The sequence below is a fragment of the Lepidochelys kempii genome, chromosome 2 (assembly GCF_965140265.1).
Source record: "Lepidochelys kempii isolate rLepKem1 chromosome 2, rLepKem1.hap2, whole genome shotgun sequence".
In the NCBI taxonomy this organism is placed as follows: domain Eukaryota; kingdom Metazoa; phylum Chordata; order Testudines; family Cheloniidae; genus Lepidochelys; species Lepidochelys kempii.
The window spans coordinates 118,488,475-118,776,832 of record NC_133257.1 but is presented as its reverse complement, the minus strand read 5'-3'; the positions used below and the strand labels follow the sequence as shown (position 1 = coordinate 118,776,832).

The window sequence follows — 288,358 nt, the reverse complement described above, 5'->3', positions numbered from 1 at the left end:
AAGTATAATAAAATGCATGTTCAGCTCTCCAGCAAAGTACATAAGCCTTGCTGGAGCATTAGAAGTCATTGCCTCATTGAAGAGGGGTTTAAGCTTTAGAAGACCCTGCCCCAACAAGAATGGCAGCAGACTGCCTTCAAAAAAGACAGGCAGACAGAATGCCTAGGGGGCCACTGGAGGAGCCTATGCAAGAGTAACAGCTGCTGCACCCTTTAATAGAGTGCAGTGTGTACTCTCCCTAGAGTTGGCCCCAGGTGTGACTCCCTACTGCACACTTATTGTCAGGAAGAGCAAGAAGCAGCTCTCCAGCTGCTCACTGCATAGGAATGTAAAGGGGAAGGACTCCTCATTCCTCCCCTTACTATGTGGATATGTGACAGAAGCCAAAATATGTTAACTTTTAATGATTTCCTCATTTTATTTATTTCATCTGTGTTTGCTGCATTCAAGAAGCCATAGCTTAGTTCTCCTGTAGCTAATTTAACACCTCTCACATTCCCATATGGTTCCTTTCTAAGATTCATAGATTCACATAAGAGACCTCTGAACTGACGAGCAGTGGCCCAGTTAGTGTTAGAGACCTTGTCAACAGCACACTGTCAACATCTGGAAGCAATCCCTTTTTGCTGATTACTCAGAAACCTGATGGCCTTCATGAATTTAGCACCGTAGTGCATGGCAGGAGTAAAGAGAGATTGAAGCGTCAGTCAGACAGGATTTTCAGTGTGGGTAACACTGGGTTAATTTCTGTGGAAATTTCTTCAACATAGAGAGAGACACACAGATGACTGTGTACCAATATGTCATTCCAGATGACTAAAATGAAGTGTTGGAAAAGTCTCCAGGGACTCATACGATATTGTCCAGGAGACCGCTTTCCCTCTTTTCTTAAAGGTGACTTGCAATGGAAAAAACTTGTGTTTGTGGCCTTTAGTGCTACTTTATGATGCTGAAAGAAGGACTAAGAATTGTTTGGTTTGGTCCCTCCCTGCCTGGTTTAGATTTTTTTAACTTAGAAATATCAAGTGTGGGCTCTTATCTTCCCTGTTTTCCTGGAGATCTCCTTAGAAGGCACAGAGCTGAAGAGGGCACCTCCCCAATCTTTAATCGAAGGTGGTGATGAGAAGTTGAATCTTTCACAAACAAATCTCTTTACTTACTACTGAGTTTGAGTTAAATAGGTGTGAACCAAAACAAAGGACTGGGTTACACATCATTTTTGCACTGATTAATTAAAATCAGTGAACCCCAAACCATTTTAGTTAAAGCAGTCCAAAAACTGTGTTGACCAGCCCAAAGTGTTTTAAACAGTCTGATTAAAATTCTCATGCCCTTGCAATTTAATCATGTTTTACTTCCTTGATGCTCCTGGTAATATACTCCTACTAGTTTCACAGGAGTCTATAATATCTTTTAGGAAAAACAAGGCAGACAAGACCTGAATGGCTAATGTGAAAAAGCAAGCTGGAAACTCCTGCGCATGGACACCACCACCATTTTACTTTTAAGATTTGAGAAGTTACTACTCTGTATGGAGGATATGAATTGGGAAAACCTCATGTTACTCAATCAGTCCAGGACCAGCAGCATGTGGGAACACTGTGAAGATAGTACATTCAGTCCCCTGGAGAAGTCAGTGATCACTTTGCTCTGCAATGCAATCCAACTCACTGGAGACATTAATGGATTGTGGAGTGAGTTGCCAGAAAAAGGAATTCCACCCCCTTCGAGAAGTTGTGGGGTTGACAGAGACACAGGAAATGGCAGAGGCGTGCAGAGAGAGAGGAGATGGTCCTAGCATGAAAGTTGGGAGTTTGAAAATACCAAGGTTGATGTTCTCTTGAGGGCCTGGGTCCACAAACTGTGTAGTATAGGAAAAAAAGCCCTGCTCCCCCTTATAACTTATTGTGGTTAGCTAAGAGAAATCAGGGCAGTGGATAATCTGTACTTTCCTCATAATGAAGAAACACCGGTGGGAGAGAATTCGCCAGGGAGACTGAGATGGAACCTCTCTGACTCTATCTTCAAAGCTGTGGTGGAGTATTGAAAAACCCACCCTAATAAAAACATTGGGGGTGGGAGTGTGCGGAGGGACTCCTTTAGTTGTGAAGTTTTCATTGCAAGTTTCCGTTTATTTTGAGAGACTTTGGTGCCAATCTGGGCAGATCCAGGTGCAAGCAATTTAAAGGGCCATCTGGGAGAAGCCAGCTCAGGGCCACCTGCTGCAATGATTTAGCAGACAAATATCTTTTAGAACTTTTAAAAGAATTAACTACCTCAGTGTTTCATGGACAGCTGGCAAACATGTCAGAAACCAATCCCCATCTAGGCCTTATAGGCATATGCTAACAATTCAAATGTTCCATTAAAGTTTTCTGTAGTTGAACTATATTTCTGATATTAGTGTTTGTTTAAGATATGCTTCTAAGATATTAATATCAATATACTATATACAAACAGTGTTACATTCAGTGTTTTTTGTTCACAAAAAAAGTTAAAATCAGAGAGGTAAAATTTCAAATGGGTACAACTGGGGAAGTTGTTCATTGGGACTCCAATCTGGAAAACAGCCTTTTCAGTGCTGTGAGTGCGTGAGGACAAGATAATCTAACCCAGGAGAGGAACAGGGGCTCCTGAGGGTGTGGGAAGGCAACCAGGCTGTTTAACATGACTGGGGGACTTTTCCCTTTAATGGATAACCTGTTGGACAAAAAGAGAAGATCTCTCCAAAAGGGGTGCAGGGTAAATTGAGGTTTGGAAGGGTTCTCTACAGAAATAAAAGCACTAGCCTGGGAAGTTAATGGACACTTGGACAAGCTACAGTAGGTGACTGTTTTAGTATTATTGCCACAAAGTTCTGCTCAGCTTCTCAAAAAAATAATTCTGTGCTTGTATATACCTCCCAATCCTCCCTTCCATCTAGAAAGCAATTAAAAAAATAGCCTTATGCCCTCTTATTACTCATTAGTATAGATGGCTGTAGTTTAATGGATTCCAAGGCCAGAAGGGACCGTTGTGATCATCTAGTCTGACTGCCTGTAAAACACAGACCATAGAACTCCCCCAAAATAATTCCTAGAGCAGATCTTTTAGGGAAAAAAAACAATCTTAATTTAAAAATAGTCCGTGCTGAAGAATCCACTGCAAGATTGCAAAGTTGTTTCAGTGGGAATTGGTTCAGCTAGTTCCCTAAGTACTCTAGGATGACTTTTCATCAGGCCCTGTCGACTTGAGTACTCTAAGGCTATGTCTACGTTATGCACCTTTTAGCATCACAGCTGTGCCGCTACAGCCGTGCCACTAAGAGGCACGCATTGTAGCCACTCTTTGCTGACAGGAGAGAGCTCTCCCGCCAACAAAAAAAATGCCACTCCCAACGAGTGGTGGTAGCTTTGTCGGCAGAAGAGCTCTCCCACTGACAAAGTGCTGTTCACCGGCGCTTTTCGTTGGTAAAACTTTTGTCGTTCCGGGGCGGGGTTTCACACCCCTGAACGACAAAAGTTTTACCAACAAAATTTCAGTGTAGACAAAGCCTAACTTATCTAAATATTCTTTAACCTTCTCTTTCTCTGTTTTGGCTTGTATTCCTTTCCTGTTGTTGTTAATGTTAATTGTGCTGAGTATCTGGTCACCATTAACCTTTTTGGTAAAAACTGACAAAATAGCCATTAAACACTTCAGCCTTCTTGATGTCATCAGTTATGAGCTCTTCTTCCTCACTAATTTGAGGATCTACACTTTCCTTCCTCTTTATCTTTCTCTTGCTCTTAGTGTATTTAAAGAGCCTTTTCTTATTCCCTTTTATGTCCCTTTCTAGGTGTAACTCATTTCATGCCTTAGGCTTTGTGTACACTAGCACTTTTGTCGGCAATACTTTTGTCAGTCAGGAGTGTGGAAAAATTACTCCCTGACCTCCATAAGTTTCACCGACAAAAGCACCGGTGTGGATTTTTCAATGTAGTTATACCAATGTAAGTTTATAGTCTACCCTAACCTAAGGGTATGTCTACACTGCAGTTAAAAACCTGCGACTGGCCCGTGCCAGCTGACGCAGGCTCGTGAGTCTTGGGCTCAGAGGCTGTTTAATTACACTGTAGATGTTCAGAGGCAGGTTGGACCCCAGGCTCTAGGACCCTGCAAGGTGAGAGGGTCCCAGAGCTCTTGCTGCAGACTGATCCCAAACATCTACACCACGATTCAACAGTCCCTTAACCCGAGCCCCAAGAGCCCGAGTCAGCTGGCATGGGCCAGGCGCAGGTGTCTAATTGCAGTGTAGATATACACAAAGTGCTCTAAAATCCTCACGCTTGCACAGTTTTTCTTGACAATTGTTATGTCTTGTGGGAATGCAAAATAGAGTTACTGACCGACATTTGGGGTCACTTGAGCGAGGGGTTCTGCAGACATAAACCCTGAAAGATAAGATCTACTTGTCAGAACGTTTCCAGAACGTTGTGTGTTTTTTTGTTTTGCAGAGAGCTAGAGATCAAACTATTGCTGTGGTGAGGGTCAAAATCGTCTCAGTTGGTCAATTTTTACCCAAGGTAATGTAGAGCACTCACTAAGTCTTTGGAGGACCCAGATTGTAAATGGTAGTTAAGAAAATGTGCGCTTCTTTGCTTGCATAGATGTGCAGTCTGGAGACATTACAATGTGCATGGACCAATAAAGAAACAAACCATGAGAGGGTTTCTATGCAGCCAGTGTATGCTTGCCTGGGTAGTTTGAGGGAAAGTGCCAATACTGTTGCCTTCTATTGACCACCCCAGCATGGATGTTTCAAGTCCAAACCTTTGTACACCTGTGCAATAAAGATTTCATTACTCATGTTGCTTGCTACAAGCTGTCTCTGTTATTAATATAACACAATTTTATTTTATGGGCAGGTTTACTATGAACACAGCAGAACAGTTAGTGGCCAGTCTAACCAAAATTTTTGTTATAATGGATGGGGAGGGGCTGGAGACAGGACTTTTGGGGGAACAGGGACAAGGAGAGGGGTTGTGGGTACAGAGGGGCTGGGCAATGAGAATGGGTGGTATGCAAGCCTTGCATCGGTTGTATGAGAAAATCCATATTTTGCTAGCCCAGGGGGGTGGAGGGAGGTGAAGGGAGAAGAGACAGTGATTACTTCCTGATCTCGGGACAGATTAACAGGGTGATTCCAAAGACACAGCGTGTGGAGGTTTGGAACTCACAGTGCAGTTATCTTGATCGCTGAGGGAAACAAAATGTGTGCTGCCAGGGTTGCCAACATATGGATTGAGGGCAATTCCTAGATCACGAGGTTGCAGAAGCTTGCAGGAGAACAAGTATTACACCATGGCATGGGGATTGCTGATTTGGCTCCATATGCAAATTGTGGGACATGATACAGTGACTACTAACTCTCATCAACAGCATACCTTTTCTTGTCCACAAACCTAGGAAATTTAATGGCCAAAAACTACATTCATGAAGAGTTAAGGTTGCTTGCGGGTATGTCATACCCTTGCAGAAAGCTGAGCTGAGCAAAACTCTAAACTTCTGAAAACCAGAAAATGTACAGTTAAGGTTGCTCATGCATCGTTTCTATGGAGAATTGTATAGATCATGTCAGTAGCAGGTCATAGGGCTTTTATTACAGTGGATACTATCAGGAGTGAGATAGAAATATGACAGGATTCTAATGCTCTATTGATGGTTATGTGAAAGTGTAGGTTGAGATGGTATCCTGTGAGTAAATGTAAGGGAGTTATATGAGATTGGGAAGTGGTTCTTAAATTGTATACGTGTGCTATTCTTTCTGGAGACATGGCTAAGTGTAAGTGTATGCTATTTTGCCCTTAAATAGTGTTAGATGGAATCCTGTGCATGAGACTAAATGGATTGTAAAAAGAGGTGAACTGTGAGGTTGGTAGAGTAAAAATGCCGAATGAGGGCAGAGTTAAGGTTGCATGGAAAATCTTACCTGTTCATTTCCTGGTTTTCAGAAGTTTGGGGCTTGCTAAGCTCATACTTGTGCAAGGGGACTACATACCACTAAGCAATCTTAACTCTGCATCAGTGTCATATTTTGTCATTGATATATATGTGAAGCAATGACACATGACTGATAAAGGACGGGGCCTCAGGAAATATGAGTTTAATTCCTGAGCCCGTGAGACCTTGGGCAAGTCACTTATCTCTCTTTTACACTTGAGAAACTGAGGTAAATGGGAAAAATAATAGTTCTGTACCTCACAGGTACGTTGTGAGGGTAATTAATGTTTGTGAGATGTTGTTATGGTAGTGCCTAGAGAACCCAACTGAGATCAGAGTCCCATTATGCTAGGCACTGCACATGCATATAGTAATGAGACAGTCCCTTACCTCACCATCTTACTATCTATAAGATAGACAAGGTGGAAGGAGAAAATGGAAGCACATGAAGAGGAAGTGACCATACTGTGGTGATGGGGACCATATAATTACCTAGATCAGAGGTGGGCAAACTACGGCCCATGGGCCACATCTGGCCTGCGGGACCGTCCTGCCTGGCCCTTAAGCTCCTGGCCTGGGAGGCTAGCCCCCAGCCCCTCCCATGCTTTCTCCCCCCCACCCCCACAGCCTCAGCTCGCCGTGCCACCAGCGCTCTGGGCGGTGGGGCTGCGAGCTCCTGCCAGCTAGTGCGGTGGCATAGCTGGCTCTGACCAGGCAGCACGGCTGCCAGTCCTGGTGCTCTGAGTGGCACGGTACGGGGGCGGGGAGTCAGGGGGTAGGATAAGGGGCAGTGGGTCCCGGGGAGCAGTCAGGGAGCAGGGGGCGGATGGATAGGCATGGGAGTCCCAGGGGGGCTTGTCAGGGGGCGGGGGTGTGGATAGGGATCGGGGTAGTCAGGGGACAGGGAGCAGGGGGGTTGGATGGGGGTGGGGTCCCGGGGGGTGGTGGTTAGGGGCAGGGTGTCCCAGGAGCGGGCAGTCAGGGGACAAAGAGCAGGAGGGGTTGGATGGGTCAGGGATGCTGAGGGGGGCAGTCAGATGTCAGGAAGTGGGAGGGGGCAGATAGGCGGTGGGGGCCAGGCTGTTTGGGGAGGCACAGCCTTCCCTACCCGGCCCTCCGTACAGTTTCGGAACCCCGATGTGGCCCTCAGGCCAAAAAGTTTGCCCATCCCTGACCTAAATAGATGATTTCTGTACCAGCTACATTCATCAAACTAATTAATTTTATCTAATCAACAACATCCATACTATTTAGTAAATTCCTCTCAAGAAGTGTAAAAAGAATGTTGTTAAGAAAATATTTTGTTGCCATATGTCATAATTCAAAGGCCAGAAATCTTCAATATTAACACTGAGTTCTGACATCTGTACTGAATAATTAGAATTATTCTTCACACCTATAACTAGTAAAAACCAATTTAGTATAGTTTACATATAACATTCTTTTCTTTAAAATAAGGGTATTTTAAAAAATCAAACTCTGCTCTGGCCATATATTTCAATTGTTTATATTCACAGCCACACCTACCTTTTATTTCTTATTAAGCATGAAAACAAAGTATTATTTGCTCCTGGTATTGGGCCTGACTCAATGAAAACAGAGAAAAACAAGACTCCTGTTGTCTTCACTGGGCATTAGATCAAATCCATTGTTCTTAAGTCAAAAGCTAACATAGATTGTTCACTTCCTAGCATTGGTATCAACGGTGACAGGGACTGCTCCGGAGAAAATTTGTTCAGCCATTCCGGCTGAAATCTAGGAGTGCCTCACATTGATGAGCAACCAACTAAACAACAATACTTACTAGTTTAACGAGTCTCCTCCAATTCTTAGTTAGAAGATGATGTCCAGGAAGTTGGAATTCCAGGAAGAAGGGGTAAAAAGAGGGAGAATTAGAGGATACTGAAGTATCCAACAAGAAAATGAAGAACTTCCAAATAAAAGCAGCAAAGCTCTGGGTTAACGTTCTTGAAAGGCAACAGAATGGCAGACTCTAATTTTAATGACAGAAGGAAGGTGGAAAATGCCTCACAGCACCAAGTGTGCAAACAGAACTTTAAAATCCTCGCATTTATTATAAATAGTGAAATGCGCCAGTCAATATATTTAAAGCTGACAATCCCTTGGGTTCTGCTGATACTATTGCTACTGCTACGGAACTACTTAATTAACTGATCAATCTCCCCTGTTTCGTAGCAGGTCCCTCCTGCTGCCATTAAAGTCAATGGTAAAGCTCCTGTTGGCTACAGGCCTGGGCCTATATACAGTGATATGTAAAAGTTAGAGATGAGCCCAACCTATAAACTTTAGCGCTAGATCCAAACTTTTCCAGAGTTTGGTATTATTTGAATCTGAGTAGTTGATTCTGCTCACTGTAGGGGAAGGAAGCAGTTGCACGGTTTAGATCCAGATCTGAACAATCTCACAGCTCAAGATATCAGGTCATCGTTTTACAGGCTGAAATATCCAGTGTCACCAATTTATATCTTATCATGTATGAATGCTGCCTACTGAGTGGTCTAGGTGTGAAAACTGAGAGAAAGCTCACTGGTTGTGGACCTAGGCTGCACAAGGATAGCACTGATGCTCTCCCACTAGACATACCACCTAGCAACAGTATGTGTTAATCTTCTGCTTCAAAAATCATTTCAGCTGCATTGGGAAATCAGCGTGGTAGGCAGGGGTGGTTGTTTTGTGGGTAATTTTATAATTAAAAAAAAGATTAAAAACCTGGCATAAGAGCAGCTGCCCAGGGACTAACATCTCTACAGAAATATGCTGTGTGTGAAACATTGGACATTTCCCCATGGAGAGAGGATCACCAGCTTAAGGAGCTGGGTGGATTCTTTTGGACTTTATGGTAGGAAAAAAGTCCTAAACTCTTTTCTTGGAGTGTGTAAAGGATTTGTGAATAGCAGCTAATCCAGAACCCTTAGTTAATTTCTCATCTTATTAAGGACTGTTAAAATTGTTTTAACAAAGCCATCCTTATATATATTATGGTAAGTGCCTTTGTTGTGTGATGGTGTGTGTATTTTAGTACAGTGCTCTTTGGCTTCCCCCTGCTGACTGTTTATATCTGTTATTGCTGATTGCTGTCAGTGTTAATGCCACACTTTATTAAAGAGAGGCTTTCTTAAAACTTCCGCGCTTCCACAGCACTGCTGTGTAGCTTCTGTCTAGCTAATCAAGTGAAATAAGAAAAGTCCAACTTCCCTTCCTTTTTCTTTACTTGTATACTATGTGGCAGGGTGAAGTGTCAAGATGGAAGTGCCAAATATTGATATTTTAGCAAGTTGCTGGGTAGAAAAAGCAAGAGAAGTCTGAGGTTTTTTATTTGTTACTGTATTTAGCATTAAACCATTGGGGGGGGAGGGGAGAGGAACCTATCCTAGGTTAAAATCAAATGTAGTATAGACATATTAGAGATGGAAATCAGCTCTTAGAGATGGTACCTTGAAATATTTGATTAAAGATAAATGGTGGTAAAATGACAGGGCAATTAGGGATCAATCTCAGAATTTCCTTTTAAACATCCTCTCCAGGTAGAGGACTTTAGGGGACTGGAACACATGAGTTATGAGGAGAGGCTGAGGGAGCTGGGATTGTTTAGCCTGCAGAAGAGAAGAATGAGGGGGGATTTGATAGTTGCTTTCAACTACCTGAAAGGGGGTTCCAAAGAGGATGGCTCTAGACTGTTCTTAATGGTAGCAGATGACAGAACGAGGAATAATGGTCTCAAGTTGCAGTGGGGAAGGTTTAGATTGGATATTAGGAAAAACTTTTTCACTAAGAGGGTGGTGAAACACTGGAATGCGTTACCTAGGGAGGTGGTAGAATCTCCTTCCTTAGAGGTTTTTAAGGTCAGGCTTGACAAAGCCCTGGCTGGGATGATTTAACTGGGAATTGGTCCTGCTTTGAGCAGGGGGTTGGACTAGATGTCCTTCTGGGGTCCCTTCCAACCCTGATATTCTATGATTCTATGATTCTATGACTTAGAAAAAGTCACCCCTAAACCGTGTGAATTTCTATGGTGAATTGGTTTGAAAGGTCACCTCACAGCAATTGAGAGGTAGCAATTCTTAAAGAATGTAGATAAACAAATGTTCTATCAAATATTAGTTTGGAGTTTTCAACAGGGGACTTTGGGAAGCAGTGAAAGAAGTTCTGAGGCTATCTGGAAGATCTTTGGGGGAATAGGGAATTGGTAGGTCCGAGACTGGAAGGTCTCTTGAGCAAGAGAAAAGGAAGATCTCAAGGACTTGGAGAGGATTTAAAATAAAAGGTGAGAATGAGTAAAACAAAGTCAACTTTATTCATACAATGCAGTAAGATACAAATTATTTATTGACTGACTTATTAGTGTTTTTAAGTTCATTGCCATGAGTTTTCTGTAACAACAAAACCAAACCAAACCACATGTTCTCCAAACATTTTCAGAGAATCTGGTGGCATCATGTTAGATCCCTTGCAGGGCTAACCATGAGCAGCTAGCACACTTTTAAACATGCCTGTCTTTTTCCACATGAAGGGTAAATTGTTTTTAATATTGTTAGTTAACACATTTTTTAACAGGATGCATTTTCCCAGACCTAAGATGCCAAAGAGAACGTGGATTTTCTTCTTTTGAAGTCTGTGTCAAAACTCCATTGTGACTTCAGTGGAAACAAGACCAGTTGTGAGCCAGCTGATTATCAGTGATCTATATCAATTAGTTCGATTATTTATCATCTTTCTTCTAAAGCCATGTATGACAAGATTCAAGGGCTAGAGGTCTTTAGGTAATGGGGAGCTAACTTCAGTTCATCTGCCTGGTCCCCTTGCCCAGGTGCTTAGGGAATAGGACAGAATTAGTATCTATAGGCCTGTGATGTGGTATTCACCCCACATTTGCTCTGAAAGGGGTAATGTAGGCTCAGAAGGTGGCCAATCAACCAGACAGGCCACAGCTGACAAGGAATCAGGTGGCTTGAGTAATCCCCACTGAATGAGGGAGCCCCACTGAAGAGGAACGAGATGCATAGGTGTTATAAAGCCAGGAAGCTGATAGCTGAGAGGGCTGCAGGGAAGTAGTCTGTAGTCACTACCTGGAAGAAGGGAGGTGTGTTTGGGGCTACAGGGGAAAGTTGCCTACAGTTACTCATTGGGAGGCTGGCAAACCCAGAGAGCAGGGGACAGCCAGACGATAAGGAAAGGGCTCAAGAAAGGCAGTAAAGTCCAGGAGGGAACAGACTTTGGCTGCTCTCTAGAGGATCCCTGAGCTGGAATCTAGCATAGAGAGGGGGGCCTGGGTTCCCCTACCAGCCATTGAGGGGGTGGCACTGTGAGGCAGAGAATGGGATGACTGCCTGAGACTGCTAGTGAAGAAAGACTCTGATACCCTGGAAGGGGGAAAAAATGTATAGTGACCCAGCTTGGAAAGCCAAGCCACAAAGAAGGAGTTGCAGAGACAGAAAGAGCGCAGCAGTAGAATGAGTAGCAGAAGGGGGCCCCAGACTCGGAAGGAGCTAATTCCGAGAGCTGCTAGGAATAGAAGACTCTAGCATTGAGTAAACCCTATGATAAGGCCAGTCTGGTTTCTTAACAGGAAGGAAAGATCTAAAAGAGTGTCTGGTTGAGAGACAGAAGCAGAGTTACCTTGGAGTAAAGGGAAGTTGGCACCCAGTCACTGCAGGCCTGCAATAATAACTCATGCTACAGATTTTTTTATCTTTATTTTCTAGCAATGTAAGACCAGTTATGATTATTGACATTGATCTCTGAAAAGCCTGAGGAGAAACAAACCAAAGGACCTGGGTAGCCTGACAACTATTTTTTTCCACCTGGTGAATCATCCTTTCTTTCATCTCTCCTGCAGTTTCTATTGACTCCAACAGGGCACTCAGCATGTCTGAAAAATCAACCGTTTATAACAAGGTGCATAAATATAAAGTTAGAAGTCTAACTTTAGAAATCCAGGCTTGATAATTTTGGCCTCTACTCTTAAATTGTTTAGCTGTCTGATAGAAAGTTAAACAAAAAAATCTTATTTGGGCTATCAACCTCTTCTGAAAAATCCCTCACTTGAACCTTACTCCGTTGTTTATCATCATCCTCTCTTCCACTTCTCTTCCCTCAGAGGTTTGGGGAAAGCTATTTCCTCACATTTACACAGCCTCTCCGATCAATTTCATTCTGGAACCTTTCCACCTTAGTGAAACTTTCCTGTCTTGGGTGGTTAATGAGCTGCCTCTTGGCTCTGATTAGGGATCTCCCTCTTCATTCTACTTGACCTCACTGTGGCTTTCAATGCCACTCTTCCTGAGTGCCTGCCTCTATAACTGCTGGGATACCTGCCTATATTTAACAATAAATGGGGACGTGCATTTTAACTCTGTTGAAATACACTGAAATAGGGGAGTTTGGGGAGAGGAGTGGTGGGGGAAAGATTTTGCTAAATAAAAAAAGGACTGTCCTTCCCAAATAAAGACATTTTGGAATGTTCTTAGTGTTTCTTCTCTGGAGGAGAGAGAATCAGTTCTGGCAAACTGATGATCTCGTTCAGACTGGCCTTACCCCCCGCCCCCCAAATTAATGTTCATCTTCTAGAGCACAAGGACAGCAGCCCTTTACACACGCTCCACTATTTGTGCAGGTTGGTGAGTTCTATCTGGGCCGTCAGAGGCTTCCGCTACCCTTATGGCTCTGGAGCTGCTCACAGACTGTCAGGCAAAGATTGAAATCTTCAGCAACAAATGCTGCCCCCCACTGCCTCCTATGGCATTGTTTACTGGAAACTGGCAATGGTTCTCCCATATTCTGCCTGAATAAGGAAGAGCATCTGCAGAGATAAAATGAGGTAACTCTAAAAACTAAGATAGAAGTGAAAGTCCTGTCAGCACCCCATATTTTTAAGGAGTGCTGATTTTGGACCCAACCGTGAATGCCAGTAATTGTGTATGCACTGTACATCCTGTACTCAAGGAGCATATCTACTGCTGCAGCCCAACCAGAAGGGAAGTCCAGGGGGAATTATCCTTTGATACAGAAAAGTCTCATTTTACTCTCAAGCCAACTCCTGTACTTCCTCTCTCCCGTACTAGGGCCTGATCTTGCATCCATGGAATTCAGTGGCAACACACCTATTGAATTCAGTTGTGCTGAATTAAAATGTAATGGGTCAAACATTCGTGACATACTATAGTTAAGGTTGTATGATGATTTCCATTTTAACCTGCTGTTTTCGGTTACTATTTTGTTTCTGAAACTTTTAGCTTTCAAACTGACATTTTCTTATTTTGGACATCTTAGCTGCATTGTGATAAATGGATTGAAGGTGCACATGAGCTGGGGCAAGAGTTGAGCAGGAGCCCAGGACTCTATCCCTGCAGAACCTGTAGGTTATAAAGAGGTTAGCGTAGGAAACTGCGCACCTTAGAAATTCCACAACTGGGGAAAGCCTAAACTACTTTAAGACATCAAGAGAAGTTACATTATTCCACTGAGAACATAGTGGTATCTTTACATCACACTTGCCAATGTTGGAAATTAGGGCATATTGAGGCTGGCCAGAGGGCAGTAGGAATTCTCATATTGGGGGAACAGGATTTTATTGTTCTGTAATCTGAATTTGGTTACCCGAGCCCTCTTGAGGGAACTTCTCACAGTGAGGAAACAATTTGGGATAGAAAATGCAGACATGGCCCACCTCACTCCCACAAAGCTGAGGAACACACACCACAGCAAAACGAGTGTATTTAGGGAAAGGAAAAAAGTCAGATCTCAGCAGGAAGACATGGCTACTGCTTAAACCAGAGAACTCAATATGAAAACTCAGAAACAGAAAAACACATTCACAGATGTTTGCCGCCAAAGTAGGATAATCATAAGTACTGACTCCTGTGTAATTTGGTAACATGGATATGATTGCAAATGTTTTTATTTCACTGTTTTTGTGTTAATCATGTCTCTTTTCAATAAATAATTCCTTTATGAATCTTCTTTCATTATCCCCGTTATGCTTTTATATACTTTCACACAGCTACATTTTATGGATAAGTTGCACAAGTAGTTAAGCACACAGAAGTACTCAGGTAGCTCTATGGTATCCTTAAGATAATTTGTAAATTGCTAAAATGTTTAAATATATTCTTCATTTAGAGCACATGTTTACATGAACACACAGTAGTTTATAGTGAAGGTAAGGAAAAGAAAGATTGATTTCAGAACTACATCTGTGTACCTTTTGAGTTCACTTCAGCAGGGTCTACACAGGACAATTAAAGTGCTCTGCAGTTCACATCCTCACAGACTGGACTATGGTGCCATGTAGACAAGCCCTTAATCTCAAAGTGTGCTTCAGGGTCAGGAATCCCACGCAGTCAGCCCATTGCCAGCTACTATTAGGTAAAGTAGTATAATACACGCAGCCCACTGCTCTTATCCTACATCTGTGTTTGTGTGTTTTGTTGGGATTTTTTGTTTTTGTTTGGCTGTTCTTATGTTCTTAAGTGGTTAAACATACTGGGTCAGATCAAAGGTCCATGTAGCCCAGTATCCTGTCTTCTGACAGTGGCTAATGCCAGATGCCCCAGAGGGAATGAACAGAAAAGGAATCACCGAGTGATCCATGCCCTGTCACCCATTCCCAGCTTCTGGAAAACAGAAGCTAGGGACACCATCCCTGTCCATCCTGGCTAATAGCCATTGATGGACCCTATCCTCCATGAACTTATCTAGTTCTTTTTTGACCCCTGTTATAGACTTGGCCATCACAGCATCCTGTGGCAAGGAGTTCCACAGGTTGACTGTGTGTTGTGTGAAAAAATACTTTTGTTTGTTTTAAACCTGCTGCCTGTTAACCTGCTGCCATAGATTCAAACTGTGCCACAACTCTGTATGGAATCTCTGATACTTTAGCCACCAAGCAGTGAGATGTAAATGCATGGGATCTCATGCACTTACATTGCTGGGCTCAGGATTTGGCCTCCAGATTAATGTGGTGATAAAGGGGGAGGGTAGGGTAACATGTATGTTTTATCTAGATGTGTGAATGACGCTCCAGAGTAGGTTCATGCTGAATCTTAATCTGCTGGATTTAGGTAGTCTAGGAAAATGAGCTACATTTCTCTGAACATATCTCGTTTTATGTATATAATTTTCAAGTAATATCTTTGTTTAAATCCAAGTTCTTATAACAGAAGCATGCACAATTACACTAGCTTTTTCACTAGGACTAAGCTATATGTAACTGAAGGAGTGACGGCGGGAGGCTAAAGGTACTGAACAACAGAAAAAAAATATAGTTCATAGTGTTTTCAACAGTACGTACCATTTTCTGAGTGTTAAAATAGTTTATATTTAAGTACTAGGATTGTGACTGTTGCTTAGAGTCTGAAATTGATACGTTTATCACTGCTCTCACTCAAACAGAAACCAATAGAAGAATATACTAAAAATACCCAACTGCTAAAACTTGTAGAAATAGGTTGTGCTCTAAACATAACAATTCACAGTACAACTTTTCTTATCACTAATTACATAATAAGTCATGCAAAGCGTTATGTATATATTGTGTGAGCATAGCCTAGGTAATGAACCAGTTGTAATATAAATAGGCAAAAAGGAGAATTAAGGTTACTTTAGGAACCTGGGAACGATTCTCATCTCATTTATATTGTTGTAAATACAGATTCACTATTTACTGTTGTAAAGCCCTAGATTCACAGTAGTGTAACTGAGATTAAAATCTTCTTTCATAATCTGGATTTCCTGATTTCTGTGCCATTATAGTCTCAACCTTGGGTAGCACAGTTGTTTCCATTTATATCTTCAACATTTCTCTTAGATTTCTGTTGCACTCCTTTTTCTTCACTTTGTCTGCAGTTGTCATCATAGCATTTAAACTCCAGTTAGAAGAGCAAGGCAGATGTCTCCTACCAGAGTCACTGACAAGACCACTCCAACACAGCTGTTGGAGTAGTGCTGTGAGAGCAGCGTGACCACCACCATCAACAGAGAGCGAGCCCATTACATCTGCAACGCTTTTTAGCTTCTACTCGCTTAGAGCCTACATCCCAAATCACTGCTATACTCCAGTGTCTCAGCTGGTAACGTTTAGTATTAGTCAGTTCTTCAATATATTGGCTACTCTTCAGTCAAATTTTTTTAAAAAATCAGAAATACCATTCCACAAGTGTAATACAATCATGGGGGCGAGAGACTTTTAAAGATACTTCTTCCTGAGGCCTAGATGGGTCTGGAAATCTCATTAAAAATGCCAAAACACTTCAATGAACTACACCTTTCAAGTCTCCAAAATGGAAATTGGGACAACATGATACAAATGAAGAACAAAGAATAACATTTAGTGCAGGGGTTCTCAAACTGGGGGTCGTGACCCCTCAGGGGTCACAAAGTTATTACGTGGGGGGGTCGCAAGCTATCAGCTTCCACCCCCAAATCATGCTTTGCCTCCAGCATTTATAATAGTGTTAAACATTAAAAAAAAGTGTTTTTTAATAAGGTGGGGGGGTGTCACACTCAGAGGCTTGCTCTGTGAAAGGGATCACCAATACAAAAGTTTGAGACCCACTGATTTAGTGTAGTCTCAAAAGGGAGCAAGAGCCTAAAAGTAATAAATTCCAGCAGCTTAGAAGAAAACACTTGAAATCAAAACACAACTTATTAGGACACTTTGTTTTAGTGCTGTTTTATTTACAACTTTTCAATGTTTTCAAGAGGATGCTAGTGAAAGAATTTAAGTATAAAATAATGTAGAGTACTCATGAGGGAATTATTAGTCCCAAGCAACCCTGTTACATCAGTGCTATTTTACTGGTATGCTTCCCCCTCCCTACCAGTATTTGTGTGAATCACTTGTAGCATTATATCCTAGGATCAACACTCCTCTCCACTTCCACAAGTGGAAAGACAATTCTCCCCATGGGTGTGGAGAAGGAAGTGCTCCATGAGTAAGTTAGGAGACAAAGAAGCCAGCACATGCCAGGTGACTCCTTCCCCCGCCACAAACCCACAGGCAAAGTGTTACAAGTTATGGCAGAAAATGTGCATTTATTCATTAAGCTAACAGCCAAATGATCAGTCTGACATCTCATTCAGAATGACCTTCATCAGATATATAATTACAGCTGACTTGTAAACTAATCAAATATAGTGTACGCAGTACTGGTCTCAAATGGAAGTGGAGCCCAATGACATCAGGGTTCCCTGGGGCTGTTGCTACATTTGTCAAGAAGGATTTCCCAACCTGTTTCCACAGCTATGAGCTGTAATATCCTTTATCCACCAACAGGCAGATTCTGAGCTCATTTACACCAATGTAAGTCAGGGAGAATTCCATTGACTCCTGACTTTCTTTGGAGAAACAGATCAGAATGTGGTCCTGAATGATTATACGCACTTATTGCATTAAACACATCCCTTTTTAATGTAGAAGGTTGTTGGACAAATACACAGTTTGCAACCTGTTGCATTTAGGATTTGTTTGACATTAGTTGTATCTTGGAGGCAGACATGACGTAATAAACTAGAATTTGGCCATGGCAGTGAGTTAATAGCACCAGTTCCACAAAATGTCCTGATATCAGGGCTCCTCCATAAGGCAGCACAGTACCCCTACTATCCCCAATGCAGTGCGTAGCCAGCAGACTCGGAAAGGGCAGAGTTCTACCTGCTGAATCACCACAGCCACGTCTTGCAACCCTTAGCTGTTCCTTGGAGATTTGCCGTCCAAGAATCGACTCAGGAAACTTGCCTACTTTGTGATGTGACACGACTTGGGCCCCACTTCAGGAAACTGTTCCTATTCTGGAAGGGTGTTTAAGCGTGTGCTTAAATTTTAATGAAGCCTATGATACTTAAGCACATGCTTCGGTTTATAAACACTTTTTTCCCTGAACTGGAACATCAACGTGCAATATAATATGGCTGCAGGTGTGAGCTTTAGCATAAAGATTTTCTGCAAAGGGGGAGAGGGAGAGGAAGAGTTTTGCCACTTTTTTGCTGCTTTGGTACATAAGGTATATAAGGCTTGCAAAGTGAGGGATTCTTTCTGAAAAAGACTTTTCAAAAAAGACTTGTTTTTGCCATTTGTTTCTCAGTTGTTTTTAGGTCTTGCTGACTCTAGAAGACTATGAATCGTGTAGTATTATGTTGTTGGATCAACCATGTAAGTGGAATGTGGTTAATTGAAAGGGGAAGTGATTTTTTTTTTAAAACTCAGTTCAAAGCACAGTTCACGTTTTTGTTAACTCCTATTTAACCCAAACATCTGTGAGAAATGATGTTTTGGTTAAAGCTTGAACACTCCTGTCCCTTAAATTAACACCTGAGGATCTCCCAATCCACATACATAATCTAAGACAGTCTTCCAAAACCAGAGAAGACAGACTTTCTTTACATTTCTAAAGCTACAAAGCAAACACAAGTAAACTAGTCTGAAAAACAAAACTCTTTCAGGTCTTGTCTATGAATCAGAAAGAAATGAACAGTAGCACAAACCCATTTCCTCTTTTCCAGGTCACCTTTCAACAATGTATATCCTTTTATTAAAGATCTAGCTAGGTTTCTCCAATTTATGATTAATAATGTTTTTGGAGATAGCTTGAACTTGTTTCCTTGTCAAATCAATTTCTCTCTCCAAGCTTTTCAGCTAAAGAAATTTAGGCCCAACATTGTAGGTAATAGCAGTCTCATGACAAAAGGCATGTGGAATCTGTCTTTTTATGTTTTCTGTAGTCAGTGACTTGTTCATCTATTATATTTCTCATGAATGGTTTACAGTGGTTCTCCAAGAGAGAACAATTTGGCCTTGTCTAAATGCAGAGGTTGGATTGATTAACTAAAATCAGATAAACTAAATCAGTTTTTTAAAGAGGTACAAGCCCCTGTATGGACAAACTAAGGGTTTTTTCTGGAGAATAAATGGAACCAAAATCACTCAATCGGCTGTATATCACATTTTTTAGTTATTTGCTTTTTAGCTTGTATGTGGACATTTTCCTTACGGAATAAGGTTACCCTATTTTGAAATAATTTTTTAAATTACATTATTTTAAAATTAAAGCATCCACATGCAACTTGAAACCACATATCTAAAGGTATGAATTACAACACATTTAATTATTTCATTTTCATTTACCATGTAGACAAGTTCTTACATTGGTTTAAATCAGGTTAGTTCAGTTTAGCTTGCACCTGTAAATTTATCTCCCACCGAATTTTCTCTTTCAAATGACATGCCTTTGTGTGAAAGAAATCAAGTATTTAGTGCAAAATCAGACACAGTTGAGTGACAGTCATATGTATTGTTCAAATCTAATTCTAATAAAAATAATTGAGATGTAGACTCACGAGGAATCATAGAATCATAGAATATCAGGGTTGGAAGGGACCTCAGGAGGTCATCTAGTCCAACCCCCTGCTCAAAGCAGGACCAATCCCCAATTAAATCATCCCAACCAGGGCTTTGTCAAGCCTGACCTTAAAAACTTCTAAGGAAGGAGATTCTACCACCTCCCTAGGTAACGCATTCCAGTGTTTCACCACCCTCCTAGTGGAAAAGTTTTTCCTAATATCCAACCTAAACCTCCCCCACTGCAACTTGAGACCATTACTCCTTGTCCTATCCTCTTCTACCACTGAGAATAGTCTAGAACCATCCTCTCTGGAACCACCTCTCAGGTAGTTGAAAGCAGCTATCAAATCCCCCCTCATTCTTCTCTTCTGCAGACTAAACAATCCCAGTTTCCTCAGCCTCTCCTCATAACTCATGTGTTCCAGACCCCTAATAATTTTTGTTGCCCTTAGCTGGACTCTCTCCAATTTATCCACATCCTTCTTGTAGTGTGGGGCCCAAAACTGAACACAGTACTCCAGATGAGGCCTCACCAATGTCGAATAGAGGGGGACGATCACGTCCCTCGATCTGCTCGCTATGCCCCTACTTATACATCCCAAAATGCCATTGGCCTTCTTGGCAACAACGGCACACTGCTGACTCATATCCAGCTTCTCGTCCACTGTCACCCCTAGGTCCTTTTCCGCAGAACTGCTGCCTAGCCATTCGGTCCCTAGTCTGTAGCTGTGCATTGGGTTTTTCCGTCCTAAGTGCAGGACCCTGCACTTATCCTTATTGAACCTCATCAGATTTCTTTTGGCCCAATCCTCCAATTTGTCTAGGTCCCTCTATATCCTATCCCTGCCCTCCAGCGTATCTACCACTCCTCCCAGTTTAGTATCATCCGCAAATTTGCTGAGAGTGCAAGCCACACCATCCTCCAGATCATTTATGAAGATATTGAACAAAACCGGCCCCAGGACCGACCCTTGGGGCACTCCACTTGACACCGGCTGCCAACTAGACATGGAGCCATTGATCACTACCCGTTGAGCCCGACAATCTAGCCAACTTTCTACCCACCTTATAGTGCATTCATCCAGCCCATACTTCTTTAACTTGCTGACAAGAATACTGTGGGAGACCGTGTCAAAAGCTTTGCTAAAGTCAAGAAACAATACATCCACTGCTTTCCCTTCATCCACAGAACCAGTAATCTCATCATATTCACTCATTTTTAAATAAAATCCTTGCACTTTCTAAGTGTGATAAGCCCTCATGAGGCTTCTGAAGTTGTAGAAATTCTCATTTTGATTTTCTGTAGCTTTGTACAGATGCCCATGGTATAGTGGGGACATATCTTTTTACAGGGAAGAGAACTTCAACTCTATATCCACTCATAAACTGAGACCACTATAAAAGGTAATATAAAGTTATTGTTAATGTTTTGGCTTGGGAGGGAATGTCAAAATGAAAAATATAAATCACATCCCATAACTTTAAGAAAGTCAAAATTCCATCTGCTAAGCAAGATTTGGCAGCATTTCCCCCCATATCACCCTCTTGCCAGGCTGCTGCATCAAAATCAAACTACACAGTTTTCAGTCCACAGGGACAAACTAACAATGTTTAACTTTAGAATATTGTTTATTTGGGCATCAATATTATCAAACTCTTGGGTACAACAGCTGGAGATCTGGGTGGACACTGTCAAATCTTGGACAATTTCTAAATAGGTTCTTATACCATGCTCATCACCATAGTTTCTATGCACCTTCCAGGAGTGCATTGAGCAAGGTGACTACATGTCTCTCACATGTTTGTTATCTCTTCCTCTTCCCCAGAGGGAGAAACATGCGGAATAGAATGTCTTGTTCTGGTTGTTAGTTTGTTGTTAAATATGTGATTATATTAGAGAAGGCAAGGTCAAAGAAATGTGCCTTGCACTTTGAGTGGAAAGTGGTGAGGTTTGTGATAGTGCTTTAATTCCTGGGGGAGTTCATACTATAGTCTGACCACCCCTAGAGAAGGTTCTGTCTCCCGGATAGATTAGCTTTATTCTTATTGTTGAGAGTTCCATTGTGCCAGAGGAGTGAAGTTGTCTTTCAGGAGGTCTGGGCCCAGGCCATGGAGCGCTTTGAACATAAGAACTGAGACCTTGAACTTGATTCAGAATTCTATGGGAACTTAAACACATACTCCCCACTTCCTCTAAAGCAAATGGAGGATATATGTAAGGGCCTGGTGCATTCAGTATATGCAGCACAAAGAGAAATGAAGTGATAGAACTGGGTGAAACCAGCAACATGAAAGCAAATGAGTCAGATTCATTCCCTCACTCCTTCTTCTTTGTGCTACTCTGGCAGCCCAAAGGGCCTGGGAAGCCCACGTGATCTTCCCAGCTAAAGATTTCCTCAATGTGGGAAAGACCCTGGCTGCTCTAATCTAACATGCATCTGGTATAGAATTTGCCTAATAATCAGAAAGCTGCAACTCACTTCTTTGGAACACCATCACCCTTTCCTCAGCTGCACGTAGCAGATATTAGGTGAGGCAGAGAATCTGGGTCAATATAAGAGCTAACGGACTAGCAGAGAGGGTAGAATCTTGAGATCTCCTCGTCTTTTTAGAAAGATGGATTACTATAATTTTCAAATTAAACACTATTTACATAAAGGAAGAAACCCCGCCCTGTCAAAAGGCAGCATATGTTGTCTGTCTCAGGACAACTAGCAAGACTTCAGCTGTACCAACTGCCTAAACTTTAATCTTCAGACTCTCAGGGACCAAGACAAGATCTTAAAGGCAGTTTGTGACAAGAAGGCTCTCGGACAACCACCATACTGCAATATTCTCAGATGTCAAGCTGAAGTAGCTCTTTTATATCTGGCTGAACTCCAGGTGTGATACATTGGCAAGGAGTATGCCTTCTGGGAATGAATCACTGTAGAAAAACAACAGTAACTTCAGCAGACAACATGGGCTCAGATGCAGGACCCTGAACTGTAGACAGGTTAGACACTTGGCTGTCCTACTGTGCTCTCATAGTTGTGCTTCAATATCAACATGTGGTTATGTTTCGTTGAAAGGCTTCACATCTTATCCTATTATTGTATAATAAATGTTCTCTATTCAGTTTGCTGTTACAGGCTATCTTTGAAATGCTCTCAACTCCTTTATTTCTGTTTGTCTCCCCATACCAGCCTTCAAATGATGCTTTTGTTCAATTTACACAAACTTACAAATGAAGGCCCCCCACTACCAACGCTGGGATGGTTCTCTGGCTGATTTGCTCCACATGGGATGTTTTTATTTATCTGATACTATATTTCCTTACTTATAATTATGGGCAACTCCCAGAAGAGAGGTACCCAGTCACAGGTGGACTAGTAGCCCTTTAGTATAGCTGGACTATATTTATCATACAGTTTACTTCTTCTGAGGTACAAACAGCCTCTGCACTAAGAACACTCTCTGTGAGTATTAATTTTCAAAGTGTGGAATAGTTTTGCTAATGTTGTAGATGTTGAATGTGAATAGAGAGTTTAAGGAAATGGGCAGTGACTCAAGAGATCTGGGTTCAATTCCTGGCTCTTTCAAAAACTCCCTTCTCAGGGAAGTGACTTAATCTCTCTGTGCCTTGGTTTCCCCATTAGTAAAGTGGGGATAATATTTCCTTTATCCCTTTTGTCTTTGTTGTCTAGTTAGACTGCCACATCTTCAGAGCAGATACTGTTTCTTATTATGTATCTCTACAATGCTAGCACAATGGGGCCTGCTCTCTTCTGATCTCTACTGTAATCAATCAATAACAAGGATTAGAGTATGCATTTTGTAATTGTCAGTACGATTAGTTGTAAAACTTCTAATCAAATCTGGAACTGTATTGTGCTATTCAGATTTTTCTTCATTTAGAAAAAGTAGAACACCTAAACTGGTGATCAGCAAGGTCCTTATAATTACAGTCTATGTCCTATGGCCACTTAAAAAGGGTGAGGAGCTAGGAACAGATTTGCACCAATGTATTTCAAAGGAGGCAAATGCTGGTTTATTGGAATAACTCAGAGCTGTCCTGCCAGTCAGGCAGGATGGGTCACACCTCATATTCATTACACTCTACTGTAGGTGTGGCTGCCTTCAATAACAGAGATGATCAAATACAGTCTAATGCCTTGTTGATATTGTGTTTGAACACTTATTAAAAGCCCAGCGCAAGCCCAATAGTATTACTACTGTACTAATAGCTTACTTTTATATAGTACTTGTCATCTTAAAGTGATTTAGGTTATAGCTACACTGCAATGTAAAACCAGGATTCAAACTCAGGGTCAAGCCTATCCCCGTCTACACCCAAATCGCACTAACCGAGGGCTTGGACCCAGGATCCCAGGACCATCCGGCAGTGGAGGGTCTGAGCCTGAGTCAAGCTGGAGCAAGGGTTCAAGCCCTATTGCTTTGCAGTGTAGACGCAGTCCCACTGGACTCCTGCTCTGGGAGTCCACTAAAAGTATCCTTAAATCCCGTTGACTGACTTTCTTTGACCCCTGGACTGTCAAGTTTGGTGAACAGTCAAGTTGTCCCATGCTGCACCATGAAAAAAAGACTAGAGCGGTCATATTTTGGGAGGGTGCTAAGTAATCTGGGATATGAGTAGTTGGACTCAGGCCCGCATAATGCAGTGCAGTCACTGGAGCCCCAGCTTGGGACCCAGAGTTCAGCCATTCCTAACCTGGGGTTACAAATAAGTATAAACATTCAATCCCTAGGTTAGCACACCCAGGATCTGCTAACTCAAGTTCTACTAACTCTGGGGTTACATGGTAAACCCCTTGACAGACTTCAAGTAAAATACAAACTAAACAGAAAGAATTTCATTCACTACTGAACCTGGCCACTCATACACCCGGGAAGGAGATTCTTATGGTAAACACGCTGTTGAGTGTTTATATATAGCAAAAGCAAGAGCTGAAGGAAGAGAAGATTGATAAAGAGAAGTGGTAAATAATGAAGAGGACAGGTGACTAATTCAGAGTGATCCAGATCACTTGGTAAACTTAGGCACCTAACAATCCTTGTAGATTCTACCCTTTATACCACACAGCATGTAGCTGGAACAGCTAAGCATAATCCAGAGTGTCTCTATGGGAGCTGAGAAGCATAAGATCAGAAACCCAAGATTCCTTATTCTGGCCAAGCATGAAAGCTGCTGTCAAATATAAGGCATCTATAGTGTGTAATCTGCAGTAATTACAGAGAGAAAATTTCAGAATAACCCCTGAAGTCACATGTGATTCTTCAAGGTTATCACAGATCTATTTTAATAAAACATGAAAAATTACTTTTTATTAGTGAAATTTTACTTCTTTAAAATACAGTTTAACAGGTTTAACCTCAACTGCTTCTTAGCTTCTAAATTATTGATGGCACTACACAGTTACATGATTTTATGTGCATTTCCATAATACTACGGAAAATGATGCCGTTAAAATCTTAGCAAAATTGTTTCTGTATGCACAAAATCAAATCTTAACCATTTACTATTTCATATTTTTTCTTATATACTTCTGATTGACCCTCAATGAGGGCTAACCATGTGTGATGTCTGAAATGTAAAGTTCAGCCAATTTTGAGTTATGTAGGTGCAAAGAAGTCCTAGTTTTTAAAGTGATGAAGTATATTTATTTCCTGTTCAGGTGTCTCTAAAATGGTTGAAAGAATTTTCTCCAAACTTTGAAAAAATATTCGTGTTTGGAGTGAGGCCAAGCATGGAAAGTATCTAGACCAAAAAAAATATTTTTTGTTAAGGTGTGAGCTAGAAAAAATGGAATTATAATGAAAATGGTTGTGCACCTTTAAATATGGTATTCACTCTGACAAACGTTTAATTAGATAGATAAAACTGTTCCACAAAAGCATGCATTATTCATAAGAGTTAATGTCACCTGATTACCCTCCTTGAGAATGTATGATGTCACCTCCACGAATGATGATAATTTCAGATCTGCAACAAAGTTGCTGGAGCAGGTTTTTGAAGTTGCTGTATTACAGTGTTTTGGCAACTGTTTGAAATCAAGCTGCTGTGATGGCTGTTTGATTAAGCAAATCTACTGTGGTAACTGTCTGAAGCCAAGCTGTTTCTGCAGCTGTTTGAGTCATAGTTGCTCCTGAAGTGTTTGGAAGAAAGAGGGCATTAGTGAAGAATAAAGGGAAAAGTGAGAACATGAGGGAGGCAGAGAGTGGAAGAGAAGGGGGAGGTATTTTTAAAAAATATTCAAAGTATGTACACTATGAAAAACAAAGTTTATTTTTCTCAAGCAGCTTTGAAAAACAAAACTATAATGCCATCTTGGGGTTTTGGTGATATCAGCAGTTACAAGCATATAATATAAACATTGCTAATGATTTGTATGTGTATTATATGCATAAAAACTACATAAAAAGGACATTACATCTGCAAAGTAAAGGACTCGAAAGTTAGAAAATGTCCAAACTAAGGTTTCCTCTGCTGCTTTAATTTGACCCCCATGTTTGTATGTATTATGATACTGTCTTTAATTAAATGATTGCATGTATTTTTTCTACAGTACCCCTGCCTTATTCAGTGCACAGAATGGACAGTGCTCACTTAGCGGAGCAGCTATTCAATATTTTGGTTTCTCCTTGTTCTTCAATGTGTGGTCCCAGGCCTTATTTACTGCACACTATTCAAACCTTATTCTGAAGACAGGATTATTAAATTCCTCAATGGCTTTTCTATGATATGCATCACAACAGTATCTGAGTGCTCAATGTGGATAGAATCTTCAGGAAATTTAGCTGCTAAAATCCAAATTTCAACTGAAATCTAAGTACAAACTGAGATTTTTCCAACTTTTATAATTTGGCCAAATTTAGATTTTCATTGGGACAGCAAAAGGCACATCCCTGACACAAAGGCCATACCCTTGCCAAATTTCATATAACTGCTCTAAAGTGTGAGGGCATTAGAGCTTTTCAAAGAAAAAAAGTCACCAGAACTCTTTAATATAGGCAAAACAACTTATTTTTCCCTTACCTTATTTTCGGCAATGGCAGAACCATTTTGGCTGACATTTCCAAAAAAATTAAATAAAATAAATTCAGCCCTAGGCAGTCACCCAGAATGGAAAATTTCAGTCCAACTGCTTAAAATTTTATAAAGTTTTATAAGCAACTGAAAATAGGGTCTTATAATGGGAACTGTCTAGCAACCTTACTAATAGATGATGCTTCTAGTCCTGCTTATATTTCCCCCAATAAATCCCTAGCAAAAATGACCTTCAAAGTCATCTTATGACTATGATGTCATCACTGTGCTATGCTTTATACAGTAGCTGTGATGGAATAGTGCAAGAGTTACTGTGAAGGCTTTGTTTTACTTAAAATCAGGTTATTTTATTTGTGATATAACAGCAGTGTGTGATTTCAATATTGCCAATGCTAGGCATTCAAAAATCATGTCAGTCCTCTCAAAAATCAGAAGATTGGCTTAAAACTCCTGAGAATTTTTTTAAATATATATATATTGGGGTTATTTTCATTTGCCTTCTGGATTTTGAGCTTTAAAGATGTGCTTGGGTCACATTTTCAAGTTTTTTCTGCAACTATAATGGCTAGAAACTTCCTTTAAAAGAAGCTGATTTTGACATAATCACTTGACTCCAGAGGCTGAGGATTTAAGAAAAATACTACTTTTCATGTGAGTTGGCAACACTGTACATAAGAAAGAGGAAGTGATTTCAAAAGTTTGTGAAAGAATGATGATTTCCTGTAATTTTAGGCCAAGATTTTAACAAGTGACTATTAATATTGGGAGCCCAAGTTGACCTGCCTCTATGGGTATATCTACACTGCAGCTGAGAGTAAGCCTCCCAGCCCAGGTAGACAGACATATACTAGAGGGGGTTGAACTAGTGTGCTAAAAATAGCTGCGTGGATGTTGCCGGTCTAATAGAGACTCAAGCTAGCAACCCAAGATCAAGCCCACCTGACTTCCTAGGCTTGAGCTAGGGTGGCTAGATCGAGTCTCTGCCAGAGCCACAGTGTCCACAAAGCTATTTTTAGTGCACTAGCTCAAGCCCCGCTATTGAGAGTCTGTCTACCAGGGCTTGGAGGCTTGCTCCTAGCTGTATTGTAGACATACCCAAAGGGACTTGATTCAGAGGACCAACCCTAGAAAATCAGGATGCTTTAAGGTGAATCAACTTGGGCACTCAAAATCATTAGTCATTTTTAAAAAGCTTGGCCTAAAATTACAGGAAATCCTGATTCTTTCACAAATTGTAGAAATCACTTCCTCTTTCTGATTTAACATGTCCACCAATACACTCACATATAAGTGTAAATAATACATTAAAATCTATATGACAACTTTAATGCTATGTAACCATAACATTGTACTTTACAGTTATGTAAATATTTCTTTGGCAGATACACTGCTAGGCACTGAGCCTCCCATGGTGTTCACTCCAGAGACAGGCCCCATTTCAGCAGTCCATGCGTATTTACCAGAGCGCTTAAGCAGGTGCATAAATGCTTTGTTGAATAGAGTTGGATTGAAACACAAGCTTAAATGTTCTGAACTGGTACCCAACACAGTACTTTGTGTGGGGAATAACATCTATGTAGGGGGAAATATAATGGACCCAAGCAACTTTGTGCTGCCTCAGTGCCACATGGCTGCCCAAAACCCAGCCAGCCAGCCAGCCAGCGACTGATTCCATCCGCATGGGGGGAGTGTTATATATGAAAGAGGAAATTATGTCTAAAGTTTGTGAAAGAGCCTTAACTCAGAAAATCCAGTTGCAATGTTTCTTGGGGCACCCAGAGTTGTGAGTCACCTGGGCGCCACCTGCTTCCCACGTAAGGAAGTCTTGCCTGTGCCAGCTGGGTGTTAGCCACTCAAACACTCAACCAGCCTGTCAGCCTCTCAGGCACTCTCCTCTGGGCTACACCATCCCTGCGGTTGAGAATAGGTACCCCTGAGTCCCTTCAAAGTGTCCCACTGTGGTATCCAGCTCCTGATCACTGGATACACACAGAAATCTCAGATCCTCTGTTCCCAAAGGAACAGTGTGCCACAATATTACCTTAGTGCACCGCTCCCGTATCACACACAGCACTTGAGTTCAGTTACAGTAAAATGATGGAAATTTATTTTAGAATAGAAACAAGTGTGAGTGATGGAAACAAATGTTTACATAGAAACCAATATCATAAAATGAAAACCAGGGCCGTAAAACATTAATGTTATTAATCCAATAGAATAGGTTCTTGCCCCAAAGTGTAGTCTTTTGTCAAGTTTACTGGCCTCCAAGAGACAGGACCCAGTCTTTCATGAAGCACCCCACTCATTCAAGATGCCTCCTCAGTTCATGGATCCAGAGTGTCTTTCTCCATCCTGTGAGATACTGAATCAGTCTTTTGTCTTTATTGCTGTCATAGTATTCCCTTTCACGAGTGGTTCTGATGTTTGTAGTTTATCTTTGATGGTTTTCCATTGACTTTTCTAGGTTGGTTCAATGATGGACAACTGAGCAATACATTACATAATTAGCTATCTAAGGAGGGGTGATAACTCCCTCTTGCTTGAATGAGCTATCACCAAGACATATGATCCCCTCGTGACTCACCTTCACTCCAAGGCCATAAGGGCCTAATGTAATATAGCTACATTGGATGGATGGATGGATGGATGAGTGTTCAACTAGTGCTGACTTGAGTTCTGGATTTATTTGTTTTTATGGCTTCTGTAGTGGGATAGTCACCCCGCTCCTGCCCGGAAGGGCTTAAAGCAGCCCCAGGGGAAGGCTGTGGCAGAGAGAAGCTAGGCTGATTGGGAAAGCAGCCACAGCTGTAGCCAGAGCAATCAGGGCCCAGCTGGCCCTTATAAGAGGGCTAGAGCCAAAGACAGAGATACTCTCTCGAGGTTCCTTGAGAGAGAAGGACCTGGCTGCCTGGGAGCTGAGAAGGGTACCTAAGGTGCAGCAGTGCTAGGGAAAGGCAGAGGGAGCTGTGGAGCTCCAGCCTGGTAAAATCCCAGGCTGCAGGCCTAGTTAAGGGCCCACAAAGGGTACTGGGGCTGCAAAGGGGCAGCCCCTAGATAGGCAGAGGCAGCTGGTCCAACCCGCCTTGCCAATGATGAGTCATTTACAAACTGAAGTCTACTCCAAGGAGCAGGGGCTAGATGGTGACTGGCAGTAGCCACTGAGGTAAGCTGGAGATAAAAGGTTGGGGGTTCCCCTGGGTGGGGTGACCCTGATTGTGGGTTGTTTCTGGGGGGGCAGAACCCAAATGTACAGCGGGCACTGGGATCTGGGAGAGACACAGGGGCCAGCGGTGGGCAAGACACTGGCCTGCAAAGGGTGCTCTCAGCTGAAAGAGCTGATTTCCTAGCCTAGTGGTTCTTAAAGCTGGTCCGCCGCTTGTTCAGGGAAAGCCCCGGTGCACCGGACCAGTTTGTTTACCTGCCACATCCGCAGGTTCAGCCGATCGCGGTTCCCAGTGGCTGTGGTCCCCCACTCCAGGCCAATGGGGGCTGCAGGAAGCAGCGCACGTCAAGGGATCTGCTGGCAGCCCTTCCCGCAGCCCCCATTGGCCTGGAGTGGCAAACCGCATGGCCAGTGGGAGCCGTGATTGGCCAAACCTGCAGAGGCGGCACGTAAACAAACTGGTCCAGCCCACCAGGGGCAGCAGGATACGGACCCTGGACTTCAGGAAAGCAGACTTCGACTCCCTCAGGGAACGGATGGCCAGGATCCCCTGGGGGACTAACTTGAAGGGGAAAGGAGTCCAGGAGAGCTGGCTGTATTTCAAGGAATCCCTGTTGAGGTTACAGGGACAAACCATCCCAATGAGTCGAAAGAATTGTAAATATGGCAAACGACCAGCTTGGCTTAATGGTGAAATCCTAGCGGATCTTAAACATAAAAAAGAAGCTTACAAGAAGTGGAAGGTTGGACATATGACCAGGGAAGAGTATAAAAATATTGCTCGAGCATGTAGGAATGTTATCAGGAGGGCCAAATAGCACCTGGAGCTGCAGCTAGCCAGAGATGTCAAGAGTAACAAGAAGGGTTTCTTCAGGTATGTTGGCAACAAGAAGAAAGCCAAGGAATGTGTGGGCCCCTTACTGAATGAGGGAGGCAACCTAGTGACAGAGGATGTGGAAAAAGCTAATGTACTCTGCTTTTTTTTGGCCTCTGTTTTCACTAACAAGGTCAGCTCCCAGACTGCTGCGCTGGGCATCACAACATGGGGAAGAGATGGCCAGCCCTCTGTGGAGATAGAGGTGGTTAGGGACTATTTAGAAAGGCTGGACATGCACAAGTCCATGGGGCCGGACGAGTTGCATCCGAGAGTGCTGAAGGAGTTGGCGGCTGTGATTGCAGAGCCATTGGCCATTATCTTTGAAAACTCGTGGCGAACCGGGGAAGTCCCGGATGACTGGAAAAAGGCTAATGTAGTGCCAATCTTTAAAAAAGGGAAGAAGGAGCATCCTGGGAACTACAGGCCAGTCAGCCTCACTTCAGTCCCTGGAAAAATCTTGGAGCAGGTCCTCAAAGAATCAATCCTGAAGCACTTGCATGAGAGGAAAGTGATCAGGAACAGCCAGCATGGATTCATCAAGGGAAGGTCATGCCTGACTAATCTAATTGCCTTCTATGATGAGATTACTGGTTCTGTGGATGAAGGGAAAGCAGTGGATGTATTGTTTCTTGACTTTAGCAAAGCTTTTGACACGGTCTCCCACAGTATTCTTGTCAGCAAGTTAAGGAAGTATGGGCTGGATGAATGCACTACAAGGTGGGTAGAAAGCTGGCTAGATTGTCGGGCTCAACGGGTAGTGATCAATGGCTCCATATCTAGTTGGCAGCTGGTATCAAGTGGAGTACCCCAAGGGTCGGTCCTGGGGCCGGTTTTGTTCAATATCTTCATAAATGATCTGGAGGATGGTGTGGCTTGCACTCTCAGCAAATTTGCGGATGATACTAAACTGGGAGGAGTGGTAGATACGCTGGAGGGGAGGGATAGGATACAGAAAGACCTAGACAAATTGGAGGATTGGGCCAAAAGAAATCTGATGAGGTTCAATAAGGATAAGTGCAGGGTCCTGCACTTAGGACGGAAGAACCCAATGCACAGCTACAGACTAGGGACCGAATGGCTAGGCAGCAGTTCTGCGGAAAAGGACCTAGGGGTGACAGTGGACGAGAAGCTGGATATGAGTCAGCAGTGTGCCCTTGTTGCCAAGAAGGCCAATGGCATTTTGGGATGTATAAGTAGGGGCATAGCGAGCAGATCGAGGGACATGATTGTTCCCCTCTATTCGACATTGGTGAGGCCTCATCTGGAGTACTGTGTCCAGTTTTGGGCCCCACACTTCAAGAAGGATGTGGATAAATTGGAGAGAGTCCAGCGAAGGGCAACAAAAATGATTAGGGGACTGGAACACATGAGTTATGAGGAGAGGCTGAGGGAGCTGGGATTGTTTAGCCTGCAGAAGAGAAGAATGAGGGGGGATTTGATAGCTGCTTTCAACTACCTGAAAGGGGGTTCCAAAGAGGATGGCTCTAGGCTGTTCTCAATGGTAGCAGATGACTGAATGAGGAGTAATGGTCTCAAGTTGCAGTGGGGAAGGTTTAGATTGGATATTAGGAAAAACTTTTTCACTAAGAGGGTGGTGAAACACTGGAATGCATTACCTAGGGAGGTGGTAGAATCTCCTTCCTTAGAGGTTTTTAAGGTCAGGCTTGACAAAGCCCTGGCTGGGATGATTTAACTGCGAATTGGTCCTGCTTTGAGCAGGGGGTTGGACTAGATGACCTCCTGAGGTCCCTTCCAACCCTGATATTCTATGATTCTCTGAACCAGCGGTGGACTGGCTTTGAGAACCACTGCCCTAGATGACCAACTGGAGGCGCCACGCCGGTGAGTCGTTGCCCTGTGACAGCTTCTCACATGGGAAACAAGCCCAATCCAGGATTTGCAAATGCAGTTGCCTGTCTTTAAAGTATAATTGTTGTTGTGTGGAGGACTGGAGGTATTGGCCTTACAACATGCTCTTTTCTCCTTCAGAGACCTCAGACCACTCCTCAAAAGTGGACACAGCCTCATGGCACAGACCACTATCGAATGTAACAACTTCACAAGTTTTAAAGTCTATCTTGCATGTTTTGAGGTTGGCCTTCAAGGTGTCTTTATATCTGAGGATGGGTTGACCCACAGAATAGGTTCCCATGCTCAGTTGGCTGTAGAGCACTGCTTTCCATATACAGGATACCTCCATGCGGACCACATGTCTGACTTGCCCATGGACAGCTGCTTGATGGCCTTAGCAATCTTGCCTAAAGAAGGGGCCACAGACAGCTCCTCCAAGACCACACAATGCAGGAGTGAGTTGATGGCTTCATCAGACATAGTCTCCTAAACTGTCAACCCACTATTAGAGCACTCTGCCCAGCGAGAGAGAATATTGCCTTTGTCTGTGAGCAGCCAGTTACCATCTGCTGTGAGGACAGGGGCTGTACCACTGGATTTTGGGACCTACACAGCACAGAGACCTTCACAGAAAGCCTTCCTATCATGCTTGTCAGCTGCTTCCACCAGTGGTGGTTCTTTAGCCTTAATTGCATATGTAGTTTGTTTCGCCTGATGGTGGTAGTTTGTTTCGCCTCCTTTGCCTATTTCTTGTCCTAGATGTAGGACTGGCATGTGATATGCATGGTCTTCGGTAGCTGGTCTATCTCAGGGTCATTCTCATTGAACCATTCTTGGTGTTTCCACCTTACAAAGCCAAGAACCTTGGATGCCATATTATATATGACATCTCTGAACTTTGGCCAGGTTGTCCCAATGTCTGTGGAGCTGATGCAGTCTCCAGTGATGATTCCTACTTTGCTTGTTTGAGATAATTTACGCCAGAAACATTAATCTTCTTTGGTGGCTTGAGGCATCTTCTGGGGTGCTTTGGTGAGAAGTATGGCAACATGGTATTTCTTAAAACCCATTGATCTGATCAGCATTTGGCACCTCTCAAAGAGCAAGTGCTGTAGACAACTTCAATGTCTTTAGACTGTGCAATTACATAGTCCAGCATATGCCACTGTTTTAATATGGGATGCAACCATGTTTTACATTTGTTGGCCTGTTGGAAGACTCTATTGATGGTAACTGAATTTGGCACAATTGGAGAGAAGTAGCTGGCCATTGGAGGTTGACCTTCCAAAGCCATGATGTCCTACCATGCTGCTCCACCTGTCAAAGTCAGCTCCCATATGAGCATTAAAGTCTCCAAGGACTATGAGTTTGTCCTCGTGTGGTACCCCTCTGATGGCCCCACTGAGATCTTTGTAAAATGCCTCTCATCTGTATGAATCATTATCAGCACATAAGTACTGATAATGATGGCATACTGGTCTCTGGACAAGTTTATGTAGAGCACCATAAGTTGGTCACTGACTGACTTCCTTGGGGAGCGAGTCAAGCTTGTGGGCAATGTCAGACCATATGGCAAATTCTACCTCCGATTATCTCGCCTTATCCTTGGCCTTGCCAATCCAGTAGTAGCTCTAGACTGCTCCTAGCCCCTCAAGGTGGGACTCATTAGTGAGTCTGATTTCACTGAGTGAAGTCATGTCTATTTATACCTCTTCAGTGTTGTCAGTAAGGACTGTTCTTCACACTGGTCACTGTCAAAAAGAGTTCTGGCATTCCATGACCCAAAAGTCAGGCTGTGAATCTTTGTTTTATTTTGACTGAGTTGGAGGAACATCCAGCAGTTATAGCCTGACAGCTATGGAAAAGGCAGGCTGTGTTTAGGGTCTAGTTATATTATTTCTTAAATATCATCCATACACCTCTCACAGTACTTGGGTATTGATAAGGCACAAGCTTTCAGCAGTGATCTCACAGGCTACCCTTCATGGATAAATGCCATGAAAATGGTGTATTAGGTGTTGTCAGTTTGTTAGGTCTGACACAGGTTGCTCGTAAAGAACAGTGAACCATGTGCTAATTGGCACCAAGGGGATTCTGTGGGACACCTGTATTTTCAGTTTCTGAAGTAATCTGGGAATGAATATCTGCAACCTTATCATGTTAACACCTGTGTGTGTGTGGAATTTCCCTTGGTGGTTTAGAATGTAAGTAAAGAATGGACACAACTGAAGGAATGAAGCTGATGACATTTTTATTAAGTAAACACTGTCAACTGTAAATGTTTACATCTTTATTCATGAATACAAATATTTACATGCCAAACCTCCTTTTCTGCCAGCCAACAAGGAGTTTAAGCTCTTGTTGGCATCATTGCACAGAGAAAAGAGAACAGGGGGAATTTCTTCTAAGAAACCTCTTAATTCTAGTCCACCAGTTTCTAGAGACACAGTATCCTCAAAAGTCATCCTTATTTGTGGCAGAAGTGGGGTTTAACCATAGATTCCACCATACATAAGTTGGACAATGCTTTAGAGAAATGAAGCTGTAAATTAAGTGCAATGTTAATTGCATCTTGTTAATGAGAATATACGCACTCATGGGAAATGTGAAAGACTGCAAAAGCAATCTGTCCTAGTGATGCTGCCTCATTCTGAGATGATTGTACCTACTGCTGACATAGACCTGAGTGTTCTGTCACATGCTTTGGCAACACTGTAATAGCTTCTGTCTATCTTAGGTACTTATAAGCTCCCCATTACCATAGAATTTGAGCACCTAACAATCTCTTGTGTAGTTTTCTTCATAACATGCTGTAAAATGGGGATTATCCCCATTTTACAGGTTTTGAATTGAGGCAAAGAGACTAAGGGCCAGATTTTTTTAAATACATTTGGGGGCCTAACTTCAAATAGATTTAAAAATCAGTCCCTAAATAACTTGCCTGTTTCTCTGTGGATGTCTCTGAGCGTGGGTGCCCAGCAGGGTGGTGACTAGATCCTTTCAGCAGGAGAGAGGCAGCAACAAGGAATGATGCCTTCTATGATGAGGGGAGGGGGCTTCATTGAATGATATGAAGGGTAGGAATTGATGAGTGGGTCCACCGCAGGGGCTCGGGTGTGGTGGGTCCTTGCTTTGATACATGGCCCCATGTCCTGTAAAACAGGGCTTTGGTTAAATGCATTCTGTGTTGGCTTCATGGTGATAAAATGTTTTCCACATCTATAGTAAAATGCTTTCATCAACAAATGCATTGGTGTAAATAAAATTATGGGGGGAAATTAAATAATAATACTTAAGATAAATACTTAAATATTAAATACGAACATAATAGTGTGTACATAGACACGTGAGAAGTCTGAATTTTCTAAGTTCTAAATAGTAACCAAAAGGGACCTTTGAAGAGAAATCTCAGAAGTTGGTCATTTTTAATTCTTCTTACTTTTAACCTATTAGTGAATTTATTTAAAATGGTCAGACTAGATCTAGGCTCCTTTACTAAGCAGTAGGAAGGAAACATTTTATTTTAGAGAACACAAACAGTGGAATAATTTGAATTATATTTTCCAGTGCAAATGTAATGGTCAACTACATATGACTGAATGAATTTCTTGCAGAGACACTTTAGTTAAAAGGTAGGTCTCATCTTTTGACATGAATATGGTCATCTACAACGATGGTGCCAGGGCTGAGAACACAATGCCCCTGACATACATACAAACATGTTTCCCCAATCCTGAAATTTTTAAAGTGTATTTCTAGAAGTACAGCAGTCTAAACAGTATATTTTAGCTGCTAATGAAATAATTATCCTGAGTAATGTACACACAACCTCAGTATTAAATGGACTGCTTGCCTGTGTTGGGACTAACGTCATTGAATCACACGCACACCTATTTTCCTGGCAATAGTGTACCTATGGCTTTTTTAATTATCGCAAAGATCTTTCATAGTCATTTTATTTCAGTTTCTAAAAGCTTTTTCCATTAATAGTTGCTCAACTTGTACATTAAGAATCCTAACTACAATTAAAATTGACATCTGGTAAAAACAAGATCAGAACAGCCTTGAATAATAACCATAGTACTAACCTGTGGACCTCAGTAACAAATGGTAGAGGCACTGCCTTAATCAGAAGTGTTATAATACTTGCCAGTTCTCCCAAAATTTCCCCCCACATTCTCTCCTATTTATACTGAGCTTCAGCCATCCAGCCCTTATCACCCCATTTTTTTTGTCAGACACCAAATGGTCAGTGTGATCAGTTTAAATATGATACAGAGCTACATATCATGCATGTACTAAAGACAACTCACTTAGTGTCTCCTTACTAATAACCTTCCTAGCAGTTTCATATATACCTTGAACAAACTGGGGGACAGACAGACCCCCAAAATCTTCCTCCAATAGTCCATAATTATTCATTGGGTTTTCTCCAATATAAAAAATCATTTAAGGAACTAAAGAACAATCCAGTTGTACTCATGTGTCAAACTAATTCAGTGTAAATGAGAATATATTTAAGGGAACAACTAAGAAACAAGGTAGAGTTATTGAGGTCTATCTACCTTATACAAAAAGCATGGAATGACTGACCAAAAGGGGAGGTAGTGAGGAGCAGGACAGATTGGGTGAAAGCCACCCTTTGTAAGAGGAGGTGTCTCTAACTTGGCTCATTTCACAGATTGTGAAATGAGAGAGAGTTCCCAACCTTGAAAGAAATCTGGTACCAGAATTCCCTTTAGTTGTCTTTCCCCTACCTTTTATGACAGGGTCACTCTTTTGTGGCAGTGTAGGTAAAAGGATATAAATGTAGTTTCCAGGGATTTCTCTCCACTTTGGGACAGAAATACAAAACTGCACAGCATCAGACAGTAGGCTCTATACAGAATAATTCCAAAGCAAAGTTTATGAGTGTCTTGACATGTTTGTTTTTTCTTATAGTTGTAACTTATGAAGGAACAAGCCCACTTCACAGACCTTTGATTTAAAGAAATAATGTGTGGGTTGGTCTAAATCTACCCTACCCTTTCCCTGTATTGAATGCATCTGGATTTTATATAATCTGACTGTACAAAGTGTTACTTTCTTCTTGCTAGGTAGGAAAGAAGGCAATAAACATAAAGGTCCAGAGCTTCAGCTGGTGGTATGGAGTAGCTCCGCTGAAATCAGTGGAGTAATGCAGATGTACACCTGTTGAAGGTCTGTCCCTAAGAAATTGCCTGGCAGAAGCAGTTTTAGTATTTTACAGACCACTTTCAAAGAACATGTATGAGGTCCCTACATTGCTCTTAATTCCTTTTGTATATCTGGCAGGTTGGTTTCTATGGCCAAGAGCTAATTGTAGCCTGTTACTGCCTTCTCACTATAGTCTACAATTACAAGAGTGAAGAAAAAGCTAATTAGTTGTAGGTTTTTACTACTAACCAACTGAAAAAACAAGTTATTTCTAGTCATCTAAAGGAACACTTCACATTCAAACAAACATTGTGGACGTCAGGTTAAAAAAAGTAACAAACATTTATTTGCAAAAAGTATGTCATTTGAGCATCTGCCAGTTAGACTATGTCCATGCTGCAGGTGAAGATAACACCAGTAGGCACACGTGCTAGCTCTGGTTTAGCTTGCACAGGTAACAATAGTAGTGTAAATGCAGTAGCACAGGCTTCAGCATGGCATAGCCACCACATCTATTGTTAAATAGGCTAGGTAAACTAAAGAGAGCATGGATATGCCCACCTCTGCTACAATCATGCCTTCACTTGCAGTGTAGAAATAGCCATAGGGTATGTCTATACTGCCTGCCAGATCAGCAGGCAGCAATCAATCCAGCAGGGGTCAATTTAGCATGTCTAGTCTAGATGCAATAAGTCACCCCCTTCCCCCCTGTCCCAAGCGCTCTCCCATCGATTCCTGTACTCCTCCACCGCAAGAGGCACAGGCAGAGTTCATGGGGGAGCGGCAGCAGTCAACTCACTGCAGTGAGTAGGTCTAAGTACGTGGACTTCAGCTACATTATTCACGTAGCTGAAGTCGTAACTTAGATCAATCCCCCCCACACACACACACTCCCCAGTGTAGACCAGGCCATAGTATTGCAAGATGGGACATCCCTGTTCTCAGCATGGGATTGGTCTATATAGACCAGCCGGGATTGGTCTATATGGTTGCTAGTCCCTTTCAAACCTTATAAAGCTACAGGGGTAAATATTGTGCTGGTAGAAAAATAAACATTTCATGAAAAATTTTAAAGGTTTAAAGTGATTTTCAAAATCTTTGGAATGAAAATGAACAATTTTTTATTTACTTGATTTTTTTATAGAATTTTCCTTTCCCCTCTTATTCTCCTCCTCCCTGCTGCAATTTTTTTCATGTCACCCATTTTATCACTTTGCCTTTTGGGGGGGGGGGGGGGAGAAATGGAAGGAAAACTTATGAACCAAAAAACCTAAACTTTTCATTTTCCAAGTTTTGTTGAAGGGGGGGGAATAAAAAAAATCTGAAACCAGTTTTTGCGCTAACATTTCCAAATTTGAGAAATGGCCCTTTTTTTTTTTTTTGGACTAACAAACAAACCATTTTGACCAGCTCTAACAAAAGTACAATCCGCCATAGACCATTACAGATTTCAAAGCAGCATAGGGAGATCAAACACCTTGGAGTCATGATTTAACTCTAATGTACAAAAGAAGTCTTATCATCCATGCCTTTCCAGGCAAGCAATTTAGTAAAAACATCATGAGATTAGAGATACTAGTCCAAAAATATCCTGTCACTGTATAAATTGTAATCTTAATTCACAGCTGCAAACCCGGCATGAATTTCACATGATTCAATAACATTCTGTAATTTCCAGGAGCTGTACAGTGAACCTATATCAATTTCTCAATGCTAAACATATCAGGATATGACAACCGTTTCTACCCTTACGAATTAAATTACTTAAAATGTCATACTTTAGATGTACTTAGAAATATTCCTGCTACCAGCCATCCACAGGACACCACAGTAATGACTTGTGTTTTATGTAACACTTGAAGGCAGACAAGCTTGAAGCATGTATATAAAACATGTCTGAGGCTTCTCTTACATGTTTCAGTGAATTGATCATACGTGCATTTTTTTCAAATTTGGAGTTATTTTCCTTAAAGTTCCTTCATCCATAGTAAACCACAAAAAGAAACTGATTATTTTAGATATGCAATTGCTAATAAATTCCCATCACTTGAAATTCCTGTCACAAATATACCACACAGAGGAAGTATTTTTCCCCTCAAACTTCACTCCCATTAGAGAGCATGTTATACATTGACTACAGAATAGGAGGAGACACTCCTATCTCCACCAGTCTTTCCCTGATTAAGGGAAACAATTTAATTACCTATATAAATTGCTAATGTGCTTCACTTGAGATACAGTTCTCATTCACAGACCATACCTTCACCTCCCTGCCTTGCTTGGATAATGTACTTGAGTACACCTAACTTTATATTTCTTTTTTTATAAATTATGTACAAATTACCTTCTGTTGCCCCATAAATTGGGAAATAAAGCATTTTTCACAGTAAACTCAGTGTCTGTCCCTAAATACCTTTTATATTTCCTTAAAATCACAAAAGGGGCAATTCCCAAAGGCAGGGCCTTTAATTGAGGGAGCCCTGCTGCTGGTTCTGGCATGATTTCTCCTAGGAACTGCTAACAAGATCATCTGAGATAAATATAATGGTCACAATGGGGAATTGAACAAGAGCTGGTGTCTCAGCTAATTGGACTGTGGGCTATTTAAGGCCTTTAAGAGTGTCACAAATGACTTGAATTGCACCTTGACATGAACAGGAAACCAGTGCAGAGATTTGAGCACAGATGTTAATGTATATGCCTTTTCTGTCTTCCCCCAGCTCAAAGTGAGCACTAGCTGGAGCTTCTGGGTAGTCACTATAGTGAAATGAAATAATGTTGCTTGGAATCAGCAAGATGACATTTACAAGGACCCCACTTAGACAGGAATGGCCAACCAGAGCTGATGAGAAGCACTATAAGACATTGCTTCTACCTGAGAATCTAGCAGCAGCAACAAATCAAAGATCTTAAAGCTGCAAGTCATCTTGATAAGATGTGAGCATAGCTTTCCCCAACTTTAAAGCTTCACATCCATTTTATATGGGTTGTGGCCCAGTCAGTTCACTTATACACAGATGCTGATCTCAGTTTACAGAGGCCACACCTAGTGGCGTGCCACACTTATTGTCTAACATCTCCATATATAGAGTATGCAGCTAAGACTTGAGGAAAAAATGACTAATACTCCACACAGTGTCGGAAGACTTCTTTAAAAGCTAGGCATGCAAGCAATGTCAAACCACGCAGATTCTCTGGTCATGCATATTTGTGTGGGCAAGTAACTGATAACACCTTTGAAAATACAGAACTACCCATAGTTTTATGTATCTGATACACAGATTAGTTTGGCAAAATAGTTTATCTCTAGATAGCTCAAGGTATTGATAATGAATGTTAGGTCCTTTTTAACTTCTGAGTTACTTATTCAAATTCCTCCTAAGTCTATAATCAATGAAGTCACTACCCAATATGAAAGGAGTTGTAGTCTTGGTTCAGTTGCTTGATTTACACCACAAAAAAATTGACACATTTTTTGACACTTTGAGAGGAGAAGCAAAGAACTATATTGCTCATTGTTCATGGCTGCAGTATGCTGGTAGGAAAACATTCATTATACTATCCACAGTATCGTTATTCTGTGGATAAATAACTAAATTTCCAGTGTTGTTAAGCCAGTGTCTTTCAGAAGCATTAATTTTAAGTTTTAGTCAAATGATTGCAGATACATCCTTAATTATCTCTTTGTTTACTACTCCGTTAAATGACTTTGCTTACAGGAAGTGCATGGAAAGGAAAATTCAGCATCTGAAGGAGGACAAGGAATTTATGGTTATATTTTGAGTGATCAGAGAACAATTTTGCAATGGTATAAAATGCATTTTGTTACACCTGTTTGGTTCTTTTTATAGAAGTTATTCCATTATTTTTCCACTTATTCAAAACTTACAAAGGTTTCACTTACAATATGGAAAAAGACATTGTTCATAATATCTCAAAAGTAGTAACGTTTTATAACCAAATGTAAATCAGTCTGTACAATTTATTATCATGTCACTTATCTAAAATAACATTACTCTTTCCATTTGGAGGGTGAGATTTTTCTAAAGTGCTCAGCACTGGCCTCTCTGTTCTCATTGTTATTTATCTGTATTGCAAGAGCACCTAAAAACTCCAACTTCATTGTGCCAGGCACTGAAGAAACGTATAAAAAGACACACTCTACCCTGAAGAGATTACAATGTAAGTAAAACTCCCATTGCCTTCAATGGAGGAGAATTAGGCCAATACTGAGTGCTTTAGAAAATCCCACCCTGAGTATCTTGGATCCTATAAGGGCTTGGTTCAAAGCCCATTGAAATCACTGGGAAGACTGCCATTGACTTCAATAGGCTTTAGGGTAGGCCCATAACCATTCCATCAGGTGGCAATGCTGAACAAGTGATTTTCAACAGTTTTCTTATTCAGAGACACCACATATGAGCCTCTCTGTTAATTCTCTCTTTTGTGTGCCTTGGATCTAGCTGTTACATAAATGGATTCATCAATAGAAAGTAATGGATATAACAGTCTTCAAATATGTATAAGCAGCATCTGAATGAACTGTCCCCTGACAGCTAGTTGGGGAGGGACTTCAGGAGCAAACTGAACATGAACACACCTACTCTGTGTAGGCATCTAGCAGACAGGAGCTGTGTAGTTCCAAGTGATCAACTTTGGTTGGTGTTTGGTTAAAAATCACTTTAGTACTGAATGCAGGGGTAGTGAAATGTTATCACTGTTGTTTTTATTGTCTGAGTAAAGGGGTGCAGGACTTTGCTTAACCTGTCCCAAATTAAGGGGTCACCCTCAGCTGAAAGGTCCTCATTAAGCCAGGGGCTCAAATGCCAGACCCCTGTAGAGGTGAAATGAGGTGGCAGAGAGGTGTCCCAGCCAGGAAGTGTGGGTTTTCCCTAAGGGTCCCTGGTCTGGTTTAACCTGTTCCTCCCCACAGTTCAAGGGTAGAGCTACATGGGCTCCATTAGGAGCCTTTTGTTGTTTTAAGTGCTTGAAAGAGCTGACAATCACTTGTGGTGGGACTGCATTTTAAGTGCCTCAGAGCTGAAAATCACTAGATCTGGGTGGAATCTGGAGACTGACCCGCAGAGGTCCTAGCGGAGAGGAACAGCAGCTAGCGAGGCAGCCAGCGGAGTGGAACGAGCAGCAATCAAGGTGGCCAGCGGAGTGGAACTGTGGCTGGAGGGATGGCCAGCCAGAGCGAGTGCTCAGATGGCAAAGCAAGCAAGGTGCCTTCTTCCCCTGGTGGGAGGTGAACTCACACAGATGCACCTCTGAACCCTGAGTCCTCACTGACCAAGCACGACCACTGTGAGTAGGGTCTGGTGAGGGAGCAGAGAGGGGCACAGCAAATAACTTTTGGTTATAGAACTCAAGAACATGAGGCAGAAAACACTGCCCCACGCACTCTGATCACAGTTTTATGATTATGAATCCTGCTTGTGGCATTTTCCCTAATTCATGTTGGGAGACTTCCTTCCTTTCATTAAAAGTTTCTTTTCTACACTCAGACTCTTTGCTTGCCAGTGGGGAAGTATTGCCTCTCAGAAGCACCATGGGATGGTATGTAATTTTCCCAGGTTTTGAGTGGGGGCTTGAGCTGGTTCTGTGTTGTATTGTTGAAAAGGAACCCCTAAATATTGAACCCAGTCCTGGTTGCTGCCAGCTCCACCTGGCAGAAGGGTTAGATATATAAAAGGTTCTTATAAAGAAGACCGTGATCAATTGTTCTCCATGGCCACTGACTGTAGAACAATAAGTACTCTGCTTAATTTATAGCAAGGGAGATTTAGGTTAGACATTAACAAAAACTTTTTAACTATAAGGATAGCGAAGCACTAGAAAAATTTACCTAATGAAGTTGCAGAATCCCTGTTGTTGGAGGTTTTTAGGAACAAGTTAGACAAACGTGTCAGGGATGTTCTAGGTTTACTAAATCCACCCTCAACATGGGGAGGATGTACTAAATGAACTCTTTGGGTCCCTTCTTGCCTTATATTTCTATGATTCCATAAGTGCTGAGCTGCCATAATGCCAATCAAATAGGAGCTGCAGATGCTCCATACTGCTGAAGATTAGAAGTCTCTCTCTGGTACAATTACAGATTAATATATTTTTACACGAGTGAAATAGCTTAGACAATTCCACCCATCCTTAATTATATAGACCAATATTAAATTAAGTTTATGCTATAGGTTCAATAAATAGATAATAAGCAGAATTGGTGCCTATTAAATGGGAAACTATTCTAAATTATCCAATTATAAAGACAATACCATGATAAATAGGTGTTTCATGGTGGCAAAGTATCAGTTTGGAAGAGTGTAGTGCCCTAAGTGAAGATGATGGTCTTCATCCAGCTGATCAGTAAGGGCCTAATCCAAAATCCATTAAGCTCTATGGGAGTGTTTCCATTGAGTTCAATGGGCTTTGGATTGGTCCCCAATTGCACTGAAATTCCCTGCAGGTCATTATTCCTTTTATAAATTGTAAAAATAGAACGGTGAAGAAAAAAATTATTTATTTATTGTGTGTTGACTAGGTACTCTGCCCATTGCCATGGATACAGTGCTCTTTCTGCAGTTCTTGTCTTTTCCTAAATGTTGAGACCGTCCAGTAACCAATAGGAAAGCAGGATTTAATTCTCAATATTCCCCTAGATTTATAATTGACAGCAATCCTATACTGGCACCTGGAGTGCATTTTTAAAAAGTCCGAAAAAATTCAGTTATTGTTTGGGTTTCAAATAAATCCTGTATCATCCTAGTAGCATTATAAAGGCTTTGCAAATATAGTTCAGATTTTCAAATTTTAAGTGAGAGCAATAATGCTTTGGCCTGGCTCAAATTGCTGGACATCACTTCACCTCAGAACCGAAATAGTTTTGGAACAACGGTTATGGAGAAATTAGACACTATCCTTTACCAGCTTGAAATCAAACATTAATACTAATCCAAAGCATTAACATACTCTTTTCATTGTCACTGGAAAACTTGGAATTGATTTACAATCCCAGTATATTTAAATCAGAGTTTGGGTGAGGACACATCAACAAGCTGTTGCTGGAGTAAGAGGTATACTCTTAAAGCTCTGCAGCTCCAATGAATTTTCCTTTCTTTTTATATTGCATTTGTCAGTGTGGTTTCTGGAGCATAGTAGTCAGGAGTTAAGCTCTGGAAATGGGTGCAGCCTAATTATGTCTAAAGATAAAGCTGAAAGTAAAAACAGTATTGAAGATAAACTTCCTGTCATTAAAGTTACAGTGCAGCAGGCAGTCTTCTTTTCATGATCCCACAAAGGATTCCAGAAATGTACTAATATTATAATCAATGATGAAGAGTTAATTGATGCAATACTGTTATCCTTGCAAGACACCATTACTTCAATGAAAGTAGAGATTCAGGATATGAACAAGAAGGCTGATATAGAAACAAAGGCTTCCTTGTGTGCCTTGCCTTCAAGAAATATGGCATAGTACTTTCAAAGACACTGTAACCACAGACATAAAGGGACAAAATCTGCCACATTTATGCAGATGAAGTAGTAGTATCTTACACCTTAAGTAGTTCCATTGACTTGAATGGGATGATCCATGGAGTAAATTGCTATTCAGGGTGAGTAAGTATCTAATCTGGCCCTTAATTTCCCATAAAATAAATTAAAACTTAAGGATAACCGTAATGCTGCTATAACAACATTGGAGTTTAGTTATAAATGCTTCTGGGCTGCCTTTAAAAAAAAAAAAAAAGACTGTCTGCCCTTAGCTGGAGGTTCCAGTAGTTAATGAGAGCTATTCACTTTTTATTTTACTTCTGCTATAAAGTTGTGCTCTTTAGGATGTATGAAACAATTTCTATATATTTGAGATCTCTTGAAAGTATACACATTTCCAATTATATAAGAAATATAGAGCAACACTTGAAAAAAAAACAAATTTAGCAGAGTGGCTAGTACAAATCTACCATCTTAAGGGTGGTAAAAATGGCTGAGGCATTGCAGGGACCAAGAGCTACTAAGATTAACTCTCTCTACTAATTACAACGGGAGGTTTCTTAACTTCAAACTAGGATCATATGATCCGCTATCAATGAAGAAGTTTAGCCAGCCAGGAACCAATAATGTCTTGTCTTCTATAGGGTATAAGAACATTGTCCAGAACATGCTTGCTTTCTAAGTACTTCTAGGTCTCAGTTCAAGGGAAGAGAGATTATGTAGCATTCAGGTGCCCAGGTAAATATTAGTCTCTAAATGGAACAATTTGCATAATGTGTAACAAAAAGTATGGTCCATTGTGTTGTCACATTCTGTCCTCTCAGTTTATGTGACTATATACATAGAAACTTCCCCTCCCTGCAATCATAAAAAGACACCTAATTGTTGGGCGTTGGCTGTTCTCCCCTGCCCGCTTTTGGAGAGTGGGAAAGAAAAATAAAGCCTCAAAAGCCACTCTCTGTAAACTTCTAGCTGAAGCCATAGTTTCCTTGTACCATAAACAAGAAAAATGAAAACTAAACTAACTAAAATACTTGTTCCTTCTTCCTCTGCAGGAGGACTCGTTTTCCCCTTTTAAAGTGTCTAAAGGAATTAAACGGATATTGCTACATGAAGAGGATTATCTAAAGCACTACCTTCAGCAACTTGCAGGGCAGAGCACTTCAAAAGGTACCACTCCTGCTTTGTTTTGTTTTTTAGTCCTGGAAAACTATGCAGCTCTGTGGGGAAAACACAGAGAAATGTCACTGCCAGAAAAATTGTAAGGATGATAGAACAGAGAGGGGCAACACACAGTACTAAAAATAGTAAAGCTTAGAAAGCTACTATACAAGGCAATCATAAAATACCCAGTAGAGCCACAAAATTACCATCTAAAAAAGAGCATTTGGAAGGACTTTAATAGAAAATTGCAGATTTACAAAGGTATTCTCTAGTCTACACAATTCTATTAGCTACTGTCTAGAATAATGATTCTGTCAGCCCACAAGACATCAATTGTTACTTACTTACATCCTATTATTCAAACAAGATACTTAGGAAAGCCACAAACGTTGTGTATATGTTGCTTCAGGGATTTGTTTTACCTTGATTACTCTCATTTTTTAAGAGGAATCTGAAGATGAGTGAGAAAGTAGAACTATCTCAGGCCTTGATCCTCCGTGCAATTATGCATGTGGTTAACTTAAGCTTAGGTATAGTCAGTGACTTCAGTGGGACTTCTCATATGAGTAGAGTTAAGCACATGCAAAAGTGTTTGCAGGTAGTCAGGACATGTTGTTTAACAAGAGGTTCATTTAAGCAGGGGGCCCTTAACATGGGGGTCAAGGAGAAGCAAGCAGCCCTCCTGTCCTTCCTTTAATGGTAAAATTACATTCTGGCTAGATGGATCGAGATATTTTGAGAACCAAAATACACATGCGTGTGTTAAACACCAGAAGATGCTTCTCACTTTTTATTTGACAGCTGATATTCAAAGGCTGAATAAAAATGGACGATTTGTTAGTATTCAGCTGAAATATCAAGTATAAACTTCTTTAGTAGAGCTGCATTGTCTGATCCCTGTTGCTAACATTTTCAGAACCATTACATAATTTTTGTATACGTGAATTATTTTGAAGTGGCATAATGTGGCATATTGGTTTAGCCACTTCAGATGCAATATTGGCCTTACTCCTCCAAATCTCTAGGTAATAATGTAAAAGATAACTCATCCTTCATCTTTCTTGCCTGGAAAAAGAGAATCCTTGGTACTATGTCAAGCAGGTGTGACGCACAAACAGATATGATGCTAAAATTCTTTGGGAATTTGAAAGGGGATATTCTTTAGACTCTGAGTCAAGTTGCTGGATCCTGTCTTACAAACTTTTTTCACTACAACCGGTACGCATTTGATGGATGTGACAGGAAATATGGCACATATCTTTAAGGAGATGGCTCCTTGGTTGATCTTTATCTCCTATCAGAAAGATCTTATTTATAATTTACAATAGAACCCAGCACTTGCTGCATATTACAGACTTCAGCTTGCCTAAAGTTCCAAAGCTATTAAACTGTCTCGCTCTTAGATTATGCTCTTCTATACTGGCAGAGATGAGGTAGTTATAGCTACCAACATCCTCAACCTAAATAGTCTTTAAAAATTAAGTCTTATAATGGATCTTTTCAGCATCTAAGCATGGGGCTCTAAGGATCTTTCTCAGTATGAAATATATCAAATTAACAAAAGATTGCCAGGAAGCGTGTACTTTAGATGAAGAAACTACATTTTCGATACACCCAGGAAGAAGAGATACAATATTTTATTTATGTAAAAGGTCCCTCTAACAATAATTAAGAAAATATTCATTTTGAAATTTTAGATTCTTTCCCAAAAAAAAAAGTGGGTAATACCAAAAAGACTGACACACCAAACTACTCGGATTCTTCCCTTTCACAGGATAGGCAATAGTGGGTCAGGAAAAGAGCCAGCATAAGGACATCACTGGTAGGAAACCAGAAAAAGGCAGCACTTAGACCTGAACAACAGCTTTAAAAGCTCTGCCATCTCATTTCTCTCCTCTGTCCCTCCTGGCAACCACAGACCCAGCAGAAGGCACACCCTGCCAGAGAACCAGAAACACCCAGCAACTGGAGCCTGAATGAGAGCTTGTAAGACTGCTTGTGCAGTCACATTTCTCTACTGTTTCCTTTCAGCAGTAACAGACCCAGGGTAGGAGTGGCTTCTGTAAACAAATGACATCACAACCACTGCAACTCTTTAAATGATATAGCTGCCTTCTGCTGATGAGAAACTCTGCCCCTACACACACACACACTGTTATTTGTGCTCCCCAACTACCAGCATGAATTGATGTCAGAGGCTGCACCTTGCCTCATCTTGAAACAAGCAAAAACCTTTGCTTATGTAAATAGCTTTTTTTTTTTTTTTTAAAGCCTCCTGCTTTCTTCTGTTTGGGAACAACACTTTGACCTTTTCCACAGCACAGCACCCAGAGGTGTGGAGCAAACTTGCTCTGCAGTGGCCATCTTCCCAACCCCAAGATCTTCACTAACAACAAGCACAACTAACACAACACTTCTCCAGACCAATCAAAGATCAGGAAACAACACAGACACACACAGAATGCAACCTCTTCTCACCTGTGGAATTCCACCAGGATCCATCCTCTCTCCCATTGCTTTGAACATCTTTATGAAGCCTCTAGAGGAGACAGAGAAACAGCATGGACTAAAATGCTAGCAATGTGCAAATGAGATGATACCCATCTCTACATCTTCACATCAGATGCAAACCATCTCCCAGTTCTAATGTTTTGACTAACTTCAGAAGCTAGATGAAAAGCAGCTGGCTGAATCTGAATTCAGTAACAACTCAGATGATGCTGGTGAAGGGAGGGAAGCAATTTGAATGCTACCTTTCTAACATCACCCTCCACTCAGGATATCTGTCCTCACATCATTAAGATAGACTACAGTCTTGGTGTTTTTCAACTCCTCACTGCTTCTGGATTCTCTGACAGCTGTGGCTACAAAAGTATTTTCTATCTATATCTGGAAAGAAGACTGTGCCCCCTTTCTGTTGGATTTGGAATTAGACTTGTGATCTACTCATTTGTGGCCTCCAAGCTTGATTATTGTAGTTCTTTGTATCTAAGTCTGAAAACACCAACCTTGAAAAGCTGAAGTTGCCCAGGACATAGTAACCCATCTGCTCAGCAGTGCAGACCACAGAAAAGACAACTTTTCTGTGCTCCATTCTTAACTGGCTCTCAGATGAATACTAGGTCAAATTCCAGGTTTCAGATCTCCTCTTCAAAGCCCTCCATAGGATTGGCCCAAGGTACCAGATATAGCACCACACCTTGCGCACAAAAGATACAACCAACTGGAGCAATGGAACAGTCCATCTCAAGAGTCAAACTTGTATGTGAATGAAAAAGAGATTAGTTGTCAAGAATCTGGAGCTCATGGGAGAGATCAGGATGATCATGAACACCAGCATGTTCACAGTAAAATGCAATTCCTATCTTCTGACCCACACTTCAATAACATCATCATCCTTAAGAAAAGGAAAAGGGAAAACAAATCTATGCAAAACAAGCAGACTGCAGACTCTACTGCCTATGGGGGTGGGGGAGGGAGGAGGAGAGAGAAATATCTGTGTATAATTTATATTTTATGGAGATGCTCAGATACCGTGGTGATACAGGTCATATAAAAACATAGGTAGATAAATGAAAACACAATGATTCAGTGTGATCAGATGTGGCAAGACTATTAGGTGGGATTAGCTATTGACATCTTCAATCAAATTTAAAAAATAGGTCTGTCTTGTGTATACCTCATTTTTAATCAAGTGATTATCTCTCTCATGACCCAGTACAAATTAGTTGACTCTGTCTGTGGTTGTATATTGTATCCCCGTTAGCTAAAAGGCCACTACAAATCTTTAAGTGTTTCTAATGCCCTCATTATCATCATGGAATCTAGGCATCATGCACAACTAAATCTAACTGCAAAAGGACCTTGGCTCCGACCCTCACTTGTTATAACTGCTGTACTGTCTAAATAGGATCACTTAGATGGTTGTTGTCCAGAAAAACATTGCTTGATCATTCTGTTATCCAGTACTGGGGGAAGGTCTTTATTAATAGATGAGACTTAAAATTGGCAAGATGATCCCAGGAAGTACCTCATGCTGCCAAGGAAGGTGAAAAATCCCCAAGGTCACTGTCAATCTGACGTAGGTGAAAATTCCTTCCCAATCCCATATATGGTGGTCCATTTGATCCTGAACATATGAGCAAGAATCAGGCAGGCAAGCATCTAAGACAAAGAATTCTCAGTACTACCTCAGAGCACTGGCCCACCCTGTCCAGTATCCCATCTCCAGCTGTGGCCATCTCAAGAGGAAGCAGATTTAAAAAAAAAATCACCCCATCCTACAGTATACATTGTAAGACCCTTCCTGACCCTTAAAGGTGACTGGCTAAAGAACTGAAGGATGAGATTTTAAGAACATCAGACATGAACCGGAAGGGAACGCCAGGGCTTCTGAGGCCTGCACCCAATCCTCCACAAGCAACTCCATCAGACAATCTACTTATAAATTTGCCAAGCTCTATCTTAAACTAATTAAGTTGTTTGCCCCCACAACTCTTACTGGGAGGCTGGTCCAGAACCTCACTTCTCTGATGGTTTCAGAGTAACAGCCGTGTTAGTCTGTATTCGCAAAAAGAAGGGGAGTACTTGTGGCACCTTAGAGACTAACCAATTTATTTGAGTATAAGCTTTCATAAGCTACAGCTCACTTCATCGGATGCATACTGTGGAAAGTGTAGAAGATCTTTTTATATACACACACAGCACTTGATTAAGTGGGGCCATTTCCATTATACACATTGTAAGGAGAGTGATCACTTTAGATAAGCTATTACCAGCAGGAGAGTGGGGTGGGAGGAGGTATTTTTTCATGCTGTGTGTGTATATAAAAAGATCTTCTACACTTTCCACAGTATGCATCCGATGAAGTGAGCTGTAGCTCATGAAAGCTTATACTCAAATTGGTTAGTCTCTAAGGTGCCACAAGTACTCTTTTTTTTTTTTTAACTTCTCTGATGTTTAGAAACTCCTAATTTCTAGCCAAAATTTATTCATGGCCAGTGTATTCCCATTTGTTCTTGTGTCCACATTGTCTTTTAGCTCTTCATCCTCCCTGGTGTTTAACCCCCTGATATATTTAAAGAGAGCAATCGTACCACTGCTCAGCCTTCATTTTGTTAGGTGAAACAAGCCACGCTCTTAGTCCCTCTCGTAAGGTTAGGCTTTCCATTCCAGAAAATTAATATGATGTAAATTCTAGAAGTTTTCATGGAAGGGAAGAAATGTGAATTAAGGAAATCTGGGTGGATCCAGACTCCTAAAGGTAGAAGCTGCTAGAATCAATTAGGGCAGGCTGGCTAATCAGGGCACCTGAGTTTAAAAAGGACCTCCATTCAGTTTGTGGTGTGCGTGTGAGGAGCTGGGAGCAAGAGGCACTAGGAGCTGAGAGTGAGAAGGAGTACTGCTGGAGGACTGAGGAGTACAAGCATTATCAGAGTCCAGGAGGAGGATCCTATGATGAGGATAAAGAAGGTGTTGGGAGGAGGCCATGGGGAAGTAGCCCAGGGAGTTGTAGCTGTCGCACAGCTGTTCCAGGAGGCACTGTAGACAGCTGCAGTCCACAGGGCCCTGGGCTGGAACCCAGAGTAGAGGGCAGGCCCGGGTTCCCTCCAAACCCCTGATCAGATACAGGAGGAGTTGACCTGGACTGTGGGTTTCAGAGGGGAAGAAGGTCTCTGGGCTGTTCCCCAACCCACATGCTGGATCAGCAGAGACTGCGGAGATTGTTCTCCTTCCTCTTCCTCATGCTGGCTAGTGATGAGGTTAGCTGAGTGAAGGGCAGGTGTGAGCCACTAGCAAAAGTGGCCAAGCTAAGGGCTGCTGTGAATCTCTGAGGCAAGCAAATCCGCCAATAAGCACAGGACTCACCAAGGCAGAGGAGGAACTTTGTCACAACAGTTATTTTTGCAGCCTGCTTCAAGCCTCCTTTCCTATTTTTGTACTTTTGTATATAGCCCTTATCAGAGTATTAGACTGAAAATAATTTCTATTTATCTGCTTTTACTGGACTTAGTAGATCCAATTTTCCTTGAAATGACAGTAGTACTATGCAAAAGTGAGGAAATAGGGTGAAACACGACTACCAACAGGACTGTTTTCAATGTTATCGAAGGACCCAGGGAAATGTCCTTAGTCCTCATGGTTTTTAAACACTGAAAATAAGGGTTCATTTGGTGTCAGTGAAAATATAACTCATTTTACCCTGTACCGACATGATCCACCAAATTATATTGTGTGCCTGGTTGATAAAGATCAGAGGTTGTCCATCACACCAGCTGCCTTCCATTCATCCAGCTTCCCATTTCCTACAAATACTAGAACAGCTGGGAAACAACATCAGAACTGGATGGGAAAGAGACCTAGCTGGGTGTGGTCAGCACATTGCTGGCATTGTAGCCCATGACATCACACATTTTCTCCCAGCAGTCTTGCACTGATGTTGAATGGGAAGGGTGAAAAGCTATGGGCAAGAGGAGCAGCTATACATCTTCCAGGAATGATAAAAGCCAACCTAAAGTGTACCCGTCTGCACCTGTGAGGTCTCGTAGGCAAGTCTGCAGTAGATCCTTGATCAAAGATGTCAAAGATAGCTAACAGGTGTAGTAGTAGTAGTAGTAATGTGAGGATTTTGATTGAGTATTCGGGTTGGCTGTTGTCCAGTCACATTCCTCAAGGGCTTTCCAACAACATGTGTGGTGAGGGGGTTGCTGGTGCCAAACAGTGTGATCTGGCAGAATAACAGAACTATGCAGGACAGCATGTGTCTGAAAGCTCAAAGTCTATGCAGGACGTACCTCATATGAAGAGATACACAAGAGCCTTTCAACATTTTTAAATGAAAACATTTGTCAAAATTACCTTTTTTTTAAAAATGAAAAAAAGTCAGCATTGTCAAAAACTACTTTTCTCACAAAAAATTACATTTTTCCTTTCCCCCCACGAAATGCTTATTGCATATTGAAAATCTTAACAATTTTAAGTTCACCAAAACCCAGATTTTCAGGAAATGGAAATGTTTATAAAACATTTTCAATCATTTTTAATTTTAAAAATGCAAAACAGAACAAAAAATCAAGATTTTTGAAACTTCTAGGAAAAACAAGTTTTCAGTTTTCAACCAGCTTTAATACTGATGTCAAGTTTGGTCTCTTGGAAGAAGGATCTTGTTCCAAGAAAGTGGAAGCTTTTTTTTGTGAGCACTTCAACATATATTCAATGATTCCATCGTTATTGCAACGACTGGTATTCAGAACTCCATTCCTTGTGTTAAATTGTTTATTAGGATACAAGTACAGAGAAGCTACCATACCAGTCTTCCCTTTTAGCCAATGAAAGTTGCCTCACTGATTTCCCATAGTAATGTTTTCCAAAGAACACCATGATCTAGTGATTAGAATACAAGACTGGAAATTAGACTCCCTGTGTTCTCTTCCCAACTCTGGTATTGGCTAACTGAACGACCTTGGACAAGAAGGTTCCCAACTCTGTCCCTCAGTTTCCCTGTCTATAAAACATCCTCATTTATTAAAGTGTTTGGGATCCCCTAATATAAAAGGACTATATAAATGCAAAGTACTACTTATTATTACTGTATGCTGCATAATCAGTCATGTTTTCTTACCAGTTTTAAATATGAAATCAATTTCTTAGTGTCCCCATATTATGTATTATTGGACTGGATGAAGCAGGCAAATCCCTTGCCTCTTAGTTACCATTTTCATGACATTTACAAATTAAGCAGTGCGTTTTTAAAAAAAAAAAAAAAAAAAAGCAGCAGCAGCTTTGGAAACTTAAGGGAAAGTACCATACAACGTTATACTGGCCACATGCTGTTGCTATATAAATTCAGAATGTATATTTCGAACAGTGCTCTTGGAAAAGAAAAAGGAAGCTAGATTTCAACTGGGAGCAATATTCACTGAGATTAAAAGCAAAATTCTAGGCCTTATCTACTCAGGTTGTACCAATTTAATTAAAGTTGTGATTTTAAACAGTGCTAGTGCAAAAGGCTGTGTGGACACTTATTTTGGTTTAAACCAGTCTTATTTTAGTTTAAGTCAATTAGGAATTGGTTTATGCTACACTAAAAAGGTGTCTACACAGTGGTTTGCACTGGTTGAACCAAACAGATTTAAAAACTGAATTAAGTTAAGCAGGCGAAACTCCCTCACAGAGCAGCTAGCCTGAAAAGGCTCAGTTGTCCCTCTTGGAGAGTGAAAGGCAGAGACTGAAGTTATTTGTTTGATTGTGTAAGTTACACATATGGAATCTTCCACCAGGAGTATAGAATAAAATAGCCCGAGAGTTAGGATGATAAAGAAATAGTTAATGGTTCTAGCTCAACCTAAGTTTGTTTTGATATACCCATATTTTTACTGAACCATTAGTTCATCTGATAGTTTTGTTTTTTTCCAACCCTGTTTCAAGTTGCCTGTTCTATTTTTGAAGCCTTTTACATGTATAAGCCAATAACAGTATTAGACTCTAAATAAAATTTCTCTCTTTTTCTAGTTTTCTCTACCTGGCAGAGAGTGATTTATTTTAAACAGTTAGCGGGATATACTGGAGGGAAGAGGATCTAACAGCAACCTTGGAAACACATTAATCAATATTGAAAGAGAAATTCAGGTGATAATCTTCAGCCCTGAAGAACTTAAAATACTTAATTACATTTCAATTAGGTGGTAGCGAAAAGTATAAGTATTAGACCCTCTAATAAAAGGAGCCTCTATGTCTGATGAAATAAGAGTCAGAGGCTATCATAAAGCAACAAAACTAGATGTAACATTTGAGATGTGACTATACCATTGATTTATACAAAGCCATCGTTATATTTTTTGTGAGACTGTGAATAGCCTGTACCTGGCCAGCCATAAATAGTCATGTTCTGTTCCCTTTCCCTTTGTGTTCTCTCTCTATTGCTTGTTGCCATATAAACATTTCATTGCTGAATGGAGGAATTATGCTATCTCATGTCAGTCAGCCATCATCTCTGTAGGTGTTTATAGGGTCTCCATCACTGTTGTATCTGATCACCTCACAAACATTAATGAATGAATTTATCTTCATAACAGCCCTGTGAGATAAGGAATTTTTTCCCTATTTTGCATGAGACACTAAGGCCCAGAGAAGTTAAATGATTTGCCCTAAGTTGCATGCTGAGTGTAGTATTGCTGGGTGAACAGATGAACTGAACCCAAATCACCTGAATCCCCATCCAGTGCTTAATGATCAAAACCATCCTCCACCACTCTTTCTTGTCAAAAATAAATCAAGCAAATATCCTCCCATCTCTTCTCACATTTATTTATAAGCTGTAATTCTGTTGGTTAAACTGTCTTACGGTTGTTGCATCTTAACCATTATTAAGAAATCTTTGCTGGCTCTAGAGAAAATAGTAATTCAAAGATCCCACATAGCCAAATTAAGGATAGTCTCAATCACATGGGGATAAATTTTGCCCTCACATACACACCTTCCACTCCAGTTATTTTCAGTGCAAGTTGCATGAGTGTAGCTGAAGGCAGAATTTGGTCCCAAGTTAAATAATACCACAGAACCAAAAATTAATGGTTAGCTGGGTGCAAGTGATCACTATATGGTCACATCATTAGATGCTGTAGCAGTGTGTGGCAGGGCCCCCTTGACTCCTGCCTCTGCTAGGTTCACAAAGTCACTCTGAGACCCTGGGGTTAGAAACCACTGGTGCTGTTTATTCACAGACTTGTTCCCGCCACCATTTCACCATATACATTTGGCCCTTCACCATTTGCAGGCAGGAGTGAAGTGCTACCTCCCTGCTTCCATTCCCTGCTTTTTCCCTTTCTTTCTGCTTCCCCCCCTTGGCTTCCTTCCCTGAGGATTTTATACAGCCCTAGGCTAATTAGGCAGCTGCTGTCTCTGCTTCTCCAATTAGTGCCAGGTTATCTCCAGACAGCTCTAATTTATTCCCCTAAATGGGAGCTGGCCTAACAGTGGGCTGAATCAGCAACCCTTTGCCCAGCACCCTGTCACAGGAGCAAACAGAATATTTCTGACTAGAAACATATATTTACTTGGAACTGTAAAAGGGAAAATTTCCTCAAGCTGAAAACAATTTAAAGCAAAACTGATTGGGAGGGAAAAATTTTAAAAAATGTAAATGATAACTGGGAGCTGTTTGAGACTATTCTATTATATGTTCAAAAACACCACAAGTCTGTAATCATGAGAGAAAGTTATTTCATTTAAAAATCCATCCTGGTTAAGAAGAGAAATGGCAGAAAGAGGGAGTAGATAATAATGACTAAGTTATGAAATGCAGACAATTGATAAGGGAAGCTAAAGATAAAGATATCAACAAAAACTATGTTGAGTAGGTGTAAGGACAATAAGCAATTATTTAAATGTAGCAGGAACAAAAAATGTATACATGATATAGGTGCATTGCTGGACGGAGACAGTAAAATTGTCAGTAATAATGCAGAAAAAGTGGAACTGTTCAATATATATTTCTATTCTGTATATGAAAAGAAGCTGGATAATGTGTGCATGTCTTGCATCTAAATGAAGTCTCCAGATTTTCAAAAATTCTCAGCATTCAGCATCTGCATTTTTCTCAAAAGACATATTAATAAAGCACTTGGGAAAACTGTCTATGTTCACTTAGGTACCTGACTAGGAACGGAGCTCTTCTGAAAATCTAGCCATGAATGTCTGGTCTATAGGAAAAAAATAAGTCTGATAGCTAAAAGATATTTTCCTCAACTAATTGGCAAGTGGCCTGGATATAAAGAGCAGAAGTTCAGAAACAGTCTATTCCCTGTTCAGTATATGTGCAATGTAGTTGATAATCATTGTGCATGCCGTAAAAGTAGATGGCCACAAATTTATTGCTGCAGGATTTTACCTCTAGCTTTATGGTTGCTACATGTCTTTTAACGCTTCTATCAAGGGACCTTGTCAAAAGGGGAAATGTAAATAAATTACACAGAATAGTTCCTCTTTATCTTCTAACTTATTTATCTTCTCAAAGAATTCTAGCATGAACAGTGCTGGTTTGTTTCCATCAGAGTATATTTATCCAGGTAGTCTATTAATATGCTTTTTATGATGCTCTCAACTAATTTCTCCTATTAAAACAAGGTTCAAAGGTGTGTAATCACCAAGATTGTTCTTTGGGGTTTTTTTTTTGTTTTTTTTTAAAGGTAGGCACCACACTGACCCCCTTCTAATTCCGGCGTGGAGGGGCTAAATCCAAAACCTGAGTCTCAGCACCCCAGGGGTCTGTAACCTGAGCCCCGCTGCCCAAGGCTGAAGCCCTCAGGCTTTGGCTTCGGCCTCAGGCGGTGAGGCTTGAGCTTCAGCTTCGGCCCCAGGTGGTGGGGCTCAGGCTTCAGCTCTGGCCCCGAGCCCCAGCAAGTCTAGTAAGCCCTGGTGAACCCATTCAAATGGGGTTGCAACCCACTTTGGGGTCCTGACCCACAGTTTGAGAACCACTGATGTAGTACATATCTCAGTTAGTAATCATAATAATAATACCTAGTAGAGTTGTTGGAGAAATGCAGAAAGTTTGCCCAAAATGCTTCATTTTTAATAATATTGTTCAGGGCTGGCCTTACCATGAGGCGAACTGAGGTGGCCACCTCAGGTGCTGGACCATAGAGGGGTGCCACTAGGACCCAGAGTGTAGAAAATTGTGTCTGCTGCTGGTGCATATGTATTCTCTCTGCTATAGATACACAGAGCTGCAGGGAGAGAGGAGGAGGAGCCTCTTATGTATCTCTCTAGCACCCCCAGGAGCCTGGACTGATTAACACCAGCCTCTCAGGGAGCTTCCTGTTTCCTGCTGCTTCCCTGAACCCACTTAAGGAGAACAGGCAGTCAACTGAAGTAGTAGGAGCCAGTTAGGCACCTAAGATGTTGATATCTTCCCTCACTCAGTCCCTTCTACCAGCCTGCTTATTTGTCCCCTTCAATTGAGTGTTGAGAGCCACTATAGCTGGCACAGAACAGCAGTCATGAGTGAAAGAAAAAAATGCCCCTCTGAGACAGCATTCAGAAAAAGAAAGAAAGCAAAGGAAGCTTTTCTATCCAAGCAGGAAGAAGCTCTCCTGAGATACATAGACACAACTGTTCTCGGTGAGCCTTCCAGCCTCAGTGAGGATGTGCGTGGTCAGGAGATGCCTGCTCTTCCAGTTAGTCCGAGTGCAGGTGACCTGGCAGCTACTGCAGCATCCATATCTCCATCTCAAATGGATGTAACCATGCACATTCCTGAAGAGAAGTGTAGATCAGAGAAGAATGTGGTGGAGGCCCAAGAAACAGCTGCTGCTGAGTTTAGTTCCTTAAGTCTACATTATCCAGGACTGTGGACCCACTTGAGCAGTAGCCTGAGGGACTTCCTTGTACTGCATGGGCCACAGCAAGTGAAAAACTTCATGTTCCCCAAAGACAATGAAAATTGAAATTTCCATCCAACACATTACTGGCGTGAAATCCCCAGTGGTGACAAAGTGGAGAGGCCATGGCTTATATACTCAAAAACCCAGAATACTGCATACTGTTTTTATTGAAAACTCTTCCAGTCTAATGATCCAGCCACATTGGGTTCTACAGGAACAAAGAACTGGAAAAATCTGGCTAGAAATCTGGCATGCCATGAGAAGGCAGCAAATCACCAGAGAGCATTCCGTAGGTGGAAAGCACTTGAGATGAGACTAAGGTTAAAGGCCACCATAGAGGATCAGCATCAAGAGACGATTGCATCAGAGTCTCTTTACTGGCAAAATGTTCTGAAAAGGCTCATTGCCATTGTGAGAATGCTTGCTACCCAAAACCTAGCACTGCTTGGCACTTCAGATCAGCTGTATGTGCCAAACAATGGAAACATCCTTAAAATTGTGGAGCTGATGGATGAGTTTGATGCTGTACTCCAGGAGCATCTAAGAAGAGTCACCACCCAAGAAATGTACACACACCACTACCTTGGAAAAACCATTCAAAATGAGATCATACAGTTACTGGCAACAAAAGTCAAACAGAAGATTGTGGCAGATCTGAAGTCAGCAAAATACTCTGTGATTCTGGACTGCACACCTGACATCAGCCATACGGAACAAATTACTTTAATGGTGTGTTTTGTAACAATAACAGAACCTAGTGAAAATGTCCCTGTAATGGTGACTGTCAGAGCATTTTCTAGATGCTAGAAATTTATTGACATTCATGATACTACAGGAGCTGGTATGACAAATGTGCTGCTTAAAAAGCTGGAAGATACGGGAATTGTGATAGCTGACATGAGAGGTCAGGGCTACGATAATGGTGCCAACATGAGAAGAAAGAACAAAGGAGTTCAGACACGGATCCGAGAGTTAAACCCTCAAGCTTTTCTTGTCCCATGCAGTTCTCATTCATTGAACTTGGTGGTCAGTGATGCAGCATTCTAGTGAGGCTGCTGATTTTTTTAATTTAATTCAAAGCATCTATGACTAGGGTTTTTGATTTCAAAAAGGCTAACTTCAAAAAATTAAGGAAGTTAGTTAGGGAAGTGGATTGGACTGAAAAACTTGTGGCTGTAAAGGTGGAGGAGGCCTGGAATTACTTCAAGTCAAAGTTGCAGAAACTATCAGAAGCCTGCACCCCAAGAAAGGGGAAAAAATTCATAGGCAGGAGTTGTAGACCAAGCTGGATGAGCAAGCATCTCAGAGAGGTGATTAAGAAAAAGCAGAAAGCCTATAAGGAGTGGAAGATGGGAGGGATTAGCAAGGAAAGCTACCTTACTGAGGTCAGAACATGTAGGCATAAAGTGAGAAAGGCCAAAAGCCATGTAGAGTTGGACCTTGCAAAGGGAATTAAAAGTAATAGTAAAAACCAATTCCTTGGGCACAAAGAGGTGACTTTATTTCCCTTTTATAATAATGTTCAAGTGACTAGTGTAGCCACATTTTAGTAGTTCATATCTGATAAATTTAGAGATTTAATCTAAGAAAGGAAATCCGCGGTTCATTGTCTCTCAGCAATTGTAGCCTAAAATGGTGTGTCTGCATTTTAATGTAAATCTTCATCAATACCAGAAATTTATTTTAATGCTACTTTGCAAAAGATTAAAAAGGAATGCCTAAAGTTGACAGTGTAAGCATGCAAGGATTATATTTTAATAAAATTAATCCTGCCTAGAAAGGAGACCTGTGAGAGTTTCCATCTGGACAAATCCAATTTAACTTTTCTGAGAAGCAACATTAAACTTGAGACTCAGATCCGTAAAACTCTTGAAATTGTATGAAGGAAAGGACCAGTGATCCAAGGATTTTTGTAGGGTACAACTAACCAAAAAGCTCTGATTTTCTAAAAAAAGATCTTAAATCCTGAGAGATTAAACAACAATTGAGACAAATCACCCATGGCCGCTAAGAACAGGACCATGTTGTTATAATGCTAATTTAAGGTACTTACAGAAATTTGAAGGGTGGGGTGGGTTTGGAATGGACAAACTGACACTCTTATCAACTACACCTACAAAAGAAAAAAAATCCAAGCAAATGGGAGAATACAAATTACTTCACACCACAGCTGGAGGTGGCTGATAAAAAGCCAGGATCACCTTGATCTACCCCCCTCTTTATCAAAGATGAAAATGATCTAATTTGAATTGGCACTTGCAGGTATAGTCACCAAAACATTACCCAGACATTCAGAATAGATACTAAATAAGAAAATAGTGCGCGCTCACTATCTCTCTCTCTCTCTCTCTCTCTCTAAATGAGAATACAAGTCGAACTACAAGGAAGTTTTGCCTCTTGCCAAGAAAGAAGAAATGAAGGTTGCTTACCTGTAAATGAAGTTCTTCAAGCTGAACCTCCTCATATTCACATTGGTTGGGACCAATGCACCTGTGCTTCAAGCCTCTGGATTCTTGTGGAGAGCAGTGTCCTTTGGGGTCCTTCACAACCTGGAGCATTCCAAGGGTAGAAAAGGGAGAGTGGTTCCAGCCTCCCTATGTGCACCAAGCTCAGGTTGCATGCAGTATCCTCGGCACTTCCCTTGTTGTTGTTTTCCCTCTTCTTCCCTTTGGGGGACAATTTTGTTTAACTGTTAGTCAGTCAATCAGACTTCTTCAGAGGTGAGGATACTGAACTTTATGAACAGGAATCTTCTCTGACACAATTGGCTACACCAACACACCCCTATAACAGCTAGTGTAATGAATCTCCATCATGCTGTCCAGGAGAATTTAGATTTTGATGTCATAAAGGAGAAAAACTTGCAGGTTTAGAAATAGCTCTCAGCTCTAGTATCTTCATGTGGAGCACATCTCCCACAGAGATCCCAAACCTAGGAGTGGATGGTAATCAAGATAAATAATTCCTTACCTTCAGTCAGAGATATGTACACAGAGGCTTGCACATATATATATGAAAGCCACTGGTCTTTCAAGACTGACCTTTTGCATTCTCTATCAGTTCTACAGCTATCATAGATTATATAAAGGAAAATTCGTCAATTTATATTAATTGAAAAAAATCTTTAAAACAAACTGTAGTCCTGTTAACCAAGCTATTTCTGTCCTAACAACAGATCCATAACTCTATGCCTTATTATACTATTTATTGTATTATCATTCTTGGATAACTCAATGATTGCCAAAATATTTACTTCATACCTAGGGCCAGATCTTTCAGTGGTTGACTTCAATGGGAGCATTGCCTTAATAAAAAGTGACCAGAAACTACAGGATTTTGTCCACTGTCATTATTTTGTTACTCCAGTCGTGGATTACCCAAAAAATTAAACTTCCACTGTTCTATACATCTGGTGAATTTTCATTCTGCTAAATGCAGCAAATGTCTCTCTCTTCTTTCTCATTCTTAGTTCTGTGTACCATTGATAGTACACAATTCATATTTTGTAGGCAATCAAGCAGCAATAAAATCAATGTCTTTCCCCTCTTCCGCTGAGCCTTAGCCTTTGCAACAGGGAACAAGCATTGAACCTTGTGAATTTGGTGTTAAGATTGATGACATGCTTAGAGACCAATTAGTGGAAAAGCCTTATAATACATGAATTCATGAAAGACTCTTACTTGAACCTAATCTTACATATTAAAGGAAAGCTCTTACTCTAGCAAGCCAAATTGAGTAAATTAGTTATTAATGCAATGATGGTTGCTGAGGGAAATACTTAGCTTATAAGAAGAAAAGGAGTACTTGTGGTACCTTAGAGACTAACAAATTTATTTGAGCATAAGCTTTCGTACTGAATGCATCTGATGAAGTGAGCTGTAGCTCACGGAAGCTTATGCTCAAATAAATTTGTTAGTCTCTAAGGTGTCACAAGTACTCCTTTTCTTTTTGAGAATACAGACTAACATGGCTGCTACTCTGAAACCTGTCATTATGTTTAACTCATAAGAGTGATTCTTATTAGAAAAAGGTCAAGAAAGCAGAATTCAAACAGGATAAATAAAATTTATTGCTTCTGCTTAAGGCACCATTGTTTCAAGCCAAAAATCCCAAACCTGTATTCATGTTTCATTTCATTTGCTAGCAGCTATACCGCGTAGGTCTGTGATCTCATAGAATATCAGGGTTGGAAGGGACCTCAGGAGGTCATCTAGTCCAACCCCCTGCTCAAAGCAGGACCAATCCCCAATTAAATCATCCCAGCCAGGGCTTTGTCAAGCCTGACCTTAAAAACTTCTAAGGAAGGAGATTCCACCACCTCTCTAGGTAAGGCATTCCAGTGTTTCACCACCCTCCTAGTGAAAAAGTTTTTCCTAATATCCAACCTAAACCTCCCCCACTGCAACTTGAGACCATTACTCCTTGTTCTGTCATCTGCTACCACTGACAACAGCCTAGATCCATCCTCTTTGGAACCCGCTTTCAGGTAGTTGAAAGCAACTATCAGATCCCCCCTCGTTCTTCTCTTCTGCAGACTAAACAATCCCAGTTCCCTCAGCCTCTCCTCATAAAGCACTCATCTCATCAGCACTGACAAAATAAGCAGTGTTAAACCAGATCAGAACTTGGATAAAAGACCTCAAAGAGAGCCTAAGGAATGCAGGAAGTGGTGTTGCCACTTACTGAGTGAGCAATCTTCTCCTTGAGTCAGTACTGACCCAATACATTAATCTGGTGTCCGGGGGGGGGACTGGGGTGCCAGGGGTGCCATCTTTGAATAAGATAGAAGATAAGAGTTTCCAACCATTTCTGTTTATTAAAAATTCCAAGATGCCACTTTTCATGACAGGGGTGTCAGTCCTGGGTAGAATTAAGAGATTCTACTAACACAGCCTCTCCATATAAATAGATTCTGTGCAGTTCCCCTTATGAAGGTGCTGCCTGGAGGAGAAGGAGCAAAAACAATTCCTGGATTCTGGGGCTGCTGTTGGGGTTGGGGGAAGGGAGCAAAAACTTTGCAAGGATTTTAGGATCTAGCCCTATGAAATTAAAAACAAGAAAAGAAATGTTTCAGATAGAATGCAAGGTAGGCAACATGATATCCAGTCACATCTTGGATACTCATTTTCATGTCTGTATTCAAAACCCTGTGTCATTTCACAGTCATTTCTTGCTAGAACCTGTCTGAATTCTATGAACAAATTCAAAGACTTGGGTGTGCTTCCGTGCGCAGTTCTAGCCCACACTACATTGTGCTTTACAGGCAAGAGTTGTGGATAGCTTTAAGTGCAGCAGATTTTTTAATATATTTAGGTTACTTAGATGTGGCCACTGCATTACACTGTCCTGATTAAATTAACTCTCAGGGTTCCATACCATCCCTGTCTAAATGCCTGTTCCTGTACCCACTCAAGTTAAGAGTTTTGCCACTGATTTCAATGTAAACAGGATAGGACCCTCAATCCTGTTTCTGCTTGTTGAAGCACTACTGGACATAAGGAAATTTTGGAAAAAAGTGGGAGACTTCTACTAACTTACAAGCCAGACCCTTCTCTCAACGTTCTCTCAATTATTTCATACAGTTCTAGTGTCGGAGTTCTCGGGACAGAAATTTAGATATACTTGTGTATAAACTGAGTTCTCTATAGTATATTTTGCATGAAGAATGTGATGAATAATTTGGGGCAGGGAGAGGAATTAAATTGATTTTTCTACTTCTTGACTAGATGGAAAGAATTAGAATCTCCTAGAAAAATATTCATAATATTTCATATCCAGAAAGATGCAATAAGTAGGTCAAATTCCACTAAATATTTACCAAAAAAAATCAGACAAACTGACTGCTTATGGTATTACCCCTTGAAGAACTATATATGTGCCATTTAACAACACCAAAGCGTGATACAATTGCATGAATCCAGTTTCTAAAGAACAACAGATTATCTTGAACATATTTGAGGGCCAAGATTTTTGAAAATACCAACTAATTTTTGGTGCCTAGTATGTGACACTTTAAGAGACCCTGATTTCAGAGGGGTAGCATACAATACTTTCTGAAAACTTTAAGGTGTCTCAAGTTAGGCACCCAAAATCACTAGCCACTTCAAAAAATCTTGGTCAGGAACAACAGAAGGTTTGTCTTATATTTTTCGTCTCTCTCTCTCTTGCTTTAGTTCAGGTTACCAGGGCTCCAGCTCTGAAATTCTTTTAACCAGTAAGGTGCTATCCTGTAAGGTTTATCTTTCACTATAGCCAGACTGTGAGCCATTCTGGAAACTAAATATTTCCAACAAACTTGCTGAGGAATACAGAGAATTCAGACTGACCATAAAGGACATCCTGATATCAACAGTCGTTGTACGGTAAAACTTCTCTTAGTCTTGGTGTGACGGGGTCTGCTTACCCCGCACTAGCCCAGACAGGATTAAGCCCATATTATTGACAGCGGAAGCCTGCCTCCCTGGCAGGACTGGGCATGCTCCAAATGCTCTAGCAGTATAAAGGAAGGAAGCCCCGCTCAGTTGGGGCTGGTAGCCTCAGGGGAAGGACCTGTCTGGGAAGCTCCTGCGGAGTGCCAGCTGCAGCCCCTCATCTCACCAGGAATCAGAGCCTCCCCAGGCCCGCTTGAACCCTGGCGACTGGAGAAGCCAGAGGAGGCGACCGGCCCAACTGTCTACGGAGAATCCAAAGGCTCCTGGGAGACCCCAACGCAGAGACTGGTAGGAAGTGACCCAGGGAGTGATACCTCCCACCGGGGAAACCTCAGTGTGTTTCAGTAGGACCCCCCTCCTCCCCCGCTGAGTCAGTGGCAAGGTGCTATGCCACTGTTAGGGCCCTGGGTTGAGGCCTGGTGGAGTCAGGTGGGCCTGGGCCCGGGCCCTCCTACGGGGGCCGCCACACCCCTCGGTGGGCGCCCCACCCCCATAGACTCTGGCCGCTAGGCTGTGCTGCCCTGCACCTAAGGGCTGATCCATAGACTCTGGCGTCTAGGCCACGCTGCCCTGACCCTAGGGGCATAAACCATCGCACTTATCCTTTCAGGATATTCTAAAGAGAGGTATTACTTTAACAGTGATTATATGTAGTGACATTATATCTAGGAAAACTATTTTAAGTAACTTTTGGAGGTGTTACTGGACCAAATTTTGCTCTCTCATGCTGCTGTAAAACAGAAATAACTCCACTGCAGAATGACTCCATATGTATACCAGCAAAATTTGGCCCAATAGTGGTAATTTTCTTTTCCTTTGCACCTTAAACAGTCCAACAGAAGGAAGTGAAGATAGCTGGATTTGTAGGCAAAGGGATTAAAAAGAGACTTCTGTAAAAATTAAAATGCCATCCAGTATTCTTTAGTTTGCCTGCCTCTTTCTGGCAAGGAGGTGCCCAGAACTACATGTTCAGGAGGTATAATGGGAACGATGTAAGAACCTAAATAGAACAGAACTCGTCAACATTTTGGCGAGGGTCTATTATCTCCCTGCTTCATGATTTGCTTCTTTTTCACCTTGTAAATTCTTCACTAATTTGCTTACTCTCAGCCCACATTTCTTCCAGTGTGAGCATATTTGAAGATTTCTCCTCCCACTTAATGTTTATGATTCTTTCCCCCTACCCTCCACTGGCTTATTCTTGTGTGGCTCCAAGCTGAATCCCACTGAGCTATTATTTCTTTATAATGGTCTCTGTCCTCACTGGCGTTCACACTATCTCTCAACTTACCATTTGCAAATGCTACATACGTCCTCTTCCAGAAGATTAATGAACATTAATGAAGATGTTAAGGGACCTAACATTCTTTTGACTCCCTACTAAGCAATATAGAATTCAGAAGTCCTGACTTTCAAGCCATTATCCTCATTGACCTCCTCAAGCTTGTTGGATGTCGTTGTTAAGGGAACTCTTTCTTTTGTTTACATGCTTATCAACTCAGTGCTTGCCCAAGTCACACAGACTATTAAAATCACCATTATGTCCATCAAATGAAGCAATGCTCTGGGCAGTTAATTAAAAATCCATTTCTTAGACTCTGAAGAATATCAACCTGTTTCATTCTCATAAGTCTCATTGTTTCCTTGTACTCCCCTGTCTCTCTTATTTTATCCACTGGCTGTCTGGCTTTTTATTTCGTTTATTAGCTTGTCCAGGTTTGTTAGTATTTCAAAAGCACTTTTCAACTTCTAAACTTTCACACTGATTGGTGTTACCTTAGCTCATGTCAATTAATTAACACAATCTACTTTAAATCTTCCCAGTTTGCAATGACACAATGGTTCTTTTATATTAACATTTTGTTACGCCAAAAATTTCTCTTGCTCTCTTAGGACTCAAACTTTTTCCCACTCATTAAGCTTCTTGAGATGTTCCCTATGTGGTATCTGGAACTTTAGAGATTCCCCTCACTGCCTGCTTGTCCCACTATGGGTGGACTGCTCTTCATCTCCATCTGCTTTATGGGGAGGGTGAAAAAATGATGGCGCATGAGTGGGAGCCAGGTAGCCCTAGCAGAGGCATGGCAGCCGATAAGGTGAGCGGGAGCCAGGTTGCTTGGGCATTTCTATACCCTTTCCTGCAGAATTCCTGATTCTTCTGATTGTTTGTGAAGTGTAGCAGTCATTGAAGCTCACCCAGACACACTGCACTAGAAGCTGCTGCTCTCAGTGACCTTGATAGAAGAAGAGGTATTTCCAGTCACCTGCCTGAAGATCCCCAAGCTTAGAATCCCATAAGCTGAAATTTAGGATAAAAATATCCGTTTTTGTTGTTGTTGCTCTGAGCAGGAGATCTGGGAGAACCTGCCTGGCAGCTTTTGGAGACAGATTGAAGTGGCTGAGTCTTCAGAGACATGACCACTCCAAGCCTGCCTTGACTGACCGCTCTGGTTTTGTCTCCAAGCAAAGATAAAAACCCATTGGCAGGGTCAGTGGATTTCCCTGTGGAGAATTCAGAAGTTTGGACCAACTCTAGAATTGACCAAATTTTTAAAGAAGAAAAAGTTCCCCAAAATACCTGCATTTTTTTTTTTTATTTTACCAGCTCTGGTAAGTTACATGCAAACTAGCTCCTTGTAAAATGTATCCAGCACTTTAATCCTGGGACTCTGGATTCAGCATCTATTTAGGATATCAGATATATCTGTTTTAGTTTGCTTCAACAACCTGACTGGTGATGTGCTATTGTCCATATTAAGCACCTTAAACGTGACTGCTAAGTCTACTGTAGTCAATGGAGCTACACAGATTTCCACTTCCCAAGAATCTGACCCCTTATTTTGGCCCCATAGACTTTACAGTTTAGGGCTTGAGTCCTTCAACTGGTGACTCGGGTAGCCTGCTGTACCCGCACGCCATCAGTTGCAGGATCAGAGCCTAACGCTAGATATGATGGGATGAATGTGGAGTAATAAATAGAAGGAAGGGGATGTGGTGAAGGATTTGTAGCAAGAAGGTCATCTGATTACTCCTGTAATCCTGATGACTCAAAGGCTGGACTTTTTTTTTTTTTTTAATATCATTGGCTCAATTCTTGTGTGGTCATTATGGGAAAAGCAAATCTTCGACCATTTGGAACTTCAGGGCTATCTTCCACAGTTTCCACACTGAGGCCCTGGTAATGATTGAAACTTCTAGCCGTGTGGAACTCCTCCTGATCCTCTTCTCTTGATGCCTGTATTTGTCTGCTGCAGCCAAGTAGAATGCTGCCTTTGGTTGTCACAGCAAGCCTCCCTTCTGATTTCCTCTTTGATTTCTTGGTGGTCGCTTCCTTTCTTCTTTGAATCTGGGACAGCGATGCCGCCTGAATCCGGTTTTCTAAGAACTCCTCAGTCTCTCTGATATACCAAAGTGTCTGTACTTGTGCTTCCAAACTAAGAACCTTTTCTTCCAGCACAGCCACCAACTTACACTTCATACACAGAAAATCCTTTCTGGCTTCAGACAGAAAAGAAACATGGAACATATTTTGCAGGTGACAACCACTGATCTATCACTGGCCATCATACTATTGAATGTAGAGCTGTGTCTAGAAAGAGACCCTCTCACATTCCCTCTCCACACTCCCTTTGAAACTCCCCTGTTTGCCTCTCTTGTTCATTGCTCTCAGTTAATGGAAAATACTCCTCTTTGCCTAGCTATTGGAAGCAATCCGCACATGGCACTATACTTAAGGGAATATTGTAAACACAATTGGCTAGTTTTTTTTAATAAAAAACAGCAAGGCTTGATGGACAAAATTATCTACCTTCTAAATGCTGCATCAATAATTCAGTCACAGCTTCCTGCTGCCCTGCTTTAAAAAAAACAACACTGACTTATTTTAATGTAAACATAACCACTTTGTTTTGACCTTGCAGTAGCTAGTCTGTGCCCAGTTTCCCCAACATGATTGTAGGCACATATGCACAAAGTTTCCTTTGATGTGCCATTCCAAGGCCACAGTGAAATTTACAAAAAAAAGAAAAAAGCACTAAGCATTTCAAAAAGCTGACCTCTTCACATTACAATAAAGCTGGAGCAGGCACATGAAGGTATCTACAATTAAAACCCTGTGCTCCAAAGTAAATCAAGTGTTTGACCTACCGGCCTTCACAAGGTCTTCTTAAATCCTATGATCCTTGAACAAGTCAAGGAAACGGAATTGTGAAAAGGAATCAGTAAAGAAGTAAAAGATGGTAGCTTAGTTAATGTCACTTTCCATGTGTTATGGAAAATAGGTCGTATCAAACAAAAATATCTTACCAAGGCCTTTCCTTCTCACGCATCCCCTGCTCTTAATCAGTCCATGTGGGAGGGGAGTGTTGGGTTTCTCTTCTCCCATTCCTGCCACTTTCAACCCCTCCTCCCCACTCTTGCTCCTCTTTTTGACAGCAGTGTAACCAACTCTTCTCTCCTCTCTCCTTTCTGTTACTGTCATCTACCATCCACCCAATTCCTCACCATCAGTCACCTTCTCTGATTTTTGACTCCTGGCTTCCACCCCTTGCACTCCACTATAACCACTCTTGCCATTGTCTCCAATGACCTCTTCCTAGCCAAAGATCAGAACTAGTACTCCATCCTCATCCTTCTTGACCTGTCAGCCACATTCGACATAGTCAGCCATGCTCTTCATCCTGAAATTTTGTCCTCCATTGGCTTCCATGACTCTTGTTCTCTTCTCCTACCTCTGTAATTGCTCCCTTGGTATGTCTTTCAGAGGACCCTCCTCATTTCCCCTCCAACTTTCTGTGGGGTTCCACAGAGCTCCATCCTTGATCCCCTTGTTTTCTCCCACTACACTTTATCTCTGGGTAAACAGAAATTCACAAACAAAAATTCAGGTACCATCTCTATGCTGATGACTTAAAGGCTGCAAGGGATGGAGAATCTACCACATCCCTAGTTAACCTGTTGCAATGTTTAATAACCTGCGCTGTTAAAAATGTGTGCTATTTCTAGTTGGAATTTTCTAGCTTCAGCTTGCAAACATGAGATGTTTTTACACCCTTATCTACTAAATTGAAGGGTTATTTATCAGAAATCTCTTCCCATGTATGTACTTGTAGACCATGATCAAGTTATCTCTTAATCTTCATATGATGATAAAAATGAGTCCAGTTGCTGGAGCCTGGTCTACACTTGGGCTTCTGCTGATACTAACACCAGTTCAGCTGACCCAAAGAATGGATAGGATGACCCCTTTGGATGAAATTTACTTTCTTAACCATGAATATAGTAAATGCTATGATGATGGATGCATTAGAAAATGGACAGACACACAGGAACTGTAAGGTAATACTAGTTAATGGCTCATCCAATCAAAATCCAGGATTCTTGCAAACTGTTCTATGATTAAACAAGTTATCTCTCAATACACAATGGTAGTTATTCTTAAACTTTTCAAACTATTTCAGCTACAGAAAGTAGTTAATATTATGTTTCTAACCCCCAGTATTCATCCTTTAATACTAATCACATGCACACACACAAACTTCCATGCTACCTAGTAAAGACAAAACAAGGGTAAGCTATAAAAAGCCAATTCTTATAGTAAAATCAGAAGGTGAATTGTATTTAGTAGTTAATTATAATGTTTTCCTGTGGCTAGAAGGAAAACTTTCTCCTTAGGTATATACATATAAATTCGCAAAAGTCTTTATTAGGAGTCTTAAATGTATCTTCCTTTCTCTTTTAAAAATAGATTAAAATATAGAGTTTATTTACGATGAAACAAATATTACTTGAAAAGTGGATCTAATACAGTGGTTCCCCAAACTTTTCAGGGTCACACCCCCCCCTTACCCCTGTCCGTGCCACCCTCCCCCCCAGGCCCAGAGCGGGTCTGTGGATCCGGAGGGCGGGGGAACATGGACAGGAGTAAGGGGGCAGAGGCTGGGTCCACAGCTGGAGGAGAGGCAAGAAGCAGAGCCCTGGCTGGGGTGCGGCAGCCAGGGCCCCAGGAGCAGAGCCCTGACCGCAGTCAGGGCCCTGGGCATGGGGCTGGCAGCCGGGGCTGGGGTCAGGAGTGGAGCGGGTGGTGCTCCCTACCCACACCCCCCTGTGGGGGTTAACTCGGGCCCCAGCTACACACCCCTGAACGTTCCTCCACACCCCCAATGGGGATGCACTTCACAGTTTGGGGACCTCTGATCTAGTAGGTGTGGAGTCTTATGGCTTTTTGAAAAAAAATTAGTCTGGAAAAGATTTTAACTATTAGGTTTTTTATTCTGTATGATGTAGAAAGAAGGCATAAGGATATTTTACTTTAGGTACAGTAAAACCTCAAAGTTACGAACACCTGCGAATGGAGTTTGTTCGTAACTCTGAACAAAATGTTAAGGTTGTTCTTTCAAAAGTTTACAACTGACCATTGACTTAATACAGCTTTGAAACTTTATGATGCAAAAGAAAAATGCTGCTTTTAACCATCTTAATTTAAATGAAACAAACACAGAAACAATTTCCTTACCTCGTTGAATCTTTTTTAAACTTTTATTTTTTTTAATAGTTTAAGTTTAACACAGTACTGTACTATATTTGCTTGCTTATTTATTTATGTATTTGTCTCAGCTGCTGCCTGATTGGGTATTTCCGGTTTGAAACGAGGTGTGTGTTGACTGGTCAGTTCATAACTCTGGTGCTTGTAACCCTGAGGTTCCACTTTATTATCAATAATGTCAACTTCTGTGTTCCTTAGTTGTGCTGGAAGACTCACTGGTGAGCTTAGTGGTTGAGAGCAGCCCACTGGAGCTAGCTGGGGGTGGCGGGCTTGGAGCCAGGGTGGACCTGCAGCCCCCCTGTCAGCTCCCTGCTCCCTTAAGTTCCCTATTCAGCAGCCGCCCAGCAGGCTATCAATTGCTAGCAGTTCAACTGTCCCTCCCGCTACTGCCATGTGCTGCTCCTGCCCTCTGCCTTGGAGCTGCTCTCTAGAGCCTCCTGCTTGCTGTGCGGGGGGAGGGGAAAGGGGACTAATGTCAGGGTGTCCCCCTCCCCCCTGCTCCTGCACTCCACTTATCCCATCTTCCATAGAGCAGGGGACACACACAACAGGGCTCAGGACAGAGGGAGCTTCCTGGCAGCAGCTGCCATCTCAGCTTGCTGATTAACTTAAAAAGGCAATGTACTTAAGAGTGGGGTCAGCGTACTTAAAGGAGAAATGTGCATCTCCCTCTCACACACAGGATGTGTCTCTGTCTGCCATGCTGTCTCCCCTCCCTCCATTCATGCTGCCTTGTAGTGTGTAAAGCTGCATTAACAACGAGTTAACCTTTGAGGACTCAGCCAATTGCTAGTTCATCATTTAGCAGTAAGGGGAAATATCCCTTGCTTTGACTCCACCACCTCAACCAAGCTTCACAATCATCATCGCTGTGTACCAGTATTAAATAGTTTGTTTAAAACTTAGTGTGTGTACACACACACACACACACGTCTTTTGTCTGGTGAAAAAAATTTCCCTGGAACCTAGCTCCCCGCCCTCCATTTGCATTAATTCTTATGGGGAAATTGTATTCGCTTAACATCGTTTTGCTTAATTGCATTTTTCAGGAACATAACTACAACATTAAGGGAGGAGTTACTGTATAGATAAGGTTTTAAGCATTGAATCATATAAACGTACTCCAAGCAGGAATAGAAAATATGAAGCTTAAAAACACCAGTGGCCACCTGGAGTCCTATCCAATTAGCACACCCATGCTGCTACCACCAGTGAGCTAAACCAGTAGTAACAACAATGGGAAATTTTAGCAAAAATGTGTTTACTAGTGAAACCAGGGTGAGAATTTTCCAGCACAGACAGGACCTGAAATTTTTAATGTAAAGCAAGCAAAAACAAATGAAGAACAAAACAAACAAAACCCCAGATCTTTTTTTTAAAAAAATCCTACTTTTAGACCTTATTCATTTTAATCAAAGAGCACAACTCCAATTTTTATTCTGGTTGGAGGTCAGCTTTAAAAGCTTCTATTATGAGCTTGGTGAAAACTTGTTTATGGGTTGAGTTAAGGCCTCATTGAGATTGATGAGTGTGACTGCATTCTTTAATTAACGTAATAATAAGGATAAATTTGTCAAAATTTCTGTCGAAGACAAAAGGGCATATGAACCTCCTCAGGAGTTTTGGACTGTGTGGGAGGATGAGGTTTTGCTAAGTATTGTTTTGGGTAAGTGTGTGTGGGGGTGTACAAAAGAAGAACACAACCAGAGAGAGACAGGCAGCAAGAAAGCCAAACAGCAGTCCATAAGAATGGTGTAACCCTGAGAAAAACTTAGAGAGATTCTCAGTCAGGGATGCAGGCTGAAAAAAAGCTTGGGCCTATAAATTAAGAAACTATTCCTTTTGCCTTTGGTTCCTCCTGCATTTGGAGAAGTTGGACTTCATACGTAAATAAACAAGACTGCATCAAACTGCATCATCCAGCTCAGACACCTTCATTAATTTCCGCTCCCAACTGCAACATCCTAACTTTGACTAGCAACTGAGGTCAAAAAGGGTCCTGAAAAAGCCAAAATTCAGATGAAAAAAATTAGTAAACTCCAATTCCTGGCTTTTTCAAAAAGCTGGGAATTTTGGGGGGTGGGGGGGGAATCAATAATTACTGATAATAAAGGATCTTACTGATATGCATGATGAAAGAGGGGATTCTAATCTATTTCATGACCATATAGCTCGATTAGAACAAATGATTAATTTAGTTTGCAAAACAACAAACTGACAATAATGCAAAATTTAAGAAAACAGTTCAATTTAATGCAGGTCGTATTGGAAAACCCGGGAAGTGGGTGGGAGCCCACCCACTGGTAAAGGCCCCTCCCCCATCCTAGCGGGAGGGACCACTGGACCCAGGGACCAACTGATTACGGGGGACAACTAATTTAAAAAACAGGGACCGGAGTGAGGGTCAAAATGAGGATACCGGATGGGGACACCGAGCAGAGAACCCCGGACAGCGCCCACTGCTCCTCAAAGTTATCGAGGGACCCAGTGGACTCTGCCCAGTGGAACTCTGCCCGGATGCGTGAAACTAGGGAGGAACTGAAATAGGCCCCACAGTTGCAGAGCACCCCCTCGTCCAACATCCTCCTCCTGGTATTGTAGATGGAGACTTTGGCCAGAGCGAGGAGGAGGTTGACGAACCTGGCCACAAAAAGGATTGTTATGCATTTAAGGAAGGCCAAAACAGTGTGACAAGTATCTAGTGAAAAGCTGCTTTCCCAGCTCAGGAAATGGGGAAACACAAAGTTGAGGAGGCAAAGTTTGGAGGTACAAGGATCAACCCTACAGTTTTGTTTAGGTCTGGACAGTTAAACAACAGGAATGGGAGTTTGGCTGTTGAGTGTATAATAGGATCTTTAATGCACACAGTGGTGAATGACACTGGCTCAGACATAAATTGTTAACCCAGACATGCTAAAAAGGCTAGGGAATCAATGATCCAAAAGTGAACAACCTAATTGGTCTCAAATGGGGAGAGTGTCTGGGGTAAGGTTACCAGTCCAAAACTTGGGAAAATTAGGTTTGAAGATTGGACTTCTGGAATAGTAGCTGAGCTAATAACTGGCTTGGATTTAATTATGGCTAATAACTGTGTAATAAATGCCAAGAAAGATGTCTTTGGAATTCAGTCTGTGGAAATTCCCTTGAAAGATATGGCCCAGGTGAGACAAATTATTTGTAGACAATTGGTTGCCCTGTCCCCAAGGGAGAAACCACTATAACAGCCACATTCTGTGGTAGATTTCTAGCAAGGGAAAGAGGAGTGGCAGAAACCAATTTTGAGACCCAGGATCTCAGGGGAATCTTGGCTGCTAAATCTCCCGTGAGTCTGAAATGAGAACTGATCCTTGTTCATTTGCTGAATGTTTCTGACAAGCAACAAATAGTAAAAAAGGAAGCGTGGTTGTAGAATGTGAACTGGTGGATCTGGTAAATGCCAGCACAAGGAAAACTACAAAGAAGAAGGGGGGTGAAGATGAGTGCCCAGAGTTTGTGTTGTGCCATACACTTAAATGAGGAAGAGCAGGATGGTCTAAAAGACTTTCTGGTTAAGAATCAAGAGTTGCTCTCCCAGTCCAACAAAGCTATAGGTTGTACAGCACTGGTCCAGCACAAGATTGATACTGGGGGAAACCAACTCATTAAACAGCCACATCACCATTTACCAGTAGGCAAGAGGCACTACAGACCATTGGGGAAATGTATCAAGAAGTTCTAGTTAAGAAAGAGGATGGCAACACTGGATTCTGTGTAGACTATAGAAAATTACTGAAGTCACTTTAAAGATTCTTATCCACTACCACAAATAGATGATGCCCTGGATGCAGCAGCATGTTCAATCCGGTTTTCGACACTGGATCTTAAAAGTGAGTATTGGCAAGGGGAAATGAATCCAAAAGACAGGGAAAAAACTGCTTTCACAACAGGGCGAGGGTTGTGGTAATTTAAAGTGATGGCTTTTGGCTTCTGCAATTCATCAGCCATATCTGAGAGGCTAATGGAGAGAGTATTACATGATATGCCCCTCTTAGCCTATCTGTTATACCTAGATCAGTGGTTTTCAACCTGTGTTCTGCAGACCCCTGGGAGCCCGCAGACTATGTCTAAGATTTCCAAAGGCGTCCGCACCTCCATTTGAAATTTGTGAGGGGTCCGAAAATGAAAAAAGGTTGAAAATCATTGACCTAGACGATATCTGGGTGCAATGTAAAACATTTGAGCTAGAACTAAAACACTTACAAATGCTCTGTGATAAGCTGAAAGGCTGCCAATTTGAAACTGAAACCAAAGAAATGTGGGTTGCCTCAAATTAGTAAGGAGGGAATTTCCACTGAAAAAAAAAAATTAATACTGTACAGAAGTTGGCCAACTCCTCAGACACTTAAAGATGTGCAAAGTTTTATAGGGCACTGCTTCTACTAGAGAAGTTTCATTGGTGGGTTGCCAATATTGCAAAACCACAGTGTAGGTTGGATGAGAAAGGGAAACCATTTCAGTAGTCATCAGGATGTGATATAGCATGTGCAGAATTGAAAAAGTCTATTGTGACGGCTCCTGTCTTGGCTTATCCATATTTCAACCCCCCTTTCATATTGGAAACAGATGCTAGTGCTTATGATTCGGGGACAGATTTTCAGTTTTGCTGCCCTCCCCTCCCCTCTCCACTGCCACACTCCGCAACTCCCCTCTCAGTCTGCAAGTCAAGGCTGGAAAATGTTTAGAGGTGAATTCCCCATTAGAACAAATGGACAGGGTCTGCTTCAGTCAGCAAATTCCACAGAAACAACAGGCATTCCTCAGGGGCTAATTGAAAGGGACTGAAGGCCCATCAGGAAGCAACAATCCCACAGGGATTTGGGTGGGCATAAAAATCAATTTGGGTTGTTGATGTGAAAACATCTTGACAGAGACTGTGTACATGTATGTAGTTAACTTCATATCAATTGTATTTTGCTAAATTATTTCTTTTCTTGCTGGGACGGTGAGACCATTTTAGGTCTCATTTGGATTATGAGCAAAGCTGAGTTGAGGCAGGGAGTGTAAAGAGTTGGGTGAGACCTTGTTAGAGGAGAGAGAGAACCTCATTGTGACTAATGGGTGTGAACACACCCTTCAATTAACATAATTGTATGGATAAATTAATGAGCTCCCCACCTAAAACTAAAGGAAGGAAGGGAGAACACAAAACCAAAGAAAGGCAGACAGCAAGAAAGCCAAACACCAGCTTGTAAGCACAGTGTGACTCTGAGGGCATGGCTACACTTGCAGATGTAGAGTGCTTTGAGTTAAACCAGCCTTCAGAGAGCGCAGTAGGGAAAGCACTGTAGTCTGTCCACACTGACCGCTTCAAGCGCACTGGCATTTCCACATTTGCGGCACTTGCAGCGGCATTGGGAGCAATGCATTTATGGGCAACTATCCCAGCATGCAAGTGACTGCAACATGCTTTTCAAATGGGGGGGTGGGGTGGAGTGTGACAGGGAATGTGAGGGGAGAGAGAGTAGGTTTTTGGGGGGCTGAGAGCATGTCAGCATGCTGTCTTGTAAGTTCAGACAGCAGCAGACACCCACTCGCCCCCCCACCTCTCTCTCTCTCTCACACACACACACACAGCATTCCACACTAATGGCTTGCTTTGTCTCAGAGCAGATAAGCAGCCAGCTGTCAGAAACGGAGCTTTCAAAGGGCATATCCTCATTCCTGCAGCGATTCCAAAACAATGACAAGAGTGGCCACTTGACTTAAGGGGATTATGGGATGTTTCCGGAGGCTGATCAGAGCGCAGTAATGCAACACCTTGTTCACACTGATGCCCAGGTGTTTCAGCCAAGACGCAGCAAACATTATTCCACTCGCCGAGGTGGAGAACCAGCAGCACTGTAGCCGCGGAGTCAGAGCCCTCTATGTGCCTTGCCAGTGTGGACGGGTAGTGAGCTAGTGCACCCGGGGCTCCTTTATTGTGCTGTAACTCACAAGTATAGGCAAGCCCTGAGAGAAACTTAGGCTATGCGTACACAACCAACATTAATGCACTGCCATGGCTCCCAGCACTGTAGCACTGTCTACACTGCCACTTTACAGTGCTGAAACTTTCACCCCCCTGAGCGAAGAAAGTTTCAGCGCTGTAAGTGGCAGTGTAGAGAAGGCCTTAGAGAGAGAGGTTCTGGGATGGGTGCACTGGCTGAAAAGAAGCTTGGACCTGTAAGCTAAAAAACTACTCCTTTTGCTATTAGGAGAAGCAACACTTTGATACAGTCTTTATTTACAAGGAATGTACAAAGAAAATACCAGACTCCATCATCAGTTTCTACTCCCAACTGGAATGTTCCCAGGGCCCCTAACTTTGACTAGCGGGTCAAGCCAAAAAGGGGTGATGCTGCTTTACTCCAAGATTGCTAAAAACACATTGAAAATCTACTCTTATAAGTACTCATGGCAATACACATGTACTCATGGCAATATCATCCTTAGAGAACAATGCAGCAAAACTGACCTGTCTTGTCACTTTGAGGATGGGAGCAGCTATTCTTATGGCCACAGAGAAGGAACCCCAAAGCACAATTAATGCAGGGACAGTATGGTCTTGGGAAAGCAGTGTGACCTAATAGACTAGGGGGATAGATTAATAGATTCCAATGCCAGAAGGGACCATTGTGATCTAGTCTGACCTGCTGTCTAACACAGGGCAGGGAACTTCCTCAAAATAATTCCTAGAGCATATATTTTAGTAAAACATCCAACCTTGTTTTAAAAATGCCATTAATGGAGAATCCATCACAACCCTTGGAAAGCTGCTCCAATGGTAAATTACCCTCTCTGTTAAAAATATCTGCCTTATTTCCAGTCTGCATTTGTCTAGTTTCAACTTCCAGCCATTGGATCCTGTTATATCTTTCTCTGGTAGATGGAAGTGCCCATTATATATTTTGATAGTCAAAGTACCATACCATGTCCTGCTTTCCATGGCACAGTGCCCTAATCACTGTGACCTTGACAAGTCACAATCTTTCCAAACAGGACTAGATGACAAGGTGGCAAAAACCAGAGTGGGTACCCTGCATTACTTTAAAAGAGCAGTTTCCACTCCCTTTGGAAACTGGCAAGACTCAGTATTGAATTAAATTCCCACAATGAATTTAATCCTCAGGAAACTCTTTCCTCCTAATTAACAATTGAAACAGCACAAACACATTTTGCCAACCAGCTCTGCTGAACAGAACACCCCATGGCCCATTAGCTTTTCCAACAATTGTACTCTCAGATCATCTCTGTAATTGTTTTTGAAGTTAGCTCTTTTAGATTTTACAGCCAGCCTTAGAACTCAGCACATTCCAGGCAATAGATGAATTCTCTGAAGGATGCTTCGAAATTCTTACAACTAGGAAGACAAAATATTTGCTTACTGAAGAATGACTGTCCAACTCTCAGTTTTGCTGCTGACTAAGGACCTGATCCCACAAGCTGATCTGTGTAGGGGGACTGTTGTGTCTGCATGAAATCCCACTAACATCAGTAAGGCTCCACGGCCTACCCACATGGGATCAGGACTCAAAAGCAGTCTTCTTAAAGATGTAAAAGATCTGTACCCAGAGCACACTGCCCTGTAGATAAATTATACACACTATGCACCATTTAATCTGGACAACCACTTAGTCAAGTTCTCCCCTACTCACTCCCTTCCCAGCCACAAAGTGAGCACAAAACTGAGCATCAGCTCAGAATTTCGTCCTAATCACTCTGCTGAACTAAAGATGGCAGACTTACCCTCCTACAAAATGCCTCCCTAAAGGAGCTCAGGACCACCTGGGACTGGCCCACTTGTCTATTTCTGCCTGGCTTCCTAATCCTACTCCACTTTAAAAAAAAAAAATTTTTGGAGAAGGGAAAGAGAGGAAGCAAATGGTCTTTTCCTTTAGTCAGGGCAGGTGCCCAAGAGAACAAATAATTGTAACACCCAGATGGAATCCTTTGGATCAGTCCATCATATCATTAAAACAAACATCATATAATTGTAACTAAGGTCAAGAAGTCACTATTACAATCAAATGAAGATTAAGGTGAAGTTGTTTTCACTTGATGAAAATATATTTTTATTTTGTTTGATCAGAAACCTCAAGTCGTCTTTTACTAAAGTATCCCGCAGCTAGTGACCAGGGGCAAGATTCACAAAGATATTAAGAAAAAAGAAAAGGAGTACTTGTGGCACCTGAGAGACTAACAAATTTATTTGAGCATAAGCTTTCATGAGCTACAGCTCACTTCATCGGACGCATGCAGTGGAAAATACAGTGGAGAGATTTAGGTACACAGAGAACATGGAACAATGGGTGTTATCATACACACTGTAATAAGAGTGATCAGGAAAGGTGAGCTATTACCAGCTGGGGGGGGGGGGACCTTTTGTAGTGATAATCAAGGTGGGCCATTTCCAGCAGTTCACAAGAACAGTGGGGGGGCGGGGGGAGATAAACAAGGGAAAATCATTTTACTTTGTGTAATGACGCATCCACTCCCAGTCTCTATTCAAGCCTAAATTAATTGTATCCAGTTTGCAAATTAATTCCAATTCAGCAGTCTCTCGTTGGAGTCTGTTTCTGAAGGTTTTTTGTTGAAGAATTGCCACTTTTAGCCTGTAATCGAGTGACCAAAGAGATTGAAGTGTTCTCCGACTGGTTTTTGAATGTTATAATTCTTGACGTCTGATTTGTGTCCATTTATTCTTTTACGTAGAGACTGTCCAGTTTGACCAATGTACATGGCAGAGGGGCATTGCTGGCACATGATGGCATATATCACATTGGTAGATATGCAGGTGAATGAGCCTCTGATAGTTTGGCTGATGTGATTAGGCCTTCTGATGGTGTCCCCTGAATAGATATGTGGACACAGTTGGCAATGGGGTTTGTTGCAAGGATAGGTTCCTGGGTTAGTGGTTGTTGTGTGGTGTGTGGTTGCTGGTGAGTATTTGCTTCAGACTGGGGGGCTGTCTGTAAGCGAGGACTGGCCTGTCTCCCAAGATCTATGAGAGTGATGGGTCGTCCTTCAGGATAGGCTGTAGATCCTTGAGGATGCGTTGGAGAGGTTTTAGTTGGGGGCTGAAGGTGATGGCTAGTGGCGTTCTGTTATTTTCTTTGTTGGGCCTGTCCTGTAGTAGGTAACTTCTGGGTACTCTTCTGGCTCTGTCAATCTGTTTCTTCACTTCAGCAGGTGGGTATTGTAGTTGTAAGAACGCTTGATAGAGATCTTGTAGGTGTCAAAAACAGACTCCAACGAGAGACTGCTGAATTGGAATTAATTTGTAAACTGGATACAATTAATTTAGGCTTGAATAGAGACTGGGAGTGGATGTGTCATTACACAAAGTAAAATGATTTTCCCTTGTTTATTTCCCCCCCCCACTGTTCTTGTGAACTGCTGGAAATGGCCCACCTTGATTATCACTACAAAAGGTTCCTGCCCCCCCCCCGCTCTCCTGCTCATAATAGCTCACCTTACTTGATCACTCTTGTTACAGTGTGTATGGTAACACGCTTTGTTTCATGTTCTCTGTGTATATAAATCTCCCCACTGTATTTTCTACTGTATGCATCTGATGAAGTGAGCTGTAGCTCACGAAAGCTTATGCTGAAATAAATTGGTTAGTCTCTAAGGTGCCACAAGTACTCCTTTTCTTTTTGCGGATACAGACTAACACGGCTGCTACTCTGAAAGATAGGCACCTAAGGCCCCTATTTAGGTGCTGTCTTTTGAATGATAGACACTGCCTTGTCCTGCCTATGCACCTTAGGTACCTTTTTTTCAGGCACCAATCTTCCAATTGTTTACCACCATCAGCATTTTATGCTACGTGACTATGTCAATAAGATCACTGCTCTGTACATAGGTCCTCATTCCTAGCCCTTACTATTGAAATAGATGCAAGGAAGTTCTCTCTACTTTTTGGACTACTTGCCAGAACTAAAGTCACTCAGTATTACTGCTAGTCAGGATTTTCCGATGGAATATTTATTGTTTCTGCAAAATTGAAATTTTCCACATGAAAATCTCAATTTTCCTGAAAAAAATTCATTTTTGATTTTTCTGATGAAAAAAATCAAATATTTTGTTTCTGGTCAGTTTGACCCAAATCAGAATATTTCATTTGTTTAAGTGACCCAAAATGTTTTGTTTCAAAGCAGTTCCATAAAACACTAGACTGGGTATCACTATCAGTCCATTGTCTTGTGGGAATGGTAGTTCAGGCTCCCATTCTCTCCACTTGGATGAGCTCCCTGAAGCAACACATCTTCCATAATGCAATGCAGATTTTTCTCTGGCCAAACTCTGCATGGTACATCACAGAAGAAGGGGTCCAGATAAGGAACCTGGTCCATGGGGGAGAATAGGGGCACCAGGCTCCCAAACTACAACTCCCATGAGGAAATAAGTCATAATGAGTAAAAGCAGTTTAATGTTTGAACTGGTTGGTTCAGAAAACTGAAATGAAATGTTTCATTTCAATCAAATGTTGAAATGAAATGCTTCAACTTTCCAAACCAATTTTTTTCAAAATTTGGGATGAAAGCGAATGTTGGATTGTCCCAGAGGATGAAATTTCAGAATTTCACTTGGCTTCACTTAGGTGTGTCCTTTCTTGCTTTGAAAATAATGCTATCTCACTAGCATAAGCCTAAAATGTAGGCATGTCAGAACCATGCTTGCCCTGCTGCAGGAGAGCCACATACGACTGGGTAGATTGTGTTTGTTTTTAAATGAAAGCCAATCTATAATTTTTACATTATAAAGACTTTTTGCAGTGAGAGGAAACTGATGCATTGCTGCCTTGCTAATCCTTCCTTGCTGGGGAAAAACAAGATCAATTTCCAGTAAAGTCTTACTAGAGTGTTACTCAGTGTACGTTCCCAGGCCAACAATACAACCTGGACAGTTGACACTTCTTATAGCAGTACCCTTCAGAGTGCTCGCATGCAGCCTCTGCCTCTTCCTTCACTGTTCCGAAATGTTCCAAGTGAGAGACCATAAAAAGGGGTGGAGTGCTTTGGCCACTTCAGTTCCTTCCAACCATGGTAGCAGATGGATCAGAAACTTTATCGGGTCAATCCAACACAGATTCATCAGAGTGGTTTGTTCTCAATGTCACTTTAGTAACCTAGTTTTTCCATTTGTTTAGATTAGATTTTAGAACATTTTATAATTTTATTGTATTTATTACCTTTTGGATTAATTTAACTAGTAAGAATATTGGATCTCTTGCTTCAGCATGGATCCAGGTTTCTATGGTAAAACTGGAGGAAGAGAAGCCAGGGTTCAAGAGGTATACCTCTTGCCCTGCTGTATTCCCTGCCTCAGACACTCATGTACAGTGTCTAGCCTGTTTGGAGGAAGGCAGTTTTACATCACACAGCTCCACATGCAGCACTTTCACCTCTAGATCCAGAAAGGAGCAACAGACCTGACTCCAGGCCCTTCTGCTACAAGATGTATGTTCCCAATCTGCCTTTCATCAGGGGAAGGGGAAGATACAAATCAAGTCAGTCTTGACCTGATTTAGCATTGCATTGTGTATCCAACAGCAGATCTGCGGGGGGAGGGGGGTCTGAATGGGAGACACTACTGGCCTTGGTAAACAAAAGACTGAGAAGGGTGACAGATATTCATGTACACCTGTAATTAGATGATTGTCTCATTGAGACATCCTCACAGAAGGAACTAATAAGAGGTATGCTACAAACATGTACCATATTCCAAGAAATAGGGCTTAAGGTAAACTTGAAGAAGTCACACATAGTCCTTACCCAGATTATACCTTTTATACAGGCAGATCTGGATTCTCAACAAGGCAGAGCTTTTCTCTCAGAAGTAAGGTTTCTAAGAATCCTTACAGCAGTCGCAGTATTATAGGAGAAGTTTGTCAAACAATGATGTTCTTCTTCAAGCTGATGGGCCTCATACCTTTGCCCACTTATGTAACCCCATATGCTTGTCCTAAGATGAGAACTCTTCAGCACTGGCTAGCAAAACGCTACCTGCCAAATACACAGTATGTTTATGAAATTGACACTGTGGGACAGGTGGTGGAGATAGGGGGAGTGCCTCTGTCTCTCACATGGTAGACTCACCATCACAAATGTCATTAGAGGGATAGCATTCAACTCTCCAGTTTTGTGGGCTACCATCCAGCTTCACTGGCTACTAATGCTTCCAATTTGGACTGGGGGACCTCACTACAAGACCCTGACAATTCATGATCATTGGAATCCCTGGGATAAAAATCTGAAAATTAGTGTACTAGAATCAACAGCTATTTGTTAGGCTTTCTCCCTCATCTGCACAGCAGAGTGATACAGCTAGAGTCACAGACAATACACTAGCAACGATCTTTGTGATCAAGCAAGGGGGAGTTCTTTTCAGCCACCTAAACAAAGAAGCTATGGCATTGTGGGACTGGTGCAATTGGCATTAAATTAATCCTATAGCTCTCCATATTGAAATCAAAGGCAAAATGTGTGTGGCTCTGAGTGAGGACATTGGAGATCAGCACAAATAGTGAAGGAAGAACTCTGTGGCAGACAAGATCTTCTCTCTGGGACTGTCAGAAGATAGATCTATTTGCAAGAAGACATAATGTCAGATGTTGAAGGTTTTGCTCAAGAGCAGGAGCACGCAGCCAGTCCATACCGGATGAATTTCTACTGCAGTAAGAGAATAAGTCTTGTTTATGGATTCTCCCCATATCTTTTCAGAGATTCATCACGAAGATAACACAAGACAGGGTGAAGATTGTTTTGATTGCTCCCATCTAGATGAGACAACAATGGTTTCCAGACCTTCTACAGTTATCACAAGGGATCTATCAATATAGCCTAGTAATCATAGATGTATTGACACAGCAGAACACATATCCACACTCTCGTCACTTGACGGCACAGGCCATAGGACTCTGGCTGACCTGAAAATGTCCTGCACAAAAAAAGTTCAGGAGAGTCTTAGACTCCAGGAAACAGTCAACCCTCAGATCTCATGATGTTAAGTGGAAAAGGCTCTCTCTTTGGGCTAATAATAACTCACTGTCACCCCCTATTCAAGCTATATTGGCATGCCTATTTCATTTAAAATCCTTAGGGCTCTCTATAATGTACATAAGAGTGCATCTTGTAGCTGCCTCCATTCACCACATATTAATTGACTATAAGACTGCATTTAGTCATGACAGAAAAAAAGATTCCTGACCTGACTAATTAACTTCTACCCTGTAGTCAAAGAAGCTATACCAAAATGGGATCTCTTCCTTGTGCCTACTCTGCTGTTGATACTGCCCTTTGAAACTTTGTGAGAATGTTCCCTATTTCACCTTTCAGGTAAGACAGGCCATTACATCTGCTAGAAAAGTAAGCGATCTACAAACTTGTTTGGCTAACCTGCCATTTACAGTGTTCCACAAGGATAAAGTGGCCCTCTACCTACACCCTAAATTCTTCCCACCATAGTAACAGAATTCCATCTCAATCAATCCATTAACTTGCCCTGTATCTTTTCCCCAACCTCACTCTCTTCCAGATGAAGGAAGTTATACATTTTAGAGGCTAAGAGCATTAGCTTTTATATGAATAGGTCTAAGAAATTCAGGAAATCATTGAGGCTGTTTATCTTTTATGTGGACAATAAAAAGAGAGGCAATTATATTGAGCTCAATTCACACGGTTTCAAAACACTATTTCCTGGATCTGGTATCCAGAGTGGATGCTCATTTTTGGTAAAGCAGTATTACAACTGCTGTTTAACTAGACCTTGGCATCCGTAGACAGGAATGCTGCGAATCAGACTATCCCAAGAGTGGAAATATGCAGCTGTCTCTCAAAGAAGAAATGAAGGTTACATACCTGCAACTGGAATTTTTCCAGATGGACTCTGCACATTCACCCCACCCTCCTTTCCTTTTTCCTCATCAGAGTCATACTTTCCACTTTTGGACCTGGGAAGGAGGTGAAAGGAACGGAGGATGCCAAAGCACGGGATCATGTTACAGGCTTGCCTTCAGAACGCGCAGTAAGGGAAGCACAGGAGAGGCCATGCGAGCACTCAGCTGGCCCTCCTGTGAGAAGGTTCCACTGTTTCACCATCAGTGCACCCCAGGAATGTGAATGTGCAGAGATCACCGGTTACAGGTGTCAAGGTTCCTTCCCCACTCTGAACTCTACGGTACAGATGTAGGGACCTGCTTGAAAACCTCCTAAGCTTACTTTTACCAGCTTAGGTTAAAACTTCCCCAAGTTTTGTAAGTTGTAAAATAGTACAAACTATTTTACCCTTTGCCCTTGGACTTCCACTGCCAGCACCAAACGTTTATCTGGGTTTATTTATTAGGAAAGTGTTGTTTGGAAACGTCTTTCCCCCCAAAATCCTCCCAACCCTTGCACCCCACTTCCTGGGGAAGGTTTGGTAAAAATCCTCACCAGTTTGCATAGGTGACCACAGACCCAAACCCTTGGATCTTAGAACAATGAAAAAAGCATTCAGTTTCTGAAAAGAAGGATTTTAATAGAAGTAAAAAGTAAAAAAGAATCACCTCTGTAAAATCAGGATGGTAAATACCTTACAGGGTAATTAGATTCAAAACATAGAGAATCCCTCTAGGCAAAACCTTAAGTTACAAAAAGACACACAGACAGGAATATCCATTCTATTCAGCACAGCTTAATTTCTCAGCCGTTTAAAGAAATCATAATCTAACACATACCTAGCTAGATTACTTACTAAATTCTAAGACTCCATTCCTGTTCTGTCCCCGGCAAAAGCATCACACAGACAGACCCAGACCCTTTCTTTTTCTCTCTCCTCCCAGCTTTTGAAAGTATCTTGTCTCCTCATTGGTCATTTTGGTCAGGTGCCAGCAAGGTTATCCTAGCTTCTTAACCCTTTACAGGTGAAAGGATTTTTCCTCCGGCCAGGAGGGATTTTAAAGGTGTTTACCCTTCCCTTTATACTTATGACAACAGGTCAGTAACCTCTGTTGGGCAAGTTACTTTGCCTCGCTGTGTCTGTGTCCCCATCTGTAAAATTTGGAGTAATCATACTGACCTCCTTTGTAAAATGCTTTGAGATCTACTGATGACAAATGCTATATGAGAGCTAGGTATTCTTATTGTTGTTTTATTTTGCCCAAGTTAAACAATTTAAAACTATTTAATTGACAGACTTTAGGACCTCCATGCTTTGAAGCAGGGACTTGAGAAGGCAGAAGAGACATCATAGTATCATGGCTGTGGCTTTTGCTATCCCTGTGAAAATGTGCCCCAGTTAGGCCAATTCATAAGTGTCTGAGAAATCTGTTTGCACTTGTTCACTAGAGACTTGTTAGTATGGCAGCTAAATTCTCTGTAGCTTTTGTTGGCACTGAGCCTACTCCAACACCTGGCAGCTCCTATATGGTGGCAGATTGTACATACACTGTCCCCACAGAGCAAGTGAGCATGCTCCAGTCAAGGGTTGCAGGGACTTAGCAAGACTTTCCTTTCAGTTGCTGTTCACATCTGTTGCAAGCTGCTGTGGCACCAGGCTCTGAACTGAGGGATTCTCTCCTGTGCCCTCAGTGCTGTTGGCAGCCAGGTAGCATGTAGGAGAAGGAGGAAGTTGCCTGATTTCAATGCAGAGGAGTGAGGACTGGGTGCATGAGGGGGAGAAGATGGTGGGCAGGGACACAGAGGTAGAAGCATGGGGGAGAGAGGGTTTAAGATTCTAGGAGAGTGGAGAGTTAGAAGCAGGAGGTAGTAGAGGGGTGGCAGTAGCATGGGTTGGGGGGCAGAAGATGTGGAGGGAAGAAAGGAGGGAAAGAGGGGCAGGAACCAGGGATAGAGGAGGATGGGGGAACATGGAACAGGGAAAATGAAGTAGCTAGAGGATGGATAGCAGCAGGAGAGGAGACAAAGAGGAGCTGTGGAAGTGGAGATAGGAACAGAAGGTGACAGGAAGACAAGGACAGAAGGGTCTATAACAACTACAGAACACTTCTCTCCAGATCCTGGCATTGAACCCATTATTTCTGGGTCTCCACTTCCCATTGCTGTCTAGCTAATAGCTGTGGAAACCCACTGGAAAAGTGTCTCATCCCCTTCTAGTTGTTGGTCTGCATAGTAGATAGCCAAATACTCTATCAGTTACTCCATTAGCTCAAGTGGTAGAGGACTGTGCTCTGGGTATAAAGATTCCAATCCTGCCAATGAGCCATGTGGAGTGAGGCAATATGATCCCACAGGATGAAATTTTTGTGGGTTTTTTTTAATGTTTTTTAAAAACTTAGGAAATTACATACAATAAATTGTGTAAAAAGAACATTATTATGGTTGCAAAGTCAAGCCCTGAGACGTTAGGAAATACCAGAATTAAGGTTCCCTGTGCAACCTGAATTTGGTCCACTTGTGCATATATATTATGATTCAGTCTTTAATTACATGATCATATACTGATTTTTCCACAAGTCATTTGCCTCATTCAATGCACAGGATGGACCTACTCTGGGGATGAATCAAGGTTGTATTATGGAAGACACTGTTGTCTGTAGGACCTGTGCTTCATTTGTTGCCGTTGGAATGTGTGCAGTGAATGAGACAGGGGCTTGCAGTAAGAGAAAGGATGGCCTCACAGATCAGGCAATTAAATGGTGCCTTAGGGAACTGGATTCTACCCATGCCTCTGCTGCAGAGTTCCTGTGTGATGCTGGGCATGTCACTTAAAATAAAATGTTCACAGGTGGCTAGTGTGTATTCCTTATTTTCTAGTTACCCAACTTGAGATACTTAGGGCTGATTTGCAGAAGTTCTAAGCGCTCAGCTGCAACTGAGGTCAATAGGGGCTCTACTGTGAACACATGAAGGACTAGAGACTGCCAAGTACTTTGAAAATCAGGCCCTAGGCTTCTTAAATTGGCCTCACAAAATTAGTTGACACTTACTTGAGTCTTTGTGTCTCAGTTCCCCTTATGGTAACGTGGTATTATCCCCATATTATCTTACAGGCATGTTGTGAAGACGCATTCATTAATGTTTGTAAAGAAATCAGGACTCATCTCTATGGGTACAGTCAGGAAAGTTAATCGAAAGTAACTTTCAAAGTGTATTAGTTAAACTGCATTGCCTGTCTGCGTAGATGCTCTTATTCAGAATTAAAGTTGCCTTGGTTCTGTTTAGCTTAATTCAATGTGAATTAAGCAAACCAAATTATGGTTATTTTAATTTTGAATAAGAGCATCCACAAGGGATTTAGTGATAAGTGGAGAATGTTAGGGTATGTTGTGTTGTGTTTTATACTATTTTGGGTATATGGGAGGTAAAATATGTGGGTGGAAGTGAGATAGTGGTTTGAAACCTAAGGACTCTGTGAGGGCTCATGGGGTTGCTAGGAGCCATCTGGAATGTTTGTTCAACAGTCAGCGGCTGGAGGGGTGAGGATGGACACTGAAGGTGGTTTGGTCTGGGCTGGCTGAGCTTGCTAAGAAAGGTCTCTCCAGACCCCCAAGAATGGTCCAACAGGGATGATCAAGGTCTGGGCTGCTGAGAGGGTGAGACCAGAGTGGGAGAACATCAGACCCTGTGGCTTCTGAAAATGAAGCCTGAACCGGGTAGGAAATAAGACGTTCCAGGGCTTGAAAGGGATAGTGAGCGCTCCCAGGGGATCAGTCCCGAAATTCATTCATATGTTAATTGTAAATAATAAATTACAAGTTTATTAATTCAGTCCAGAGTAGACCTGTGGTGAATGGGGATTTCTGCAGTGGCTTGACGATAAGGTCCTTGTAACAAGGGAGCAAAGGGCTGGGGTGTCCCAAGAGAGAAAATTTCCAGTGAGAAGCTTAGTGGTGGCAGCAGGTAGCAAAGACCAGGTTGTAGTAAACCTGGGGTTGTGACATGAGGTTTAATTAATCGATGGTAAATTCACACCTTTAGTTCATTTGAATTAATTTTCTTGTGTCCCTATATAGCCAAGCTGTGAGATACTACAAGGAGAGTGCCCGGGAAAAGCCCATGGGGAAATCAGTAAGTCTTTATGGAGTGCAAGGCTTGGGTGGTGTGCAGTAAATGAGGCATGAGACCACACACTAAATAATGGGGATAAAAAGAAACCCCGCAGTGAGCAAGACTCCTGTGGAAAAAATACTGTGCGGTCATATTCTTGATGACTGTATCATACTACTTATGCACAAGGGGCTAAATTTAAGTTGCACAGGCAACCTTATTCTGGCATTTCCTAACTTTTGAGTGCTTGACTCTGCACCCTTAATGTTCTTTGAAAGTCGTTTTTTTTGATGTAATGTGATTTAGATTGTACTGTCCTTGGTTGAGGAGCCACATCTTTATCTATAAAGCAAAAAGCATAATGGTGGCACTCCACAAAAATGACCAGAATATATTCTGCACTCTGTAAAACAGAATTACCATTCTTTTCTTTTCAGTTTCTTAAACCTACATCCTGATTATGCTCCAGATTAACATATTACTTCGGGGTCAGATTTATGCAGTTCTACTGAAAAGTTATCTGACTCACTCATTTGGAGATTCATTTTATGGTCAATGTTCAGAAGTCTCCTCATCTGATGAAAATTTTTGCTATATGAGTAAAAGAACCATTTACAAACTCGCTCTCTGTTTTTACTTCAAAGGTCCCTTGCTCAAGATGCACCCGGAGCATCTTAAAACACACAGTCCTTGTTACTGTGTTGGAAAGATATTGGCAGCATTATGAAAAACATTTTCTCCTTCACTTTTAACTTTAAATATCTCCTGACCATTGAGAGAAGGTGTGAGGTGAGAGAATGAGAAAGGTTTAGGAGGAGACAGAGCACAAGAGGAATATGAAGAAGAGGTGGAGGGGGAGGATGAAGAGAAAGACCAAGAGAAGTTAGAGGGGGAGTCAGACTGAGATTCAGAAAAATGAGTAAATTGAGGGGGATCAGGTTGAGGAAGGATAAAAGCAAAAGAATGAGGGACAAAGGGATAGGAAGTGCGGGGAGGGGATCACAGTAATAATTTTATAAGAGGAGGTGGAGGGGGATCACAATGAGGATGGGTGGGAGAAGCTGAAAGATGAGTAGATGGAGAGGATCCTGGGGGGGTTGGATAGGAGGAAGAGGTGAAGGGGGATGGGTACAAGGAGGAGGAGAACGATGGTGGGGATGAACAGGAGAAGAAGCAGGTGGAGGTGAAGGGAGATGATGGTGGGGATAGGGACAAGGAGCAGGAGGAGGATGCTGAGGATGGGTAGGAGGACGAGGAGGGGGAGTTGGAGGGGGATCATGGATAATGGCATAGAGAGTACATTTATAAAGTCTGCAGATGACACCAAGCTGGGAGGGGTTGCCAGTGCTTTGGAAGACAGGATTAGAAGTCAAAATTATCTTGAAAAACTGGAGAAATGGTCTGAATTAAATAGAATTAAATTCAATGAGGACAAATGTAAAGTCCTGCACTTAGGAAGGAATAATCAACTACACAAATACAAAATGAAATGTCTGCCTAGGGAGGAGTATTAAAGAAAAGGATCAGGAGGTTATAGTGAATCACAAACTAAATATGAGTCAACAGTGTAACACTGTAACAAAATAGTGAACATCATTCTGGGATGTATTAGTAGGAGTGTTGTAAGCAAGACATGAGAAGTAATTCTTTCTCTCTACTTATCACTGATAAGGCCTCAACTGGAGTACTGTGTCCAGTTCTGGCCACCACACTTCAGGAAAGATGAGGACAAATTGGAGTAATTCCAGAGGCAAGCATCAAAAATGATTAAAGGTCGAGAAAACACAATGTGGAAGGAAATATTTCAAAAACTGGGATTGTTTAGTCTGGAGAACACTGAAGGGGGACATAACAGTCTTCAAGTAGATAACAGGTTGTTATAAAAAGGAAGGTGAAAAATTGTTCTTATCCATTGAGGACAGGACAAGAGTAATGGACTTAAATTGCACCAAGGGAGATTTAGATTAGACATTAGGAAAAACTTCCTAATTGTAAGGGTAGTTAAGCACTGGAACTTCATCGTTGGCAGATTTAAGAATGTTAGACAAACATCTGTCAGACTCTACATAATACTTCGTATTGCCTCAATGCAGGGGACTGGACTTGATGGCCTGACTAGGTCCCTTTCAGTCCTACATTTCTATGCTTTTATGTTGCAGATGGGAAGGAGAAGCAGGATAATGAGCAGGTGGAGGGGTTCATGGCAGAGAGTGGAAGGAGGAACAGTGGGACCATGGTGGCAATGGACAGGAGGAGCACGAGGAGGAGGTGGAGAGAGATTGTGGTTGGGATGAGTAGGAGAAGTAGGAAAATGATGAGTGGATAAAGGGGTTCATGGTGGGATGAGTAGGAAGAGCAGAGGGATGATGAGTAGGTGAATGGGGAGCATGGTGAGGATGGATAGGAGGACCAGGATGATAAGCAGGTGGATGGGGATTATGGTGGAGATGGGTAGGAGGTAGGGCTGTCAAGCGATTAAAAACATTAATTGAGATTAATCACACTGTTAACAATAGAATACCATTTTAAATATTTTTGGATGTTTACTACATTTTCAAATATATTACTTTCAATTACAACAAAGAATACAAAGTGCACAGTCCTCACTTTATATTTATTTTTTTACAAATATTTGCACTGTAAAAAAACAAAAAAATTGTATTTTTCAATTCACCTCAGACAAGTACTGTAGTGCAATCTCTTTATCATGAAAGTTGAACTTACAAATGTAGAATTCTGTACAAAAAAAACTGCATTCAAAAATAAAAGAATGTAAAACTTTAGAGCCTACAAGTCCATTCAGTCCTACTTCTTGATCAGCCAATCTTTCAGACAAACAAGGTTGGTTACAATTTGCAGGAGATAATGCTACCTGCTTCTTGTCTACGTCACCTGAAAGTGAGAACAGGGGTTAGCATGGCACTGTTGTAGCTGGCGTTGCAAGATATTTACATGCCAGATGTGCTAAAGATTCATATGTCCCTTCATGCTTCAACCACCATTCCAGAGGACGTGCGTCCATGCTGATGATGGGTTCCGCTTGATAACGATCCAAAACACTTCAGACTGAAGCATGTTCATTTTCATCAGCAGAATCAGATGCCACCAGCAGAAGGTTGATTTTCTTTTTTTGGTGGTTTGGGTTCTGTAGTTTCCGCATCAGCGTGTTGCTCTTTTAAGACTTCTGAAAACATGCTCTACACCTCATCCCTCTCAAATTTTGGACAGCGCTTCAGATTCTTAAACCTTGGGTCAAGCGCTGTAGCTATTTTCAGAAATCTCACATTGGTACCTTCTTTGCGTTTTGTCAAATCTACTGTGAAAGTGTTCTTAAAACGAACATGTGCTGGGTCATCATCTGAGTCTGCTATTACATGAAATACATGTAGAATGTGGGTAAAACAGAGCAGGATACATACAAGTCTCCCCCCAAGGAGTACAGTCAGAAATTTAATTGACACATTATTTTTTTTACGAGCATCATCGGCATGAAAGCATTTGTCTTGGATAGTGGCCAAAACATGAAGGGGCATACAGATGTTTAGCATATCGGGCATCTAAATACCTTGCAACACCAGCTACAAAAGTGCCATGTGAATGCCTGTCCTCACTTTCAGGTGTAAATAAGAAGCAGGCAGCATTGTTGCCTGTCAATGTAAACAAACTTGTTTGTCTTAGCGATTGGCAGAATAAGAAGTAGGACTGAGTGGACTTGTAGGCTCTAAAGTTTTATACTGTTTTGTTTTTGGGTGCAGTTCTGTAAACAAAAACAATCTACATTTGTAAGGTACACTTTCACGATAAAGAGATTGCACTTCAGTACTTGTTTGAGGTGAATTGAAAAATACAATTTTTGTTTTTTACAGTGCGAGAATAATGAGGAGTAGGTGGATGGGGAGCACTGTGGGGACGAGTGGGAGAATGATGAGTAGATGGATGGGGATCATGGTGGGGATGAGTAGGATGTGGAATAGGTGGCTGGGGATCACGGTGGGCATAGGTAGGAAGAGTAGAAGGCGGTAGATGGGTATCATTGTTGGGGATGGGTAGGAGGAGCAGGAGAAGGAGGAGTAGATGGATGGGGATCCTGGTGGGGATGGGTAGGTGGAGCAGGAGGATGATGAGTAGGAGGATGCAGAGCTCAGTGGGGATAAGTAGAAGGAGCAGGAAGATGATGAGAAGGTGGATGGGGATCACGATGGGGATGGGTAGGAGGAGCAGGAGGATGAAGAGCTGGTGGATGGGGATCCTGGTGGACATGGGTAGGAAGAGGAGGAGGAGTAGGTAGATGAGGGTCATGGTTGGGGATGGGTAGGAGGAGCAGTAGGAAGAGGAGTAGGTGGCTGGGGATCCTGGTGGGGATGGGTAGGAGAAACCAGAGCAAGAAGAGTTGGTGGATGGGGATCATGGTAGGGATGAGTAGGCGTTGCAGGAGGATGAGGAGTAGGTGGATGGGAATCATGGTGGGGATGGGTAGGAGGAACAGGAGGAGGATGAGTAGGTGAACGGGGATCATGTTATGGATGGGAGGGAGGACCAGAAGGATGATGAGTATGTGGATGGGATCATGGTGGGAATGGGTAGGAAGAGCAGAGGGATGATGAATAGGTGGATGGGTATCATGGTGGGGATGAGTAGGATGTGAAATAGGTGGCTGGGGATCACGGTGGGTATAGATGGGAAGAGTAGGAGGAGGTAGATGGGGATCATTGTTGGGGATGGGTAGGAGGAGCAGGATGATGATGAGAAGGTGGATGGGGATCCTGGTGGGGATGGGTAGGAGAAACAGAAGGAAGTGGAATAGGTGAGTGGGGATCCTGGTGGGGATGGGTAGAAAGAGGAGAAGGAGGAGGAGGAGGTAAATGGGGATCATAGTTGGGGATGGGAAGGAGGAGCAGTAGTAAGAAGAGTAGGTGGATGGGGATTATGGTGGGGATGGGTAGAAGGAGCAGAAGGATTATTAGTAAGTGGCTGGGGATCCCTGGTGGGAGGAACAGGAGGTTGATGAGTAGGTGGATGGGGATCCTCGTGGGGATGGGTAGGAGAAACAGGAGCATGAAGAGTTGGTGGATGGCGACCATGGTGGGGATGGGAGGGAGGAGCAGATGAATGATGAGTAGGTGGATGGGGATCCCGGTGGGGACAGGAGGCGGTGAGGGTTTAGCAGGCCCCATCTCCTGTGAGCACTGGGACTCGCCCCATGGCTTTGCCTCTCCTCCCAGGCTGGCGGAGTGTGGCGGCCCCTTGCCCGGGCGGCCCGTCCCTTCCGCCCCAGCGGGACACACGCTCTTTCCAGGGCTGGAGCCAGGCGGGCGCCTCAACGCGCGCGGCCAGCCAGCCCCATGGCCGCTGTGCCAGCCTGCGCCGCGCCCGGCCAGGGAGCTCGCGCGGGCTGGCCCGCCGCCGCCGCCGCCGCCTCGCGGTGCCCTCCGCCGCGCAGACAATGGGAGATCAAAGCGGGGGAAGGAGGAGGAGGAGGAGGAGGATGGTGCGAGAGGCGGCTGAAGTCGAGCCGGAGCGGGTTGCGTGTGGCGCTCTCTCTGCGCTCGATTAGTGATCCTGGGGAGCGAGCCGGGGACAGAGGGGTGGGGGTACGGGGAGCCGCCGTGTGGGCGAGGGTGAGTGTGGGGTGAGTGTGTGTGTGCGCGCGCGAGCGAGCGGGTGAGTGCGCGAGCGAGTTGCGCAGCTGCTCTGCGCGCAGCCCCCGCCGCCGCCGCCGCAGCGCTGGCATTTCGTGCGGGGAGCGGCGGCCAGTTGCACCGGGGAGCGAGAGGCAGCAGCGCGCAGGAGGAGGAGGAGGAGGAAGAAGGAGGAGGAGGAGGAGGAGGAGGGAGGCCACACAGACACCAACTGAAACAAAGTATCTCCAAACCAGCCCCCAACTCCACCTTGTGAGACTCCCCAGCATGGCTTCCGAGGAACTCTACGAGGTAATGACCCAGAGCACCAGCCCTGCCCCCCCCCCGCCCCCGCCCGTGCACACACTGCCCGACCCCCCGCCCTTCTTTCGGGGCTGTTTGAAACATTGCAGGCTTGTCACCACACTTGCTCCTGCTGCTGCCCCTTCTCTGCAGGGCCCGGCGGGTGCGGGGCTCCCAAGCCGCGGTGCCTGGTGCCCCCCCCCTTCCTCCCCAGTTTTGCTGGAGGAGGACGGAAATATGACTGAAAGGAGGAGACGGTAGAGTGTTGCCATTGGCCTGTGCTCCCCCAACAACACTTTGACTCCAGCGGGGGGTGTTGCTGGATGGTGGGGAGTAGCGCTGACAGCAGCGCCCTGTTTAGAGTGCAACACAAAAGTGTGCCGCTTGGTAGTGTGCAAAAATGTGGGCAAAGCCGAGTTGTGGCATGTGTTGGGGGCGGAGGGAGTTTCCGTATGTGTGTGTATCAAAGTACCACCCTGTGCCTTGGCCATGCAGCAAGCTCAGGTGATGCAAAATATTAAAATTTAAACTGCTCATCCTCACACGCTAGAACAAGAAGGTTAAAGGTTGTAAGAGAAGCCATGAGAGCCAAAGTTAAGGCTCTGACACACCATCAATCACCAGGTTGTTGAGAAGTGCTTGAAGGGAGCAGTCAGGGCATGAGTTGGGGTCTTGGGGTAAGGAGGGGATGAGATGAGACTGAGATAGCCTTAACTTTGAATTTCCTGTCTTTTGATGCCTCAATTTCACATCCTTAACCTTAATTGAAAAGCATTATGGTTTCTCTTGGATGTAACTTCCTTGTTTTTATTTTTACAAGAAGCCATCCTTGGGAGTGTAGAACAGTCATTATTCTGGATCCATTCTGATTTCTTTGATAAATATGTATTCGCCTGAGCCAGCAAGGGTTTTGTCTCTTGGGAAAATGCATTTTAAGGCAGATTTAAAAAAAAAAGAAAAGACTATTTGTACCCGGTGGTTGGAATTTTGTGTCTTTAAGATTCAGTTGTAGAAGAGTGCACAGAGACTTTTTTTTTTCCTCTTCTACTGGTGCGTGTATAAAAATCGCCCATTAATGGAATTACATACATGCAATGATGGAAGAATAGACACACATAAACCAATGAAAAGTATCCTGTGTACGCTTAAATTTATAAGTGGGCTTTCGTGGTGCTGAATTGGTGGACCAGAAAACCAAAGGCCTCTATTCCCAAGTCAGATAAATCATAGCTAATCGCTTTTACAAGTTTTTCCACCTTATTAATGTGGCTCAACTGAGTCTTGAAGGGGTCATTTCTAGAAGTAAGAAGATACATTTGGGGATCGATTTGGGAAATCCTCTAGGTGCAAAACTTGCATTGATTTTGGTGGATGTTCTGCTGGTAAACGGATTTGAGGAATTGGGCCCTTAGACTCTGTTCTCATTACAGTATTTGTCCTCTTTGGAGCATAAGCATTTCTAATCTGGTATCCTGTCTGATACCAATATCTGATGTTTGAGACTGTCATATAGAATACCAGTTTTGTAGGTGTCAAAATCAACCAATCTCCCCCGCTCCCTCCATCCTGTTTTACTAGGAATTGCATTCGGTCTACAAATTCATACCAAGTGGGCCACTGAGCTCCACTATGATAGTAATGCATTTTGGTCACTTGGCAGTGTTTTTGAAATGATGACTTAAGTGAACAACTCTATATCTCATTGCCAGTCCTCTGAGCAGTCTAGTTATTCCACCTGTTACTCAAAAGCCTGTTTTTTTCAAAACACCAAAAGTGGTTGGACCATATTGTCATGGATTACTTTTTATCATTCTTAATCTAAAAATAAAATTAATTCTTTAATTATCCAAGTGAAGAGTATGCATAAGGCAACTAAACTTTTATTTTAAAGCTTGTATGATTTATAAATGGACAAACTGTCACTGATTTTTGTAATTTAAAACCAAAATTGCTGTCCAACCTTGCCAAGTTTCTTCTGGAGGACGAATTTGCATGGCTGTGCCATCAGTGCCTGATGCTGAACCATTAGAAGACATGAGATGTTGAATGTTTTTATAGGTAACTGGAACTCATTAAACTACAACTGTATAGACTGAGTACTTCTAACTCTGCTTCTAGTTTTTGTTTTTTGTTCTTTTGTGAGTTGTCTTTTAACTAAGGTGCTATATGATTCTTTGCATTCAGTAATATGCAGTCCAAAGTCATGCCCTATCAAGTGTGATTACAGCCCTGTTTTTCCAGTCTAATCATGTGTTTTGATCAAGAGATATAATCAAATATCTGAAAATGTTAATCAGTCTAACAATGACAGTTAAACATGCTAGTGTCAAAAGACCCCAGTCCTTCTAAAATAGAAACCTGAATTGAGAATTTTGTTGCAAGTAAAATTAAAAATTCAGAAGCACTGACCATTCAGTCACTGTATTGGAGGATTTTTTTTTAAACTCTTGTTATTAAGGATATTTTCTCTTGAGACAGGAAGCATGGTTATAGGTCAAGATTTGTAATTCAAATGCAGACAACTTGAAAGACCCCAAAACTTTGGAAGAATACTTTGGACAAGCTGTGGATCCTATCTATTATTAGTTCATGAGCTTTTATAGGGGCCTTTTTAATGGTAACTAATTGCTCAAGAAAGAATGCAAGATCAGAAGAAAATCTGAAAGATTCATTGTGGAGAGACATCAGAGATCAGTTGTTTTGTTTTGTTTTTTTGCTTTATTTTTTTCTCTTCTCTTCTGGACGATAACCTAAAGATGTGATCTTGACTGTATATCCATGATTGTGACAAGTGAGTGTTTTTCCTTCTAAATGCCTTACCTAATTTTTCAAGTGATGTTACAGTTGGTGATGGACCTGAGGCAGTTGGTGGACAAGACAAGTGACAGAAAGGTCCCTCTCACTTTTTCCCAAATTTGTCCACATGTAAGGGTTTGACTTGCTCTTTTTTATGGCATCTCCCCTGCCCCGTACCCCCCAGTGCACTCCCCTTTTAGAAACTCCTGTGCATACTTAACAGCTATTTAAGCAAAGATTAGGATTAGTTTCTCCTGCAGTTTGGTTTATTTCACTCTCTTTTCTTCTGTGTTTATGAAAGACCTTGACCAACTTTCATTGCTTTGCTGGCACCTCCCTATTGCAAGATGATAATCAATAGTTTTTGTTGGATCAGCAGGGGAACTGGTGATCCCAAATTATACAGACAGCTCAACTGCAAAGCAAGTTGCAAGTACTTTGTAGTGGTTTGCCTAACCTCTTCTGGCAGAGCTCTGTAGTGGTGATTGGGATTAAAATAATACTAAATAGTTGGTGGTGTGAGAGATTTGTGTTGGAATCATGAAGGTTATCCCGTTTAAATGTTTCTGGGTACAACTGCACATTAACAGCTAGCTTAACAACAACAACAAAAAGTCTGGCATTTAGTAGGCAGTTCGCCCCCCCCCCCCCCAAAAAAAAAACAACAAAACCCAAAAAACTTGCTGCAATGGGTTTGGAAAACACTCATTTCTAAATTTTAGTGCAGTGGACTTTGTGCAGTGGAAGTGATGTGAGTTATTTTGTGGCTTTTGGAGACTGTAGTGTGATTAGATACAAAGTGTTTCCATTCTGCCTATAAACATTTCTGTTGATGTTACAGCTTTTGACTTGTCCCATTGGATGAATTTCTCTTAATGAGTAAACATGGTCCAGGTCTGATTTTGCTTTTGTTAAGTCAATGATTTTGGGTTTTATCAGGAAGCAGCGGAAACCAAATCCACCTGAATTTAGCCAATGGGTAACATTACTGCTTTTCATTTTGTATTTCACTTTGTCATTGTTCATAAACCTGATCATCATATGACTTAACATCTATCAAGTCTTTTTCCATTAAAAATATTAAAGCTTTACATGTTTCAGCCATTGCAGTCCACATTTTCAGACTGACTTTCATATGCTTATAGTAAGGAGAAAGAAAAAAGAAAAGGAGTACTTGTGGCACCGTAGAGACTTACCAATTTATTTGAGCATAAGCTTTCGTGAGCTACAGCATGCACAGATGCATCCGATGAAGTGAGCTGTAGCTCACGAAAGCTTATGCTCAAATAAATTGGTTAGTCTCTACGGTGCCACAAGTACTCCTTTTCTTTTTGCGAATACAGACTAACGCGGCTGTTACTCTGAAACCTGACAGTAAGGAAAGATACTCAGGAGCCTTTAAAAATTATATTTTCATCCTTAATATATTTCTTGAACATATGTAAGACTTCACTTCAAAAGACAATATGTAATCTCAAAAAAAATGTAAAAATCTGCACAGGCTTAGTGAAATCACAAGTTGGGGCTCATTACATGAGTAAATGGATGAAATTCTGTGGCCTGTGTTATATAAGAGGTCAGACTATATCACTTTTAGCCTTAAAATCTCTGAAAAATCACACACTGTGCATACAATTTTTGTCCTACACATAAAATATACTTGGACTACAGAGGACTACTGCTCATATGCTTATTTTTGAAATAGTACTTTTTAAAAATTTTCTCCTGGATGGGAAATATCTACTCCAACACATGGATCTTTCCGTATATTGTGGTGTATTGGTATCTAAACCATAGTCCAAGTTGATCTGTTTTATTAAGAAATTTAAACCTCTTATTTTATTAAAAAATGTCACGGAAATGGCAAAAACCAAAACACACAATATAAACTTTGAGTACTACTGACATATTTTTCTTGGTGGTTTGATGAAAAATGAATTGATACTGAGAATGAGTTACAATCCCCTATTTGGGTGACCCTCTCCTCCCCCTCCTCCCCCCCCCCCCCAGTGGAGTGTGTCTCTTTTTTCTCTAGCAAGCAGTATAAAGTATTCTGGCACCTGTCCTTTGGCCACATTGTTTCTCCACATGTGCTGATTCCTAGAATATCAGTTAGGTTTTGTTTGTCTGTAAAGTGGTTTACAACCTTTTATCCATAATGGCAAATTGATGCACCAAGGCAGACCAGTCAAATGTTATTTGACAACAAATGTGCTGTGGTGGAATTGCTGTTTCTCACTTCGAAGAGGGGCAGAGACTTGCTTTCCCATTCTCCAACTAATCAGAATCCCATGTAGCCTAAAGCAGTGGTTCCTAAACTTGTTCCGCTGCTTGTGCAGGGAAAGGCCCTGGTGGGCCGGGCCAGTTTGTTTACCTGCCGCATCCGCAGGTTCGTCCGATTGCGGCTCCCAGTGGCCATGGTTCGCTGCTCCAGGCCAATGGGAGCTGCTGGAAGCAGCGGCCAATATGTCCCTCGGCCTGCGCCGCTTCCAGCAGTTTCCATTCACCTGGAGCAGCGAACTGCGGCCACTGGGAGCCACAATCGGCCGAACTTGTGGGCGCGGCAGGTAAATAAAAACCGGCCCGGCCCACCAGGGGCTTTCCCCGCACAAGCGGCGGAACAAGTTTGGGACCACTGGCCTAAAGGAACAATTCCCAAGCTTGCAAAGAAGACACAGTGTGTTCAAATCTCACTTCTAAGTGCTGTTTAAATTCTCGTGTGGTTAACTACCTTACTGAGACAGCCAACCTAGAAAATAGTTAGGGAAGAGCCACTGCTCCCTCCCATTTTTTAAAGTAAGTTAACAAAGAACTTACACAATGTGGGTTCTGTGCATACAGTAACATCTCTAATATGACAAACCTGCATCTTATCTACTGCACCTCACAGTGGCTAAAACAGTTTGGGTTATCCAATCTCTAACCACTATGATTCACACTCCTCTGAGAACAAAGGATGGAATCTAGGATTCCTGTTCCCCAGTATTCTACTGCTGGCTACTAAATAGTTTTGCAACCCACTGTGAAAGTGTGCCATGCTCTCAAGTAGCTAGCTTAGAAAGACACTAGCAATTACTTCTGTGGCTCAAAGAGTAAGGGCCTAAGGTAGGATTCTGAAGGTCAAGGGATTCAAATCCTTCTGTTACTCTGTGGGAGGATGGTATAGTTGCATGTGAATCACAAAATGGAAAAAACATTTTAAAACCATGTTAATCTGTACATGATGTGAATAGCCAAAGTACACATTTTATTAATTTGTCACACATTTTCCTTTGGTAACCCCCTAGTGTGTGTTATGTGCCCCTTTTTGTGTCCAGTCCACAAAGGATATGAGCCTGTGACTGCCCATGCTATTTAGCTCAAGTTGTAAGGACACCATGTTTTTTGTTCTGGAGGTCATTGGTTCAGTGTTGGCCAAGATGGTGGCCATGACGCTTGCGGATTACATAGACTCTTCACAGAAGTTCATTCCAGCTGATAGGTTATTTTATCATGGACAGTTGCTCTGGCTATCCTTACTTGCATTAACTCTTCAATAAGAATAAAATATTAGACACACACAATTTACTAAAGCACATCACGTCCTCGCACGGTCTTCAGGAGGGTTGACGTAGTCAGGAGCAGCGTCAGCAGCTCAGTTTCTTTCTCTGATTACGAGACAGATGCAGCACTGCTTTTCCCTGACCCTTGGGAGCTATCGTCTGAGATACACCAAAGGTGTACCTAAAACCAAACAACCTAGGAAATTAGGAGTGGAAACCCCCCCCCCCCCCCCACGCCCCAATGTTCAGTGATAGTTAAGGTTCTGGCTGGACATGCCTCATCTTCACTAAACTTATTTCCATGCTTTTAAGTGAAGGGGAAAGACTTGTGTGTTCCTTTCCACCCCTCCAATTGCCTGCAGCACTGTTGATGATACACTCCAAGGCTTCTTAAGACTTTCACTTCCATCTTAAATAGATATGCAAAAGCACAACATACCCAAACCTCAGCAGATTTGCACTCAAACAAAACATTAAGATTTACCTCAACAGTGTAAAGACAAAATAACTTTCTGAATGTGTGGCACTCAGATGTGCTGATCTGTTGATATAAAAGCTTATGAGGTCACTCTTAAGGTTTTGTGTTAGCATGCAAATTTGATGAGTTGCGGGGTGGGTGGAGTTTGTACATTGCTTTTGGGTATCTTGTCAAGATGGAAGTGAAAGCATTATGGAGTGTTGGCATGGTGCCTACCACACTGCCAATAATATGAGGGTGGAAAGAAATGCACAAATCTTTCCCCTTAACTTCTTATTTTCTGTGCTTTTAAGATTTTGGGTGAATAGATGTGTCTTGCCGCAACCTTAACTGTCACTTTTTCTCTTCTTTCTCTTTCTTTGATTCCTGTCCATCAACTCAGCAGTGACGGTGGGTCTGAATGAGGTTATTCTCTGTAAATCCTCCTTGGTCAATGCTATGAGGTTAATATCATCTGTGAATCTAAGGTTATTCACTGTTCTTCCTCCTAGCCTGACTCTTCTTGTTTCATCTCTCAGTGCTACAGACAGTACTGCTTCCAGTATCAAGTGGAACAAATCTGGCGATAATATACATCCTTATCTCACTCCTTGCTGTCATTCTGAACTAATCCTTCAGCTTCTTGTTTTCTCTTGCCACGCTCCTGGTCTTGCTGCAGATGTTTTCTATTGACTTGATCAATTTCAGTTCTGGGATGCCATACAATCTTAAGATTTGCCATTACCCTTTCTACAAAATGCTATCAAAAGCCTGTTTGAAGTCTTATAGAATTGTTGTAATAGGTTTGGTTGTGTTCTGTATATTTCTCCAATGACTGTCTTATCAAAAATAGCTGATTTGTTGTACTTCATTCTGGTCTGAATCCTACCCATTCCTCTGTAAGCACTGCTTCCACATACCTCTTCACCAGGACGTTGCAGAGGGGAATGAATGCTTTTTCCTGGAATACTCAATCTGATGATTCCTCTGTGATTCTTGCTCTCACTCATATCTCCTTTTTTATAGGTCAGTTCTATTATCACTCCCTCCTCCCCCTGTTCGCTTGGCACTTGCTGTTGCATATAAATCTTGTTGAATAGCTTGTTGCCTTTACTGTGTAAAATATCACTAAACTTTTTTTTTTGCACTAATTAATACTAAAGATGTCAGTGTTTCCCTTTGGTATATAGTCTTACATTTTGTTCACACTTTATCTTGACCTAGAATATTGTTAGTCATTTATGTATCTTTCATGATCAAATGTCGTTTCAGTGGCCATAACACTTAATTTAGTGTGTAATTTTTTTTCTTGATGGACTTTTCCTAATATTTACAGAACAATTTGGTATTCTTTAAAACTAAGCTCTTTGATCTGTTGTCAATATTAATAGAAAAACAAAACTAGCATAAGACTTTCTAATGCAGGTTGGTCCAATACGCTATGAAGACAAGAGTAATTACCGTTTTGGTAAACATCCTCAATAGACTTGCATGTGCCTCTTTAGCGGTGATCTACTATAGATCTTTTGCATTAGATGTTTGTAAAGATGGATTTATGGATATTAATGAAAATCATTCTCTTAACCTAAGGTAGGTTTCTGTTTTTAATGATTTTTGTAGCCATTTTGTTAGTATAAAATGTGAAAGAAAACCACTTGCATATTCACTCAATACTTGTTTAACTGTCTACTTGTTCTCTTGAATAATGAAACAAAGTAATTACTGTAACTATCAATTTGTTTGTGATGTTTCAGTGACACTTTGTACATTTTAAAACCTGTTGTATAAAATATAATGATAAAATGGGTTAATGACTGTCAGGGTTCTCCTTGCCTCAAGGCCATGTTGCTTTGAATTTGAGTGGCCCAGCCACATTTACACAGTACACAGCTATGCAGTCCCTTTTAAAAAACAAACAAACAAAACTCAAAATAAGAAACATCTTAACTTCCAGATTTCCCTGCTTTTGAGACACACATTGAGACCATTTAAGTTTTTCTCGAGACTATTCTGAAATATTGTATGGGGGAAACACTAATTTTTTTAACCAGGACTTCTTTTATGCTTCTGGTGTCCAGAGTTGTGTATTTTATTTTGTTTTGTTTGTTTGTTTTGCAAACAAGGTAAATTCTTTTTACTATTTTGGTAATTAACAGTTATACAAGGGGTGGTTTTCTGGAATAAGACTAGCTTGTGTAAATCACTTATTTTATGGCATATTTCAGATTTGGCTTTTGTAGAGAGTGTCATGATTTAAAGTCCAGTTACTCAAATATCTTATAAAAGGTGTTTTATCTCAGCAAGAATTTGTCCATAAAAATATTATATAGGTATGCATTTCAGTTGACATTAAGCCTAAATTATAAAAATGTTTAAAAAATAAAGACTCTGAAGTTGTAATGTGCTGACAGTAGTGAAACAAGGTTCTGTGGTTTAGATGTGTGTTTTGTTTGTTTTTAAAAGTGTGGTTCCCCTATGAAAAGTAGTTACATAAGTTAATATAATGATTAAAACCTTCATAATAGATATGTTGTCTAATGAAGTAATAGCTGCTTGCTTTAGTGGCAGGAATAACTTTTCCTCCAGTTAGCCTTACAGAGTCAAAACAGCTGCAAGAGAGTGAGAGGGATTCTATTCTGGCCTGCTGCTCGTTAGAATTGTTAACTACATCCAACTGCAGAAGCTGATTCTGCCTGCAGTTAAATTTGCACAATTGTATTCAATACTAACAACGCTTGTCCACCTCTAAACTAGACCACATACAGGTTTTTGTGTCTATTACTGCCTCTGAGCTAATAGATCTGGGATAAAATTCTGGATCTAATGAAGTCATTGGGTTTCTTGTCATTGACTTCAGTGGAACCAGGATTTCATTCTTGCTCTTTTAGCTGAAGCAGTAGAGGTTCATGCTTTTAGATGCAGATGTTCTAGGTTCATTCCCTGCCAGTGGTCTACTCAGGGGCAGAGCTTCACAATCCCAGTGAAGACTTGTAAAATTTGCAACTGAGACGAGATTAGTATATGCGATCCGTATAGCAAAATAAGATCTAGCTGTCTTGTATGACCAGACTTTTGATGTAGAACATACAAATATCTATCAGAAAATGAGAGAGAAAGGTCATGGTGTTACAGTAAAACAAATTGTAGTAATGAATTCCAGAATCTATTACTGGGTATTTGAAACTGTCAACCACTGTAGTAGATAACCATAAACTTCAGTTAATTTTATTATTTATATTTCAGTATATTAGTCTTCCTTACCCTACAATGGTAAATGAAAAATTAACCTTGTTTGTTACAGTTCGGGTTTTAAAAAGAAAAAAGTCACGTCATTTATTTATTTATTTATTTGCCATACAGATGCTAGGACTTGGAATACGTTGGCAGACCAGTACAAATGTTTTCAGGCCAGTGTGTTTTTTCAAGTGCTTGTCTTGGATCACTGATCAGGAAAGAATTTGATCTCTGATTGGAAACATGTTTTAAAAACAAAACAAACTAGATGCTGTGAAATTTTCATCCTCATGGTTCATTGTATGCTTTTTTTTTGTGTAGTATGGGAAATACTTGGATAAGACAAAATTTTTAGAAGCCCACAGCTAGTTTAACATCTTCTGGTTTTCTGGAGGCATGGTTTCAGCATAAATATGTTGAAAAGCTGTATTTTTATCCAAATTACAGATGATCAATATGAACAAGGGAATTGCATTCCAAGGTACAAATTACCAATAATTATCTTTTTGTTCTGAAGGATCATAAAAATTTATTTTATTCATATAAGAAGAAACGTCTCTTGGCAAAACTTATGTCAGAAAGATAGCCTTTTACTTCATATTGCAGGATTTTGTTTTATTTTGTTCTCTGTCATGTTGGGCTCATTTTATCTCTCAAGGTATGCTCTTATTTGGCTTCAGTTTCTTAACAAAATATTTGATTCTAAGAGATAAGGTATAAATTCAAGAGTTGAAGGACTTTTCTTTGGGACGTGGTGTTGTAAGGCTGTTGTGACGGGGCAAGGCCAGATGGCTATAGAAAAGTAGTGGGAGATAGATATATTCGTTCCAGGCTAAACAAATCCCTGGTATCAGGTTAAGTGAAATGGAAGCTGCTCCAGGTCAATTAAGACACCTGGGGCCAATTAAGAACTTTCCAGAAGGCAGGGAGAATGCTAGTTGATTGGGACACCTGAAGCCAATCAGGGACTGTCTGAAACTAGTTAAAAGCATCCCAGTTAGTCAGGTAGGTATGCATGTCAGGAGCTGTGGGAGGAAGTTGCGCTCTTGGGGAAACTGAGTAGGACACACCATATCAGGCACAAGGAAGGAGGCCCTGAGGTAAGGGTGAAGTGGAGCTTGAGGAAGGGAGGGCTGCTGGGGGGGGGAAGTAGCCCAGGGAATTGTACATGTTATGTTTCTATAAGGTCAGCTACCATAGCTGATACTATTAGGGTCCCTGGGCTGGAGTCCGGAGTAGAGGGTGGGCCCGGGCTCCCCCCACCACCTTTGCCCCCTGATTAATCACTGAGACTGGGAGACAACAGAGACTGTGCAAGGAAGGATAACTTCTCCTCCCCTCCCTTGCTGTTTTATGATGAAAATGGCTCAGTAGACTGTGACCCTTGTCTCTAGAGAAAGAAGGGTTACGTGGGGGGTCACAGTGAGCCTCTGAGGCTAGAGAAATCTGCCAGGAAATGCGGGACCCACGGAGGCAAGGACAGAGCTTTGTCACACTGTTGACAGAAAGATTGTTGAAACATGGATGTCAGTGCATCAAGAAGTTGTTTGCTTTGGCAGTTTATGTCCATGACTGCAGAAAAATAGTGATACTAAAGACCTACTATTTCATATGTTTTCAAAACCATACACCTAAAACCTGTTTGTTATCAAGTATAATATAGTAAAACCTTGCTAATTTGCACATAGTGAATCCACCCCTTCCTGGCTTCTTGTCCCGGTTTCCTTGCCCAGCCAGTTCTCCCCCTTCCGCTCCCTGTCCCCCAATTCAGGCCTGACTCTTGTCTTCTCTGCAGTTGATTCAGGCAGCTACCTCCTCCATGCTACCTGGTCATCAGCAGGAGGAGGTCATTGAGAGCACAAGAGAGAGAGGCTCCCTGATCTCATTTTTTGGGCTTGGACTTGCCCTGATGTATTCAGGAAACTGTAATTATAGGGAAAGTCCTGTTAGGCCTTCTACAGCCATTGGTTGGTGCCTGCTTGGTGCGGTTGGAATCTATGGGAAATGAAGCTACAAAGCTTTATCAAGTCTCGATGGAGCAAATGCAAATTGCAGTTTTTCAGAAAATAACTTGGCCAAATTTGGGTGGAGTTTCAAAGGGATGGCAAAAGGTACATCCTTGCTTCACAGGCCATCCCACTGCCAAATTTCAAGTTCCTGTTCCAATGCTTGGGGTTACTAGAGCTTTTCAAAGAAAACCTCACCAGAACAAAACAATATATTTTTCCTCAGACTCATTCTTGGAAGTAGCTGAGCTACTTTGTCTGAATTTTCCTCCCTCAAATCAGTCCGATGTAGATGCCCAGCCTGGAATGTCTCAGTCCAAATAGTTAAAGTTATCAGCAACTGAAAACAGGGTCTAATAATGGAAAGTCTAGGGCAACCTTAATAATAGGCAGTGCTACCAGTCACGTTCATAATAATAATATGGTGTATGTATGCATGTGTACAGAGGCAGACTGAGTGGGTCACATGCAAGGAGATTATACCACAAGCACAAGCCACAACAGAAATGCCTCCTCCCCCTCTGCCTTGAGAAATTAGGTATTTGCCATGAAGGCAAATGCCCATGCCTTCTATTTCACTCATCTGGTACAGGATGATCCACCCTTCTATCCACTGCTGGCATGGTCCTGGAGACTCTGGGTGATATTAGTGGATGAATGTAGTTGAGTAGTGCTGGTGGTGCTGAAACTTGCTGAAAAATTAATGGATCCTGGATGCATTTATCCTAATTTCACCAAAATGTTCCCCTGTCTTGGCAAGAGATAAAAAAATCTCCACTGATTTTTAAAAATCTTTCTTTGTAGTTAAATGTTGGTTAGTTTCCCAAAACTGTTGAAGTTTAAGAACAAAATATTTGTTCAAAATATTTGAAGTTTAAGACAAAAATATTTGTCCCTCAACTAGTTCTAACTCCCAACAAAATCTGAGAGGACATTGAATCCCATGTTGATGGTGCCATCACAAGTAGCAGTGTACGTTCAAGAGGAGGTACACATCCCAGTGAAGTGGACTTGTATTTTCCCCCTTAAGTCTGATTTTTTTTCACTATAACTTCAGTATTTCATGTGACAGTGGGAAATTTTCAGCATCTACATGGGACTCATGTGACCTCTGACCCTTTTAGAGCTAAGATGTATAAATGTTAACATTTCTCTGAATTTTGTGTGAAGCTATTGAGATACACATAATTAATATTCATTCACCACAAATATTTTAGAAAATGAAGTTTAAAGCATGATAATCATGTAGTTTATTAAAAGTTCTGGATTTTTTCCCTCTTGGAGAGCATTACCAGAAATATAAATTTTGCAGACCTGTGAAATCCTACTGTATTCCAGTTATGGATTCAAACACCTCTGCAAACACAAGGTGAAAACAGTTGGATTGCACAGGTGTAACGGATGGTGCAGTTTGCCTGATAGAGCCTCTATTACAGTTGGTGATGTGCAAGATGGAAAGTACCAAGTTTGATTTTCCAAGCCCAAGCTGAATTGGACATGGTGGCAGTTTAAAAACACCTTTTTACTTAAATGCTAGTCATGCTTAGATATGGAAATCACTGATAAATACTGAAGGTGGAATCCCATGATGCTTTTGTCAGGGTTCCTTCCCCACTCTGAACTGTAGGGTACAGATGTGGGGACCCGCATGAAAGACCGCCTAAGCTTATTCTTACCAGCTTAGGTTAAAAACTTCCCCAGGGTACAAACTTTGCCTTGTCCTTAAACCCTATGCTGCCACCACCAAGCGTTTTAAACAAAGAACAGGGAAAGAGACCACTTGGAGATGTCTTCCCCCCCCGCTGCCCCAAAATATCCCCCCAAGCCCTACACACCCCCTTTCCTGGGGAGGCTTGAGAATAATATCCTAACCAATTGGTTACAAAATCATCAAACACCCTAACCCCTGGATCTTGGAACAATGGAAAAATCAGTCAGGTTCTTAAAAGAAGGCTTTTATTTAAAAAAAAAAAAGAGATAGAAATCATCTCTGTAAAATCAGGATGGGAAATACTTTACAGGGTATTCAGATTCAAAACACAGAGGATCCCCCTCTGGGCAAAACCTTAAAGTTACAGAAAACAGGAATAAACGTCCCTCTTAGACCAGGGAAAACTCACATAAAACAAAAGATAAACTAATCTGCCTTGCCTGGCTTACCTATACTGGTTACAACATTGGAGACTTGGATTAGGATGGGTTGGAGAAGATGGGTTTCTGTCTGGCCTCTCTCAGTCCCAAGAGAGAACAACCCCGTAAACAAAGAGCACAAAACAGAAACCTTCCTTCCCCCAAGGTTTGAAAATATCCTGTCCCCTTATTGGTCCTTTGGGTCAGGTGCAAGCCAGGTTAGCTGAGCTTCTTAACCCTTTACGGGTAACAGGATGTTGCCTTTGGCCAGAGGGATTTTATAGCACTGTATTACAGAAAGGTGGTTACCCTTCCCTTTATATTTATGACAGCTTTTTTTTTTAACTCACTTTTCAGGGTAGATCCACATTCTAAAAACAATTAGTTCTAATTACCACCTTACATTTCCCCTCCAATTCATTTCCAGCATCATTTTGATAGTTTGAGCTTCGGGTTATCATTGTTTTATATCATTTGAAAACTGGGATTACAACTATTAAATTTTAGCTCTAACCATTCTCAGAATATAGTAGCAAGTAAAATCAAGTTTGAATTGAAGAATGGAGTTGGAAAGGCAAAAGCGTATTCAGAATGTGATTTGAAGTTCATATTTTTAAAAAATATGTTAAATCCAGCTTTCCAGTGATATACAACTTTCCAGTGTTGTGCAGAATTAATTTCTTTATCTGTGGTCTTGAAATGGTCACTGCTGTCTCACACCAGGCAAAAATATAATTCAGGCTCAAGGTTTCATAAATGGAAAGAATCAAGGTTTGAAGGGATGTAGAGACGAAATTCCTTAATTGCCTGCATACCAATGATTGTATTCACTTCTCAGGTGTCTAAGAATTTCAAGTGCTCATTTATTAAAACTAAATTTTGATACAATAGCTATTACTGAAACATAGTGGGAGGAGTCACATGATTGGGATGTTAAAATCTCTGAATACACACCCTATTTAAGAAGGATCCTGAAGACAGAAATAGAGCAGGTGTTGTTCTATACCAAAACTACCATTACATGCTTTAGAATAATTGACAGTTCAGAAATGTAGGAGCCAGCATGCTTATAGATCAGTGTTCTGACAAATCACAAGATGTGGTCCTGTTTGGAATCCATTATAGACTACCAAATCAAACTAGCAAACAGGATGAACCATACTTCAAACAACTAGTTATGATGTGTAGAAAAAACTGTACTTTCTATCATGTATTTCAAACTGGAGGTGTTATGCAGACACTAGTAAAACTTCCGTGGAGTTTCTAAAATTTAGATGATTTTCTATCACAAAAAGTATTACATCCTACTCGAGGTAATTCTATATTAGATCTCATTTTGACAAAGGTGAAATCTAATGAAAAATCACTAAACGAAAAATTAGTGATTGCCTAGATAAAAGTAATCATGACCTAGTTACGTTTGTTTTGTCCAAAGAGAAAGTAGTCCCAACCTGGGACTTTTAAAATAAATATATATATACCTGGCACTTTTTAAAAAAGGGTCAACTTCCAGAAGCTAAAAATAATAACAATGGGCAAAACTGATTTGATTTAAATTTTAAATGTGTATGATAATTGGGAGATTAAAAAAAAAAATCTTCACAAGAGGTCCCCAAACCACGATTCTGCTATCAGAACAGAAGTCTTCACCCTGAGTAAGAAGGGAAGTGAAAGCAGCAATGGAAAAATAAAATAATCTATAACAACTACATGTAGCTGACAACAATGGCCATAAATTAGCCATCATGAATTGCATACAGTTGATAAGGGAAGTGAAAGGAATTAATGAAAAATCCATGGCCACTAGGGTAAAGGACAATGTAGAGGGCTTTTAAAAAACTATATCAAGAACAACAGAAATCCTAGTAATGGTGTAGGTCTGTTGCTAGAAAGGGATGATAAAATTGTCAATGATGCAGAAAAAGCAGAAGTAGTCAATAAATATTTTCGTTTAAAGTTAAACACTTTAAAATCTATGGGACCAGATAGCTTGCATTCAGAAGTTTTAAAAATTGACTGAGCAGCTTTCTGAAGCTCTGATTGTTGATATTTAACAAAACTTGAAATATTCGGGAAAGTTCCAGAGAACTAGAAAAAAGCAATATGGGCTCAATCAAACTGTGTGTGTTTTAATACAGCTAAAGGGAAGGTCATGTGTCTAGGAACCAAGATTGAAGGGCACACTTATAAAATGAGGGATTGTATTTGGGAATCCCTAACTGAAAAAAGAATTGAGGGGTCATGATGGATACCCAACTGAATGTGAGGTTGCCATGTGATGTGGTGGGTAAGAGCTCATGTGCAATCCTTGGATGCATAAGTAGGGATTTTTAAAATGAGAAATGGGGAGATGATGTTATTACTCAGTCTACAGCATTAGTCTGACCATTGTTAGAATGTTCTGGTGGCACAATCTAAAAGGGATATCAACAAATTGGAAAGGATTCAGAAAAGAACTAGAAGAATAATCTGAAAAATCAGCCTTACGCTGCAAGACTGAAGAGGAAGCTTCATCTATTTAGCTTAACAAAGAGAAAGTTAAGAGGTGACTAGATCATGGCCTATATGTGGGGACATGATCTCTGATACCAGAGAGCCCTTTAATACAGCAGATAAAGGCATAACATAATCCAGTGGCTGGAAGCGGAAAGTAGACAAATTCAGACTAGAAATATGGTGAAAATGTTTAACAAAGAGGGTAATTGACCATTGGAACAATGTATCTGGGGATGTGGTGAATTCTCTATTGATTGAAATCTTTATTTAAAGATTGGCTGTGGGTTTGATGCAGGGATTACTGGGTGAAAATCTGTATCCTTTGTTATGCAGGAGGACAGATTGGATGATCATAATAGTCCCTTCTGGAATTAAAATGTAGGTAGACAGCCTGTATTTTTCATAGACGCATACACTAGCCAAGGTGCTTTCAGCATCCAACGCATCCAGGTTTAGTTAAGGGGTGTATATGTGTAAAATATATTTGAATATAGCACTCTATTTTTCATAGACGCATACACTAGCCAAGGTGCTTTCAGCATCCAACGCATCCAGGTTTAGTCAAGGGGTGTATATGTGTAAAATATATTTGAATATAGCACTCTATACACATAGCAATCATATAAGAAAGAGAAAGAGGAAAAACTTGTGTGCATTTTTATGTTGTGTATTCAAATGAAATAAATTGTAATACCCCAATCAAAGTGTACATCTTCTGCACATCATTTTGAAAACATTTTCTCATCACAATTGCATAAGTAAACCAGCTGGGAACAATACGGTGCTATTTGTTAAGGGAGATGACAATACATTTCTTCCAGACAGGAAAGAATCTACATTGTTAGCAGGTGACCTGGTAGTTCAGCTCATTGAAAAGGGAAATATTTCGACCAGGAGAGTAAATTCTTCCCGTGTAGCAATGTGAGCGGCAGTATTTAAGTTGCATAGCTAATTTTAACCACCTCAGTTTTTGCATCTAGCCTTATTTACTTTATAAGCAGTGTAAAAAGTTCAAAGTAGGTCTTAATATTTTAGTTATAGACGTGTCTGCCAAAGGATTTTAGGAAGACAACATGGCTGAGGTATCTTTTATTGGGACAACTTCTGTTAGTGAAAGAGACATACTTTCGAGTTGCACAGAGCTTTTCTTTACAGGATTGTCACAATCTGTTTTGGTTGCATTTTCTGTGCACAGTCCCACAGAAAGCATAGCATATTGTGCTACATATTCATTTTTAATTAGAATAGACATCGTTTTTATGTCTTATTGCTGGGCATAGGCCATATTCTATTGTGTTATACTCAAGAAACTTTATTCAAGTCAATGAGTTTACATGGGTGTAACTAAGGACAAGATTTGGCTCTACATGTGGAGTGAGCAAAGCTTCTTTTGGGGTCAGAGGTTAGTTTTAGTCATAACTGTACCTTTCTGTTTAAAACCCTGTTTTCTTGGATGTGCATGGGTCCATGCCTCCAGAAGGAATTCGTTTTTTGGAATTTTTATACATAGGTTTCAGATATTTTCCTCTCAGTTTCAGATAGCAGCTGACTGAAAAACTGAATTTAAATAGAGCCCTCTTTTTTGCTGATAAGATGTTCTGCTATGTGTAGCATTTGAACATCTTATTTTCCTTCTTATATTCACTAACTTAAACCTTTAAAATATATATATAAGCTTTATTCTAATATTTTGAACTGGGTTTAATTTTTTAGTTTAAGTGACTTGCACTTTGGCTTTGGAAAGCTAATGAAGTTTTATATTTGAGTTTTGGACAGACAGATTTTGCATGCTGGTATAGCTCTTCTTGCTTCTCTTTGGGGCCTTTTTCTTTCAATTTAATGTTGTGTAAAATTCTTTATATTATCTTCCATGTTAACATTATTCTAATTACTAGGCTGCTTGTTAACATAAAATTGTTACAAATTTAAAAAAAATAACAAACTTTAGAGGGATGAGGTTCTATTTTCAAGAGCTATGCTTGCCATGTTTTGACACAGCCTCAAAGGCTATGTATGGTATTAAAAGGAAACTGTTCATCCTAGCATTTAAAATTGCATATATTAGTAGGCAGCATTATGGATTTAGATGATTCCTTGATATTATTGCAAGGTGCAATGTGACTACAAAATGACGTTTTAAGTGGTGATTGTGTACTGTTGTGATTGCTGCTTACTGAGGTCTGATTGTGTACTGTTACTATAATCTAATGTTAATATGATTTATTTGGAATTGTTTCTTACAATGCACTATAAAATGAATGCTTACTCCCTATTCATGTGTGTGCATGCATGTGTATATAACTCAGCCCATTGGAAGAAAGTGAGAAAAGATGATTTGTTTAATTGCCTCTTAATGAGGTTGAAATTTGTCTCCCTTTCTCATGCTATGGGTTTAATACACCTTTCCCTTCCTTGGTAAGACCCAGATGGTGTTCTGCACTTTTCCCCCCGAACATCTGTATCTATCAATATGGATAATTTTCTAGTGTACAATTATTTAACTAAGGTAATTACAGTCACTAAATAATAAGGTGTGCTCAGCCCTCTGCACCATTCCCCTGCCTTTAAAAGCACGTACTAAAATAGTTGGGGAAACTTAGTGTCTGGAAATATAGAAGGTTAACGTCTTCTTAGAGTTTGTCTACATGTAGATTGCTTCAACAGCGCAGCTGCAGTGCTTAGTGAAGACACTACCTATGCCGACGGGAGAGCTTCTCCCATCGGTGTAGATACTCCACCTCCACAAGAGTCGGCAGCTGTGGTGACAGGAGAAGCCCAACATAGTGCTTTTTACACCGGGAGTCCACGCTTTTGAGCGACGTAGTGATACTATGATAAATTGGTAGTGTAGACCAAGCGTTAGTATCTACCTGTATTAAATTTGGTTATATTTTGTTTTAATTATTCATAGTTCAGTGGGAAAGTTAAAGATTAGATGTGTGTGTTATCTCTAATATTCAAGGAAGTCAACTGAAAATTTTAACTGATATATTGAATATTCTAAATGTTACTAATGTTGGAGAAACATCTCAGGAGATCATATTGGAAACAATTTAAACAATAGTTTCCTTGACACTGTGTATTTGACGTTTTTTTAGTCATTATAAACATAAAAAGTAATTCAGTGCAATTGAAACTGCTGTGTCTCTTGTGACATAGTTATTCTATAATGTTTACTCTGCAGTAGTTCAGAGGTGTTGTTCAAAATACAACACGAAAAACCCTTTTATGATTAGATATTTATAACTCAAACACCACTAAAACTAGGGAATTGGTATTTTCAGCATGGGTGATTTCAAGTTGTTGCCTACAAGTCAACCACATTTACTAAGGGTATGTCTACACTAGGAAATTTACTGAAATGGTTATTCCAAAGGAAAAGTTGCCCCCTTCCCCAATTTAGCTTAATCCATTACCAAAGTGGAATGAGTGTCCACACTAGAATTTATACCGAAATCATTATTCTGGAATTCTATTTCAGTTAATTTCCAAATGTAGACAAGCCCTAAGCTACTGCAGAGCAACATAGTCTGACTGCATTACTTCTGCAGTATAATTTAGAGAATGACATGCCTGTGAATTTTAGAATTGTGAGCTTTTCAGAACAGAGACCTTATGCAAGTCTGTCTGTCATGCTCAGTCCCTCTCAATCTTGAAATTACATTTTTTATAAAAAATATGTTAAAAGACCATTACTTAGGTTGCAGAGTCAAGCATTCAAAAGTCATAGGTTCATAGATTGAGACTGGCAGGGACAGTTGTCATCCTCTAGTCTAGTCTGACCACCTGCATAACACAGGCCAAAGAGCTTCCCTGAATTTTATCCTGTTTTGAATTACAGTATATCTTCTAAAAAAACATCCATTCTTGATTTTAATAATTGCCAGTGATGGAGAATCCAACACAAACCTTAGTAAATTTTTTCCAGTGGTTAATTACCCTCAATTAAAAATTTGTACCTTATTTCTAATTTGAACTTGTCTAGCTTCAACTTTCAGCAGTTGGATCATGTTATACCTTTTGCTAGATTGAACAGCCCATTTTCAAATTTTTGTTCCCATGTGGGTACCTACCTGCGCTGCAGGGTTAGGTTGATGTAAGCTTCCTTGCGTCAACCTAGCTGTGGAAATGTCTTCACTTAAATTTGGCTCCCACCAACGTAAGTGCCTCTCTACGTCCACTTAATAACACCACTTCCCCGAGCAGCGTAGAAGCATGCTCGATGTAATTAGGTGGGTGCAGTGTCAGTGTAGATATTGCATTGCTTACATTGACTGTTACTGGCTTTCAGGAGCCATCCCACAATGCCCCACGCTGACAATACAGTTGATTCAAGTGCTCCTGGTGAGGATGTGCATTGCTGACAAAAGGAGCCAAGTGTGTGCACACACACAAGAGATTTAATAACTGCAGTGGCTGAATGCCGACTTAATTTGGGTTGACATAATTTTGTAGTGTAGACATGACCTAAGACTGATCAAATGTCCTTCAACCTTCTCTTTTTTTAAACTGAATAGATTGAGCTCCTTGAGTTTTTCACTGTAAAGTGTGTTTTCTAATGCTTTACTCATTCTCATGGCTCTTCTCTCAACCCTCTCCAATTTATCAACATCCCCCTTGAATTATAGACACCAGAACTGGACACAGTATTCTAGTAGAAGATGCACCAGTGCCAAATACAGAGGTAATATTATCTCCCTACTCCTACTTGATATTCTCCTGTTTATAAATCCAAGGATCACTTTTGCCCTTTTGACCGCTGCATCGCACTGAGAACTCAGGTTTTATTGATATTCCATCATGCTCCCAAGTCTTTTTTCTGAGTTGCTGATTGCCAGGATAGAGGCCCCTATCTTGGAAATGTGGCCTACATTCGTCATTCCTAGATGTATAATTTTACATTTGGCCATATTAAAACACACCTTGTTTTCTTGTGCCTAGTTTGTCAAATGATCCAGATGACTCTGTATCACTTAGTTGTCCTCCTTATTTTTTTATCCCTCCCACATTCTTTGTGTTATGTGCAGACTTTATCACTGATAATTTTATGTTTTCTTCCAGGTTATTAATAAACATGTTCAATAGCATAGAGTCAAGGATTAATCTCTTCAGGACCCTATTAGAAACACACTTTTTTTATGATGATTCCCCATTTACAATTACATTTTGAGACTTATCAGTTTTCATCCATTTAATTTGTACCATGTTAATTTTATATTGTAGTTTTTTTAATCCAAAATGTCATGCAGAATCAAATCAAATGCCTGACTGAAGTCTAAGTATATTACATGAACTCTATTACCTTTATCAACCAAATATGTAATCTCATTTGAGAGAAAAAAGTTTGACTGGATCTATTTTCCATAAACTCATGTTGATTGGCTTTAATTATATTATCCTCCATTAATTCTTTATTACTCAAGTTCTGTATCCATTGTTCCATGATCTTGTCTGGGATTGATGTCATGCTGACAGGCCTATAATTACCCAGGTCATCCTGATTACCTTTATAAATATTGGCAGAACATTAGCTTTCTTCCAATCTTTTGGAATGTCCCCATTTTTCCAAGACTTATTAAAAATCAAAATTAATGGTTTAGTGAGTTTCTTGGCCCGTTGTTTTAAAACTCCTGGGCACAAGTTATCTGGACCTGTTGATTCAAAAATATCTCACTTTATTAACTACTGTTTAACATTCTTCTGACTTACTATTAGAATGGAAACTGTTTAATCATTTTCATATGATATGACGGCATTTGTTCCCCCCACCAACACAGAACAAGAATATTTATTAAACACATCTGCCTTTTTTGCATTATTATTGACAAATCTCTCGTTTCCATCTAGTAATGGACCAATACCATTGCTAGGATTCTTTTTGTTGCTAATATACTTAAAACTTATTCTTATTATAGTTAAGTCTGTTGGCTCTTTGTGTCCTTTTGCTCTTAGCTTTCTTTTGCATCCCTTCTCAATTTTCTACAATTACTATCAAGTTCTCCTTTCTCCCATTTGTCGTATAGTGGGTTTTGATTTTGGGTTGGATTTTTTTTTATTCTCTTTTTTCACTTCTCCTTTAAGCCAGTTTTTTTTAACCCGTGAGATCTTCTTTCTCAATTGTTGGACTGTGGTTTTCTGGGCATCTGATAATATGTTGTTTTTTTAAGATCATCCCAATTATCCTTTGTATTTTTCTGTTTAAATTATTTCTCCCAACTTATTTGACTCATAATTGTTTCAGCTTTGTAAAATTGGTTCTTTTAAAGCACCAAGTATATATATTACTGGTCCGGACTTTATTCTGTTTGAACATACAAATGTGGTCAAGTCATGATCATTTATACCTAAACTACCACTAATATTTAGTTCTCTGATAATTTCCTCTATTCATCAAGACGAGGTCTAATGTAGAATTCCCTTGTGTTGGGAAATGTCATGTTGAAGGTTGCCTGTGTAACCTTAATTCTGCCTCCTTGTATACCCATCTTGTGCACTAAATAATCTCAGCGTCCTGGGGGTGGAGGGGGGGAAATAGTATATTATCATTAGGGCCCTACCAAATTCACAATCCATTTTGGTCAATTTCAAGGTCATAGGATTTTTAAAGTTGTAAATTGCATGATTTCAGCTATTTAAATCTGAAATTTCATTGTTTTGTAATTGTAGGGTCCTGACCCAAAAAAGGGTTGTTGTGAGGGGGTGATGGTCACAAGGTTATTACAGGGGGGTTGTAGTACTGCCATCTTTACGTCTGTACTGCTATGAATGGCAGTGCTGCCTTCAGAACTGGGTGGCTGAAGAGCAGTGGCTGCTGCCCAGGAGCCCAGCTCTGAAGGTAGCGCCGCCTCCAGCCACAGCAAGAAGTAAGGGTGCCATGGTATGGTATGGTGGCAGCCGCCACTCTCTGGCCACCCAGTCCTGTTGGCAGCTCAGAAGTAAGGGTGGCAATACTATGGCCCCTCCCCCACAACCCCCTTTTGGATCAGGACGCCCAGTTTGAGAAATGCTGGTCTCCCCTGTGAAATCTGGTCTTTTGTGTACTTTTACCCTATACTATACAGATTTCACGGGGGAGACCAGATTTCATGGTCCATGATGTGTTTTTCATGGCTGTGAATTTGGTAGGGCCCTAATTATCATATAAGTAAAGACTAATCATAATGCATTGCACAAGGGGGTTAGAGAAAGCCAAGCCCAGTCAGACTCTTTCTCTCTGTCCCCACTCTCATGAGTTGGGGGGCACTCCACAGTGTGGTGCTCCAGAGGGGAGACTGTTGCTGAGGCCATTACCTGAGTGTGGGCTGGGGAGTTTGGCTTGAGTATGCTCTCCATTCCGCTCTCCCCAGCCACTGCAGATGCTCTGACAACTCCCTGGCATTCCCAGTATAATGTATGCTGCTGTTTTGCTGCTGCTCTTGGCAGTAATATGGGCCTGGCTCTTCAGAATGTTCACACCCAGCTGTCATTTTGCAATACCGCCAGAATTTAGAATCATAGAACCAAGGGTTAGACGGGACCGCAAGGGTCATCTAATCTAACCCCCTGCCAAGATGCAGGATTTGTTGTGTCTAAACAATTCAAGACAGATGGCTATCTAGCCTCTTTTTGAAAACCTGTAGGGAAGGAGCATCCACGACTTCCCTAGGCCGTTTGTTCCATTTTCCCACTGTACTTACAGCTAGGAAGTTTTTCCTGAGGTTTACTCTAAATCTGTTATGCTGTAGTTTGAACCCATTGTCTCGTGTCCTGCCTTTTGTGGCAAGAGAGAATAATTTTTTTCCATCTTTTTAATGGCAGCCTTTCAAGTATTTGAAGAGTATCATGTCCCCCTTTTACTCTCCTCTTTCTCTGATCTTTCTCAGCAGTGCAGCTGCCAAGCCTATTATCTCCCATTCTGTATTTGTGCATTTTGTTTGTTCTTCCCTAAGTGTAGCATCTTATATTTGTCTTTGTTGAATTTAATTTTGTTGTCTGTGGCCCAGTTCTCCAATTTATCAAGCACTCTTTGAATTTTAGCTCTATCCTTCAAAGTGTTTGCAGCTCTCCTTAGCTTTGTGTCATCAGCAAATTTGATTATTATGTTTTCTATTCCTACATTCAGGTGGTTAATAAAGATGTTAAATAACACCAGACCCAGAACAGATCCCTGTGGAACCCCTCTTGTGACGTTATTCCATTAATAGTTACTTTTAATTTGCAGTTGTTTAACCGCTTATGTATCCATTTAATGGTAGTATTACTGAGCCCACATTTCTCCAGCTTACTTATGAGACGGTCATGTGGGACTGTTTGAAAAGTCTTGCTAAAGTCCGGGTATATTATGTCCACCGCATTTCCCCTATCCACCAAACCAGTTACCTTGTCAAAGAAGGAAATCAAGCTAGTTTTTCATGATTTGTTCTTACATTGGCAATACCAGGCGGGATAAGCTGGAGTGCCGATAAGAAGCGCAGTCAGGAAATTAACTGAAGTACTTGCCCCAAGGACTGTATTTTTTATAAATGGACAACCAACCTAATTCTCAATTACTGAGGGACGATCTCCACTCATTGATATATTTTGCTTTCCACAACCAAATCTCTGTACAACTTTTCATGAGTGATGTACCCAAGTATTTGGATTCTAATATCTAAACTGTGTTGTTAAATCTATTCACCTAAATTTGGGTTATTGCTGATTATGTACTGTATGTATCATATGACTTTTAAAAACAAACTTTGTATTTGTGGATAATCTAAGCACTATACCCAGATGTACAGATGCTCTTTTCTCAACCTATGTATTATATAATTTTTTAACATTAGCTTTAATAAAATTTTTATATCCGTGCTGGCTGCTAGTGACCATCCCTTCATCCTCCAGGTATTTGCAAATTGAATATTTTATACATTGCTCTAGTAGCTTCCCAGGTATCAAAGTCAGGTACACTGGTCTATAGTTCCCCGGCTCCTCCTTTTCCCCCCACCTTTAAAAGATGGGCATTATGTTTCCAGTCTTCCAGGACATCTCCTGTCATCCATTAGTTTGCAAATCATAGACTCATAGGACTGGAAGGGACCTCGAGCGGTCATCTAGTCCAGCGCCCTGCACTCATGGCAGGAATAAGTATTATCTAGACCATCCTGAACAGGTGTTTGGCTAATCTGCTCTTAAAAATCTCCAATGATGGAGATTCCGCAACCTCCCTAGGCAGAGTGCTTAACCACTCTTACAGTTAGGAAGATTTTCCTAATGTCCAACCTAAACTGCCCTTGCTGCAATTTAAGCCCATTGCTTCTTGTCTTATCCTCAGAAGTTAAGGAGAGAATTTTTTCTCCCTCCTCCTTGTAACAGCCTATTGTGTACTTGAACTGTACTTATGTACTGTTATCATCATGTCTCCTCTCAGTCTTCTCTTCTCCAGACTAAACAAAGACATTTTTTTTCAAACTTTCCTCATATGTCATGTTTTCTAGACCTTTAATCATTTTTGTTGCTCTCCTCTGGAGTTTCTTGAATTTGCCCACATCTTTCCTAAAATGTGGCACCCAGACCTGGACACAGTACTCCAGTTGTGGCCTAATCAGCGTGGCGTAGAGTGGAAGAATTACTCTTGTGTCTTGCTTACAACATTCCTGCTAGTACAGCCCAGAATGATGTTTGCTTTTTTTTTTTTTTTTTTTTTTTTTTGCAACAGTGTTATACTGACAGGTTTCAGAGTAACAGCCGTGTTAGTCTGTATTCGCAAAACGAAAAGGAGTACTTGTGGCACCTTAGAGACTAACCAATTTATTTGAGCATAAACTTTCGTGAGCTACAGCTCACTTCATCGGATGCATGCTGTGGAAAGTACAGAAGATCTTTTTATACACACAAACCATGAAAAAATGGGTGTTTACCACTACAAAAGGTTTTCTCTCCCCCCATCCCACTCTCCTGCTGGTAATAGCTTATCTAAAGTGATCACTCTCCTTACAATGTGTATGATAATCAAGTTGGGCCATTTCCAGCACAAATCCAGGTATATAAATCATTGATGAAGATATTGAACAGATCCCTGTGGGACCCCACTCAATATGTCCTTCCAGCTTGACTGTGAATTGCCGATAACTACTTTTGGGGAATGGTTTTCCAACCAGTTATGTACCCACCTGATAGTAGCTCCATCTAAGTTGTATTTCCCTATTATTGCCAGTGGCTCTGAGATTTCTTCAGCTAATTCCTTCAGAACCCTTGGGTGAATAGCATCAGGCCCTGCTGACCTGAATTCATTCAAATTAATCAGAAGATCTCTGACATATTCTTTACTTATCCTGATCTGCATTCCTTCCCCTTTATTGTCTACGATAACTTTGCTAGTCGTCTGGTCACATGTTGTTTTTGTGTGTGTGAAAACTAAAGCAAAGTAGGCATTGAGGAGCTCCACCTTCTGACCATCTTCTGTTACCAGCTCACCTTCTGTATTGAGCAGTGGACCCACACCATTGTTGTCTGACACATTTGTAGAACCTGCATGTTGTCTCTAACATGACTTGCCAGTTTAACTCCATTCTTTACCTCAGCTTTCCTGATTTTGTCCCTTCACATTTGTGCTATTCCCATGCATAATTCCATTTTCTGTATGGATCCCTTTTGGTTTTTATATAGCTAAAAAGCTCTTTGTTCTGCCACATTGGTCTCCTGTGGCTCTTCTTAGATTTCCTATGCCCCGGAATAGCTTAATGTTGAGCCTCTAGTCTTACATCTTTTAGGAACAGCCAGTCCCCTTCGACTCCTTTTCTTCCTAATTAGTTTCTCCATGGGACCTTTCCTACTATTTCTCTGAGTTGGTTGAAATCTGCCTTTTTTGAAGTCTAGTGTCCTTGTTTTGCTGTTCTCATGTCCTCTTTTCCTTAGGATATTGAATTCTATCAGATCATGATCGCTTCATCCCAAGTTCCCTACCACCTTCATGTTCGCAACTAATTCATCCCTGTTGGTTAAAACCAGATCCAAAATGGATGACTGCCTAGTTATTTTCTGAATCAGAAAGTTGTCCCCTACACATGCTAAGAACTTGCAGGACATATGTTTTGCTATATTAGTCTTCAAACGGATATGAAGGAAGTTAAAATTCCTTATTTAATACTAGCTCATGTGTGGTAGCTAATCTTGTTATCTTGAAGAATGCCTTATCTACTTTCTCTTCTTGATTTGGTGGTCTATAACAGAGCCCCATCATAACATCACTACTATTCTTTTTCCTTTTGATCGGCACCCAGATACTCTCAGTAGGTCTCCTGCTCACTTCCTCTTGGACCTCAGAGCAAATTTATACATTCTTGATGTACAGCGCAATGCCTCCTTTTTTTCCATACCTATCTTTCTGGGATAAGTTATGCCCCTCCATTGCAGGTACTCCAATAATGGGTGTTGTCCCACCAAGTTTCTGTAATGACAATTAAGTCATAACTTTCCTGAGTAATGCAAGGAAGAGTAGGGAAATGGTGACTTTTAGTTTACAATTCAGCCAAACCTGAATTGTATGAGACAATTACATGAGACAAGTGAAAGGCATGTTTCTAGCCCCAGGGCTTTCTACTTCCTGAATTTCAAAGGCCTGCTGCAAGCGGTGGAGATGTTACTGATTTTCAAAAAAGGCCACAAGAATTTTTTATTACAGAAAGGGTTAAGCATTCTAAATGTAGGGGGTCACTTCCAGCTCTCCTACTCCCATATAATGAAAGTTCTTTTAAGATAAAATACAAGTTTATGCTGATATATACATTTGATCTGTTGATTTTAAAATGCGAAAAAAATGTTGTTCCAACCAATATTTATACAGTTTGCAACAACTAAAATGAATTCCTCTAGAAGAAGTTTGGTCTGTGCTTTTCTACTTGGAATGAAAATGCAAAACCCCCAAATGCTCCAGTAATTGCACCTTTAGAAATTTTGTTGTTTTATTGACTTCTAATTTAAAAAGTATGGAAAATAAGGCTGTTTACTATTGTAGCAGAAACACTAGTGACCAGTAAAGTTAAGGTTGCATAGTGTTCTCCTTTTAAAGCCTGACCCTTATATTCAGTTGCTCATTTATTTTCTGAAACTTTTCCAACTTGATATCTAACTTGAAGGTTAATATTTCTGGTAAAGTTTGAGCAAAACAAATTGTCAGTTTTTGAGAATGAGGCAAGTGAGGAAAAATGCAGTTTCTTATTACCTTTTCTGTGCCCTTCTTGATGGGCATGTTGGCAAGCAGAGGGGGTGATTACGAAAGGGGAATTACTTGCCACAGTATGGCCCTTCTTCAAGTGAGTGTCCACATTGATCCTACTTTTGGTGCACTGGTGACGCATGTGCATGAGATCAGAGTCTTTTTGCCAGCAGTGCCTGTTGGGACTGCACTTGCACGTTAGATGAGCTAACCTCGCCCCCTCCCCCCCATGAGCCGAATGGACCCACGGATTTCTCAGTTCCTTTTTACCACCTAATCCCTATGGCAATGAGATGGAATCCCCGCAGTGTCTGCTTGGTTCTCTGTGTGCTGTGCTTATTGACTGTTAGTTTAATTATTCTTGTTGTCCATTGGCAACACACACAGGTTTTTAGTCAGGTTCTGTTTTTTAGGCTAGAAACTCTCTTCCTTTCACCCTTTTTGTACAGATTTCTTGTAAAATAGCAGAAGCAAAATCTCTAGGGGGTTTAAGGCCTGCCCCTCATTGAAGCTTCAGTGCCACTTAATGATGGGCAATGTAGGAGCTTATTTTGTTTAGGAAAGGGACCGATTCCTGAGTGATATACTGTATGTTGTTCCTTCTGTAAACAGACTCCAAGCGAGAAGAGCCAACCTAAAATTGTTCACCTTGAAGCATTCTATGCAAAATTCCTCAAACACTGAAAGGAACTATACAGTTAGACCTCAGTCCTTTGCTCAGTCCCTCTCGAGCACCAAGAGCTAGGAGTTCACCAGACTATAGATTGTTAACCCACTAACAACCTCTCACCCACACCCAGCTGCTTCCCCCTCTCCCTTCCTTTCCTTTACATGGCTGGAGGAGCGTTAAAGGATCCCTTCACCTTGAATGGTCCCTTGAAATATGTGGTGTTTACTTATGCAAAACAATCAGTTCCATCTTGTATTTAGCTGTGACTCTGAGTAAGTTTTTCCCAGACTTGAAGAAGAGTTCTGTGTAAGTGCAAACACTTGTCTCTCTCATCAGCAGATGTTGGTCCAATACAAGATATTCTCTCACCCACTCGGCTTAACAGTCGAGGGACACCCACCAGCCTGAGAAGGGTCCCTCTGGTGCCCCAGTACTGACTGTTACAAGAGCGGCGATGGTACCAACTAAACCTGTGCAACACATCTCTCTCAGTACTTGGCGCGTTCGTATCCTGTGCTTCTGTACAGACAATGTCAGATTCAGCAAAGTAGAGTGTGGTGATAACTAAGCTCCTGGCTACAGCATTTTCGGTACAGCAGATGAAGAAGGTATCTCTAGTACCAACTTCACCACCAGTGTACTTCTGACAGGATGGTCCCTCCCGTGGAAGAGGTGTACTGCTTTTCTTCACGTCTCTCCCTTCTACACACCCTCCTTGGATAGCACAGTGGGAGTCAGGAAGAGACCCTGGGGAGAGATCTGGAAGAGACAGAAGGAAATGACTTAGAGATCATGGGGGGTGCCAGGAAGGTTATCTCCTATGTGTCCCCCCACCTCAGTCCCCAAACCAATATCAGCATTGGTCCTAGTGGACATACTGGGGATACCATTGAAGTCATATAAACCTTCATCATCTGCCCCCTCTTGGTTAGGTCTCCCTCCACCCAAAGAGGCAATATAAACCAACACAGCCAGGTCAGCTAGTGCAGCCTCAGATCCTGGAAGGGCAGAAAGAGGAAAGTGATGAGAAAGAACAGCTTGTTCCCACTGCAATCTCCTCATCTTCTCCTGATGAGGAAGTATATCCCTCAATACCTTCAAGGCATTCCTAAGTCTCTACAAGAAAATGGCAGAGACTCCAGATCTACCTCTGGAAATGGTTCAGAGGAAACCTCACAAACTCTGCCTGGTAGCATCTTCATGCCTATGAATAAGGGACTTCTGGAGCCTGCCAAAGAGCTGTGGCATGTCAGGGTCCATTACAGCCACATCCAAGCGAGCTGACAGGATATATCAAGTCCCTCCCAAGGAAGCTGAGTACTTTACTTTTATTCCCGCCCAGTACCATGGTCACTTCTGGTAGCTATGGTCCAAGAGAGGTCAAAGCAGCATAGGCTTCCCAATTCTGTACCTTGGAAGAAAAATCCCAAAGAGACTGGACTGTTTCAGGTGCAAAGTCTGTTCATCTGCCCACCTCCAGATGTGTGTAGCTAATTACTCCATTCTTCTGTGCAAATACATTTATTTGCATATGACAAACTGCTTTGTCTCAATTTGACAGGTTACCTCAACAACACTAAGAGAAGCTAAAGATTATCATGTCCAAACGATATCTGATAGCCTGCATGGTTTGGACATGTCCAAAACAGTGGTGAATATTATGGCTACATTGGTGGCCCTGAGAAGATCTATCTGGTTCCAGTGTTCAGAGGAGTCCAAACAACAAATGAGGACCTTCTCTTTTGAGGGAAATGAACATTTGATTCAAAGACAGATAAAGCCCACTCTTTTCCTTTAGGACTTGAGGGTGACTCTATGTTCTCTAGACCTCTGTGCTCCAGACACAAGAAGGAAATAAGTGAGATTGTGGATTGCTTTCTGGCAGCATTCCTCTACCTAGTACTATTAGCAGCCTCCAAAGGACTTCTGAGCCCCTGAGACAGAACCAGAGATTCCAGCGATGATAACTGTCTGCCTCTTCTTCTTCTGTTGTATAGTCTGTGTCTTCCACCAGAGCCTGGAAGAACCTCTAGAGGATCTCTTCCCTCCAACCCCTCCCTCCCACTTTGGGAAGCCTGGACTAAGACTTGGATTCAGTGGGTCTTGGAAAATGTAAAGAAAGGGGATCCTATCTAACTACAGTCCCTTCCTACTCTTTACCCTGCCTTTCCCTGTCTCTTTTCAGGGATCCTTGTCATGAGATACTGTGAAGTGGACTTCCTCACACAACTTGGAGTAATGGAGAAGGTGCCCTTGGAGTTCAGGGTCAGGCATGTTTATTCCCATTACTTTCTCACCCAAAGACAAAAGGGGTTTGGTCTTCCATCCTGGACTTGACATCTCAAGAAGTTTATCTGTCATTTTAGGTTCAGGATGGTGGTGCTTGTGTCCATAATTCCTTTGTTAGATTCTCAAGACTGGTTTGCAACTCTTGACCTCCATGCCTTCTCCCCGTCCCCAGCAATGACAAAGGGAGATTTTTATCACTCGCCTACTCACCCCCCAAAAGAAGAAAATAGGACTGAACTGTACTCCTGCTATGACATTTCCCCAGGCACATCAGAGATCCACATCTTTATAGGGTTGAATCAAAGCTCCAGGCTACTTCTCCCCTATTTACTGGCCAGCAGATCTTTAGATGTCTGCAGCCAAAGGCACAGCATCCCCTAAAAGGAAGCCTTTAGATACAGAATTTTGGCAACAGATAAGTATGGGGACATGGCAAAGGATGATTTCCAGGGCCCTCTCCCTTCCCTCCCTCACAATTTGGGTAAGGAGTATTTTTCCCTTAAAGTAACTTCATGGCTCACCCAGATGTTTGTAAAGCTGTCTGAATCTTATTCCTTCATTCTCTGCCTTCCCCAAGAAAGCTTCTTCCCCATGCTGCTTCAGTAGCTCTATCAGTAACTTGTTTGTTTACAGTACCCCCAAAGTGTCTCTGTTGAGGAGAGAAGCCTTATTAAGAATGTGGTTAAGACTCTTAAAATGCAGTCTCTGGTGGAAACAGAAATTACTTGCTTTTAATTGTGCTGCCCTTGAAGATATCCATGCACCTTGGTCTTTGCCCCCAGCCCAAGAGAGCCTGGCAGTTCCCCAGTTCTGGCTCTGAGGCACAGACTGGCTGGCTTCATCTGAAACCAGCTACCAGCACCTCCATGCCACCTCCCTTTGGGATATTGTTTCAGTTCCTTGGTGAGCAGGAGCAGAGAGCACCCCAAATTCTAAGTGTAACAGGTGCCTAGAGAGTATCTACAATAGTATAACACCATCACAAAAACATCAGTCTCTGTAAATTCTAATCCCTTTCCCAATTTTGGCCCCAATCTAGTAAAGTTCTTAAGCAACATGCTTAACTTTAAGCACATCACCTCAATGGGACTACTCATAGGCTTAAAGTTAAGTATGTGCTTAACTACCTTGCTGAACTGGGGCCTCTGAGCAGAAGCAAACAAGTCAATGTGAATCTAATCAGATAACCTCCTTCGAGGGAGTGGAATTACAAGTGAGGTGAGTGTCCCTTCTATACAGATACCATAATACCTGGATTACTACTTCTAGAGACTACAATCCTCCAGAAGAGTCAGCACAAACTCATTGACTCCTTCATGAAGAAACAAAGAAACTGTAGGAGGCAGATTCATATGCCCAGAAATCTGATGGACGCTTCCCAAATCTCTATTTGCAACAGAATGTGGGAGTGTTTGGTGAAATATTGAACAGGTGTAAACAGCTAGAGGCAAACCCATGTGGTTCTCAGGATAAAGACATTATAAGGATTGTATTGCAAGGCAGACATACAGAAGGAAATGCATTCCTTCATATTAACACTACCTCAGGCATTGGACCAGATGCTTGCAGAGAGGTCCAGAAGATTTCACTATATCAAACATCATAAAAGCATTGGGAAAGGGCCAAAACAGTCTGTAAGAACATCCTCCCTGAGGGACTGTTTTGAGAGAATATCCTTAAGAAGGATAATCTCATATCTAGCATTTAGATAAAATCTCAGTGCAATTCAATAAATTTAAGCTATGTCCCAAAGTAAAAATAATTCTTGCTTACCCTGAGGGAATTGAGAGGAAGAGCTTTAGACCATTTCCTCAAAGTATCCAGAAAAACTTTTCTTTTGGAGGGCTGTCACTCTGTCTGATTCTATTCTTAATACTTCTTAATAAAATGAACAGCTGTTAGTGTTGAATGCATATGCAGTAAATACCTCTGGTCAATCAACATTGATATAAGGAAAATAAATCCTGTCAAACTAATTTGATTTTTTTTAATGAGATTACATGGTTAGTTGATAAAAGTAATAGTGTTAGTGTAGTATACTTAGAGTTCTGTAAGGTGTTTGAGTTGGTTCAGCATGGCATTTTGATTAAAAAATCTAGAATGATATAAAACTAACATGGCACACATGAAATGAACTAAAAGCTGGCTAACTGATACAAATCATTTTGAGACCACAGTGGGGAATCATCTTAAAATGGGTAAGCTTCTAGGGGGGGTCCTGCAGGGATTGGTTCTTGGCCCTATGCTACTTCAACATTTTTCTTAATGACCTAGGAGAAAACATAAAATTATCACTGATAAAGTTTGAAGATGATAAAAAATGCGGGAGTGGTAAATAATGAAGAGGACAACAAGCAATCCAGAGGGATCTGGATCACTTTTTAAACTTGAGCGCAAGCAAACAATATGGGTTTTAATATGGTTAAATACAAATGTATACACCTAGGAACAAAGAATGTAGGCCATAATTACAGGATGGGGGACTCTATCCTGGGAATCCCTGACTCTGAAAAAGATATGGGAGTCTTGATGGATAATCAGATGAACACGAGCTCTCAGTGTGATGCTGTAGCCAAGAGGACTAATGAAAAATTCTTGGGCATACAAATAGGAGAATTGCAAGTAGGAGTAGAGTGGTTATTTTATCTCTGTATTTGGCACTGGTGCAACCGCTGCTAGAATACTGTATCCAGTTCTGGTGTCCATAGTTCAAAAAGGATATTAATAAAATGGAGATGGTTCAGAGAAGAGCCACAAGAATGTTTTCTAATCCTTTAAGCAATCTATTTAGTGTAAGAAAGAGAAGGTTAAGGCTTGACTTGACATGAGCAGCAAATATTTAGTAATGGCTTCTTCAGTCTAGCAGAAAAAGCTTTAAACAATCCAATATATGGAAGTTGAAACTAGACAACTTCAGATTAGAAATAAGACATATATTTTTAACAGTGAGAATAATTAACCACTGGAACCATTTGTCAAGGGTCATAGTGGATTTTCAATCATGGACAATGTTTAAATCAAGATTTGGCTGTTTTACTAAAATATATGTTCTAGGAATTATTTTGGGAAAGTTCTCTGGCCTGTGTTATACAGGAGGTCCCATTATATGGTCACGAAGGAACATGGTACACTTAGGAAGAGAGTCTTGAGCTCTGAGACATAAAAGGTGTACAATTGTATCAATCTCTTGATGCGCTTTAATGACTTAATAAGGCGACTGGAGCTCCTCAGCACTTCATCTTCATGGAGGAGCTCTGTGCTAGTGCCTTTTATGTTAAAATCCTTAACCTTGGTATGCCTTGTACCAAAGTACTGCTTTGTGTCACTGTTTGGGCTTTAGGTTCAAAGGCGGTTCTGAACTGATGTTCCAAACCTTGAAAAGTTCCCACATCAAAGTCTCTCTCTATGAAGCAGAGAAGCAAGGCTGCACATTGGGTTACTCATCCACATTCTTTCAGGGTACTCCTAGTTAAGGATGATTTGGACTCACAGGAATCCCATTTAGATTTGGAGTCTCTGAAGAACTTAATTTCTGTGTTAACGTCTCGAATCAGTGATGTGCTATGAAGCAAAGACCTGGATACTCAGTGCAACTCTAGACCTGGTAGTTCCACTGTCAACCAGATCTTTACCTTAAGATAGCTTTTTGAGAAGATGGATGAATTTATTAAGCCATGTACAGCGCTTATTATAGGTTTCCATCAGGCCTCTGAGTCATTGCATTGAGCAAGTTTGCAGGATCTGATGAGGCATCTCTGCATCCCTGCGAAGATAGTGTCATTTATAAAAGAGCTCTATAATAGAATGGAAGGCTGCGTTTGAGTCAGTGGCAGATGCACGGCATCATTTCCTGTCTCCACAGGAGGTCGGCAAGGTGATGTTCTGTTACCATAATTGTTCAGTATTGGCATTAATCAGTTGATGGATAAGCCTGAGGAAACTGCTGTCGGTGGCATTGAGCTGAACGCTACTCCTCTTCAAGATCTTGAATACGCTGATGACGTTGGCTTAGTTTGAATCGATGCAGCTAATGGCTGTTCTGGTCTGGCAAGAAGCAGCATTGTTAATCTGGATAAAACTAGGTCCTTGGACATTACCATGAAACAGCCTCCTGCTCAAGATTACAACCAGATCAGTATTAACCTGTCCAGATGGGACATCAAGTAGGTGGCAGCTGTCAAATACATGGGCTGCATCATTAACAATGCTGGAGGATGTTTGAAAGATGCAGATGCTGATATAGCAGCTGCTGCTGCCATGTTTCAGGCCCTTCAGAGGCCTCTGGTGGGATGACATGACATCAAGCTTCCTACAAAGCTGTGGAGTTATATGAACCACAGTTATACCAACTCTGTTGTACGGAAGGGAAATGTGGGTGCCGAGGAAGGCTAAAGAATACTGGATTGACCTTTTTTATTCTGATTGACAGCTGCTCCATATCAAGTAGCAGGACAAGATCAGAAACAAAGATATTCAAAGTCAAACCCAGAGGTTGTCTCCATCAGCACTGATTTGGCTTTGGAAGCTTTCTTGGTATGGACATATAAGAATGAAAGACTGACTAATTCTGAAGAGTGTGTACCAAGAAAAGTTGCTACATAGCCAGCAATCATATCGGTGGCAAAAGCTTTGGTGCTGCGACAGGATTGCTGGTGATGGACATAAGGCACAAAATGAGATTAAACTAACTAGAGACATAAAGGATAAGAAGAAAACATTCTACAAATACTTTAGAAGTAAGTAGACGACCAAGGACAGGGTAGGCCTGTTTTGAGGGGGTAAAACAATAAAAGAAAATATGTAAATGGCAGAAGTGCTAAATGACTTTTTAGTTCGTGTTCACCAAAAAAGTTAGTAGCGATTGGACATCTAACATAATGAATGCTAGTGAAAATGTGGTAGGATCAGAGGTTGGTGAGAGAGACAGGCATTGAGTTACAGAGAGCTCTTCTTCAGGTCTGGAAAATGAAGAGCTCTGTGTGGCTCAAAAGCTTTTCTCTTTCTCTCAAACAGAAGTTGATCCAATAAAAGATATTACCTCACCCACCTTGTCTCTCCTAATATCTTCGGACCAGCACTGCATAAACTGAAGTTTATCAGACCACCTTAAACACCTTGCCAGAGATCATTTCAGGTGCTCAATTTTGAAGAAGGCTACATCCCTTTTGGGATGTGCCATGATGAAGATGGAGATCCGAGACACTCCTTTCTATCCAGAGAGCTTGGGATAATATTTTCAGGAGATGGGAGATGCCCGAAAAATATGTATTCTCTTCTACATTCTGCTGGAGTGATGTTCAGAGGTGAGGACAGAAAAAAGGGGGATGGAAGCAGTTTTCATGCACCTACAGAAAGGCACCAAAGATAATACATAGATCAGTGGTTCTCAAACTGTGGTCAGGACCCCAAAGTGGATCACGACCCCCTCTTAATGGGGTCACCAGGGCTGGCTTAGACTTGCTGTGGCCCAGGGCCAAAGCCCAAGGGCTTCGGCTTTGCCCTCCTCCCCCCCATCCCCAACCAAGGGGGGCTCAGGTGTCAGTCTCCCCTTCTGGGGTCACATAGTAATTTGTATTGTCCAAAGAGGGTTGCGGTGCAATGATGTTTGAGAACCCCTGATTTAGATAACTTTACACTTGAAGGAAGGCATCAAGGTCACAGAAGCACAAAGTTTTGAGAAAGTAACTGGTGCTGTGAAGATGCATGCTGGGACTTAAGGGGAAGAACAATCGGAGGATACAGAAATACTGTCCAAATAGAAGCTGAAATACATGGGGGTTACAGATTGGGTGACCAGACGTCTCGATAAAATTGGGACAGTCCCGATTTTTAGGTCTTTGTGCCACGTCCCGACCGATGCATGGTTGGGACGCCATTTGTCCCGATACTGCGTCTTTGGCCACTCCTGCTTTTTTGTTTTGTTTTTTATTTGCTTCCCCTATGTGTCCTGATATTTTTTCTGTTTCATCTGGTCACCCTAGTTACAGATCTGGAATTGCCTTGAAAGCCTGAAGTTCTGATGGGATGTTTCAGTGAGCATGGTCAGGAAGGAGCAGAAAATAGAATAAGGCATTCATAGGTGAGTGGGGGAAATGAAAAGCTGCCAATTGGTAGCCATTTAGAGAGGAGAGCCTGTTGTCTTAGACCATGTTAGTAGTTCTTTCAAAGGGAGATTTGATGGCTATTTCCTTTTAGGAGTTTGAAAAGTCGAGGATTTCTTGGTTTCAGCTCATAGACAATTTAGAGAACATGATGGTGGTTCCACCTGGATCAATTTCCATGTCCCAATCCAAGAATGTTGGTTCTAGTGGTTTTTCCAAGCATTTTTAACCAAATTTTTTCTAGCTGGAAGTTACCTGATTACGCTCTGGTTGTTAGTTAAAATTGTATGACAGTATATTTTATTGTTTGAGAAGTGGCATGTAATTGTATACTTAGAATGTACATTCATGTGTACACACAAGGGTAGGATTAAGGTTTTGCATGCTATCTCAGACTCTGACATTTCTCAATTTTTCAGTGCTTATTATACAACCACAACACTTTCTTAATGTGAGTCCAGAAGATGCAGCCAAGCTTTGAAAGAGCACTGGACTGTGGTAGGATTTTGTTGTTGTTCTTGATGATGTTGTTTGGTCAGAAGAGAGAGGCAGCCACCTAATGCTCACAAATTTTTGTTAAATTACCAGAATAGCTACCTGAAACAGACAGAGGAGCTAACACATCTGGGAGGAGTAATCAGCTCACAGAAAGAGTATATCTGGCTCCTTAAAGGTTCCAGAATCTCCAGGCCACCACAAACCAGATCCCTACCTACTCTGGACCGCAAAAATTAGGGATTTCTTAAGTTTTTGGTGTAGTATGTTGAGCTGCATCAATATACTACCCTGGAACTGCTGGAGAATGAGGGCACTGCAGCATTATCTATTCTGACAGTGGTGCCCGCCCATTCCAGGAGGAAAATGTGATCCATATTCTCTAATTAGACTCTGTGGAATAGTGGACATTCATAGAATCATAGAATCATAGAATATCAGGGTTGGAAGGGACCCCAGAAGGTCATCTAGTCCAACCCCCTGCTCAAAGCAGGACCAATTCCCAGTTAAATCATCCCAGCCAGGGCTTTGTCAAGCCTGACCTTAAAAACCTCTAAGGAAGGAGATTCTACCACCTCCCTAGGTAACGCATTCCAGTGTTTCACCACCCTCTTAGTGAAAAAGTTTTTCCTAATATCCAATCTAAACCTCCCCCACTGCAACTTGAGACCATTACTCCTCGTTCTGTCATCTGCTACCATTGAGAACAGTCTAGAGCCATCCTCTTTGGAACCCCCTTTCAGGTAGTTGAAAGCAGCTATCAAATCCCCCCTCATTCTTCTCTTCTGCAGGCTAAACAATCCCAGCTCCCTCAGCCTCTCCTCATAACTCATGTGTTCCAGTCCCCTAATCATTTTTGTTGCCCTTCGCTGGACTCTCTCCAATTTATCCACATCCTTCTTGAAGTGTGGGGCCCAAAACTGGACACAGTACTCCAGATGAGGCCTCACCAATGTCGAATAGAGGGGAACGATCACGTTCCTCGATCTGCTCGCTATGCCCCTACTTATACATCCCAAAATGCCATTGGCCTTCTTGGCAACAAGGGCACACTGCTGACTCATATCCAGCTTCTCGTCCACTGTCACCCCTAGGTCCTTTTCTGCAGAACTGCTGCCTAACCATTCGGTCCCTAGTCTGTAGCTGTGCATTGGGTTCTTCCGTCCTAAGTGCAGGACCCTGCACTTATCCTTATTGAACCTCATCAGATTCCTTTTGGCCCAATCTTCCAATTGGTCTAGGTCCTTCTGTATCCTATCCCTGCCCTCCAGCGTATCTACCACTCCTCCCAGTTTAGTATCATCCGCAAATTTGCTGAGAGTGCAATCCACACCATCCTCCAGATCATTTATGAAGATATTGAATAAAACCGGCCCCAGGACCGACCCCTGGGGCACTCCACTTGATACCGGCTGCCAACTAGACATGGAGCCATTGATCACTACCCGTTGAGCCCGACAATTTAGCCAGCTTTCTACCCACCTTATGGTGCATTCATCCAGCCCATACTTCCTTAACTTGCTGACAAGAATACTATGGGAGACCGTGTCAAAAGCTTTGCTAAAGTCAAGAAACAATACATCCACTGCTTTCCCTTTATCCACAGAACCAGTAATCTCATCATAAAAGGCGATTAGATTAGTCAGGCATGACCTTCCCTTGGTGAATCCATGCTGGCTGTTCCTGATCACTTTCCTCTCATGCAAGTGCTTCAGGATTGATTCTTTGAGGACCTGCTCCATGATTTTTCCAGGGACTGAGGTGAGGCTGACTGGCCTGTAGTTCCCAGGATCTTCCTTCTTCCCTTTTTTAAAGATTGGCACTACATTAGCCTTTTTCCAGTCATCCGGGACTTCCCCGGTTCGCCACGAGTTTTCAAAGATAATGGCCAGTGGCTCTGCAATCACAGCCGCCAATTCCTTCAGCACTCTCGGATGCAACTCGTCCGGCCCCATGGACTTGTGCACGTCCAGCTTTTCTAAATAGTCCCTAACCGCCTCTATCTCCACAGAGGGCTGGCCATCTCTTCCGCATTTTGTGATGCCCAGCGCAGCAGTCTGGGAGCTGACCTTGTTAGTGAAAACAGAGGCAAAAAAAGCATTGAGTACATTAGCTTTTTCCACATCCTCTGTCACTAGGTTGCCTCCCTCATTCAGTAAGGGGCCCACACATTCCTTGGCTTTCTTCTTGTTGCCAACATACCTGAAGAAACCCTTCTTGTTACTCTTGACATCTCTGGCTAGCTGCAGCTCCAGGTGCGATTTGGCCCTCCTGATAACATTCCTACATGCCCGAGCAATATTTTTATACTCTTCCCTGGTCATATGTCCAACCTTCCACTTCTTGTAAGCTTCTTTTTTATGTTTAAGATCCGCTAGGATTTCACCATTAAGCCAAGTTGGTCGCCTGCCATATTTACTATTCTTTCGACTCATCGGGATGGTTTGTCCCTGTAACCTCAACAGGGATTCCTTGAAATACAGCCAGCTCTCCTGGACTCCTTTCCCCTTCAAGTTAGTCCCCCAGGGGATCCTGGCCATCCGTTCCCTGAGGGAGTCGAAGTCTGCTTTCCTGAAGTCCAGGGTCCGTATCCTGCTGCTTACCTTTGTTCCCTGCATCAGGATCCTGAACTCAACCAACTCATGGTCACTGCCTCCCAGATTCCCATCCACTTTTGCTTCCCCCACTAATTCTACCCAGTTTGTGAGCAGCAGGTCAAGAAAAGCACCCCCCCTAGTTGGCTCCTCTAGCACTTGCGCCAGGAAATTGTCCCCTACGCTTTCCAAAAACTTCCTGGATTGTCTATGCACCGCTGTATTGCTCTCCCAGCAGATATCAGGAAAATTAAAGTCACCCATGAGAATCAGGGCATGCGATCTAGTAGCTTCCGTGAGCTGCCGGAAGAAAGCCTCATCCACCTCATCCCCCTGGTCCGGTGGTCTATAGCAGACTCCCACCACTACATCACTCTTGTTGCACACACTTCTAAACTTAATCCAGAGACACTCAGGTTTTTCTGCAGTTTCGTACCGGAGCTCTGAGCAGTCATACTGCTCCCTTACATACAGGGCTACTCCCCCACCTTTTCTGCCCTGCCTGTCCTTCCTGAACAGTTTATAACCATCCATGACAGTACTCCAGTCATATGAGTTATCCCACCAAGTCTCTGTTATTCCGATCACGTCATAGTTCCTTGACATCACCAGGACCTCCAGTTCTCCCTGCTTGTTTCCAAGGCTTTGTGCCCATGAAACTTTTCCAGATCCTTATCACGGTGACTCAAAATAGATGTCAGTTTGTGAGGATGAGGGAACTACTGATTATCTCACTCTTTTATCTAAGAGTGAAGGTCACAGAGTATAAATCTCTTGGCACAGAAAGTAGTCAAACTTGGTGGTCTTGCTGCAGCAGCAAACCATATTAGGTAATAAACATCTTCTGGTGAGATATGCCAGTAATACGATGATACTCGATATCAACAAGGGAAGGCCCAAGGCATCAGGATTCAGAGGAAAACAATATTTGTTATTTCAGTGACCAGAACATCATGTGTGATCCATCAAGGCAGTTCACCATGTGTTTTGTCTGAAATATGGATTAATTTTGTGGAATTTTGATCGGGACACCTAGTTTTTCTAAGGCATACACAATATTGACTATGATTTGGTGAGGTTTCTGAAAAAAGTGTGTGTGTGTGTGTTAGAATAAGCAAAAATTTACAGTCTAGGTATTGTTAACCCAGGAAATCAGACTAAAAAATAAAAATGAATAGCAAAATTCTTCCCTAGTGTTAATTTTGTTGAAGTTAAGGAATCTTTATTAGGGATGAATTTGTCTGAAATATTTATCAGAGAAAGGACAGAATTTAGTGTTTATAATTGATTTCATTTACCAAGGTATGAGTGCCAAACACAGCAAATTTCAAAATATTGAGAATATCCCTTGGACTGGTAGCAACCAATAAAAAGGAAGTAACATACCTGAAAGTAAGCAGTTATCTGGAGAAAAGTGGTAATGAAATAATGAATTTAGGTTAGTAAGGAAGAGTAAACTAAGGTTCTTCATTTATTAAAACTAATTTTGGAAAACTAAGAACATTAGTGGTTAGTGTCCCTGGATAAGATATATTAAGAAAAAAGATTGGTAGAGTGCTACATAACTTCTCAGTTTAAGGAAAATGGGAATCCTCATGCAGAACCAAATATAAATGACAGCTGGGGTGATCCAGAACAAACTAATTAAGGAAGTGAATATATAGACTTATTCCCAGTGAGAGGACAGTAACATGAGAAAGATGCAACAATTGTTCATAATAGACTGTCATTTTTTAAATTTAGCTACAAGGGACTTTGGAAAAAAGTAATACAGTTGACTTAATTCATCTTGATTTAATAAATGTTTTGATACCATGCCACATTTAAAACAAAAAAAGTAGAGAAGTTGAAAAAGATTATCTGAATAGACATACCATAGAGGAGGTAAAAAAAATCATGGCTAACAGAATTCAAATAGTGAATGAGTAATCATGCGGGAAATGCAACATCAGAGTGTGCGTAAGTTAAATCTCCACATTTTTTCATTCTGTTTTGACAGACAAATTGTTTATCCACACCATAATCTTCTGCCTTGAACTATGGCAGTCTTCTCATCTGTTTTTTTCCCTTAAGTAATTTTGACCCTTCCCCTCCATCCTAAATCTTTTTCCTTACCTTTTTTTTTTAAACCGTTACACCATCACCCTCAACCTCAGTCAATTCACTAACTCTGTGTTGTTTTGAATATCAAAAGTGAAAACTACCAATTCTTGCCTTGAAGATCCTATATTCATGCAACCTTTTATACAACTGATGTGGCTTCCTTTTGTATTCTTTGGCTTCTCTGGTTGGTCTGTGGCACCAACCTCCATTTCTTTTTAGCTAGCTTCTCTCATGAAAGTCTGAATGGTTCCCTCCCTTCTGATTGAAACATCCTTCTCTAATCCAGTTTCCCAAGGCACCACCCTTGTTTCATTCAGATAATTCCAAAAAATGAAAAATAACATCTGTTGTTTCATCTACAAGAGCTGAAGGTGGGTGGCGATGGAGAAGAATAAATTCTTTGCAAGACCTTTACATATCTCAGTGAGTTTATCTGGTGTTCCTTTTTACTGGCTCTGTCCTTCCTTTCCCTTCCTTCTTTCCTTATCACCCTCCAGTTTTTGTTTTCTTAAGTCATTTGGGCTACTTGTGTAATTAAGTGTTCACCAATGGGAAGCTGTGGGTGGCACGGTTCTTTCCACTCCTGTCCTTTCCTGCCTACCCGCATGGAAACTGGATGCAGTGGTTCTGGTGAGCCTGCTTCATTTCCTACACTGTTAACTGTGATGCTGGTAGCTGACGTTGGAACACAAGGGATGCTGCTGTGCTAGCTAGTTATTTGGCCCTCGGGCACTAAAAAGGTAGAGAATATATTGTTGTTGTAGATGTCACCATGTGATGCTGTAACTGTAGTCTTTCATGTTCTTTTTCTTAGCACATGAGCAACTGTTCAGTCTTGGGAATGCATGTTATGTTAGTTTTGTTATGCAAGGTTATGTATAGAAGGTGTGTGAACATCAGGAGAGTTTGGTTTCTGCAGTCAATTCTTGAGTCAGATTTACTCTTTGCGAACTGAGCATTGATGTTGGGAGGAGATTTTTCAAAGGAGAGATTACCTGCATGCTGTTTGTGACAACCTGTGTTCCAGGTTTGTGTTTATATGAGTAGATGAAAATGATTACACTTGGAGTAGGCCTAGAATCTATGTCACTGATTTCTTCTCCACTAGGAAGCCAACATACAAATCCCTAGACATCTGCTGCAGCTTGACAGAGAGGAAAGAACATTTTGATTTCAGGATGATAATTGTGCTTTTAAATGTCCTCCCGAATTAACTCTTTAATTGTTCAGGTTAAAAATAAATGACAGATGCTGTAAATGCTAACATACTGTAGGTGCAGGCAACAAGTACAGCCTTCAGATGTTCTTGACAAAGTGTGCATGTTACTGGACAATAGTCGAGAGTTGTTCTGAAATTAGATTTTGATAATGTGGGTATCAAATTCAAAAACATGTTGATCTACTGTTCTAGGTTGTGAATTTTAAAAAGTCAGTGGATACAAAAGTTGAGGTTCTCAGAAAAACTTAATGTTATCCATGTTACATATTCTTTTTTCTTTACCCTCCTGCGCCCTCAGGTGCATAGACATCCATCAGTTTCCACCATTTATTTCTGTCTTGTGCTGGTCTTTTCATGCTTTCGAGTGTCACGTTGATTGATTTAGCTTCTTTCTCTATTGTCCTGTGCAATGTTTCTCTAGGTAGCCCTCCTTTTTTCTTTCCAGATGGTGTCCGTACCACCAGTTGATGTGGAAATTGCATTTGTGGCATCCTTAAAGCGTGTCCTAAATATGTCCATTGTCATCGTCTTCCCATGCTTGGTCCTTTATGCTTTAGAAGCTAGCAGACTGAAGCTAGCAGGTCTCAAAATGTAATTGTAAATGGGGAATCATCTTTGTACAGGTGTGTTTCTAGTGGAGTATAAATATATACATCCAGGAACAAAGAATGTGTTATACAGACAATGACACTAGCTGATTACAATGATCCCTTCTGGCCTTGGAATCTATGTATTTAATATGAGAGACTTAATTTTTTCATATTTCTAAACTTTTAAAACTTTATAATCTCAAATTTAATGTTCCTTTGATGTAAGATTTCTTTTTAATCTAATTTCCTAATTTAACCCGTTACTGTAATGGGGAGTTGTGTAATTTTTTTCATACAGCACTACAAACTGCAGCACTTAATTGGATTCACACAAACCCCACCTAAGTAACTTCTATTGTTTTCCTGCAACTTCATAGGTTTTAAACTATGCCATTTCATAGATACAGAATAAATCTTAATATGGCATTGTGTAGTTCTGCAGTATAGTCTTGTAGAGTTGCACAACACTAGTTACGCATGAGATAACAAACTTGAGATAAATATTTTAACATAAGAGTGGCCATATTGGGTCAGACCAATGGGCCACACAGTGTCTTGTCTTCCAACAGTGGCCAGTGCCAGATGCTTCACAGAAAATTAACAGAACAAGGGAATTATCAAGTGATCCATCCCCCTGTCGTCCAGTCTTGGTTTACGGCAAGCAGAGGCTTGGAGACACCTAGAGCATGGGGTTCTGTCCCTGACCATATTGCCTAATAGCCATTGATGAGCCTATCTACCATGAACTCATCTAATTCTTTTTTGAACCTCGTTATACCCAACTTCCCCTGGCAACAAATTACGTAGGTTGATCATTGAGTGAAGAAATACTTCCTTATGTTTGTTTTAAGATTGCCACCTATTAATTTAATTGGGTGATTCCTAGTTCTTGTGTTATGCAAAGGGGTAAATAAAACTTCCCTATTCACTTTCTCCACCGCATTCATGATTTTATAGACCTCTGTCATAGGCCACCTTAATCGTCTTTTTTCTAAATGGAATAGTCCGTCTTTTTTTTATCTTTCCTCATATGGAAGCTGTTCCATACTCCTGACTGTTTTTGTTGCACTTCTCTGTACTTTTCCAATTCTAAAGTGGTTTTTTTTTTTGTTTTTTTTTTTGCGGTTGTACTGCAAGTATGTGTAAAACTAGCTTTTGATCAAGTCTTTATTTTTAAAATATTTTCTCAAACTTATCCCTAGTATCTCTCTCAATGCACTTGGGAAGTTTGAATTTTTAAGGTTAAGTAGTTTGAGTTGTGTTGTGTGCAGAAACAGAACATTTTGGTTTTGTTTCTTGAAACGGATAAGTTCGTGCACTCCACCTCTTTCATTTGCCTATCTCAGGGCTTGCCTACACACACAAATTGTATTGATGTAACTAAATTGGCTTTCTAATTAAAGTAACTTCTTAATAAGCTAAATCTTAAATGAGTTTCAGTGTGTCCACATAAGGGGGTTTCACCATTTTAATCAAATTGATTTAGAAACCAGTTGAAACTGCTGCAATTTCTGATGTGGAGACAGGGCCTCAGAACAAGCATTGTAGTCTCTTCTACACTAGGAAAAAGTTGTTTTAAAGTTAACTAACATTTTTAATTAAGTGCTTAAAAAAGTGCTTAAAGTGTTTTTAAAAAGTGTAAGTACATAGTATAGGCAAGTTAATACCTTTAAAAATATGTTTGTTGGTCATGGTTAATCCTAGAGTGAGTCTATTGAAAAGCATAGAAAGGCATAGTTAAGTCTGAATGTGCAATTATGATTCTGCATTTCCTGACTCTTGCATGTTTAATTGCACAACTTTAACATTGCTGCAACTATTCCTTACCCCCCACTTCCTTGAAAAAATCCTTTTTTATTTTTATTTTTTTCCTGGTAGTAAGGCTCTGGCCTGGCAGAGTAATACTGTTTATAGGTTACTTTTTAAAAATAACTGAAACCATTTCATACCATCTGGAAGGTCTGTAGTATTTTATTTGTTCAATAGGATTTGATTGGAAATTAAGATGTAAAATATATAAAAATATAACCACTGTTTATTCACAAATAAAATACTTTGAAATTTTTAGTATAAAGAGCAAAAATAGCGTAGCTTTTATAAGCACTAATATTAACCAGAGTGAAAACATTAACTCTCTCTATTTTAGCACCTAGCATATTCTCAGGTTCCCTTCAGTCTTAAAACTAGAGGTCTGCAAATGCTGATTTTGATAAGTCAGTAGCTACTGATAATCAACTGCTTGTTAGTATTAGAGTCTAGGTGGTTGTACTACACCTCAATATAGAATATTTAGTGATGAACTGTTATAGTACTTAGCCTCCATGGCATTTTATTCTCACACTTGTCATGTCGTCATATTTTTGTTCTTAAAGTGGTCTTAACCCTAGTTGGATCTGTGTAATAGGTTATTAAAAAGCCTCTGAAAAACTTTTTTATAGTCTAGTCAAACGTAATGAACCCTCCTAAATAGTTCCACATACAACAATTATTTTATGTCTGTAACAACTACAGAACTGATCCTGCAGCCGTCACCAATGTAAATAATGCTTACTCATGCAAGTAGTCCTATTGTAAGACTTTGGAAGACTTAGTCAGATAATTGCTGGATCAGGTCAATGCATTGTTAACTTTGTACACTGTAATACAGGTATATATAAAGTTTAGAAATAGAAGTAATCTGTCTGCAAATGCTAGGTACATTTTATCTTGATAAATTAAGTGAATCATATGTTTTTCCCTAAAAAGAAAAGGAGTACTTGTGGCACCTTAGAGACTAACCAATTTATTTGAGCATAAGCTTTCGTGAGCTACAGCTCACTTCATCGGATGCATACTGTGGAAAGTTTAGAAGATCTTATTATATACACACAAAGCATGAAAAAAATACCTCCTCCCCACTCTCCTGCTGGTAATAGCTTATCTACAGTGATCACTCTTCTTACAATGTGTATGATAATCAAGGTGGGCCATTTCCAGCACAAATCCAGGGTTTAACAAGAACGTCTCGGGGGGGGGGGGGTAGGAAAAAACAAGGGGAAATAGGCTACCTTGCATAATGACTAAGCCACTCCCAGTCTCTATTCAAGCCTAAGTTAATTGTATCCAATTTGCAAATGAATTCCAATTCAGCAGTTTCTCGCTGGAGTCTGGATTTGAAGTTTTTTTGTTTTAAGATAGCGACCTTCATGTCTGTAATTGCATGACCAGAGAGATTGAAGTGTTCTCCGACTGGTTTATGAATGTTATAATTCTTGACATCTGATTTGTGTCCATTTACTCTTTTACGTAGAGACTGTCCAGTTTGACCAATGTACATGGCAGAGGGGCATTGCTGGCACATGATGGAATATATCACATTGGTGGATGTGCAGGTGAACGAGCCTCTGATAGTGTGGCTGATGTTATTAGGACCTGTGATGGTGTCCCCTGAATAGATATGTGCACACAGTTGGCAACGGGCTTTGTTGCAAGGATAGGTTCCTGGGTTAGTGGTTCTGTTGTGTGGTATGTGGTTGCTGGTGAGTATTTGTTTCAGGTTGGGGGGCTGTCTGTAAGCAAGGACTGGCCTGTCTCCCAAGATTTGTGAGAGTGTTGGGTCATCCTTCAGGATACGTTGTAGATCCTTAATAATGCGTTGGAGGGGTTTTAGTTGGGGGCTGAAGGTGACGGCTAGTGGCGTTCTGTTATTTTCTTTGTTAGGCCTGTCCTGTAGTAGGTGACTTCTGGGTATTCTTCTGGCTCTATCCATCTGTTTCTTCACTTCCGCAGGTGGGTATTGTAGTTGTAAGAATGCTTGATAGAGATCTTGTAGGTGTTTGTCTCTGTCTGAGGGGTTGGAGCAAATGGAGAAAACCTGGATTTGTGTTGGAAATGGCCCAACTTGATTATCATACACATTGTAAGGAGAGTGATCACTTTAGATAAGCTATTACCATCAGGAGAGTGGGGTGGGAGGAGGTATTTTTTTCATGCTTTGTGTGTATATAATAAGATCTTCTAAACTTTCCACAGTATGCATCTGATGAAGTGAGCTGTAGCTCACGAAAGCTTATGCTCAAATAAATTGGTTAGTCTCTAAGGTGCCACAAGTACTCCTTTTCTTTTTGCAAATACAGACTAACACGGCTGTTACTCTGAAATACGTTTTTCCCTGGGTCTGAAAATGCACGTTTTTTTAAAACTAAACCTTGTATATACTGTACTTGAGATACCTCCTGCCCTTTAACGTACTTCCCTAGTTAAACTTCTCATTCCCCAGATTTAAATAGCTGTCAAAGCTCTTGCAAATTAATTTATCCTGAACAGTGGTCAGGAGGAATGACTGAAATATCTTGAAGTTTTTTAATTGAGATTTTGGTCCAAGTTCACTTTAGCCAGTGTTTACCTTTTTTATATATGTGCTAACATCTCAACAGGCTTTTAAGGTTAAGTGATAAGGCATAATAAATGGTGTGTTTTAGAGTAATTATTGCACTGTGGGAAGCTGTTAGAAACCTAAAGCTGAGAAATTTTAACCAGAGATATTTTACCAGTGGGATCTACATGGAAGCAACAGAAAAGGTGTGGCTGGATGACTCATGAGCCACCAGGCTCAAATAGTTTGAAGAGGCCTTGAGTTAGCCAGGGATGAGTCTGTTACAGAACAATGAGATGTGATGATTAATGCTGATAGTTAAGAAGTAAAACAGAAACTAGGTAGTTGATGAGATTACATGACCTCTGCAAGTCTCTCAGAAGCTTTTATATTCTAAATGGGTCAGGTGTATTAAACAGATCAAGGGGTCAGACAGAAATGTACCCTAAAATACACTTCTTACACATCTAAGATAATTTGCTTTCTTTGATTAATCATCTGCCAGAGGAGTACGTCCATGAGACAAAAATATTGTGGGTCAAATGTTTCATGACATACTTTAAGGGCATCTTAAGACTCTTTAGGAACTGCAGGAAGTGTAGTGGCGATTGGCTGTCACCATGAGGTGCTGGTTCAGGTTGAGATTACGGGAGTCTGACATAGAATGTCCAAGCAGAAACTGAAGGTTTGCTATTCCAGGGAACAGATCTGTTTAGCAAGAACTAAATCTGATGCCAGTAAAGATAAAGGCCACAAAAGCAACAATAAGGTCTTTGGCTTGACCCCACTAACATTTTGGAAGAAGACCTTTTCCTTGTATAATCTGTTTCTGGAATAACATCACTTTTATTGCAGAATATTCTATTTATTCTACAATAGGTATTCTGGTCAACTTCCTGATGCAGGCAAGCCCTTAAGTTTTAGATTATACTTCCCATTTCAGTGTATACCCAAGACCAGCTGTGACGCTTCCTGGGGTACCCAGGATTGTGAGGCTCTTCCTACAACCTGCCTGTCACACTGTCTTGTGTGGTTCATGACCATGAGTGCCAGCTTCAGGGCTGACTGTTCAAAAGCAGGGCAGACACCCCAAACCGTTGGTATGTTCTATACTTAGATTTCACCAACTCAGTAACAAATGTGAACTCCTGAAGCACTATAGCAGTCCTCCCATGGAGTCACAGACAATCTCCTTAGGACACTGTCTTGAATATTTTTGGGGTAACCCAGCTTGACTCTGGGGATTTCTGTTTGTTTCCTAGCTCCAGGCCTGTGAGAGTCCAAAGCGCAAAAGAGAGAGAGAAAACTTTCTTGTGTCCCTGTTTTATCCACTTGTTCCAGCATTTAAGCCAATGGGATGGGCTTCCTTGCAGATAGTACCTTCATCGGTGTGAGAGGGCTATTAACCAAAACTTTGTATAATGATGTTCCATAACGGCCCATTTAGTTTTGATAGTCCTTTGATAGGCCTGACTGGATTCACAGGTTCAGAGCAGGCATTTTTACAGTTATAAAGTAAAATGTTGCCATCACATTATAGCATGGGAGACAGATGTTGCACGTGAAATTAATGCATGCAGCAACTTGTAAGCATTCTATAGAGACTAAACACATTCTTCTCGATCTAACACCTATCTTGAGCAATACTAACATACAGGTGAGCTGTCTAGTTTCCAGCTGTGAATTTGTCAGTGCTCAGCTGATGCCTGCAGCCATGCCAAGATGCCTACACCTGGTCTGCCAGCTTCACACTGCTCTTAGTGTGAGGAAGACTTGTCTGTGCCTGTGGGTGGCAGGGAGGGGGATCAGCTACACAATTTCACCAGCAACACAAACATTATCCTTCAGGCATGTCAGGCTCTGATCTCTCTCTTCAGGTTAGCAATAGACACACTCCATCCCGCAAGCCCTCTGAACATCTCCGTGGAGTAGCCAGCCACTGTTCCACTGGACAGTCACAGATTCGCCGCTTCCAAGAAAGCAGTACACCCCCACTTACCAGTTTTACCTCAGATCACAGCTCCACTTAACACATGGTACTTAGATATGTTTATAATGAAAACAAATAAAAGTTTATTTAACAAACTATAGAGATTCAGTTCAAGTGGTAGCAAGTAGAAGTATTGAAACAAATGGTTACATATAAAATAAAATCATAACATGCATGCTAGAACCTAGATTTTACTTTGCTTAACTAGATATTTTCATTTCTTATAAAGCAATACTCACCTAAAGTCCTTCCAGCATCTTACAGCCAGGATTGGCTGTGATCTTCTGTTCATGAGACAAGTCACACTGTCAGTTTGCCTCCTCTGTGAAGGATTCTGGGTGTCTCTTTACAGCCTCAGATATTGCAGAACAATCCACTATCCTTATTCATAAGCAGGATGTTCCCCCATAGGTTGGTTTTCCCTGTATATTCCTTTCTTGTAGTTGTTGTAATCTTTCCAACAGTAACTGGCTCAGTATGAAAATAGGCATAAATTGTAAGTCACGGTATAAACAATGACCAGACAGGAAGATAAGTGTCTGTTACCACTGCCTGAAAAGAACCTATCTGAGACATGTCACCTCCAGATTATTTGCCTGAAGAACATAATTTTCAGTACAGACACATAACTCTTTAAATATTATCCATACATGTATTTCACTACGATCGTTCTGACCAGTGGGCTACTGGCTTTCGGTAGAGACCTCAGATGCCACCCGTTAGTGAATTGTGCCTATATCTGACAAAGAGGATCCTTGTAAAATCCTGTGTCCTCTTCCAGTTGGCACCAGGGTTTCCTCAATCACATCAGTTTTAGGAAAGATCAGATACTCTTCATATAGTGTGACAGGGTCAGGCCAGATGACTACAGGAGAGTAATAGAAGGCAGATATATTAGCCCCAGGCTAAGTAGGTCCCTTTTCCCTGGGTAAGGTGACAAGGAAGTTTCCAGAACAATCAGGAACCTTCTGGAGACTATTAAGACAGACAGGCTGATTAGAACACCTGCAACCCATCAAGAAGCTGCTAGAATCAATTAAGGCAGGCTTATCAGAGCATCTGGGTTTTAAAAAGGAGCTCACTTCAGTTTGTAGTGTGCATGTAAGGAGCTGGGAGCAAGAGGTGCTAGGACCTGAGAGTGAGAACTCAGACTGTTGGAGGACTGAGGTGTACAAGCGTTATCAGACACCAGGAGGAAGGTTCTATGGTGAGGATAAAGAAGGTGTTGGGAGGAGGCCATGGGGAAGTAGCCCAGGGAGTTGTAGCTGTCGCACGGCTGTTCCAGGAGGCACTCTAGACAGCTGCATTCCACAGGGCCCTGGGCTGGAACCCGGAGTAGAGGGCGGGCCTGGGATCCTCCCAAACCTCCCAAGTCCTGGTCAGACACAGGAGGAGTTGACCTGGACTATGGGTTCAGAAAAACGGCCAAGCTGAGGGCTGCCATGAAGCTCCAAGGCGAGCAAATCTGCCAATAAAGGCAAGACCCACCAAGGTAGAGGAGGAACTTTGTCACAATTGGTGTCGGAAGTGGGATTTGGTGTACACAGCGTGGTGGAAGAAGGAGGGTGTTTGGGGAAAAAAAAAGGGGGGGTGGGGGGAGAGGGTCTATTTTTTTTTTTTTTCACCACAATGGAGGAGGTAGTGCGGGCACTGATACAAGTCACAGCTGCCCAGCAGGAGGCTACCCGTGTCCAGGCAGCCACCCAACAGGAGGCAGTGCGGCTGGAGCAAAAGACTAATTACCTGCTGATGGATCAGGCTGCTCAAGACCGGGCTATGTTGCGGGAACTGGTAAACCAGGTAAAGGCCCTTACAGAGCTGAACCGTGGCCATGATGGGACGCAGATCATGCGGGCCAGCAATTGGCTGCAGAAAATGACATGGGAGGATGATGTAGAAGCATATCTCCTGGCCTTTGAAAGGACAGCCCTGTGGGAGGCTTGTCCCCAAGAACAGTGGTCTGGCATTCTCGCCCCATTCTTGTGTGGGGAGGCCCAGAAGGCCTACTATGATTTGTCTGAAGAGGCTGTGGCAAACTACCCCCAGCTGAAAGCAAAGATCCTGGCCAGATCTGGGGTAACGACCGCAGTGCGGGCCCAGCGATATCATGAGTGGAGGTACCAGGAAAACAAAACCCTGCAGTCCCAATTATATGACCTCATCCATCTCACACGAAAGCGATTACAAACTGAGTCCCGGAGTCCGGAGGAGATACTAGAGGTTCTTGTCATCGACCGGTACATGAGAGTATTACCACCAGACCTTCACGCCTGGGTAAGCCAGAATGAACCCTCGACCTACGACGAGGTTGTCATGCTGGTAGAAAGGCGAAGGACGGTGAGGGAGCTGACCCGACCAGTTAAGGAAGGATCACCAAGCCCTAGAGCTCGGGTGACTGGGCCACCAGGAGAGCCCAGGTGGAAAAAGAGGGGCTGAAGGCCCACCAGAAGTCACAAAGAGTCGGAGCACTGAGGGGAAAGACGATTGTGATGTTAGACTGCCCAAACCAAGAGACCGGGGAACGCCTAGGGCTCCCTACAGGTGTTACGCCTGCGGGGAGTGGGGACACATAGCTGCACAGTGTCCCAATGCCGAGGAGCCTATGCAGTGTAACCTGGGGCACTGGGCAGACCCATGCTCCCTAATCCACCTTGTGGGGGTCTCACTAACCCCACATATGTACACCAGACCAGTGAAGCTAAATGGGGTAGAGACCACAGCACTGGTTGATTCGGGGAGTGCTATCACGCTTGTCTTGGGGAAGCTCATGAAGCGTAGTCAGCTGCTGTTGGCTAAGCATACAGGGAGAACATGCATCCATGGGACAGTTGGTTATTACCCCACCATCTCAGTAAAAATCGAGATTCAGGGGAACACCACTGAGGTAGCAGCAGGTGTAGTCTCTAAACTCCCATACCCGGTGCTCATAGGGAGGGACTTCCCAGGGTTTGGAGACTTACTCCCGGTAGGGGAATTGGAGAAAGGGGGAAGCCCTGAAAGTAGTGAGGCATCCACAGTAGGCTGTCAACCCGCAACCTTCTCTGAAATATCCCCAGATTTGTTCTGCACTCCCAAACAGCGTAGAAAGACGAAAAGGGAAAGAAGGGCAGCTAAGGCCTTGGGAACCTGAATACTGGCCCAAAACCAGAGGGTCTGTTTCAATATACTGTTCTTCCTTTAGGACTGCATAGGACATCTGCCACCTTCCAGCGTCTTATGGACAAGCTCCTACGGCCCCATGCCAGTTATGCAGCGGCATACCTGGATGATGTGATCGTTCACACCCCCAACTGGGAAACCCACTTAGGAAAGGTGGAAGCGGTTCTGGACACCCTGAGACGGGCTGGCCTCACAGCCAAGTGTGCTATAGGGCTAGCCGAGGCTAAATACCTTGGCTACATTGTAGGAAGGGGCATGGTCAAGCCCCAACTGAACAAACTAGAGGTTATCCAAAATTGGCCCCAGCCGAATCGGAAAAAGCAAGTCCGGGCATTCCTGGGTGTGGTGGGGTACTACCGACGATTTATTCCCCATTTTGCTACCAGAGCGAGTCCCCTGACAGACCTGATAAAAGCCCGGGGTCCAGACATGGTGAAGTGGACAGATGCCACAGAGAAGGCATTCATGGATCTACAGACAGCCCTCTGTATAGCCCCGGACTTCAACAAAAAATTTATTTTACAAACAGATGCATCTGAAGTAGGATTGGGAGCTGTCCTATCGCAGATGGTCGGAGATGAAGAACACCCAATCCTCTGCCTCAGCAGGAAACTCCTCCCTAGAGAGCAGAAGTATGCCATGGTTGAAAGAGAGTACCTAGCTGTGAAATGGGCCTTGGAAACACTACGTTATTACCTTTTGGGACGACAGTTTACCCTTGTGACCGACCACTCACTCCTCCAGTGGATGCAGTGAAATAAAGAGAAGAATGGAAAGGTGACCAGATGGTTCCTGTCCCTACAACCTTTCCAATTCACCATACAACACCGGGCTAGAAGCCACCATGGCAATGCAGATGGCTTGTCACGAGTACACTGCCTGACGTCCCAAGTTGCCCAACCCATAGTGTTGAGTGGTGGGGGCGGAGGGGGTGTAATATGTGACAGGGTCGGGCCAGATGGCTACAGGAGAATAATAGAAGGCAGATATATTAGCCCCAGGCTAAGTAGGTCCCTTTTCCCTGGGTAAGGTGACAGGGAAGGTTCCAGAATAATCTGGAACCTTCTGGAGATGATTAAGACAGGCTGATTAGAACACCTGCAGCCAATCAAGAAGCTGCTAGAATCAATTAAGGCAGGCTTATCAGGGCATCTGGGTTTTAAAAAGGAGCTCACTTCAGTTAGTGGTGTGCGTGTAAGGAGCTGGGAGCAAGAGGTGCTAGGACCTGAGAGTGAGAACGCGGACTGTTGGAGGACTGAGGTGTGCAAGCGTTACCAGACACCAGGAGGAAGGTCCTATGGTGAGGTTAAAGAAGGTGTTGGGAGGAGGCCATGGGGAAGTAGCCCAGGGAGTTGTAGCTGTCGCACGGCTGTTCCAGGAGGCACTCTAGACAGCTGCATTCCACAGGGCCCTGGGCTGGAACCTGGAGTAGAGGGCGGGCCTGGGTTCCCCCCCAAACCTCCCAAGTCCTGGTCAGACACAGGAGGAGTTGACCTGGACTATGGGTTCAGAAAAACGGCCAAACTGAGGGCTGCCGTGAAGCTCCAAGGCGAGGAAATCCGCCATAAGCGCAAGACCCACCAAGGTAGAGGAGGAACTTTGTCACAGTACGTATTTCAAAACTTCAAACTTGTTAACTCCCACCCACACAAAGTGATAATTTACTTAAAAGCAAACAACCTAATTCCTAGAAACTTGCAACATGTTCCTTCTGTCTTAGTACAGTAGAACCTCAGAGTTATGAACTGACCGCTCATCTCATTCTGAACTGGAAGTATGTGATCAGGCAGCAGCAGAGATCCCCCCCCACCCCTCCCCCCCAAAAAAGCAAATACATACAGTATAGTATTGTGTTAAATGTAAACTACTTAAAAAAAGGGGAGGGGGCGGACTTTAAAAAAAATATTTGACAGGGTAAGACAACTTTTTGTGCTTGTTTCATTTCAATTAAGATGGTTAAAAACAGCATTTTTCTTCTGCATGGTAAAGTTTCAAAGATGTATTAAGTCAATGTTCAGTTATAAACTTTTGAAAGAACAACCATAACATTTTGTTCAGAGTTACAAACATTTCAGAGTTAGGAACAACCTCTATTCCCGAGGTGTTCATAGCTGAGGTTCTACTGTGCGTTGTTACAGTAGTGTTAAAATATACACCAAGCATCCTCTATCTCTTGCTTCAAATATTTCCACAAGTCTACTTTTTTCCCTTTTCTGTTCATCTTGATTCTTACTCTCATTGCCTTCTAACTATTTATATTGCATTCAACCAATTTATATTGCAAGCTCTTTCAGACAAGGGCCCTTTTGTCTTTTGTACTCCAAGTTCTTTGACAATTATTTAAAATAAAATCAATCTGGAAGGTGGTGTTAAAGTATCCAGTCATCTTTCAAAAATATCCAAAATTATCTGTATGTCCAAAATAATCAGTGGATAATTTGGACATATTTTTAACAAATACACCTTTTATATCAGTAACTTTTGATGCTATTTTGTGATTGCTTATGACAGTATTTCATATTTTAGTTCTGTTATATTTTATTGTACTAAATTCTGTTCTCAATAACACCGATCTGTAAAGTTACTTAAAATTTACAAAAAGAAAAGGAGTACTTGTGGAACCTTAGAGCCTAACAAATTTATTTGAACATAAGCTTTCATGAGCTACAGCTCACATCTTCGGATGCATTCAGTGGAAAATACAGCGGGGAGATTTATATACATAGAGAACATGAAACAATGGGTGTTATCATACACACTGTAACGAGAGTGATCACTTAAGGTGAGCTATTAAGCAGGAGAGCGGGGTGGGAGGGAATTTTGTAGTGATAATCAAGGTGGGCCATTTCCAGCAGTTGACAGGAATGTCTGAGGACAGGAATATCTGAGGAACAGTGGCGGGTGGGTGCGGGGGGTGGGGAATAAACATGAGGAAATAGTTTTACTTTGTGTAATGACCCATCCACTCCCAGTCTTTATTCAAGCCTGAGTCAATTGTATCTAGTTTGCAAATTAATTCCAATTCAGCAGTCTCTCGTTGGAGTCTGTTCTTGAAGTATTACCACTTTTAGGTCTGTAATCGAGTGACCAAAGAGATTGAAGTGTTCTCCGACTGGTTTTTGAATGTCATAATTCTTGACGTCTGATTTGTGTCCATTTATTCTTTTACGTAGAGACTGTCCGGTTTGACCAATGTACAGTTTGACCCATAGCAGTGCCGCTGATTTGAAGGTATACATTGTCCCCAAATGTGAAATAGTTATGCGTGAGGACAAAGTCACAAAGTTCCGCCACCAGGTTTGCCGTGACATTATCGGGGATACTGTTCCTGACGGCTTGTAGTCCATCTTTATGTGGAATGTTGGTGTAGAGGGCTTCTACATCCATAGTGGCTAGGATGGTGTTTTCAGGAAGATCACCGATGGATTGTAGTTTCCTCAGGAAGTCAGTGGTGTCTCAAAGATAGCTGGGAGTGCTGGTAGCGTAGGGCCTGAGGAGGGATTCTACATAGCCAGACAATCCTGCTGTCAGGGTGCCAATGCCTCTACATAAAAGAATAAATGGACACAAATCAGACGTCAAGAATTATAACATTCAAAACCAGTCGGAGAACACTTCAATCTCTTTGGTCACTCCATTACAAACCTAAAAGTGGCAATTCTTCAACAAGAAAACTTCAAAAACAGAGTCCAACCAGAGACTGCTGAATTGGAATTAATTTGCAAACTGGATACAATTAACTTTAGGCTTGAATAAAGACTGGGAGTGGATGTGTCATTACACAAAGTAAAACTATTTCCCCATGTTTATTCCCATCCTCCACTGTTCCTCAGATGTTCTTGTCAACTGCTGGAAATGGCCCACCTTGATTATCACTACAAAAGGGTTTTTCCCCCCACTCTCCTGCTTAATAGATCACATTAAGTAATCACTCTTGTTATAGTGTGTGTGGTAACACCCCATTGTATCATGTTCTCTATGTATATAAAGCTCCCCAGTGTATTTTCCACTGAATGCATCCGATGAAGTGAGCTGTAGCTCACGAAAACTTATGCTCAAATAAATTTGTTAGTCTCTAAGGTGCCACAAGTCCTCCTTTTCATTTTGCGAATACAGACTAACACGGCTGCTACTCTGAAACTTAAAATTTACACTAACTCCATTGATTTCATTGGCATTACTTCAGTTTTACAGAAAAGCAAATGAGAGCAGAATTTAGCTGCCAAAACAGATAGGTAATTTAGATTTATTTCAAGGCATTCATAAATTTTAAAGGTCATAACTGGAGATCACACCAAAACTTCTGTACTTTGTCACACAGACCATGACTCTACATATCCCAGACACTGCTTCTTTTGTAAAACAAAACTCAGGGGTTTTCTCTTGCAAAGGGCACTATTTGCATCAGTGGTAATTTCTCAGAGAGATCAGGGTATGTTCTCTGGTGCTTAGTTCATTAACTATGACATTAAGATTTTGCTTTTTCACCTATAATGGGAGAAACAAGTCAAGGTTATCAGTATGTGGAAGGTCTTTCTGATAACTAATCCCAAATACAAGCTCCCAAAGGTCTAGTGTAAAGTTAGTTGCAGAAATGTTTTCAAGGAGGACACAGATTTTGAGAGACAAACCCTGAACCAAAGGATGTCCTGTAGAATATGTGGCAACCTTGAATATAAATGGCATTTTTGTTTTGGGGAGTAGCAGGTTTTGTCTTTTCAGGTGGGATGGATAGGCTTGAAAAACTTAATTCTGAATTGTGTATTCTTATGACTGGGTACATTTTTATATTACTTTTATCTTTTTAGTCCATGTGCTTCAACCTAAAATCATAATCCTTTGTTGATGATATCACACTTGATTGCTGTGACAAAAGTTGTTGTGATGTCCATACTTGAATATTTAAAGAACAGAGATCCCATTTTCATGATTTTTACTATTTTAAAAAAGAAGAGTAAAAAGGATTCCTACTCCTATCCAATAAATATAAGCAGAAATATGTGCAGGATAAATAAAATCCCAATCTGTAAAAAGGGGAATAAGGACAACCCAACCCAGGGAGTTACAGACAGGGTGGATTTGATTGAAATCAAATTGATTTAAATCATGATTTAAATCACTAGTAAGGAAGACTCGATTTAATCATGGATTTCTACATAAACATGCATTCTTGTTGGTTGTTATAACCTTAAGACACATTCTTCATAACTCAGAGATTGATGTAGGTTTCATTTTTAGAAGGTACACACTATGCATTTTTAAACGGTAATTTATTTTGAAAACTTTTCAGATTAGTTTTACAGCTATATCAGAAAGTGAATGATTGTTTGGTTATTTCATTTACCAAAGGTAATTGAAGCAGGTATTTATGAAGTTATTGGGTGGTGAAGTATGTCCAATTCAACAGGTTAATCATTAATATTTGAAGGATTTTCTTGCCATGCTGTATGAGGAGGAGAACATCACCAGACAGACAGACATTTAAATTGATTTATTTAACTAAAACAACAAAGTTATGTATTCTGGATTTTTTTTCTTCAACAGCAAACATATTTTAAGAAAACAAGCATATGTCCCTCGCTTCTCACATTTATCTCCAGACTTCTTCCTGCATAAACAAACAGGGCAATTTTTTCATCAGTTACCTCTTTTTGAAATCTGCTGGTTCTTTTCACAAATTTATCTATGGTTGTTTCTGGATGATGGAGTTTTTTTTTCTTTTTGCTACAGGTGATATACTGTGGCTATGTGACATACATGATGTGACTGAAACATTATCATTGGCAGATAACTCTGAAACTATAGAAAACGATGGTAATCTAGAAGGTGGATAGTCTTCAGAATCCTGTATATTGAGGATGGATTCTCCTAAACAAAATAAGTCAGTGCGGTCATTTAATTATTATTACCATACTGCTCATTTAGTATTACTCATTGCATTCACTGACACTCAGTACTATTTTAAAGGTGAAATTGTACAAGGAAGATCTGGCTATTTCAGCTATTTATTTCTTATCACAACTGCATCTAAAACAATAGTACCATAGAGTAACAACTATATTTTTTTGCTCAAACATGAGAATTCAAGAATAGTCCAGAAGGAAGACAGGCAGTCCTTAAGAAAGAAGCATGAAATAAAGAAGTTTACCAATCTGAAGATCCTGCATGTTCAGACATGTTCCTTTCATCATGTTCAATGCAGCTTCCTCCTGAGAAGGAACACTTTTCATAAGGTTGTTTCATTTGGGCAACCAGGCCTTGCATTTCTTTGTTGCACTGTTTGCATTTTACATTCATGCCTGTTTTACCCGCCGGTAGAGGAACTTCATTAAAATATTCCCAAACTGGGTCTCTCTTATGACCATTATAGGTTTTCCCTTCTACTGAGAGAATGCTATGGTAGATCTCAAGTCAATGAAGGCTACACTCAGAAAGACCTCAAGACTTCTGGAATATGCTGCTCAACCAGTTTCACTTTTGTTTCTACTGCCTGTCCCTTCCTTCTCACATTTATCTCCAAACTTCTTCTCCTTGTCCAGATCTATTCCACCCCTTTTAGAGAGAGGTAAGGGATTGACTCTGTGTACACAAATTTGCGGAGGGACAATAGGGTTGAGGTCTGTTATTTCTCTTTCTCTATTTATACATACATACGTACGTACATACATACATTTTTGCTGTTAACAAGCATGTTATCTCTGGAGACATAAATCCACAGTTTGAGAACTGCAAAACTAAGCATCTCTGATGGTATCTTCTAGACTGAGCACTGAGTCCCCTTGGGTAGGTAGAAAGATTAAGCTAAATAATCTATACAGAAGCCCATGGAACCCCATAAGATTGGGTCCCTAATCTATGAACTATTGGAACTCATTTACAAAACTTTTCTTAAACCTCCTCAAAAAGCATTTTATCAAAAAAATCCGATTTAAATAAAAAAAAATGCAACTTTTTTTTAAAGACATTGATTTTTATCCACCATGGTTACGGACCAGTCAGCTTAAATTCAGTACCCAGAAAGATAATGGAGTAAATAATTAGTCAGTCAGTTTGTAGACAGCTAGAACAGTGGTTCTCAGCCAGGGGTACAAGGACTCCTGAGGGTAGGCAGAGGTCTTCCAAGGAGTAAATCAGCTCATCTACATATTTACCTAGTTTTACAACAGGCTACATGAAAAGCACTAGCAAAGTCAGTACAAACTAAAATTTCATACAGACAATGACTTGTTTATACTGCTCTATATACTATACACTGAAATGTAAGTACAACATTTATATTCCAATTTATTTTTATAATTATATGGTAAAAATGAGAAAGTAAGCAATTTTTCAGTCATAGTGTGCTGTGACACTTTCGTATTTTGTAAGCAAGTGGTTTTTAAGTGAGGTGAAACTTGGTGGTACACAAGACAAATCAGACTCCTGAAAAGGGTACAATAGTCTGGAAAGGTTGAGAGCCATTGACCTAAAAGATAAGGTGATAAGTAACAGCATGGATTTGTCAAGAACAAATCATGTCAAACCAACCTAATAGCTTTCTTTGACAGGCTGTCAAACCTTGTGGATAGGGGCATGTGGTATATCTTGACTTTAGTAAAGAGTTTGATGCTCTTCATAAACAAACTAGGGAAATGCAACCTAGATGAAGCTACTATAAGATGAGTGCAAAACTGGTTGGAAAACTGTTTCCAGAAAGTAGTTATCAGTGGTTCACAGTCAAACTGGAAGGGCATATTGAGTGGGGTCCCACAGGGATCAGTTCTGGATCTGGTTCTGTTCAATGTCTTCATCAATGATTTAGATAATAGCATAGAGAGTACACGTATAAAGTTTGCAGATAATACCAAGCTGGGAGGGGTTGCAAGTGCTGTGGAGGATAGGATTAAAATTCAAAATAATCTGGACAAACTGGAGAAATGATCTGAAGTTAATAGGATGAAATTCAATAAGGACAAATGCAAAGTACTCCACTTAAGAAGGAACAATTGATTGCACACATACACAATGGGAAATGACTGCCTAGGAAAGACTACTGCAGAACGGGATCTGAGGATCACAAGCTAATTATGTGTTAACAGCGTAACCCTATTGCAAAAAAAGAAGCAAACATGATACTGGTCTTTATTAGCAGGAGTGTTGTAAGCAAGACACAAGAAGTAATTCTTCCAGTCTACTCAGCATTGATATGGCCTCAGCTGGAGTATTGTGTCCAGTTCTGGGTGCCATATTTCAGGAAAGATGTGGATAAATTGGAGAAAGTCCAGAGGAGAGCAACAAAAATTATTAAAGGTCTAGAAAACATGACCTATGAGGGAAGATTGGAAAAAATTGGGTTTGTTTAGTCTGGAGAAGAGAACATAAGAATGGCCCTACTTGGTCAGACCAAAGTTCCATCTAGCCCAGTATCCTGTCTTCCGACAATGGCCAGTGCCAGGTACCCCAGAGGGAATGAACAGAACAGGTAATCATCAAGTGATCCATCCCTTGTTGCTCATTTCCAGCTTCTGGCAAACAGAGGCTAGGGACACCATTCCTGCCCATCCTGGCTAATAGCCATTGATTGACCGATCCTCCATTAATTTATCTAGTTCTTTTTTGAACCCAGTTATGGTCTTGGCCTTCACAACATCCTCTGGCAAGGAGTTCCACAGGTTTACCATGCGTTGTTTGAAGGAATACTTCCTTTTATTTGTTTTAAACCTGCTGCCTATTTGGTGACCCCTAGTTCTTGTGTTATGAGAAGTAGTAAACAACATTTCCTTATCTACTTTGTCTATACCAGTCATGATTTTATAGATCTCAATCATATCTCCCCTTAGCTGTCTCTTTTCCAAGATGAAAAGTCCCAGTCTTATTAATCTTTCCTCATACAGAAGCTGTTCCGTACCCCAATAATTTTTGTTGCCCTTTTCTGAACTTTTCCAATTCCAATATATCTTTTTTGAGATGCGGCGACCACATCTGCACACAGTATTCAAGATGTGGGTGTACCATGGATTTATATAGAGGCAACATGATACTTTCTGTCCTAGTATCTATCCCTTTTTTAATTATTCCCAGCATACTGTTTGCTTTTTTGACTGCCACTGCACACTGAGTGAATGTTTTCAGAGAACTATTCACAATGATTCCAACATCTTTCTTGAGTGGTAACAGCTAATTTAAACCCCAACATTTTATAGGTATAGTTGGGATTATGGTTTCCAATGTGCATTACTTTGCATTTATCAACATTAAATTTCATCTGCCATTTTCTTGCACAGTCACCCAGTTTTGAGAGATCCTTTTGTACCTCTTCACAGGCTGCCTGAGTCTTAACTATCTTTAGTAATTTCGTATCATCTGCAAATTTTGCCATCTCACTGTCTACCCCTTTTTCCAGATCATTTATGAATATGTTGACCAGACGCCTGGGGGACACCACTATTTACCTCTATCCATTCTGAAAACTGAAACCATTTACACCTACCCTTTGTTTCCTATCTTTTAACCAGTTACCAATCCATGAGAGCACCTTCCCTCTTATCCCGTGGCATCTTACTTTGCATAGGAGCCTTTGGTGAGGGACCTTGTCAAAGGCTTTCTGAAAATCTGAGTACCCAATATACATTGGATCTCCTTCGTCCACATGCTTGTTGACCCCCTCAGAGAATTCTAGTAGATGGGTGAGGCATGATTTCCCTTTACTAAAGCCATGTTGACTCTTACTCAACAACTCACACCTTCTTGTCACCTGTTGGGAATGGGACATATCCACCCTAATTGAATTGGCCTCGTTAGCACTGACCCTCACTTGGTAAGGCAACTCCCATCTTTTCATGTGTTGTATATTTATACCTGTTTACTGCATTTTCCACTCCATGAATCTGATGAAGTTGATTATAGCCCATGAAAGCGTATGCCCAAATAATTTGTTAGTCTCTAAGGTCTCCTCGTTGTTTTTACTGATACAGACTAACACAGCTACCCCTCTGAATTCCTCAACAAAGTATGTTCATCTATATGTCTGTCAGAATTGTTCTTTATTATAGTTTCAACCAGTTTGACTGGTACTGAAGTCAGGCTTACAGGCCTGTAATGGCCAGGATCACCTCTGGAGCCCTTTTTAAAAATTAGCATCACATTAGCCATCCTCTAGTCATCTGGTACAGAAGCTGATTTAAATGATAGGTTACATTCTACAGTTAGTTGTTCTGCAATTTCACATTTGAGTTCCTTGAGAACTCTTGGGTGAATACCATCTGGTCCTGGTGATTTATTGCTGTTAAATTTATCAATTTCAGTGTGGATAAAAATCAATGATTTTTTTTTAAAAAAAAGTGTTTTTTTTATTTTAAATCGGATTTTTTTTATTTGTCAAATTTTTTTTATAAAATGCTTTTTGAGGAAAAAATCTATCTAAAGATAGTTTTAATTAAGATACCTTATAGCTCAAAGATGTCTTATCATGGAATAGGGATTATAAACAGGGCTTTTGAGCGGAGCCCGCAGAGCAGCTCCGGCACAGTGGAGCTGCAGGTTTTTGCCTGGAGCACAGCTCCAAAGCCCTGATTATAAATTCTAATTCTATAGTATGAGACAATATATTCATGTAATGTTTAAGAAAAGTTTTGTAAATGAGTTCCAATAGTTCATAGATTAGGGACCCAATCTTATGGGGTTCCATGGGCTTCTGTATAGATTATTTAGCTTAATCTTTCTATCTACCCAAGGGGACTCAGTGCTCAGTCTAGAAGATACTGTCAGAGATGCTTAGTTTTGCAGTTCTCAAACTGTGGATTTGTGTCTCCAGAGGTAACATGCTTGTTAACAGCAAAAACATTTTTAAATAATATATAGAGGTGAGAAATAACAGACCTCAACCCTATTGTCTCTCTGCAGATTTGTGTACATAGAGTCAATCCCTTACCTCTCTCTAAAAGTGCAAAGTTTCAAAAAGTTCAATGAATAGAAGATTGCTGGGGTAGGAATAGATCTGGAGAAGGAGAAGTCTAAAGATAAATGTGAGAAGCAAGGGACATATGCTTGTTTTGTTAAAATATTATATGTTTGCTTTGAAAAAAACATCCAGAATACTTAATGTTGTTGTTTTAGTTAAATAAAACAAATTTAAATGTCTGTCTGGTGATGTTCTCCTCTTAATACAGAATGGCAAGAAAATCCTTCAAATATTAATGAATAACCTGTTGAATTGGAGATAGTTCACCTCCCAATGTCTTCATAAATATCTGCTTCAATTACCTTTGGTAAATGAAATAACCAATCATTCATTTTCTGATATAGCTATAAAACTAATCTGAAAAATTTTCAAAATAAATCACTGTTTAAAAATGTATAGTGTGTACTTTCTAAAAATGAAACCTACATCAATCTCTGAGTTATGAAGAATATGTCTTAAGGTTATAACAACCAACAAGAATGCACTTTTATGTAGAAATCCATGATGAAATTGAGTCTTCCTGACTAGTGATTTAAATCCAATCCACCCTGATCAATTTGTTCTAAAACCTCCTCTAACGATACCTCAATCTGGGACAGTTTGTCAGATCTGTCACCGAAAAAGAATGGCTCAGGTTTGGGAATCTCCATCACATCCTCAGCCGTGAAGACGGTTGCAAAGAATTCATTTAGTTTCTCCACAATGGCGTTATCATCCTTGAGTGCTCCTTTAGTACCTCGATCATCCAGTGGCTGCACTGGTTGTTTAGCAGGGGGGACATGATAACAGTTTTCAAGTACATAAAAGATTGTTACAAGGAGGAGGGGCAAAAATTCTTCACCTTAACTTCTGAGGATAGGACAAGAAGCAATACACTTAAATAGCAACAAGGACAGTTTAGGTTGGACATTAAGAAAAACTATGTAACTTTCAGGGTGGTTAAGCACTGGAATAAATTGCCGAGGAAAGTTGTGGAATCTCCATCGTTGGAGATTTTTAAGAGCAGGTTAGCCAAACACCTGTCAGGGATGGTCTAGATAATACTTAGTCCTGTCTTGAGTGCAGGGGACTGGACTAGAAGACCTCTCAAGATCCCTTCCCGTCCTATGATTCTATATCTTAATGTTTTGCACAAACTAAAAATGGGTGTATCAAAATGTTTTCATTTGGATGTAAGTTTTCTTTTGGGTGTAAGTATAATATGTAATTTAACTTGTCTGCTCATTTGTAGGGATTATTTTCAAAGCATTCAATTTGAAAATGACAGGTTTCAGAGTAACAAATTTTTATTCTTTTTTTATTTAGATGATGTCTGTCTGTATCTGTACAAGTTTTTTCATGCAGTTGATAGATTTCCACTCCATACGGCTAAATGCAGTGCCTTGCATAATGACAGGTTTCAGAGTAACAGACTGAGGAGCAGTAACAGTAGACTGAGCACTGATGCATCTGATGAAGTGAGCTGTAGCTCACGAAAGCTCATGCTCAAATAAATTGGTTGGTCTCTAAGGTGCCACAAGTACTCCTTTTCAATTTGAAAATGGAAATTCCAGTTTCTGAGCTATGTTCAAAGTTAGATGATTTTATAGTTTGGAAATGGTAGTACATTAGTTGCATCAAAATTAATAAATATAGTAAGCGTTCTAAACCATGACCACAAAATGTAACTGTTTAAGAGAAAATTTTGTGCTTAATAGTTTGTAATGTGGTGTATGATTTTGAAATCAAAAATTAAAATATGTTTTTCTTAATTAACCATTTCATGTGTCTTGCTTTGAGTAAGTTTTGATACTGTGGAGAGGAGTAGAGAGAGGTTTTGAGAGAAGTTTTCCCAGAAATACTTTAAAATAGTTCAAATGTAATTTTTTTAATCAACTTATGGTTGTACTGTGAGCAGAACCCATGTCCCTCAGTGGGATCAGAGGGTAATTGCTACAAAAAGAAGGATTCTGGGTGGACTCCTCCTGAAGGTCGAAACAACAGACTGGACTTCTACATAGAGTGCTTCTGCCGATGTGCACGGGCTGAAATTGTGGCAAAGCAACATCACTTGCCCCATAACCTCAGCTGTGCAGAACACAATGCCATCCACAGCCTCAGAAACAACTCTGACATCATAATCAAAAGGGCTGACAAAGGAGGTGCTGTCGTCGTCATGAATAGGTCGTAATATGAACAAGAGGCTGCTAGGCAGCTCTCCAACACCACTTTGTACATTACCCTCTGATCCCACTGAGAGTTACCAAAAGCAACTACAGCATTTGCTCAAGAAACTCCCTGAAAAAGCACGAGAACAAATCCGCTCAGACACACCCCTGGAACCCCGACCAGGGGTATTTTATCTCCTACCCAAGATCCAATCCTGGACGTCCCATCATCTCAGGCATTGGCACCCTGACAGCAGGATTCTCTGGCTATGTAGACTCCCTCCTCAGGCCCTATGCTACCAGCTCTCCCAGCTATCTTCGAGACACCACTGACTTCCTGAGGAAACTACAATCCATTGGTGATCTTCCTGAAAACACCATCCTGGCCACTATGGATGTAGAAGCCCTCTACACCAACATTCCACACAAAAATGGACTACAGTATCCCCAGGAACAGTATCCCCGATAATGTCACGGCAAACCTGGTGGCGGAACTTTGTGACTTTGTCCTCACCCATAACTATTTCACATTTGGGGACAATGTATACCTTCAAATCAGCGGCACTGCTATGGGTACTCGCATGGTCCCACAGTATGCCAACCTTTTTATGGCTGACTTAGAACAACGCTTCCTCAGCTCTCGTCCCCTAACACCCCTGCTCTACTTGCGCTACATTGATGACATCTTCATCATCTGGACCCATGGAAAAGAAGCCCTTGAGGAAATCCACCATGATTTCAACAATTTCCATCCCACCATCAACCTCAGCCTGGACCAGTCCACACAAGAGATCCACTTCCTGGACACTACAGTGCTAATAAGCGATGGTCACATAAACACCACCCTATACAGGAAACCTACTGACCGCTATTCCTACCTTCATGCCTCCAGCTTTCATCCAGACCACACCACACGATCCATTGGCTACAGCCAAGCTCTACGATACAACTGCATTTGCTCCAACTCCTCAGACAGAGACAAACACCTACAAGATCTCTATCAAGTGTTCTTACAACTACAGTACCCACCTGCTGAAGTGAAGAAACAGATTGACAGAGCCAGAAGAATACCCAGAAGTCACCTACTACAGGACAGGCCCAACAAAGAAAACAACAGAATGCCACTAGCCATCACCTTCAGCCCCCAACTAAAACCTCTCCAACGCATCATCAAGGATCTACAACCTATCCTGAAGGACGACCCATCACTCTCACAGATCTTGGGAGACAGGCCAGTCCTTGCTTACAGACAGCCCCCCAACCTGAAACAAATACTCACCAGCAACCACACACCACACAACAGAACCACTAACCCAGGAACCCATCCATGCAACAAAGCCCGTTGCCAACTGTGTCCACATATCTATTCAGGGGACACCATCATAGGGCCTAATCACATCAGCCACACTATCAGAGGCTCGTTCACCTGCACATCTACCAATGTGATATATGCCATCATGTGCCAGCAGTGCCCCTTTGCCATGTACATTGGTCAAACTGGACAGTCTCTATGTAAAAGAATAAATGGACACAAATGAGACGTCAAAAATTATGACATTCAAAAACCAGTCGGAGAACACTTCAATCTCTTTGGTCACTCGATTACAGACCTAAAAGTGGTAATACTTCAACAAAAAAACTTCAAAAACAGACTTCAACGAGAGACTGCTGAATTGGAATTAATTTGCCAACTGGATACAATTAAGTTAGGCTTGAATAGAGACTGGAAGTGGATGGGTCATTACACAAAGTAAAACTATTTCCCCATGTTTATTCCCCCACCCCCCCACTATTCATCAGACGTTCTTGTGAACTGCTGGAAATGGCCCACCTTGATTATCACTATAAAAGGTGTGACGAAGCGGGACTGTTCTCAATGTTTCTGCTGAATAGTGCCTCAGTTTCCCCATGCAGTTCTTAAGTATCTAGATGGTGGGATAAGGGTGTATGATCATTGCAGAGCCCTAGAGGCAGGTGTGTGCAGGGGTCTGGACACAGAGAATGGCCAACACCCTATTTCCTGGCAACTGATGGCCTGGCCCTTCCCCCCTGCAAGGTGAGAGCTAAAGGGTTGGAGAACAAAGGGACCAGGTGACCTCCTGGCCTGGGAAAGGGACAAAGCCGAGAGGAGGAGGGGCTGGAGAGAGTTTCAGTTTGGGGCTGGCTGGGGACATGGAGTTAAGTGCAGATGGGGTTGTCTGGCTCACTGCCCCCCAGAATGGACCCAGCTGAGGGGTCCTTTTCTCTGCACCTATATGGTTTAGACCATGTTCCTGTTATCTAATAAATCTTCTGTTTACTGGCTGGCTGAGAGTCACGTCTGACTGCGGAGTTGGGGTGCAGGACCCTTTGGCTTCCCCAGGATCCCGCTGTGGGAAGCGCACGGAGGGGCAGAGAGGGTGCTGAATGCTCCGAGGTCAGACCCAGGAAGGTGGAAGCTGTGTGAGCTGTGTGTTCTGCAGATAGTCTGCTCACAGAAAGGAGACTTCCCCAGAGTCCTGACTGGCTTCGTAGGGAGCAGTTCCAGAGCATCGCCCAGTGACTCCGTGACAAAAGGTTCTCCTCCCCGTTGGTAATAGGTCACCTTAAGTGATCACTCTGGTTGCAGTGTGTATGGTAACACCCATTGTTTCATGTTCTCTATGTATATAAATCTCCCCACTGTATTTTCCACTGAATGCATCCGATGAAGTGAGCTGTAGCTCACGAAAGCTTATGATCAAATAAATTTGTTAGTCTCTAAGGTGCCACAAGTACGCCTTTTCTTTTTGCGAATACAGACTAACACGACTGCTACTCTGAAACCAGTCAGATAAAAGTAACTAACTACTTATCAGAGATTTTTTTTTGCACTCTAAAGACTGGCATCTTTTAATATTTCTTATCGTGGAAATGGACACTTTTGCACCATTATACTGAGGAATGTGGAAGAAGGCGGCAAATTTTCCAAGAAAAAAGATCATAAAGAGTTCAAATGTTGTGTATTGTGACTCTTTGCAGTTCAGCACTATGGGAATGATGATCTCCACCTGTGTTTAGGAGCCTGAAAAACCAACTGGAAAGTGTAGTGTGCACTTGTAGAGAAGACAAGCCTCCTTCCAGTAGTCCTTGTGAAATTGTTTTTGCCTGACTCCTTTTATCCCAAGGCATTGATAAATGAGATGCTTACATCTTTCATTGTGCCTTCAAAGGCTCTAATACTCCATATAGGTTGAGGCTAATAAAGCAGTCGTGGTATCCCGTTCACAGCTCACACTGCCATTTTCTCCCCACTTCTTACCATGTTCCCCAACAACGTCTCCATCTATATCAGAAGGCTTTTCACAGGGCTCCTGTGAGGGACCTTTCCATTTGAAGCAACCTATGTATGCACAGAGGTACGTACTATTTCACATGAGCTCCTTCACTTTGACTAATGAGGTTCTTTGCTGGTGTGGTGAAGATGCCGTTTATATTATGAAATTGCTCATCAAAACTTTGTTTTTAACATCTCCTTCTTGAATAAACTGGGCTTTGAAGAAGTGGGGGGTTCAGTTCAAAATAAGGTTGCAAAAGTTGGAACAGGAGGTGTTTTATTTTTTTCAAAATGGGGAAAAAAGTTCTCACTCTTACTTTTTTTTTTTTTTTTTTTTAAAAGCATTAAACCATATTTGCTCAAAGAAACAAAAAAATAATCTCCCAGGCAGTAACCAAGCCTGGAAAATTTCATCTTGAAAGATGAGATTTAGGAAGTTAAGAGTCACTGAAAATGGGTGACTATAAGTGAGACGGTTTTGCATCTTTAACTATAGTGTTCACTGCCACTCCTAGCATAGTAATAGCTAATATGAAAATAAAAGAGAATGCTTCAAGACAAATAGTAATTAGAGGCATCTAATGTGTGTGGGAGGGAAGGTGCAGTGTTTTTTGTTTCTGTTCTTAAACCAAACAACTAAATATAAAATAAATTTCTGAGATTCCCTGGGTGAAAGAACTTAGAACAAATCTTAATGAATGAAATGGGGCAATTCTGAAATTATATGAAGATTTTTATCAAAACTCCTTCCGAGACTAGTAATTGATGTTCAGGAATTACTGACTCCCTTTAAGAATGTAATCGTGTTTGTATATATATAAAGGAAAGAAATGTCTGTGTTTGTAATTTAAATGGAAAAAATGCCTAGATGGCTAAAAAGTATCTGTAATCAACTGTGTCTATGGGGGGTGGGGAACAGAAATAAAAATCTTTTTTTACATAGAAATATGAAGTCTCAAATGGCACCTTAATAGCGTACAAGGAAGTTCATAAATAAATTCTAATGCTTTGGTGTTGTCAGGAATAGTAGATAACCTTGGATATACTAACTGTTAGAAAGCTGAGTTTATCTCTGATGGCATCTGGGGGGGAAAAGGGGGAGGGAAAGTAAACAAGAGACCAAAACAATTTTTAAGTAAAAGATGACGTAAAAAACATAATGTGTGTAAATTGTTGACCACTTCCTTCTCAGGAACAGATTTTAACAAGTCAAGTCAGAGTATCACACTATTCCAACCTGAACAAAGACTTTAGCCACTTGCATATGAAGGACAAGACTCTGCTTTTCTTCTGAATGTCATAGACACTGGCATAGATCACAGAATCATAGGCGGCGAGTTCTATGTGCCCGTGGTGCCATGCTTCATCAATATTCATTAAGGTGGGCCCAGCTCCACCAGTGTTTGGGCCCCAGACCACGTGCTTTGGGAAGCCCCATGCTGTGGGTAGGCAATGTGGGGCACTGTCACCTCGAGGGCAGCTCCCTCCCCCGCCCCACTTTCCACAAGCAGCTCCCCCCGTCCCCGGAGTCGCTGCGTGCTGCGGAGAATCCCCAGTACCCTGCTCATTGGCCGAGGACCCCAGCCAATGGGAGCTGCAGGGGCTGATGCCAGAGCTACCTGGCCACGCCTCCACAGCAGGGAGTGGGAGGGAGCCGCAGGCAGAGAGAGCAGCAGGAGTCTGTCACTGTCAGAGACACTCAAACACAGCTGGGGGTTGTGGGGACAGACAGATGGAGCCGGGGGCGGGGGAGAGGAGCAGCGATGGGCACCCCGGGGCTGACATAAAATACACAGTACAGAGGGGGCTTCCTGAGGGGCTGTAGCAACACTCCCCCCCCCCCAGAGCAGACCCGGGCTTCGGCTGGCTCCATCATCACTCCCCCCGCCCCCCAGAGACCCACACAACCCTCTGCCCCCCCCCAAGACTCCCAACAGCCCCTGTGCCCTCGTCACTCCTCTCCAGAGAGTCCCCCACTTTGTGCCTCCAGAGACAGCTCCCCTCCCTGCTGCCTCCCGTGCTCCAGAGCTCCCTACAATCTCCCCCTTTGCCTTCCTCCTCCCCACAGCCCATTGGTCAGGAGGCTCTCAGTCTATTGGCCAGCACGGCCAATGGCAGCTGCACCTGAGGCAGGGGGCCTGCTTGCAGATGCAGACCTGCTTGGCTGTGCCTCCACAGCAAGGGGAGGGGGAGCCACAGGTGAGCAAGCCCCAGTCATTATTCTCACAGGCACAGCAATTCTCTGGGTATTTAATTTCACTGAGGCAAGTAATTCAATCTACTCTTCCTTTCCAGAGAGTTTGTGGCTTTTCCTGTAAGAAAACTTACAATTTCTTTGCAAAGAAATCCATTTATAGTTTTTTCACTTGGGAAGTATATTTTCTGGTTGTTCATAAGTTCATTAATTTTGTTAACTTGGTTTCATAGGCAATTTTAAAAGTCACTTGAATTGTACCTGTTATTTCTGTGGGCCAAGCAACCCGGTGTAGAAATGTAAATGTCGGAGCTAGAAAAGCTCTGCAAGGATAAGGGTCCCTTCAGGAAATTGTCCTCAAGTCATTCATTCTTCTGGGCATTCCATTCTACTGTTCCCTCCCATAGTGATAGTGATCAGTGTTTCTACCCACCGGAGAGAGGCAGAAGACTGGGTCAACCCTGCAGTGACTCTGCCTCTACCCTTGTTCTCTGTCTGCTCCCTCTGCCAGGCCCTTTGGTCTCCCTAGGATTGCCCCTACCATTACTTCCTCTGGGTCTTCTTTCTCTGGAGCTTCTCATGAAGCAAAGTCTGTCATTACAGGTTCTTATCTCTGTAATGTATTTAATTTTGATGTATTTATTAAGTGTTAATTAATGCACTGTGGGAGTCCCCTTCAGACTGTCCTCTTCTTTCCATATGTTTTGCCCATGGGGTTTTCTGCAGCCCTAGGGCAGCCAGCAATAACCCCTGTGCCTTTGCAGTGGGGTGAGGGAAAGGGACCATGGGTTCCCTATTTATGTAATTTGCAAGAAGTGTTATCATTACTCAAGGTACCAAATGTGTTTAAAAGATATAAGTGCCTTGTAAAATCCCAAAGCAAGCTCATTTTCATATCTCATATAATCTCATATACAGTACACACATTTTTCATTAATTATATGAGTTGAATTTATTTATTAGCTAGGTTACTGGGGTTTTTTTTCAGTGTGGCAAAATGTGTGCTATTTTATGGGTTGAATAATTGAATGACATAATAGCCCCCCCCACCCCCAATGTCCGTCATCAAGTCCAGTAATTTTGTCAAGTGTTCATCGCACAACATGGTAGTGCCTACCCCTGCCTTGTGCTTCAGGGGGCCACGGGGTCCAGGGCAGCCTGGGGAGTTAGCAGGGGGCCTGGCGCTGGCAGCAGCGAGTGACCTGGCCCCAGTCCACTCCACTCCACCTCGCCGGCTCCTGGCATTGCTCAGGGGCTTTGCGGAAGAGGTGGAGTGGGGGTAGGGGGGGAAGAGGTGGGGCGGAGCAGGGTTGCTTGCTGCTGTTGGCGTCAGGCACCCACTAACCCCCCAGGCCACCCTGGACCCCACGTCCCCCTGAAGTGCGGGGCCTCCCAAAGCGTGGGGCCCGGGGCGGTTGGCCTGGTCCATCCTATGGATGGGACGGATCCACTTGGGCACCACCAAAAATTATACAAACCTGCTGCCCATGCACAGAATTAAAGAAACATTTCCTTAAACTTCAACCATAATCTTGCAGTGGCAGGATTCTTGCATCTCCTTTGTGTGCATTTTTCCAGGTCTCAATGGCTGCTTCATGCTAGGGCTAACTTTGAGGTATTGTTTTCAAACAAGAAGGTGAGAAGGGTACAGCAGGAGTAGAGAATAACTTTACGCTACCTGATTCTGAAAATTTAAGGTCTGTGGCAAGTAAGTTTTTTGTTCCTTACCTGGATTGAATTTGTGAAGTTAATAAATAAAAGATTACTCTGAAGCAGTTTTAAGGAACTTGTTCTTCAAGACTTTTGTTAATGTAAAAAAGTTTTCTGTTCAGCTCTCTCTTTTTTTATTAATTGTTTGAAATGAGTAGGAGAATTATTTAAACAGTCTGCTGTTACTGAAGCTGCCATTTCCTGTGTCCAAAAAACACTTCTGTCACATTCTTTACTGCTGATGCCAATGCACACACAATTTTGAGATGGGACGGGGCATATTCTACCAGCTAACATCAGGATAATCAGTCTAACTTCCAAAAACTGCTATCCCCTAAGTAAACTGATGATGGAGAATAATAATAAATGCAGCTGCTGCATAGCAATGAAGTTATAAAGAGGGGCATGTCCAAAACTATAGAAGTGTTGACGAAAATCCTATAGACATCAGCACTTCCTTGTAATTCAGGATCTTTAATATTAAGTGCAATGAACATAATTAATATGCTATTAAATAAGAAGACATGAATGACTGATATTGAGAGTGATTTTTGGAGAGTAAAAAAATCTATATTGTGTCTAATACATCAGCAGCTTTTTAAGGAACAGTTAATTTAAGTGAAAATATACCTATAGTAATTCTACAAGGACCCATGTGCTTTTTATACCATTGCAATACATGCCAGTCATATTATTGGATAGCTGACCATAATAAACAAAAATATGTGTTTGGGGAAAGGAAGAGAGTGTAAATTTGAAGTACAGCATACCAAAACCTCCACCCAAAATCCACTATTGTGGGTACCTGACCATGACCGAAGTACATAGATTTGATTTCTAAGTCTTTCAGAATACAGCAGGTCAACAATTGTACCATGAACTACTGTCACCTTAATGTACAAATTAGATAAAATATTTTGAATCTGCATCAGCCATTTGGTTTTATAGAAATAGTAATTGTAATTAAAAATTGTTGCAGGATCAGTGTCTCTTGCTTTGGAAGCAAATGTCTCCTTTGTCTTGATACTTGATTTTGATGAATTCTTCAGCTGCCTCTCAGCATTATTCTATCAGCAAGAGACTGTGACAATATTTTTATTAAAATGATCTCTTACGTAAGTGCAAGTCATTGGCAAATAGAATATTTGCCAATGAAAGAAGAGAACTACTAATGCTGTGAGCAATAAAAAGCCAAGTGAATTGAATCATCTTATGTTCTCTGGAGCACTGATTTCACTAATTAATTTAAGGTGGGAAGAATTTCCTGAGGGATTTTATATATTGGTGATGAGATCCTTGGGTAACTGGTGATGAGAGAACTTGATAACTTAATGTGTATAGCACGTTAATACATAAGTCTTCTGGTCTCCTCCAACTTACTGCATACCTGAAAGGGAAGAGTGGTAATTTTAAGAAGTTCATTCTAATAAGAATACTGTCGTCTAAGAGACCAAGTTTATTTAATGCTATTTAACAGTATTCCTTTTATCTTTATTTCTAATGGAATAAAATGATACAGTTTTTTTTTGTACAGTGTACCATTGTTAACCATGTATTATTGATTATATAAATGTGTAGAGATGTATTCAGATGATATCTATACACTTTTACATATATTATAGGATTATATCCTACAACATATTTATTTTTGCTACTTCGTTGTGTAAATAAATATGTTTGAACTGTTCCTAACTGAGCATTAGGTCAATCATGAACAGCAAAATGAACAGTAAGAGGTTGTATTTGTTCATAAAGGAACATCTAGATAAATATAATTAATGTAAGTTTCTTGATAAAATGATTCTGCAATAGGTTTTCATTTAGTTGTGCCACTACAGTTTTGAGTGATAATTTTGAGTGATAATTGAGTGATAAATATGTTAACCCTAAACAGGAAGATTATCTGCCATGCAGATATTTAATGAGTTTAAAAGGGTGACTTGTAAAAGAGTAAACGTTGGAAAAAGATGTTTCTCAGTAAGGAAATTCACTAAATGAGGAAGGCTATTTTACCACAGGTTTCTATTACATTCTCTAGCATTTCTAGTGTGCCTTTCCTGCAAAAGGCTTCCAAAGATCTTTTCTTGAATTATGGCTAGCATTTTCAGAGGAGCCTAAAGGAGTTAAACATCCATTGAAATTCAGTGAAAGCATGTCACCTACTCCCTCCATTTTTGAAAATCCCAGCCTATATACAGAACAGGTGCAGCATGAGCAGCAGCTAGGCAATCTGTCAGTGGGTCTCAGTTATGTTCTCAGTGCTGGAGGGAGCACTGATGCTGTTGAGAGGGCACAATAGTACAGTTTCTAGTCCCATAATCTCTGTTTAGACCTCTAACAGGCCCCAGTTGTGACAGTGCACTACAAACTTGATTGAGACACTCATCTCAGGCACTCAGTTTCTACAGTGATGAGGTCCATTATAAGCACCTATATCAGGGGTTTGAAACTTGTGAAGAGAGCTGAGTTTAAATTGGTCTGTGGTACAGGCTATAAAATATAGGATTTCATAACCCTCTCAATCCAAGTACAACTTCCATTGATAGAAGCTGATGGGATGGAGAACAATATGGAAAATATAATACCCTTATGTAATTCAGTGGTGGGCTTCACTTAGAATGCTATATACAATACTGGTCACACTGTCTGGAAAAGCATATTCCAGTATTAGAGGGGGTTCAGAGATGGGTGATGAGAAAGATGAGAGATGAGGAAAACTCTAATACTAAGAGAGACAAAAGACTGGGATAGTTTACATTAAAAGGGAGATGAATAAAAAGGAACATAAAAGTGTATAAAATAATAATCTAGAAAAGTAGATCTGGAAGTTCTGTTCTCCCCCTCTCATAACACAAGAACAGTGGGCATTCAATGAAGTCAAAAGGTGACCAATTTAAAACTGATAAAAGACCACACATTTTCACACACCTGGCAATTAGCCTGTGGAACTCATTGCCACAGGATGGCTTTGAGGCCAATAATTTACCCATATAACTGTCCAATTCCTTTCTGATGCTTACTGACAAGAATATTAAGCATTGTAATAGTTGTTGCTAACAAATTTTGGTTGGGATATTAAACCTTATGTGTTGTGTCTTAAACCAATCTGTAACTATAAGGGATTTTGAGGATACCTCTGTGTTGGGAGGAGGAGGGAGATTATTCCACATTTCCTTACTGGAGGGCTCTTGTGCCTTCCTCAGAACTATTTGGTACTGGCCATTACTAGGGACAGGATACTGGAGTAGATAGGAACTGCCGTTCTGGATTTAAGTTCTGTGTACTGTTGATGTTAGTAGGGAGGCTTACGCAGAGATCAGTGGTGGAGTATGGCCTTTATGTAATAATAACTAAGGCTAAGATTTTTTCGTGACTTTTACTGAAAATATCCAGGACAGGTCACTGGCAAAAAGAAAAATTCACGAAAGTCGTGACCAGTCTGTGACTCTTACTAAAAATATCTGGGACAAAATGGGATCTGCGGACCCCAAACCGCCTGAAGGGCAAGAAGCGTTCTCCTGCCACTCATGGAGGCTGGGAGCTATTGGGTTTCTCTGACACCCTGGAGCTCAAGAGTTCCCCCAGCGGCCGGGAGTTGCAGGGGCCGCCAGAGGCAGCGGAAGTACCCCAGAGCTCCCGACTGCTGAAGTCACGGATGTTGCTGGAAGTCACAGGTTCCACGACCTCAGTGACTAAATCATAGGAATTCATTCAGTGCCTTATTGTCAAGTTCAGCTTCAGTCAGTCAGAAAATATGCTCCCCTATAAGACCACCGCGGTTTCTGTTCTTTTCTTCCCTTCCTTCCCCATCCTTATTTCTCTCCCTTTTTAGTCTGTGTTCCCTCTGTTTTTATATCTTCATTTCCTTTCCTGCAGTAGCACCTAGTTCTCACTTCTCTTGGCTTTCAATCCTACCTGCTCCTCCATTCCACTAAAATGATCTGCAATGAAATAGTTAAAGTTTATATTAAACTATAATCGTTGGGTCACATCCCATTGGGTTAAAGGGCCTGGGTTTGTTCATATTTCACAGATATTATTTCAGGCTGTCTTGCAGATTCAGGCATACCTCACTGCATTGGTTTACACTCAATTCACATTTAATCTTTGCAACCAGGAGATCTAAAATCTTGGTTTTTAAAAAGTAAACACATAGATTCTGCGGAATATGAATCTGTCATGCAGGCCACATAGATACATCAAGCAGGCCTGATTTGTCCTGTGAGCTGCGTGTTTGACAATAGCCAAGAGATCAGAACTGAATGAAGAGGTGAACAGGGTGGTTGCTTCTGTATTAGGTATAGCTCTATACCAGGGGTCAGCAACCTATGGCACGCGTGCCAATTTTTAATGGCACGCTGCTGCCTGCCGGGTCCCAGCCGCCGGCCCTGCTCAACCCGCTGCCGAACCCAGGCCGGGACCCCGGCAGGCCGCAGTGTGCCATTAAAAATCCTGCCCGCCCCGGCCCTCTCTTCTGCGCCGCTCCCTGTGGGTACAGGATGAAGAAGCTTGGTTCTGCCGGCTGCTGCTGCAGGGCAGGCTAGCTCCCCCTTCCCCCGCCTCTTCCCCCAGCGTGCTGGGTTCCTGCCCCTCCTCCTCTCCCTCCCTGCCGCCGATCAGCTGATGGCCCTTGCGAGGGAGGGAGAGGAGGGAGGGAGAGAAGCCGAGCTGCAGCACGTTCGCTGCTCTGGGGAGGAGGCGGAGAAGAGGTGGGGACGGGGCCTTGGGGAAGGGGAGTGGAATCAGGGCATATCCCCTCCAGCCCCCTGCTGTGAGCTGCTCTGGGCAGGGGGCTGGGAGCACCCTCACGACCCTAGGTGGTCTGTTTATTTTACATATGACAATAGTTTAGTTATATAATGTATAGACTTACAGAGAGAGACCTTCTAAAAAATGTTAAAATGTATTACTGGCACGCAAAACCTTAAATTAAAGTGAATAAATGAAGACTCGGCATACCACTTCTGAAAGGTTGCCGACCCCTGCTCTATACTATATAGCAGATATGGATGATGAGACGCTGTAATGACCTGCCTCGAACATGCCTGAAGACAGAAGAGATTTTTGGTAAATGAAGTGCAAGTTGGTGTCCATATAGGAGGGGTAAGATGTGTGGTCTGGAAGTGCAAGTATCAATGCTGCATAGCAGCGAAAAAATGAAGACTTCTTGGACAACCAGATTCAGAAATCATTGCCACAGATTCCACAAGGGGAAGGGTCAGTAATAGAGAAACCTGAGTGAGTACAAATGAAGAAGCAGTCTAGTGATTTGTGACCAGGAAGGGAAAGAATAAAAAGGTGTTCAACCTGCCAGAAGTGTTGAATCATTATCAGGTACTCAGTGAATCAGCTAATGAGGAACCTGTCTCCGGGGGAATGGAACAGACATCTACTGGGAGCATAGCTGATGGGCCTCCTGTTGGTACAAAGCAAGTAGCAAGAGAGGTTCTTCAGTGGTCTGATGTAGGCAAGCAGTAGTCATCAGTGGCTCCATACTGAGAAGAAAAGACAGAGAATTCAGCAAGGGACATAAGGATAGCAGAACATTGTGTTCTCTCCCCAGAGCGAAGACATGAGATGTAATGTCTCCATTGATGACGATATGCATGGAAACCAGTGGTACAGCATGACATAGAACTACACAGATTATTGAATACTTCAGGGATCTTGGAAAGGAGCTGAGGAAGAGGAAAGGCCAAGTAATCTTTCTGGAGATCCTGACAATTCCACAAGCCAGAGAAGGCATAAAATGCTGGAGATGAACCATTGTGTAAAATACTGGTGTGAAACTGAAGGTTTTGTGGAACACTGGCCACATTTCATTAGAAGAGAGGGGGAGCCTGCATCTCACAGGCGGTGGTGGGGTGACTGGAGCAGTCAGAAGAGAGTTAAACTAACAACTCCTGGGAAGGGTGCTAACATGACAAATGCAGTAGAAACTCAAACTCTGTGTTGTGAAAAAACTGAACCAAGGTGACAAAGAATGTGAAGAGAAGAAATTTTTTGACTTGTCATATATTAACACTGGGTAATAAGCAAGAGGAATATGAAATTCTCATTTGTAAGAATGTTTGGTATAAATGGTATTATTGAAACATGGTTGGATGATTCGCATGATTGGAATGTCAATCACTAGTTGCACAACCTGCTTAGAAAGGATAGAGTGGATAAAAGAGGGGAGGTTGTGTGGCACTCCATGGTAAAGACATTATTACCTGTTTTAGAGTTACTTATAACTCTGAACTGCAGAATCTTGAATGCATATGGATTAATTGCTAGCTAGTAAAGCACAGGAGGGATACTGGTGAAGGTCTGTTACAAACCACTATTAAACTAGAAAGAGTTACTCCTTAAGCTCACCTGTCTGTAATTTGTGGAAATAAAAATTGTGTTATATGGGACTTCAGTTTTTGGTGGAAGACGTATGCTAGAGGTCTCAGGCAGCCAGTAGTAAAACAACAGTAGCATTTCTAATAAACAGTTGTCTAGCAGAAAAGATATTGCCCCCATCATGAAATGATTCTGTTTTGGACCTCATTGTGACATATAAAGATGGATTAATCACTGGAAGCTGGTGGTTGTCTGACTAGTGATCATCACCTGATTACATTCAATATGAGCAAACAGGGGACAGTCCCAACCAGTAATAATGTAGTTGGTGCTTTAAAAGGGCTAATTTCCTAAACATGAGGAAAATTGGAGCAAAACTTGTTGGGAATTTAGACAGAAAAATATTAATGAAAATTGGGAATTATTTAAAAAAATAAAAAGTTTATTAGGTAGCCAAAAACCCAGGATTCCACAATCCAGAAGGAGAACAACTTTGGGTAAAAGCCCATCCTGGTTCAGTAGGGACCTGGAGGCAACAATTAGAAAGGGAAAGTATTTAGCAATCAATATAAATTACAAGTTCTGAAGTGTAGAAAATTAATAAGGGAAGCTAAAGACATCTGGGGGGAATCTATGGCTGGCAAGGCTAGGGACAAAAAAGATTTTAAAATATATTAGGAACAAAATAATCCTGATGGCATAGCCCCATTATTAGAAGGAGGTGGTAAAATTGTTAATAATGATGCAGAAGTGTTCAAGAAATATTTTTGTTCTGTATCTGGAAAGAAGCAGGATGTTGAAGTACTGTTTAGTCCATTAGTAACTAATGAGGATTTACTAGCTATAAACATTTTTCAGTCAGCAGGTCCTGATAACTTCTGCCTAAGAGTGCTAAAATAATTGGCTGATGATGTTTCTGGCCTGCTGACTTGAATTTTAAATAAGTCTTGTCTGCTAAGGTAGTTCCAGAAGACTGGAAGGGTGCTAATGTTGTGCTGATATTTGAAAAAGGACAAATGGGCAATTGTAGGCTGGTTAGTCTGATATCAGTCCTGGGGGAAATTATTAATAAACTTATTTCTGATTCAATTAAAACAGAATTAAAGGATGAGAATATAATTAATGCCAGTTGACATGGTTTTATTGAAATAGATCTCAAGAAGCAAACCTGATCTGATTTTTTTTTAATGAGATTAAAAGTTCAGTTCAGGGAGGTAACTGCATAGCTGTGATATATGTAGACTTTTGTAAGGCATTTGACTTAGTACTGCATGATATTCTTATTAAAAAATATTAGTACTATGCAATATCAATATAGCGCATATTAAATGGACTAAGTAAGAATTGGCTAACTGATAAATCTCAATGGGGAATCCTCATTGATGGCAGTATTTCTAGTGGGGTTCTGCAGGGATTGATTCTGAGTGTGAGGCTCTTCAGATGTTGTACCAATAAAATAAAAACCAGCAGGATCTTATTAAAGGGAAAAAGGCAAAATACCACATTTATTGTGAATACAGAAAGAATCATAGTAAGCAGTTAGTTATAGCTATAACATTCCATTCAATCTCATATTTATTCACACATTCATTCATACACACACACACACAGGTTCTGCAAGGTTGTTATCATAGTTACCAGCCTTAGAGTTGCTCATGCCAAGCCACTGGCCAGGTGGCCTGGACATGAGGAGGGAGCAGGGCCTTGTCAGATGCTCATCTGATGCTCCTGGAAGTTGGTTTGCAGAATCAGACCCCAAAATTCTCACTTTTTAGAGTCTATTTTTATAGGAATTTCTTCCTATGCCAGTCTATGGGAATTGCTTCATCATGCTGTTGCTGAATCAATCAGCAGATAGCACATTCCTGACGGCTCCAAGATGTTATCTTGTTCTTTGGTTCTCCCATTCTTGAGGCTGTTGGGTAGATTCCAGTCTGCCCTCCGGGTGGGGTCCTCTGGTTATTTCCACTTGACACCTTCTTCAGCCGATGGACACTGGATTCTTAGGCTGGCACCTCCCTGATCATTCAGTTATTATCCACACCAAGCATCCATCCACATACATCCTCTATCTCTATTTTAATCACAATGGTTAATACAACAAAAGGGTGGGGAGTCTCTGGGTGCTGTTTCTGTTGTTAGAGTATTGCTTTGAGTCTCTCTCTCTTGTGAATTGCTTTGAGAACAGACTCTGTCTTAGAATGTACTAACACAATTAGCAGCTTGCAAGTTTCATACATAGAGGGAGAGAAACAGTACCAAAAACCAAGAGACCTCTTAATTAGTAATACCCTGGAATTTAAACTCTGGGGAATCAAACTCATTTGTGATTTTAATACAGAACTTCTTTAATATGATCCAACATAATCCCCCTTTTGACACTAAGATTTATAATCGTCAGTGTCACTTTCTATGTAGCCTATTCAAGAGAAAGTACTGTGAGGCAATTTGAGTTTGTGATTCCAATTCATGCCACATACATGATCCTAGTGATGTATCTTTACTACAAGGTTCTGGGGAAACAGGCAAGGTGAGGCACACCCACTTTTGAGGAGTCCATTCGGTACAACCTCTAGTGTCCAATAGCTTCCCTCCCTCCCCAGCCCACTGGCTCAAGGTCCAGGGTAGCCAAAAGGATCCCATGTGTAATATGGGGAGTGGGTTAACCTTCAATACCTTTGCCTCCAGGGACTGTTGGTGTGCAATTTTGACAACAATTTCTCCCATTAACAAGTCTGGTTTACAATACTGGAAACATATTGCATCCATTCATATTGATAAGTGTCAAACAATGATCTCTTTCTTTTTTAACAAATGCATCAAACCCTTAATATTTCCCAGTATGACCCAGAACATTTTGTGTTCCAAAGTAGCTAGTGCAAGTATCTGCATTTCAGTGCATCCCATAGCTATGGCTGTGTAGTTTCCTATTTCTAATATTTTTTTTTTCTTATGGATAAGCCATGTGGTAGTATTAAGCCATTACTAAAGATTCCATTGGTCTTTTAGGTTACCCAGACCAGTTTGGACCAAGTCTACATTGGCATGTACTTGTTTTTGTATCAGGCTGTCCTGTAGCTGGGACAGAAAGCTTAATTTATTTTTAAGTTCCTACAGGTCTTCAGTATTTTTTTTTTAACACACAACAGTGCTAGCAACAACACAAAACACAAGACAAAACATAGAACACAGAACACAATTTCTATTGTGACAGTAGATTCATGGTATTGGGTTGCTTTTCAGCTGGCAGCTTTTCCTGATTTTCTGAAAGACAAAAAGAACATGTTTCTACCCCTTTTGGGGTGGCAGATTATTGCTTAAAATATTTCTTTTACAAATACCCTTGCTGATTGCAGGCAAAACAGAGAAATTGCCCCCATATTTTCCTGTTTTTGTTCTATAGGCAGGCCAGGTTTCAAAGGCTTTTATCTTTTAAGGGTTATGGGGAAATTATCCCACTGTTTAGTCATTAAATCCCTGAGTTTTCCTTCTTATACAGCAGACCAAGTTTATAATGTTTTTTCTGCTGTGTTAAGCTTTAAGTTTTATTTACAGGTAATAACTGAGAAGCATCATTACCATACGACCTTAAAGGATTTTTCCAAAAATCATACACACTATACGTTGTTACAGGGATACTTATTATCATTAAATTTATTAAAATTATCTTGTTATCCCATGACTTTTATTTAGACAATTTGTTTGCTGACTAGGTATGTCCTTTATCTGCAGCTCCTTTGTGCTGCTAGTTCTTTCCTTCCTTTATCATTTAGGTAATTTGCATTTTCACAGAAACTTCCTGCTTTTGGATTTAAAGCCATCAGCAGCTCAGAGACTCTATCTTAAAAGGGACACAATCAACTTTCACCAGAGTTTTGATTACTTTTAACTTCTGCTTCCAAAACACACAGCAATCTGAAAAAGAAAACCCAACCTATTGTGGCTCCCTTTGGAGCCCTAATAGCATTTTAATTAAGTAGCATGGTATGTTTGCATTTCTTTTGCCCCTTCTACAATATATCCTGCACATGTTCTGGGGCAAATGCACATTCCTTCCATAGTTTAACTTCTATAACATTATCCAGATCCATTTTTACATAAGGTGTCACTATTTCTTTTTTTGCTTACAGAGTTTTCATGTACCTTTATCAAAGTGACAGTCTGATTACTCAGAGCCATTTTAAGACTCAGTGTTTCTAACATTGCTTCTTTTTGTTTTGTGCACCTCACCCCTGCTGTTGCTTCAGAGAGGCACTGTCTTTTTTTAATTTTTTTTTTACTACAACTCTCATCTGCTATTTTGTTACAAAAACAAACAAACAAAAAACAAACAAAAAGAATCCAAAATATTTTTTTTTTATATTCTCCTGATTTTGACTGCCCTGCTGCAGCCACAACTTAAAAACATTTTAAATTTTGTAAAGCATTGAGTTACCTTTTAAGGGTTAAATGCCAAATCCCAAAGCCAAACAACACTAATTACCTGTGTCTAGCAAAAAGGTCTGTCAGTTTTGCAACTTTGAATTAAAGAGTCAAATGGATTTTTAGTGGCATTAACAAAAACAAAACTAACTGGTCCTTAGAACTTTACATATTTACACACACACAGACAGATACATACACATTTTCTTTTCCTTAACATCCCTTCCACACTGCTCTGTTTTTTACATCTTACATTCCCTTTATACATTTGAGGCAGTTAAGTTCCAATAGAACCCTCTTATGTTCTTTTAGCAAATTTGACTAAATTGTCCAGTCAAATGATTTTAATCAGATAGTTTATTTTTGCCTGGCTAATTTACGGACATTCCTTTGGAAAAGGGCCCATTTTTCTTTCAGAATGGCTGCAAAGAAACCAAGAATGCTCTAACACTTTTCCTTTTTAACATTTTCGGTTAAAAGTTGTTTGGGTGAAATACAAAGTTTAACTGCTTAATTCCCTCCAGCCTCTGCAGAGTTAACTTTTTTTTTTTTTTTTTTTTACTCTCTTTTCTCTTTGTAATTATGCCTGGGGGTGCCGTACATAGGACCTTCTCCCCCTTTACCTGCCTCCCTCCAGCCTCTGCAGAGTTAACTTTTTCACTCTTTTTGTATTCCTGGAGTGCCTCTTTCACTATTTTCAGCTGGCTTTGGATATTTGTAGCCAGCACCTTCCAATTGTCTGCTCCCTTTTCCATTTGTGCCTTTTCCTCTTTACATGAAGACAAGCGGAGGGAAGAATCCTTACATGCCTCCCACAACAACCAAATTGCTGCTGCATCTCTTTTGGCAGCACTAGAAGGTTTGTATATGAGGATATACTGAGCCAATCTATCCTCTAGGTCCGAAATAGTGCAGACATCAGCTAGGGCTTGTTTAGTCCAAGGACTGTGCCCACATTTTTGAAGGATTTGTTTAAAAGGTGTAATTTCTTTAACAAAAGGTGAGGTTGGAGTTCCTTCTGACTCCATTCCTCCCTCTGGTACTGGCTTACCCTGTTTTCTTTTAAACATCTTAACATGGATATTTCAATCTCTTTGTCACTGCTGGTATTACTTAGCAAGTGACACAGCCTAGATTCTGAAATCATAGCTTAATCTATGCGTTTTTCCCCCTGCTACCTTCCCGGAGGCCAGCAGGTCCCCTGCTACCTTCCCAGAGGCCAGCAGGTCCAGTTAACCTATTTCTCCCTGCTACCTTCTCGGAGGCCAGCAGGTCTGGTTAACCTGTTTCTCCCTGCTACCTTCTCGGAGGCCAGCAGGTCCAGTTAACCTGTTCTTCCCTGCTACCTTCTCGGAGGCCAGCAGGTCTGGTTTAATCTGTTTTCCCTACTACCTTCTCGGAGGCCAGCAGGTCCCCTGCTACCTTCTCGGAGGCCAGCAGGTCTGGTTTAATCTGTTTTTCCTGCTACCTTCTCGGAGGCCAGCAGGTCCCCTGCTACCTTCTCGGAGGCCAGCAGGTCTGGTTTAATCTGTTTTCCCTACTACCTTCTCGGAGGCCAGCAGGTCCCCTGCTACCTTCTCGGAGGCCAGCAGGTCTGGTTTAATCTGTTTTTCCTGCTACCTTTTCGGAGGCCAGCAGGTCCCCTGCTACCTTCTCGGAGGCCAGCAGGTCTGGTTTAATCTGTTTTTCCTGCTACCTTCTCGGAGGCCAGCAGGTCCCCTGCTACCTTCTTCGAGGCCAGCAGGTCTGGTTAACCTAATAGAAATGCCTAGCTCACTAGAGCTGGCGGTGTGCACACCAATATTTACAATAACTGAGGTTTTTTACCAATATTCCCCCTTTCGCAATTCTCCACCAAAATGTTGTACCAATAAAATAAAAACCAGCAGGATCTTATTAAAGGGAAAAAGGCAAAATACCACATTTATTGTGAATACAGAAAGAATCATAGTAAGCAGTTAGTTATAGCTATAACATTCCATTCAATCTCATATTTATTCACACATTCATTCATACACACACACACACAGGTTCTGCAAGGTTGTTATCATAGTTACCAGCCTTAGAGTTGCTCATGCCAAGCCACTGGCCAGGTGGCCTGGACATGAGGAGGGAGCAGGGCCTTGTCAGATGCTCATCTGATGCTCCTGGAAGTTGGTTTGCAGAATCAGACCCCAAAATTCTCACTTTTTAGAGTCTATTTTTATAGGAATTTCTTCCTATGCCAGTCTATGGGAATTGCTTCATCATGCTGTTGCTGAATCAATCAGCAGATAGCACATTCCTGACGGCTCCAAGATGTTATCTTGTTCTTTGGTTCTCCCATTCTTGAGGCTGTTGGGTAGATTCCAGTCTGCCCTCCGGGTGGGGTCCTCTGGTTATTTCCACTTGACACCTTCTTCAGCCGATGGACACTGGATTCTTAGGCTGGCACCTCCCCGATCATTCAGTTATTATCCACACCAAGCATCCATCCACATACATCCTCTATCTCTATTTTAATCACAATGGTTAATACAACAAAAGGGCGGGGAGTCTCTGGGTGCTGTTTCTGTTGTTAGAGTATTGCTTTGAGTCTCTCTCTCTGTGAATTGCTTTGAGAACAGACTCTGTCTTAGAATGTACTAACACAATTAGCAGCTTGCAAGTTTCACACATAGAGGGAGAGAAACAGTACCAAAAACCAAGAGACCTCTTAATTGGTAATACCCTGGAATTTAAACTCTGGGGAATCAAACTCATTTGTGATTTTAATACAGAACTTCTTTAATATGATCCAACACAGATCATTGATAAAAATATTGGAAGTAAATAGAAAAATCACTGCAGATAACATTTGCAGATTACACAAAGATTGGCAGAATGGCAAATGATTATGAAGATAGGGCAAATCATACAGAGTAATGTGGGTCACTTGGTAATTTAGACTATTCAAACAATATGCACTTTAATACAGGGGTTCTCAGGACAAATTTTTTGGTGGCCTCAGAGTGCGGCTAGTAAGTCTGTTGTGAAAAGTGATATTAACAAACATACAAATACACCTCTACCCCGATACAACGCGGTCCTCGGGAGCCAAAAAATCTTACTGCGTTATAGGTGAAACTGCGTTATATTGAACTTGCTTTGGCCTCGAGCATTTCCATTATTCATAGTCACTTCCCGCCCCCAGACTGACCCCTCAGAACCTCCAACTCATCGAACCCTCCCCCGTTCCTTGTCCCCTGACTACCCCCTCCAGAGACCCCCCCACCCCAACCACCCCCCCAAGACCCCACCCCCTATCTAGGCTCCCTGCTCCTTGTCCCTTGCCCGCCCCCTCCAGAGAGCGCCCCGTCCCTAATCACCCCCAAGGACCCCAGCCCCCCTGCTCCCTGGCCCCTGACAGGCCCCCCGGCACTCCCACACCCTATCCAATGCCCCCTTCCCCTGACCGCCCCGCCCCCAGAACTTTCAAACCATCCACCCCCCCCACCCCCCCCCTGACAGCTCCCCAAGACCTTCTGCCAACCTTATCCAACCCCTTGGCCCCGGCCTGGCACCCTTAACACGCTGCTTAGAGCAGCGTGTCGGAGCCAGACGTGCTGACGCGCTGATCCGCCAGAGAGCGCAGCCCCGCCCCCCAGAGCACTGCTTTACTGCGTTATAGCCGAATTCGTGTTATATCAGGTCGCGTTATATTGGGGTATCACTTTTCACAGCAAACTTAATCAGCCTGGCAAACCTGGGGACAAATTAAGCCATTGATGGAGGGTTGGGGGAGGCAGTGGGGGCCAGGGGAGATGAGGCTGGAGGAGGCAGTGGGGGGCTGGAACCTGAAGCCCCACAGCCAGAGCCCAAAGCCCCATGGCCATAGGATGAGGTCCAGGGACAGAGCCTGAAGCCATCAGGCTGGAGCCTGGGGCCTGCCACTGCGCAGCGAGAGTCCAGGGCTGGAGCCTGAAGCCCCACAGACAGAGCTTACTGCCCGGTCACCCCAGGGCTGAAGCCCAAAGCCTGAGCCCTGCCTCCCATAGAAAGGTGGGGAACTTGCTGGCTGCCTGCTCCTACAGTGTTGTGCCCCAGGTGACTGCAGAGGGGGACAGGGCCCAACCCCTGCTGTTGCCCCCAGTATCCAGGAGCAACAGGGAGGGGGAGGGGGCTCTACTTTGTTCTCCCCCTCCATCACAGCCCAGGAGGCTGTGGCCGCAAGAAAAGCCCCTGGTTGCCACATGCAGCCATGGTGGGCGCATTTGAGAAATGCTGCTTTAATACCACCAAATGCTTTGTATTACTTCTAGGAACAAAGAATGCAGGGCATACCTATAGAATGGAGGACTATATCCTGGAAAGTAGTGATTCTGGAAAGGATTCAGGGGGTCATAATGGACAAACATCTAAACATGCACTGCCAGGGTGATGCTGTGACAAAAAAGAGCTAATGTGATCCTTGGATGTGTAAATGGGGGAGTAGTGAATAAGAGTGGGGAAGTGATTTTTACCTCTGTAAATACAGCATTGGTGAGACTGATACTAGAATACTGCATTCAGTTCTGGTGTCTGCATTTTAAAAAGGATGTTGAAATTTGGAGAGGGTTCAGAAAAGAATCACTAAATGATTCAAGGGCTGGAGAAAATGCCTTATAGTAATCTCTTAAACAATTCAATCTGTTTAGTTTATCAAAAAGAAGATTGAGATGTGACTTGATTACGGTGTGTAAATAGATTCACAGGGAGAAAATACCAGGTACTAAAGGACTCTTTAATCTAGAAGAGAAAGGCATAATAAGAACCAATGAAGCTGGAAGCTAAAGCCAGACGAACAGGTCTAATCCCTTTAGTCTCTCCTCAGTTGGAAGCCATTCTGTACCCTTGATCATCTTTGTTTCTCTTCTCTGAACCCTTTCCAAGTTCTACTGTATGCTTTTTGAAATGGGGCAATCAGAACCGGACACTGTATTCAAGGTGTGGGCTCACCATGGATTTATATAATGGCATTATGGTAGTTCAGTCTTATTTTCCATCCCTTTTTAATATTTCTTAATATCTTCCAGTCAAGATAGAATGCCTTTCTGGAAGATAGATGCTTTAATCAAGCCCAGTGTGTTGGGCTTAATATGAGTTAGCGGGGTAAAATTGAATGGCTTCTGGTGTGCAAGATGACCACCTAAAGATGTAACAGTCTCATCTTGCCTTAAAATCTATGAATCTCTGAAAATACAGTGAGAAAAAGGGGGAGGGGAAACTGGAAAATGCCATTTGTGCTGACTAAGTCAAAAGCATTTGTAAGATTTATGAAGGACAAGTAGAGAGGTTTTTCTTGTTCTTGACACTTTTCTTTTGGTTGCCGTAGTGCAAAGACCATGTCAATAGTTCATCTACTGGCTCAGAAGCCGCACTGACTCCCTGGATACACATGTTTGGCAAGAACTTGCAGTCTTTTGAGAATGCCCTGTGCAAATGTCTTGCCAGCAACTTTAAGAAAAGAGATTTTTGTGTAGTTGTTACAATCACTTCAATCTTCTTTGTTTTTATACAGTGTTACGATGGTGGCATCCGTCATGTCTTGTGGTACTCCACCTTTCCTTCAGCAGGGAAGCATGGCATTGTGCAGATGTTTAAGCACAATCTGCCCTTCTTGCTTCAGTACTTTAGCTGGAATTCCATCTTTTCCTGTGGCCTTTTCTGGTGCTAAGAGACAATTTCCTTTTCAAGTCCATTTATAGATGGTTCAATATTAAGTTCTTTAATAGTCTGTGTGACAGTCAGGTACCCAGGACTGAGAGTCATCTTGTTACCCCCGACCTCCACTGAGAGGGAGTCTTGCCTGTGATAGCAGAGTGTTAGCTCCCTGACACCACCAACCTGTCAGCCACTCAAGCACTCTCCTCTGGGCTATGCCGGCGCTATCTTTGCCTTCCAGGTTAACAAGAGATGCACCTGAGACCCCTTGAAGCATTCCCCTGTGATATCCAGACCCTGACACTCTCAGAAATCCCAGAGTCTCTGCTCCCAGAGGAGCTGTGTACCCCAGTTTATTTGTTTTACCTTGAATTGTATAACTCCTGTATAACACACACAACTTGTGAGCACTTAAATAAACTTTCTTTTGTTTTATTAAAGATAGGTTCCACTAGAAACAAGAGAGAGTGATATAAACATTACAATATGAAACAAAACCATAAAACGTGTACTAGGACCTACACTTATTAGTATTACCTTTCCAATCTAATAAAGTAGGTTTTCCCCCTAGAATTCAGTTCCCAGGAACCAGAATCCAATGTTTTATGAATCACCTATGCTCAGCAAGATGTGTCCTCAGTGAACGGATAGAGAGTGTCTTTCCCTACCCTGTGAATCAGTTTTTTATCTTTATTTCCAGACAGGGCACTCTGCTGTCTGTTATAATGTTCCTTTTTACCTGCAAGTGGCTTTGATGTTTGTACTTTATCTTTGATGGTTTTCCATTGACCTTTCTGTGTTATTGCAACAGTGGACAATTGAGCAATACATTACATAATTGGCTAGCCAGGGTGGGGTGACAGTTGCATTTTCAAGTTTGTTTATAGATGGTTCTACGTTAAGCTCTTCAGCAGTGTGTGTGACAGTCCTCAGGTACCCATCAAGATATATGATTCCCTGGAAACTAACTTTTAATCCAAGACTATAATGCATAGTTTTCAGTATAGTTATATTATTCTTTAAATTTTCTTTCATATGGAAATAGCAACATTTACAAGTTAATAGGTTTGAAATCCATTTCAGGAAATGCAGAGTGCACTTTTGCTATATCTCCTGGACACTTGGTTCACAATGTATTGGATGGTTTGAAGGTCTCCGTGTTCACACTGTGGTGAATCCTTGGTTCTCCATTTGTGCATTATGTGTACTTCTCTTCCATGTAAATGGTCGTCCACTGTCTTCAGCAGAGCAAGGAACCAGACAGTTCAATGGTAGGGTCACGTGTGAGGTGCTTGTTGTTTACATCAGAGACTGCCCATTCTATCCACCAGGTGTCTTCTGGGTTGAAGTTGGACAACAGAAGAGTTTCTCCAGCTGTCCAGGATGGTTGGCAGGACGTAAGGCAAATGTGAGGCGAGTGAATGAGATTGTGGTGGAGCGGGAGCTCCTGGTTAGCCATCACTTTCTTGTACTCACACAGCATACTGGCAGGTTTCAGAGTAACAGCCGTGTTAGTCTGTATTCGCAAAAAGAAAAGGAGTACTTGTGGCACCTTAGAGACTAACCAATTTATTTGAGCATAAGCTTTCGTGAGCTACAGCTCACTTCATCGGATGCATACTGTGGAAAGTGTAGAAGATCTTTTATACACACAAAGCATGAAAAAATACCTCCCCCCACCCCACTCTCCTGCTGGCAATAGCTTATCTAAAGTGATCACTCTCCTTACAATGTGTATGATAATCAAGTTGGGCCATTTCCAGCACAAATCCAGGTTTTCTCGGGGGGGGGGGGTTGCTTGTTTCTGTTATTTCTTTGTTTCTGTCAATTGTGAATTCTCCATTTAGAGATTTGAGTGGGACAGTCTTCTCAGATGAAGGACTGATTGCTTTCTTGATTGTATTATACATACCTCTTAGATTTGCATTCTGAAAGGACTTTTGTATTTTCTTGCATAGATAGAGCCATTATGATTGAGCACATTGAATAAATATTAGTACTCATTTGCAGCAAAAGAGCTGTCATGAACACATCCAAAAGCTCTTTTTATGTGCACTTTAATCACTATACAAATATTTATTTTGTCACCAATGTGCAAACAAACTATAGGCTAAAATTTGTTCCCACAAACTATTTATTGAACAGTTGTGAATAATGAATATATTTGTAAAAATAGTGGCATGTTTGTGGATAATTCAGAAACAGAAAAAAGGATTAAACTCATATTATATTCGTAGTGAATAATTTGTCCAGTTATGTACTTCAGCCAAATATTACTTTGTCTATCTTATTTTGGTCTTGGTGACTTAAAGACTAATTCAATTAACAATTCCCTGAGCAGTTCATCTGTCAATCAGGTTTTTACATCTTGTCCAAACTCCAGCACCTTCACCACGGTTTAACTGCAACTAGCTGACCCAATGTTGACTGGGTGTAGACTGACCGGTCAGACGTGGTCAGCATTATGTAACAGCTGATTCGGCTCTCGACAATTATGTTGGAACAATTTAAACACAATAAAATTTTCTGGGAAAGCGCTATGTAAAGTACATGCTATGGAGACTAGATGAAAATCAAAAGGTGGAAAGCTAAGCAATTTAGGAAGGGAAGGTTTTTTTTTAAATAAGACTGTTTCAGTCTTTGCTTTTTATTTATTGTTAACATCTGTGTAGTTAAAATGACTAATGTGAATGCTTTAAAGAAGTTGTGTTTGTTAAAGGTTCAGCTCCATCCTTCTGTTACTGAGCAAGAGCTCACAATAAGCATCCTTGAGAGCTGAGAACCACCACTTCAAGGGAAAGCGGACTTGACATTCTTGATTATTATAAGGTTTTTAAAAAAATCCTTGCAGGGGTGAGGGTGAGAGAAGAGTGTGTGTGTGTCAGGAGTGAACTTTTCGTCATTAAAAACTAGGAAAAAAGGGCCCAGAACCATTTACAAAATATTTTGCAGTCCATACTGAAATACTTTCCGATAGAATGTGGTCCAGAATCCTTGTGCTTATATTTCTTGTGCAAACGATCTCTTTTAAAAAGGTGCATTAATATTTAAATTTCAAATATTAGAACAACCTGCTGCTTGACTTTTCAGAAGTCTGATTGTAGTGAAATTCTGATTCAGTGACTGAAAGTTGATCTGAAGTGCAAAAAAGTTGCTGCTAGAGATCCAAAATGACCTGGCAGTTTACAAGACACAATGATTAAATTTCATTTATCTAACCGCTTGAGCTGATACAAATAACTCTGAGGTTGTATCATTTTGGATTTCTTCAAGATTATTTGTAAATTGTTAGTTGTTTTTGTTTTGTAAATTTTTGTTGGCCTTTAGTGACTTATGTTTATGTACCTTTGCCTAATGAACTTCTTATGCAACTAATTTATGCCATAAACATAGGAAATTAAGAATCATTCCAAAAAATCTGTGGTAAATAGTGTGAAGCAGGAGACCTGGATTCAGCTGGTAATGAGAGTCTGCTTCCCAAGTTGACTGGGAGTGTTGGAGCCAGAAGCTCAACTCCCACGTTGAATGTAGCAGTGTGCCACTGTGTGTGCAGCCCTTTTTGTCTGAGGTGTGGGGAAGCATTCACTAGAACTTGGAATTTCTTTCTTTAGCCAGAAATATTAAGCATGGTGACTGGCACTTGCAGTTGTGGGGGTGGGGAACATAATTACTTTTTTCATGGTAATAGGCTGAAGCACCAAGCAAGGTTGAATTCTGAGGCTAAAAATGGCTTTAATGAATACCTCTCAGGTAAAAATTGGGACCTCCTACTATGCAAATCTGAGATCCTGTCTTGGTCACATGGGACAGATGGAGTGTTATGCAAGATGTGGGTGTGAAGAGCTCTGTTCTGAATGGGACACAGAATCATTGGCGTGAGCTTACAATGGCTGTGAGCTGCTATTGAAATGCAGAGTAACATAGTTGTTCCCCTAGTGTAAAATAAAGTTTCAACTTTTAAAATATTTTCTTCATCTTCAAACATGGTGCACAGCACACTAGTTACTGCACCTTTAGCCAATCCTTGTTCATTCATGATTCAGCTGATTAATTGTTTACTTTAGGTCTCTGAACATTATTGGCTAGGCCCTGTTTCTGGATTGCTTTCCCGTCCATTAATACTGACCCTGAAAAGGATCAAAATCCTGTGCTCCTTCCGCTATTTGCTGTTATTTCAGTCTGTGCTTGTGCTGTTTCTTTCTACTACAACTCTGAAAACCATGTTTCCTGTTGCTTCCAGAATCAAGTTCTTGTCTTCTTTTCACTCTCTTGAAAGATTATGGTTGCTGCTTATTTTCCACTTGCAATTCCCACTGAATCCTAAAACTTTTTGATTTGTTGGTAGTTGTCCCACTTATTTCCATCTCTGTTCCTGACAGGAACAGCTTGGGTGTTTATCACCTTAACTAAATTCTCCTGTATTAATGGGTTCTAGTGTTCCATGTTGTTTGCTTGATGTAGCAAGTAAGGGTGTTGATGTCTAAATATTAGTTTTCTGCAGCTTTTTGACAATCTTTAAGAATTGTACTACTTGCATGCTAGTATAATTTCAGTGCTGTTTATTTCAGTTTGCAGATCTTGAAGAGAATGGTTTTAAGATACCATAGTTGGGGTTCTCTGGAAACGTACAATAAACTATTTTTTCTTATTTATATCTGCTTCAGTTACCTTCATTAATAATGCTTAGCAATTACATAGTGCTTTTACCTCTTCGAAAAAAGTGACCAACATTAACTAATTCTCACCACATCCGCTGGAGGGAGGACAATATTATGACCAGTTTACAGATGGGAAAACTGAGACACAGAGGTTAAGTGACCTGCCTAAAGCCACAGATATGTGTTGTCAGAGCTGGGATTAGAACTCAGATGTTCCTGTGCTCTGGCCATTAGAACATGCCTTTCTTTATATAACAATGTACATTACTACCACAAACTGAATTGTGAGTGGTGGGGAGGGATAATATGTGTAAAAATAAATAAAACTAGGAAGTGTGCCTGTTGCCACCCATATCATGTTGCTTGTCTGATACATACCATTCCTGCCTCCACCTTTAGTCTGTCTTTGTCTTTTTAGAATATATATTCTCTTCAACACAAAGACTGGATCTTCTACTTGTTGTTTGGAAGCCAATCTTTGGTAGCACATTTTGGGCACTACAGCAATCTAAGTAATAGCTGTTATCCAGGGATAATGTGTTCTGTGGCAGAAGATGGCTGATTGTCTAATATCCAGTAATTACCAAAAGCCAGTTGTTTCCAGCATCTCTGGCATGAAGCCTACAAATTTGCAATCATCTAGCATTTGTTCTGCAAGTGGGGAACTGTGACTTCTGCCTTTCTGCCCAACTCTGTTGATCCAGACATACTGATGAAATGAGGGTGGCTTTTAAGCAATAGGCTGCAACTTTTATTAACTTAAACACAGGGCAAGGATACTATCCATCTATCACCCATACCTTCATATACTAGGTATTTAAGTGGTTTCCATGCTGGGGTTATAAGGCTCCTACTATAACCCTATATAACCCATAACTCAAGGTAGGCACTCCTCACTCTACACTCACCTCCTTCTGAGTCCTACCACACATCGACATTGTGAGGGGGACAGAGGGTGCAGAAAGGTGGTGAGCTCAGCCTGCGAGGGCCATAAGGTCTGAACTCTTCTTCCCAGTACACCCATATCCTATCTGTTTGTTTTGTCCACCTGCTATGGCTTGTCTGGCATTGAGATATTAAGCTCTCTGAGGTAGATATTGTTTTCTATTGCTTGTCCTTATGGTGCCCTGATCCTTGATTGAGATTTATAGGCATTATCATATAAATATAGTAGACCATCAGAATTATGAACACCAGTGTTATAACTGACCGGTCAACCACACACGTCATTTGGAACCAGACTTACGCAATCAGGCAGCAGCAGAGATTAAAAAAAGTGAATATAGTACAGTGCTGTGTTGTACATAAACTACTCAAAAATAAAGGGAAAGTTTAAAAAAAAATTGACAAGGTAAGAAAACTGTTTCTGTGCTTGTTTTCATTTAAATTGAGATGGTTAAAAGCAGCATTTTCTTCTGCATAGTAAAATTTCAAAACTGTATTAAGTCAATGTTCAGTTGTAAACTTTTAAAAGAGCAACGATAACTTTTTGTTCAGAGTGCTTTTCATGCTTTTGCTGCGTCTGCTCTACAAATCATCTGGCTAGGGGGAAAAAATTGTATTTATTGTTCAGCAATTTATCTGTTATGTCTTTGAGGTGTCTTCCTGTATGCAGGTTGTCAAGGTTCCTTCCCCACTCTGAACTCTAGGGCACAGATGTGGGGACCTGCATGAAAACCTCCTAAGCTTATTTTTACCAGCTTAGGTTAAAACTTCCCCAAGGTACAAACTATTTTACCTTTTGCCCTTGGACTTTATCGCTGCCACCACCAAACATCTAATAGATATATAACCGAGAAAGAGCCTGTTTGGAAACGTCTTTCCCCCCAGAATCCTCCCAAACCCTACACACCCTTTCCTGGGGAAGGTTTGGTAAAAATCCTCACCAATTTGCATAGGTGAACACAGACCCAAACCCTTGGATCTTAAGAACAATGAAAAAGCAATCAGATTCTTAAAAGAAGAATTTTAATAGAAGAAAAAGTAAAAGAATCACCTCTGTAAAATCAGGATGGTAAATACCTTACAGGGTAATTAGATTCAAAACATAGAGAATCCCTCTAGGCAAAACCTTAATTTACAAAAAGACACACAGACAGGAATATCCATTCTATTCAGCACAGCTTAATTTCTCAGCCGTTTAAAGAAATCATAATCTAACACATACCTAGCTAGATTACTTACTAAGTTCTAAAACTCCTTTCCTGTTCTGTTCCCGGCAAAAAACATCACACAGACAGAGAGAGAGAGAGGCTTTGTTTCTCCCTCCCCCCAGCTTTTGAAAGTATCTTGTCTCCTCATTGGTCATTTTGGTCAGGTGCCAGCAAGGTTATCCTAGCTTCTTCACCCTTTACAGATGAAAGGGTTTTTCCTCTGGCCAGGAGGGATTTTAAAGGTGTTTACCTTTCCCTTTATATTTATGACACAGGTGTAATTGCCTGCTACTTTAAAAGAGCATGTACTTAGTATTTGGTCATCCTTGAAAGATGTAGCCCCTGTTAGGTGTGTTCATTATGAAGATTTTACTTAGAGAATATAAATTTCCTTACTGCTATCTGTAGCTCATCTTCTCTGAGGTGAGTGCTTTTTTATCTTTGTTTCAGAAGCACAAGAGAAAAATGGAGATAGGAAGACAGAGTCATCATTACTACTCTCTGACAATACAAGATTAAGATTCTGGTGTTTTTGTGTTCTTTCATCTTGCTTTCAATTTAACATTTCTGGTTTACACTGACAAGCACTTCTAGGCAGTCTGTGTTTTAACAATAGTTCTTGATAGCTAGTTCTTCCTTACATCCATATGGTAAACTTTCTATTCATTCACTCTGAGACAACATTTTTGTTCAGGCTGTTTTCCATATATTGTTTTATGGAAAAGTGAATGCCTTGATTTCATATTCTGATGTCTAGCCCATTCTCCATCGGTCCCATGAATATATAAAAGAGTAATATAATCTGCTCTAAAATAAATTATAAATATTTCAAGTATTCTTTGTTTAGCCATTAGAAAATGTCACTAGTTAAATGTTTTGGCAGTTTGAAACAAAATTTGTGAAAAATAGTGTATTGTAATAGTGGTAGTACCATGTATCTGAACAGTAAAGTAATGTTTATTAAGGGAATTCTGGTAAAAAGCTTCTATTGGCTTTAGTCAAATGCAATATGTAAGAATAGTCAGCTGGGTCAGACCAGTGGTCCATCTAGACCAGAGTGAATGAACAGAATAGGGAAATTGAGTGATCCATTCCCTGTTGTCCAGTCTCAGCTTTTGGCAGTCAGAAGTTTAGGGACACCCAGAGCATGGAGTTGCGTCCCTGACCATCTTGGCTAGTAGCCATTGATGGCCCTATCATCCATGAACTTAACTAATTCTTTTTTGAACCCAGTTATACATTTGGCCTTTGTAACATCCCGATGGTTGGATATTTATGGTAGAGTACCTGCGGTCTATCACAAAGTTCTGTTACAGCAGGTCATACAGATTTTACTGTAGGTGAAGTTAAAATAATTATGTAGTCTAAATGAAGCAAACATTTGAAGTTCAATACAATACACAAACATGCAATTTTGTACATTTAACACACTTTGTTGTCAGCTGCAATATGATTCAACAATAATGGTTGCACTTGTATATTGCCTTCCATTCTTCTAATCACTCCATATACATTAATTTACGTTAACCACACACTTGTGAATTAGATGTGTAGAAGTATCCTTCAGAGATAATCCTAGATACATGTATTCAGTATGGTCATACATGGGAGCCCCTAGCACATGATGGGTCAAAGTACTGATCAACAATAAAGTAAAGTAATAAAAGCCCCTTTTAAAAAACAAAACACATAAACACAAACAAGGAGAAGATGGAGGAAAGGGGAGCATCAGGAGCATCATAACAAAAATAGGATAGGATGGAAGGGGTGAGCAAAAGGCACCTCCTGTGGGGGAAGCGGAACAGAAGAAATCCTGTGGCTGTTCTTTCACTGCCTATAAAAGTAAGATAACTATCCATTCCCATTTTAGAGATGAGATAACTGAGGCAGAGTGATTTGCTCAGGGACACACACAAGTCTGGCAGAGCCGGGATCAGGACCAGTTCTCCTGATTCTCAGTTATTTGTCTTCACCAGAAGAAAAGCTTTCCTCATGTAATGGCACATATCCTCCCTTGATTCCTGAGCTATACAGTGTCCTTGATCACCAAAGAATATATCATTAGGACCAATAACTTCACACATGACTCATGCTAAATAAATAGATTATCAAACAATATTAAATCAATATGTTTTGTAAAATAAACAGTTTGCTGTCTAAACCTATTAAATCATTTTTTCCTTAAAGTTAAAAGAACTCTGGCCTCATCGAAGTCAGTGGCAAAACATCTCTTAATTCCAATGGGCCAAGATTTCACTCAAAGTGGTAACTGAGATACGCTATATTCAGATTCATGTACATACAAAATATTTTCTGAATCAGAACATTTTTGATATTCCAGACAGATTTTATCAGATGGAAGTAACGAGCTGAGGTACATTAAACTGCATTGCCAGTCATCAGTGGAAGAGTACAATCTCATGGTAGAATCATAAAAATATTTTAATCTATATTCCTGTAAAAGTGTTCCATGTGCATATAATCTCATGTGCAATTGCTCTCTCGTATTTTTTCCTCTTTACATCTAAATCCATGTTTAACTTTTAATTTTCCTTTCAACAGGTAGAGAGAATTGTTGACAAGAGGAAAAACAAGAAGGGAAAAATAGAATATTTGGTGCGATGGAAAGGATATGAGAGCGAAGATGACACCTGGGAACCTGAACAGCACCTTGTAAATTGTGAGGAATATATACATGAATTTAATAGGCGTCACAATGAAAAGCAAAAAGAAAGCACATTAACCAGGACAAACAGGACCTCTCCAAATAATGCCAGAAAACAAATTTCTAGATCTACCAATAGCTCTTTTTCAAAGACGTCACCTAAATCTTTAGTGATTGGCAAAGACCAGGAGTCAAAAAATAATCAATTGTTTACTGCCACCCAGAAGTTCCGGAAAAACAATTCACCATCTCTTTCTGGCAGGAAAAATATGGACCTTGCAAAATCAGGTATCAAAATCCTTGTTCCCAAAAGTCCTATTAAAAGCAGGACAGCAGTTGATGACTTTCAAAATGAAAGCCCTGATAAATTGGACCACATAGAACAGGATCAAGAAGACTCTGTAGCACCAGAAGTGGCAGCAGAAAAACCAGTGGGAGCTTTATTAGGACCTGGTGCAGAGCGTGCTAGGATGGGGAGCAGGCCAAGAATACATCCATTAGTGCCACAGCTACCAGTGCCAGTAACAGCCACAATTGCATCAGCATTAACAATAAATGGAAAAGGTAAGTGTGTACGTTTTTATGTAGATTAGCGTTTTGGCTGGACTCTTTTGTTATTTGTCATATGCAAACAGTTACTTGTTCAGCTGACCTGTATGAGCAGTATATTGATTGATTGAGAGAATAACTGCTGTACTAAACCAAATCTGGAGAATTTCACAATTGCTTTATTTTAAAATAACTGTGACTGCAGAAGCCTTTGAGGGGTTTGCCAGCTTTTGCTTTCTTCACTGAATTCAATTGGAATTTGTGTTTTAAAAATCAACGTAAGATACATCTGTGTTTGACTTGACATTAGTGTACCATTCCCAAAGATTACATCATTGCTTTAAATTTCTCTAAATAGGTGAGTCTCAAATTTGTCATGAATGCTAGGAATATAAATGATGGAAATAGTCACGTAATTTTTAGTAGGGGTTCTTTACAGTGGTTCTCTCTCTTTTGGTTTACATATCTTTTGCCTAACTATTGCTTGGAATAAAGCCATCAGAATGGTATCGTTTAAATAATAATGTTCTTATGGTTGGTTTCTGTGCAAATTTGAGCCGAATGGGCAGATATATGCACTTTCTTTCTGAACTGCATTCTGTCTTGCATTCTGATTAAATTTATCAGTATTTGGCTGTATATTTCACTTTACATTGAAAGTTTATTTAGATTAAAGACCAAATTTACTAATATCTCAATGACCTGCTATGAATTTATTCAAGTGGTTTTACAAAACTTGAAATGCCATAAAAGGACAAACTGCTTTTTAATAATTGAAACCTGTTTAAAAACTTCATGTTCACCCCTTTGGTTTCCCAAATCTTATTCTTTCAAGGGGAAGAGTACACCAAATAACTGTAAACATATTTAGACTCTTCTGTACAATTGTAAATATTCTTCAAAGTGCACTTTTAGGGCTACATTTTCAAAAGTGTAAAATTGCATCTGCAAACGTGATGCAGAGGCCAAAATCTGCAGGTGTACTGTTGAGGCTGGAGGGATGACAAAAATGTTTTGGAAACTAAGAATTGGGCCTCGCAAACGTAGCCGCTACAGGCACAACAGATGGGCACAAAAGAGAGTGTTCTGAGGACTTCGGTTCTGCCTGTAGCTCACGCACATTGTTGATCCTATTCAGATTTTCTGAAAACCCAGGCACAATAGGAAAGCAGTGGGCAGTGAGGAACTCATTCTAGAAGCTGCAGTGTCAGGTCACAAACCAGTCCACTGTTCTTCAGATGAATTAGGGAATCATTTTAATGCACGCTTTGGTGGCAGGACTCTTTAACTCTTGCAGTGCGTGGGCTGAATGTGGAATGTGAACCTCAAAGGACGCAAACAGAAGCTGGAGATAAACATAAGAGGCTTCAACGTATGAAACTTACTGTCAATACGTCGCTGGTGTAGATGAGCTAGATGTGTGTTCACGTGCAATGGTTTTGTGATAACTGATATGGTGAGGAAGTATTGTATGGATGCCCACTGTGAACTGACAAATGTACTCTCTCTTCGGTGTAGTTGCCTCCTAGCATCCAGAGAAAGAACCAGAGGAAACAAGGAACCTTGTCAGGCAAATCACTGGCCACAAATGACAAAACCATTTCCAACATCCAGTCCCTCTAAACTAGTAGTATTGGCAATATAGGGGACAGTACAGTGCCTCCAGTGGAAGTGGAGAGAGGAGAACTGCATAGAGTCTCACAGGAATAGAAATGAAGGATGCTTCAATCATGTAGAGGATAAGTGTCAGGTCCACATACCTGTATATTTGCTAAGGTGTCACTGTTTCTCTCAACTGCTGTTATGCATTTCAGAGGATGTAGATACGCTGGCCAGGCAGTCAACATACTGTCATGTCAACCAGACATCTTCTCAGGAATGTCTTCAGAAGCCCACCTATTAACACTTAGGATTGTGGCACTGTGTGAATGTTCTGGCTCTCCTCTGTTTCTTCACAGGTGCAGATACAGTAGGACAAAAAGGAGTGGGGGGGAAATGGAATGTAGTCAGGAGGACTAAACCATGCGATATTTTCAGAACAAACTTATTATTAGAGCTGGTTGGGAGTTTTTCAGCAAAGCACTTTTTGTTGGAAAATGCCAGATCGTTGAAACTGAAACTGTGGGAAATGGTCGATTTTTAACATATATCTGGTTTCAAAAAGTTTTTGGAAAAAAGTTTCAAATTTGTCAGAATGGGACATTTTGACATTTTTCAAAACAAAAGATTCAATTTTTTCAGTTCAAAACTACTTTTAGTTTTAAAATTTAAGCTAATTATAGTAAAACACTAAATCACTAGGCTGAAATAAAAATAAAATACTTCCAAATTATGGACACACAAGGTTTCGATTGACTTGTACCAAAATAATTTTCAGATTGTCAGTTAATGAAAATCTTCAAGATTTTGACCTTTTGAGATGGGAAAACCATTTACCACCCAGCTCTACTTACCTAATGTACACTGAGAGCACATACCTTGAAACAATGCATGTGCAAGGGAAACCCAGGGCCTAGATCGTTATTATTAATAATTTTATTTATTTGTATTACTGTAGCAGCTAGGATCACTAGTCATGGGTCAGGGCCCCATTGTGCTAGGTGCTGTACAAACACAGAAGAAAAGATGGTCCCTGCGCCAGAGAGCTTATAGTCAAAGAATATGGCAAGAGACAACAGGTGGATACAGACAGATGGGGGAGTGTGAGAAAAGAATGAGACAATATTCGTCAGCATGATAGGCAGTGGTCTCAGAACATATGTTAATAAGTTTTGTGTAGACATCATGGACAAAGGAGAAAGGGATGTGAAGCAGGATAATGAGATACCTTTGTGGGTGTTTATGGGCAGTTCCTCCCAAGCATGAGGGATAGCATGTGAGAAAGCACATGTTTGAAAATGTAATAAGTGCCCAATGGAGGCTGGCATTGTGGGCCAATCCAAAGCAGGAGTCAACATCTCTGTAGCAAGTGAGAGATTATGGGTATGGTGGAGAAAGTCTGTAAAGGGCCTTGAAAGTGAAGACAAATAGCTCCTGTTTGATGCAATAAAGAAGAGAGAGCGGGTGGAGGAATGCAAAAAGGGGTGACGTGATCAAAATGACAAGCTAACAAAATGATCTTTGCAGCAATATTCATAACTTCAGATACAAAAACAATACATGCATTACCAAGAGGATAATCTTATTCAGTAAATCATAACTTTTCCATTGATTGTTTACATGATACACTTTGTACCAGATCTGTTGCAATTGACTAATGGTGGCAATATTAATGATATAACTGGTCATGTTTCAATCACACAGCCTCACACAAGTCCAGAGAAAAGAAAGTTGCAGTAATTGATACGTGAGATGGCGAGAACCTGGATAAGGTTTTAGCTCTGTGGATGGATAGGAAAGGCTGTGCCTTAGAGAGGTTATGCAGAAAGAATCTGCAGGATTTAGACATAGCCTGGATGTGAGAACCTAATGAGAGGTTTGAGTTAAAGATGATGCTTAGGTTAATGGCCTGCCTGACAGGCAGGATGGTGGTGGTGTCCACAGTGATCAAGAAAGGAGGTAGGGTGAAGATTAAGAGCTCTGTTTTAGCCACATTGCACGCTAGCTAATGGGTAGACATTCACAAGCAGATGTTAGAGGAACAGGCCAAGATTTTATTTTGGTCAGAAGGAAACAGGTCTCTAGTAGAGAAGTAGATCTGTGAGTCATCAGCATAGAGGTGGAAGCTGAATTTGTGTTTGTGGATGAGAGTACCCAAAGGTTAAATGTAAAACCAGAAGAGAGGGGGACCAAGGACAGAACCTTGTGGAACCTCCACAGAAAGCTAGAAGGGAGGATGAGGAGGAATCGCTGAAGGACATGCTGAAGGAGCAATTAGTGAGGTAGGAGGAGAGGACAGAGTAGCAGAAGCCAACAGAGGACAAGACTTAAGAAGAAAAACATGATCAAGTCTGTTAAAGACAGCCAATGGGGGTCAAGGAGAAGGAGGATGGAGTACTCATTCTGAATTTTGGTTAGGAAGAGGTCATTAAAGAGTTTGATGAGAGCAGTTTCAGTGGAGTTAAAAGAGCAAAAGTCAAATTGTAGAGGTTGTAGGATGGAATAGAAAGAAAGGAACTCTTTTTTCCCCCTCAGAATATAAACATGCTTGAGTCTCTTCCGTTTTTTTTTAAAGGCAACCCACACTTGACCTCGCTTCCATCTCCAACCTCTTCCCCATCTCCCTTTCATCTCTAAGTTCATTGAACATGCTGTCTACAATTGCTGTCTGGAATCCCTCTCCTCCAATTCACTGAGGAGGTGGGATCCAGTTAAGTAGGAGAAATAGAGTTGTTTAGCCAGGAAAATGGCAGAACGGAAGGAAGAAAGAATGAATTTATAGTGGAGAAAATCAGGCTTGTGACGGCATTTCTGCAGAGATGCTCTGCAATGAGACAGCAGGAGCAGAGGAAGGAGATGTTGGGGGTTTCCTAGGGCTGGGGATTGGCAGGGAGGACCTTGTTGTAGGAAAGGGGCAAAAGGGTGAAGGAGTGTGAATCATGGGAGAGAATCAACATAAAAAAGATCCTTTGCCTTTGAAATTTAGTATGTTCTTTTTCAAAAGGATGATTTGTGGGTTTTGGGTGTTTGCCCCACCCCCAAATTTGAAGTGGATCTGTTCACAGGCATTTTCGTGATATGACACATATAACAACAAAAAAAGATCCTTTGCCTTTGAAATTTAGTATGTTCTTTTTCAAAAGGATGATTTGTGGGTTTTGGGTGTTTGCCCCACCCCCAAATTTGAAGTGGATCTGTTCACAGGCATTTTCGTGTTATGACACATATAACAAAAGAAAAAAGAAAGTAAGTGGTGGTCTTTTTAAAAATCTTCCAATGCTTTTTTGTTGGGTCATCTTTCACTGATACCTTGTCTTAGACTCTCTTTTCTAAGAGCCTGATGAAAGGTCCATACATAGACCTAGTTTGCAAAGCCTAAAGTGTTCAGTTTCAGAGTTAATTCCTTGGAGTTTAGAAATCTGCCTTTAAGTTCCAACACTAGATACATTTATCCAAATTTCCAACTCCTTTCTCCCCCTCCACCCCAAATAAAGTTAGACTTCAAACTGATGGATTTTGTGAAATTCGTTTGCCATTGAAGCCTATAATACTATATTAAAAGTTCTTCATCAGTCTCTACAGAACCTACAAACTCAGAGTTGGCAGGATACACAGGTTTTAGGTATTTCAAAGATCTGGCAGACTTTAGACAGTCAGAGGCCTCAATTCTGTACCATGCTTAGACTGCTAGCATTAACTCATAACTGCAATGTGGTTCTACACTGGGCACATCTGTCCTGAGAAGATCTTCCCTATGTAGGAGGAGTCTTTTTACAGAGTTGCCATAAATCTGCTTCCATGCCAGCCCTTGCTTTTGAAGATGACGTAGGGGTGTATGATCAAAGTGGCATAGGGGCTGATGACATTGGTATAGAAGACTGAATTGGGTGCAAAGCAGCTCCACAATTAAAGGAATATGAAGGATTTTTATCCCTTCCAAATGCTTTTTAAAAAATTGCTACTCTAACTCTGGATTTTTTTTAAAAAATCCATATAAATGCCTGAGCCTTTTTTCAATCCTGCTGAGCTCTTAGCCTCTGATATACTGTAGTAATGAATGCTAGAGACTAATTGGAAGCTGTATGGAAAAATATTTCCTTTTTGTGAGTTTTGAATTTGGCATCTTTCAATTTGTTTGAATACCTCTTGTCCTGTTTACCCTTATTCAAAATACAAGAAGTTTCTGATCTACTTTCTCTCTACCATTCATTATTTTATCTTCTTCTTCTATCTACCTTCTTATTTGTCTCATTTCTAAAATAATCCATTGCAATATTTTCAATTGCTCTTTTATGTAAAGTTTTTCCATACCCCAATAATTCCTATTGTGTCATCTCTGACCAATGGTTTGTGATAGATTCTCCAAATATGTTTTAATCTAGGAGTCAATTCAGAGATCTCACACACAGGACTAGTGTAGAGAGTGTTCAATTTCTGTATGCCATCTAATGCTGCTATAACCTTTTTGAGGTGGGGTAACCAATACTGAACACAGTGTTCCAAGTGAGGGCATACCATTGATTTATTGTCATATTTTCCATATCAATCTCCATCACAATCCATATGGAATCATAGAAATGTAGGACTGGAAGGCACCTCAGTCAGTTATCTTATACATCCCTTCATGCTGAGATAGAATTACATATACCTAGACTATCCCTAATAGGTATGTGTCTAACTTCTAAGTGGAGTAACAAGCTGAGTGGATGTGGGGGAAGCAGTAGACATGATCTATGTAGACCTTGTATTTTGTTTGCTTTTTTTTGACGGCTGTTGCATATTGAGTAGAAGTATTGATTGAATTGTCTAGTTGTTTTCCAGAATAGAGAGTTAATTTAGAATCTAAAAAGGTATATGAGTAATTCAAATTATTTCCTCCATTGTGCATTACTTTTTATTTAACATTCAATTTCATCTTCCATTATGTTGCTCACCCACCTAGCCCGGGTAAGTTCTTCTGAATTTTTTAACAGTATTCTCCAATCTTAAGTAACCTAAGTAAGGCTGACCTCAGTAGGCTGACCTTGCGGTAGGCTGACCTTGTCTTCACTATATTTTTACTTCAGGATAGTTCACATAGCTACCCTGAAGTAAAAACCACACCTTTTTAGCAGTGAATACAAAACACGAATTGTAACATCTGGATTATAGCATATGCAACAGTTAAAAACTTTTTACAAATAAAATTAGAATTTGCAGAATGCAGCAACATTTGTGGAGAGCCTAAAATCACAGAACCTATATATGATCTTAGGTCAGTATGTATTGATTTTGCAACGCCTTTTGCTTTACTGAGTCATTGCCATCTCCCTCAAGTAAAATGCTCAGACAGCAACCCATTTCCTGTCAGGCTGTGCAGGAAGTATGGACATTACAGAGTAATAAAGAAGCAGGAAGTTTCATTAAGTTCTGCTAAAGAAAAATATCTCAGCAGCTATCTATAAAACATAAGTCAATTTAAAAGTGTTCTAAGCTATTATCATACCATTTGGTTTAAAACTACTTGCTTGTGGATGTTCTTCACAATTAGAATTTTTAGTTCTGTTTTAAAATAGCTGTATTCATTTTTATGAAGAAGGTGGGCAACTTTTCCTCAGCCTCTCTAAACTCAACTGAACAGATTTTCTTTACATCTTCCATTACTATTCACTATGGCTGGGACTACGCACAGATAAATTACCTGGGAAGATTGAATTTGCAGCCACTGCGAGTTGTCCTGAATAACTTTCTTCATATTTATTTGACTGAAAAAAAATCATCTTTTTTGATTGACAGTCCACTTTCCATGGCTTTGGGCATAGGTGTAACCTTCTAGGTACCTCATTCACATACAAGAATCAGGATGCAAATTTTTTAAAATTTAAAATTATCTCCCAAAGTTGCTTCTACAAAGTATGTTGTAATGTTATTTATGGTGAATCTGAATTCAGACATAGCCAAATACTCAGATTACTGGACAAGACAAACAGTCCCTAGCAAAGCAAGTAGGTGAAAGAGAGATTTGCAGTGATGTTGATGCATTAACGCTTCCTGAGAGCTATTTTAATTTTTGCTTTCCAGAGGTTGTAACAGGAATTTGTCTACTATAAAAACAAATATCTTTGGAAAGAGTAAGCCATTCTATAGCCTGAAAGGAGCCAAAGTGGGTATTCCCCCATTTATAGCTAGAGCCCGCGTGGATACAAAATTTGTATCCACATTCGATCTGTGATCCACAAACGGTCCACGGAAAGCCACAAATTTTCAGGGCTCTACATATAAAATTTGGATCTGTATCCATCCAGAATCAGCAAACATGGTTCACGAATATAAAGTGGATAGCCGCAGATTTGCAGAGCTCTATGGATAGCTTCAACGTCTCCGACTCAAGGAATATTTCCAATACACCTCTGAACAACATACTAACCCACAGAGACCTTCCTACCAAGACTACAAAAAGGATTCTGGGTAGACTCCTCCTGAAGGTCGAAACAACAGACTGGACTTCTACATAGAGTGCTTCCGCCGACGTGCACAGGCTGAAATTGTGGCAAAGCAACATCACTTGCCCCATAACCTCAGTTGTGCAGAACACAATGCCATCCACAGCCTCAGAAACAACTCTGACATCATAATCAAAAAGGCTGACAAAGGAGGTGCTGTCATCATGAATAGGTCGGAATATGAACAAGAGGCTGCTAGGCAGCTCTCCAACACCACTTTGTACAAGCCATTACCCTCTGATCCCACTGAGAGTTATCAAAAGAAACTACAGCATCTGCTCAAGAAACTCCCTGAAAAAGCACAAGAACAAATCCGCCCAGACACACCCCTGGAACCCCGACCAGGAATATTCTGTCTGCTACCCAAGATCCATAAACCTGGAAATCCTGGACGCCCCATCATCTCAGGCATTGGCACCCTGACAGCAGGATTCTCTGGCTGTGTATACTCCCTCCTCAGGCCCTACGCTCCCAGCTATCTTCGAGACACCACTGACTTCCTGAGGAAACTACAATCCATTGGTGATCTTCCTGAAAACACCATCCTGGCCACTACGGATGTAGAAGCCCTCTACACCAACATTCCACATAAAGATGGACTACAAGCCGTCAGGAACAGTATCCCCGATAATGTCACGGCAAACCTGGTGGCTGAACTTTGTGACTTTGTCCTCACCCATAACTATTTCACATTTGGGGACAATGTATACTTTCAAATCAGCAGCACTGCTATGGGTACCCGCATGGCCCCACAGTATGCCAACCTTTTTATGGCTGACTTAGAACAACGCTTCCTCAGCTGTCCTCCCCTAATGCCCCTACTTTACTTGCGCTACATTGATGACATCATCATCATCTGGACCCATGGAAAAGAAGCCCATGAATTCAACAGTTTCCATCCCACCATCAACCTCAGCCTGGACCAGTCCACACAAGAGATCCACTTCCTGGACACTACGGTGCTAATAAGCAATGGTCATATAAACACCACCCTATACCGGAAACCTACTGACTGCTATTCCTACCTATATGTCTCCAGCTTTCATCCAGACCACACCACACGATCCATTGTCTACAGCTAAGCTCTACGATACAACCGCATTTGCTGCAACCCCTGAGACAGAGACAAACACCTACAAGATCTCTATCAAGTATTCTTACAACTACAATACCCACCTGCTGAAGTGAAGAAACCGATTGACAGAGCCAGAAGAGTACCCAGAAGTCACCTACTACAGGACAGGCCCAACAAAGAAAATAACAATGCCACTAGCCATCACCTTCAGCCCCAAACTAAAACCTCTCCAACACATCATCAAGGATCTACAACCTATCCTGAAGGACGATCCATCACTCTCACAGATCTTGGGAGACAGGCCAGTCCTTGCTTACAGACAGCACCAATCTGAAGCAAATACTCACCAGCAACCACACACCACACAACAGAACCACTAACCCAGGAACCTATCCTTGCAACAAAGCCAGTTGCCAACTATGTCCACATATCTATTCAGGGGACATAATCATAGGACCTAATCACATCAGCCACGCTATCAGAGGCTCGTTCACCTGCACATCTACCAATGTGATATATGCCATCATGTGCCAGCAATGCCCCTCTGCCATGTACATTGGCCAAACTGGACAATCTCTACATAAAAGAATAAATGGACGCAAATCAGACGTCAAGAATTATAACATTCAAAACCAGTCGGAGAACACTTCAATCTCTTTGGTCACTCGATTACAGATCTAAAAGTGGCAATACTTCAACAAAAAACCTTCAAAAACAGACTCCAACGAGAGACTGCTGAATTGGAATTAATTTGCAAACTGGGTACAATTAAGTTAGGCTTGAATAGAGACTGGGAGTGGATGTGTCATTACACAAAGTAAAACTATTTCCCCATGTTTATTCCCCCCCTCCACTCCCCACTGTTCCTCAGATGTTCTTGTCAACTGCTGGAAATGGCCCACCTTGATTATCACTACAAAGAGGTTTCTCCCCTCCCTCTTCCCCCCCCCCCCCTCGCTCTCCTGCTGGTAATAGCTCACCTTAAGTGATCACTCTCTTGTTACAGTGTGTATGGTAACACCCATTGTTTCATGTTCTCTATGTATATAAATCTCCCCACTGTATTTTCCACTGAATGCATCTGATGAAGTGAGCTGTAGCTCACGAAAGCTTATGCTCAAATAAATTTGTTAGTCTCTAAAGTGCCACAAGTACTCCTTTTCTTTTTGCGAATACAGACTAACACGACTGCTACTCTGAAATCTGATTCCCCCACATTGTTTCCCCAAGGAGCCTTATCTTTGGCATTGTTTCATTTTCTATCGGTTTCTCCCTTTACAAACTCCTTTGGTTTACCTGGGCATTGAGGCAGGTTAATATAAACTGATAACCTGGTGGACATATAATAGTTATTTAAAATAAAAAAAAGCTACACAACTCCCATATTCTCCGCCTCCTATATTAGAAGAACTATAATACATGAACATTTTTATTCCAAGTTTTCCAATTAGTGACACTGCCCCTTGGAATATATAGAACTCTCAGTAATCCAATCAGTGAAAAGGTCTGTAAGTCAACTTTTCCTCCTTCATCACAATAAAACTGCTTAATTAATCTGGTAATTTGATTAATACTGTCACTTAACTGTGCCTGACTAATGTGAATGGGCTCTAAGGTACCAGTAAATTGCAAGCACAACAACATTGTTATATCAATTGTAGAGTTTTATAACAACTTCTGTTTTTTGCAGAACCTAAGCTTTAATTAAAACAAATGCACAATAAGAAATAAACTTACAGACCTCCCTAACTCTTCCTCCCACACTGCAGAAAGCCTTCAAACAATCGAAGTTAGCTATTCAAAAGATTGGAGTATAATTCAATAATATCTGAAAATATCTGGGAATACCTCTGAAGTGAGGGACAAGCAAAAGTACATAGTGGTCTGGTTACTAATAGAGAAAAGGGTGTGAAAAGCATAACAGCTGTTAGACAAAAGGAATTCAATACGCTATAAAGCTAGTAACCTGTTGTCAAGGTTCCTCCCCCACTCTGAACTCTAGGGTACAGATGTGGGGACCTGCATGAAAACCTCCTAAGCTTACTTTTACCAGCTTAGGTCAAAACTTCCCCAAGGTACAAATTAATTTTATCCTTTGTCCTTGGAATATCCACTGCCACCACCAAACCCTAACTGGGTTTACTGGAAAACGTAGTTTGGACATGTCTTTCCCCCCAAAATCCTCCCAACCCTTGCACCCCACTTCCTGGGAAAGGTTTGGTAAAAATTCTCACCAATTTGCATAGGTGACCACAGACCCAAACTCTTGGATCTGAGAACAATGAAAAAGCATTCAGTTTTCTTACAAGAAGACTTTTAATAGAAATAGAAGTAAATAGAAGTAAAGGAATCACCTTTGTAAAATCAGGATGGTAGATACCTTACAGGGTAATTAGATTCAAAATATTGAGAATCCCTCTAGGCAAAACCTTAAGTTACAAAAAAGACACACAGACAGAAATAGTCATTCTATTCAGCACAGTTCCTTTCTCAGCCATTTAAAGAAATCATAATCTAACACATACCTAGCTAGATTACTTACTAAAAGTTCTAAGATTCCATTCCTGTTCTATCCCTAGCAAAAGCAGCATACCGACAGACACAGACCCTTTGTTTCTCTCCCTCCTCCCAGCTTTTGAAAGTACCTTGTCTCCTCATTGGTCATTTCGGTCAGGTGCCAGCGAGGTTACCTTTAGCTTCTTAACCCTTTACAGGTGAGAGGAGTTTTCCTCCGGCCAGGAGGGATTTTAAAGGGGTTTACCCTTCCCTTTATATTTATGACACCTGTAAAATGATACCGTTAATAATTATAATATCTCATATTGAAAGAAAATGGTAACTACTATAGATACTCGTTAAATACTTAACCATCATTGATATACGGATGAAGACACTAAAATTCTGCTTGAAAGGGAGAAAGAAGAAATGAGAACTGCAATTAAAACTATTCAAGTAAAACATGAAGTCTAGATGGCCTACCGATAAAGTTTTATGAAGTATACATAAACATATTAGCCTATATTTCTCTTAAGTTTACAAAAAGACTTGAAAAGATTAAACACTCGAACATTCAGAAAAACTTTAATAATATTATTAAATTATTAAAACAGGTGGAAAACTTCTATGTATTGTTAAACAGACCCAAATACTTGCTAAATGTAGACACTAAAATATTAGCCAAAATTAGTGCAGCAAGGCCTCTAAAGACAAAGCCAGTACATTCACACCAAGCTTATTTTACACAGGCCATTCCAAAATACATCATTTGTGAAGAATTTATGATGATATAACTGAAAATCTAGGCAAAATGGTGTCTCATACTATTGTCAGATTAGACACAGAAAAAACATTTGACTTGGAGTCATGGAGTTTTCTCTTTAAAGTATCAAAACATGTGGGCCTATTTTCAAGTCCAGGAAGTCTAAAGCTAACTTCCTAAATTCATATTTTGGCATGCAAATAAGGGATATGACTTTCATAAATCCTGGACACCCAACAGTTCCCACTGAAGCCTTTTTCTAAAAAGGGAATATATATATATTTTTTAAATGGTCCTAAAGACGTATCTGTCTATCTAGTGTTTTATACTCATAAGTATTTGAGAATAGTGTAAATAAATTAAGCACTTAAAATATAATAATCAAAAACAGAGTTCTGAATAAATGACAAAGGATAGCAATAATTAAAATGTGAAAGCTTTCCAAATTATTAATTTGCTACAGAATATGCCCTGTCAAGTATTAGGAAAATATTTTAAGCAAAATAAATGAACTATTTAAACTTATGTGAAAAGGGAAAACCTCCATATAAAACTATTCAGGTTAATATTTACATTTACATATGTAGGCATAGGGATTTCTAGTTTTATTTTACTGGGCCTCTGATTTACAGTACATTATAATGTGGTATTCTCCCCCTCAGGTGTACATTGAACACACATTGCTCTCAAATTATTTATATAATAACTATAACCTATCTAGAAAGTAATATTGATCTCAGTTGAATCAGGATTTCATCACCATATTTAAAATATTCAAAATGTTAGTGAAGCCAAAAAGAGAGACGGGGTGGGTGAGATAATATCTTGTAAATTGTTTCTCTCACCAACAGAAGTTGGTCCAATAAAAGATATTATCTTACTCACCTTGTCTCTCTAATATCCCGGGACCAACATAGCTACAACAATACCGCATCATGAAGCCAAAAAACAAACAGGTACAAATCATAGGCTATGAAATAGGCTCACTGGTATGATGTGTTCCTACGTGATAATGCAATACAAAATACTAGATTTGGCATAGATTATTAAAATAGAATTAGCAAAAATTAAGAAGAAAACCTCTAAGACTCATATCATGTGCCATATAAAGGCAAATACATTCTGCCACTTGATATGAGGATGCATGTATATCCAGAAGTTCTGGATACAGTTCTTAAGTGTACTAACAGATGTAATGGTAATTGAAATGCCAGCTACACATACAAAACTATGTATGCTGAATAAAAGGAAGGAGAAATTATGGACCTGGTTCAGGTAATATTTTAAGCATGTATTTCACCCTAAATTTTTAGATTTGATTTATATATATTTATTTTAAAATGAGATGATTATGCCATTGAAAAAAATTCTGCACTTGATGAAATATGTACTTTGCATAATTATTATGCTATTAAACAACTTCTATGTTATGTGTACAGTAACTCCTCACTTAACATCCTCCTGCTTAACATTGTTTCAATGGTACTTCCCTGCTCCATTAAGGAACAGGCTTGTTTAAAGTTATGCAATGCTTCCTTATAACGTTGTTCCTTCTCTGTCCACTGCTTGTAGGATTCTGTGGAAGAGCAACGACTTTACAAGGGAGAATTGCACAACTTCCTCTTCTCCTCCTCCTCCCCCCCCCCCCAGCACTTCCCCTGCTGCCAAACAGCTGTTTGGTGGTGCTTAGGACTTTCTGGGATGGGTGGGGGAGGAGTGGGGATGCAGCACGCTCGGAGAAGGAGGCGGCGAGGCACTTGCTGGGGGAACTTCGCTGCTGGTGGGTGCAGAGCACTTGTTAATTTTTCACTGTCAATTGGGACTGAACTGTGCCAGCGTTCAGGAGGCTGGAGGGGAGCGGGGAAGAGCTTCACAAACATCATTGTTGAGTATAGTATTAAATTGTTTGTTTAAAACTGTTTAAAACTTACACTGTTTATGTATATTATGCCTTTTGTGTGGCAAAAAACATTTCCTTGGAACCTTACCCCTCCCCCCATTTACATTAAATCTGTAAATTTAAATTGAATTCGTTTAACATTGTTTCGCTTAAAGTTGCATTTTTCAGGAACATAACTACAATGTTAAGTGAGGAGTTACTGTAAAGTATTTTGTAAACATCTAATAAACCATGGACCTTTTCTTTAATGATTCAGGTGTCAGCTACTAACCACCTAATTAAATTTAATCTTATTCAATCAGAAGGTTACGTTTCAATCAGCACAATACTAATGAAGTACAAAAAGAGAACAGACACCCTTTAAGTAAGATTCTGTTGTGTCAGGGAAGTAGGGTGGTTCTTAGTATAACTGATATAACTATAGGTTTCAGAGTAGCAGCCGTGTTAGTCTGTATCCGCAAAAAGAAAAGGAGTACTTGTGACACCTTAGAGACTAACCAATTTATTTGAGCATAAGCTTTCATGAGCTACAGCTCACTTCATCGGATGCATGCAGTGGAAAATACAGTGGGGAGATTTATATACACAGAGAACATGAAACAATGGGTGTTACCGTACACACTGTAACTGTTTTTCATGTTCTCTGTGTATATAAATCTCCCCACTGTATTTTCCACTGAATGTATCCAATGAAGTGAGCTGTAGCTCACGAAAGCTTATGCTCAAATAAATTGGTTAGTCTCTAAGGTGCCACAAGTCCTCCTTTTTTTTTTTTTCCTTCTTTTTGGTATAACTATAACTCGGGGGTGTAGAAAATCTGATCTAACCCCCAGTGTAAAGAGCGCTATGTGGACGGGAGGCCTTCTCCAGTCGACATAGCTACTAGTTCTTAGGAAGGTGGATTACCTATGCCGACGGGAGAAGTTCTCCTATCAGGGTATGTAGCATCTTCGCTAAGAATTACAGTGGTGCCGCTGCACTGCTGTAAGTGTCAACAAGCCCTTATTTTCTTCATTTGTAAAATAAGGACATTACTTTATTTGGAACGTTGTATAGATATTGAAATGGTTTTCATCTTCAAAGTGACTTGCAGAGTATTAAAGTGAATTTTAGGTTATTCTCTTCTGTGAAAAGTCAGAGGAAAAACTTTTGAGTGGGGTGTGGGGGGAGAAGAAACATGAAAATTCACTAGTATGCCATCATCCAGTATCCTCCAAACTCCTGACTTATTTGAGTAATTGTGCTGAGGAGGAGGTGGGGAAATGTGCTTATTGTTCTTCCTTTCCTTTCTCCAGTCGTGACTTTCTCTTCACCAATTTAACTGCAAGCTCCCCAGCTGGCCATCGGTAGTGGTTGCCTCTCATCCTTGTCAGGGACCAATTGAGAGGGTGAAGCTGGGAAATGGCTGCCTGCAGCTTGCAATCAACAGCCAGTGGGAGACTTTGGAGTAATCAGAAGTGTCGGACTGGAAGGGACCTCAATAGGTCATCTAAGCAAGACCCTGCTCTGAGGCAGGACTAAGTATTATTCTAGACCATCCCTGACGGGTGTTTGTCCAACCTTTTCTTAAAAACCTCCAATGACAGAGATTCCACAACCTCCCTAAGGTAATTTGTTCCAGTACCCTTATAGGTAGGAAGGGTTTTTTTTCCTAATGTCTAACCTAAACCTCCCTTACTGAAATGTAAGCCTATTACTTCATGTCCTGTCTTTAGTGGATAAGGAGAAGAATTTTTCACCCTCTTCATGATAACAACCAGTTACGTACTTGAAGACTGTTATCATGTCCCCCATCGGTGTTCTCTTCTCCAGATTAAAACCCATTTTTTTCAGTTTCCTTGGATATAATGTTTTCTTGGACTTTAATAATTTTTGTTGCTCTCCTCTGGACTTTCTCTAATTTATCCTAATCTTCTCAGAACTTAACCCAGTACTCCAGTTGAGGCCTTATTGGTGCTGAGTAGAGTGGGAGAATTACTTTTCGTGTCTTGCTTGCAATACTCCTGCAAATTCATTCCACAATGATGTTCACTTTTTTACAATAGTATTACCTTATTGACTCATATTTAGTTTGTGATCCACTGTAACCCCCAAATCCTTTTCTGGCATACTCCTTCATAGGAAGTCATTTCCCATTTTGTATGTGTACAATTGATGATTCTGTCCAAAGTGTAGTACTTTGCATTTGTCCTTATTGATTTTCATCCTATTTATTTTAGACCATTTCTCCAGTTTAAGAACCGTTTGAATTCTAATCCTGTTCAACAAAGCTCTTGCAACCCCTCCCATCTTGGTATCATTCACAAACTTTATAAGTGTACTCTCTCTGACGTTATCCAGATTGTTTATGAAGATACTGAATAAAACCAGACCCAGGACAATCCCTGCAGGACCCCGCTCAATATCCCTTCCACCTTGACTGTAAATTATCAATAACTACTCTGAGTATGGATTTCCAACCTGTTATATACCCACCTTATTGTAGGTTCATCTAGGCTATATTTCCCTACTTTGGTTATGAGAAGGTCATGTGAGACAGTATCAAAAGCCTTACTAAAGTCAAGATATAGCTCATCTACTTCTTCCCCACATCCAGAAGGCATGAGATCTCCAGCATATGTATCCCACCAAAGTGAATACATATAACATATTTAGCATGTAACAACACACTTTTTCTCTCCACACATTACAAATAGATGAACTAGAAAACAGGATGAGTTACTTACTCCTTTAGTTTGATATGGAGGTTTGTAACAGACCTTCACCAGAACCCCCCTTGTGTTTTGCTAGCCAGCACATTGATCCACGTGTATTAAAGATTCTGCAGTTCTGAGTTAACTCTAAGTGGATAATGATGTCTAAAGCTATGTCTGCACCACAGCAGCGCAGCTGCAGCGCTGTAGTGCTTCTTGTGAAGACACTCTAAGCCGATGGGGAGAGCTGTACCATCGGCTTAACTCTTGCCTCCCTGAGAGGCAGTAGCTATGATGGTGGGAGAAGCTCTCCTGCTGACATACCGCTGTCCACACTGGTGCGTACGTCGGTATAACTTATGTCGCTCTGGGGTGTGGATTATTCACACTCCTGAGCTACGTAAGTTATACCGAAGTAATTAATAGTGTAGATGTAGTCATAGTCACTTAGGCACACTTGAAAATTTTACTACAAATCCTCAATCCTTATTCCGGCAAAACTCCTAATGGCACAGGTGTGAGTTTTGTCTGTAAGGAGTGCAGGATTCACATTATAATTACTTTCTTTTTCTCTTTATACGTTTATTTAGAAAATGAGGAGGGAGGAGGAGTAGGTTGGTTTTGTGGATTGATTGAGGTCATTGAAATGATGGATGTTGAAATTTCTTATAGCACAAGTGTGAATTTTGTTGATTTAATCATTCATCACCATCATAGAAACTGAGGATTCTTTGTACAAGTCTCCTTGTGGCTGCAGATGTGTTATATCACATGATTTGTGATTACAACTTTTTGACCATCTTTAATTGTGTAGTGTATCACAAACAGAAATTATTTGAATTAACACTGAATTAACTTAGCATGCCTTCATATAAAAATATAAACAGGAGATTCTTAAATTATTTGTAAATATTAGAACTATGCACATTCTTCAAGCTGAAATGGTAAAAATACTTGGTATATGTGGGAGTTCCTTACAATTTTAATGATGTGTTGTATGTGGGTAAAATGGGAGGATGACTCACTTGCAGTGCACTGCATTATACTTTTGTGTGATAAATGAATCTCTTTGTGTCAACAAAGGTGGATATATGTGACTTTTTAAAAAAAATTAAAAATAGACTGCTTCCTGCTGGATTTAATAGACGTTACACTATCTCATGGAAGTGGTAAAGATTGTTGAACAGGGTCCGGAGCGTTTGACGTCCTGAAACAATTTGATTTCCTTTTGAAATTAAATGTTTTCCCTGTGTGTAGTAATAGCATTTTCTTCAGGAAGACCGTCATGGCATGTTTGTATCCATTTTCTATACTTGGCAATACCCACAGGTTAAAATGACGTTAGATCTAATGGGAATACTATGAAAACAAGGTGAAAGTTATCAACATTCATGTTCATGCAGCAAAGTAATTTGCACAGTATTATTCCTAACGTACAGGGATAGGTTATTTTTTGTTTTTTCCTCTCTTCTGTTGCACTGGTGCAAGTGTAAAAAGTTGCACCTGATGAGAAACACAACTTTGACTAGCCTTAGGTCGTGAAATTCCCAGCCATGAAATACTTTTCATGGACCATGAAAATCTGGTTTCCCCTTGTGAAATCTGGTCTTTTGTGTGCTCTTACCCTATACTATACAGATTTCACAGGGGAGACCAGCATTTCTTCAAAAGGGAGTTATGGGGTGGTGGTGGGAGGTCACAGTATTGCCACCCTTGCTTCTGCACTGCCTTCAGATCTGGGTGGCTGGAGAGTGGTGGCTGTTAGCTGGACACCCAGCTCTGAAGGCAGTGCCCTGCCAGCAGCAGTGCAGAAGTAAGGGTGGCAACACCATACCATACCACGCTTACTTCTACACTGCTGCCTTCAGAGCTGGGTGGCCAGAATGGCAGCTGCTGACTGAGGGCCCAGCTCTGCAGGCAGCAGCGCAGAAGTCAGGGTGGCCATACCATGCTAGGCCATCCTTAATTCTGTGCTGCTGCTGGCAGTGGCTCTGCCTTTAGAGCTGGCCTATCGGCCAGCAGCCACTGCTGTCCAGCTGCCCAGCTCTGAAGGCAGCGCTGCTGCCAGCAGCAGTGCAGAAGTAAGGGTAGCAGTACCACAACCCCTCCTCCCCCAACCTTGTGACCCTTCCCCTCCCCCCCCAGCTCCTTTATGGGTCAGGACCCCTAAAATTACAGCACTGTGACATTTCCAATTTAAATAGCAAATTTCATTATTTCAGCTATTTTTTAAATCATATGACCATGAAATTGACCAAAATGGACCGTGAATTTGGTGGGGCCCTAGTCATGAGATTTTCCCATCAAATGTGTCTTTTTAAAGCTGAAACCGTGCTTTTTAAAATTTTAGTACTTTTTTCTTTAACATCTTCTGTAGCTTTCAAGATGCTTGGGTATGATTCCTCTTTGCCAGCACACAGTAACAGTACATTGATACTTCTGTTGATGTCATTTCCTACAGTGGCTTACCTTCTCCGTTAGCTGTTTCTTTCTTCAGGATATGGAGCATTAGAACCCTTTTCATCTGAGGAAAAGGGAACAGAATGGAGGAGAAAATGGAGTAGGCCTCAGAGGATATCCAGGCAAACCCTTGTGTGCAGTTAACTTCACATCATCACATGAGGAACCTACAGGCTGCGGGCTGTTTCTCCCATGCATAAAAGGAAGAATGGAGTAGTCCTAGAAGTGCAAGAAGAGTAGACCTGAGAAGTTTTGATGGTATAAATCATGGATTTGTACAGTTGCCTTTGAAGCATCATGTGAGGCATCAGCAGTTTATGGGCCTTCAGTCCCACATGCATTGAGCCAGGACTGTAGCTTGAATAATTCCTGCGGGGGCTTCAGAACCAGGATGTGCCCAGGCTACTAGGCTTTTATATACAAAGCAGGCCTCTACACTGGGTTCCTCCTTAGCCCATGCCACTCTTCATGGAAGTAGAGATCTGGAACAGTAAGGCTTTGAGAATCTCCTCCTGAGAAAATGAAATAGGACTCAGAGGATTATAAGCAGACCTGCAAAGTAACCTGGAACAAATGGAGTGAGAGCCAAGGTCCTGGGAGAAAAGGGAAAATTCTCTCTCTAAATAGGGCTTGTGTTGCCTTCACTATGGACTGATAGAAAGCAGCGGGAGACTACAGGCACATCTGCCTCTGGCATTCTGGCTGCTCCAAGATCGCCTTCCCCATCTAAGGTCTTTCTTCCCCATGTCTGAGCATCTCTCACAAGAGCATTGTCTCCAGTGTCCAAGTGGTAGAGAATAGTGAAGTCACAGAGAGTTGATTTCTTCATTGACAAAGAATTTTATTAGAATGAAGGAAAAAGTGACATCTCTGAAATATCTCTGTCTCACCCAGAGCCAGCACTAGACATAAGCAGAGTAAGTAATTACTTAGGGCCCTGAGCAGCTCAAGGGGGCCCCCTATTCACTTCTTATTACAAGAACTTTTAGCCTGTTTTAGTATTGGAGGGAGCAGGGGGACATTCTTCTCCCAATAGGCTAGCACCACACTGATGCTCTCCGCTCATTGTACAGCTTTTTCCTAGAATGTTTCCCAGCCCCTCCTGCCTCGCTTCCTGGTACAGAATTAAAGAAATGATACCCAATCCTAACATCTCTGTTCTATGCCCCCCGTATACCTTCTTTTTTCCTGTGTAAGCAAGCAGAGTCACGTTGAAAGATTTATCTCTAAGCTAGACAGCATTGTTCTGACCTATAAACCTACAAATAGCTATGCTGGGGTTACTCCAATGTGAAAATTGCACTATAGATCAGATGAGCTAATATAGGGTGTGTCTACCATTCAAGGTGTAGATGTTCTCATTGAACCTCCATGCTAAAAATAGTCTGGCTGTGGCAGAGTGAGCAGTGGCATGAGCTAGCCACCCCAAGTATGTACCCATCTGAGACTTTAGGCACACTCTTAGGGCAGTTAGCCCATCCCTTCACTCCATGTGCTGCAGCTACAGTCTGTTTTTAGCATGCTAGCTTGATGCGAGCTAGCATGAGTATGCTTCCTTGAGCTGGGAGTCACATCCTCAGCTCAAAGTGTAGACATACCCATAGGTTCTTTTAGTTGTAGAATTTTCTGAGCAATCTGTACTGTTCTCTTTCATGGCTGACACTCTCACCACAGAATTACACATCGAGTTTCGTATTAGCCATTTTATTGTTCAGATGGAAAGCAGTCACCAGATTTTTTTTTCCAGCATTGGAAATAATCCAGCCGTTGTGCTAAGCTCTTGGGTTCGGGTTTAGCTGATGCTATGGAGGCTTGTGTGCTGAACAACTAGGGCAATGTCATCCACATACATGAATTTCCTCAACTCTGTCTCTGGTATATCCATGGTGTATAGATTAAAAAGTATTGGGGCCAGGACAAAGCCCTGAGGTGTCCCTGAGTTAAGAGTTCTTTGTCTACTGATCTGGCCATTAAGGTGTACCTTAAAGTGGTGGTCCCCAGGCAACGCTGCTAAGAGACGGATCATTCACAGCAGTGAATGACGCAGGAGATCTTGAGGAGGAGGCCTGTCTCCAGGCAATGCATATGCCGAGGACAAATCAACAAAGGGCAATCCCTGTCTTCAATTTACGTTAGAATCCTGCCTCAGTGTAGCCAGTGAGTGAAGCTACTTGGTCACAGCAGTTCCTCTTTGGGCAAAGTCCTGCCTGCTCCACTGGGAGGATGTCTTTGATAATGTCAGACAGATGACGGAGCAGTGCCCATTCCATCCATGAGCTTTCTGGTGGTTGAGAGGAGAGAGATGGGGCGATAACTGGTTGCAGTTTCCCAGGCTACAGTAAGACAACCACTGTTGCTTGTCACCAGCTTGTTGGCACTTGTCTGATTCTGTGCATGGCTGTAAAAAGCTCCCCCAGCCATTCCTATCCCCATCTCCCCAGGTTCTTGAGAAACTCTGGAGGAATTACATCAACCCCTGCAGCTTTCCGGCTTTTGGTTTCCAAAAACGCAATTTTGATCTCCTCTACAGAGTACAGAGAGGAGAGTGGAGAGTCCTCCAGGCATTGGGTGAAGGTTTTTGTGGAATTCCCACTGGACCTCCTGGCGTGTAATCTTGTTGGCATCTTGCTATTAGAAAGAAGATGAGAGGCGACAGCATTTTGTGGTCACCTTTGCCGGGACTCGCATTACTGGCTGGGATCCTCCAAGTTGCCACAAAAGAGCTCATGCCTTGCAGCTCGAATGGGTGAAATTAAGGCTTTCAACAATCTCTTTTCAATTGCGCCGAATTCAAGGATTCTAGCAACACAGTGGCTTTATCTGGGTTGCCACTTCTTTCATCTTCCCTCAGGAGATGAAAGCCTTGTGGTGACTGCGTAGGATGTACTACTTAACGGTCGATTTTAGGATTTTTCTAAAATGGCGAAAGTTTCTAGGTATCTGTTCGAGCTGTGGGATCCAGTGTTCTGTTTCTGAAGGTCAGTCAGCCTTGCGGAAATTCCAAAGTGGCTTTGGCACCAACTGCAGAAGAGGCATTTCCAGGCCAATCTGGAGGATAATTGGGCCACGTTGGCTATGCAGGAATTGACTCAAGATGGTTCTTGTTGTGGCCAGTGGGATACCTGTTCTGTTACGGGTCACAAAACACAGGCCAGGGTTGTGATCCATTGTCCACCTTGGAGACTGAAAAGATCTGCATTGCTTTGCATCATAGAGCTGATGGAGATCTTTAAGGAAGTTCCATTCTGTGATCTGTTCCCCAGCTGTGTCGTTTGAGCAGTATCCCCAGTCTTCATGATGGCTGTTAAAGTCGCCTATGTAGATGGTTGGATGAAGAAGGGAAGGGAAGATGGGATCAGGCCACATGATATTAGATGGCTTGTATATGTTTACTAAAATGATGTCTCTGATTCTAACTCAGGGATGGGCAAACTACGGCTTACCTGGAGCAGCTTACCGCTTACCTGGAGCGGGAACCACCAATGGGAGCTTCTGGGGAGGTACCCACTGGCGGGGGCAGCACGCGGAGCCCTCTGTCCCCCTTTCCCCCCAGGGGCCACAGGGACAGGGTGCTGGCCGCTTCTGGGAGCGGCGTGGGGTCAGGGGGGGCAGGAAGCCTGCCTGAGCCCTGCTGCTTGCCACTGCCACCCTGGAGCCGCTCCAGGTAAGTGGTGCCAAGCCAGAGCCCGCACCCCGAACCCCTCCTGCACCCCAACCCCCTGCCCTGAGCCCCCTCATACACCCCAATCCCTTGCCCTGAGCCCCTTCCTGCACACCGCACCCCCTCCCGCACTCCTTCCCACACCCCAACCCCCTGCCCCAGCCCTACATTCATGGCCCTGCATACAATTTCCCCACCCAGATGTGGCCCTCAGGCAAAAAGTTTTCCCACCCCTGTTCTAACTAAAGTATCTCAGCTTTACGCTGGACCGGAGTTTGACCTTTCAACAACACCTCGAGAACATCCGTGATAAGGTCAGGTCTTGTGCTGCGCTTATCAGGAAATTGGCTGGAACAGCATGGGGCTCCAGTCCACAGACCTTACAAACTGCAACAATTGCCTTGATATATTCTGCAGCTGAATATTGTGCGCCATTGTGTTCTCACAGCAGACACACTAAACTGCTTGGTACTCAACTCAATAACACCATGCACAGTGTCAGGGACGCTCAAATCTACTCCAGTTGATTGGCTCCCCATCCTATCACACAACCAGCCTCCACAGATTAGAAGAGCTGCCCAGACATCTTGCTTTCTCAACCATGTCAATGCAAACATGAGGATCCTGTTGCACAACAACCTGCAGAACCCGCCAAAGACAAGATTGAAATCCCACAACCCTCTATGGAACCTCATCATGACCCTTACATTCAACTTTGACACTGAGGCTCAATGGAGAGCCACATGGAGTGTTTCGAGCTCTCAAAACAAACTTATCATTGACCCTACCAAGGAATCACTGTGTTTTGATTTATGTTGGAGAGTCTGGTGCAGATTGAATCACATCAAGACATCTAATGGGAGATGTGACAACCCCTCTTTAAATGGAAAATGAGGCAAACACCTGTATATGACTCTGGTCACCTGGCACAAACGATGGAGCACATCATATCTGACAGGTTTCAGAGTAGCAGCCATGTTAGTCTGTATCCGTAAAAAGAAAAGAAGTACTTGTGACACCTTAGAGACTAACAAATTTATTAGAGCATAAGCTTTCATGAGCTACAGCTCACTTCATCGGATGAATTCAGTGGAAAATATAGTGGGGAGATTTTATATACACAGAGAACATGAAACAATAGGTGTTACCATACAGACTGTAACAATAGTGATCAGGAAAGATGAGCTATTACCAGCAGGAGAGCTGGGGGGTGGGGGAGAGCCTTTTGTAGTGATAATCCAGGTGGGTCATTTCCAGCACTTTACAAGAACAGTAGGAGGGGAAATAAACAAGGGGAAATAGTTTTACTTTGTGTAATGACACATCCACTCCCAGTCTCTATTCAATCCTAAGTTAATTGTATCCAGTTTGCAAATTAATTCCAATTCAGCAGTCTCTCATTGGAGTCTGTTTTTGAAGGTTTTTTGTTGAAGAAATGCGACTTTTAGGTCTGTAATTGAATGACTAGGGAGGTTGAAGTGTTCTCCTTCAATGCTAATAAAAATGTTGTGGGAAACGTAGCTGTTGTAGTTAATAGACTTGGAACTTTTCAGATGTTTGAGAGAAGTCTTTAGTGCAAATCCCAGCACAGCTCACCGAACTGCAATTATGTTTGTCACTTTTCAGCTCTTCGACAGATTAAGATGCATAATTCAATATAATTTCAAACATTAGTACAAACATACTCTTCAGCCTGTAGACCACACAGTGCAAGGTAGACTTCCTTATGAAGCTCATTAGAACAGGGGGAAGGCACAGAGTCGAGGCAATTTTTCTTTAAAAAGTATATGCTTTTTATACCCTAGGAATAATGCAGTGCAGAGTGGGACTTGCTACACCTTTTGAAGAAGGTCCCAGCAAAGGTATCCCAACTCATTTGGAAACGGAAGAATATCCTAGTGCACAATCTGTCCAGAAACACCCATTCTGGTGCTTTTCATAGTCGTAGGCAATACTAGCTGGTCCACCCCCTTTGTGCTCACCAGCTCCAGGAGACATTATGCCTGGTCCTGTGTAAGTGCACTGCGGTGTGGTAAGGTTCCCTTCCTCTTCAAGTGCACCTGTGTAGAAAAAGGCATACTTTAGTGTGTAAAATGTAAATTTTCTGTGGAGAAGTTTATTTTTATTGATAGTTGATATATGTGCACACAGTATTGCAGTTGTGGGTAAGATACTGTATTACTCATAATGGGGGCAATAGAGAGAACACATGAAAAATATACAGGATACTGTACATTCTGTTACTGAATTTGAAAGGTTTGTTGGGTAAATGGAATGCTAAAATACAATACTTTAAAAAATTTCAGCTTGCTGTAGCCACTGTTTACACATGCTGGGCAGGTATGCTAAAATGCACTAAAACACCTTCAAGGCAGTTATGTATAATCACATAGGTGGCAGGGCTTTCTGTTTAGTGTTCTTTAGCTACAAATCTTCAAGGAGACTCCTCTCTGGTCAGTATCTTTACACCAACTGATACTGACTGACATACAGAAAGTAAACTATACCCATGATGTAGTAGTAAACACTGTACCGATCAGTTATGGGACTTTAGGAGTAGTGACAACTGAGAAGTTGTTATATCAGAAAAATACAAATGGCAACGTGGAACTTTAAAGGTAGTTTTTCATATTATCAGAAACTTCAAATCACAAACAACTCAATTTAGTGCCCAGTTATTTTTTGCAAATCTTGTTATTTTAAAACCAGTCCAGCAGTCTGGAGGAACTCCTGAGTAACCCAGAATTTAGGCAACTGTGCAAGATACCTCTGCTAGACAGTTTTATGCCAGTTATCCATACATTATTTTTATTTGACTTGCTTCTCCTGCAGGTCCCAGGAAAGATTTGGGGCCCATTCTGGTAGACACTGTGAAAAACAGTAAAAAAAAAAAAAAAAAAAAAGGCTCTTGCCCAGAAGAGTTTATAGTGTCATTAAGACGAGATGTAGCAAGCGGGTACATCCAAATATCCCCACAGATCATACTTTTGTTAGTGCTTGCAGTTTGTGCAATGTGCTATGATTCCCTTATCTACTCTGCTATCTTCCATAGTGGCTTTTCTCTTTAAACTTACTAATGGTTGTCACACTTTATTTTTCTTGCTGCCCCCTTCCCTTGGTCCTTTTCATTTCTCATATTCTTTGACATTCTGCTGAACAAGCCAATGTAGTTTGTCTTGTGTCCCTAATCATGTATTCCAGCATTGCTCCCGATTTTCTGAAGTTGCGCCGTGAGTTTGTAAAGCACTTTGGAAGCATAATGCCACAGATCCTGATCTCTGTGCAGTTGGTTTTCCTCAAACAAACCAATGAAAAAGGTAGCCTCCAAAGGAGATGCAGACAAACAGTCATTAAGGATGTCTACTAACGTTATTTCTCCAACTAAAATGCAGTCACTGATGTTCAGCCTTGAAAGAGACAAGGTGGGTGAAGTAATATCTTCTGTTGATGAAAGAGACAAGCTTTCAAGTGACACAAAGCTCCTCTGCAGGTCTGGGGAATGGTAATCAGAGTGTCACATATCCTGGGGCCAAAATGGCTGGAACACTACAAATACTCAACCTTGAAGTCATTTGCTTGAGAGACTCCTGCTATGGGAACCCATTGATGGTCCTCATTTTTTCTCTAATCAGACTCTGAAATGTTTTCCTAGAGTGTTTGTGGGCTTCCCCCCTAAAAGATAAGATAAAAATAAGTCCTTGAATTTTCTTTATCTGAGTCAAATGAAATTTTCTCCCTTTCAGCATTTTTCTACTCTGTTTATATCCAGTGTAGTAGGCATTTGTCCATTGAATGAACTGGCCAAGCTGCAGAATAAGGTATATTCTACCGGGTCTATGAAGAACCAGTTTCTGAACCTACTGTAAAGGATTTCTGGCAGATCTCTGGAGTTAGGGATAATATTCCATTGGAGAATGGTCTTGACTTTATTTCATCCCTCCTTCAGGAGGAAAAAATCCCTAAGAGGACTCTCCAGAATTAGTAAATCTGCCAGTGTTTTTGAATTTCCTCTGTTAATGTTGCCTTTGCTAAAATACCATAGTTTATATGTAAAAATCCCTGGAGACTGTGTACAATAGCATGGAAAATCTGCTTTAAAAGTACCCATGAATCTAGTAACCTACTTTATAGTGCTCAGTGTGGTCATGCCAGAGACCCAAGTTTCATTTCGAGTTCCATATGGCTTCTCAGGCTGCCAAAGCCTGGGGATCCTGCAAAGGCTTTGTTTATTTCTTAGAGTTTGGTAGTAGGAGTGCCTCATTGACTGAAGAGTAATTCTAGTTGCTGACCAGTGAGTGTCGTTGCCATGTATTCTTTTTTTTCTCCCACTGGGATCTTCATGGTTTTAACCAGGCACTTCTGTCTCCTGCCAAAGCCTGTTTTACAGGATGTTAAGACTCTTGAAATAACTTTGGTGCCTCCAAAATATTGACATTTCAGTGCAAAGAGCATTTATAAATTGGTTTGAATATCTGAATGCATTTATTTTCAGCCTTATAACCTTCATGTACTATGTCAGAATAGTCTGGGTGAGCCACAAAATCCAGTATTAGAATTATCAGTGTTAGCTGACTGACATTTCTAACACATGAGACTGCAGGTCTGGAATCTCATTTACACTTGGGCACTTTACACTGGTAAATGAGAATAGGGCCCAAATGCCTGTATAACAGAAATTTGATCATCTCCCCACATGCTACTTCACACCAGGGGCGTTGGGTTTGAAAGTTTTGGTGATAGAAGAAAAACGTTTGACAAGATTTCTGTAGTCTAAAAGAAGTCCCAGGGCCAAAGTTTCTCAACTATTTCTGGAGGAACTTTTTCAGCTGGTTCATGTCTTGTCGTATGATTTTGCTCACAAAATATCTCCAGTTACTGCCCTGGAGTTAGATTAATTAGATGCTGAATGCAAATTGCCCCTTGGGGGTTGGAGCATTGCCATCCTCTCTTTCTACAGCACAGATCACATAAATGGCACTCTAAATATTTAATAAGATTTCTTCTGATAATCTACAGTAATGGTTAAATTTTAGAACTCTTAGGATTCAGGTTTCTCTCTTTGGATATTTACAGCTTACCAAATGTGCAGGCCACAATTGCTTTTTCACAATCACATCGCGAGTTGCATGTTGTTTGTTTTTTTGTGTGTTTATTTCTTTAAGGCTTTTACATCATTTTTTGAAGTGAGATTTTAAATGGGAATGATTTTACCCCGTGTAATGAGTGTACATTCATGTCAATGGCAGGTGTTTGTGCTTTCTAATGATTAAAGTTGCTGTAATTCTTGTACAATGTTTCTTAGTTGCTTTTCAGTCAAGTAGATGGTTCACCATGCTGTGACCTCTTCCTGTTTTTTTAATGAAGTTGAGCTTAACTTCTGGAACAAACACAGAAGACATAATTTTTATTTTAGTTAGTTTTTGTCTATTATGCTTCTGACAGAGACTATAATGTCCAAAAACAGTTTGGTGTGATTTGCCAGGTAAGCGGGAGTAGATTTTAAGGGGTTGGGGTTTTTAGGTTTTATAATTTGGGAGAGTCTGTGATGAGAACACAATCGCTCTCTCAATTTTGTGAGGGGATAGTGTTAAGTTCTCATCTTTTACTTTTTTTTTAATTGAGAATACAATCTAGGTTTCCCGACTCCTAGTCCTGTGCTTTAACAAGGCGTCTTTTCCTCTCAGGAAGCTCGGAGTAACTTTCAGCTGCATCACTTACGTGGAATACTGTCTGTCAGGTGTAATAGAAAACCCTTTTTATTTTGGGATTTTTTTTTCAGTTATACAACTTGCACCCTTCTTTATCCAGAAATGACCTCACAACAGCACATGCCATTGTGACCATAAAGTTCTGTGACAGCAGAACAGGAAATTACAGAGCTTATGAAGCAGCCCTATTTCTGGTAACTTCTTCAGTAACGTATTTGCTCACTGGTTGGAACAGTTGTGAGCAGATTACACCATATTGAATTCTTTACAGTGGCACACCGATTTTAAGTTGGTACTGTTGGATTTGAAAACTCTAAGTGACGTTAGCCCTCTTACTGTTCAAGACCACCTTCTTGTGAGCCTTCTTTTGATGGGTGCTTCTGCTCTAATACCTACCCACATTATAGGAATCCCACCATTATGTTTCAGGTAGGCAGGGCATGGCACCTTACTGTGTTGGCCCCTGTGGTATGGTAATTACTGCCCACAACAGTTCATCTCTCCTCACTTGTAAACAACTACAAAAACCAATATCTCATGCTTTCCCCTATTTTTTATTAGATCCTTTTATTAAGCTTTTTTTAATGCTAAGTGAGTTTTTAATGTTGCATTTTTATTTGTTGTGTTACCCAGTTCCCCAAGTTACAAGAGGTGAAAGTTTATAAATTATTATTTTATTATATAGTATTACATAAGTGAAATCTGCAGAAAACTAGATGCTCTTTTCATTCTATTTCTAGCTCATTCAAAAGAGTTCTAAAACTTCAAAATCTACAGTCTCTAAAAAGGTAAGGAGCAGTTTATTAAAGAGGTATACATTTAAATCTAGCAAATCTTCACCTCATGGTATTAAATCTCGTTCCCCAAGATCCATTTCAGCTTCTTGGGAAAAAGGAATTGAACATCATATCTGCAGAGCAGTAACCTGAGCTTCATCTCATCCCAGCATAAAGTACTATAAAGAAGCTGTTTCTTCCTTAACTAAGCCCTGGTCTACACTAGGAGTTGAGGTCAAATTTAGCAGCATTAAATCGATTTAACCCTGCACCCGTCCACATGACAAAGCCCTTTTTTTTTTTTTTCACTTAAAGGGCTCTTAAAATCGATTTCCTTACTCCACCCCGACAGGGGATTAGCGCTGAAATCGGCCATGCCGGGTTGAATTTGGGGTACTGTGGACGCAATTCGATGGTATTGGCCTCCGGGAGCTATCCCAGAGTGCTCCATTGTGACCGCGCTGGACAGCACTCTCAACTCAGATGGACTGGCCAGGTAGACAGGAAAAGGCCCGCGAACTTTTGAATTTCATTTCCTGTTTGGCCAGTGTGGCAAGCTGCAGGTGAGTGCAGAGCTCATCAGCAGAGGTGATCATGGTGGAGTCCCAGAATCGCGAAAGAACTCCAGCATGGACCGAATGGGAGGTACGGGATCTGATTGCTGTATGGGGAGAGGAATCCATGCTATCAGAACTCCGTTCCAGTTTTCGAAATGCCAAAACATTTGTCAAAATCTCCCAAGGCATGAAGGACAGAGGCCATAACAGGGACCCGAAGCAGTGCCGTTTGAAACTTAAGGAGCTGAGACAACCCTACCAGAAAACCAGAGAGGCGAACGGCCGCTCCGGATCAGAGCCCCAAACATGCCGCTTCTATGATGAGCTGCATGCCATTTTAGGGGGTTCAGCCACCACTACCCCAACTGTGTTGTTTGATTCCTTCAGTGGAGCTGGAGGCAACACGGAAACAGGTTTTGGGGATGAGGAAGATAGCTCACAGCAAGCAAGCGGAGAAACCGGTTTTCCTGACAGCCAGGAACTGTTTCTCACCCTGGACCTGGAGCCAGTACCCCCCGAACCCACCCAAGGCTGCCTCCCGGACCCGCCAGGTGGAGAAGGGACCTCTGGTGAGTGTACCTTTTTAAAATAGTATACATGGTTTAAAATCAAGCATGTTTAATGATTAATTTGCCCTGGCATTAGCGGCCAATACGGCTACTGCAAAAGTCTGTTAACGTGTCTGGGGATGGAATGGAAATCCTCCAGGGACATCTCCATAAAGCTCTCCTGGATGTACTCCCAAAGCCTTTGCAAAAGGTTTCTGGGGATGGCAGCCTTATTCCATCCACTATGGTAGGACACTTTACCACTCCAGGCCAGTAGCACGTAGTCGGGAATCATTGTAGAACAAAAAGCATTGCAGTGTATGTTTGCTGGCATTCAAACAACATCCATTCTTTATCTCTCTGTGTTATCCTCAGGAGAGTGATATCATTCATGGTCACCTCGTTGAAATAGGGTGCTTTTCTTAAGGGGACATTCAGAGGTGCCCGTTCCTGCTGGGCTGTTTGCCTGTGGCTGAACAGAAATGTTCCCCGCTGTTAGCCAAGGGGAGGGGGGAGGGGCTAGCCATGTGGTGGGGGGAGGCAAAATGCGACCTTGGAACGAAAGCACGTGTGCTGTGTATGTAATGTTAACAGCAACAGGTTTACTGTGAAAGAGTGTACCCATTGTTCTATAAAATGTGTCTTTTTAAATACCACTGTCCCTTTTTTTCTCTCCACCAGCTGCATGTGTTTCAAGGATCACAGGATCTTCTCCTTCCCAGAGGCTAGCGAAGATTAGAAGGCAAAAAAAAAATGCACTCATGATGAAATGTTCTCTGAGCTCATGCTGTCCTCCCACACTGACAAAACACAGACGAATACATGGAGGCAGACAATGTCAGAGTGCAGGAAAGCACAAAATGACTGGGAGGAGGGGTGGCAGGCTGAAGAGAGGGCTGAAGCTGAAAGGTGGCGGCAGCGTGATGAGAGGAGGCAGGCTTCAATGCTGAGGCTGCTGGAGGATCAAACTAATATGCTCCAGCGTATGGTTGAGCTGCAGGAAAGGCAGCAGGAGCACAGACCGCCGCTACAGCTCCTGTGTAACCAACCGCCCTCCTCCCCAAGTTCCACAGTCTCCTCACTCAGACGCCCAAGAACACAGTGGGGGTGCCTTCGGCCACCCAGCCATTCCACCCCAGAAGATTGCCCAAGCAACAGAAGGCTGGCATTCAATAAGTTTTAAATTTTTAAACTTTTATAATGCTGTGGCCTTGTCCTTCCCTCCTCCACCCCACCCATTGCTTCCCTCCTCCACCACCACTCCCAGGCTACCTTGGCAGTTATTCCCCTATTTGTGTGATGAATTAATAAAAAATGCATGAATGTGAAGCAACAAGGACTTCATTGCCTCTGCAAGTGGTGATCGAAGGGGGGAAGGGAGGGCAGTTGGCTTACAGGGAAGTAGAGTGAACCAGACGGGAGGGAGTTCATCAAGCAGAAACAAAGAGAACTTTCACACCGTAGCCTGGCCAGTCATGAAACTGGTTTTCGAAGCTTCTCTGATGCGCACTGCACCCTCCTGTGCTCTTCTAACCACCCTGGTGTCTGGCTGTGCATAACCAGCAGCCAGGCGATTTCCCTCAACCTCCCAACCCAACATAAACGTCTCCCCCTTACTCTCACAGATATTGTGGAGCGCATAGAAAGCAGTAATAACAGTGGGAATATTGGTTTCGCTGAGGTCTAACCGAGTCAGTAAACTGCACCAGTGCGCTTTTAAATGTCCAAATGTACATTCTACCACCATTCTGCACTTGCTCAGCCTGTAGTTGAACAGCTCCTGACTACTGTCCAGGCTGCCTGTATATGGCTTCATGAGCCATGGCATTAAGGGGTAGGCTTGATTCCCAAGGATAACTATAGGCATTTCAACATCCCAAATGGTTATTTTCTGGTCTGGGAATAACGTCCCTTCTTGCAGCTTTTGAAACAGACCAGAGTTCCTGAAGATGCGAGCGTCACGTACCTTTCCCAGCCATCTCACGTTGATGTTGGTGAAACGTCCCTTGTGATCCACCAGAGCTTGCAGCACTATCGAAAAGTACCCCTTGTGGTTTATGTACTCGCCGGCTTGGTGCTCCGGTGCCAAGATAGGGATATGGGTTCCGTCTATGGCCCCACCACAGTTAGGGAATCCCATTGCAGCAAAGCCATCCACTATGACCTGCACATTTTCCAGGGTCACTACCCTTGATATCAGCAGATCTTTGATTGCGTTGGCTACTTGCTTCACAGGAGCCCCCACAGTAGATTTGGCCACTCCAAATTGATTCCTGACTGACCGGTAGCTATCTGGTGTTGCAAGCTTCCACAGGGCTATTGCCACTTGCTTCTCAACTGTGAGGGCTGCTCTCATCTTGGTATTCATGCGCCTCAGGGCAGGGGAAAGCAAGTCACAAATTTCCATGAAAGTGCCCTTATGCATGCGAAAATTTCACAGCCCCAGGGAATCATCCCAGACCTGCAACACTATACGGTCCCACCAGTCTGTGCTTGTTTCCCAGCCCAGAATCAGCGTTCCACCTCATGAGCCTTCCCCATTAGCACCATGATGCCCACATTGCCAGGGCCCGTGCTTTGAGAGAAGTCTGTGTCCATGTCCTCATGACTCTCGTCACTGCGCTGACGTTGCCTACTCACCCGGTATCGCTTTGCCAGGTTCTAATGCTGCATATACTGCTGGATAATGCGCATGGTGTTTAGTGTGCTCCTAATTGCCACAGTGATCTGAGTGGGCTCCATGCTTGCTGTGGTATGGCGTCTGCACAGAAAAAAGGCGCGGAACGATTGTCTGCCTTTGCTCTGATGGAGGGAGGGGCAACTGACGACATGGCTTACAGGGTTGGTTTACAGGGAATTAAAATCAACAAAGGGGGTGGCTTTACATCAAGGAGAAACAAAAACAACTGTCACACAGAATGGCCCCCTCCAGTATTGAACTCAAAACCTTGGGTTTAGCAGGCCAATGCTCAACCCACTGAGCTATCCCTCCCCCCGGTATTTCAGGCAGGACTGAATCTCCATTAAACTTTTCAAGGTGCCCCTGACTGACCTCACCGAAATGATTGTCGGCCATTGATTTCACGGAGGGAGGGAGGGGGGAGCAAATTAATACAAAACAAATCTGGTGTATTTCATGTTTTGATTCACTCTATCTATCTTTTACATCTTTGGCTGGCAACAGACGGTGTAATAGGACTGCTAGCCATCCTCATCTCCTGCCTGCTCAGCAGAAGATGGTACAATAGGACTGCCAGCAGGACTAAAGAGAATGACCTCTTCGAGTCACTCCTAATTTAGTCCCTGCACCCATGTCTGCCCAGGCACTCCTGACCGACCTTACCGAGGTGGCCAGGAGCACCTCGGACATGATGACGATGGTTATCAGGCCTATTACACCATCTGCTGTCACAAAGCAATGGGTTCTGCTGTGTAGCAATGCAGTACCGCGTCTGCCAGCATCCAGGAGACGTAGGGTGACAGTGAGCTGAGTGGGCTCCATCCTTGCCGTGGTATGGTGTCTGCACAGGTAACTGAGGAAAAAAGGCGTGAAACGATTGTCTGCCATTGCTTTCACGGAGGAGGGCCTGACGATATGTACCTAGAACCACCCGCGACAATGTTTTTGCCCCATTAGGCATTGGGATCTCAACCCAGAATTCCAATGGGCAGCAGAGACTACAGGAACTGTGGGATAGCTACCCACAGTGCAATGCTCCGGAAGTCAACGCTAGCCTTGATACTGTGGAAGCACTCCGCCGAGTTAATGCATTTAATGCACTTAGAGCATTTTGTGTGGGGACACACACAATCGACTATATAAAAACAATTTCTAAAAAAACGACTTCTATAAATTCGACCTAATTTCGTAGTGTAGACATACCCTAAGGTAGTTTGGTCTTTAAGGCAGCAGTTCAGTGTTTGAAATGTTTAGCTTTCTTTCGTATGTCTATACTTGTTTTCGTTCCTTCCCTCTCTGGATGCTTTTTGCCACAGCTATTGTGGAGTGTTTTAAACTGGTGAACCATGTTTACAGGTAAAGAGAAAACATTTACCTTTTTAAACTTGAAATGAATTGATCTTCTGTAACTTCATAAATTCCTTAAAGCATTGTACATTTGAATAAAACTAAAGAAGTAAAGTTCTACAGGGAAAGAGTTTTGGTATCCAAAAAGGCAGTTAGCTGAACTGTTCGTATGCACAATTTTGGTTCTTTAGTTTTACTCTGGATTGCAAACAGAAGTAATAGAACTACTGTATAAAGTGTGTCAGTAGGAAGTTGACTTTTTAGCTAATCAAACTGAACTGTGTAACTTGTAGATTGCTTTTGTGCAAGTTCTTACCATATTTTCTTCATAACTTAAAAGGGTATATTTTCACTATGTATGCTACCTACGCTCTCATTTTGTACTTGCAAATTGTGGTTGCCAAATAAGAGACTGGTTTGAAACTTTGGCCAGGTACTTTGAATGTTACTTATTTCCTTTGAGCCATATTATTGTCCCTGTAACAAGTCTGAGTTATCAGGCATTGCACAGTGTTTCTCTGGAGACTCCTCCCCCAACTCATCCCTTGGTTTTGGAATATTTTCAGTTATTCCATGTCCACAACCGACTGCAACGTTAGGGCTCCCATAGGATCTGTGCTCACAGCCTACAATATGTTTTGGCTCACAGATTCACACGATTGAAGATATGTATTGTATTTTGTAAAATGAATGAAGTCTTAATGTGATCACGTTACTGCACTTTCCTGTTAAATATTTGCTGAGAAATGAGGAAAAAACATTTTTGTGTACAAATTATGGGGTGTGCAACTTAGAGACGTAGATATTAGCAATGTTTCGTAAAGGGGATAATACCCAAAGTCCACATGGTGAAATAGTCAATTACACTGGCATAAAAACTAAGAGTGAATTGAGTATAATTGACTCTCCTGAATCATAAATGCATCTGAGCTAAGAGGATGAGAGAGAGTGAGTGAGTGTGTGTGGTAAAAAGTGAAGTATCATTTGAGTCATTGCTTAATCATTACCTTGAAGAATAAGGGTAATCCACAAATGCCCCTTGCTACCAACATTAAAATTGTTTTACACTCTGTACTTAGCATATCTATCAAGAAATACTTGACAGGGACTGGGTGCCTGAACCAAGAACAGGAAGCCAGTCTCTGTCCTATGCTCTCAGTGATCCCTATGCATTGTGAAGATGGAAGCTGCCTGATTCAAATGCAGAGGGGACAAGAGCCAGACAGGGGTGCTGGAACAATTTGTATAGTGCGGGTGCTGAGAGCCAGTGAATCAAACTATAAACTCGGTATATAATGGAAACCACTTCAAGCCAGGGGGTGCGGTAGCATCCATAGTTCCAGCACCTATGGAGCCAGACCTGCAAGAGGGGGGAATGAGCCTTGGTTGGAGGAGTCTGGGACTGGCTGGTTAGGAAAACTGGATCTGGGAAACAGAGGAGGTAGGTGTGGAGTGAGTCTGAGTCAGGGAGGCAGAGAGGGGACTGCAAGGTATCTACCTATTGTGAATACTGGGGCGGGTGGGCCTACTCCTACCCAGAAGTAAAGGCCCACCCCCTCACCCAAGGGGAAGGAACCACTAAACTCAGGCCACAACTGAAGTCTTAGGGCAACAAATAATAAAAAAAAAAAAACCCAGGAATGGAAGTGAGGATCGAGGGTTAAAAATCAGGGAACCGGAAGGGGATAGTGAGCAGAGAACCCCAGACAGTTCCCACTGCTCTTCAAAGGCATCTGAGGAGTCCTGGAATGTGTGTAGGGAATGAGGCAGGGGATTGCAGGAAGAGACAGATGGTTTCACAGTTAAGGCAGCTGAATGCCACCCTGAAGATTTGGATTCTACCCTGGCTCTGTGATGCATGGCAAGTCATTTAAGCTTTGCTCAGGTTGTCACTAATTGTGTATTCCTAACTTTCTGGATGCCTGACTTGAGTCTCTGGGATATGATTTGTAGAAATACTAAGCACTCATAACTGTAACTGAAATCAGTGGGAGGTGCACTTTGAACATATAAATGCTATATAGTGCTCAGCAGTCTGGAAAATCAAGTCCTGCATAGCTCATATTGGGCACTTAAAATTAGTAGATACTTTTGACCTTTCTCGCTCTGTTTCAGTTCTCAACATATAAAATGGGGATAATAATTCCCCCTCATTTCACAGGGTTGTGAAAATTAATTCATTAATATCGAAGCACTCAGATAGTATATTGATAGAAAAACTCAGGAGGAAGTTTATTAACCCTGTCTTGAGAGCAGGGTTTGAATAGAGTGATGTAAATAAGGCAAGGCTCACAAGGTGAAGACAAAATATTGAATAGCCACTCATTAAGTGAGCACCATCCATCCTGTGCACTGAATATGAAAAAAAAAAAAAGTGTGTAATCATGTAATTAAAGACTGTATCATAATGCATAGGCACAGAGGAACTGAATTAATGTTACAAAGGCAACCTAAATTCTGGCATTACCTAACTTTTGAGTGACTTTGTAACCTTAATAATGTTTTTTTAACACAGGAATTTTTTTGTTTGTGTAATAACTAACACATCAGAGCCAGATCATGCAGCTGTTTACTATGTGTAATGCTAACTACCAGTATAGGAAGGAGTCCCTTGATTTTAATGAAGCTCCTCAACATATAAGCACCGCACCTGGTAGTAAGGATTGTTCTTTGAGAGAGGCATGTCCTCTGATTTTTTGCCTCTCTACTGATTGGACCAGAGGCAGCTGGAGCTGTGTCTCTGGGCAAGTTAGGGTTTAGGGGTAAAGAGGAATGGGCTTCTCACCAAATTACTACCAGGTGTGTCTACTTCCAATAGCAGGCAGCTAGGAACTCAGTTTACATTTTGTTTCTTTGCTCCCCTGCCAACTTTTCTGCCAACTTTATGCTCCCACCTCTTCTCCTTTCCTACAGAGCAGAGTTGGCCACCGTCTGCCTGCTATTTTAGGCCAGCATCTACAAAATGGTAGGTGGCCCAAAGCAGAGCCAGTGCAAGGGATCCTTCCTCAATTCTTGCTCAGTTATTGAATGTTGCTTTGGTTACAGAGAAGCTCCCCTGACAAAGTACTGCTTGAGTTGAGGGGAAAGGAGGAACTAGGAGCCTTCCAAGAGGGAACTAGCTCTGCAGTTGCTGAGTCTTGTGGAGAAATTGATAGTCTGCTAAAAGTTGCTGTGGAGGAGCAGGTCAGTGCAGGAGCCAGAGCTACTACAGTGGTAGAAAGCAGTGCTGGGGGAGAGAGACAGCTGCAGCACCATCAGAAAACCAAGAAGGGAAAGAAGCGCTCCAATCCAGGTAAAACCTCCCCTTTAGGGGAAATCCGGGAAGGCAGCTTCTCCTTTAGCATAACTAGATGCTGATAAACTTCTACCTTCCTCCACTGCAGTTGTCCCACTACCAGTTACCACTGCTTTCCTTCCTCTGTAGTCCTCATTTGGATAGTGGTTTGGGGGGAAATAGGCTAACTTCACCTCTAGTGCTCCACCACTGCTAAACTCCAAACTAACACAGAGTCTGGGGAAGGTCACCTCAGAGAACCATTCCACCAGCACCTATATTATTAACAAGGTCAAAAGCTGTCTTGAAGTCCAAAAAGGAATCACATAAAAGGGTTTGAGCCCTTTCATCTGAATCCTCACAGAATTCATCCAATAGTGATGCTGGTACGTCAAAATGCTATTAAAAAAAAAACTACAAGAGAGAGCAAGAATGTGCTTGTCACCTTCCTCTGATGAATGACTCTTGTGAGAGAGGGGAATTGTGAATGTGATCAATCAGAAGTGTACTCACAGCACAGCTATTTTCTCACCTTTATTTTGAAACAACAGTAAGGAGAGTAATTTTAGTTTGGGGCCTGGTCCCAGAATCCAGTTTCCCAACTAGGAAACTTTCCATCCAACTCAAAAACTGAAACTGGTTTTTCCATTTGCATGCATTGCAGAAGTGATCTGTTCAGAATGGAAACAACAATCCAAAGGAAAGTGCCTTAGTAAACATAAGACAGGATAATGTACATTTCAGAAAAAGTCCAGATGCGGGTACCTAACACAGTTGTGGTCAATGGTCTTCAGGCAAAAGAATCAGCTATACCCACAGAAGAGGATATTTTACCCATGGCCAGGTATGACATCATGGAGCTTGCTATGTAATAATCTAAGAGTACTAATATGTAATCTAATTATTGAGAGCGACTGTATAACTTATACTGGAGGTAGTGGAGTGTTTGTTATATACCTATAATGCTTTAATTCAGTGCGGACTGTGCAGGAGGGCAACACAAGAGCTCCCCAGATAAGAATGTCCTGGCACACATTTGAAAGACAATTTGGAAAGCTACTGACTTTGAGGATCCTATATCCTGTCTCCAGCAAAGATGCAAGCTTTGTTTTGTTAGGCTGGCAGCCTGGAGATCAAAAGGAAATGAAACAGTCAAAGGCTCTTGGAGAAGAGAGGGCATTGTCAGTTGCCGTGGGCTGTCCATGAAGACAAGCTGACACAAAGAGAGGCTCTGTGGAGGACTCTATAGGAAATTAGATCTACCAGGGCCTGCTTGTAGAATATAGTTAGACACCTCATAAGCTAGACCTGTGTACAGTTTGCTTATTGTTTTAAGATCTGTTTTCTCTTAAATGCTTTGGCTCTAAATAAATAATACTTTGCATTAAAAATGTTTGGTTACTGAATACCGCTGTCCATACTTCTGGAGGGAACAGAACTCCAGGGTCTGACTCTCAATCAGGCCTTTGTAGATAATCATGGTTAGTACCAGAGGACTGCAGCCAGGGCCTGTACTGAAAGTGGGAGACTTATGTGATTCCATCCCAAGATAGGTGACGGCTAGTAATCTGAGACCTGAGATGTGTTACACTCAAAGAGATCAGCAGGGATCAGAGGTGCTGTTAGCCCAGGAACCATGACACCAAATGAATAAGAAAACAGAATTCTCACTGCAGAGGAATTATGAAGCTGCAGATGGGTCTGTTCAGTGCTCTGCTTCAGCTACCTTTTTTGCTTGAGCTTCATGCAGGGAACTAAGGTAACTGCACCTAGCCAAAGACAAAGTGAAACAAACCTTACTGTACAGTACTTGCATCCTCTTTCATTGCAGATGCTACTGATGATTGTCCAGTTCTCCTCATGGTTGATATGAAGTGTAGTTATCTGTTGACCTGTGTGACGCCATATCTATAGAGTAGACCAATTAGCAAAACAAATCCTTAAACTCAGTGATATCAGAGAATTCTGAAAAGTAGAAGCAATCTCTCCCTTGCTCCTTTGAAGTAGCAGAAGAGATTTCAGAAAATTCAGCAAGGTCAACAACATATTCTGTTTGCTCCTGTGGATGTTTCAGGAACAGCAGAAGAGATGAGACACTAAACAGGAAGAAATGTCAGTGAAGGAAAATCCCATTGAAAATGACGTGGTTATACAGGTGTCGCTGAAGGCATAATTTAGCCTGCTGAACCGTAAATTACTAGTTCTAGTGTGAAAAATGGAAACAATCCAGCTTGATTGTCAGAGCCTAGGTTGAGTTTGTGAGCCTAGAAGTTAGAAAAAATATTGTTACTTGTAGACTAAGGAGGTTTGGTACAGAAATAATTGAGGTGCAGTAAACTGGGAATTCCACAGTTCAGTCACTTTTTACAGTAGATCTGCATTTAAGCCATGACCTAACAAATCTCTTAAACACAGTGATTTCAATGGGACTGTTAAAACTATTTACTTGTCTTAGTGCTTTACTGGATCAGGGCCTTAAAACTCATTTCTCAAGGCTGTGTTTTGCTAATAACATGCTATTTCACACTGCATTGCTGGTTTTGTGACTTTAATGCAACCTTATTCTTTGGCTTATTTGCTGGTTGGCAGGGACTGAATGTGATTATCATCAGAGAGAATATTTAGTAACATTTGACTTGGTGGTCAGAAGTAATGGTGAGGGTGAATTGTTTTCTTGAGGCTATGTGATGTCAGCTGTTTTGTGGGTTTGGGGTTTTTGTTTTGTTTGTTTGTTTGTTTTTTTAATTCTTATAAATTCACTCTGATGTGACAAAGATGGTGTGGTATTTACTTCAGAATAAATCACCCGTAGATGTCTTGTCTAGATCAGTGGCTCTCAACCTTTCCAGACTACTGTATCCCTTTCAGGAGTCTGATTTGTCTTGCATACCCCACATTTCTTGCATACCTCACTTAAAGACTACTTTGCTTACAAACTCAGACATAAAAATACAGAAGTGTCACAGCACACTCTTACTGAAAAATGCTTACTTTCTCATTTTTACAATATAATTTGAAAATAAATCAGTTGGAATATAAATATTGTACTTACATTTCAGTGAATACTATATAGAGCAGTATAAACAAGTCATTGTATGAAACTTTTAGTTTAAACTGACTTCACTAGTGCTTTTTATGTAGCCTGTTGTAAAACTAGACAAATATCTATATGAGTTGATGTACCCCCCTGGAAGACCTCTGCATATAACCCAGGTCTGCTTGAGAACCACTGGTCTAGCTATCATTTAAAGAAATAAACATCTGTCCTATCCTAACCTTGTAACAACAAGCTTATTGAATTGAAAAAAATAATTGTAGGTTTCACAAATCCTCCACTGACTTTTTTTATGCTTTTGTATAAAATGTGCTTTTACACAGCTTATGCATCTATATAGTTCTTTCTAGCTTAATCTTTTAAGTATTGTAGCTGTTTTCAAAAATATTTTACAGGTAAATATTGGAGTATTTAATGATAATAAATAAAATACAAATGAAAACTTACTTAATCCAGTGTCTGGACCTGATCTAGTGTCCATTAAAATCAACATCCATTGAAAAACTATGCCCACAACCATCAGACCTAAATTTTTCATTTGGTTCAAGAGTTAAATGTAGTATGTACTTCCAGCTGAATATTTTTTTTAATTCTCCTTTTTACTAGTTAGCATTTGTCATAAATATAAAGGGAAGGGTAACCACCTTTCTGTCCACAGTGCTATAAAATCCCTCCTGGCCAGAGGCAAAACCCTTTCACCTGTAAAGTGTTAAGAAGCTAGGATAACCTCGCTGGCACCTGACCAAAATGACCAATGAGGAGACAAGATACTTTCAAAGCTGGAGTGGGGGACCGGACACAAAGGGTCTGTCTGTCTGTCTGTATGATGCTTTTGCCGGGAACAGATCAGGAATGCAGCTCAGAACTCCTGTAAAAACTTAGGTTTCAGAGTAGCAGCCGAGTTAGTAAGTAATCTAACTAGAAATGCGTTAGATTTCCTTTTGTTTAATGGCTGGTAAAATAGCTGTGCTGAATGGAATGTATATTCCTGTTTTTGTGTCTTTTTGTAGCTTAAGGTTTTGCCTAGAGGGATTCTCTATGTTTTGAATCTGATTACCCTGTAAAGTATTTACCATCCTGATTTTTACAGAGGTGATTCTTTTACCTTTTCTTTAATTAAAATTCTTCTTGTAAGAACCTGATTGTTTTTTCATTGTTCTTAAGATCCAAGGGTTTGGGTCTGAGTTCACCTGTACAAACTGGTGAGGATTTTTATCAAGCCTTCCCTAGGAAAGGGGGTGTAGGGCTTTGGGGGACATTTCCAAGTGGACTCTTTCCCTGTTCTTTGTTTAACACGCTTGGTGGTGGCAGCATAGGGTTCAAGGGCAAGTCAAAGTTTGTACCTTGAGGAAGTTTTTAACCTAAGCTGGTAAGAATAAGCTTAGGGGGTCTTTCATGCAGGTCCCCACATCTGTACCCTAGAGTTCAGAGTGGGGAAGGAACCTTGACATCTTTCAAGATAGTAAACAAATGTGAGTAGTAGCTACGTGTGTAAACTGTTCATTTGCAAATGGCAATTTCAGAATTATTGATTTGTAACATAAGTACATTCATGCTTTGGAAGGGTTGTATACCAATGGGGGGAGGGAGAAAGTGCATAACTTGAGACAGCTAAATAAAGAGGAATTCAAATTTGTGAATGCAACTTGGAATTAAATTATCAGCCTGACGTGAAACAAGAACATTTAACAAGAGTGTGTTCTCTTGAATCCCCAGGTAGTAGGTCTTTAATTCAGGAAATGATCTTAGGGTCATATTGTGAATCCCCAAACCATTAGTGAGTAAGTTACTCACATAAGTAGCTTTGTTAACTTCAAAGAAAATACTCATGAGCAACCATTCACCTATGTGAGTAAGTGGTTAACGAACTTGCCCTTAAGATTTACTATATTGCCAGTATTTAAAACCTTTGCAATACTTGAAAATGAAATATGCAACCTGAGAAAAATATGAGGAGGTAAGTAGTGTTTAAGTCTCATATTATTCACATAATACTGCACATAAAATTCATAAGGACTCATGCTCCAGGTAAAGAGCATGCAGGTTCTTTTTCTCTTAGTGTGTCCTAGGTTTTAATGTACATTTTCTCCTCTAAGCCTTTTTTGATACAAGGTAAGGTTCAAAAATAAAGTAGATCATGCAGAGCTATTGTAGTATAACCAGCATGTACTTGACTGGCTCAGTATTCCAGTCAAGTACAAAAGTCTTTCAGAAATATGTGGCTACTGAAGCAGTTTCCAAACAGTCTGTCTGAGGGAACCTATCTGTCATCTGAATCTGTAGGCTGTTGACAGGGTTGTTGTGAGATGAGGTTTTGGGTATGTTATTTCAATCTGCAAGAACATCTACCTAAAAGTTTATTCCTACATTTAGAAAAATATTTTCTGTTTTGATAAGGCTAGGAACATAGAAAGGACTTCATAACTGAGATGCTGATCTTCCTGCAGGAAGGGCTGGTTAAGCATACCTCCATATTATTTAGGTCCACAATACCTCACTTTCCCCTTGACTACATTAATAGGCACCCAGTGAAGGCCCATCTCTTCAATAGTACATTGCTTCGAGAAGTGACATCATCTTGCTAGGTCTATTGTACTGTTGAGAGTTAACGTAGTTCTCCTCTTTTTGAAACTTGTCTATGTCACTGAGCCCTGGTGTACACTACAAACTTAAGTCACCATAACTATGTCACTCAGGGGTGTAGAAAATCCACATCCCAAGAGAGGCAATTATACAGATCTAACTCCTGGTGCAGACAGCACTATGTTGATGGGAGGGCTTCTCCCATCGACATAGCTACCGTCTCTCGGGGAGGTGGAGTACCTACATCAATGGGAAGAGCTCTCACATCAGCATAGGTGGCATCTTTGCTAAGTGTTGCACTGGTGCAGCTGCAGCAGTGTGCGGCTATGTCTACTAGCACTTTTGGCAGTAAAACGTTTGTCGGTCAAGGGTGTGAAAAAACACACCCCAGACCGGCATAAGTTACATCAATAGAAGAGTGGGTGTGGACAGTGCTACGTTAATGGAAGGCACTCTCCTGTCAACATAGCTGCAGCCACTTGTTGGGGGTGGTTTAATTATGCTGAGGGGAGAGCTCTCTCCCGTTGGCATAGAGCAGCTACACAGAAGATCTTACAGTGGCGCAGCTGCAGCGGTACAGCTGTGCTGCTCTAAGGTCTCTAGTGTAGACACAGCCTCAGTGTAGAAAAGCCCTTTGATTCTTAACAGTCAAAATAATTTTCTTGATTGCTATTTTGTCAGCTCACAGTGTCAGTGAAAATGCTGACACATAACCGCCTTTCTTGATTTTTTTCCAGAATAAGGTTGTAGTTCATTTCTTTTCATATCCGTTTGAACCAGGACATTTTTTTTTGTCCCAATCCATTTTCAAATAAGGAATATGTCTGGCATTAGATGAGCAATGAAATAAAATCGAGGCAGGGTCCTTTATCCTCTTAATGACAGGTTTCAGAGTAACAGCCGTGTTAGTCTGTATTCGCAAAAAGAAAAGGAGGACTTGTGGCACCTTAGAGACTAACCAATTTATTTGAGCATAAGCTTTCGTGAGCTACAGCTCACTTCACGAAAGCTCATGCTCAAATAAATTGGTTAGTCTCTAAGGTGCCACAAGTCCTCCTTTTCTTTTATCCTCTTAAGTATCTGGAGGATGCCAAGCATCTAAAGCTACAGTTGCGTCGGGCTCCATCTTGCACCATTTGTAGTCAGTGGCAAAACTTTCATTGACTTTGGTGGTTCAGGATCAGGCATTTAGTGAGTAAGGTATTGCAGTTCTGAGTCTCATGTCTCCTGCTCTTTGAATGTTAATAGTAATACTTCACCTATTTGTCTGTTTGAATTAACTGTACCTCAGCTGCAGAAATAGAACTTTTACCTGAAAATGCTCTTTTGTACTATAATCCATATATAGTGGTTGTCAGATTTTTCTCACTCAGTGAAAATTTTATCCATGTTTATGTTAATATTCACTAGGAGCTATGTGGCATAATTTTAATCGAGTCAGGCCTTCATTTGTTCAGGTGGAGTGCAGGGAACAGGGAAAAGAGAAAATGGAATATGTTGTCTTGTTGCTTCACAAGTTCTAACTTGTAACTCTTATTTACCCACTCCCCTTTGCATCCTTTAAATATTGTACCTGACACCTTTATATTTGTTAAACACCAGTGTGCCATAAATAGTAAAGAAGAAAACTATTTTTAAAAAAAATAACTGAAAAATCTTGCCAAATTATAGTATACCTCTGTTCTCGTGTAAATCAGATTGTTGTCATTGATACATTCTGACTAAATACATTTAAAACATATTCTCCTGTTCACTTCCTAAGGAAATTTTGTATTTTGCTAAAGCCTTTATAAACTGATACTAAAATACTTTTCTATGAATTTTAATAATAACAATAATACATTAATACCTTGTCTTCAAAATCCATTCCCTGCATTCTAATATTGTTGGTGATTTCTCTTTACTCACATAGTGTGGAGTAGTACTCTTTGAAGTAAGTTTCTACAGTACTACTAAATTTGAGTGATTTCATTTTCTTACCTACCAGCACAGAATCCTGTTGCATACAGTCATGTGGGATGGTATGGGATTATAGTCTTATTCTCTTGATCAGCCAATATCAAATATTAGCGTCTCCCCCCATCCCCTCACTAGAACATGTATTCACATATACATACATACATACCCATATTCCTTTTCTGTTTCATGTATGTGATTTAATATAGTTGTCATTTTCTATAATTTCCAAATTATATTCAAGTGCAAATAGATAACAAATCCACTTTATATTCACCTTTTCTAATTTTAATAAGAAGCTCCAAAGATGATAAAGGGTTTAAGTGTTCCATAATCTCTTTTACTTTTATGGAGTCCCATTTTACTGGAATTCAGGAATATTGTCAAAAGAAGGCATATAACACCAGAATCGGTGTAATTTTAACACAGTTTCTTTTCAGATACTTTTAGTTTATCATGAATTTGCATAATAAGAGTTTCCTGAAGGGAAAAATTCAGCATCTTGATTACAATGAGAAAATGAGCCCAAATACTCTCTGCAATTTTGCTGATCAGTTCTCTGGAGTCCTCTGTAAACGTTAACATTGATGTGTCTAAGGTTAAAACACCATGTTAAAATGTTTTTTGTGTATGTAATTATTTTACTACACAAGGCAGTAAGTTTCAGTCTTTTAACCCATTAAGTGAATGCCAGAACTAAGATGAATGATAGGCTCTAGAGACTTCAGGGATTGTTATTAGCGGGACTTGGCTTTTGAAATACAGAGTGAAGATATTTGAATACTTGGGTTGAGAGATTATACCTGCAATTGCCAATTCTCTCAGATTGATTGAGTTCTACATATGTGGGATGATCATCCAAGCTAAAAACAAATTTTCTCCAAATCTCTTCAGAGTGAAGAAAATAGAGAACAAGCAAGGAAGAATTTAGCAGGGAAAAGAATCATTTTGAGCATTGAATTGCCAGCTGTGATTGAGAGATGGCTGTTTGGATTTGTCAGTCACACTTAAGCAAATATGTGATTCCAATCTCCTCGGTTCAGAACTAGCAAGGTTTATTAGGCAGGCTTTAAATTAGATAGGAAAATCTGTAGGGAGGCCTCTCATAACTTAAAAATCTGGCATGAGGTACCAATTTTTTTAATTCATTGGTATGACTGAGGGAGGATTATGTTCTTTAAAGTTGCTCTGCATGTTTACTTGCTGCCAAATAGGTAAAATTCATTGTACAGTATAACAACTTAGATGAGAACAGAGCAAGGACCTTTTTTGGTGTCACTAATTAACTCTTCTGGCCAATCACTAATCTTGGAGAGGGAAGGGGCTTGAGACCCTATCCTCGGAGATGTTGACTTTACTAGAAAAAGGTGTATTTTTAATGTTTTGTATGGTCAAGGTAAACCCTAGGCTATGTATACAAATACACCTTTCCCCCTAGTATAGACAAGGCCAGAATTTAGCAAAGCCATTCTTGCATCTGTTCATGAGGTGAGAGGAAGGAAGGAAGGAGTTCAACATGCTTTTACTCTGCCTCTTCTCAACTCTTCAGAAGTGGTTGTTGGTAGATAGTCCCCCTGCCCTTAGGTTTTGCCTGGAGGTAATCATGTGATCCACCATTTGAGCAGCACTGCTCTTGTGCTCTTACAAGTCACATAGGAGAAGATTGAAGAGACTGTTCTCTCTAGTCTCTAAGTTAGTTAGTTGGTTAGTCTCTAAGGTGCCACAAGTACTCCTTTTCTTTTTGCAAATACAGACTAACACGGCTGTTACTCTGAAACCTGTTCTCTCTTAAGTGAGCTATAAGACAGAGAGCCCTTTAGAGAGACAGGAGATTTGCTTTTGTAGTACGTTGCTTGAAGAATAAACTTAATCAGATTGACTCTGCAGCACAGATAGCTCTAGGAAAGTCCTTAAATGAGGAAGCCCTTCAGAGAACTAATTAGTACCTGGTGGCTCCTCAAATTAGATCTTATTAATAAAAAGAGAGAGACATAATATGACATCCCTTGGTGATATTTCCCATTAATATTAATTTTTTTTCTTTGAGAACTAAACTGATTGAAAATTCCTATGGCTCTGGGGTGGAGATGAGGAATTTTTCACTGCCTGCTTCTAGAGGAAAAACAGATTTCAAAAGTGGTTAGACTCTAATTGCCTCTTTGTGACCTAGGACAGAGAAGCATTAAATTTTTAGCTTGACCATAAAAGAATGAAAACACTGTTGAGTGGGCCTCCTAAACAGGGAGCTTGAAATAACAAAGGTCCAAAGCTGGTATCTAAACTTTTCTGCACCACATAAGAGACATATCTGTGATGCAAATATTCTCAAAGCATATGATGAAATTCATTATTTGCTTTTGTGTGAACTTGTGTGTGCCCATAGTTATGACTAACTTTAAATAAACCTATCAAAATGGATAGTCAGGGATTCAGACAACTTTAATTTCAGTCCTCCTAAAGAAAGGTGGAGTCTGGGGATTTAAAACAAACTCATATAGATGTGGCTGGGGAAAAGATTTTCACTTTCACCCATTGGAACGTGAATTTATAGTATTAGTCCTAGAGAGGCAGAGTTTGATTATGCATTTCTAGCAATAGGTGTCTATAATTTTTTTTTAAGTTTCTCTTTTTTCTGCAACAAAGATTCCAAATAACATGAACAATATATGCATAGTAGTTTTAAGTGGAAGTTTTCTTCTGCTCTATCCTGCTTTGTCAACTGTGGGAATAAATGCGGTAATATCTCATGAGTACATTTTATTTGGGGATGTATTCCCTTATATTTTGTCCATGAGCCACAATGCCGAAGAGAGAAACTATATATTACAAGATGAATCAGTGTAAACCAATAAGGACAGATAGTAGAGTGTTTAATATACAAACACTTACACACAGCAAAATATTTGCCTTGGAATGAGAAAAGTCGGGGAAGCTAGACCAGATCAGCACAACTTGTGTGTCTCTGACTATATGGTTGTTACATGGACTAGTAAGAATGGGTCAAGGTATCAAGGCACATAGGGGAAGAATCTATGACATTAACATTCCAATTTAATGCAGCTCTTTTGAAGAAGAAAGTATAACTGGTAAATATATATATTTATTTCTGGCCCTATGGATTTAGAGTAGAACATGCCAGTTCCATTGTTCTCAGAGTCCTCAGAAAGTTCCCTAAAAACACCTAAATAGTCCAGAAAAGATTCTTTCTGCCCACATGCTATCCTAATCTAACTCTGTGATATTAGACGCTTTCTTAGCCTGCCTTCACTGCGTACAGTTTTTCTTTTGAAGAGGTGTATGGTTTATGACATTGAGCGTATTGTCCTAGATATATTTCAGAAATGGAAAAACAAAAGGCTTTTTCCCCCCCTCCTGTATCAACTTTTATATTAAATTCCAGCACAGCACAGAGTGAACCACAGATGTGCATCAGTTTCCATTTTGCAGGAGGATCAAAATAAAACTTTACGATAGCCAAATAACTTCAGTAGGTGCTAGCAACAAACAAATGGATTGCGTCTCAAAGATTCGCTAATAGATCTCAGTTGTGTGGCTTTTTCACACAAGGAGAAAACTGTTTCACTACTCAGTACTTTTCGAAATTCACAGATTTCCTAGATGTCTGCAATGGATTAGGGGCTCTGTAGTTTGCTGGGCTCCAACTACAAGGGTTTCTCCTTTCCTTCTCCTCCCCCTTTCCCGCCTCTCCTCCTCTCCCCCCCCCCCCCAATTCCTTTCTGGAATACATAAAGAACAGGCTTTGGTCCTACTATTAGGACTTTACTAACCATGCCTATTCTGTTCTCATGAGTTGGACATGGATGTCCAACATCAATAAATGTCTCCCTTGAAACATAGTGACTCTGATTCAACAGAAATTACTGTTTTCTCTTTATCTCTTTAATGGCACAGTCAGCCATTACCTCCCACCTCACAGCAGTGCTAAATGATGTTCCAGATTATCAGAAGACCTAGCCCTTAAGTTCAAGTCTAGCAACAGCCCACTCTCTTCTAGTCATATTTCTCACTTCTTTGTAGTTTGTAGCTCATGATCACCTACTTCTAAAGCAACATGGTAACCCCAGCAACTGTGATATGTCTATTTCTCAGCTCTGTCCATCTCCCTAAGGTTTGATGAGCAGAGACTATTACTTTCAAGAGTCTGGATAAGGTGGTCCACATATCAGTTCTGGGCTTTCCTGCTTACATCACACACAGAACTCCACCTAAAGCTTTTGAGCCGCTTTTTCAGACATAAGCCACCATATCTTAAAAATACAATTTTAAATCTCAGAAAATGGTCCGGACAATGTTTTTATCTAAAACATAATCTGTGGAACAAGTCTGATAATGTTTTTGTCTGACCGTCTCATGAAAGAGTATGTTACACTCAAAGTCCACTTTTGCCTGAGGAATGAAATGCTTCCATTTCCCAGGCAGTCATAGAATCTTCTTTGAGTTTTTTGTGGCTCATTTTGCTTATATATAAATATATGAGAAATATTTAGTTTTGTGTTGCAACAGAAGAGACCAAATTTAGAAGCAATCCCCCCACCCCCAAATTTCCCTTTCCTTAAACTATATTACTCCTTTAGGGCCAGGTTGTATCCCAGTTTGTACAGCCTCCTTGCACAGGTTACCTAGATTGCAGGCGGCAGCTCAGTGAGAAGAGCAGCTTCCATAAGGCTAGTAAAAACAACAAGGAGTCCTTGTGGCACCGTAGAGACTCCTCTTTGTTTTTGCTGACACAGACTAACACGGCTGCCACTCTGAAACCCATAAGGCTAGTGTTGCCCCTCCCACCCAAGTGGGCAGGACTGTGGAGGATGGAAGGAACCTTGGCTGAACCCACAAACATGCCAGCTGGTATAACAATGCCGGCATGCTGGTGAAAGTATGCTGCCTTTAGTGTAGAACTGGTGAAGGGTACTTCCCCCTTGCTGTGAGGGGAAACTCAGAAAACAGATTGCAACTTTGAGTCACAATCTGTGCTGGTCTGCTCCAGGGCCCTTATAGCAGTTTGCTGCTCCTTGCTCAGGGCTCATGGCAAAGCAGAATCTTAACTAGGAAAAAAAGATTTCTATATCAAACAAATTAAATGTCACATAAATTTGAGAGCAAGAGAGGGAAATTCAACAACTATGTTTTGTTGATTGTAGTGATTTAAAACAATGCATTGTGATTTCAAAGCAGTTCATATGTTTTCAATAGAGTTTAACTGAGCTGTGGAAAAGTAAGTTTGATAATACAGTGTTTTTTTGAGTTATTCATTCATATCGTGAAATTTGTCTTTGTACATTGTGTAATTGAGCAGCAATAGACAGTTTATGTATTGTGACAGGGTTGGGCCAGATGGCTACAGGAGAGTGATAGAAGGCAGATATATTAGCCCCAGGTTAAGTAGGTCCCTTTTCCCTGGGTAAGGTAACAGGGAAGGTTCCAGAACAATCATGAACTTTCTGGAAACAATTAAGGCAGACAGGCTGATTAGAACACCTGCAACCAATCAAGAAGCTTCTAGAACCAATTAAGGCAGGCTAATCAAGACACCTGGGTTTAAAAAGGAGCTCATGTCAGTTTGTGGTGTGTGTGCGAGGAGCTGGGAGCAAGAGGCACAAGAAGTTGAGAGTGAGAAGGCGTACTACTGGAAGACTGAGAAGTACAAGCATTATCAGACATCAGGAGGAAGATCCTGTGGTGAGAATAAAGAAGGTGTTGGGAGGAGGCCATGGGGAATTAGCCCTGGGAGTTGTAGCTTTCACGCAGCTGTTACAGGAGCCACTGCAGACAGCTGCAATCTACAGAGTCTTGGGCTGGAACCCGGAATAGAGGGCAGGCCCAAGTTCCCCCCATCCCTCCATCCCCACAACTCCCTACTTGATACCGGAGGAGTTGAACTGGACTGTGGGTTCCACCAGAGGGGAAGGGCTAACTGAGTGAACAGCAGATTTGAGCCACGAAAGTGGCCAAACTGAGGGCTGCCGTGAACCTCTGAGGCGAGCAAATCCTTCAGTAAGTGCAGGACCCACCAAGGCAGAGGAGGATCTTTGTCACAATATTCACAAGAACTTCAATGTAATTACATGCACAAAGAGTGTATTTTATGTGGAAAGTCTCTCTTTATGTTCAGTTTACAGAAAATAGTAAGAGAAGTCTTTGCTGCAGAATTGTTTGGTGGTTTTGTAGAGACACAGGAACATTCCCTGAATGTGAATCAGAAGGCTGTGATGCAGAGTTTGGTAAAGCTCTGGAGAATCAAACTTTCAGTAAAAGTGAATGTTACTAATCTTGTAAATGTCACTGAACCATACAGTATTTCTGAAATAATAATTATGCTACTGTGTAGCATTACTACATCTCTAGTTATGCTACATACCTCACTGTGTTCATTCTTTAAAAAAACACCACTACACACACATCCCCCCACTGAGAATATCCGAGCTTCTCTAATGAAAAAAAATTGCTGTGTGATAGCTGCTTTGAATTTCATTTATGCTGTCATGGGTAGATTACAAACAGTAAATTGAGTTGACCATGTCCATAATGTGAGGTTTTTATACTCAGTAAAGTCCCTTATTAAATGTGCATTTTTTAATAATATAAACTGAAGGGTTATCTGTCCTCATTGCCTTTACCTTTCTCAACCTGGCATTTTGTATGTAGTTTTCTTCAGCTTTCCTGTGTTTTTAAAAAACTAAATGATGGTAATGCTTAGATTAATTTTATATTACTATATATTGATGATGGTTTTCTAGACTTTATGTTCAGTGAGTTCTTTAAGTTAATTAAATTCGATAAAAGCAGGGAAATTTAGAGGGCTGAATTTAACTTTTTAGCACCTGAAGTAGATGAAGTAATACTGTAGAACAGCAGGACTAAACCAGTGGCTTTCAAGGCTTCACATGCAGCTATGAATCTACAAGTCTAATGCATGTGACCCAGAGCAGCACTATGATAATTCAGGCCTACCTCCCAACTTAGTCATGTTTCTAATGTGTGGGCTGGTCTGTACACTGTGTTAACATTTGCTCCAGGTGTAATGGGTTGGGATCAAAGCCACTGGAACAAAAGGTAGGGAAGCAGATTGGCTCAACCAAGTGAAGTCAACAGACCAAAGTATTAGACTTCTGATTTCTGGTTGGATAGTCCCACTTTTACCCTAGTGTTTTGCTAGTGGTGCTCATGAAGGGGAATCTACCAAATGCTATTGATTTGTATGTGTAGAACCATGAATGTAGGAATACAAAAACAGGTCAGAGGGGAAAAGGAATGGATTCAGGTCTTATTTTGCAGAAGTCCCTGCAAAATCTAGTTGTGTGTATGCACAGTCCCCAGCCTGCATGTGTTTTATGGGCTATCTGTATACTGAAGTCAGGCACTTTCTAAAGTACTCAGGCTCTTTTGCAAAATCTGTCCCCTTTGTCAAAAGTTGTATGTTACTTGTAATCAGGTTTACCAGCATGAGCAGTAGGCTCAGTGATGTGTGTTTAATTTATTAAAACTTTACATTATCAAATATATTTCACATTTTATTCAAATTAGTATTCTAGCCATATAACTTTAGATTTCTGTGCTGAGCAAAATAGGGGCAGTTTTTCCAATGAAGACATTTAAAAACAAAAACTGAAATATATCAGAGATAAGTGTGGAATATTTAATATAGAAAACTCTGATGTAATACACATATTATGTAATGGTATAAAACTACACAAATACTGAGCAAAATATACAACAAATAGCAAATGAACCGTTGGCAAAGGATGAAAATTCTCTACTTCAGCCAAGATGGCTGTCTTGGGTATTGCTCTTGACTGCTTTTCTGCACCCAGTAGGTCTTAATATTAGGAGAGCTCTATTAAATATGACTTTATGAAAGCAGTCTTGAAAAAAAATAAAGTGCAGTTTTTAGGGCACTTTCTCCACTCTGTCTGAATTTATATCTGTGTTAATCAGAAATGTATTACGGAAGATACCCGTCAAGCTTGCTTGTCTGCAGCTTGAATTATTTTGCATATAACCAAAGATGGACAAGTTTTTTCCATGCAGGATGTCATGTTTGTGTGTTCCTAGTCGTACTATAAATAAGCAATTTCACCATGTTGCAGCATTGTAGCTTGCATATATATACAATATATTTTTTATTTAGTGTATATCCCTTTTGGTTTCTTACGACATGTTGGTTTTTCTTCATTTTTTTTAATCCACAGATGTAACTTTTGTATTCCATTTCAGTCTTATTTTCTGTCTCAATCTTCTTTCACTTATCTCTTATTTTGTCTCATTGGAAAAAAGTTTGTGTTTAGCATCTGTAACTATGCATATTTCAAAGTTTTTGCATTTCTAATACTCCTCTTTATCTGTTTTAGCATCTCCCTGTATTCTTCCCAGTGTTCTTTACTACTTATTTTCTTGTAAGTATAGCATATTCTGCTTTTCCCCTCAGTTTCTTATTGACCTGTTTAACGATGTGGAGTTCATTAAAGCTGCATCTGACTTCTGAAGAAAAATTTTAATTACCATCCACATTTAGTCTGGCCTTTTTTCCCCTATGACTGGAGTACCTGATATTTGTCTAAAACCATTTTGTGTAATATCCTTTCACATCTACAGTTATCTAAAATTGCACAGTTTTCTTCTGATAATAATTAAATTTGATTTCCACATCACATTTAATCATATTGTGGCCTCTTGACAGTATTGTGCTATTTCTGATTTATTTATTCTGCTCTCTTCAGTGTTTGGAAACTGATCTAGACAGGTGGGTCCCTGACAAGTGTCAGGAATTCATCCATACAACATTTTGAAATGGTTTCCAAATTGAAATTAGACTAACAATTACGTATATACTCAGTCTTGTTATATGTGCATGTACAACTTTTATCTTATTAAATAGCAATTCTTATATCTCACTTTTAGGTAGGGCCCTTTCAGTGTTTTGGTTTCTTGGCTAAGCTCAATTTAACTGTTTCTCAGGGAGGGACTATCCTCAGAAACCATGTACAGTAACTCCTCACTTAAAGGCGTCCTGGTTAACATTGTTTTGTTATTAGGTTGCTGATCTATTAGAGAACATACTCGTTTAAAGTTGTGCAATATTTCATTATAAGGTTGTTTGGTTCGCCCCACACTGCCCACCTGGCACTCCTGCTGAGAAGTGGGGTCAGCGTGTGGGGGCTTGCCCCATTGCTTCAGCCCCTGTACCCCGACCCCAGCAGGAGTGCCAAGTGGGCGGAGCGGGGCAAGCCCCCACATCCCAACTCTGGCAGGAGGGCCAGGCGGAGCAGGGCAAGCCGCTACACCCCAACCCTGCCTCAACTAAGCTTCACAATCATCATTGGTGAGTGCAGTGTTAAATTGTTTATTTAAAATTATTTAAAACTTATAGTGCATATTTATATAATGTCTTTTGTCTGGCGAAAAAAATTTCCCTGGAACCTAACCCCTCCCCCCCCTTACATTAATTCTTATGGGGAAATTGGATTCGCTTAACATCGTTTTGCTTAAAGTAGCATTTTTCAGGAACATAACTATAGCGTTAAGCGAGGCGTTATCGTACTGAATGTGCAGCTGCACAATGCTTGTGCTATGCTGGTCCTGCTCTGTGAATAACCTCCCCCTTCCCACCTCCACACAGACCTTTGTGAACTCATCTGATGGGCTGTCATGATTCCCCTACAATCTCAAATGAGCCGATTAGGGATCCAAACTGTCCTTTGCCTCCCAGTGACGGGATCTCCAAAAGTATCTCTGTACCAGCTGCCAAAACTCTTTCTGGTTTCCCAATGACAGTTGCGACAATACTACTCCCGCTTTGAAAAAATTGCTCCTGCTCCTCCACCAAAATGGTCATATTAACTTTACCGTCCCACCCCCAACTAAAAACATTCTATGTAAGTTACAGAAGTCTGTCTCTTTGAGGCTGCTGCTCACCTACTTTGTTCCACAGAACCTCAGGGAGTTTATATATAGTGCTTGTCTTATAGTAGCTCTTAATACCTATCACCATAGGCTCCTAAGCCCTGTTTTAGGAGTTAACTTTTGTTTTTCTTGGTTTTCATTCTTTCTGGAATTTGCCCTAACCCCTGTTTTTCTCCACCATCTGTTTTCCCCTAATTTCTTGTTTACCAATGAGTATCTCTGCAAGGTTATGTTCTTAATATTGTACTACTTAGCCACTACAATTTCATATTTAGTTCATTATTATTGTGTAATACAGTACATGCCCTTTAAATATCATGGGTCTAGGGGGCGGGTAGTTCATGTGTCATCTCACTGCTGTTTCTTCAACTATAAATAGAAATTGGCTAGCGATGCAGTCTCAGTATTTCCAGTTGGTACATATTTAATTTAGATGCATACAGTTTCTTACTCCAGAAGAATATTCTAGTAGTCTACAAAACCAATAACTGCTTCTGGAGAAAAGTAGTCTGTTGGACTAGGAACCAGGGCCATCCACAGGTCTAATCCTGGCTTTGATACTAACCTGATCTTTGAACATGGGCAGTTTTATACTATAGAATTTCTGGGAGGGGGGTTCATATTTGTTAACATAGTAGGGTTCAGATCATGTTATCTGTTGAGTCCTACCAGTGTGAGATCAATCACACTAGATCTGTATACGTATCTCCTCGTTTCTGTGAAGAAAGGGGGTTTTAGCCATTACTGCAGTATCTATGCAGTGTTGGGTTAGATGTGCTAAATCCATTTCTCTACTCCAGCCCCTCCACTGCTGGGCACCAAGCAGGAATTAGCTAATAAGAAAATATGCCCTTAGGTTGTATGATGTTTTTCTGAAGAGATTTCCCTCTCAGCTGTAGAACTGACATGGACATTCATACCTTTGACGGATGTGGGTCAGGGTAGTAGCCGGCCTTTGCAGCATGGATCCATTGATGGTATGGTGGCTAGAGGATCCAGTGTAGCAGCTCTGGGCATCCATGCAGATAGCCCAGATTCTGGGGGCTGATCCTCCTTGCTCTTTACATGGTAGTAGGGATTAATCTTCGCTCTCGCTCCCAAAGGAGTGATGTGGGGGGAAATCAATGACTTGAAGCTTCTGGAGTTTTCCTTCCCTGTGGTTCTTTTGTACTGATTTCCATTTAGAGTGGGGAGTGCGGTGGCCCTATGTTATAATCTCTGTATCTGGGAAAAATAGAACTGGTGATTTGAGGGCTATTTAATTAATGTTTGGAAAAATACTTTGAAGATATAAAGTGTTTCAAGTACTAGGTATTGTCATTATTTTTCAGTTAGCCATTCATTTACAGTATGTGTTTTTAACCCCCATTTGACTTGTTTTCCTTCTTCACAACTATGACATTCTGGGGTGCAATCCAGACCAGTAAAGGGCTGTTAGTACCTGCCCTGCAACCTTGGGTACCTCACAATGCTTTGTTGCTGTAACTTTCAACAAACAGCCAAAGAGCATACAGGTCACACCCTTAATGTCTCTGTATAGCTACAGCCCTGGGCCAGAAACTCTGTCCCCAGCAGCCTGTCAGCAAACACTGGCCAGACTTTGGCTTCCAGCAGCCTTGGTTACTATTTGCAGGGTGACCCTAACACACTCCCAGTCCTGGATTTCCCCCCCAAAAATGTGTGTTTCTGCACTGTCCTGCCCTCTCCTGAGCAGTCCAGATATATTAGGTTCATTGCCCCTCTAAGGGAATCATTGTAAAGCAGTTTGCTACCCTAAATGAAGTTACCCACACAGTTCAAAACACTGGATTAGTTATGATTAAAAAATAAAACAAGCTTAATTAACTACAAAGAGAGATTTTAAGTGAATACAGGTATAAGGCATTAAAGTAAAAAATGGTTACAAGAGAAAAAAAGATAAAACACTTTCTAAACTTAACAAATGAGACTTGGATCAATGTGAAATTCTTACTCCAGGTTCCCAGTAAGATTGTTAACCAAGTTTCAAGTCAGGATCTGCTCCCAAAATCCATAGTCTGTTTCTTTTATCTTCTTAGGTGGAAAAGAGAGAGATGGATAGGGAGAGTCCCTGTGGTGTTTTTGCCCCTCACCTCTATAGTCTGCTCCCTCTTTGAGGTGCATTTTCCTGAAGATTACCCCTCAGCCAAGATTATTCAAAGAGTAAAGGAGATGTGGTGTCTGAGGGTAAAAGAGCTTGAATGCTGTTTCTTCTCACCTGTTTGCTGAAATGCAGATTTTCCAGATTTTACTCTTCCCCCTCTTTCTACTGGAGTACCCTATTTACAACTTATACGTAAATTGAGGTAAACACACATTCCTTTGTTTAAACCTGCTTGATTGGTTCTGCCTAGTCAGGGCTATGTGGATTTGAACATATGCTACAATCATCATTGAGGGGGAATTCATAACTTTACATAGAATGTTGCTCCACACATTTCATCATGATATTATTGACCGGTGAGTGATTAGTTTTCAAATGGTACCTCAGAAGACATATTTCGTACAAAGTGTATAGAGTGACACTATAGAGGTGCAATCCATCACACCTCCCCCCCTTGCAAAGTTGCAGGAGTGTTAACCACTGGCTGACTCGGGGGCAGTGATCAGAGCCCTCTTTCCTGTACAGGGCATCTGCCACCATGTTTTCTTTTCCCTTTGTATGCACAATTTCCGTATCCCAAATAAGGAATTTTGGCTACTCCAATTTTATAGGGGCTTCTGTAGTCATCCTGCCTCTTTGAGCTTTTACAACGCAATTCCCAAGTGTTTTTTGTGATTAGACCATGTGTTGCTGAACACCTCTCTCTCATTGACATAGGCCCTCACAAAGTCCTGTAAACCTTTTAACACTTGGTGGACCAGCCTCTGAAAAGTGGCTCCTGCATTAATTAACCCAAATGGTAACACTTTGAATTTATATAATCCCATATTAGTAACAAAAGCAGATTTTTTTCTGTGCATTGTCATCTAAAGGTATCTGCCAGTACCTCTTAACTAAATTAAAAGAGCTGAGATATTTAGCTTTGCTTAAGATATCCATCATATCATTGATTCTAGGCATAGGATAAGCATCCGGCACTGTGACAGCATTGTTTCCTATAATTAACACAAAATCATAATGTTGTCTTTCTTAGGTACCAAGTCCACAGGTGAGGCCCGAGAGCTCTGACTATTTAATTACTTGTAGGTCCAGCATGCTTTGTATTTCTGTGCAAATTTGATTTTGTACCTTACCAGTGACACGGTAAGATCTGATGGGAGGTGGCTGTGGTCCTTCAGTAATGATATTATGAGTTAGCAAGTAAATCTTCCTGGGGCTTACTAGATTGTGGTCTTGTAGCACATTAGCTCTCTGCCTTTTCAGCTGGTGTTAACTCACTGCAGATATCAATGCTTTCCAAAGATGAGTCAGTTTGGCATTCAGCCATCAAATCAGAGAGTTGGTGTGCCTCAGTTTCCCCTTCTACACAATAGATCATGTTTACCATGGCTTGCTGTGATAAGCTTTGTCTGTTTACATGTACCAGTTGTGGGACAGCATTACCATGAGGCTTTTAAACATATGTATCTTCATTCACCGATTCTATCACCTCAGAAGCTCATTCCCAAGAATTTTGCATTTTGTATTTTTTTTCACGGGGCTTAACATTAACATCAAGTTCCATATTTCAAAAGAGTGTTTACAAGTATGTTGGTTATATCATCCTTCTTGTTTGGACTGACGGTCCTTGAGGTTAGCTTGAACAATACCCATCATGTCTTTTTACTCTTTTCTGTATTCAGAGGGGTAGGCATGTTAGTCTGTATCCACAAAAACAACGAGGAGTCCAGTGCACCTTAAAGACTAACTGATTGATTTGGGCATAAGCTTTCATGAATAAAAAAACCACACATCTTCAGATTCATGGAGTGAAAATTACAGAGACAGGCATAAATATACTGGCACATGAAGAAAAGGGAGTTACCTTACAAGTGGAGAACCAGTGCTGACAAGGCCAATTCAGTCAGGGTGGATGTGGTCCACTCCCTTGGACTGACACCTCCTCATCAATTATTGGGAGTGGACCACATCCACCCTGACTGAATTGGCCTTGTCAGCACTGGTTCTCCACTTGTAAGGTAACTCCCTTTTCTTCATGTGCCAGTATATTTATGCCTGTCTCTGTAATTTTCACTCCATGCATCTGAAGAAGTAGGGATTTTTACCCATGAAAGCTTATGCCCAAATAAATCTGTTAGTTTTTAAGGCTCCATCGGACTCCTTGTATGTATTCAGTTACTGGGTCTCCCGCTGCCTTAGTGTCCCCTTCCTGTGAGTGTCTGATGAAATCTAGGGGTCCCCTCACTTACTTTACAGATAGAAGATCAAATGGGAAGAAGCTGATTGATTCTTGGAGCACTTCCCTATAAGATAATAGCAAATATGGTAATATTTCATCCCAGTCTTGCTCTCTTATTTTCGTACATTTCCAGCATAGATTTTAGAGTTTCATTGAACCTTTCCACCAGATCATTTGTCTCTGGGTGATATGGGGTAGCTTTTAGTTGTTTCATTCCACAAAACTTCTATAACTTACTGAGTAGCTGAAACATGAGATTTGACCTACAGTCAGATAAAATCACTTTAGGGAAACCCACTCTGCTAAAAATAGTGAAAAGGGCTGTTGCCCCAGAATCAGCTTCTGTGTTAGTTAGAGCCACTGCTTCAGGATATCTGGTGGCAAAATCCACTTCCACCAGGATATGTTTCTTCCCCCTCTGGGTAGGACATGCCATAGGTCCCACAGTGCGCATTGCTAATTCCCCACATGCTGGGCAGGCACAACCAGCTGCTTGTAGGATTTTCCAGGGCTCTTATCACGTCCCATGGGAGCTTCCCTGTACAATCTTCCTTCCTCTTCAAAAACCTTTCCCCATTTCCCCTCTTTTGGGCTCCCTTTAAGACATATCCCCTTATGTACTCTAGAGTGGGGTCTGCCCTTTCTTCATCTGCAAAACACTGGCAGCTGACAACTTCAGTAACTGGGATTATTTCCCTCCCCCCTCCACCATTTCATCTGCCATAGAGAAGTTGACCTTGCCCCCCCCCCCACACACACACCTGGAAACACAGTGATTTCTCTTGCCGCAGAGATTGTGGCAGGACCTTCCCCATCTCTCTTAGCAGTTTCTTGATCTTTACCATTTTCCTCTGGAATCCCAGTACACGATTCCCTTTTACTATGGGTTAAAACATTAACAGCCTTAGCCATATGCAAAATATCATTCCCCATGAGCATTTCCAAAGGGATACTATTCAGAATCCCCACTGTCAAGTCACCCCTAAGCCTTCCCATTCCAAATGAACCTTAGCCCAAGGCACAAGGAATTTTGTTTCCCCAGTGTCAGAAGCTCTAACTCCTGATCAGATAACATGTCAGTCTTCTGGACCATGCTTTTCCTGACCAGATTGATTTGAGAACCACTCTCCACCCTATATGTTCTTTGCAATTGACCTTGGTGACTTTAATAAATTCCATATCTACCTCCACAGGGTCAGACCTCACAAAATTCAATAGGACAATTGCTTCAGTCTGGGCTGGATGAGACGTGGGCTTAATTTCTTTTTAGCTGAGGGCAATGATTTCTTAGGTGCTCGGTGGAGTTTGACTAGAAGCACCTTCTCTCGCCATGCCTGGTACGGATCATAGTGGAGACAGCCAGTCTCAGGTCAGACTATCAAAAAACTGGGCAGACTCCCCTACTCTGGTGGAGTATTCTGTAATTAGATTTAACCAAGCCAGCAACAAATGTGTGCTCCTGGATCGCAATATTAGCTTAACGTGGAGCCACAGACAATCCCCTTAGACACTCCAGCCTATCTTTATCACTAGACAAACTGGACTTCTCTCTGGGTTGCCCAAATAGTTTTTGGGAACCTCAGTCCTTTTGTTCAAAATTTCCCCTGTCAGAATTCATCAGTCCAGAGATGGGGTAGGGAAGAGGTGGCCAGGCTGGCCTTTGTTCTCCCTCTTTATATCATGATCCTTTTGGCCTGAAAAATCCTTGCTGTGTCCTGGGGGCCAGCAGTCCCATGGTGTACGTGCTTTGCCACCAGTTCTTCATATGAATTGCAAATTTTTGCTTGCACATTCTGCATACATGCCTTTTGAGGTGTCTTTGGGCATTACATGCAGGGGCTTTTGTTTACATTTCCTTTGTTATCCCTGAAGAGCTCACCTGTGGGCGTTTCTCAGACTCACAATATGTTTGAGTTATAAACGTATAGCAAAATCTCATAATTCCACATACAATGTCAATATACACGTTATAACCAGATAACGACACTCATCAGGTTCCAACTTCTCCAGTACCTCACAAAGCATACTTTAGACAAGATTTATCACAATGTTGTAAAAGTGGTGATCGTGTTAGAGTAGACAGTCACCTTCCCCTTTAGACAGTATCACACCTTCTTGGACCATTTTCTTCCACAGGAGGTATGATATGATAGAGCTTTCTAGGAGGGGAATGATTCTGGGGAGATATTTGCCTGGGCTCCCTGCACCCTCCTTCCTGGGGGTAAAATGGGATCCCCCCTTTACACTGGGTTTGTGCCCCTTCTTCTGTGTCCTGCACTCATTAGACATTGAGGCTTGCACAAAGGAATCAGGCAGGATGACCATTTTCTGTACAGAATTTAAAGATTTATCCCATAATGCATCTCTGACCTCATCAGAACATATACTTAGGAAATATTCTTGAGCAAAGAGATCTAGTAATCGGTCACAGTTCTTAGCCCCCTGCTCTTTGCCCATTTTTTTCATTGTCAGACACACATTAGACATACTGTGACGAGTGCCAACACTTTTCCTGAAATTTCTGTATTTCATTCTATACACTTCAGGGGTCATTTGAAACCTTTGCAAAATATCTCTTTAAAATTCAGGATATTTCAAAGCCTCTTCAACTGACATTTCATTAATCCATTTAAAGATGTACCAGAGAGTTTTGCAATCAGTGTGGGGAATTTCTTGTCCTCTGGAACCTTTTGAACCTCACCTAGCCTTTCAAAAGTGGTAAAGTATTCTTCAGTACAGTTTTTTTCCTTGTATGCAGACCACAACTTGTCACAGTTGAGTGTTCCTTGTATGAAGGAAGCAACTGGAGACTGTGGGATTTGTCCATGCCTTGCCTTCGTGTCCAGAATATACTGTCCTCCTCCTCCTTTTTTAGGGCTTCTTTGTCTTTCAGCTCCATGGCTCACTGGTGTGAGTCTTCCTGCTGTTGACTTTCTGGCTCCCTCTCCTTGGCTCTCATCTCTGCTTGCCACTTTTGGTGTTTACAATCTTTGTCTTTCTGTTCTTGCTCCAACCTGGTCAGTTCTAGCTTCATAGCTGCTATGTTGGCACTCATATGTATACTTTACTGTTTCTATTCCTCTTGCCCAAAATAAGCAAACAGAAAACAACAAACTAACTTTTCTTTGACTGTTCCCAGCCAACACAGTTGAGATTCACTTGAAAAATGCTTAAAGTGTAAATCTCATGTAAAATAGCAAACTGTGTATACATCCTGTTTAGACTAAGCCACTATGATATTCTGGCCAGACCAGTGAGAGGCTGCAACTTGGGGTGCCTCACAATGCTTTGCGGCTGTAACTCCCAACCTGGGCTCCACACAAACACCCAAACAGCATGCAGGTCACACCCTGTGTGTCTGTCTATAGCTATAGCTCTGGTTCAGTAACTCTGATCCCAGCATCCTATCAGCAAACACCAGCCACACTTTGGCTTCCAGCAGCCTTGGTTACTACACTCCCAGTTCCAGATCCCTCCCCCCAAGTGTGTTTCTGCATTGTCCAGCCCTCTCCTGGATAGTCAGTTATATTAAGTTTGTTGCCTCTCTAAGGGGATCAATATACAAAAGTTTGCTACCCTAAATAGAGTTATCCACACAGTTTAAAGCACTGGATTAGTTTTGATTAAAAAATAAAACAAGCTGAATTAACTACAAAAAGAGATTTTAAGTGTGTACAAGTATAAGGCATTAAACTCAGAAATGGTTACAAGAGAAATAAAGATAAAACAACTAGACTTGGGTCAATGTGAAATTCTTACCCCAAATTCCCAGTAACATTGCTTACTGAGTTTCAAGTCCGGATCTTCTCCCAAAATCCGTAGGCTGTTCCTTTTGTCTTCTTAGGTGGAGAAGAGAGGGAGAGCCCCGGGTGGTTTTGCTCCTCACCTTTATAGTCCATTCCGTCTTTGAGATGCATTTTCCTGAAGCTTACCCCCTTATTCAAAGAGTAAAGGAGACATGGTGTCTGGTGTTGAAAGAGGTTGCATGCTGTTTCTTCTCACCTCTGTTTGCTGAAATGCAGACTTTCCTTGTCTCCTCTCTTCCCCCTCTTGCTGTCTGAGGAGCAATATATAACTTATATGTAAATTTAGGACCTGCTTGTCAGGGTTTGAATACCATCATCATTTGGGGGAATTCATAACTTTACATATAAAGTTGCTATACACATACTGTCATGCTGATATTGACCAGTGAGACATTAGTTTTCAATTGGTACCTCAGAAGGCATAGTTTGTACAAAGATTACTACAATAGCGTGTAGGGTGAAATACAGAGGTGAATTTCATCACAACTTCTACCACCCAACTTTTAGACCTAACTGCCAAATCTTTCTCTCAATTTTATATGATTTTAGCACTGAAATCATTTTTTTTTTTTTTGTTTCTTAATGTGTACCCCTGCTAGTCTTGTGAACACAGATAATGCAAAGTAACATAGTCCTACAGTCACGGTTAGACTGAATCTACCACAAATATTGTTAATCCATGTGTGCCATCCATTTTAGAGTAATTTACTATTCGAGTTCCTTAAGGAACAGATGCTTGCATATTTCAAAGTTCTAGCCTCGGACACTGGAATTTAAAAATCCTACAATTGCATAATGCAGAGATTCTTAAACTGTCCTCTATGGAGCCCCTGGTTCTGATCTGCTGAGACTTGGCTGGTAACACAGTGCTAGCTGCTGCTCCTTATTTCCAGCTACTAAATTACATTAAAATATAGCTGAAAATACACTCATTACTTTCTTAATATTTCTTTTTTGTGTAGTAGCCACAGGCATATGTGTGCAACTGTGAACAGAAGAGGAGGAGATGTCCTTGACACAAATTGAGAATCTGTGCTGAGCAGCCCAAGGATTGGTGGGGAAGGGAACACTTAAGGAACTAAGGATTTTCATTTCTGGGATGCTGCAGGGGCCTGAGCAGTTGATAGCCTGTTCCCAGCTGCTTTGGAACAACAATGGTTCCACCCCTTACCATACCTTCCACCCCCTGGCACACCCTCTACACTTCTCTCCCAGGCACATTAGGGCTTTTAGAGTCACTTTACAACTGCTTCTTACCCAGAGGCTGGAGCAACCATGAGAATCTCACTCATAATCTCTATATTAAAATCTGATCCGTACAATGAGAAACAGCTCCTGGTATAATTCTTGTTCCTGGGAGAGCAAATGTTATAATACACTTTGATATGGACCAAAAGTGTTTACCTATGACATACAAGTGGGATTTCTTGTAATGATTATACACTCTTTTTTGGAATAGCCAATAGTTGTTCTAAATCACAGTTACCAACTTCTACGCAGTAAATAAGCACCCCAACTTCCACAATAAGCCAAAAATCAAGCTAATCCCATTTCAAAACAAGACCAAAACAAGCCAGTCCCAAAGAACCCCAACGCTATGTGACTAGATCCCCCTGGCATGCAGTCTGGGACTGTGGTGGTCCTGCTGTGCACCCTGACTCTCTTTCCCCCTTCCTCCTGCTTGCCCTTGCCCCTGCTTGCCAGGAGCCTATATTAAAAAAAAAAAGGAAAGCTACTAGTCAACAAGCAACTCTCAAACCATTTAAGCCAAAAACAAACACAATTTCTGCATTTTTTTTTCTTCAGGTTTGGCATGTCTGTTCTAAATCCCTTGTTTCAGCTAAATTGACAAACAGTAAGTCTAAAACTAAGCAAAAGAGAGGCAAAAAATTCTCTACGTGCCTTACTGGCATTGGAAAAGGATAGAGTCTTGTGGTTTGAACAATTTGGACTACTTATATTCTCTTTAAAATTTGAAAATAAATGAATCATACAATGAGTGATTGGTACATTTTGATAATCTAGCAGGTACAATTCTTAGAGGTGTGTTTATTTTTCATGTAAAATAACTTGTAGAGAAGTCATTAAGTCGCTTATGCATGAAAATGTATAATTCTGTTTCTGATTTAGTAAAATTATTCAGGTCAGTTTTTAAGAACTTCATTCCCAAACTGTGTTAATACCATCGGCCCTGCTGTTTTTATGGGCATAATCCTATTAAGTGTCTGTCTAATATACTGTGTAGTAATTTAATTAAAACAAAAAAGTATGTAACTGTTTCAATTCTATTATTTCCACCAGTGTAATTTAAAATGCCCAAACTCTGATCTTCTGCCAGATGACCATCTTGTGGGTGTTCAGGAAAGCTCTGATTAACCTCCTTTCTAGTAGAGAAATGTGTGGAAATAGACTGTTTTTATTTATACAGTATGCACATAGCTCCCATTATTGTTTGGAGTAGGAATGACAGTAAACAGCAAATGCAGCAATATAGCCTATGAGATACTGATAGCAAAGGCAAGCAGTAATGCTGCTATCATTAAAATTGTGAAAATATTATATTGATACTGTGATGTAATCAGAGAGAAAATAATTTCCCACCTGTACATTGAGTCTGTACACTGGTGTATTGCATCCTGATACAGAACCTAATACTCTAAATATAGCATGAGAGTCAAAATAAAAATTGGTGCAGGACATGAATCAGAATTCTCTGCCTGGAGAATATTTCTCAATGTAGGTGTAAAAGAAGGTTCACTTTGTCTTCACCCACCTCCAAAAGTAATACTTTATAAAAATACAGACTTTAGAAAACGCTTTATTCCACAGTAATGTTGTTTAAAGCTCACACCCATACAAAACATACAGAAGAGAAAAGAAATCTGTCATGTGCATATCCATAATGTTTCCTGAGGGAAACAATTCCATAGAAATTAAGATGGAAATGGCCAGTTAAGTCATCCAGCCAGTGCAAGATTATCTTAATTGTGTAATATTTACTTAGGGATTGCTACTATTTTTATAAAGTACTCCCACAAAATTTTCCTGCTTACTCTGTGACGAATCCAGGTTATGGGATTCTAGGTGGCATGTTTGCAGAAAGAATGGCTGAGGGACCAGGGTATGTATTAGGATTTAAACGAAACCACTTTCTCAAAAATATAGTAAAAGATGGAGACAATTCAATTTGGAAACATCCGTTTGCTGCCCATCTTTACACCTTGTTTCTGAAAGCTATACTGAGGGTATGTCTACACTACGAAATTAGGTTGATTTTTTAGAATTCGATTTTATACAGTCGATTGCGTATGTCCACACTAAGTGTATTAAGTCGGCGGAGTGCATCCTCACTACCGTGGCTAGCATAGACTTACAGAGTGGTGCACTGTGGGTAGCTATCCCACAGTTCCCGCAGTCTCTGCCGCCCATTGAAATTCTGGGTTAAGCTCCCAATGCCTGATGGGGCAAAAACATTGTTGCAGGTGGTTTTGGGTACATGTTGTCAGTTGTACCTCCCTCCGTGAACGCAACGGCAGACAATCATTTTGCACCTTTTTTCCTGGGTTACCCATGCAGACGCCATACCGCAGCAAGCATGGAGTCCGCTCAGCTCACTGTCACGCTCTGCAATTCTGGGGGGACTGCATGGTCACCTGTGCTGCTGAGTTTGCCACGCTGACCAAACAGGAAATGAAATTCAAAAGTTCCCGGGGCTTTTCCTGCATACCTGGCTAGTGCATCGGAGTTCAAAGTGCTGTCCAGAGCAGTCACAGTGGAGCACTCTGGGATAGCTCCCAGAGGCCAATACCATCTATTTGCATCTGCACTACCCCAAATTTGACCCAGCAAGGTCAATTTTAGCATTACTCCCCTCATCGGGGAGAGTACAGAAGTCTATTTGAAGAGCTCTTTTGGTCAACGGAATGGGGTTGGTTGTGTGGACGCAGTCATTTTTATATCGACCTAATGCGGCTAAATTCGACCTAACCCCGTAGAGTAGACCAGGGCTGAGTGTAGATTGACAAGGTAATACAATATGCAGCTTTAAATGATTTGTAGGAGTATTTTGATGAATTGACTTTGACAGAGATGATTGGGGTGAACATCTCAAGTTTCCCTTCTGTTTGGTGGCTGTATTTTAATGTGCAGTTCCTTCAGAATATTACTGGTCATATAGGTATTTTGTGCACTAAGCCAATACCAGTATGCTGGAACAATATACGTATTAGTACAAACTGTATTTACATACACGACTGACAAACTTTTGCTGATAACTCTTCCAGAACAAAACATTTGATTTTTGCAAAAAAAAAAAAAAAGTTGCTTTATAATGGCATATTAAAGGAAAACTGTTAACACTTACATTTGGGGACTAAACATTATAAATGAGGCTTTCTTAGGCTAAAAATGTTGCAGACATACAATGTAGGTTTCTTAGGAAGTGCAAGGTATTGATAGCTTCTGATATATTTTGAGTGGTTTGTGGAACCAGCTGTTTGAATTCTTAGAAACTATTCAAATATTCCACTATTTTTAAAAAGTATTTGCTTTGTAATTTATTCAAGTACTTTGAAGAAAGCATAGGCAGAAAGATGACTCTGGCGTATATTATTATTTATTTGTCTTACAATAGCACCTTTTGAGATCGGGCCACATTGGGTTAAACTCTATACAAATGCTTAGTAAGAGATCGTCCCTGACCTGAAGATCTTTCCGTCTACATAGATAAGACAGGAAAAGGAAGGAAGGAAGTGGACCATGTACACATAGTGGTCACCCATAAAGCTTTCCAATCTGGGCTTGGATCACGTTACCTCCGTACTTGAGCAATTCTGTATACTAGGTCTAGGGAACATTTCAGATACCAACATTTAATTATCTAGTTACCCAAGGCTAAAATGGAAAATGTTTAATGGTGACCTGAGTAAAATTGTGGATTGGTGATGCATGCGGGCCTGGGGCAAAAGAACACTTTCTCGGAGGAAGAGGAGCATTAGTAACAGCAGCATGAGTTGGAGAGCTGAGTGTTTGAGTCTTATATACTGGGGCTGTAAAATGATACAAGTATAGAGAGAGAATTGTTTTTGTTTGTGTTTCCCCAAAACAATAGTTTAACATAATATACAAGGGTTATTTTTAACACTGAATTTTTTTTTACGTCAGTCTTGCACAACTGCCCTTCATGCCTGCCACTCAGTTTCTGTTTCTTTGGAAAACTGCTGATCTGTGCTTAAACATGCCTGTCTTTAAAGTTACACAGGTTTCTAGGGTTTGCTTGCAGTCATTGGAAAGCTAAGATTCTTTACTTAAAAAGTAATACCGCAAAAGTTTCAAGCAGAAATAGAGTCATGTTTGTGTAAAAAGCTTTTTTTAAAAAGCTTAGTGCTGATGGTGTCTGTCCTGGATTCTTAATTCAGTTATTCAAAAAGAGGGTTTCTGATCAACAAAACCCTTAATCAGATTCAATTATTTCAGTTCCCTTTAGTTTTAGTTTCTTTAGTATGTATGTACTGAAAATTACTGTGTGGAAAAACAAAAGATTGTTTGGCTCTCTGTGTTACTGTATATTTATATATGTATCCTCTATTATCTGTACATTCTTAATTTGCTTTTAATCACGGGGAAAATACTAGACTCCAGCCAGCCATATAAGTAAATCTACAAGTCAAGAGATGGATATGAAAGGAGATGGCACCACAAGCAAGGTCAAGGGGCTTCCAGTGGCTGGTATGAAGGAAAGTCCTGGGATTTTACCCTGAGCACTGTCATGGCATCCTCTTTTGGTTCTTTTTTTCAGTATTACCTGCTAGCCAGAGAGTATCTGAAATGTTTCAATTGCCATAACACAAAGGAAGAGTTTTTTCTTTTGTCCCTACTTCAGAGTTTCTTGGCTATGGTAAAAATAAGAGCAAGGAATGGGGAAGAGATCTCTGCTACTCTGTTCCCTTCCAACTTCTGTATTTTGGGTCCTCTTTCCCTGTGAATAACGCTTGTGCCTGGCTTTCCTGATGCTCATAGTTTTTCTGTCAGCAGCAGCTGAATGAAAATGGTGATTCTTAGGAGGTTCTTTGCTGCTGCCCAGGTCTGAACAGAGCCGTGAAACTGATAGTTTTGTTAATTTCACTCTGCCTTTGCATTGCAAAGCTTTAAGCTGTAGAGGCAGCACTGAAGTAACACTCCATTTACATTTACCCATCAGGGTTAAACTTTTTTTTTTAATGAAAATTTAATTGTGTATAAGTTGATACTGGTCTGGGATAAATGAATATTTCAAACCCTGATTTTTAGTGGAGGTTCGTAGCTTTTTTTTTTTTTTAATTAATGCTTTCTCATGTATTTCTCAAAGAATTGAAATGGAGAGAATATCTTTCTGTTTGCCTTTTGGTGAAAAACAAATTCAGAATTTGTGGTTTAAAATATTGTTATGGTATTAAATTACTTGGAAATAGGTGACTTACATCTCATGTTAATTATGCAAATACAATTCTAAGATTTTTCCATGGTATTTTTGTTTGTTTCTTTTATGCTCATTTGCTGTAACAAAAATCTGAGACTACTTCAGGACTGTGGTTTAAATTGACTAATGCATGCGTATTTTTACTTGACATAATGTACTGCCTTACATTGAATTTCAGTAATTCTTTTCTTCAGTTTCATGGCCAAAAGCCACAAGAAACTGTACACTACATTTCAAGGTCCAGTAAATCTTAGTATGTACTGTGGTGGTCCTATAACCAACAAGTGTTAATAGACACTGGTCCAGTATTCTTGATCTATGAATGTAATTTTCTGATTAAAATAAATTGGCTGAAATTCCTTGCAAGAAAAATACACACTTTTTTCTTAAGTCAGCAAGTCTGTGGCCCTGGTCCATTAATATAGTCAGAATGTTTTTCAGAGATTAAACGTGGATGACTATTTAAACCATAGATCTCCTTCCATTTAAGTGTAGCTGCCCAGTTGTATTTTGTGAGGTTTTGAACTATACCTTCCATCCAGTGCTGTAATATGTGTGTGTAAAATGTGTGCACTTCCTCATGTGTGTTGTCCAGTAAGCAGGGAAATTGCTCTTTGACCTTTATATCTTGGTTTACCTTGACAAAGAAGGCTTGAGGGTTTTGATCTTTTTGCGGAGGGTGTATGTGAAGTATCTTATTGCCTCTGGAATCTCTAAAGCAATTATTTGATACAAGAGGACATCTTTAGTAGTATAAGTTATGAGCAGAAACCTAAGTTCTCTACAGTTTTCCTAAATGTTGTAATGTTTTGCTGTTCTGTCATGCCCTTCTGAGTCTCATGTCTTTAGCTGTTGTAAATGTTAATGTAGGAGTTTACTGCCCTTGTCCCAGCAAAGTAGAGGTGATTTGAATTGTATTGATTTACCCTTCAAAATGAAAACCAAACCATTGCAAACTCTTATACCACTTCATCTTCAGTTGCTAATGAAAAACAGAATATTGTGTTCTTGCAACTTCTCCACTATAGCAGCAGTTTTCAACTGCGGGTCTGTGGCCCCCAGAGGGTCTGCGAAGTAGGATCAGTGTTAGACTGGCTGGGGACCAGGGCAGAAAGCTCAGAGCCCAAGCCTTGGTGCCCCGCAGATGAAGCCTGAAGCCCTGAGCCTTGGTGCCCCGCAGCTGAAGCCCCAAGCCCTGGCACCCTGTGGGAAGGATGTCAGAGCACTGGAGTTCCACAGGGCAGAAGCCCTGAGGCACCTCCCTCCCCTCACTTAAGCCCAGAGGCCCCCCGCGGCTGAAGCTCTGAGTCCTTCTCCACCCTCCCCCGGAATTTTTATAACATGGTGGGGGGACCTCAGAAAGCAAAAGGTGGAGAGCCCCTGTTCTATAGCACTGTGATCAGCCCTGTTGTGTTTTAAAAAGAGAAAAATATCTGCTGTGAACTACAAGCAATTTCACATTTAGTATTCATTAAGTTTTTTTTATTCTGCTGAAATGAAAAAGAATTTGATAAACTGGAAAATATAGGAACAAATATGCATCTTCTATGACAACATAAAATAACATCAATCTTCCACATTACTTTTCTCCCTCTGTTCTCTTTGGGGGGAAAAAAATGGATTCAGTTTGTGGACCATTCTCAATCTCTTCCCTTTAAGCGACTGTGGAAGAACCTTGAATTCTCTTTATCTTCTCCATACAAATGGTTATAGATAGAGAGCAGTAGATTATTAATGATATAACTCAGAGGACACAAAAGACATGAAAAAGTAAAATAAAATATTTCAGTTAAATTGACAATTAAGCATCTTATCGGGTTTTTAATCAGAAGTACTTTTATTTGCAAATGCATTACATTCTGAGTGCAACTTTTTTTTTTAAGGGTTGTGTGTGTTTGAAAGAGAAAAGTAACAAAATCAGTGTTAGAGAAACTGATGCGCTCTCAAGGTTTATTTTATTTAAAATATCTTTTTATTAGTGCAGTGTAATTCCTAATTCAAATCAGGCCAAAAATAACAAGTAAATATCCCAATTACAGTAATAGTGTAGCAAACTATTTAGGTAAATGTACATAATGTCCTCATGGGACCCACAAGTCTCCCACACATACTCTTTTAAAGTGACAGCACTATACATTAGTCACAGTTTTTAAATATATGATGTAGCTACTTCAGCTAAACGGGATGAATTATTCCAAGGAAAATTACAGTAATTAAACAAGATCCACCACTGAGTTTTTTTTTTATTATTAAGGCTTGTCTATAAGTTTCATTTTAGCTATCTTTAAGATATAATATGTACAGTTATGGGTCCTGGGGATCCCATTGGGGGATCAGAGCCATAGTTAATCTTTAAATATTTGACAAATGGGCTCATATCTTTTGTTAAATGTGAAAATATGAAAAAAAATCAGATTTGTGGTTTAGCCTGGTAGTGCACCTTTCCAGTGTTTCTGCCCTCCATATTTGAATTGCAGCTTTACACAGGTTTCAGATAGCAACATGCAAATCTCTACTGAAAAATGTCCCTTTATCTATTGGAAAGACCAGGTAGGTGAGGTAATATCTTCTATTGGACCACAGGCACCAACTTCTATTTTACCCTGGGGGTGCTCCACCACAAGGTCCCACCCTCGCTCCACCTCTTCCCTCTCCATCCCTACCCCAAGGCTCCCGTCCATGATTCTCCACCCTCCCCCAAGCTCCTCCCCAAACCACCAAACAGCTGTGGCTGGTAGGTGCTGAGCAGAGTCGGCACCTACGTATTAGACCAACTTCTGTTGATAAAAGAGGTGCGCTTTCTAGCAACACATAGCTCTTCCTCAGGTCTGGGAAAAATACTCAGAGTGTGAGCTAAAGACCAGGTGGAACAGATTGTTTAGCATAAGTAGTTAACACATATTGCAAGAGACCAATCGAAATGAACTGGCCCATTAACACCTCTGCTGCCATAGAACAAAAAAGGGAGGTTAGTGATTAAAGATTGTTGTAATAAGTCATAAAAGCTGCTTCTTTTTTAAGACCATGAGCTTTAGTGTCTAGCAAAGTTATGAATTTAAGCTCTAAGGCTTGTCTTTTAAGGGTGTTGTGCAGGGTTTCTTTGAGGACGAGGACTGAGAGGTCAGATATGGAGTGATCGTTTTGTGAAAAGCATTTTGTGAAAAGCACCATGGGTGATACAATGTTTTTGTCTTTTGTCATTTTTCTGTGTGAGATCCTGCAAGAGTGTAGTGATTGGTTTCAGCCACATAGCTGCTGTTGGGAAATTTAGTGCACTGTGGATGAGGGTACACCACATGCTGTGATGTGTAAGACCCATGGATCTTGAAAGGTGTGTAAGCTCCTTTATCTACTGGACATAAATATCTCTCATAATGTTCTTTGCACCTCCCATAAATGTTAATTTAGACAATATTACATTCACAATATGGAATGTAGGAAAAACCTGATGCTTTCTGTGACTCTCTGGGTGGCTTGTTCACTTGCATTCTCTGAATTTCCACCAATTACAATTTTCATAGACTCTCAGGTTCCCAGGCCAGAAGGGACCATTATGATAATCTAGGCTGACCTCCTGTGTCACACAGGCTATAGAACTTCCCCAAAATAATCCCCATATAAAGAACAGATCTTTTAGGAAAACATGCAATACTGATTTTAAAATTGTCAGTGATGGAGAATCCACCGCGACCCTTGGTAAGTTGTTCCAATGGTTAATTACTCTCACTGTTAAAAATGTACACCTTAATTCCAGTCTGAATTTGTCTAGCTTCAACTTCCAGCCATTGGATCCTGTTAGATGAAGAGCCCCATTACTAAATATTTGATCCCCAGGTAGGTACTAATTGACTGTAATCAAGTCACATGTTAAAATTCTCTTTGTTAAGCTAAGATTACTTTGAGCAAGATCAGAAAGGCAAAGTATTAAAGGAAAGAATTATGTAGGTCAAGAAGTGCCTTATTTCCGTGTCTCCCATTGCACCCTTCCACTTCAGAGATTGATTCTGTGTCTTTCTCACTAAGACTGTCCTGTGTTCCCTGTTCCTACCTTTCTATACTCATTCATATACTGTATATGGTCTTGTTAGTCCAGCTCTTTTACTTTATTTTTGTCAAAGGTGTGAGTTTGGTCAGGAGTTTATTGGGTTCCCACTTTTGGTTAAAATGAAGCCCTTCACTTTAGGCCACTTAGAAGAGGGGAAAAGCAAAATGCCTCAGGAAGTGAATCTTCTTGTCATTTCTTTTATTTTAGTATATTTCTAAAAATGTCTTAATTGTACTACTAGTAGGATCCCCAAGTATGTATGTTGTCATAGTATGCTTTGACTGACATGTCTCCATGACAAGAGATTTTCCAACTATGGAACTAAATTAATAGAAAACTGTTGTTTCAAACTCTTTACAGGTACTTCCACCTTTATTGAAGCATTAGCAGCCAACGGTACAACCAACATACAAACATCTGTAACAGGAGTGACAGCCAGCAAACGGAGATTTATTGATGATAGGAGAGACCAACCTTTTGACAAGAGGCTACGTTTCAGCGTGAGACAAACTGAAAGTGCTTACCGGTATAGAGACATTGTTGTCAGGAAACAAGACGGATTCACGCACGTTTTGCTATCAACAAAATCATCTGACAACAACTCACTAAATCCAGAGGTTAGAATGTTTGTTTTATGTGGTTTGATTTGTTTGCTTGCTTTTGGGGGGGGTGGGGGGGGTGGTACAAATATTTTCAACAGCTATAATTACAGTATTATTATTAATCACAGAAATATGAAAAAACAACTGATAGTTCAGTAGGTTCCAGAAAAGTCATACTAGTGCATTTAAAGGATTATAAAGGTGTAAATATTATATTTTCTTGCCTTTTAAAATCTGAATCTTAGTACGTTTGAGTTTTATTTATTAACACTGTACAATACACTACATTATCTGAATATTTAGCATTGCAGCCTTTCATAATAAACTCAGTGGTTTATTAAGTGGAACTTGAAATAAACTTCAGCCTAAATTCAAGTCATTTTTCTGAACTGGTTGCATATGCCACCTGGTGTTCGAATTACAGAAATACTGAGAGAGTGCTGTAGCAACAGATGCAGACTGCAGGATTTCTTCCGAATGATTACGTTATCTCAGTGTACTCATATTTGTGATCTGCACATTTTTTAACATACATTACTAGACTCTCTCTTTTCCTTTGGACAATGAAAAATTTGAATGTGTTTAAACAAACACCTGCAGCAGAATTTGCAAGTATCCCAGATACTAGGGAATACACAGGAATGTAAAAGTTCAGATTCAGACCTGTCAAAAAAGAACAACAGTTTATTACTTTTTAATAACACAATAAAAAGAGTCTGACGAATTTAATTCCTGCTGATTTTCAGGTAATGAAGGAAGTCCAAAGTGCACTGAATACAGCAGCTGCAGATGACAGTAAACTTGTGCTGCTCAGTGCAGTTGGTAGTGTCTTCTGCTGTGGTCTTGATTTTATTTATTTTATACGACGTTTAACAGATGATAGAAAAAGGGAAAGCACTAAGATGGCAGAAGCTATTAGGTATGTAAAATTGTTTTCAGTCATTTAAGTGTTGATTTTTTTTCATTGTCTAAACTAGTTTATTTTTAATTTATCTCATAAAAGATCTAACTATATTCTTCTTAGTAGAAATTTAGTGTGGTCAAACGTTCAGTTGTGATAATATACAGTGTGCAAAACTTGTTTATATTTCTGTTCAAGTGTACATTTTATTCATAGCTTTTTACTACATTTTTGCCATGTTGAATTAGAGCCCCTGTGTCTGATAAAAACTTAGCATGATAGTGTTCCTAATATAAACAACTCAGACTTGAGAAATGCTTTTAAAAGATTATTTTAAATGTGTTGTTCAAAAGCAGTACAAACAATATATACATGTACTGAAAGAATAGATTGAACAAAGTCCGTATAAAAAAGGTAGAATGACAGACATTCTAAAGGGATGGCTTAATCTTTGTGAGCAACATCCTAATGCTAGTTGTCAAATTCCATATTCAAATAAATTAACTTAATGTCTTATAAAGCATAATTTTTAATGAAAGAAACACGCAGCTGAGGTGGACACTGTGCCTGTGTTGGATTATAGGCATTTAATGTGTACCTCTTATAATATCTCAAGGATATTTTTCCCCATGTAACTTGTAAACTGGTTTCCTATTACATTTTGATTACCTGAACATTTACATGTAGCATAAATATCCAAAAATATAGATAGAACAAACGCTCATAATTCACTCTTGCCTTTCGTCAAAAAAGATAAAAGGTTTCATGTGTTCATTGATTATGTAAGTGGTGAAGCCATTGGAAACAAGTGGCTAATAAGGGCTTGTCTAAATGCGGAAATTATGCCTAGAAAAGGTAGAGTGTGAATTTAAAGTGCTATAGCTGTTCCAGAATTACTCCCTGTTTGGACACTTTTATTCCAGAATAAGAGTACCTTTTTCCAGTTTTAACTTAATCCACTTCAGGTCATATTCTGTTGTCCAATAGAAATAGCTATTCTTGTCAGTTTCCCCAAGATACAAGCTCTAAACCCAGCTCCTCAAATGTATTTAGCACCTAACTCCCCAAGAACTAGCTTCTTTTTAAATAGGGTTTCTTTGTCAGTTTCACCAGTCGTGCAAAAGTTTTCCCACAATTCTGTCTGGCAGAAACATCAAGGGGGGAAAAATCACTCAACGCTGGGAACACCTGACCTTACAACTGTAGGTGTATTTGTGAATTCTGTTAGGTTACAATATTTCCTAAGGACAGGTTTCAGAGTAGCAGTCGTGTTAGTCTGTATTTGCAAAAAGAAAAGGAGTACTTGTGGCACCTTAGAGACTAACACATTTATTTGAGCATAAGACTAAAAGGTCTTCCCGCTCCCTACCATGCCAAGCTGCCTTCTTCATATTGTCCTCCTGAGATGAGGAGGCTTTAGAAAATATCTGAGATTTAAATCCTGTCTTAAACTCACCAGGTAACACCCTTTCTGACAGCAAAGGAGTAACAGCCCAGTCTGTGCATTCCAAAACATCTTAAAGAAGGCTCTGGCACTTTGCTGCCTATCTCTCGGCTCCTACGGCTTTGTTCTAAGGAAAAGATTTTTTTCATTTTTATAGTGGGAAGAAAATCAAACTGAGGAAATATAGGTACTTTTGTAATATCAGTAGGTTTCTCCACAGAATTCTTTTAATGTCAGACCCCCTTTTGTCTTGAGCAAGAGGAGGTTACTTACCTGTAACTGGAGGTTCTTTGAAATGTGTGGTCCCATTTTGGATTCCAAATGTAGGTGTGCAGGTGTGCCATGCGCCGGAGTTGGAAGGTTTTTATAGCCGTGCCTGTTGACCCACATGTGCATTGTACATCCTCCTCATGTTTGCAGCCAGGGCTATAATAGAATGTGAGAGTCGATGCCACTCCAGTATCCCTCTTACCACTAAGTAGTCGAGGCCAAAGCAGAGGGAATGGAGGGCGGGTATTGGAATCCAAATAGAGACCACACATCTCAAAGAACCTTCTGTTACAGGTAAGTGATCAGCATGGAGGTGGGTGTGAGGAAGTGTGGTCTGGAGTACAACACGGCCTATAACTGCATCTGCAGCTGCCGCCAGGACGATGGCGTAGTGAGACGTGAAAGTGTGAATGGAGCGCCATGCTGCATGGCAGATGTCTTGCCACAGAACCTCCGTGAGACAGGCAGATGTGGTTGCAAGCACTCATGTTAGAGTGCGCCGTGACTCCAGGAGGTGGGGGACATCGGTGTGCATGTAACATTCATGAATGCACCCTGAGATCCACTTGGAGATTTGCTGTCAGAGGGCTTGATCTTTGCATCCATCGGCAATGGTGATAGAGTGTTGGTGATACCCAAAAGGCACGGGTGCATTGTAGGTAGAATGCCAGCGCATGTTGGATGTTGAGAGAATGCAGTGTTCTAGCTGCATGGGAGGTGTGGGTTTAGGATAGAAGACTGGGAGGTGAATGCACCGATTCTCCCTGGTCACAAAGAGGTCCCAATGGGGGATGCCCCAGCTGCTGAAGAGCTATTGGAGGGTTGCGTTGTGCAACTCCTGCTCATGGTTCACGTGAAGGGACCTGTTGAGCGTGTCTGTGAGGGAGTTTTGGGTGCCTGGGAGGTATGTGGCCTGGAGTGTGACTTGGTGTTTGATGCGCAGTTCCACAGATGGATGGACTCCGCACAGAGGGAGGGAGACTTGGCTCTGCCCTGCTTGTTAATATAAACAACTGCTGCGATGTTGTGTGAGAGCACTTGAATGTGGCAGGACCATATGAGGGGGAGGAAAGCACGACATGTGAAATGGGCCACTCTCAGCTCCGAGATGTTGATATGCATCCTGGCTTCTCGTGGTGTCCAGAGGCATTGAGCTCTGTGATGAGCCAAGTGGGCCTCCCCCAGCCCGTGAAGGAGTAGTCTGTAGTGATGGTGGTTTGGGGGGTAGGAGGAGAAAAAAGGGGAACCTGTCATGGAGGGGTCCGTCCACCATGTAAAGGAGACTAGGACCCTCTGGGAGAGTCGAACTCTGCTGTCAATATGGTCTCTATGTGGTCTGTAGATGGAGAGGAGTCACATGTGGAGGCGGGCATGGGGCATTATCTAGATGGAGGCTGCCATATGTCCCAGAAGGGAGAGACAGTGGCAGATGGTGGTGTGGGTTTGGCAGCGTAAGTTCATGATTCAGAAATTGAGCATAGTGAAGTGGTCCTCTGGGAGCAAGGCACATGCCACGATGCATTCCAGTCAGGCCCCAATAAGGTTGATCATCTGGGAAGGGACGAAGACTGACTTCTCCTTGATGATGCAAATACCAAGGGAGGTAAGAAGGATGCGAAGAGGTAGGATGGCTACGATGAGGACTTGTTGGGAAAGTGCGACAAGGAGCTAGTCGTCTAGGTAAGGAAACATCGTGTAATCGCATGTGTGCAACTTTTGTGAAGACAAATGGAGTTGTCACCGTACTGAAGGGGAGAACTCAGAATTGGTAATGGTGATGTCTCACCATGAACCAAAGAAACTTCCAGTGGGCCAGGTGAATATCAATGTGGAAATAGGCATCCTTCACATCGAGCGCTGCAAACGGGGCTCCCAGGTAGGGAGAGAGGATAATCAATGCAAGCATCGCCATGCAGACCTTGGATTTCTCAGTGAATCTGTTGAGCAGTTTGGATCCCAGGGCAGCCCAAAGTAAGGGTCTCTGCCTATCAGCAGGCCCCATGGGTGAGTGGAGACGAGCGGTGACCTCAGTAGAGAGTAGTGGGTCTAGGCAACCAGAGGTGTGGGGTGGCCCCGAGGGTCCAAGCGGCATTAGTTGAGCTGGTGGGATGGGCGGTAAACGCAATGGGGAGAGCACCGGCATGGGCCCGGTGGAGCCGACAGTACCATTGGATTGTGTTTCTTTTTTGCCTTATCCTCAAGTCTGGGATCCTTTGGTGGTGGAGCGGCCAGGTCAATGTGCAACTTCTCACCCGACTTGGCACAGCTCAGGGAGGGAAGGCTGTGTCCTGGTCGGGGATCTGTTCTTGTGGCCATGGCTGTGCTTTTTCCCCTCGTGGCGGAGCTTCTCCGACAGTCATGGTACCAGTGGATCCGGTGCTTGAAGGAGTGCTGGTCACCGGTGATGGGGGGTACACCACTGGTTCTGCCAGTGTTGTACCAATAAAATAAAAACCAGCAGGATCTTATTAAAGGGGAAAAGGCAAAATACCACATTTATTGTGAAAACAGAAAGAATCATAGTAAGCAGTTAGTTATAGCTATAACATTCCATTCAATCTCATATTTATTCTCACATTCATTCATACAAACACACACACAGGTTCTGCAAGGTTGTTATCATAGTTACCAGCCTTAGAGTTGCTCATGCCAAGCCACTGGCCAGGTGGCCTGGACATGAGGAGGGAGCAGGGCCTTGTCAGATGCTCATCTGATGCTCCTGGAAGTTGGTTTGCAGAATCAGACTCCAAAGTTCTCACTTTTTAGAGTCTATTTTTATAGGAATTTCTTCCTATGCCAGTCTATGGGAATTGCTTCATCATGCTGTTGCTGAATCAATCAGCAGATAGCACATTCCTGACGGCTCCAAGATGTTATCTTGTTCTTTGGTTCTCCCATTCTTGAGGCTGTTGGGTGGATTCCAGTCTGCCCTCCGGGGGGGGGGGGGGGGGGGGGGGGCGGGCGCGCTCTGGTTATTTCCACTTGACGCCTTCTTCAGCCGATGGACACTGGATTCTTAGGCTGGCACCTCCCTGATCATTCAGTTATTATCCACACCAAGCATCCATCCACATACATCCTCTATCTCTATTTTAATCACAATTGTTAATACAACAAAAGGGCGGGGAGTCTCTGGGTGCTGTTTCTGTTGTTAGAGAGGGAGAGAAACAGTACCAAAAACCAAGAGACTTCTTAATTAGTAATTTAAACTCTGGGGAATCAAACTCATTTGTGATTTTAATACAGAACTTCTTTAATATGATCCAACACCAGTTCCGGATCTGAATGCACACATGGGCACTGGCCTCCTCCATGAGGAACTTCCTGTGGTGAAGTTCTTAAGCCCCTTGCATTCAGGCCTAGAACACTTTGCAAATACTGCAATGGATGGCAAAATTGGCCTCTCTGAGGCAATACAAGCAGCGTTGCTGCTCGTCACTCACCAAAATGAGCACGGGCACAATGTACAGTTCTTGAAGCCAGTCTGACAGGGCATAGTTAGTCCCTGTATTTAGGCGAGGGGGGAAGGTTGTTCCCCAAAGAGGGAGCAAACTACACTAACTCTACTAACTGCAAGGAAAAACAAACTATTTACAACTATATACAGGTAAAAGGGCAAAGATCACTCTCTCAGCGGAGCTAAGAGCATGGAGGAACAGGGGTTCCAACTCCAGCCATGTGGCAGTAGGAGGGAACTGGAGCGGCATCGACCCACACAGCCTATTATAGCCTCATCTGCAAAGACGAGGGGATACATGATGCACGTGTGGGTCAATGGGCACTGCTACGAAAAACTTCTGGCTCCGGTACATGGCACACCTGCACGTCCGCATTTGCATCCATATATGGACCATCACTCAAAGAAGAAGCAAGATTATATTTCTGTTTCATTGTTTCAAAACATTTGTGGTTTCAGACAATTCAATGCCTGATCAAGCCTGTTTCCTTTTGTCTCCTCATGTTCATTTTTGTCTCCATCCTTTTTGGCCTGATTAAACAGTATGTTGACTTTGTTTAGGCTAGAGAAATTCAGCAATGCCAATACTTTTGGAAGTGCTTATTGTGCTTGTACCACACCTTGGCAGTAGCACACAAGGACAGCCAGCACCATTGCAGGGCTATTGTGGACAGAAAGCTGCCCCAATATAATGCTTTCATCCAGTACTCCTACCCCAGGCAGTCACACCTTTGAAAGTTTTGATGGTGGTGTTCTCTACCGTAGACAAGACTACTCAGGTTTTTCAAGTCTATCCCAGACCTTCTCACTTGGGAGTAATTCTTAATGTAAATCCAGAATCAGCGAGCTAAACAGAAAGGGCTGTTGTCCTGAGGTGTTTACATACTTGAGGGTTGCATGCTTTGTTGCACATATGAGGGGCTCCTTGCATCCCTCCATTTCACCCCCATCCCCACAAGTTCTGTGTGTCATCCTCCCATTCCCCTCTATTTCAGGAACTGCCTACCACCCCTCCCTCATGCCAGGGGCTCTCTTTCCCCTTCCCCACAATATAGTCCCCCATTTTCCCTTCACAATTCTAACTTAGGTCTCAAAAATATGACAGATTTCAATGTAATAGTTGCTTGAAGGTGCTTCGTGTTTGTGAGGTAATCAAGTTTGGAATAAACTTTGGATATGGGAAGAGAGAAAAATTACACCAAATCCAAATTATGTGCAAAGTATTCTGTTACACTATAAACATAAACATTTAAATGGCCGCTCTCACCCCAGGGCTCTCAAGATTTTTATTCCCTCTTCATTGCCATTTCCCTGGGATTGATTGCATGCTTCTGTCGTACCCAGATGGCACTTATGCTACACATTTGAACTCCACAATTCCACATGTTAACCCATGCATTATCCAAGCCTTTGATGCCATTGGGCGCTGAAATAAACTGATGTTGTTCTGGGTGGCTAAAGAAAGATGAGTTTGCTTATCCTTAAGGCACTTAGACCTCTGAGGATCATGATGAACATGGAAGATCAAGGGATGAAGCAGGGAAGGTTTTAAAGATCTGTGATTGATAACAGGGCTGAAGTTATTGATGGATCTTTTCCCACTTGTTTCCAAAAAGCAGATTTGTTTTTTTCAGGGAAGGCTCCCCTTCCTCTCTGTTTTAAGATAAATCTGGGAATGCTCCCTGAGCATACTCAGTAATGTTCTACTACCAGTGATGTCAATTGCCACACACAACCATCCCTTAAGGACCACACAGGGCTGTGGGAGGTCTGCAGATACCCAGTGGTTGTGTTCTGCAGAGGGTGAGGGAGTAGAGCAAGTTCTTGAAATGTTGTTTACAGCTAGTTGCTGTGGAGACTGTTTATTACTGAGTGCTGAGCAGCTGATACATTTTGCTGCTAAAATGTGTAGTGATGGAGTGTTCGTTTTTTTTCAGGAATTTTGTGAATACTTTTATTCAGTTTAAGAAGCCCATCATTGTAGCAGTAAATGGCCCAGCCATTGGACTTGGAGCATCTATATTATCTCTCTGTGATGTGGTTTGGGCTAATGAGAAGGCTTGGTTTCAGACACCGTACACTACTTTTGGACAGAGTCCAGATGGATGTTCATCCCTCACATTTCCTAGGATAATGGGCCTGGCTTCTGTAAGTAACTTTAATAAAAATAAATAATCAGCTTTCTGCCCCATTAGTGTTTTATCTACAGTGATCCTGTCATGTTTTCATTGGTGCGTGGATTGTAATTGTTTTATGAAATAAAACATGAGAAATAAATATATTTTTAGCTTATCTATTCTGACTAGACTGTGACGAGGCCTCCATGGGTATACAAAAGAAAAGCGAGAGGGAGCATGGGCTAATTATAACCCTTCTCCTTGTGCAAGGTTAACTGGCTGTAGTGGCAGAGGTCTCCCCAAAAGGGAAGGAGAAGGGAAAACTGGGCCACAAACATGCTTCCTCTCCCTCCATATTAGCCAGCAGATCTGGGCCAGAACATGAGGGATTGAATGCTGCATCCTTTAAAGGCGTAAGGCAGAGAGTACTCTGTTCCCCCTGTGCTCCTAAAGGCATAATGCCTAAGTCAAGCACAATTATACTGGAGTATTGCATTTCTAGCTGCCACCTATAGTTGCTTACTTCCCGCAATCTTATCTTAACATGTAAGATATATCCATTTATTTTAAGTTGTGTGGGTTTTTTCTTTTTGTCATGCATGAGTAGCCTTGTCAAACTTTACTAAGATGCACATATCAGTTGAAGTGGCTTTGTTTAATATTAACATATTAATATCCTGATATTTTATTTCTCTCAAGTGTTCCAAGAAGACACTTTTGTTTGTCACTCCTAAGTGTTATGCCAGGGAAGTGTGTAGTCTGTAGGATCAGTAGGTTAAAAACATGTCCCCATATCATGTGACTGCTGAAACTGCATTTACATACAGCTTAAAAAAAAAATCAAATACAGGGACAATGTTTAAAAAAAGCTGAAACAAGCCACAGTTATCTTCATTATTTTTCATTTTGCTTCATACTACTGTGCATTTTATTTCAAAATATATATGCATCCTTCTGAGCACCATTTGATGTTAGACTTGCAGCCTAAGCCAGTATGAAATTGACTAGCAGCTCCATGAAGCAAGTGCCTAGGGCTGCCTGCATTTTTTTTTCTAGAACCTCCCCCTGCCACACACACACACACACACACAGAGGCACTTACTGATTGATTTAAAAGGAACTTTAATTTTTTTTTTACTAGTGTAATTAAAGTTTGAATAGATTTCATAACTAATTAAGAGACCTCATTGTGAGACAGCTGGATATAGTTCTTTAATAGAAAAATGTAAATGTGTTAGATTAATAATTTTTTCATACTCGTGTCTACTCTAAGTGAGCAGTCATTTCTTTCCATTTGTATTTGGTTTCTAGCTTTGAGAAACTTTGTGACTGATTATTTTTTAGAAAGTTTGGGTTTAGATTGCATAAAGCCTGCCCTTTTCATGTTCCTTGGGGAATGTACTGATTTTTCTACTTGTAGCAAAAACTATTCTTAAATCAGCTGGTTCTGGCTAACCAGAGATTGAATACTGGACTAGATGGTCTGAGCCAGTATAGCAATTCCTATATTACTGTACTTTTTTAAAAAATAACCACGTTCTAGAACATATTGTGCCCTAGGATCATGTTTATAACTTGTCAGGAGAGGGGATCATGTGCTAATCGGATTTTTTAAAAATGAGGACAAAATGGAGAGAGGAATTGGAACAGAATGAGTAGGAAATGAATGGAGGAATGAAGGAACAGTGTGTCTACGTGGCAAAAAAGCCTCATGGCAGCGAATCTCAGAGCCCAGCACTACAGCCTTGGGCTTGCGCTATGCTGCTAAAAATAGCCATGTAGCCATTTGGGCTTGGGCTCTGAATCTTGGGGAGAAAGGGGCTTTCAGAGTCTGAGCCTGAGCCTGAATGTCTAGAGTTATCCTTAGCACCATAGCCTGAACCTCAGTCTAGAGCCCTGGGCTCAGACTCACTGCTGTTTTGTTTTGTTGCTCTGTGTGGATGTACCCAAAAGAGAACTTAACACTCAGCAGGTTAGTGAAACGTATTGTGTTGTTACTTTTTACATTTTATTCTATTTCTGTGGGAAATGGCCAAGAGCGCTGTCCATTTTCAGAGCAGAAATACAGGTGATGTTTGCAGAATGTTGTTGACAGCAGGACTCTGGTCAAATTGCTGTTAACTTTTTGGCATGTATTGGAGCTAGATCAAGAACTAAGTGCCAGCCCATAGCAGAACGCATTCCCCTTCAAAACCTGTCAAACCATAACACTACTGCGTGCTTACTTCAAGTTGGAGAGGCTCTGCTGTTTTGTAGCTTGTAAATGAGATTTAACATGACCAAAACATTTTTCATTACAGTTCTTTATACTATTTCTTGTTGAAAGAGCTCAGCCAGATCGATCAGGTTCCAAAAGAATAAAAAGTCACTCTGGAATTCATACACTCCCACAGATGATAAATAATTAGATACATTACATTTATAAATCCCAAGTAGATTTGTAATTACAAAAAGTAAACTCAGTGTTGGTTCAGAAGTTCTTCACTTTGTACTTTCTCGCAAAAGATACTTCCTTTTCCTGATGTGTTCACTTGACATCAAGTGTTATAAGATAAGAATGTTGCATCATGGACTATAACTCTATGTAGCTATAGTTTTGTCACTTTACAGCCATCACAAATATACTTTCCAATTTTGCGAACAGGTTCACAAACTTTTTACACAAGGTGGATTTATAGGTGGATGTACCCAACACTTTCTCTTTTTGTACATGATTCATAGCTTCCTTTCTGCAACTTGAGATGGAAATCTGTTTACAGTGTCTTCCTTTGGATCTGCAAATACAGCAAAACTATTCTATGAAACCTTTCAACACATGGTATAATCTGTGTGTCTAGTGGACTGGGCATCAGTAACTTTATTTGTTAGCAATAGAACTCAGATCTTTTATTTCACTGTATCATTGTCATTTAATCACTCTGGGCCTTAAGTTTCCTCATCTGTAAAATGGGGATAGTGATTTGTAAGTTATTTAAGATCCTTAGATGAAAGTCTTAAGATAACCAGTTGAATAATGCTTGGCACTTAAGAAATGCTAAATCTGTCAGATCCGTCTCATATTTCTTCTCGGTATTCCATGAGCTATGATACAATGGCCTTGTCATTGAGTAATGTTTCAGTTGCAAATAAATGTACTCAATAGCCTTGTGATTTCCTTTAATGTAGAAAGTAGCAACTCAGTATTAAAGAAGGACTATCAGTGCAGCACCTACTAAGAATGGACTAGAATGTTAAAAGATAGAAATATTTGTGCTTAAAATTAAGTGTTTGCAGGATCAGGGACTAACAGCGCAAATAATACATTTTACCTTATTAGCATAGGTGTATTTAACATTAGAAAATAATACACATTATTTATAATAGTGCACTAACTCCTGCGTGAGAGAATTATCCTGTACTCCAATATATTTTCTCATTCCATGCCTATAATCCATTTGATAAAAATACTATTTAAAACTAGGCCTCAAGGGTTCAGAAAGAACAGAAGCTCTATCCACCTACTCTCAAAACAGCTGTTTTTAAATTAAGTATTAAAACAACATCTGTATGAGGTTAATAGAAAGGAGGAAATACTATGAACTGGATCAAAAGCTCATTCAAGTTGCTGGAAAAACTCCTACTGAATTCAGTTGACTTTGGGATTAGGCCCTGTAAGAATATCACAATTTAAATATGTAAAGTCTCCGTGGTAACATTTTAAAGCTGCAAAATTTGTTGCTGCATGACTTAAATGTGCTTTCTTCCAACACAGAAAATGAGTCAACTGAATGGTGATCTGTGGAGGAATGTTACTGTTTGTTAGTGCTGCAGAAGTAAAAATTAAACCACTAAAACTAATCAAACACAGGAGATGCATCAAACTGCCACTTGTAACCATTTCCATCTGTTTTTCAGATTTTTTTAACAGTTGCTATCTAATTACGATTTATTTTTAGTATGAATTAAAAATAGCACTCAAGTGAATTACATCTTAACCATTCATGAATGGAAAAAGTGTGACTTTTCTCAAGTATTTATCTGGTGATTTCTTATTTAATCACAGACCCATCTCTGATTAACTACTGAGTTATGATAGCTGGCAACACAACAATTTTACATCTATTTTCTTTTTTCTATATTACTGATGTATTTGGATTAACACTGGAGAGCTACAGTACAACCAAACATCCCAACTAGTGCAGGCATTTTATTAACATTTTCTTTTAAACTTTTCTTTTGTCATTACATTTCATATCAGAAATAACTTTTTATCCCCTCAGGCAAATGAAATGTTGTTCAGTGGAAGGAAGTTGACTGCGCAGGAAGCTTGTGCAAAAGGATTGGTATCTCAAGTGTTTTGGCCGGGAACATTCACACAGGAAGTAATGGTTCGAATTAAGGAACTTGTCACATGTAATTCAGTTGTAAGTTTCATTTTATTTTCTTCCATTTTATAAATAGATTAATAATGAACTACATCATTCACTCATCTTTCTAGAAACAATTCGCAAGGAGTACTTGAGATAAATTATGTAGATTGGAGCACAGAGTTTTAATACCAAATTCCAATATTCTCATTAAAGAATAAAGAGGTCAAGGAGAGAGAAACCTCTCAAATTATCACAGGCTGAATAGATTCTAGGATTAAGAACACAAGGCAAAATCTAAGTTATTAACTCCACGTAGAAAGAGAATAATACTAGCTAACTCCAAATTAAAAATTGAAATAGCTGCCATAAGAACTAAGCAGAAATACAGAAATTAATGGCAGGTGTATCTGAGGGTGGGGGTAGGGGTGGAGAAGAAGAGAAGGGTCTTTGCTTTAACACCACACTGTGGCTAACTCCTCTGTGTTTAACAGTAGCAATAGTGTCGTCAATAAAATCTGTCAAAAAACAAACTACACTGAAGTTTCCAAATTTGGATAGAAAATAATCCATGATTTTTCCTTCATCTCAACAGCTGGCTATAAATACTAATAAAACCAGGGTGGGGGAGGAGAATTTTTTAACCATCTTTAAGTACTAACAGTTTCAGTCCCTTAATTGCATACCTGCTCAAAGTAGCTTTTGGGGTCAGCACTTCATTTGCCCTAGAAAGAAAGAACAGACTCCACCACTTTCACATCAAAGACCCACTTACACAATGTAACTTAAATATTTACAAACATTTTATCACATATCAAAAGACTATTCTAAATATACCTGTACATAAGAATCACGAGTATCAAATTCTTGACATTCCATTAAATTAGGTTAAACTCACAGAGATACACCTAGTAAGAAGATACAGAAGCCTTCCTGCTCCTGTACACAGGTGGCAGTTTCACACCTGTCAGCTGGAGTTTTACCAACATGTAAAGTATATTTTAAACTCCTAGATCATCACAATCTTCACAACAAATCAACATCAGTTTCTGCTCTTATGAAGTCTTTGTTTTCGGAGAAGGACGGATGAATAGTCTAAAAATCATCAACTTTAGCATTTAAAAGCAGCCTATGGAATTTGAATTAAAAATAAAAAAAGCTGTTTTTTAGATTTAAGGTCTACCAGGTTATAATTCGGACAATCTTGGAAAACACAGTGTTGTGATCAGAATTCACCAAGTTGTTATAATGACTTCTATCCCTTTTAATACCAGCTACAAAGTCTTATTTTTATGGTAACAGGATAATCTTGAAACCCGTCAAGTTTTTCATTTATTTGGTTCATACTCAAATATTTCCACTTTGATCTGGCAGAGAATGAAGAAACTCCTGTATTACTTTATGGAAAAGTAACTGTTTGATGTGGGACATATTGTCCCCTAGATTCATGTGCATAATTTCTCTTAGCAATATTGGGATTTGCCCACATATAGGAATAGGTGACTATTCCACTTTACTAACCAACATTTAGCACACAGATTACTAATATCATTTGTGGTTTTTGTGCTACAGGTGCTTGAAGAATCCAAAGCTTTAGTCCGTAATATCATGAAGGTGGACTTAGAACAAGCAAATGACAAGGAGTGTGAAGCTTTAAAGAAAATCTGGGGCTCTGCACAAGGGATGGACTCTATGTTAAAATACCTGCAAAGGAAAATCGATGAGTTCTGATGAGATGTGCACTGACACTGGAGTTGTATTTACCTGGACATATGGGGCATAAAAATGCCCCAATTTTATTTTGTTACTAAGTCACCCATAGCTCAAAGCTTGGGGATGGGATTGGAAAGACCCTCACACTTATTGTCAAGGGGTTGTAAAGTACTGTATCTTAAAAAAGAAACGAACAAAAAAACTCTCCCTATATAGATATATATATAGATATATATATCTTTATATACACAAACTAAGAATTATAATGGAGTGCACTACCAAACATCTCTTTGAGGCTCTAGTTTTTGTTATCATTGGCTAGTACTGTATCAGAAAGAATGGGGGTGGGGGGGGGGGAAGAGTGAATTGTGTTGTATTATTTTCTGTGTGGCAGGGAAGTCTGAATAATGCTTTCCCCCTTCACTAAAATACAGAATTGAAACGGGTATTAGCCAGCCCCTATTTTCACAGCCCAACAAGTGGCTTAAGATAAGGCATTGTCTTGATCTCAGAAGAAGGTTGAAATACCTCAACTAATGAATGGAATATTCTAAATTTTTTTTGTTTGAGAATAAAACCCTATAATGAAAGATTTAATTAGATAAATATCCCAAAAAGAGTGTGCTCAGGAGCTATGCTAAGAAAACACTCAACCCCTTTTTTGCGGGGGGAACATGTCTAATGCTTACCTAGATAGCATAAAGAAACCACTGTCTCTTGGGGGGGAAAAAGCTTGTTTTGCAGTATTAGTGAATCACTGAATATCTTATGTATATGAATATCCTAAGTTATAAGTTAGTTTTAGTGTTCTTTAAATAGTTTGATTTTTTTTTTAATAACTACATAAGTGCTTCTGTTGCTGGGTGAGAATACTACTTTATACACAGTATGGTTTTTTCTATTTGCTGGATTAATTGATGTATTACACCAAAAATGCATTTTAGGTTCACTTAGAATATATTTTATTTAAATAAGTTAAAATTCTTTTGGCACACTATTACATACAAAAACTCCTTTTATAAAAAAAACCTACCTTATATTAGATGTTTAATGTTCTTTGTCAATGCTTTTTTATTATTTTAAATATACACTATATATACACAATATGGTGTAAAAGAGTGCCCTGTGTAAATAGACCTATTTTGCATTCCTTTCAGGACTGGTTACTGATTCCTGACTGCAGATATCTACTATTACTAGGGTATCTGTGCTTGCAATCTTATTGAATGTATTATGAAGAATGAAAAATCAAACCTTATTTTTGTACAGTTTTGAAGTTTATACTTGGAACTGACCACCTCCCTTCCTGGTGGAGAGCTGTACACTATGTAAATTGCTTTTACCTTGGATTGGTACAGTATTTTTGCATCTGTGGGACCTACTTTTGTTCTAGTAGTTTGAACTATATATAAACTGTACAATCTGTAAAGTTTTTATAGAATAAATATTCAGCTGTGAAAATTGGTTAAAATAAAACTAATATTTCTTAACACATTTTAAATGGGTTTCTCTCTGTCCTCTTTTTCAAATATCAGCTTCCAAGATAAAGGAATCTCCCATCTTTAACAAACCCTGTAAGTGATGGTATTACAGCAATGAAAGTTTAATGCTTTAATCTATTACAGTTTCCCCACACTGTCAAGTGGAAAGTGGAGTCTCTGCTGTAAACCATTCTGCTAGAATAGCTTCATGTATTCTGTTTTCCCTCTATCTCCAAAAGACTAATCTGTTTATGGTTGGGTCTCCTTCTGGGCATTTCAAAAGGGCAGAATACAGTTTTTCCCACTAGTTCTACAAACCAGTAACTGAAATTTGTTTGGAGGTGATCATATTGAAGGGAGAGAAGAAACCCAGCATGCTAGACCAGATTCTGATTTATAGAATTTCAGCCAGATACTCATTACACCCCTCTGTCATTCTAAATAAGCCTTAAGGTGGGTATATATTGCATCTCTATGCTCCTTTATGCTGCCATGGCATTGTAGAGGGGCCTTAATGTAAATAAGGATCAGGTCAGTAATTCTTCCAATATGCTCACAGGCGATTCAAATGGAAAGGAATCCCACTTTTGCTACACCATAGTAATCAAACAAACTCAACCTCACCTGGACATGGTGACCGACCTGGCAACATCCTGTATGCCCACGCGCACACATTCTCGCCAAGCTGCCTGCAGAACTTTATCTAAACATGCTGGTCACATGTACAACCCCTTTCACATACGTATGATTACAAACCTGACCCTTTGTTCTGTGGGATGCTCCTCTAACTTTCATAATATTCTGACCACGTGTCACTTTTAAGAGCCACAAGAAAATGAACAATCAGATAATGTGACCCATAAAAGAAAACCCTGAAATTGAGATGTGATTAAAATAATTAAAGTGAGATTAAATTGATGCTCAAATCTAGCTCGCCAAGACGTGTTTGGGGATTAATGGGTTCTGGCTATTATGCGGTTTGTTTATAAACAGCAGGGACTCTATCCCAGTCGTTCATACTATATGTAACTCTGACAATTCCTACTCAATGTCACAAGCAGCACCTACATATAAACTGTCAAGGGTCATCAAAAACATGCTTTTATACTTTGAGATAACACTGTTGCCTATATACCAAACTATCTAGAGAAAAAGCTGTCTCTGCTAGGCTGATTCTTCTCTCCCTTCAAAGTCAAGAGAAACTCCATTAAAACCTGTGAGGTTACGCTGATGTAAAACTTGGGAGAGAATGGAGACTCTGATGCAATGTATCTCCCACATTCTAACATTGAGATGTAGATTTCTCTCTCTGTATGTGTATGTATTGGCTAGT

At 41.1% G+C, this 288,358-nt stretch overlaps 1 protein-coding gene across 3 annotated transcripts; it reads left to right on the top strand.

The window, feature by feature from the left end:
- Window positions 1-95,082: 95,082 nt before the first annotated feature.
- Window positions 95,083-287,027, top strand: CDYL (chromodomain Y like). 3 transcript variants are annotated; one of them, XM_073332143.1, is made up of 7 exons: window positions 95,083-95,380; window positions 195,843-196,509; window positions 271,055-271,311; window positions 272,043-272,215; window positions 279,306-279,516; window positions 283,745-283,888; window positions 285,404-287,026. In XM_073332143.1, exons 1-7 carry the CDS (start codon window positions 95,357-95,359, stop codon window positions 285,560-285,562), a joined length of 1,635 nt encoding a protein of 544 aa, XP_073188244.1. In that variant the 5' UTR covers window positions 95,083-95,356; the 3' UTR covers window positions 285,563-287,026. The 3 variants fall into 3 exon arrangements, with proteins under 3 accessions (XP_073188244.1, XP_073188245.1, XP_073188246.1); XM_073332145.1 differs by lacking the exons at window positions 95,083-95,380; window positions 195,843-196,509 and adding exons at window positions 234,474-234,531; window positions 235,178-235,357 and having other exon boundaries at window positions 285,404-287,027; XM_073332144.1 differs by lacking the exon at window positions 283,745-283,888 and having other exon boundaries at window positions 285,404-287,027.
- Window positions 287,028-288,358: the final 1,331 nt, after the last annotated feature.

Excerpts from the sequence above, each read along its gene's own strand:
- CDYL (XM_073332143.1), top strand. The coding sequence starts at position 95,357 with ATGGCTTCCGAGGAACTCTACGAG. Across the intron at positions 272,216-279,305 it reads AAGATGGCAGAAGCTATTAG|GAATTTTGTGAATACTTTTA; the intron begins GTATGTAAAATT and ends GTTTTTTTTCAG. Across the intron at positions 283,889-285,403 it reads TTGTCACATGTAATTCAGTT|GTGCTTGAAGAATCCAAAGC; the intron begins GTAAGTTTCATT and ends TTTGTGCTACAG.